Source organism: Diabrotica virgifera, chromosome 6, assembly GCF_917563875.1.
Source record: "Diabrotica virgifera virgifera chromosome 6, PGI_DIABVI_V3a".
NCBI lineage: Eukaryota > Metazoa > Arthropoda > Insecta > Coleoptera > Chrysomelidae > Diabrotica > Diabrotica virgifera.
The window spans coordinates 33,458,526-33,746,883 of NC_065448.1; the positions used below are offsets into that span (position 1 = coordinate 33,458,526).

The window sequence follows — 288,358 nt, forward strand, 5'->3', positions numbered from 1 at the left end:
GTGTTATCTCTTCTCTTTTTGAAAAAAACAACCGCTTGAGTCTTTTCTGGATTTATTGATATTTTTCATTCTTCTATCGTATTCAGTGCCGTCTGTAGATTTCTTACAGCTATATCCAGGTTCCAGTATTTTGCCACGATTACAATGTTGTCAGCATAAATGCTGATGAGTGTTCCGGCTATTCTTGGAATGTTTGCTGTGTACATGCTATATAGGTATAGGAGGGGTGATAAGACTGCCTCCTGTGGTACTCCAGCTTCCAGGATTCCGTGTTCAGATTGAACTGGTCGTATCTGGACCCTGAACTTCCGGTCGCTCAGATACGAGTAGACGAGTTTCGTCATGTCTCCGCTGTATCAATAATCTCTCATTTTGTATGTCATTTCTTCATGACACACTCTGTCGAAGGCTTTGCTTACATCCAGGAAGGCTGCTCCTGTATTTTTCTTGTTGTTGAATCCAGCTTACAAGTTTGAGTACCTACTTGTAATTCGCTGGTATGTTCGCTGGAATTCTGTGAATCCGATTTGAGCTTCTGAAATTAATCCTAGCCTGTCTGTCTCTGATTGGAGTCTGGTTTGTATGATTCATTGTACACCGATTCACCGATTTCTTTGAGCAATATGTCTTAAAAGTTAACATATCCTATTAACTTAAACATACCGGTTCACATATAAAGAAACGAGTTTTTTAAACACAACTCAATAATTTCTTCAATACTAAGAAATGCATTAATGGTTACATTTAATTTTCTTATCCTAAAGTTTTTATTTCTTAAATTGAAAACTACAAATATTTTGCAGTATAAGAAATATAATGTTAAGTTAATCCATATTGATATTTGTGAACAAGAAATTTTCTTGCAATCAAATAAATATTTTAAACCACAAGAAATAATTCTTCAGAAATACCCTCTGTAGTAACTGTGGTTATAAAATAAAAACTTTGTCATTAATGCCGAAATGTTTCTTGCAAAGAGATTTTCTTTCACAAAAGAATTGCGCAGATTAACTATTTATGATTTAGTCGTCAGTGTTTGTCAAGATGGCGTGATATGTTCATGTTCATATAGATGGATGTTGGATTTATTGGTGTACTTTAAAAATTAACGGATATTTTGAAGGTACGTACATAAATAGGTATTAAATAAAAGTAAATTGAGTAATTTAAGATGTAATAATAATATTGGTACGTATCCAAATGGTTAAAAAAGAAACATAATAGTATCTTTATATGCTTTTTAGGTATAATGATGGACGACTCTGAAATAAACGAGCTTATTATTCTAACTGGGAAATATGCCACAATTTAAAGCTGGGACAGAATGATATAATATATAGCTTCAGAACAATATTAAGAAAGGAGTTATTAACCAACTGCGGGGCCTTCCAGAAAAGGTAGAACTTCATACATGTAAGTACCTTTTTAAAAATGTGTATATTTATATATCAACTATAATAGTTTTCTTGAATGTATCGTCTTCTATAAAAATATACAATACAACGCTATATCAAACATGGCGGGTGCAACGCTGAGGATTTTTCCTGTTAATTTATTTGAGATAAAGAAATCAGTTAGTCTAAAAGAAATATATGTTTATGGTTAAGAAATGTTATTGCCGAAAACCGTGAATTAGTTAATATGTATTAAATGACTTCGATGTAAACTAATAATACTTTCCCGTAATAAAATTTCTTAATGATTAGGTATGCTGTCTCTTTTAGATTATAAAAATTAAGAAAATTACATATTATTATGTCTGCTACAATGTTTTACATTGGTTATATTTTCCCCCTGGTTTTAGCTAAAAAATGTTCATTGTGTGACTTAATATTATACAGATAAATAATTAATATTTCATTAACAAAAAGAAAAAAATAAACAAAGATGTGTAGGTTAAATAATGCCATGTTTGAACTAAATATGATTGATTATTATTAGTATTAATAGTTCTTATGTGGGGCCGTGTATTTGTTTTTTTTTGTATTTCCTAAATTTGTCAAAATAAATATCTATATCTTTATAAAAAAATTTTATTAAAGTAAGTTTACTCTTTCTACATAACGATTCTGTTTTAGTAAATTGCTGATATACAAAGTGCTATTAACAAAAGAAGGAAAATTTGAGGAAGTTGGATTTGCCTCTCCATCCTTTTATTGTTGTGTAGAGGCCAGTGGTTTAAGAGTGGAGAAAATATTTGTATGTAATAATAACGTTTTATATCTGGTTTTATTAATAAATAATGATTTTACCTTAACACAATGATTTATTTCGCCGTATGTAATATCACTTTATTTTCAAGAAATATTAACTTAACTCTAAATATACGTTTATCTCTGCGAAATATACTTCTTAACATTAAATAAATTAATTATTAATATTAAAATAATAACATTCCTTATTAAGAAATATTATTGCTCAGAAAGAATAGTTTTCTAATTTGTAGAAAATATTTTTTATGACTAATAAAATTAATTAACATCAAGTGTAATTTCTTTCTGATAAATGGGTTTGAAGTTTGCCAGAAAGTGATAGTTCAATTATGTTTAAGATATATTTCTTTGGCTATAGTAGAATTTATTTGAAATATTTTAGAAAATTATATCTTACATACAAAGATATATTTCTTAGGCAATATGCCAAGTCGATCTTTCTTAAATATTAATAAAGTTTCTTTATGTCAAGAATTCTTTTCTCTCGGTGTACTATCTTACTGACTGCTGGAAATTGGCTAATCTTCTTTTTAAGATTCCTACTCCAGTACTGAAGGTTGGCTATAACAATTTGATGCCTGTCCAGTACGTTCTTCAGCCAGAAGCATTTTTTCTTCTTCCTGGACCTCTTCTTCCTTCCACTTTTCCTTCCATTATGAGTCGTAAAAAGTTGTATCTTTCTCCCCTTTAAATATGTCCTAGATAACTCGTTTTTCTATTTCCTACAATATTTAGGAGTTCTCTCTCAGGCCCCATTCTTCTTAGCACCTCGTTGTTGGTCACGTGATCTGTCCAAGAGATATTCAGCATCCTTTGAAAAAACCATATCTTAAAGGCTTCTTCTATACGTCTCATACATGTAATTCTGAGAGTCCATGTTTCCACTCCGTACAACAATATGGAATAAATGAATGTTTTTACAAATTGGTATCGGATATTCAACGATAAAGTAGAGTTTATTAGGAAGAAAATCGGCCTGTAATTTTGCGGAAATATGTGTTTCTTTCCTGGTTTGGGTATCATGATTAAATGGGCTTTTTGCCATCGGTTTGCGAAGAGCCTGTAGTGACTACTTCGATTCTCAGCCTAACAATTCAGTTATAATAAGCAGACATTAAATCTGATTCATCCGTTTATAGTTTATAATGCGCTATAAAAAGTATTTTTTCTTTTTTGTCGGTACCACGCACATTTTTTTTTTGTTTATGTTAATTAATAGCCCAGTCGGGATAGCATTTCACCTTGCCTTACGAGCTGCCCCAAATTTTATTTTTTTAATCTTTAGGGAGGGTTCAATAGTAGTAAAAATTTATTATTTCGACTAAATTAGACCGTTGATTTTAAACGAGAACCGTTTTTGCTCAGTATCTCCGCCATTTTCAACTTTTCGACAAAAAGTGTAAAAACTGAAATTGTCGAAAATGCGATTTTCTATAATTTTGTTTATTATAATTTTTTTCGTGCGGTCGATATTTTCCAAGTTATCGGGGAAAAATACTGACAGTTAGATTATAATTATTGATTTATTGAATTATATCGTTTATTATTAGTTTTACGACAAATTTAAACCTATACAAAAATGAAGAGAATTAAATTTTGTACAGTTTTGATTTCTTTAAATTTTTTGATAAAATCAATATTTAAGGTAGTATCTACGTATGCGGTAAAAGTGCGAGCGTAAGACCTGACTGATTTGATAGCAATTGTTTTTGTTCAATATCTCCGACATTTTCAACTTTTTGAAAAAAAGTGTAAGGACTGAAATTGTTGCAATTACGATTTACTACCAGTTTTCGAGAGAGCAAGTGGCGAATCTTCGAGGGGGGATGGGGAAATTCCCCCCAACAAGGTCCAAAATTAAAAAAAATATATATTGAAATATTAAAATATGTTAGCTAACATCAAACTTAATTATCAACAGACAAATTCAACCAATAAAACCTGCAAGTTAATAAAATTAGGTGAACTTAATGGATATAAGTTATTATAGATTATGTCTTTTATGTACTTAGTTTGGTTAGTGTTTCATTGAAAGTTTCAAAAATTGTATAAAATATAATCCTCTTTATTTTTGTTTATGTACAATTATGTCGTAAAGTTAATAATAAATGAGAAAATTCAATAATTATGCTTCTCCTCCGCTTCCACTATTTTCCCCTTAACTCGGAGAATATTGATCGCATAAAAAATTGTGGAAAATAAATTGTAGGAAATTTCGTTTCCAACAATTTTAGTTCCTACCGTTTTTATCGAAAAGTTGAAAATTGCGGAGAAATTAAGCAACAACGGATCTCCTTTTTTCCAACCGCGGAATTCAGTCGAGATTTTAAATTTACACTACTATTGATCTCCCCTAAAGGAGAGAATTATAAAATTTGGGGCAGCTAGGAAACAAGATTTAATTCAGTAATTATGCTCCCCCACCACTTTTTACTATTGCTACAAAATCAATCAGGCCTTACGCTTGCGCCATTACCGCATACGTACTACCTTAAATATTAACTTTAGCAAAAAAATGAAAGAGATCAATTGTGTAGAATAATTGAATTCTCTCTATTTTTGTATAGGAACATGTTTGTCGTAAAACTAATAATAAACGGGATAATTCAATAATTATGCTCTAATTGTCACTATTTCCGCCATAACTAGGAAAATATCGACGGAACGAAAAAATTGTAAGAATAGAAATTATATAAAACCGCATTTTCAACAATTTTGGTTGTTATACTATTTGTCGAAAAGTTTAGAATGGCGGAGATATTGAGCAAAAACGGTTCTCGTTTAAAATCAAGATGGCGGCTAACGCAACGGCGGAATTCAGTCGACATTTTAAATTTACACTACTATTGAACCCCCCTAAAGAATATAAAAATAAAATTTGGGGCAGCTCCAAATGCAAGGTTAGGCCTGTTATTCGTCTAACGCGATTGGACTATAATAGAAATAAATCGTATTTGCATTTATTAAGAAATAAAATAGAATCAAGCAAAGTCATTAGGCAAATAATATCATAAGGATCAGAGTCCTTGTGTCTTTGTGTATTATACGCATATATAAAAAAGAAATGCTGAGATATAGCTGATGGACATTAAGCTTCTCTCGGCAATTACGCAAGTGAAACAATCATTTGCAGGAGGGACAGGCACGGCCACGGCGTTTTAGAAAGCAAACGGCAAATACTCACATAGAGGCAGGTACACTTCCTGCTGGGCCCCATCTACATATGACATTCCTCACCGCGGGTCTGGTTGTGAGAAAACGAAACAATCAAATGGTTTAGAGTTTAGATGATGGTAGATTATAACATCAGATGCAAAGACATGGGTGGAACAACTGATTTTAAAGCATTGTTAAAGTGTGTCGCAATAAATTAACAAAGTATCGCAATTTATAATTTAAACAAACTTATTGTAGACAAAGAAGAATGGTATTGCAGACTTAAGAAATTTACATAAAAAATGCTGTTTAGAAATGAAATTTTACTGAAAAAAACTTTAGAGCCATAACCTTAATGAGGGGGGCCGGACAAATAATCCCCTCACAAATAATCCCTGACAAAAAATAGGTACCCACAAATTATCTCTGGACAAAAAATCCCCGAACAAAAAATCCCCGGACAAATAATCCCCGGACAAATAATCCCCGGACAAATAATCCCCGGACAAATAATCCCCGGACAAAAAATCCCCACAAAAAATCCCGGACCAATAATCTCCACAAATTTTTTTGGACAAAATATCCCCACAAAAAATCCCGGACAAAAAATTCCCAAGAAATATTTGCTACCGAATAATTCTCTAAAAGTTTTCCCGAAATTTTGCCAAATCTCGAATTTCAATTCCATGCTGAAAACGTAAAATTTTACATGACAAAAGAGTGTGAGTTTTTTCAAAAATCGTGGAAGGTATGGCGAATGGGCTAAGGTCCCGTTCTCATGACAGGCGCTTAACACGCGTTTTGATAACGCGCGATTACAACTATATACTACTAAAGACCGTTCACATGCCAACATGCGTTTTAATGACCTAAAACCGTTCACATGCTAACGTCCGTTTTAAGTCAGTAAAACGCGCGTTGACATGTGAACGGTCTCAAATAAAGTGCATGGTGCATGTGTTGTAATCGCGCGTTATCAAAACGCGCGTTAAGCGCCTGTCAAGAGAACGCGGCCTTAGCTCATTCCCCATATCTTCCACGATTTTTGAAAAAACTCACTCCCTTTCGTCATGTAAAATTTGAAGTTTTCAGCCTGGAATTGGAATTCGAAATTTGGTAAAATTTCGGAAAAACTTTTAGTAGCAAATATTTCTTGGGGATTTTTTTTCCGGGATTTTTTGTGGGGATATTTTGTCCAAAAAAATTTCTGGGGATTATTTGTCCGGGATTTTTTGTGAGGATTTTTTCCGGGGATTATTTGTCCGGGGATTATTTGTCCTAGCTTCTTAATGAAAAATGGTTAGGTATAACAAGAAGTTTTACACCAAAATGAGCTCCAGCTCATTAGGGGTAATTAAGCTCCAGTAATATTTTGGTCAGAGATAACGATGGATTGGTAGATTATGTTTAGACGATTGAGTGGCCTTCTTATTCACCCGATTTGAAAGATTATTTTTACTTTTAGGGGGATACTTGAAAAGTAGAATTTATAAAACCTAAACCAGCAAGTGTTGCAGAACTAAGGCAAATAATTGTCGACGAATCCATATCAATTCCTCGAGAAACATGGATAAATGTAATAGACTTATTCCACCTACCATAGTTTAGGATACTGTCAAATTATCAACGGAGGACATTTTGAACACTTGGTTATTTAGAGATTATTTGGTGCAGCAGTAAATTTTTCGGGTCTCGGTGAATTCGTAACTATTTTAATCCCCTATCCTAATTACAGGCCAACTCGTAACTCTGGCGCGCAGGTAATTCTTCGATAACTCACTAACTACCGGTGAATTAGTAACTTTCATTTTTAAGTAATGTTGATAATTTAATACCGGTATTCCAGGTATGTACCTATAAAAATTACTCTCTTTGAAGGTGGTGTAAAAGTTATTCATCATTTATGTATTGTCTCTTGGAAGAGTTACTAGAGAAAATTCAAATAAATTTTGTGAAAATTACTGAAATTCTTGTAACAGATAACAGATTTCGTAATGAGTGCCCGTGGGTGTAAGTTATTGATGGTAAATAATTTTAAATTTCAATTAAAGAAAGTGCTAAAAAGTGGAAAACGTTTATGGTACTATTCTGCATCTGGTTGCAAGGCAACCTGTTACACCGACGGAATCATACGGCCTGCTATCATACAGCTCCTATTCTCATTTAAAAAAACCATCGATTACGTCATCACGCCCAGATGGATGACGTCACTAGTATGATATGTATACCAAAAAATTAGAATTTAAAAATAAAAATCGACCTATGTCGGGATTTATCTCCAGAGACGCCCATTCTCGAGAAAATGAATTTATTCCAACTCAAACGTCCTCACTGTATTTGTTTATAAGCCAAAAAATTGTTTATAACTTTAAAACAGTGCTGAAGCCGCTTAGATAATCCGATTATAATCCGAATAAAGTGTGTTAGATAGGTAGAGAGCCTCTTTATATGTGAAAGAATTAGCAAACTTCTAAATAATCTACTTTCTGTTCAGAAAGTTTTTAAAAAATTTAAACTTAAAAAAAAATTAAATTGCAAAATTATTATGCAAAATTTATCAGGTTGATTTTAATAAAATTTGGTGGACGATTTAAGTATGTTATAATAATTTTATTTGCGAATTACAAAGGTTCTAAGTGCAACTTAAGTTGTTGAAAAACCCTGAATAAAAAGAGGCTTATTTTGCCCCCTTATTTTATATTTACTGCTATTTTGCAGAAAGCGTAATAATTTATGACATTTTTAACTAGTCGTATATCATAAAAAATTCAATTATCTTTATTTTAATTCTTTACGACTTTGCTCCAAAATGAATCGTTTTAAAGTTATAAGCAAAGAATATAGAAAAAAATTAATGTTTTTCGAAATTTTTAAATATTTTAATTTTTTTATTAATGCTCCGGGCATATTTGAGAAGGAGCATAAGTCAATTATTATTATTGAAGTTGTCACCTAACTTTATCTGCAAAAATCCGAATGCCACCTCGCACATCCACAAATAGACGTTTTTTTACAGATCCGCCCTGGTCTATACATATAATATTGTTTCAATCAAAAGAGATTTCAATTTTTGTTATTTTTTTATAGTTACATATAATACACAACCTGTTTTTAAGCAAACCAAGAACCACTCGCTTACATAATAATATTATGCTATATGCAACGTGTTGGCTTAATACGTTACTGTTCAAATTTATTTCTTTAACCTAACAACTAGTACCTGAGCTATTAGAATACCTCACCTGAGGTATTAGAATTAAACAATGGTTTCGAATTCACCTGTATAAAGTTGCGAGTTGGTCAGGTACCTTACGAGAGAGCTGGGTAAATGGGAACCTAGCTACTCCATCAAACACTTGCGTCCCATGCGGAATAACACCTTGGCAGCGACGGTCGTCCTTTCCGCGGAAGCGGCAAGGAGAATCATAGATATGGGAAACATGAAGGTCGGCCTCGTGAGTTGTGAGGTGGAAAGGAGGTACAGCATCAAGAGGTGCCAGAGATGCTGGTCATATACTCATGACGTGAGCAAGTGTAATGGCCCTGACCGTACTGGATTCTGCCCGAAGTGTGGAAAGAACGGTCACACCTTCGAATCTTGTGAGGAGGCGGATTATTGCGTGATTTGCGAAGACTCACACCGTATTGGCAGCGGTAAATGTAAGGAGTTCCGGTCGGCTCTCCAGAGAGCTCGATTGGCAGACCAAACGAAGACCCTTGAGACTCCCCTTACACAGGCGTACCAGCCCCCTACTCCTACAAAAAACATCACCCCCCCTACCCCCACTCCGACCGAAATGGACATAGGCTCAGAGAAAACTGATGAGTCAAAGATTGGTGCTTCAACGCCTTCACATGAGGATATCGCGAGGGCCGACGACGAGGTCTTCCATGAAGCGTCTCACTCCACCCTCGTGGAGCAGTTTGGCTCCATGTCCGACAGCGTGGCGGCCGAACACGTACAACGGACCGAACGGCCTTGTCGTTCATCCTCTTTAACCCCAAATGAGGAACCTGATGTAAACCCTACACCCACGGTGGGTGACCCACCTACCCATGGGACAGAGCCTAGAGAGTCTCCGACTAAGCACTCTAAGCAGATATAGACACTTAATTGATCTGAAATGGCTTCGAGAGGTGCGAATACTCTCAAAATATTACAAGTAAATATCGGAAGGGCCAAGGTGGGACATGATCTGATTCACGCTAAAGCTCTGGAAATAAAAGCAGACCTCATTATAGTCCCTGAACCTAATAAAAACATCTCTAAAAAGTTTGGTTGGGTCGCCGACAAGCGGGCTGACGTCGCCATCTTCTTGGTTAATAGGAACCTGTCCATAAGCAAAATCACCAAGAAAGAAAGCTTCATCAAGTTAAAACTCAATGAGGTAGCTATTATAGCCTGTTATATCTCACCAAACATCAACATCACACAATACCAAGAGAAGGTCGAAAACATCATAGAGGCGGCAATAACAGAGAAGCATTATATAATTGCTGGCGACATAAACGCCAAGTCCATATGGTGGGGGTCCCCAAGAAATGACGTCAAAGGGAATATATGGAACGAATGGATTGCCTCTACCGATATGGTAGTGATGAATAATGGGAAACACACGTTCGAAAGAGGTGAATCGCGGAGCCACATAGATGTTACCCTGGCATCCAAAAACTACGCTAAGAAGATTACGAATTGGGACGTGCTAGATGATAACATCTTTACCTTCCATAAGTACATCTTCTTCGAGATTGGCACAAAGGTAACAAAAAAGAACGGCAGGAAGATACTTGACTTCAACAAAGCAAGATTTGCGGAGTTGATTAGTAATCTACGGGAAGAAGCCACTGACTTTCCCACCTTCAGGAATTCCATTACTAGGGCATACAAATTAAGTAGTAGGAGCAAAACCGCCTCATACACCGTACCCTACTGGTGGAATGACGAAATTCAGTCGAAACGGACAGAATGCCTTAGATTCAGACGAATCGCCCAGAGACACAGGACACAGCAGACAAAAGACGAATATAAATCCGTCAAGAAAGAACTAAACAAACTTATAAAGAGCGCAAAGCGCACATGTTGGCAAGACTTGTGCGAGGCACTGGAGAATGACGTATGGGGCGATGCCTATAGAATAGCCACCAAAACGCTGAAGTTCGAGGTCCCATACAATCTGTGCGATGAGAAAAGAATAGAAATAGCTAACACTCTCTTTCCCAACAAGCCCGGCATTGAACATACGTACAATCCACATATCTGTCCGGAGAAAATAAGTAATGCGGAACTCATCAAAACAGCAGAGTCCATTAAAGTAGGTAAATCCCCAGGACCCGATCGTGTGCCACCAGAGGTGATAAAACTAATAGTTAAAACACAGCCAGACGCTATCAGAGCCATATTGAACCAGCTGCTGACAAAACAAGAGTTTCCTAACCAGCTCAAGCTCGCGAGACTAACTCTAATACTCAAACCCGGCAAAAACCCGGAAGAAGCCACCGCCTATAGACCGATATGCCTACTCGACTGCCTAGGAAAGTTGTATGAGAATATTGTTAAAAACCGTCTTGAAAGAGAGCTGAGAGAAAAAGACATCATCTCAACCAGACAGTACGGTTTCAGGAAAGGAAAATCTGCTATAGATGCGGTCAAGCATATTACAGACATTGTGAAGAACACCAGAAAAAGATGGGCCGTTTTAGTAATGTTTGACGTAAAGAACGCCTTTAACTCGGCCAACTGGGCCCATATTATTACTAAATTAGAAACCGCTAATGTCTCGGGATACCTGATCAATATTATAAAAAGATATTTAAGCGAGAGACATGTATCAGTGGCCAAAAATGTTGAGATGAAACTAACAGCCGGCGTACCGCAAGGCTCTGTACTAGGTCCAACGTTGTGGAATGTCTTGTACAATGGGGTTTTAAATATCGATTACGGTAGAAACAACATGGCAGTAGCCTATGCGGACGACCTTGCTATATTGGTCACCAACGACATGTACTGGGACCTTGTGGAAATCGTAAACGAATGCTGCGAGAAAGTGAACAGGTGGATGGAAAATAATGATCTTGAACTTGCAGGTCACAAGACAGAAGTGGTCATCCTTAAAGCTCCAAGAAATGGGCCGGACTTGACCTTCCAAATAGGTAGTAGCCAACTAGAGCCGACGAACTGTGCGAGGTATTTGGGTATTGACCTGGACAGAGGCCTAAGATACACGAAACACTTATTAAGAGTGGTTAAGAAGGCAGACGAACGGACGGCAGCTATCCAGAGAATAATACCTAACATTGGAGGGCCCAGCAGCAACAAGAGAAGTTTGTACCTCCAAGTGGTGCAGTCGACCCTTCTATATGGAACCCCCGTCTGGATCAGCGTACTAAAATACCAGAAGTACAAAGATATCATAACAAGGGCCCAAAGGAATCCTCTTTTAAAAGTGGTGAGCGCGTACCGAACCACTTCTACGTTGGCCTTACAGGTGATAGCGGGCACTCTTCCTATTCACCTGTTAGCCAAAGAGAGACAAATGCTGTATGAAGCACACGATGGCCACTTACAACAGGTGAGAAGGACCATACGAGTAAACATGCTAATGGAATGGCAAAGGGAATGGGAGGTACAGACCACGAAGGCTCGCTGGACCAAAACACTGATCCCCGATGTTGTAGCTTGGTACAACTGTAAATTTAAACGGGTAAATTACTACTTTACTCAGTTCCTGACGGGTCATGGATCTTTTAGGTCTTACACATATGGCATCAAAAAAACCAACGATGATATATGCACCACGTGTCACGAGAGGGACGATGCGGAACATTGCATTTTCCGGTGCAATGTTTTCGTCGTAGAACAACAAAGGCTGCAGAATAGGTTTGGTGCTATCTCGCCCAACAACATCATGCAGATTGCAATGACCAGCAAAGAGAATTTCGAGTGTATAATCGACCATATAACAAGCATCATGAAAAGAAAGTCTATAATGGAAAGATTAGAACAAGCTGGGTGAGGGAGTCTACCTCCTTCATAGCGGTCAACTGTAAAAAAAAATAAAAAAATAAAAAAAAATAAAAACTTTATTTCTTTCTTTCTTCTTTATTGTATAAAAATGTATCGAGTTATCTTCTCTTTTTTTTTCTCAATGTTTCCAAGTTCCTTCGCTTGGGAACTAGATCTTTTCCCTACACGCTCACCGCTATTAGGTAAGTGTTGTAGATATAATAAATAGCTCTAAGGGCACCTTTAATCCGGTCTGCGCGGGGTATCCCCATGTTTCGTTCGCTAATGAACTCGTCCAGGGATACCTCGGGTCGAAGAGGGGGTGGTTTTAGTTGGTAGGTGACCTGGCAGGGATGTCCGAAGGGGGCCCTCTGTCACTTAGTTTTGACACCGTGCCGTCGGCGTATGTCTCTGGTTTGGTTGAATCCAACAGTACTAGGGACACCTTCCCTAGTCGATTTACGAATCTTTCCACCTCATTCCAAAAAAAAAAAAAAAAAAAAAAAAAAAAGGTACCTAGTAGAAAAGTTACGAATTGGCCGGTGTACATTTTGATTTAAAAAAGTGTGTCATTAAGAGTTACGAGTTGGCGCGTGTCCAATTTTTCATCAGTATGTTCAAATTTAGTTATGAACATAGTTTGAATCAAAATTTTTATTGAGACGATTAATAAATAGTTTTGGCTCTTCTTTACTAATTTACATAAAATACATAAAATAAAAAATATTGTATTGGTATTAAAGTGAAGATTTCAATAAAGGTACAAGATACAGGGGTTGTATGTAAAAAAAAAGTGACTAATGATGCTAAAAAAATGATAAATCTGGCAACATTGCAAGTATTAAATTTAAAATCTTATTGCAGAATGAACGTATTCCGGTTTTTGTATAATTCGGACTAGGTATCAATTTAATATCTAAATAATTAGCCGTTTCCAGACTTTTTGTCCACTCTGTACTATACAGACATCTGTATAATCAAAATTGGATTATTATTTTCAAATAAACCAAATTTACAGTAGTTTATATTTATATTATATTTATTAAGCTCAACAGGCCGTGAAGGCCTAGGGCTGAAAGATTTAATTTTTCCTTACAATTACTATTACATATTTATATATAATGCTATATCCTATACTACTGTAATATATACAATATTACATTTGTTTGTATAAAACACTTAATACTACACTTAACATTATAGTCTTTCCATACATTTCTTCACCACTTCCTTCCATTGTTTTCTGTCCAAAGCTTTTTCTTTCCAGTTTACAATATTACTTTGTTTTAAGTCTTCATATACGCTGTCCTTCCATCTCCTTCTTGGTCTTCCTATTCTTCTTTTTTGTATTGGCTTACGTAATAGAACCATTTTTGGCATTCTCGCCTTTCCCATTCTTTCTATGTGTCCTAAGTATCGTATTCTCTGTGCTTTGATTGCCGTCGTTATTTTTGGTTCATTATATAGTTCTTCAAGTTCCTTATTATTTCTTCTTCTCCATTGACCGTCTATTTTCACGCCTCCATATATTGCTCGTTGTATTTTCCTCTCCCATCTTTCTAAAAGGTCTATTTCTGATTTTTTAAGCACCCATGTTTCACATGCATATGTAGCTGTAGGTCTGATAACTGTTTTGTAGATTCTTATTTTTGTTTTTCTTGACACATCTTTGGATTTCATTAATGGACGCAATGCTCCATACTTTTTGTTTGCTTTTGCTATTCTTGCTTTTATTTCCCCTTCCCCATGTCCCTTTTCATCTACTTTTACACCCAGGTATGTAAATTCTGAAACTCTTTTAAATGCGCATACATTTTCTCCTTCTATCTCCAATGTGAAATTGTCTTCATTTTCTTTATCTGTTTCTCCCATTATCATGTATTTTGTCTTTTCCTTATTTATGAGAAGACCAAAAGGTTTGGCTTGTTTTATTATATTGCTCATTAATTTTGTTAGCTCTTTCTTCAAGCGCGGCTCCTCCTTAGGGTCAATTGGTCAATGACCCCCCTAAAATAATCTCATAAAAATACCAATTTTATTAAAAATATCTTTTATCTAAAACTTCACTCTGAAATATAAAATTCTCTCTCAGCAGTCTCCATTGGCAAAACAAATATAATAGATATAATAACGTCGCGCCTCGCGCTATACACAAGCCCGTGGCTGGGCCGTATTTTAAATTGTCTATATACAGTTCTTATGGCTTATGGACAAATGCATGTAAAATAGAAAAGAGACGGCAGATAGCAATTTCGTGGGCGAGAGTGGGAGTGACCTTTCCGTCGTATACCTCTAGTAGAGTCGACGGCCTCACGTTTAGTTAGAAAACAAGATGAGTGTTGTTGACGAAATAATTGCCTTAAAATCTGCTGGAACACTAAATTATGAACGGCGGCTTGAGAAAAAAGAAAGTGGTCGACCAAAACCAAACATGAATTTAAAACAAACAACAAAGGATAGGGGTAAGGACATTCAAAGATATTTTAAAGAATCAATGTACAATTTGTGTGATTGGATTTGTGGCTGCAGTGTGAGAAATGCATTTTTTTGCTATCCGTGTTTACTGTTTTCGAATGACGCTGTATGGGCGAAAAATGGAGTAACTGACATTAAGCATTTAAAAGTGAAAATTACAAAACATGCCTCTTCAACTACTCATATAAATTCATCAATGAGTTACGCAAGTTTAGGACGTGTTAACATAAGACAGCAACTTGATAGTGTATATCGTAAATCTGTGCATGACTTTAATGAATTGGTATCTAAAAATAGGTATATTTTAAACAAACTAATCGACTGTGTAAAATTTTGTGGAGTTTTCGAAATTGCATTGCGCGGTCATGACGAAAGTGACAGCTCCAATAATCGTGGAATTTTTCTGGGCCTTATCGATTTTGTTTCTGAACTGGATTTAATGTTTAAAGAACACATTGAAAAAAGTACAGTATTTAAAGGAACATCGAAAACAATTCAGAACGATATTTTAGAATCAATGTTAGCCATTGTGCATACTCATATCATGAAGGAGATTGGCCAGACAAATTTTGTGGCCATTCAAGTAGATGAGACCACAGACAGCTCCAATAAAACGCAGATGATTATCATATTGCGATATGTATTAACTGGTATTGTACATGAAAGATTTTGGAAATTTGTTAACCCCCTAGGTACTACAGCACAACATTTAACTAATGTAATATTGGAAGAACTTCAATTATTAAAAATTAATGAAGCACCTGAAAAATTGATTGCCCAAAGTTACGATGGTGCATCAGTCATGAGCGGTAAACTGGGAGGAGTACAAACAAAAATTAAAGAAATATACCCAAATGCACACTTCATTCACTGCTATGCCCATCAATTTAATCTTATCCTCCAAAAAGCGGCGAGTCAACACAAACCGATAAAAATATTTTTTGCAAATTTACACGGATTTTCGTCCTTTTTCGGCCGATCTCCAAAACGTACGATGGTTCTGGATAGAGTGGTTAAAGTAAGGCTACCTAAAGCTGCGCCTACTCGATGGGCTTTCAATACAAAATGTGTTGAAATTGTATACACTTATAAAGATGATTTAAAATCTTGCTTAGAGGAAATTATTGATGAGGAGCAAGATGGTAACAATATAAATCAAGCAACTGGTTTAAAAAGACATTTGGAAGATGAGCATTTTTTATTTTGGTTAAATTTTTTCCATAAAATAATGCCCCATGTTGATATATTGTTTAAACAATTGCAAATGCGAGACATTGATGTTATATCTGTCAAAAATTGTATCCTGTCTTTTAACAACAATATCCAAATAATTAGAAATACTATTTTGGAATCAGAAGTACCAAGCACATCAACAGCAAAAAAAAGAAAAACTACTGCAGAGGATCCAAAGCGACGAACTGCACTTGAAATTTGTGATATTATTATATCTGAAATAAATCACAGGTTTAGTTTCAATGATCATCTCATGATTTCACAGTTATTCTACATAGAGAAATTTGAAGCATACACTACCAACTTTCCGCAAAATATTTTAAAAATGGTGACGGCTAATTATCCCACAGTGAATATTTCCAAACTAAAATCGGAACTTGAAGTCTTATATTGTCGTGAGGATTTTCGCAATAGTGCTGGTGCAGTAGCCATACTTCAGCTTTTTATTAACATGAATTTGTCTGAAACATTTTCTGAAGCAGTGAAGTTATTAAATATTTTGTGCACACTCCCTATGACAACCGTGGAAAGTGAGAGATGTTTTTCTACTTTAAAAAGAGTAAAAACATTCCTGCGTAATACGATGGGACAACCTAGACTTAGTGCCTTGTCTATGCTGAGCATCGAGAAAACGCTTGTCAAGAGCATTCCAAATTTCAATGAGAAGGTCATAGACTATTTTGCAGAACTAAAGGATAGAAGAATTGACTTAAAATATAAAAATATTTAAAGTAAGTTTCGTTTTAATAAATTTACAATTTATTATACTATAAATATTCCTATCTACACACACCGGCAAAATTAGCCGAACACGTTAAAAATGGGACATGTTTGATGTCTCGTATTTTATAAACCAGTGAACCGATTTGAGTGATTCTTTTGGTATGTTATAGCCTTATTATTTAAGAATATCGACGTAATAATATTGTTGCTAGACAGGTAAATGTCATTTTATACCGGGTGTAACAAGCATACTGTGTTTTTTTCTTAAAGTTCGGAACACCCTGTGGAATATTCCAGCATATATAAAATATTAAAATTAAAACTGGATTGTAGAATTATGCTTTCTTAACATTTTCTTTTTTGATTCATTTGCTTATGTTGGAAAATAAAAAAGTTATATGCTTTAACAACTATCCATGTTTTTTTATCAATAAATCCTCATAGTAGGGGAGAAAAGTATGCTAAATTTGCAATTACTCGAGCGTTCTTGTCACCTGGAGTGGATTGTGAAGAGTGGGTGCTACAACCAAAAAAAGTTAAGTTAAGTTTTCCATAAAGTGTGGGACTGTTCATTTTTCAATTTAATTTTCCATTTCCACCAATCGTTTTTTCCGATTATAGCGCTATTTATCCATAATAGGAAAAAATGTTGCGAATAAAAGTTGCTTATTTTTACGTCAAGGATCCAAATCTGAAATAAAAATTGGGGGCTCCTATTTAATATTTTAATGTAACCCTCCACCCCACCTCCGTGGGGAGTCGTGTTTGGTGCCATTCGGTAGATTTTTGAAAAATATTGAATATGTGTATTTTGCAGTTTTACGATCTGATGTTTATTTCGAAAAATATCGCAGGGTTCGTATTTATAATTTTTAATTTACCCCCACCCCTCTCCGTGGGGTGTCACGAGCCCCCACGGAGGTGGGGTGGGGATTTAATTTAAAATCTTAAATTAGAGCCCCCTATTTTTATTGCAGATTTGGATTCTTTACGTAAAAATAAGCAACTTTTATTCGACACATTTTTTCGAATTATGGATAGATAGCGCTATAATCGGAAAAAAACGATTATTTCAAATGGAAAATTAAATTAAAAAATGAAAAGTCTCCCACTTTATGGAAAACTTAACTCAACCTTTTTCTGATTTTAGTACATACTCTTCACAATCCAATAGGTCCCCATAACGCTCGAGTAACTGCAAATTTAGTATACTTTCCTCCCCTACTTTGAGGATTTATTGATGAAAAACATGGACAGTTGTTAACGCACATAACTTTTTTATTTTCTCACATAAGTAAATAAATCGAAAAGGAAATTATTAAGCAAGCCTAAGTCTACAATCGAGTATTAATTTTAATAGTTTACATATGCTAGAATATTCCACAGGGTGTTCGAAACTTTAAGAAAAAAACACAGTATGATTGATACACCCGGTATAAAATGGTATTTACCTGTCTAGCAATAATATTATTACAACGATATTCTCGAATAATAAGGCTTTAAGATACTAAAAGAGTCACTCAAATCGGACTACTGGTTTATGAAATACGAGACATCAAACATATCCCATTTTTAACGTGTTCGGCTAATTTTGCCGGTGTGTGTATATATCAGTCAATAACCTGTTCATACCATTTTTCCTATATTTTTTAAAAGATTTACTCTAAAAAAAGACAAATTTAATTTTCGGAAAACTAGGGTAAATAGTATTGAGTTTTATCTAAGTCTGTATTTTTTATCTAAAATATAAATGCTAAAAGATCTTTTAAATACTTTAAAAAATCAACAGTTTGAAGTTTTCAAACCAAAATGACCCCCCTGAAGATTGACCCACGAGCCGCCGCTGTCTTTCTTACTTGTCGATAATAATGTTAGATCATCTGCGAATGCAATACATTGGTGGCCATTTTTAAAAATCGTTTCCTGTGTGCTTATTTTACTTTTCCTGATTATTCCTTCCAGTATTACATTAAAAAGAGTCGTTGATAGTGGGTCTCCTTGTCTTAATCCTTCCTTTGTTTCAAAATTATTTGATTTATGTCCCTTCCATGCTATTTCGTTTGTGGAGTTATCCATAGTCATCTTTACCATCCTGACGATTTTACTTGGTATGCCCATTTCTTTCATTAGTGCGTACATCTGTTGCCGCTTTACCGTATCATAGGCCTGTTTAAAGTCGACGAACAGGACGTATACTGCTATTTTATGTTCGTAGCACGTAGTTTGGATTTCTTTTAACGCAAATATTTGGTCTGTCGTCGACCTATTACTTCTGAATCCTGCCTGATATTCGCCCAATATCTTTTCCGTGTATTGATTCAGCTTTTTTCTTAAGATGTTTGTCAATATTTTGTACACGACTTCTAGCAACGCGATACCTCTATAATTTTCACATCTCATTTTATCACCTTTTTTATGTATGGGGCATATCCTTGCCCTGGTCCATTCTCCTGGCATTCTTTCTGTTTCCCATATACTTTTTATCAGGCTATGTATCTCCTTGTGTAGTCTTTTTCCTCCTGCCTTTATCATTTCCGCCGATATTTCCGTTATTCCTGGGCTTTTATTGTTTTTTAGCCCTCTTATTTCATTTTCTATTTCTTCCCTCGTAGGTGTTTCTATTACTATATGGTCATCTTCAATTTCCTGGATTGTTCCCCTTTCTTCTTCGTTTTTGTTTAAAAGTTGTGTAAAATAAGTTTGCCAATTTCTCATTATTTCCCCGGGTTCATTTATTAATATTCCTTCCTCATTTTTCATATATGGGTTATGTTTCTGATATCCCCTTTCCATTTTTCTTGTTTCCTGGTAAAAGGATCTTATTTCCTTTTTTTGGAATTTTTCCTCTATCACTTTGAGTTTTTCTTCGTTGTATTTTCTTTTTTTATTTCTGCATGTTCTCTTCATAATTCTCTTCAATTCTCTATATTCTTGTGTGCTAATGTCACTATTATTTCTTAAGTTTTTTATTCTTATTTTTCTAATTTCTTCTGCTATTTTTTGACATTCCTCATCATACCATTCTTTTGCTTTTTGTTTTCTATTACCTTTAATTAATATTTCTTTACTGGTGTTTAAAACTGCTTCTTTTATGCTTTCCCACTTTTCTTCCGGGTCTAGTGTTTCTGGTTCTTCGTTTAGTCTGCTGGTTATTTGTTGTTCGTACTTCTTCTGTGTCATATTATCTTTTAGTATTGCTGTGTTGAATTGTTTTTTGATTTCTTTGTCCCTTTGATTGTCTTTCTTTATATTAGCATTTATTCTATAGGCTGCTCTTACCAAAAAGTGATCTGAGTCACATTCCGCTCCTCTCAAACTTTTTATATTTATTATATTATGGGCGTGCTTCTTCTCTATTAATATGTGGTCTATTTGATTTATTGTCCTTTTGTCAGGGGAAATCCACGTTCCTTTATGTATATCTTTTCTGCGTTGGTATGTGCTTTTTATTACCATTTGTCTTTCTGTGGCAAAACCTATAATTCGTTGACCATTATCATTTGATACATCGTGTTTACTGTATTTTCCTGTTATATTTTCATATATATCCTCTTTTCCCACTTTAGCATTGCAGTCTCCCATTACTATTTTGATATCAAATGCTGGTAATCTGTCATATTCTCTCTCTAGTTGCTCATAGTATGCATCTTTGTCTTCTTCGGTGGCGTCTTCTATTGGTGCATGTACATTTATTATGCTTATGTTTCGTTGATTCCCTTTTAACCTGATTGTGCACATTCTATCTGATATCGGCTTGAAATTCATCACTCTGGTTTTCCATCTTTTCTGTATGATAAAGCCTGTTCCTAGCAATCTGTTATTCCCCCCACTTTTAAAAAATATTATATCATCTATTTCTACTATTTCTGTGTCTAATTGTTTTGTTTCTTGTAAAGCTAATATATCTATTTCATATCTTTTTGTTTCTCTAATTAATTCTTTAAGTTTTCCCGTTTCATAAGTGCCTCTTACGTTCCATGTTCCCAAATTAGTTTTCATTTTCTTGTTTTTAATCCCAATCGTCTCCTTGTCCATTGCCGTTGTTGCTACCGTTTCATTTACGTCGTTTAGTTTTTTTGGTTTCTGTTTTGGGTTTCTATTTTTAAGAGTTGTTGCTGATGTTTATTCCATGTCCATACCTCCTCATTTATTTTTATTTTTTGAAATCCTACCTTGACGTTTTTTCCTTCCAATTTAGCCTCTTTTGCCTTCGTTCTGATTTTACCCTGTATCATCCGTTCATTTTTGTCCATGTCGTCATTAATATATATTTCTTTTCCCTTTATGTCTCTCAATTTGCCTTTATTTTTCATAATTTCTTCTTTGTCCGTTGCATTTTCGAGCTCAATCAAGCAGGATTTACTTCCAATTTTTCTTGCGCTTTTTATTTTTGTCTCAACTTTTAGTGCATTGCATAAAAAATCTTGGACGTTATCTTTTGTTATGTTTTGATCGTAGGTATCCATATCTACTCCCTGCAGTATTATATTATTTCGTCTTTTGTCCTTTTCCATTCTGTCTATTTTATTTTCCAATTCTTCCACTTTTTGTTGGGTTTCTCTGTTTTCCTGTTTCAGCTTTTCATTTTCTTGTCTGAGTTCCTTCATTTCCGCTCTGTACTCTTTTTGTTCTTCTCTTAGTTCCCTTATTTCCATTGTGATAATATTTAGGCTCTCCAATATTTTTTCTAGTTGCCTATCATTCCCAGGCGACCGATGTACTTTTTTACTTCTGCTATCGTCTGCCTCATCTTCCGATTCATCTCCTCTTTTTCTTGTCTTTTCGTCCACATTATACTCGTTCTCAGCCATTTTGTACGTAGCGTTAACTGGGCACACCCGTTTCAACCACGCGGAGGTATGCCCAATTATCCACGCACCAAAATTGCTTTTGTTTTTCGGCAGGTGTTTCTATTTTTTTTAAATCCGGCAACACCGCTTGAAATTTGACCAGCGTTCGCCAGTGTTTATAAGCTTATCTGTTAGCTGTTAACCTCACTTTTATTTGTCCGTTTAGTATTTTATACTATTTTTTACCGTTTTTACTTATATTATTCTTGCATTAGGTAGGGCACAGTTTATACCTTACCTTTTTCACTCACTCAGCATTCAATGTTCGCTGCACCACGCGAAAATCGGGTAAAATGCAGGCGAAAATTAAAACACTTTGTTTTCTATCTAATGCCACGTTGCCATCACAGTAGTTTATACATACTACATATTTATATTAGTATGTATACTATATTTTCCTCTATATATTATATTATTTTCCTCGTTTTCTTCTATATATTTTCCTCTAATAAATATCTCTTCCTATACCTCTTTAAAATTAAATTTAATTAATAATTACACTTCTGATTAAAACAATTATATACATTTATAATATGTAATTATTACCTATCCATTTAAATTAAAAAATCTGACGAAAAAAAACAAAAAAGTTCGCTGCGAACAGGATTCGAACCTGTGCGGGCAGAGCCCATTTGATTTCGAGTCAAACTCCTTAACCACTCGGACATCGCAGCTTGTATAAATTGCTTGCGAAAAGTCTATGTCAATTTAGTGGGCTATAGATATTATTGATTTGTTTAGTTTTATACATAAATTAATAGAGTTTTATAGTATGTATTCTACATATTGAATATTATAAATATTATTATCTGCATGATATAAAGGGAATTTTATTATATAAATCAGTCAGTAATAACATAGAATATGTCTATAATTATTATTATAGAAGTTGTATAATAATTAAGGGGATAGGCACAAAATCTTGGTCCAATGCATTATTTTTTATAAATGCATTATTGCAATAAATGCATTATTTTTTTTTTTCGAATTCTGAGAAAACTACTTAATATGTAGTACCTATTTTTGAAAACTTTAAACGGAGAATGAAAGATTACATTATTACCGAGAGTCGAGAGTCACTGAAAACTTCTAGAATGTTTATTTTAATAAGTTACAAAGGTGAAAAAAAAGAGAAAATTTAGTGTGATTTTTAATTTCAAATATTTCCTTCAAAAGCAACTTTTTGAAGTTATACTACTTTAGGCGCGATAGGGAGTGAATTTTTATTATTCTGCGCGCATGCGCACATTATGTTGTAACATTATGTATAACACTTATGTTGTTCGTTGCTAAACCTTTTAAGTTATCAGTTAAGTCTAAAAAAGGTGTGGAAAAAGTATATTAGGTAGTATGCTATTGATTATGTACTATAGAAAGGAACTACAACGTTAACGGGGTTTTATTACTTCATATGGTCAATGAATCTCTATATATGAAAAAGCCGCGGAGTGCTACCATTTAAAGGGGTGCGTTTTTGAGAAATGGCTGAATTAGTCCCTGGGCAAAGGTTACATTAGGGTGAGTTCTATGCACTTTTGGTACAAACACGTCTACATAAAAATTGTTCCTGGTTAAATTTCCTATCTAAATACAACTTTTTAAAGTCAAAGATACTTTTTTTTACAAAAATATATTCAAAAGAAAAAGCACAAAGAAACTCAAAAGAAAGAAATTTTGTTTTTTGTCCCATAACTTTTGTCCACGGGGATATAGGTATAGACATTGCTTTACAGAAAAAAAGCTTACATATTTTGTCTTTAAAATGATGTTTGGTAGAGGTCATTAGGATTTACAGTTTTCGAAATATGATTTTTCAAAGTTCGCCACTCACAGCAATTTTGGGCAATTTTCCTTGTTATTTCGCAAATATTGTTCTGTAACTTTTTTCTACGTAACTTTAGGCATATGCAATGGTACATGTAAGAGGAATAGAAATCAATTACCTTTAAAATGTTCTACTGTATAATGTTGTACAACTTCTTTTAAAGAGGTTATCTTTTTCAAGACTTTATACTTTTAACGAGTTTTTATATTTTTTACGATTATTTTTAAAATTTCCCATTATAACTTTTTTTTCTACATTTGGGTATATATTATATAATAAAAAAGAAAGCTTATTCTCTTTACTTTAAAATGGTGTATTATAAAAAATTCTAGGATTATTTTTGAATAAGATATGCTTTTTCAAAATGTAATAAGTAGGTACTTGCAACGATTTTTGATTTTAGGATTATTTTTTAAATTCCTCATTATAACTTTTTTATGTGATTGTGTGTTATGATTGAATCTTATTTTTTATAGGTAATACTTTGGATCCACTTGACTCGGCCGGGCAAACTTCAAAATATGGATTAATTCCAATATTTACTGTCAAAGCTCCTGCACCACAAGTTTTGCTTGAAAAAATAGCATGTAAATGTACCAAAGGATGTACAAAAAACTGAGGTTGTAGGAAAATAGGAATTAGTTGTTCAATATTCTGCAAAGGGTGCATGTGCATGGGTACTAACAGGCCCGGCCCCAGGGGTGGGCGAACTGGGCGGCCGCCCAGGGCGGCAAATTTAGGGGCGGCAAATTTTAGAGGACAGCCAATTTTTGAATTTGAAGAAATAATAAATTATGTTTTTAATATGATAAAAAATCAATATTATGAACAAGAGGGGCAAAAATGCAGCTGTAAAAATGAGAATTAAATAAGTGAAACAATAATAATTGCAAGGTTCATTCGACGGGAAATCGACAACACCGCCTTCTTCTTCATCGCCTAATAATACTGGGATCAGAACTTAATTAAGTTCACTGAAATTCACTTAAAATTACATTTACTGAAAATGGATATAATAGTTGGAAATGTGTGGCTGAAGCTTTGTCCAGCCACGCTAAGTCTCCAGCTCATCTACAGTCACAGCGACAGTGGTAGAACTAGCAATTAGACTAGAATCGGGCAAAACCATAGACGAAGAAACACAAAAAGTTCTAAATTCAGAAACTCGTCATTGGAGAAATGTAATAGAACGACTTATATCAATAATACAGTTCTTAGCACAATAGTGTCTTCCATTGAGGAGCGATTCTGATAAACAATGGTAATTAAATAAACATCACAACAATGGTAATTTCTTTAAGCTTGTTGAGCTATTTGGAAAATTTGATTCTGTTTTATAAGAGCACATTAGGAGAACAACTAATGTTACTAACAAGCAGCATCACTACTTGAGAAAACGTATTCAAAACGAAATTATTCAGCTCCTCCATGACCAAATCAAAAATAAAATTTTAAGCTTTTTGAAATCAGCAAAGTATTATAGCATAATTTTAGATTGTACACCTGATATTTCTGTGGAACAGATGATTATTGTTGTACATTTTGTCGATTTAGGTTCCTGTTCACAAAGTGTTAAAATTGCAGAACATTTTCTTCGATTTGTACCTGCACTGGAAATCACTGGCTTGGGACTTACAAACGTTATTTTGCAAGAACTGAATGAACTGAGAAAACCTTTGTAAGATATGAGAGGACAAGAGTATGATAATGGGGCAAACATGAAAGTGAAGAACTTTTTGTTCCATGTTCTAGTTCTAGCCATTCAGCCAACTTAGCCGTGAACGATGCTACCAAAGCCGCACAGTTTGCAGTTTCTTTCTTTTCCTTAGTGATAAAAATCTACAACTTTTTCTCAGCATCTATTCATCGTTGGACTATACTGAAAAATCATATATCTAGCATAACATTGATACCTTTGACCGCAATTAGATGGGAACTAGATGATCATTGATGCAATTTTACTCCGATCAGATACCAAATTGAAGAAATCTGCGATGGTCTTGTAGAAATCACTGTCAATAAAAACAATGATAAAATGGTTGCTCATGAGCAAGCTGTTTGACAAATCAAATCTGTGATTTTACTTTTCTTTACTCTGTGGTAATATGGCATAACATTTTACTTAACATCAACATAGTCAGCAAATCACTGCAGAGTATTGACATAGGAATGTATCAAGCTGTCAGTTTATTAGAAAAAACGGAAAACCATTTTACGTTTCTCAGAAGATATTTAAAATTCCAGGGCTATTTGACACACACAAAAGAGATGCATGATTTATCAGATAAATGTTTTAAGCTATGTGATGTTTTAGATCTAAATTATGCTGACCTAAAAGATGAACTCAAAGTACTTTCCACGATTGTGAAGCCCAAGAGTACACCTCTAGAGACCCTGAAAATGATTAGAGAGTATGATTTTGATTTCGCACCCAACGTTAGTGTTGCTTTGAGGATTTTATTAACCCTACCAGTGACAGTGTCCTCTGGAGAGAAAAACTTTTCAAAGCTAAAACTAATAAAAAATTACTTAAGATCAACTATGTCCCAGGAACGTTTGAGAGCTCTAGCGACAATCTCTATTGAACACGATAGCCGAGTCCCTGGATCTTGGAGAATTAATAAAAGAGTTTTCCCGTGCCAAAATAAGAAGTGTGCTACTTACTTCAAAAAGTAAGTGTGTAATTATGGATATGGATAGTGAGTTTTTGGATATTAAAACATGTTAATATACAGTAATATAGTAAAATCTCACGAAAATACTGCAAATACATATATGTGTTTTTGAGCGTGTATCGTTCAAATACAGTAGAAAATGGCATATTGCCATTGACACATCATATATGACACATCAATAAAAATACAATCTTAAGTAGGGGGGCGGGGGGCGGTGTTCGCCGATCTTGCCCAGGGCGGCAAAATCCCTAGGGCCGGGCCTGGGTACTAATTGTGGGAACTCTAAGATAACTGAGGTGTCAGAGGAAGTTATTGAAGCTAATGCTAACGAAGAGATGGACTTTGATTTTGAAAATTTTTTAAATGTCAACGTTTAAATAATTTTAACTAAAGTGATGTTTTCTAAGACAAATGTTTATGTAATTTCTGTAAAAGAAATAATTTTAAATATTACAGGTAAAAAAATATCAAAGAATCACTACATATTAAAATACATATTTAAATTAGATGATACACCATTTTAAAGAACAGAAAGTAAGCCCTCTTTATTGAGCAATATATAGTATATTCATGTACAACAAAAAAAAGTTATAATGAGAAATTTCAAAAATAATCGTAAAAAAAGTAAAAAATAATATTTTTTTTTATATTAGTTATTATATAATATATAATATATATATATATATAATATATAATATATAATAATATTATATATTATATATTATATATTATATATTATATATTATATATTATATTATATTATATTATTATATACAATATATTATATAATAATATTATTTTATTTTATATTATATTATAAAAAATCGTTAAAAGTATAAAACCTTGAAAAACCATAATCTCTTTAAAAAAAGTCGTACAACGTTATACAGTAGACCATTATAAAGTTAATTGATTTCTATTCCTATTACGTGTAAATTGCCCAAAATTGCTGTGAGTGGCGAATTTTGAAAAATCCTATTTCGAAAACTGTAAATCCTAATGACCTCTACCAAACATCATTTTAAAGACAAAATATGTAAGCTTTTTTTTTGTAAAGCAATGTCTTTACCTATATCCTCGTGGACAAAAGTTATGGGACAAAAAACAAAATTTCTTTCTTTTGGGTTTCTTTGTGCTTTTTCTTTTGAATATATTTTTGTAAAAAAAAGTATCATTGACTTTAAAAAGTGATATTTAGATAGGAAATTTAACCAGGAACAATTTTTATGTAGATATGTTTGTACCAAAAGTGCATAGAACTCACCTTAATGTAACATGTGCCCAGGGACTAATTCACCCATTTCTCAAAAACGCACCCCTTTAAATGGTAGCACTTCGCGGTTTTTTCATATATAGATGTCCATTGACCATATGAAATAATAAAATTCCGTTAACGTTGTAGTTCCTTTTAGCTATCTTATTTTGAATATAATCAATAGCCTATAGTGTTTTTAGTAAATATATTTATTATAATTTTTGTATCTTTGGATTTGCCTTCCTCCGGAGTAAGATAATACCTACGTATTATTAAAACATTTTTATATTTAATACTTCTCTTCGTCTATTTGTTAGGTACCGTGATTTGTCATAATGTCCGAGAAACCGTGTAAACAATGCCTTCTTAGCGTCATTGGTACATCATTAGACTAGAGATCGACAGGTCCCGGGTTCAATGCGGAGAATTTTTTTTAAATTTTTGGAAAGTGTTTTAAAATTAGTTTAACAAAATAAAAATAAATTGTTTAAAGTATTTTATTTCGTTGAAATCATATAATAGAAGTATAACTTCTTACGTGCGTACAAAGTACACACACAATCTTTTTTGTTTATTCTAAGAGACTTTCGGCCCTCAGTAATAATGTAATATTTCATTCTGCGATGATGATTTTGCGCGTACCCCCTTAACTTTTTCAAGGATAAAAAATGTTTCTAAACTTATCAAAAATATTAAAATCGCCTTTTTATATTCAATTAAATTTCAATTCTGTAAAAATGTAGTATTCATTTATTAGGGTAAAAACAGAACAAGTGGGTCGTAGTGGAGATGGAGGTGGAGGTCGCGGTCGATGTCGATATCCATGTAAAACAAACACATTGTAGGGAATGGAAGAGAACAGAGCAGGTAAGTCGCGGTGGAGGTTTAGCCCGATGCAATTCAGGAGGTTTACATGGATGCTTTCAGGGCCCCCGTAAGGGTTACTGGCGCATGTGTGCAAAAAAGGATTTTGGCGCCCCTTAAGCCATTTTTAATCATGTTTTTTATTTATTTTTTGAAGGTAGGTAGGTTCCTAAAATAAACCAAACACTGAACTTTAGAAGTCATGTTTATAATATATTCACTTAAGATAAAATATTCAAAAAACTCCGAATTTTAAAGAACCGCTTAATTTGACATGGTATTTGCATAGCCACCTTTACTTAACAAGCCATGAAGTTGAAACTTGGCAACATCTATTGGTAGACCGATTAATTCTGACAGTTCTCATTTGTTTTTAAATAATTTTCACTGTATTTACAGAGAAACTGAAACATTTTACAATATTTCGTGCTCAAAATTATAAAGAACATTAAAAGGTATGTTTTTAAGATGATTTTAGTTCAATATAATATATTTTTATATAAACTTGCGTGCATATAGAAATCCGTCCACTTAAAAATTTTGTCATTTTTAATGTCTTATATTTCCTAAACCTGTTGGCAGATTTAAGTGATTTTTTTAATATGTTATAGCCTAATTCTTTAACAATACCGCTGTAATAATATTGTTGCTAACCAGTTAAATTTTTATGGTGTACCTGGCATTTATAAAATACTGAAATTAAAACCCAACTATAGACTCCGGTTTTCTTAACATTCTGTTTTTTTTATTAATTCGCTTATGTTTAACAACTAGATTTGTTCTTTATCAATTCAGGGTGTTTCTAAATAAGTGCGACAAACTTTAAGGGGAAAGGAACAAAATGAAAAATTTTGACGCTTGTATTTTAAATGTAATATTTTTTTTCGAATTCTGAGAAAACTAATAAGTATTATTGAAAAATTTAAACGCAGAATAAAAGATTACTTTATTACCGAGGACCGAAAGTCCCTTAGAATGAATAAAAAGTTTTTTAAATGAAATATTTGAGATTAAAAATCACACTAAATTTTCTTAGTTTTTCACCCCTGTAACTTATTAAAATAAACATAGAAGTTGTCAGGGACTTTGGACCCTCGGTCCTAACATAATCTTTCACTCTACGTTTAAATTTTTGAAAAATACTTATTAGTTTTCTTAGGATTCGAAAAAAATGAATCCCGTTTATATTCTTGTTATTGGTTTTTTTTTTGTAAAATAAACGTTACTTACAAGGAATTACTTTTAATATTATTTTGTACAAACTTCTAATTAATAATATTTTCTTGTTCGACTCAAAAAATACTATAAATTTTACCAGAATTTGTACTTTAAAATCGTAGTTTCGAAAGCGGTAGTCCGAAAGTCAGACTACCGACGTCATCAATTGCGACGTTGCCTTTTTCTCTTCATGGCTTGTAAAGTAAAGGTGGCTATGGTATTTGGCATGCTCATAGCTAACATGTCAAAGAAAAAAGTGATATTGAGCCGATGTGTGCTTTTGCCCTGTATGTTATTTTCACCCTTTCTCAGGGGTGAAATAACATACGTTCAAAGAAATCCGAAATTGGATAAAATGACTTCTTCTTCAAGTGCCATCTCCGCGACGGTGGTCGCTAATCATCATAGCTATTCGGACTTTGGAGACGGCTGCTCTGAAAAGTTCGTTTGATGTATTAGTACATCCGTACCATTCTCTCAGGATGCGCAGCAGCCACAATATTCCTTTCCCTTGCTAAAATTTTTTTCTTTTCTTATAAAATGACTAATTTTAAACAATTTTTGTTCTATAAAGTTTTTTCACTATTCAATACTTTTCACGTTATTTGCGAGTAAATACCTATGTTGCGAGTAATGAAAACACGTTTTTAGACGGATTTCCGCAAATAACTCAAAATAGAAAAAAATATAGCTTATAAAAAAGTGAAAAAAAATGGTGTAAGTACCTATACTCGTAAGTATATGAAGTCCGCAGACACAGTAGAAGCAGATTTGTAGCTAATGAAAGATAGGAGGTTCTTATTCGAGAAATTACAAATCGAATGCTAAGTGTATGCAAATTTTTAACAGCCATATCTTAACCAACTTTTTCCAGATTAAAAAACATTTACTTTAAAACCAAATTTTTTCAAAAATGAGTCTTTAAACCGATGAAACTTACAGATCATAAACAATACATAGTATATTATAAAGTGAATGGTAAACCGGTAACAATTAATTATTTCATTTGGAATGCTAATTAGCGGTTGATGTTTAAGATTTCTTTTATCAAAAAAAAGTTGCTTGTTGCTTGTCATTGTTGCTAGAAACTTTTTAGAAATCAAAAATAAAGCTTTTTTAAACACATTAAAGAAGGTGTAATGAGTTTTTCCCGAAAAGTGCTTTATTTTTTGGTTATTTCACGTTGAAATATTCGATTTGGAATTTGATGAATAAGAACCTACTTTTCATTAGCTACAACTTTGCTTCTACTGGGTTTGTAGACTTCATATAATATAAATTATTTTTTTTGTTTTCTTGTAGGCTATATTTTTGCTAAGAGTAATTGTCTAAAAATAATTAGTTTTTGAGTAACTTGCAAAAAATCGTCTAAAAACGGGGTTTTTTGTTAAAAAATGAACATATTCATTTGCAAAGTATTGACTCGAAAAGTATAACTCGAAAAGTATAACTCGAAAAGTATTGACTTAATAAAAATCTCTACAGCAAAAGTTTCTTAGAATTAGTCAGTTTATTCAATTGCGGACTTATTTTGAACATATGTTTTTTCACCCCTGAGAAAACCCAATAATCTCGGGCAAATTCCAATACCCCTTTTACCTGCAGTGCAAAAGCACACATCGGCGCAATATCACTTATTTTCTTGTTAGCTATGTGTATGACAAATTTGATGTCAATATTAGCGGTTCTTTAAAATTCACAACAAAAACTGTGAGTAAATGGACTATTATTTGTAGACTAAAATATCAAAATGAATCAAACAAAATAAAATCATAACAAAATAAATTAAAATAACTAACTTCTGACATGTTCTCGCATATGGCAATCGGCAGTGACTGGATGATACATACCTACTAAAAAAATTTCGTGTGTGTCTATACTTATAATCCTATTTAATTTCTCAATTTTTATTTTAAAATTACGTTTTGTTTTTTTTTTCTTTTTTTGCAATTTTTGACCCCGGGTTTTGGCGCCCCTAAAGGATGGCGCCCGTGTGTATTGCACACTTTGCACATATGGTAGCGGGGGCCCTGGATGCTTTTGAAAATAAAATGAGTTTGTTTTACATGGATAACTACTGCGCGGCCTACAAGGATGCTTCCCTGTGATTGGTCCGTTCGAAGCTAAGTTGTCATTACCTGCGCTATCTGAGTTGATTCTTTTTATATAATCCCTTTTTTGTATTCAGTTTATTTTTGAATTTCTAAAGTACATAAGAAAATTCAGTAAATTTTTGCAATATGAAGGAGAATCTGATTATTTACAGCTGACATTTCATCACTATCATCACTTGACTGACACAACAACGCAAAAGCACAGTCAGTCAAATTTTTGTCAGTCCAATTTCATTAAACTACTTCACTTGATAGTGGTTCTAGCTCGACTGACAGCGCAGGTGACCTCCTTGCAGTGTTGCCGATGTCACGATATGAAATTATGTTAAGCGGTTGCTAAAATTTATCAGATTTTGCCAAAAATTATGTTAAAATTTTTTATCGCCAACCCCTGCCGCAAGCCACAGACCTTGGACACATTTTCAGTAGAATTGCTCCTAATTTTTCGGTAGAAATTGTCAAAGGACATCGCACACATCTTATGGAAAATATAATGTCACTCAAAGTCAATAAAATTTATATGAATATATTCGTTTTAATTTAACGGTCAATTCTTATCATTGCGCCAACTCTTAATTTTCAATAATAAGAGCAGAAATTGATATAAATCAATCTGAAATCAAATGGGTAGGTACATAAGTTAGAGAGAGAAAAAATATTTTAAAATACCCAAATTATAGGTACTTCATAAATCTTCTCGGGCTATTAAGCATCTTATTATAATAGTTTCACTAATCCGCTTAGGCCCAGCGGGGTTTAAGCTGTTTTGAATAGCACCCAGAGCAATAGTGATTATAGCTGACACGTTTATAGACTCCAAAAATGTGATTTCGATAAACTATAATTGCAATTTGCGCCGTAATTAATCATAATTAAGAGTTGGTGCAATGATAAGAATTGACCGTTAATTTAAAACGAATCTATTCGTATAAATTTTATTGAATTTGAGTGACATTATATTTTCCATAAGATGTGTGCGATGTCCTTTCGGTTAATTTTATTTTTTACTTCTTTTGCTATCACATTGCAAAAAAATGATACTTTATTATACTTCTATTATAGGTACAAGCATGATACTATAAATAAAGAGATAGTATTTTCCCGTAGCGCAAATACGTCCGAGCTCGTGCATTGATGATGTAACTGGAGACCGGAAGTTGAATTTTAATTATTGTTAAAGTTAAATGGGATTTGTATGCATTATGTGATGAAATTATTCAATTAGCAAAATAAAATTAAACTTCAATGTATTCGAAAAAAATTTAGTGTCGAGATTCCAGTCAAAATAACTGTCAAAGATAAAATATAAAATACAACCGCGAACAATTCAAAGTAATCGGACATTACGAATGATTACGAACCATTACGAACTTGCCGGTCTCCAGTTACGTCACAACTTCCGGATGTGCAATATATTATCTTGTTATTTATAGTATCATGGGTACAAGTATTCACCCTGCAACCCTGCCTCCTTGCTATGTGCTGTCGATATCGACCGCGACTTAACTAGTAGCATCCACCGCGACGTACACCTCCACCTCGACCCACTTGTTCTGTTTTTACCCTTAAGTATTTGTTATTATTTTTACGAGTACGTTGAGAATTACTTTATAGGTAAGGGTAAACAATAAAAAAAATTACTGTTTCAATATTTTTGTACTCAGAATTTTCGTACAGAGAAATCTATAGGTATGTACCTATACGTCTTTCGACATAGATACCTTCTTCTCGACACCTTCTGGCATTTGGTCGTAAGACCCTTATGCCAACCTACCTTATTTCGTTCTTTCTTCCATTAATCTCTAATAAATCCTTAGATATTTTTAGTTTTAGAATCTACTAGTTCAATCCTCAATTGACCAGTGAACTCCTGCCTCATATCACTTAGCTTAGCTTAGCACATTGCAATTATATAGGATGTGTGTGGCAGTCTTTTCTTGCAATTTGGCTTTTCCTGCATCTACTACCGAGTTTGTACCTACTTATATCCTTTATTGATCAATAAACGAGAAATTAAAACGGTCACCGAACAGTGTCGTTCAAGAAAACACCTAGATATAAGTAGGTACAAACTCGGTAGTAGATGGAGGAAAAGCAAAATTGCAAGAAAAGACTGCCATACACATCCTATGTCATTGCAATGTGCTAAGCTAAGCTAAGTGATATGAGGCAGGAGTTCACTGGTCAATTGAGGATTGAACTATGGTTTGTTTTTAACCAAGAGGAGTGATTCAAATTTACCGCGCTATATTGCTTGTTTGTAATTGGTCCAACCGCAGGCAAGTTTACTCCTCTGTTATAAAATTTTGACATTAATGACATTTATCAAATTTTGACACTAGTGACATTTCATAGGTTAATTAAGTTATATCGGCGATTTTTGTGTTTTCTGTGTTATTCCTTTAATTTTTAGATTGTTACAATTGTTAGTCTGCTTTTATATAAACAGCAGTTGTTTTTGGAACTCTTTAGCGACGTATTAATTTAATATAATATTTACGGATTACCGTTGAGGGCCGACTAGACCAACCAAAAAAGAAGATGTATTTGGTTATTATTCTAGTGACTTTCTTGGGTGTGAATCAGTCTTTTTAGTTTACTCCTCTTAGTTAAAAAATAAACCATAGTAGATTCTAAAACTAACAATATCTAAGGATTTATTAAAGTTTAATGGAAGAAAGAACGAAAGAAGGTAGGTTGGCATAAGGGTCTTACGACCAAATGCCAGAAGGTATCGAGAAGAAGGTATCTATGTCGAAAGACGTATTGGGACCGTGCAAGTTCGGCAAAGCGACCTCTATTTCTACGCTCTGTAATTTTATTCGCACTTTTAATTATATTGGCCAATTATATTAGTCCTGGTTGCTGGATAATTGTCAAGGCCATAGTCCAAAAAAATAATAAGAAGAAAAATTAAGATGCAGGTTATGTTTAGCAAACGTAAACAATTGTATGTAGTAAATAAAATTAGTTATTAAAATGCAGTACTGCAAGCAAAATACAATTAATTAAATTTACCTTTATATAATAATTGCATATCATAGGAATATTGTGGAGCAATATATAATTTTTCTGCGTCAATGACAGAAGGTATGAAATATACGTCAATTTGACAATTTCAATTGACAATATGAATTATTTAAGATAGTTGCAATATTTCTCCGCGACTCGCGCACGGTCGTTTCTCGTTTCCCTTCCAAGTACTTGCACACCGCGAATAGGTACATACAGTGGAACCTCGATAACTCGGATTAATCGGGACCGCGACCGATCCGGGTTATCGAAAATCCGAGATAGCCGGAGAATATGGTAAAAATTAATAAAATACGGTATACTTACAGATAAACTCCGTTAGAATTGAAATAACATAAAATATATTTATAAATATATGCACAGTATTCACAGTAATACCTACTCATTAAAATTACTAAAAAACACCAAACCCAAACGTAAGCAAATGGAAGCGAACAATACAAGACACACAATACTAAAGACCATTGTTTATAAAATAATTTTTTAAATAGTCTTTCCTAAACAATGCTGACAGTTTGAAATAAAAAGGAATAGATACAGACAGGTGGCTGTTGTTTCTTCGGCGTGTGCTATGAATCATTTTTAATATCGTATAGTTCAAATTACGCACATACACATTATCTCTCAAATATTATATTACATACATTTTTATTGTTGAAAGGTTTGTCTGATAATTAACTATTTTGATTGGAAATAAGCCACAATTAAATTGAAAAATACAAAATATTGAAAATCAAAATGTTTATCTGATGAAAATCGGTCCGGGTTAGCCGGACTTCCGGGTTATCGGGGGCCGACTTATCGGGGTTCCACTGTACCTATAGATTTCTCTGTACGAAAATTCTGAGTACAAAAATATTGAAACAGTAAATTTTTTTATTGTTTACCCTTACCTATAAAGTAATTCTCAACGTACTCGTAAAGATAATAACAAATACCTAAGGGTAAGAACAGAACAAGTGGGTCGAGGTGGAGGTGTAGGTCGCGGTGGATGCCACTAGTTAAGTCGCGGTCGATGTCGACAGCACATAGCAAGGAGGTCACCTGCGCTGTCAGTCGAGCTAGAACCACTATCAAGTGAAGTAGTTTAATACCTCGAGGTAACCTCGAGGTTCATCAAATTGTCTTTTTTATCATTATCTATTGTTGATTATTTTCTTAGCCTGGATTTGTCCTTGAGTGGCTCCCCATTTTTGATGATTCCTTCTCAGCCACTTCTGAACCTCGTTTTTTATAGCATCTTCGGTGATGCCACAGAATGGTTCTGGGTCTATAAAGATTGTCCACAAATCTGCTCGTTCATTCCCATGTACCCCTTCATGACTTGCATCAATATTAAAGACACTTGGGTATTTTTTGCCAGGTTGTTGAGAAGATATTTGAAATTCCTCATCAATAGTCCATTATCTATCTGCTACCTATAAATCTTTACGCTATCTGTACCTGTATCTGTAAATCTGAAAGCTATCTGTACCTATAAATGTTGATTTTCTTTGCTTTGGGGTCTCCATACATGATTTCATCAATGCATGCCACCAAAGCAAAAAATTCAGCCTGGAACACAGTTTTATTTTGACCTATCCTAGGCTGTACGATTTATCATAATTACATGAGTTACAATAAAGTTACCTCTGTTGAGATTCTAACTCTGTCACTTTTAGGTACACTTTCGATGATATTTCCACGGGATTCTCTCCAGGATCTTTGCTTAGCGGATGGCACTGAGTTTGAAAACAGCGGATGTAACGGGGGGGGGGGTATCCTCCAACAAAGTTCAAAATTTAAAAAAATTGTTGAAACAGAAAAATAAATTCTTCTTCTTCTTTAGGTGCCTTGTCCGTATTCAGACGTTGGCGGTCATCATGTTTACAAGTTTCCTGAAACCTTTCTCTATCTGCTGCTGCGCGAAATAGATAATTCTTCTACCGTGGAACCACGCCATTGTCTAATATTACGCAACCATGAAAGTTTCTTTCGACCAATCCATCTCTTTTCCTTCCATTATAAGACGAAATAAATGGTAAACTCCTTCTCAGAGGCCTCTTTCAGTGCGTCACAGTTTTTTTATTTCTTTCTAACGCATTAAGTTGGAAGTGACAGAAAAAAGGTTCGTCCGTGATTAAAGACATTTATAACATTTATTCTAGTTGTTGATAGATGGCACTATAATCGAACAAAAAATGATTTATGTATTATGTATACGACTATAATCGGTACAATGTATAAAACTATACAAATCAAAGAGCAAACGTTTTATAAATGAAATAAATACAATTGATTTGCTTTTCTCCAAAATTATGATTAGGTACGATTCTGACAACTGTCAAAATTAACTAAAATGTCATGCTATGATTCTCTACATTTTTAAAATCGTATATTACGTCATTAATGACACATTGAAAGACTGAGAAGAACTTTAAATTACAGCCGTATAGATATGTAATAAGCAAATAATAATAAAATAATGGGTAAATACCTAAATCTTTTTTTCGATTATAGCGCCATCTATCAACTACTGGAATAAATGTTATAAATGTGTATGTCGGACGTGCCTTTTTTTCTGTCATTTGCATCGCACTGAAGAAAGCCTCTGAGAAGCACCATATCTAGGTCACCTAATTATATGACCAAAGTATTCTGTTTTTCTCCTCTTTATGATGTTTATGAGCAGACGTTCTGAATTCATCATTTGGAGAACATCTTCATTGCAAGTGTGTGAAATCTTTAGGATTCGTCGATAGCAACACAATTCGAATGCTTCTAATTTATTTAGCATTGTGGTTTTTACCGTTCATGTCTCACAACCATAAGATAAGATAGACCACACACAAGGTTCATAAATAGACAGGTTGCATGGTAACTTTCCACCAATCAGCATCAAGAATCTAATGGCGGGAGTGACGTCACCCAGAATGCTGCATTTAAATTCATTCACTTCACTCATTGAAATGAACTCGGAAAGTAGGAATGTATTGAAAATGTGTATATTTAAAAAAATATGTTTTGATTTTTAATGACTATTTATTTCATATATTCTTTAAAAAATGTGGTAGATACCTGTAAAGTTACAAAAATCATAGAATATAATTGCAATTAAATATATGCAGTAGAATAGCATTACTACTTAATTAAAGCAGAAGGAGATTCTTTCTTGTGTATATATGGGACTAAATCATTAAAATAACCTAGGTATATTAATAATGGGTTGAATACAATTTACTTTTTTAAATGATTTTGAGTAGGTATATAATAATTTTGAATTTCGGATAATGCATGTAGTACATTATTATAAATTCCTCCTAACATGTAAACCATGGTGAAAAAGAAATTCAACTAAAGATTTATGTATCAAAATTAGTGGTTTTCCCTTAAGTTTAACATAAGAGCATCTGATTACGTTAGGTACTGGATCATAATATCTAAAACCATCTAAAACTATTAAAACATTATGATTCCATTCAATAGGTACCTGTGAAGTTTTACATTAACAGTAAATTATAAAAAAATACAATTTCAGTGCAATAAAGGGAATTTTCCCCATTCTATATATTCATTTAGTTTATAATTGTTTATTCAAACGATCTTCAGATGGCTGCAATATTGGTTATAATTTTATATGAAACAATTACATATAATAGATCTATTATCTATAGAATTAATTAGATATATTGTTCAATAAGTCTAAGCAGATTGTAACCTACACAGATGATGTAAACTTACTGTGAAGAACCGCAAGAGACATTACAGAACTGTAGTGTCTCTATACAAGAATGAAGAATGTCCTTTATTATACAATACAGCAGAAAGAAAATCTAGTAAGTAAGTAGGTACTTATACAACCACATTAAAATGTATCTTAACACTTGTAAAAGAGTTTTGGGTTTAAGTTATTATACTAAAAACACTTAATAATATCTATAGATACATTAAATCTAAGATATAAACACAAATTAAAACACTAACGATATTTAATAACAAAATATAGCCGCCAAACCAGGTATCCTATTATGTTTACAAACAATTCGTAAAATTGATCGTCTGGGTGACGTCACGATGACAATATTTCATTTGTCAATGTCAAAGTTACCATACAACCTATGGTATAGGGACCTTGGACCACACATAGCATTTCAGGACCTTCTTGCGAATATTCATCGACAGGATTCGGTTACATAAAACTGGTTTCCAGGTCATGAAAGCCCTACGTGATATTTCGATCCTGGTTATTATCTTAAAAATAGATTAGCTGACATGAAACTTAAATCATAGACACTCAAATTAATTCTACCCAACAAACTCCCTAGTTAGGAAAATTACGGGAACATGATATACATACTTATAAGTTATTATTTATGTTTTTTTATGTTTTGTTATGTGTTTGGTTGATGTTTCATTGGAAGTCACCCCCAACGCAAGTTCCCCCCAAGACCAATGTCTCGATTTGTCACTAGACTGAGACGAATATTGCAGGTTGCAACCAGTCTACTGCCAGATCAACCCCAACTTTTTTTTGTCTTTAGGATAAATTTGTAAATTCAAAAATTTTTCGCGCGTAGTCGTCGTCGTCGTCGTTCTATTGCTTGATTTTATTAATAGTAGGGTTAAGGATCCTATTATGAGACCCGTTTATAATATGAGACTCCTGTCTCTCAGTGGCGCACCTAGAATTTTCCTCTGGGGGGTTTGGTTTCCTCTGGAGGGGGGTTTAACTTGGGTACAGAAAATTTTTTGTATAGTTTGTTAAAGACAAGTTACATTTTCCTACTGTCTTTTATATGCCATGGAAGGGGTTTTAACCCCCAAAACCCCCTGGGTGCGCCACTGCTGTCTCTAGAGTTTTGTAAGTGCTGCAGCCTGGTGAGTGGGGTAAAAGCTTAACACTGGTAGTGTCTCGAGTAGGCTGTGAGCAAATCGAGTATCTGTGATTTAGTCAGTGAAGTTTTCAAGTTTTTTGCGAGTCAAAAGTTTTTTAATTGGTGTAGTTCAAACTGAAATTTTATTTTTAAGGTGAGAGAAAATAAATCACCCTAGTAATTAGTTGATAGCTACTTAAATTGGTTATAGAAACAAGTAATTATAGTGGCGTAAAAACTAATCCTAACTTCAAAATACGGACTAAAATGTTCACACCTGGTTTCTCCTAATGTGAGACCCTCAAGTGTGCCTACTATGAGATATCTCATATTAGGGTACTGTAATGTTTTGAGTATAGCATCATGTCTTTTTACTTTTTTATTGAGAAATAAGCCACAATTTAAGTTAAAAATAAAATTTATTGACGTTTATACTTCCAATTTTTATTTTTAACTTAAATTGTGACTTATTTCCCAATAAAATAGTAAATTGCATAATATGCCACAAAGAAACAGCTTTAGAACAATAGAATCATGTCTACAGCATGTAATACAGTTTATATCCAGAACAATGTGTTAAAATAATTTGTATCACCTATTTAACCAGTATAACGTGGTGTCTCATATTAGGATAACACATAGTTTCATATTAAGACACCTTTTTTTAAGTTGGGAATTTTGACATTTTAAAAAAATTAATATATTGGTAAAGAAATGTTAGTTTAAAATTAATTTTGAACCTGTTGCAATATAATAGCATACTTATCTGACATGTATCTAATTTAAGATTTCTTGAATCCATAAACTTTACGATTACCAAGAGTTTTAAAAAAAGGTCTCATATTTGGATCCATTACCCTACGTTCTTTAAAGGTAAAATATTGCAAAACCTCTAAATTTTAAAGAACCGCCTGGATTGACATGAAACTTGACATACACATAGCTAACAAGTCAAAGAAAAAAAGTGATATTTTGCCGATGTGTGCTTTTGCCCAAGGGGTGAGTTTCATCCCCTTATGGGGGTGAAAAATATATGTTCGAAATAAGTCCGGAAATGGATAAAATGACTAATTCTAAGCAACTTTTGTTCTATAAAGTTTTTTCACCAAGTTAATACTTTTCGAGTTATTTGCGAGTGAATATGTTAATTTTTCTACAAAATAACCACGTTTTCAGACGGTTTTTCGCAAATAACTCAAAAAGTAAGTATTTGGTCAAAAAAAAACTTATCAAAAGTATAGCATGTAAAAAAGTGAAAAATATGGTGTATATATTAGGTCAATATGACTAGTAGAAGCAGAGTTATAGCTAATGAAAAATAGGTTCATATTCGTCAAATTCCAAATCGAAAATTTTAACGTGCCATAACTAAAAAACGAAGCACTTTTTGGGAAAAACTCATTTTAACTTTCTTAAAGTGGTTAAAAAAAGGCTTATTTTTGTTTTTTAAAAAAATTTTTTGGCATCAAACGTAAACAAGTTACGCTCAAAATAAAGTTGGTATCTTTTTTTTGGTAAGAAATCGGGAAAATCACCCCCTAATTAGCATTTCAAATGAACTTAATTGTTACCACTTCACAAGTTTTTTACTCGCGTATGTATTGGTCATATGATCTGTAAGTTTCATCGGTTCAAAGTCCTTACTTTTGAAAGAGCTGTAGTTAAAAGGGCTTGAACGAGTCACTTATCACGAGTGTATGCAAATTTAGAAACAGAATCTTAACCAATTTTTGTCTTACAGAAAAACAAAAAAATACAAAATATTCAGAAAAGTAAAGCCGACTTTTTTTATTGTTTAAGATTTTTAGTATCTATAACAAGTTTTAAGTTATTTTAAAAAAAAAGCATTTTTTTCAAAATTAAAATTTTTAAAAATTTTAATTTAAAACCAAATTTTTTCAAAACTAAGCACTTTGAATCGATGAAACTTACAGATCATATAAACACAACAAAGTAAAGTAACTTCTGAAACGGTAACGATTAATTTCATTTAAGTTGCTAATTGGGGGGTGATCTTCCTGATTTTTTTTTGCAAAAAGAAAAGGGACCAACTTTATTTTGAGCGTAACTTGCTTACATTCGATGCTAGAAATTTTTTTATAAAAACAGAAATAAAGCTTTCTTTAAACACTTTAAAGAAGTTGTAATGTGTTTTACCCAAAAATGCTTCATTATTTGGATATTTCACATTGAATTATTCTATTTGGAATTTTTCGAATATGAACCTATTTTTCATTAGCTATAACTCTGCTTTTGCTGTAGAGACCTAATATATACATCGCTTTTTTTTTCTTTTTTATAGTATAGTTTTGCTAAGAATATTTTTTTCGGCAAAATGCTTACGTTTTGAGTTATTTGCGAAAAAACCGTCTAAAAACGTGGTTATTTTATTGAAAAATAACATATTCACTTGCAAATATCTCGAAAAGTATTGATTTGGTGAGAAAACTCTATAGAACAAAAGTTGCTTAAAATTAGTCAGTTTATCTATTTCGGGACTTATTTTGGACATATATTTTGTCACAACCAAGGCAAAAGCACACATCGGCACCATATCACTTTTTTTCCTTGACTTGTTAGCTATATGTATGCCAAATTTCATGTCAATCTAAGCGGTTCTTTAAAATTTACAGCAAAAACCGTGAAAGAATGTACTATAATTAGTTATATTATTGAACAGAATTCCGTATTTTGTTAAACTGAAAATCATCTTGTATCTTCACAAGTAGTCTTAATTTTTTATCTTACAAACCAGTAAAATGTATCTCAGTTAATTTAAATTAAAAACATACACGATCAAATTGGCGAAATTATAAACGCGCAATTAAAAATTAAATTCGACGATAACGCTGGCCCATAAAAATCTCACAATGACAGTCCGATCGTCGAACATCAACGAAATTAAAACATAAGCGAAGTTTTGTCGGGCAGTCACCTTACTCACCTGATTTATTGCCAATTAGCCATTTAATTATTAAAATAACACATTTTCTTCGCGGTTTAATTACGCGGGATGATAAAGAGAAGAGTAGAAATGATAAATTTTATTTATTTGTGCATATCAATTAGTTATCGTATTTAAATGACAAAAATAGCCTTCAGGCTAAGTGTATAATAGAAACTTGTTTTTTATATTATCTTACTAACTTAGTCGGCATAGTGCAATATTACAAAATGTTAAAGTAATGATAACTTTAAATGCACAGTGATAATTATTTAAAAATCATATTTAATATTATAAATAAATTATTAAATCAACTAGTGTTGCCCAAAATCGGTCTTGGTCTTGCAGTCTTGGTCTTGTTCTTGCGTTTTCGCAAGACCAAGACCAAGACCGTCTAATTTTAGCAAGACCAAGACCAAGACTTACCGTGCAAGACTTGAGCAAGAACAAGACTAAGCCTGCGAGACTCTTGCGTCTTGCAGTTAGAACTGAGGGTCGTTTTAGGGAGTATATAAGTTCGGCTATATTCTTAGATACTCTATGAGAAACAAAAAAAATTGTAAAAAAATTTTGAAAATTGGATTTATGCGCATTACGAACAATACCATAAACATACATAGCGAATCAAAATACCCTTTAAAAAACACGACACATTTGACATGTACTCAGAGGTCAATATTATAATGTAAAAATAAAATATTTTGTACATTTTTTCCCAGCAGCCGAATTCTTCACTCTGAAATTAATTATCCGAATTTTGAGAATAGTTGTCTTCTAATCGTACATAACATTCCTGCGTTGCGACGCCTATAGTAATATCGAATATCGTATACAAACTTTTTAAACTTATGTGTCACCTTAACTAATAGAAAATAGACTTAATAAATATATAAGTAATTAATTTTTTTCATTATTAGTTTTGTATTTATTAATGCAAACACCAGAAATCTTATCGGTATAGATAATATTATAGTAAGACTATTATGTATTGTTTATGCTGACTGTGCTATGAGGTCACTCGGCTAAACAAAATTTGCCCAAACAGCGCGGCTATTATTTAAAAGTACAGTCAAAATTGTTTACAGCGACACCGTCTATAACGTACAATCGGATATAGCAAACAAAATAGTAGGTCCCGTAAAATGTCATATAAAAAAAGCATTTATGTTGCCTTATAACGAACAAATCGGTTAGAGCAAACATATCTCTTGTAACACTAACAGTCGAAATATTGGTTACAGCGTACATATCTGTACCTCAGAGAGATACAACATCCATTTTTTTTTCAATTATGACCTTTTTACACACTATATAATAAACAATTATAACAAATGCATGATTTAAATGACAATAGATACAATGTCCTAATATAATATTGTTTCCACATCTCAATAAATAACTTTAGCAATAACACTTTTTGTTGAAAAAAGTTTAAAATTGCTTTGCTGTAAAGTTATGAAAATGGGCATTGTATTGTATCACTTCGAGGTACCGATATTACCACGAAATAAAAAGGAAGGTTTTATTAATTTTTTGGTTATGATGGTACATCCGAGCATGGACTTACTTGTAAGTCCTTAAGACACTAAACTTCGTAGGCGGGTTCATTATCACAAGATTTTGTTTACATTATTACACCATTTGGTCCAAGAGACCCAATGGTGTAATTTACATTATTTGGTCTTTTTAAAAATAGTGTATGTATGCCCACATTTTTATAATACAACGATTTTGAGAACCCGTTATATTTTGAGTATTGTTTATTGACTTCCTGTGCTCATTCCAGTACATATTATTTATATGTATATACGGATATATTTAGATTTACGTAAGTACAATAAACACATATGTTAAATGTTATGTGTAATATGTTATAACATATTATAAGTATAAATTAAGTTACACATTTTGCATCATACACTTACAACGAACTGACTGTTGCTACCAGTGTAATATCGTTTATAACAACCTGTCAGTTATAGCAGATAGCCGCTTACAGAGAACACTGGCTACAACGTACAAAAACCACCAGTCCCTTAAGGTTCGTTATAAACGGTTTTGACTGTATCATAAGATAATGATACGAGAAAAAAGTACCTACAGATAATGGGTCATTTTTAATGTCTCAAATTTCCTAAACCTGTTGTTCGATTTAAGTGATTTTTTTTTATTATATTGTCTTATTCTTTATAAATATTGCTGTAATAATATTGTTGCTAGACAGGTCAATTATTGTTATTGTATACCGGGTGTATCAATCAAACTGTGTTTTTTCTCACTCTGTGGAATATTCTAGCAGTATGCTAACTTCATGCTAACTTATTATTCAAGCATGCAATAGCATACTGAAATTAAATCCCAACTATTGCCTCATATTTTCTTAGCATTATGTTTTCTTATTCATTCACTTATATTGGATAATAAAAAAGTTAGGTACTTTTTTAACCAGCCATGTTTTTCATCACTAATACAGGATGTTTTTAAATAAGTATGGCAAACTTTAATGGGTATAACATTTTAAATCTGCGAGGCAACATAATTTTTTGCATAATATCATTGTAGTTACACCCGAAAAATAACTTAAAACCATAAAAATTTACAAAAATGTATCGCAAATTTCTTCAAATGAAATTTGCGATGCAATGACATAAATATGAGAACTGGCACAATTATTATGATTTCAAGTTTATTTTTCGGGTGTAATTACAATGATATGCCAAAAATTATGTTGTATCGCACATTTAAAATGCGTTTATCTCGAAAACAGTTGAGTTTAGCGAGATGAATGTACTATACCATTTTTAAGTAAAAATATTAAGAGAAAAAAATTAAAGTTTAAGAAGAAGAGAATAAATTAAATAAAAGTTTAACTTTGACACCGTGTATTTCGGTTATTATCAACTTCCTTACTAAGGTAAGTTAGCTTAAATCGACCTAATTTAACCTCAGGGATCTAAGGTTAAGCTATGGCCCATTCTTTACCAAACACCCTGTATACCTATAAGGTGTGTGATATGCATGCAATGTTAAAAATTGACAAAGTTGAATCATCTTCTATTTGTATGCCTAATTATGCATGATGCATGCAATGTTATTACGTTCGTGAAAATGGAAGTAAAAATAATAAATACTCTCCAATATTTTCGATAAATTAGCAGGTATTAATTTCTATATAACTCGTCCACTATTTCAGATAGTCTTCTATAAAACGAGATATTTTACAATCTACAGCATTTTCTGCAAAAACTCGCCAGACTGCAAACCATTGTACACAGAACTAAAAAAAAACATAATATCTCTTGCTATGTAACAATAACAATGATAAATATACAAGTGCAACGATTACAACTAATTCCGAAATCAGTACGAAAATCAGAGTATCTCTAGGATATGTCATGACTTGCTACATCTCTCCCACATTTGTGTGAAGTCGTCCATCATTCTCATGTATACTTCACTTGTGGTGTGTGACCTACGAAGCCTGTATTGCTTGATTGTGACATGATATATTGTGTTCAGTAATCAAACTTATACAGTGGCGCACTTCCAGAAGAAATTATTTGTTAATTGTTTACTATAAAACACTGCAATAAATGAGTGAAACAATTAATCATTTCGGTATCAAAATTAAAAAGATACCAAAAAAAGAAGCAAAATTGGCTCTAATTTTAACAATTCAAAAATCTTAGAAGTTTTAATTCACGCATTTAAATTCTCATATAAGGTTTTAACATGTCAACGGATTCCAACGGCAGTTTGTTAGTCTAAAATTAGCATTATTATTGTTTGTTTATTATAAATATTCTAATTCAAATTTAATTCAATGGCCGGCAAAAAATTTTGTTTTGTCGGGAAGAGATCATCCATGCGTGAGAATTGAATTCATTACCGCTTGATCTTTCGAACAGGCCGGTAGTCTGGCAAATTCGGGTTGTTCTCCCTACCCAGTATAGTAAATTTCTAGTTTAGCTCAATAATAATTTAAGTAAAAAGGACCACGCAGAAACCTTATGGGAAATGGCTCTCTGTCAAATGCTTTGAAACTTTGGATTCTGGTAGTCCTTGATGTGAAGAACAAAAGACTCATTGAGCGTGTAGCTCCAAAAAATCATGGTTTTAAGATATAAGCCTCTGAAGTTATAGGTACCTACAGTGAGGACGTTTGAGTTGGAATAAATTCATTTTCTCGAGAATGGGCGACTCTGGAGATAAATTACGAATCAGGTCGATTTTTATTTTTAAATTATAATTTTTTGGCATATATATCATACTAGTGACGTTATCCATCTGGGTGTGATGACGCAATCGATGATTTTTTAAATAAGAGGAGGGGTCGTGTGATAGCTCATTATTTATACAGGGTGCCCAAAAATTTTTTGAATTAAATTAATTGAGACAAAAAGAAGAATGTATACAATTTATTTAATTCGAACTACATTTTACTGTTTTTCGAAAACAGGAAAAAATGTTAATTTGATAAATAAATATTGTTTTTTGTTAAATTCAATATTAAAGCTATCACCCACCTGCGTCTTAGCCGTTTGAACATTTAAGTTAAGCGAAAATCAATGTTTATTTTTTAAATTAACATCTTTTTCTGTTTTCTGACAGCAGTAAAATGTATTTCAAATTAAATAAATTATATACATTCTTCTTTTTGTCTCAATTAATTGAATTCAAAAAAATTTTTGGGCACCATGTATGAATAATGGTGTCATTGTTTATATTAGTGAATATAAAATTTAATAAACTTTTAAATGAGCTATCACACGACCCCTATTCTTATTTGAAAAAATCATCGATTGCTTCATCACGCCCATATAAATGACGCCACTAGTATGATATATATGCTAAAAAATTATAATTTAAAAATAAAAATCGACCTAATTCGTAATTTATCTCCAGAGTCGCCCATTCTCAAGAAAATGAATTTATTCCAACTCAAACGTCCTCACTGTACCTATATAACTTGAGAGACTTATATCTTAAAACCATGATGTTTTGGAGCTAAGCGCCCATTGAGTCTTTTGTTGTACACATCAAGGACTACCAGAACCCATAGTTTCAGAGCATTTGACAAAGAGCAATTTCCCATAAGGTTTCTGCGGTGTCCTTTCTGTTCTCGAGTGAAAGTATAAATTACTTGTGTTCTTTATTGTCGAGAGATCTACTATAGTTGTCTTTTCCACCTGCCTATTTGTCGGAGTGAGAATGAAGCAGCCCATAGTTCAAATATTAGTTTGTTGGGATACGCTCCATCTTCTAGTAAAAGAACAAAGTCGTAACAACTATATCTCTAATATCACATGCCACTAAGATGATCCTATACATCCTGCAACGTCGCGTCGTCTAGAAAACTTCATAAGTTGGCAAATATCATCTGAGCAAGCAGGATTGGTGAAGGGCAGGGATACTAGATAACAAATAATCCTTAATGTAAGAATCATCATAGAAAAAGCCAGATAATATAAGATCCCCATATTTATAATGTTTTGTTGATTAAACAAAGGCTTTTTATAATGTTAGATGGGACAAACTATGGAACATACTCTGAAGACAATGAGTATGAGTGAACTTAATCACTTGACAAGCCTTATTAGCAAACTGTATCAAGATAATCTGGCATATAATCGAATAAACTCTTGCTGCCAATCTGACGAATATACTGATATCTGCAGGTGGTGTCAAGATATCTTACTGGCGTTTCGCAGACGACTCTACACTTCTAGCTACTACTCCAGAAGAAATTATTCACTTATTAAAAAACTCGAGGTAGAAAATGCCAAGTTTGGACTAATGGCTAACTACATTAAAACCAAAATCATGGCTATTTATCGCCAACACTTTGCGGGATGCGAGGTAGTCCCCTATTATGATATATCTTAGAGCTCTAGTTAACCCCACATAGGCAGTAGTGAACCCGTAAATTCGAAGTCGCATATTTACAACTAGCAAGAGCAGCAAAGACTGAACTAAACGGGTTACGGCGTAATCCTCATATTACTATGACAAACAAGAAGAGAATTGAAATTGAAAATGGTTATTCATTTTTGAAGAAGAGAATTGTTTCAACTCTGGTACTGTTAATAATTTACTAGGCATGCGATACATGGACAGGCAAAGAATTACGCTAGACCCTTTTGAAATGTGGACATGGAGACGACTGCTTCGAATTCCATGGACGGCTCGCCACACTACTCTCACAGTTCTATTAGATGAAATTAAACCCAATCAACGTCTCTCTAGAACTGTTTACTCTAGAATCTAGAATTTTAAAATTCTTTGGTTATATACATCATACCCAAGTAGCACCGAACGGGTTTATTAAGTATTTTAATGATGCTTTAAAACTGTAGAATAAAACTAAAATTAAAAGCACTTGGTTTAAGTAAACCTTAAGGTTGCAATAAAACCGCTTTCAGCATAAAAGGGCCCACTCTGAAAGAGGTCAATAAAACCAAAAATAAAAACCTTCTTAAAACTTTACTTTCTTAAGCAACTGGTTTTAAAGCTGCTGTGAAGGTGCTTTTAAAACCATCTTAAAAGACATTTTAAGTGCAGGCAGTTTTATAGCAAACTTAAAAAGGTTTCTTAAATGGACACTTTTAAAGACAGTTTACCATATTAAATGATTCTTTAAACCCATATACGTACTCCGTATAGGCCAACAAATTTTTACATGTGTTATGATAGGTAGATACGTATTTGTAACCATAAAATAATAAAAAGTACTTGGTTATTTCTGACTGTCAAGGTAGAAAAACACTTGCGCACCCAACTTTATTGATAATGTTAACAAAAATAGGTCTAAATAACTCACGCGCCCCAAAATTTCTGACTTCTGACGATTAAAAAATAAAAATAATAAAAAAATTTAAATCCAAAAATATTAATTTGAAAGAAACATAATTTTATCTACAATTTTAATGTTTTAATGTTAAAATAAATCGAATTTATGTCTTTTAAGTCGCTTATTTATAATTTTTATATAAGCCTTATATTGTAATCTATCATGGCTTTCAGCATCTTCAGAAAGCAATATGGCTGAAATCCAAATAAAACTATTTAGTCTATCGACAGAGAATTATTAAGATCAAATGTTTTTATTTTATACCTTTCCAAGAGCATATCCTACATAAAAGCAAGGTTGCCTTGAAATTAAAACCGTTTAGTTTTAATGATGCTGTTAATAATGCCACTAGGTTTTAATGTGAATCTAACCTAAAATCGAGGCGTCGTAGTGCTGTGTGTGTTGTATTTTTCTTATAAAATGACCAGTTTGTTTATATTTTAAGTACTTGCGACTTATTTCTTCCATACTAACTGTTCTTCCACTTTTTACAACACACTACACCACTGCTTCACTCTAAACATAGGCGTAACCAGGGGGGGTTTTGGGGGTTATAACCTCCCATTGGGATGTACTTTGAGCTCTATACGCTTAACACTATACCCGCTAGAGACCTTCCAGTAGTTGTAACCCCCCCCCCCCCTTAGGGCCATCCTGGTTACGTCGTTGGCTCTAAAACAAATGGCCGATCCTTTTGGACATGAAAGAAGAAGGAATGAGTTTAGTTTTATTGTTTCTAACAAGAAGCATAGTTCAGTCTATACGATAACCAAATTGATTCAGTTAAGAGCGTTTGGTTTTAATATAGCCTACTAATTGCTTTTAAGAAAGCAACTTTAAAGAAAACTAAAAAATAGTTTTAAGGCATATGTTTTACTGACATAATAGTCTTGAGATCAAGTAGTTTTAATAAAAGGTTTTATTATTCATATTAGGAGAATCTTTAAAACTGCAATAAAACTAAAAGGTCACAAACTAAAATCTAATAAAACCAAACAGTCCGGAGGTTCTCCATAAAACTGATTAGTTTTAAAGTGAACTGAGAATAAACCATTTTAAAACTACAATAAAACAAATTATTTATTAAGATTAATTAGTCTTATTTCATACTCTTATTAGGTACTTTAAAACTAATGACAAATGCTTAACAGTTTTAAAGTTCTGGCAGTGCATCTACAAGGTAACTTTAAAACTATTATCTTCTTGTTTACCACAATAAAACCTTTATAAACCTTAAATAAAACTAAAATGTTTTTATTGTGCTACTTGGGTAGCCATCAGAAAATGGCAAAAGGGTAATTAAGATATAAAAAATCGTCAAGGTTTTTGATATGCAAAATCGTTACTTTTTAAATAACACTAAGAAATTTTTTTGAGCCGCCGCTGGTCCAACGATGAACCAGTACGATAAGTGTCAAACTAACTAGAGAAAATTATATCTGGACCCGTATCTTGAATGTGGCTTACGGGTTATGTCATAACTTGTTACGATTTTGATTCTAAATCAGATTTATTTATGACAAAATGATGGACACTACTGTTGATTAACTAAAGTATGTGGCATATTTATTGGTATGCAAGAAGACAACAAGATTTGAAGTAAGATAAACCGACGTATGTAGTCGAATGTAGACTAAAACTTGTTTGGAAGTATTATTATTTAATTTATTAATCTACATATAGTATATAGTCCCAATACAAAAGTGGTTGTCACATATTTGCCAGTCATCAAGATTAGACAATTAAATTTACAATGCAATAGTTACTGAATTATATCGGAATAAAAGTTATGTTGTCGTTTAGTTCCAAATTGTTATTAGTCCAGTCAATGATCATATGAGGAGATTTAAAGCAAAACCGAATAAATCCACTAAAAACGATTTTTGGAAAAATAGGATTTTTCTGGGACGCAAAAAGTACCTAATTATGTTTTTGTTTACCTTGTTCGCAAATACTATTAGAGAAGTCATAATAAAGCTTTTCCTACAATATAAATTTAAAAAAGTGATATTTAGTACAAAAGAAAATTTAAACAAAAGTGAATTTATTTGGTTTTGCTTGAAATTACTGGATTTATTTCATTTTGCTCACAACTTTATTAGCAAGAATTAAGAAAAGTAAGTATTTTATTACTAATACATAAATCAAAAGCATATAGCGTTTAGTAGTAGACTAACAGCACATCCAATAGTGCATTTAAAAATGAAGTCTTCTTCTTGATAGTCACACTCATTTCTTAGCCGTTCTTCTTCCTGAGGTACTTCCTTAGTATGTTCAACTTTATTATTTTCACATAAAAGATTCGTGTACCACAAAAAAGTTTCGTCACTTTTCCACTCCTTTTCAAATTGTTTTTCCATAAGTTGTTGAACACTTTTTGGTGGAATGGCAATTCGCAGGTTGACTTCGGATAGCAAAAATTTTTTTAAAGACTTTCCCTTTTTGTTAATTGCGCGCCTAAGTTCAGATTGGGCTTCAAATCGATAATGCTGAAAGCATGAAATTAAAATTTTTAATTTCTTTAGTTTTTTATCTGTGTCATTTCCAAACAGATTCTTTTTAAGTCTAATATTCCAGCAATCTTGTTAGGTAATTTTGCAGAGGCGAATCAATCAACGACAAAAGAATATCTGACCACTTATATTACATTGTCGCATCTATAATAACAATAACTCACTAATAGTACCATCTATTGGTCGAATGAAATATTTGCATAAGAAGATAAAGTAAAAAATGCATATTTTTGGATTTATTTAGTTTTGAACAAAAAGTGGATTTATTCGGTTTTGCATGAAAACATTAATATCACCATTGACATTTTATTTATTCGTTTTTGCACATATATATTTTTATATATGGTGTAATTTATCAAAATGAACCGATATTGGCCACTAACGAAATTTTCGTAAATAGTGGATTAATTCGGTTTTGCTTTAAACCGCCTCGTATGACCATATTCCCGCATAATTTTCGCGGAAGGAACTTCTCAAACTAATTGACATCAAATAAATAGTAATAATCACAATGATACTCTGGAGCAATTTATACAACTCTGGAGAAATGCCAACAGAATAACTGAAGACAGAGTTTGTTGCATCTCTGAAAAAAATCTAAGCCAAGAACTGCAATAAAAAAATTTTCTAAAGATAATCCAAAACAGAATTTACAATCTGTCTGAGAGTCAATTTGGCCCCAACCAGTTCGGGTACATAAATGCTGTTGATATGAGAAAGGCTTTATTCTAACTCTTATTTCAAAGATGCAGACACGTTAATTGCAACATACTTATATCTATGTCTGAAAAATCCGAGAAAGCGTTTGATCGAGTACATCACGCCAAGATGAAGCTAAAGAAGCATAGAAATTGATTTCAATATAAACCGTCACAATGAAACCAGTAGAAAAAATGTGACAATTCACAGAAGAGCTTAGAAAAGAGCCTTGGAACGCTGTCTAAATTGATTTGATGGGATCATGCCCAAAATCTTCAGAGAGGAGCATGTGCTTGTCAGTCATCTAAGACCAGTTTACGAAGTGTGCTGCCACCCAAGCGATAAAGAGCATCCCATTGATGAGATCACGCTATTGTAGGCTTCTTCTTTCTTCTTCTTTAGTCCATTTCTATCCATCTTTAGACATAGGCCTTCCCCAAATCTTTCCAAATGTGTCTGGCCTTGGCTGCGCCTTTCCAGTGAGTTCCTGCAGCTTTTACAGTATCATCCTTCCATCGCATCTGAGGTCTTTCTCTTTTTCTTCTTCCTGTCCACGGTCTCCAGTTTTGTATTGGTGTTGGCGTTGGTATAGGCTACACGCCACAAAAATGCTACATTTTTTCCAAAGAGAAGGGGGTGTAACGATAGAGTCGCCAGCTCGCTCCGCTAGTTTTCCAACGATCAGTACGCACGCACCTCGACATTACCTTCCATTACCATCAATGTGCGCTGAAATTGGATCACGGGTAACGATATAAAATGACGTTCGCCACAATAGAGAGGTAGGTTCTGCCAGAGTATTGATTTGAATAAGAACTCCACTGGGCCCCTGGCTATTGACTAAAGGCGAACCACTTCGCCTAGAGTATTGATCTAGTAAGAGCTCCTGATCCGTGACTTGGAGTATAGATCCAAAGACAAACGGTTTCCCGTTCTTTACCAGATCGACTACTGATCGGGTCATCTACTTCTAAAGCAGAATAAGTAGTGATCATTATTTTTCTTGGTGTGTGGGTACATTGTACTTTTGTTCCAATTTTCATAGCATTCACTGTATTTGTGTTTCGCAGGTATCAACTACCACTGCGAAGGCTTCTCGATCTTCTGCAACATAGAATTGTCCTGCATTTGATGTCTGGGTCTATTCGCAAATGTATTTTAACCAAAAAACTTGTTTTCTGTTTACACTTCTATTGCCCTCTATTTTGCCTTTAAAGATCAGTTGTGACATTTGACATCGATTCCTCCTCGCTATTTGAGCCAAATAAAACTTTTTTCGTCATTTAACAGTCTTTAGCAATACTCTATCTTTGTTGACTCTCCTTGATACTTCTTTATTAGTATTTCTTGCTGTCCAAGGCATCTTCAACATTCCTCTATGAATCCACATTTCCAATGCTTGAATTCTGATAATTTTAGTGTCCAAACACCATAGAAAATACTGATCAAATATAGCACCAAATAAATATTTGTCTTAGTTCTAAACTTAGGTGATTATTGCAAAGAAATGTTTTCATTTTTATTAAAGTAGTTTTGATCATTGCTATTCTAAGTTTTGTTTCTATGTCTGTTCCCAATGACAGTCCACAAATACGTATATAATTTTGTGAACTTTTTCAACTTGGACTCCATTTAAATGAAGATATGCTCTGGATGTTTATTGTTACGACTAAAAATTAAAAATGAGGTTTTATTTGGGTTTATTTTAATGCCCATTTCCTCTTCTACTGCGTGAATACGATCAAGTAGAATTTGGAGACCTTCAATATTTTCTAACAGAATTATTGTATCGTCCTCGTATCTAATTATTACAGTAAGTAGTTCCCCGTTGATTTTTATTCCATAATATGGCTGTCTCTCAAGTGCCTTTTTAAATAACAAGTCTGAGTAAACATTGAACAATGTTGGGATCTAAATGCAACCTTGTCGGACTCTTCGTTGTATGCAGATTTCGTCGCTGTGGTTATCTCCAATTTTTACGAAACCAGTTTGTTTCCAATACAAATTTTTGATGACAGACATATTACATAGAAGCTAATTTTATTTTGTCATGGATTTATTTCCAATATATTTTTATTTGAATTAAACTTGAGTTTTACTGATTCTGGTGTCTAACAGAGCTACCCATTACAGTATTAAAATTATGTATTATAAATAATAATTTTCGACAGTAATCTTTAAAACTTATAATTAGCCCGAGACGAAGGCGACCCTCATCCTAGATATCAGTACTTTATCCAGCTCTGTTTAACTTTCCGAATTGATACCATCAGCAGTTTAAAGGTAAGCAGGCGGTTAGAGTAGAGCAGAGAAAGTAAGTTTTTGGGCCCCCGAGAACAATACACCCGACGGGAAAGGGCTCTAAGGGCTGGTGAACTGCGATATGCAGACACGACTGACTGCCAAGAGGGCTGAAAGCCTGCTGGTTGGCATGCCATTCTTCTTCAACGCTGACAGCCGTGCAAATGTTTATGCAGATGTGGATACTTCGGTCGCTTCACAAACGACCACGGGAATTGTTTACGAGGGATGGCTCATAGATTAGTATAATGTCATATCAAATTATTTCTTAATGAAGTGGTTATTTCATATACAGCAATTGACACACTAATATAATGTAGTATAACCCACATATTTTGTAGTTACAAAAAGTTCGTGTACCATCTCCCTTGCCATTCTTAGATCCTCATCTGTTATGACTATACATATCATCAGAGACGTAAGTTGTTTAGATATTTTCCATCTAATGTTATTCCCTTTGTCAATGAAGTATGTTCTAGCATCGTATTAAAAAGTTTGAGTAACATTGGTCTATTAACAAATTATATGTATATACGAATCTTTCTCTTGGATTCCATCTATCACAATGTCACCCAATGTAAAGTTAAAATTCGCCCAACCAGTTCAGGTTCATAAATGCTGTTAGCAGTTAGTACGAGAGAGGCTTTGTTTTCAATATAAGTTGAAACGAAATAGGCGATGGACTACCCCAGCTAATTGAAATATATATCGCTACACCCTTAGCTTAGCTCAGTCTCTCTAGGTGTGTGTTCGTCTTGTCCTAATCTTAGAAATGAACTATGAAAATTCGAAATGAAGCAAACAAAACAGTATTTTTAACTAATCATGTTTATTGTTCAATAAAGATATAATAAAAATTTGACTTATTATGTGCATTAACAAATATATTCAAATTCTTGCCAAAAACTAACAATTTGTAGATTATACTTATGGCTTTTGGTGTTGGTTCGATGGTAACTTCTTGATGTCGAATAGTACTGCTGTTGACTTCTTGTAGACCTGGGCAGATGTTCGGCCCTAGGCCCCTGCAGCTAGAGATGGTGGTCTTTGCAGTCTGGATGTCATTCTGTTGTCTTCGCCTTATGTTCCATCACCGGTGTGGATGGCTTGAAGCTCCCGAAGGGAGAAAAGTGATTTTTATTCCCAAAAACTATAAGATAAAGACACATATCAATAATCAAGAAGAAAAACCAAAAACGAGCCTTTGCCAAATAATCGTAAAGAGTAGTAATTGGCAAAGGAATAAAATAAAATTATTAGTGACGGAATAGTTAAATAATTTGATTACTAAACGTGCATATTATATGTAAATTAAAAAGATGTATTTAAAGCTAAAATATCAGAACACATGCTTTGACATTGAAGGTTAGGTTAGATATAAAAAATATTAGAAAAACTGTTTGAAAAACTCGGAAAGTTGTTGATGGAAAATAAATCTAATATTCGAATTACATGCTTATCTAAGGAATAATTCTTCCCTTCCATTTTCAGTTTTGTGGAAGTAGGGAGTAGGGATGAAGTGTCACTGCCATTGAAAACGACATTTGAAATGACGACCAAGTACGTAAGAAGTAGCAGGCACGTTTCGTATTGAAAGACATTTACTTACAGAGTAAGAATATACGCGGTACGTTCAGTATGATGATTTAGATATTAGATGAAAAGAGATATATTAAATAGAAGATAATAAAAGAGGGCGCCAACGAGTTTTTAACGAAGAAAACTGGTAAAACAAATGGAAGAAAATTATTAATTAAAAATAAAATAACAAAGATGTGACGTTTGTAACGTTACAAAGTCTTATTCCAGAGATACAGAGACGTCAATTACGACGTATACGCATGTCTGGTTGATAACGAGAAAGCGTTTGATCGAGTTTAGCACGCCAAGATAATGCAACTACTAAAAGAAGCAGGAATTAAAAACCAAAATCTGAAAATAATTAGAGACCTTTACTGAAATCAGACTGCAAACCTCAGAGTTGAAGGTGAACACACCAAATATGTGAAAATCATCCGTAGAAAGAGGCAAGGTTGCATTTTGTCCCCTCTAGTTTTCACTCCCTACTCCGAAAAAATTTTTATTGAAGCTTTGCACGAAACTGAAAAAGGTATTCCACTAAACAGGTACCGGCTAAATAACATCAGGTATACAGATGACACCATAGTATTTACGGACAACCTAGAGGACCCACAAGTCCACATGAACAAAATCACGCATTGCAGTCAACAACATGTAGGCCAGGATCCCGCTTACAAAAAAAATTGATTAATAGCAAGCTGAAAATTTGTCATTACAACGGATTATAGTCGGACAAATTTTGATCTATGGGAGCACTGGAACAGGCGAAGTTTTAATTGTGGAACGTGATTTTAATTGTGGAACGTGTCATTCTGACAAGTTTATAATTGTGAAAACTAGCAGGTTATTTTTTAAGTTTATTCAATAGCAAACTTTATGTAATAACATGAAAAAATGTTTGTCCCAAAAATATGTTGGGCATTTTAATAAGTCCAACACGTAGAACATGTAAAATGACAGGAATTATGTTGGTGGTAAATAGCAGTCTGATTTTTGCATGAGAGTTTAATGAAAGGGTAACAAATCAATTGGAAGTTCTGTCCGACAAAATACATGGGACATTTTTGTAGTCTGACATTCGAAACCTATAACCTGTTCCACAATTTAAACTTCCCCTGTTCCAGTGTTCCCGTACATCACAGTTTGTCCGACTAGAAACCGTTAAGTTATTAACAAATTTTCAGCTTGCTATAAATAAACTTTTTTTTGGTACGTGGGATCCAGGCCTAATGGACTCAACGTAAACGTAAAGAATACAAAGCGATAATACTAACAATAACTGAAACTAAGAAAAAAGGACAAGGAATGGTAAAAACAGAAAATGATCATGTCTTAATATAGTGGAAAACAAGAGAGCAGCGGCAGGAGTGGGATGCATAGTGCACACCAGAATAACAGACAAAATAAGTAGTTGGAAAGCCTGGTCAGAGAGAATACTATCGGTGGAAATGAAAGATAAAGGCAAGAATATAAATACAATAATAATTGTATATGGTCCAAACGAAGACGACTCGGCTTATAATAAATTTTGGGAAGGATTAGCATTGGTCACGGAACAAGCAAAAGGTGATATATTTTTAGCAGGAGAATTTAATAGCAGAGTAGGAGCAAATAATCACGAATATAAAGAGGTATTAGGAAGATATGGAGAAACAGCACGAAACAGTAATGGTATAAGAATGCTAGATTTCTGTATGATGCACAATTTAGTAATAACTAATACATTTTTTGAACACAAAAACATACACAAGTACACAAGAGAAGTTAAAAATAGAGGAGAAAAATCGATAATTGATTACATGTTAGTAGAAAAAAATAACAAGAAAACGGTAATAGACACAAAAGTTAGAATGGATCCAGAAATAGGGAGTGACCACTATTTAGTAATAATAGTAAAAAAGAAGTAAGTATTTTAGTAAAAAAGAAGAAAGAATATGAAACTATTAGGTCATATAAGTTGAGAAATACAGAGAATTCGGAGAAGTACCAGATGGTCATAAATCAAAAACTAGAAAATACTAAAGAAAATAGAGAGGGTCAAAACGCTGAACAATTATGGAACTACTTCAAAAAGATAATACTAAATACAGCGACAGAAGTATGCGGAACAAGTAAAAAGAGCAATAAAAGAAAGCAAACTGCATGGTGGAATGAAGAAATAAAAATATTTAATGCAGTTTGGAGAGAAGAACAGAGACCGATGGACTGGCAGAAGGCACAGATAGTGCCGATTTATAAAAAGGGTGATAGAACAGATTGCAACAATTACAGAGGAATAACACTGTTAAGCATAGCCATGAAAATATACGAAAAAATACGGAACAAAAAAATAATCGGAAAAATTGACAGCACACTTTACTAGAGGAATCACAAAGCGGTTTCAGAAAAGGCAGAAGCACCCAGGATCATATATTTACAATCAAGCAAATAATAGAAAAATATCAGCAAAAGGAGAAAAAAATGTATATGGCTTACATAGATCTTGAAAAGGCTTTTGACACGGTACCAAGGCCAAAATTATGGGAAATATTAGAGAAGAGAGGCATAAGTAACAAAATGATAAGGGTAATTAAGAACATTTACAACAACAATGTGAATTATATCATCAGCCAAAACAGAACATCAAAACCATTTACTACGAACGAGGGGCTGAGACAAGAAGGAGGATTAAGTCCAACACTATTTAAAATTTACATGGATGAGATAATTAACGAGTGTAAAGTAAAAGTGAAAAAAATGCATGTGGGTTATAGAAATTTAAGAACAGTAGACATTTCAGAAGGAGCATTCGCCGAAGACTTCGTCATATTGGACGAAAATGAGAAACAACTACAAAGAAATATAGAAATATGGAATGAAACTTAATAAAAATAAAACAAAAGTTATCGTCATGAGGGTAAAAGAAGAAGAAGAAAAGATAAACATAAAAGTAGAAGAAGTAAATATAAAACAAGCACGAACATTCCAATACTTAGGAGTAGAATTAGAAGACAACGGAAGACAGGAAACAGAAATTAATAACAGAATTCAAAAAACAAGGAACCTATACCATGCAATGAGCAATAAATTCATAAATAAAAAAGAAATAACACGAAAACAAAAATTAATGTGTTGAAGTCAATATATAGACCTGTATTAACCTTTGGTTGCGAGTCATGGGAACTAACAGAACGACAAAAGAGTAAAATACAGGCAGTAGAAATAAAATACCTTAGACGAGTTCGAGGAGTTACCAAAAGAGATAGATTACTGAACACTCAAATAAGAGAAGATTTGGAAATCGAGTCAACGTTAGAATTTATAGAGAGAAGGCACCTCAGTTGGTGGGGTCATCTTCAGAGAATGGATCAGATAAAACCGGTGAAAGAAATTTGGCAGGCAAAAACGGAAAGAAGAAAAAAGAAAGATAGACCACGACAAACATGGGATAGAACTAGCGTTACCAGGTGTCCCGATTTGCGCGGGACGTCCCGATTTCTGATCGGGACACTAAATGTCCAGATTTTCACCCATACGAAAACTAATTTCAGGGGGACTTGCATTGAATTTTATAACTATGTTATAAAAACCAGGCCCTCCTAAAAGTGGCAAAATTGAATGAGAAATATAATTTTAATAAAAAATAAACAATTTACTTAATCTACCATTTTTTTGTAATTTCGTCTGATTATTATTATTATGTAGGATTAAATACAGATTATAGAAACACCTTGTAGTCCAGTAAATGAATGGGAAATACAACGATACCGTGTAGTTTTCAGGATCAACTCCGAATTGCATGAAAATTTGGACGGCTTGCGCCGTTGGCTGCTTTTACTCGGGGGAGGGGGGTGACAGTCACCCCTACGTGGGGGTGAAAAACTGCGCGTTTAAAATAGCTAAGTCCGGAGATGAATAAATTGACTAATTCTAAGCAATTTTAGTTTTATAGAATTTTAACTTAGTTAATACTTTTTGAGTTATTTACTATTGAAAAATGTTTATTTTTCGACAAAACGATCACGTTTTCAGGCGATTTTCACAAATAACTTAAAAAGTAAGTATTTGACAGAAAAAAATATTCTTAGCAAAAATATAACGTAATATAAAAAAATGAAAAAAATTGTGAACTCGTAAATTCTATAGAAAGTTTTCGTTTAAGTCTTCCAGTAAAGTTGTAGCTCATGAAAAATACGTTCTTATTCGTCAAGTTCCAAATCAAATATTTCAACGTGAAATAACCAAGAAATGAAGCACTTTTCGGGAAAAACCAATTAAAACTTTTTTAATAAAGCTTTATTTTTATCTTCTAAAAATGTTTCTAGCGTCAAAACTAAGCGAGTTATACTCAAAATCAAGCTTCAAGCTGACTCCTTTTTTTTTTTGGTAAAAAAATCGTGAAAATCTTCCCCTACTTAGCACTCCAGATGAAAATAATCGTTGCCGCTTTACAAACAATTTACTTTACTTATGTATTTTTTACACGATTGAAAGGGCCTGAACGAGTCACTAATCACGAGTGTATGCAAAATATGAACAGCCATATTTTAACCAATTTTTGTCGTACAGAAAAACAAAATAAATCTATCATATTTATAAAAGCAAAACTACCTACTTACTCGTTACTCCTTGAGATATTTAGTATCCCTAATACTTGTTAAGTTATTTTGAAAAATGGGCATTTTCCAATATTTTAGGATAACTGTTTTTACTATAAAACCAATTTGTTTTAAACTAAGCACTCCCAAACGCTAAACCTTACAGATCGTATAAATAATACACAATAAAGTAAACGGTAAAGCGGTAATGATTAATTTTATTTAACGGTGCTAAATAGGGGGAGATTTTCACGATTTTTTTTTTTACCAAAAAAAGGATTCAAATTTATTTTGAGCGTAACTTGCTTAGTTTTAATGCTAGAGACTTACAAAATTAAATATTTTTTTAAACACTTTAAAAAAAGTTAATAGGTTTTGCCGGAAAATTGCTTAATTTTTTTGTTATTTCAAGTTGAAAAATTCGATTTGGAATTTGATGAATAAGAACGTATTTTTGATGAGCTACAACTTTACCTAGTTTTATAGACTTTCTGAACATACAATTTTTTTTAAAGCTACATTTTTGCTAAGAATTTTTTTTCGATAAAATTACTCGAAAAGTATCGACTTAGTTTAAAAATTATATAGAACAAAAGAGTTAGTTAGTTGATCCACTTTGGGACCTATTTAAACGTGCGTTTTTTTACACCCGAGAAGGGTTAACTGTAACTGTCACCCCCAGGGAATAACAACCAACAGTACAAGTTCAACTTTGAAGTATAAGTAGAACCTAAAACTAGATTTTTATGTAATTCGGAGTTGACTTTAAAAATTACACTCCAAAACGGTCATTCACTGGGCTATTGTTGTTTATTTGTCCCGATCTACAACCCTAAATCCCGATTTGTTTTTGCTTATGTACCGATTAATAACAAATCGGACCTGGCAACACTAGATAGAACACTAGGCAAAATAATCGAGAAAAGGGGAACAACGTGGATAGAAGCAAGGACGCTGGCTAGAAATAAGAAGGAAATATAAATGTATAGCAGTTATTAGTTAAATTTAAGATTAAGTTGTTTTTTGTATTGTATTATAATGTAACATAATGTAATGTATTGTCGCCGTACACCACTATGTGGTAAAAAGGTTTTTTTGAAAATATGATCATTAGCAAGAAGAAGATAACAGAACATCAACCAAACCCCTGTAGAAGGAGTGACGGACTACAACTACCTCGGCACCATAATAAGTGAAGAATAGACCAACAAACAAGAGATAAGAGCGCGCATCGGAAAAGCTAGATCCACCTTCAACCGTATGGGGGCCTTTTTCAAGAGCCCCAACCTTTCTCTTCGTATAAAAGAAAGAATTCTGCGATGCTACGTCTCTTTTGTCCTTTTTATGGTGTTGAATCATGGACCTTGAACGAAGATATGTGCCAAAAATTGAACATTTGAGATGTGGCTATATCGGAGAATTCTTAAAATCCCCTGGAATGACCAGGTCACACTTGGTGAGGTCCTTAGAAGAATGGTGAAGAACCGAGAGGTACTAATCACCATCAATCTCGAAAGTTGGAATACTTTGGACACATTATGCGAAATGAATCCAAATATACCCTCCTACAGGCCGTCCTACAAGGAAAAATATTTGGAAAGCGAGGTCCAAGAAGAAAAAGAACATCCTGGTTAAAAAACCTCAGAGTCTGGTTTAACACAATACCTGTGCAGCTTTTCCTCGTTGCTGCAGATAAAATAAAGATTGCCATGATGATCGCCAACATTCGTCACGAATAGGCACATCAAGAAGAAGACTATGTCACCCTCGCAAGGTGTGTTAAATTGTGAACATTATTAAAATAATAAACAGCTGAAAGATTTCACCAGTACTGTTTTTGTAGATAACTAAAGAGTGTATATTAATGTAAAAACCTTAGAGAATGTCACAAAATCATCAATATTACTATTACTAGGGGAGGAAAGTATGCTAAATGTGCAGTCACTCGAGCGCTTTGTAGACCTATTGGGTTGTGAAAAGTAGGTTCTAAAACCAAAAAAAGTTAAGTAAAGTTTTCCATTTTGGTGGGGACTTTCCATTTTTAATTTATTTTCCATTTCCAACAATGGTTTTTTCTGATTATAGCGCCATTTATCCATAATTTGAAAAAATGTTTCAAATAAAAGTTACTTATTTTTACGTAAGGAATCCGAATCTGCAATAAAAAATGGGGGCTCCTATTTAAAATTTTAAAGTAACCCCCACCCCACCTCACGGGGGGTCGTGTTTGTGTCATTCGATAGATTTTTCAAACATATTGAAAAAGTGTATTTTTCAGTTTTTCGATCTGATGTTCATTTCGCGAAATATCGCCGAATTCGTATTTAAAATTTAAAATTTACCCCCCAACCCCTCTCCGTGTTTGGTATCATTCGATGGATTTTAAAAAAATATAAAGCATGTATTTTTTAGTTTTTAGATCTATTGTTCATTTCGCGAAATATTCGCTTTTTTCTTGTGAAACTTTGTGACTCAACCATTTCCTTACGCCCCGCACAAATCGTCAGATTTTTGAAATATACACTGTTTTGCATGTACTTACCTTATCTTAATCTGACAATTTCGAGTTTTTCTAAGGATAAATTTTTTTTCAGCCCCCCTTAACGAACGCCCCTGTGTTTAGAGCCAGGTAGAGGTACATACATCTACAGGTTACTAGGTTTCTCCCCATATGATAATCTGACGCGCTCGAGTTACTGCAAAAATCCCCGCTTGGGCTCCCTTGCCATATACCTTCTAATGTTGAACTACTTTTTAAAAATCCATAAGGAAAATATTTCCTGTAGCTGGCTGTATACCATTAATTACAAAAATTGAAGAAAATAATCTTCTGTGTAAAAGGTATATTTATTTTAAAACCCCAATAAAGGGCTACATTAAAAATCAGTGTTCTTTGCCTAAAATAAGTATAACCATAATTAGTGAAGACAAAAGTAAAAAATTTAAAGGTTGACCAAGATAAAAGTGAACCCCGCTGACAATTGATTTTAAATAACTTTTCTTTCACTCTTTATATTATTCTTGTTAGCTTAATATGGAATACTTGTAATCCAGGCACACGATATTTGTTGTTATTATTGAATTTTACTACAAATAATTTTTAAAACTAGTGGCTAGTGTATCCAACTACATATCATTTCACAAAACTTCACTTCAAGTTGACATACGCAGCTGAGACAAGGGCCGAGACAACAAAGACCAAACAAATAATGAGAACAACAGAGATGAAAACCCTAAGATCCATAAGAGGTACCACACTCAGAGATAGAATACGAAACGAAGACACACTGAGAGAGCTAGGCGTTCAAGAGGTAGTGAGATAGACAAGAGCGCGACGACGCATGTGGAGAGACCACGTAGATCGGATGGACCCTGAACGTATGGCGCATTGGGCGAAAACACAGAAGCCCAACACCAAGCGACCCATAGGAAGACCCAAAAACGATGGTACGAGAGATGGAGCTCCGGATCGCAGCAAAGACTGTAACAGAAGAAACAGGACATAGTCCTATTACAAGAAGCAGAAGAAGAAGAAGAAGAAGACGAAGAAGAAGAAAACTTCAAGTTACACTTTCTGTCTCGTACTGTCATTAGTCAGAAACGCTTTCACACCTGTCACCTGTAATCAGTTGGCTTTCACCTTTCTCTTTGTGAAGACAGAGAAATCTACTCAACTCCCACATGCTTCGTGGAATAGTCATTATACTGCTTTGAGGTATCTTTCTAAATTTCATCCAATGCCAGGATTTAGTGTACAGTATGTCAATGTAAGACTTTTAAGGCAAGCGTCCACAGACCCGCATCGTACGCATCGGACGCATCGTACGCAACGGATTTTAGTTTGCCTTGTACAGAAACTTATGTAACCGCGTCCACTGATCCGCATCGTACGGATCGCATTATCGATTGTCAAACTAAAATCCGTTGCGTACGATGCGTACGATGCGGGTCTGTGGACGCTTAGCTTTAGTCGACATTTTAAGGGTTTTAACCCATGTATTTTTGGTGGCTTAGCATGTAGAGCTTGTGAGTACAGTGGAACCTCGATAACTCGGATTAATCGGGACCGCGACCGATCCGGGTTATCGAAAATCCGAGATAGCCGGTGAATATGGTAAAAATTAATAAAATACGGTATACTTACAGATTAACTCCGTTACAATTGAAATAACATGAAATATATTTATAAATATGCACAGTACCTACTCATTAAAATTACTAAAAAAACACCAAACACAAACGTAAGCAAATGGAAGCGAACAATACAAGACACACAATGCAGTCACAATGATGTAATTGTTAAAAGAATTTTTTAAATATTCTTTCCTAAACAATGCTGACAGTTTGAAATAAAAAGGAATAGATACTACAGACAGGTGGCTGTTGTTTCTGCGGCGTGTGCTATGAGTCATTTTTAATATCCTATAGTTCAAATTACACACATACACATCATCTCTCAAATATTATATTACATACATTTTTATTGTTGAATTTTGTTGTTTCTGATAATTAACTATTTTGATGGGAAATAAGCCACAATTAAATTGAAAAATACAAACTATTGAAAATCAAAATGTTTATCTGATGAAAATCGGTCCGGGTTAGCCGGACTTCCGGGTTATCGGGGGCCGACTTATCGGGGTTCCACTGTATAACCTAATTTTTTATCTTGGTCCACTTTTAAATTTTTTTACTTTTGTCTTCACTAATTATGGTTATACTTATTTTAGGCTTAGAACACTGATTATGCTCTCTTTAGAGCGAAAACGTTCTGTTTTTAATGTAACCCTTTATTGGGGTTTTAAAATAAATATACCTTTTACACAGAAGATTTTTTTCTTCAATTTTTACTTTTTAAAAATTCGTAACTTTTATTTTTGCTTTCTCACCCCTCACTCGCAGTCTTCAAAAGTTGATGAAGTATGCATATTGAAATAAAAGTAAAAAATCCCCCTACCCTCGTACAGTAAAAGTATATGGCTTGCTATCAATCAACACCTTGCATTTTCGTCCCATTTAACATTCACCGTCTTGAGAAATGTTGGGTTTCTTGATCTTGGATTTAGTAGAATTTCTTTTTAGTGAATTACGTTTTATAGGGTGGCTTGTGCCAGTTGCTACTACTTTGCTACTACTAAATTGATATTTCACTCAGGTGTTCTCAATGATTTTTTTCTCTGTATATACCGTCTTGTTCTTCAGTCGTCATATATCTTATTGATATGGGTGTCTCTCATTGCTGTCATATATGTATGTAGTCCGAAAAAACCGGGACATGGCCCGAAATACAAAGTCTTGTCCCGGCATTAAATTTCGAAATTTTGAATACGTTACTTTTCTAAGAATTCACATAAATATATTTATTGAATTGGTGGGACCAAACAGAGTCGACAATTTCTAGAGTGTAATGCTAATACCACATCCAAAACGCATGCATTTTATATCGTGGTATTATAGTTCTACGAAAACTAAAACGGTGGGCTTTTTTCATTTCTGTATTTTAAGTTAATTTTAATTTTTATCAAACGACGGAAAACTAGACGTAGAAATTGCAAATAGGCCAAAGAAAGCTACTAGAAAATATTATGCAATTGATAATACGATACTGGGAAATCAGCCAGGAAACAAAAATACATGTACATTTATAATACAATCACAATACCCACTCTTCTATATGCAAGCGACATGAAAGTGCCATAAATGCTGCAGAAATGAGGCAGCTGAGAAAAATAGCTGGAAAGACGAAGCTGGACAAGGAAAGGAACGAAAACATCAAAAACGTGCAAAGACAGGAATCAATAGAGAAAAAAATTGAAAAAGAAAACTGAATTGATTTGGACATATAACTAGAATGAACGAGAACAGACTAGTAAAGAAGGTGACAGATGAGAAAAGACAGGGAAAAAGTAGAAAGGGCAGACCTAGAAAGGGGTGGATGGAACAAATCCAGGAAATCGGGACCAAGAGAAGGAAAACAGGGCAACATATTCAGGAAATGGCAGAAGACCGGAAGGCGTGGAAGAAATGGGTAAAAGATAGTTAAGTGATAACAAAGTCCAACGCTCTTATTGGGCATAAGGACAACGAGAAAAAGTAGTATTTTAATTATCGTCTCCCGAAAAAAACAATGGCTCGATTTTCATTGAAAAGTTCAGGATTTCAGATATTTTTTTCAGCCTTGTCCCTGATTCGACTTAATTGAAGTTGGTCACACTATGTATGTTATTAAATAGCCGACATATATGCTCGGTTTCATTAATTTCAATGTCTCAGCATAACTAGCATTTTGTTTTGACTCATTTCCGTTTTTTAATTTCCTATGCCATTTTCCACTTCTGATACCAGCATAGATGGTCCTGGAAAATTACTGACGTTGGTTAGATTTGGTATAGCTGGTTGATCATCGAAATACTCCCGGTTTTAATATATATTTCCCTGGCCGTGCTAATTTTATGGTAGGGGAGCAAAGTATGCTAAATATGCAGTCACTCGAGCGTTATGGGGACCTATTGGGTTGTGAAGAGTAGGTCCTAAAACCAAAAAAAGTTAAGTAAATTGTTCCATGTAGGGACTTTCCCCTTTTTTAATTTAATTTTCCATTTCCAATAATCGTTTTTCCCGATTATAGCGCCATCTGTCCAAAATTCGAAAAAATGTCGCCAATAAAAGTTGCTTATTTTTAAGTAAGGACTCCAAATCTGCAATAAAAAATGGGGGCTCCCATTTAAGATTTTGAAGCAACCACCCCCACCCCACTTCCGGGGGGAGGGGTCGTGTTTGGTGCCATTCGATAGATTTTTCAAAAATATTGAATAAGTGTATTTTTTAGTTTTTCGATCTGATGTCCATTTCGCGAAATATCGCATTCGTATTTAAAATTTTAAATTTACCCCCACCCCTCTTCGTGGGATGTCGTATTTGGCATGGTCCGATAGATTTTTGAAAAATATTGCGCATGTATTTTTTAGTTTTTTGATCTGTCATTTATTTCGCGAAATATTCGCTTTTTTCTTGTGAGACTTTGGGATTCATCCATTTCCTTATATTACGCTTCGCTCAAATCGTCAGATTTTTGAAAAATACACTGTTTTATATGTACTTAGCTTACCTTATCTTAGTCTGACGATTTCGAGTTTTTCTAAGGATAGATTTTTTTCGGCCCTCCCTTAACGAATTCCCCTGCATTAAGAACCAATATATATGGTAGAGGTACATTTTCAGGGTTTCTCCCCATGTAATAATCTGACGCTCGAGTAATTGCAAGAATCCTCGCTTGGGTTCCCCTACCATTAATATTGTTTGTTAATATTTTGTTGTTTTGTGTATTCGGGGTAAATTTTTTATTCCTCGTACATGATTTAATCTGCGGTTTGCTTAAACCTGTAGATTTTGGCAACAGTATTTTGAAGTGAAAAAAAAATACTAAATAGGGAAATTCAAACGGAAGAAATAAAAAAAGAAGAAAGTTGGCATGGCTGAACTATATAGACAGAAATCAGCAAATTCAACTGTATCTTAGATCTAAAGTTTTAGATGCATGCATTATTCCGATATTAACATTTAGGGCACAAACATGGACAATCATAAAAAAGAATATGAACATACTCAGAGTCACTCAACACGCGATGGAAAGAGCAATGCTTGGCAAACAAACACATAAATAAGACAGAAAACCAAAGTCACCGATGTGGTACAAAAATCATTAAAATTGAAATGGGAATACGCTGGACATGTAGCTAGGAGCGATCTAAACAAATGGCACAGAACAATTCTAACCTGGATATCACACCAACACAAAAGACCCAGAGACAGACCTCCTATGAGATGGAGAGATGATCTGAAACGAACTACCGGAAAAAATTGGCTACAAGTAGCGTACAACAAAAGACAATGGAAAGGAAGACTTGAAGAGGCATATGTTCTAGACGATGAAGATGTTTGAAGTGAAGATTCTATACTGGCGTTGAATTATTTTTTCTCTAGTAAGATCCAGAGCAGATCGTCACGAAATTAGCAAGACAAAATAGCTAGAAGAATAGCGTCCATTTGCTCGACGACGGGAGTCTTGTACAACAAAATTTTGGTTATATAATATGTATATTTGATGGACGGGCGATTTAAAATTTTATATTTTGGACTTTGTAATATATACTATTTCTGAGATGGACAAAATGCGTATTTTTAAATTGGACCACCAGCATATTTTACAATGTTTTGTTACAGTTTTGAATAATTGTCAATATTGATCATTACATATCTACATACATACATACATACATAATTACTGTACACCCCCGATTTCTTTCGCTTCTATTCGCGAAAGATTTCTAAATACTATTTCTTTGAAGGATCAGTGCCTTTTGCTTATGTTATCTTTTTATAATTTCTCTCCATTTTTCCTTTCTCTATTTGTTCCATACCATTCTCCTACTCCTGCGTTTTATAAGTCTTCTTCAACTTCTTGCAGCCACTTTGATCTTGGTATTCCTCTTTTCTTTCTTCCTTCTGAATTCCATCCTGTCATGGCATATGTCACTGCTTCACCTCCTGCCCACCAGATGTGACCTAACCATCTAAGTCTACATTGCTATATTTTGGTCAAAATATCTTCTTCCAGTACTTACTTTCCCAATCCCTGCATTTATTCGGCTTCTAACTATATTTATTTTGCTCTATTCTGATTGGTCCCAGTATGGTTCTTATGATATTTCTCTCCACTATTCTTAAGTTTTCTTCATCTTTGTTAGTCAACGACATCAGCGTCATTGTTTCTGAGGCGTATAATAATATTGGTCTAATTATTTTGTTATATATTCTCATCTTGGTTTCCATAGTCAGTATTTTGCTTTTAAGTAGTAATGTTAAGTATTGTTTTATTTGCAAAAATGTGCTGCCAACATTTTTTCTTTTCAAACTCTTAATTCTATATTTTGGTTTTTCTTTTTATTAGTTTTTCCCCAGTCTTAATATTTTTGGCATTTCTTGATTTAAGTCCCATTGTCTCCCCTTTCTCTTTTATTTCTTGTATCATTTCTTTCAATAGGCTTCTATTCTTTCCAATAATAACAAAACATTGATCATTAGATAGTATGCAGAAATTGGAAAAACATTTAATTTAATATAATATTTAAAATTAAAAAAAAAACAAAAAACATAGTAGGTACATGCTAAGCTACTAAGGTATGTACTAAGCTTCGCGCTACTCTACAGCAGGGGTCACCAATTGGCGGACCGCGGTCCGCATCTGGACCGTTGGCTAGTTTTTGGCGGACCGCGATTATAGTGTTTTGCAATTTTGAAAATGTTTGGCCATGAAATTGTGTACTATGTTTAGCTCAACTTATGTGTGCGAAGCAGCTTTTTCAATAATGAGCTTCGTTAAAAATCGGTACCAATCACAGCTAACAGATGAATATCTCAAGTCCCTCATGAGAATCTGTTGCACTAAACTCATTCCAAACTTCAAACAGGTTGTACATTTTTTTACACAGGAAATAGTTTTTTAAACAAATTCAAAATTACCTTTTTGCTCCGAAAGATCTATTTTTAAGATTTTTGGGTAATTTTAAACTAAAAAGGTCTCTTGTTATTTTTCTCAAATGTTGATAGTTTTCGAGTTATAAGTGATTCAAATTCTGAAAAATGCGAAAATACGCATACGCATTTTCGAGGGTTGAAAACTCATGTGTAAGTTATTAGTGTTCAGGTTGATAAGTGCGTAAATTGAAGCTTATACATTCAACTTCAAGATTCTAACGAATATCCGGGCCTTATTTCAATTTAGACCGTTGTTTTTTAATTGTTAATCGGCGCGCGTCACACTTTACGTATATACGTGCGTCTCTGTCGCACGTATACATATTATATACGTACTTATGCGAAAATTCATTAAAATTTTATAATATATTATTAACACAGTTTTTTTAAATATTTTATTTATTAATTCAGTTAATTATTGCCAATGTGCTAATTAAATACGCCAATCATATAGTGCGATACGCACCATAGAGAGCGACGCGCCGCGGCTACTTAAACAATTTAAAACAACGGTCTAAATTGAAGTAAGCCCCGATTAGTCCCCAGAGTCTTAAAATTGAATGTTTAAATTTCAATTTAGATACTTGACGACGTCAAAAATAATATTTTACACATGAGTTTTCAAGCTTCGAAAATCCTTATTTTTGTATATTTTTCAGATTTTAAATCGCTTAAAACTCGAAATCTATCAACTTTTGGGAAAAATGACAAACTATCTTTTTTGTTTAAGATGACCCCATTAATGCTAAAAACATATTTTCGGCGGCAAAAAAGGTGATGTTTTGAATTTGTTAAAAAAATTGTTTTCAAAACAAATAAAAAAAAAACAATTTTTTTCAAAAGTTCGAGCGGCACACTTCTGATTTGTTTAAAGGGGATATTTTTAACAAGAATCCGCAAATATACCGAATTAGAACAATCAGACAGAGGTAGCATTCACTCCGGATCCCGGAAGTTGCATAGGTTTTCGAAACGGACCCCCAGGGAACATAATTGGTGACCCCTGCTCTACAGTATGGCTTACTGTACCACTTTTTTTGTCAAATATCTTTTTTGAGATTATTTTTAAAGGTCGTACTTTTCCCATGCAACTTTTATTTATCGCTATTCTATTTTCATATTGAACTTCCTATTCATTAGCTACATTGTTATCATTCAAAAAGCACAATTACTATCGACCAAACTCTAACAATTTATGAAATTTTTAATTGTTTCTATTTCAGTAGCTCTTTAAAATGTACATTAATGATGTCATCATTAACATTATCTTTTATCAATGAAACTTCGAGCTTATTTTTTTGTTGTAAGGTAGTTAATTTGAAAAGTTTAATATTGCAGTCGGAAATATAGTTTACAATATTTTAATTGCTCTCTATAAGAAGCGATCGTTAACAAAAACAAGGGGGGAATTCATAGAAATAAAGATCTAACGTAATTTGTTGATATTATTTCCCATCGGAAAATTGGAAGTACCCTATCAAGCACATCTCCAGATGGCGAATAGGGGAATGCCTCTTTGATATGGGCGGTACTATAGAAATTAAATGCACGGGTAAATCGAAACGACTACTTCACGGCAGCAAGTAGTCGTTAGTAAAGTACGAGTATTAGAAACGACAAGTCGTTGTGAATCAGACAAATAGTCCAAGTAATGAAGCTTAAAATAGGACAAAACCCCGCAATTTTTACATAATGGATCGATTTGCTTGAAAAGAGAATAAGTAGTGGATAGTTCAAGGATCAAAATCTATATGATGCCGAAAGGCGCTTTTACCACGGGGGTGGTTGCCACCCCACATTGGGGTGGACATTTTTTATCATATTTTGACCACGAAAGTTGGTAAAAACATTCATTCTAAGCAAAAAACGTTCTATACATTTTTTGATAAAATTAATAGTTTTCGATTTATTCGCTATCGAAAGTATTAGTTTTATATCGAAAAAATTAATGTTTTTAATAAGTTTTGTGCTAATAACTCCAAAAGTTTTTGTTTTATCAAAACAACTTTCCTTAACAAAATGTACCTTTTAAAAAAATAAACAAAGCCGTTTTTATTTATTTTTTTAAGACCAATATTAATCGAGCTATACTTTATTATATGTTAGCTCTTCTTCGTCAAATACTAAATATTGTAGTTTCAAAGTCAAAAGACGGAAAAACTATGCATTTTTCGAGGATAACTTATTCAAACTAATTTCAAGTAATTAAAAATATCTATCTCCAGAAATAAAAAAGAGGCTCTAGCTCAAAAATTAAGTTACTTATAATAAAAAGAATGTCAGTTCCTATTTTTTTCAGCGAAAAAGTAATCGGAAGCAACCTCCTAATCACCACCCATAATTAAAATTAGTCATTCACTTTCTTTGGTCTTCTTTATTTATGTATTATTAATAGGTTCTAGAAGTTTGACCGACTTAGAATGAATAGTTATTAAAAAAATGGAGTTAAACGAGAATAACGAATTTTTGTAGTTTGGAAAAAATGGCCTTTTCTTCAGAATAGAAAGATTAGCATCAGAGATACAAAAAATATTTAAATATGAAATTGTAGCATATTTAATTTCCAAGAACCTGGTTTGCAAAAATTTTTTCTACGGCAAAAATTGAGTGAGTATTGACAATTAAAACTTTTACCAACCCTTTTAAAGTCACCTCTTTTAGCGACTGAGGAATTTAACAAGATGTAATATAGATCTTGGCTTATAGATCTTGTAAAAACCTACAAAATTCTTTGTTGCCAAACTTTCTAAGATAAAAAATAAAAAAGTTACGGTTAAAAAATCAATATATTAAAGAAAATAGGAGAAATCCAATTGGAAGCATAATAATGTAAGTTAGCGGTGTTTTTAGTCATTGACCTTATTCATTTTTCTTTATTTATGTATTATTATTGGATCCTAGAAGTTTGACTGGCTTAGAATGATCAGTTTTAAAAAAACTGAAGATAAAAGCGAATAACGAATTTTTGTAGTTAGGTAAAAAATGCCATTTTCTTCAGAATAGAAAGATTAGCATCAGAGATACGAAAAAATGTTTAAATATGAAATTGTACGGTATTTAATTACAAAGAACTTGGTTTAAAAACATTTTTTCTACAGCAAAAATTGAGTGAACTGTAAATGAGTATGCATATCGAAAAACATTGATTTTTCGATATAAAACTAACACTTTCGATAGCGATTAAATCGAAAACTATTAATTTTAATAAAAAAATGTATGGAACATTTTTTGCTTCAAATTAATGTTTTTATCAACTTTTGCGGTCAAAATATAATAAAAAGTTTCCACTCCCGAGATGGGGTGGCAACCACCCCCATGGTAAAAGCGCCTTTCGGCATCATATAGATTTTGATCCTTGGACTATCCACTACTTATTATAAAATTTTTAAGCAAATTCTGTAAAAATTGCGAGGTGAAAAGCTTCGGTTCCTGGACTAAAAAAATGATGCAGTGTTTGCACAGCCGTAGTGAAAACAAGTGGAAACTATATACTCCACTAAGATTAACTCCCTGTTAAGTTTATTATAACGAATACATCACAAATAAAGGCTCTTAGTCTCCAGCAGACCTTCAAGGGTCAAGAATCTTCGCAAGGTATAAAACAATTATTTTTCTGGTTCTTCTTTCCTCTTTATAAGCAATTAGGTTTGTTCATTGGCGGATTGATAACTGCGTATGAAAGGGTGTCACTCAATCTTTTGCGTGGTCATCCGATACTTCTACCGATTGGTGATTTATCTCTTGGCTATTTTGACCACACGAGTTTCCCCTATTCTGCTTGTGTGGTTATTCAATTCTTCTTTCTGTTTATCATCCATTCCTTTCTACTTACGTTACAATTTCTTCTAATATCTTCACTCCACTTTTGATCTATCAGCTTATCTCCTGAAATTCTTCTCTTTAATCTTATATTTGCTGCATCCAGTAGTCTTTGCGTTGTAACTGTGTCGGTTCGTGTTTCTAATGCGTATGCCATTATTGGACTTCTACTGGCTTTATAAATTCTTGATTTCATCTCAGAATAATTAATATATCGGTTTCACCATATCGTCGGTCCGGAATAAAATTGACGTAACTGCAAATTTGTTTAATTCCTGTTTGTTTCGTAATTAACTTCTAAAATACTGTATACAGATGACACAAAAGAGACAGAACTGTAACTATGTGCTGAGCCGCTAGAGGGTAGTTGCGCCGTTATTCAAATACGCAACATTTTAGACCTTGTTTCAGATGAAGAATGACGCAACTGTAAATAGGGTTTAAAATGGGGGGACTAAATTAAGATAATGAAATTGGAACAAATAGGGATGGAAATAAGAGCCATCGCTATAAGAATAAACGGCATAATAAATGTACAACAATAGTTTTTTGTACAGAAAAATTTTCAGATCAAGAATGACGTAACTGTAGATAGGGTTGAAAATAGGGGGATTAAATCGAGATAATGAAATTCGAACCAATGGGGATGAAACTAAAAACCATCATTGTAAAAATAAACGCCATACCGATGTTCCGGACGGTTACTGTTTGTTTAATCACTATTTTAAATATTTTAAAATTTTTAGATCAAGAATGACGCATCTGGAAAAAGAGTTGAAATGGGGGTATTAAATTAAGATAATGAAATTCGAACCATTAGCGTTAAAAATAAAAGCGATCATTGTAACAATAAACACCATACCTATGCTCCTGGACAATTACTCCTCATTTAATCCCTATTTTAAATATTTAAAAATCGTCGTTTTGCTCTCCTGAGAAATATGGCTTTTTGCAGTTACGTCATTTTTATTCTGGACCGGCGATATAGTGTTATTAAGACATGCTGACAGTCTATTTGCTTTTTGTACTTGATCTCTCACTTTTTTGTTCTAATCTCCATAGCTGGACAGTGCCAGTGACATTCCAAGGAAGTTTATTTATATTACTTGTTCAATACTGACGCCATCGATTTCTATTTTACGTTGACTATTTCACTCATCTTAAAATTTTCACATAATCTGACCAATCACAAACCAAAGACAGCTTGTGTTATCGCGAAAACACCAACTGTCTTTCAATTCTGATTGGTCTATTAGCTTCGTGTTTTCAACGACGTAACCATGGATACCGATCGCAAAGCAAAGTTTGACGTTTGCCAAAAAAATTATTGTAGCTGTATACGTCAAAATGAGTCGTTTCGGTGGTACTTCAAACGAAGTTATAAACCAAAACATTGAAGAAAATATACCGAGTAACACAAGAAAATCTAAATCTTATATATGGAGACAATTTATGATGTTCTGTGTGGATCGCAACTACATAGACTGGGCCTTCAACATGCGAAAAATTGATGGTAGTGATTACAAGGAGAGTGTTATTAAAACCATTTGGAACACTACTGCAAAATTGGTACAAGAAAAATATTTCTGTGAGTATTAGAGACATATTGATCCCTTCAAAGATATAACCTTCAAGGAAGGGAGAGCGGCTCGTCATAGTAAGAGAAAATTGTTGCAAACTGTACCCGATAAAAGGAAAATGAGTTCTGTCGCTATGACTTCGGACGAATATAAAAATATGTGCTTACAATGGAACGAAGACACGCCAGAGGGACTCCAAAATAAGTTTTTTCATATAGCTGCCGTAGAATTAGCTTGGAGAGGTAACGAAGCAAGTTTTTCCATGTTACATTTTTTCAAGGAAGAGACTAACAACAAAGGCTGTTTAACAAACAGAATTGCATATAACCCGATATTCTCCAAAACCCGCCAAGGTGGTGATAAAAACTGTGCAGATAATAAATGGCTTACTCAAAATTTGAAGAATCCTGAAATGTGTCCTGTGAGATTATACCGGAAACTTATATCGAAAAGGGAAACTATTACCAATGATAGACATTTTCTGACTGTGAATGGCAAGTGGAATAAATATAATAATAGTAATTGGTACAAGAATTGTCCTATTGGTATTAATACAATATCCAAATGGACAAAAATGTCTGCAGAAAAGATAGGATTAGACACTAAAAAAGTGAAAATAACGAATCACTCTAATCGTGCCACTGCAGTTAGTCAGTTACTACAATCTGGCGTTAGTGAACAACAAGCTATGAAAATTACTGGACATGGAAGTTCGAACTCGATGAAACCGTATTTACATCTTAGTGCCGAACATCATCAGAACATAGTGAATACTTTTAGGAATACTCCAAGTACATCAAGTAATAATAGCAACAATACATTGTATCCACCTAATAACGGTCATACTATTCAAAATTGTTACAATTGCACCGTTTATAATAATTATAGTCGAGAATAATGTATTTTTTTCGTGTACAAATTATTTATTGTTATAGGTAACAAATAATTATAACAAATTATTTATAGTAATAATAAATATTTCATGATTATGACTAATTGTGAATTATTCAAAAAATGGGTAGATTTGGGTTACCTAGATCAAATGTATTATTATTAAATTCCTTCCTCTCATTCTACTGAATTTTTGACCTATCACTTTGTTCGTGAAATAGTCTAATAAAATACCACTCGTGATTTAATTTATCGTATAAGTCTGTCTTTTATTTCTAAACTCAACTGAGTTGCTTAAAGAAAACACCACTCGTCCTACGGACTCGTGGTGTTTTCAAGCAACTCAGTTTCGTTTAGAAGTAAATCGACAGACTTATCGCGAAAATTGAATCACTAGTGGTATTACTATTGAAAATTTAACCTGTCAAATTTGAAGACTATGGTGTAAAGCTTGTTAAATTAAGAAAAATAACAAAAATCACTCCATCTGTGATAAATAATCAACTAGTCTATTATTATTTATTGTTTAAACTATTATGTTTTTCTATCTGCGATTGTTACCTATAAGAATGTTATTTTTCTTTTAAACCTTATTCAATATATTGTGCAGGAATAAAACAGTTCCAATTACTTTTGTTTTTAATTTAAATTGCAAATATACAATCTTTATTTCTCTAACTCCGAATTTTTTGACGCGAATCTCAGATAGCTCTATCCTAGCCCTCATTTAAATACTCTAATTTTTCGATATAGAGTTAGCAAAAGCCCCATTAGAAAATTAGAAACTGTTTCAATAGGCACTTTATATTCAAATGAAGAGACTCGAAAGGGGACGTTTAAACGACAATTTCGGGGAATTAAACACAAGCTGACCAGCAAGGATTAAGAGATTAAAAAGTTAAAATTTATAGGATACAACCCTCGCAACCCTTTGAATTCGAACTGAAGGGAATAATAACTTGATGCGAAGATGTTTGTTGAATTTAAATCTGGATCAAACACATATGTAGAATGAATATATGGCTCAGTGCTGGTATACAGTCATAAAATAAACAAATACTTAAAAAAAACTAAGTTTTCAATCTAATAGCACATAAAACAACATCCAAAAATGTCATTCTACATCCTATCAGACTGAAAACAATGGGAACCTTCTTTGGTAACACCTCCGAGGCTTCTATAATTTGCAAGCCATAACGGATGCTGAGACTAAGGAAGATGAGGGAATTTTACAATTTATAATTCACGTCCCATCTGCTCAGCGCGGTAAAGTTCCAACGAGAATGGTTCCCTTCGTACTCCAATGGGAGTAAACATAAATCAAAAATGAATAACCGTTTTCAATTTCGTTGCAACACGAAACTACAGCCGCATCATTATTCCAGTTCAATCAGAGAGTGCAGCAAGCACCTCTACCGGTTTCGAAACTTATTAGTCTCTCATCAGGAGGCACTTATGCTGCTCTCTCTGACCCAACTAGGACAACCCCGGCGTGCAGTCACGGATTGCAACGAACGAAATGGCAGGGATGCCCTAGCGGCAACTGCTATCAAAAAACTAAGTTTTCAATCTAATAGCACATAAAACAACATCCAAAAATGTTATTCTACATCTTATCAGACTGAAAACAATAGGAACCTTCTCTGGTAACACCTCCGAGGCTTCTACAATTTGCAAGCCATAACGGATGCTGAGACTAAGGAAGATGAGGGAATTTTACAATTTATAATTCACGTCCCATCTGCTCAGTGCGGTAAAGTTTTAACGAGAATGGTTCTCTTCGTATTCCAATGGGAGTAAACATAAATCAAAAATGAATAACCATTTTCAATTTCGTTGCAACACGAAACTACAGCCGCATCATTATTTCAGTTCAATCAGAGAGTGCAGCAAGCACCTCTACCGGTTTCGAAACTCGTTACCTGTGATAAGTACCTAACAATAATTTTTTGGTTATCAAGGCAGAGAATTAACTAAAAGTATAGTAAAGTAGTGAGAAAGACTAAAACTAGACTCTGTGTATAAGAATGTGTGGTAGGAGGATACATGAGCGACGCTGCCTGTTTAACATCTGGATATAAAGTTATGACGTTTTAAATAAGAATGGCGTACTTTTTATGCTTTAGCGACAGTGGAGGATCCAGCATCATTAAGAGGGGGGTGCCAATTGGCTAAATTTCTATAAAAATAAATGAATATTTTAATAATCTTTGAATATAATATCACTTGGTGTGAGAGGGGGGGAGGTGATCACCCCCATCACCCCTCCCTGGATCCGCCACTGCTTAGCGACCACCTAAGGGTAAATATTGTGCTATTAAGGTAGCATTAATGCAATACAATGCGTGTAGGTGGCGAAAATATGCAAAAATTGATTTTGGGCGACCACTGTGGCTTTGGGGCGCAAAGATTGTAAAATGTGCATAAGTCATAATTTGAAGGTTACACTGTGTTGTTTTATTTAACATAAGTACTATATCAATAAAACGAACAGATGACGAAAATAAAAACAAAAACTGGAGCCCGCCAAAGCATGGATGAGGTTTACGGCGCCACTGTGCCGTAACGGTTGCTTATACGAAAAAAATGAATAAGACCTAATTTTTAGAGTAAATAGTGGTCTTTAACCCTGTATAAGTTTTGTTTAAAAATAATGCATAGGTAATGAGAAAATCGTAAAAACATGATCGCCAAGGGACAGGGGTAGTTTCTGCAGTATATTTTCAAGGATAGGGGTGGTTTCCGCAGGGATGTTGCAATAACCATATATTTTTTAAAAGCGCTATTGATGAAGCATATGCCCATATGGATCAAAAAGCAAAAACAAAAAAAAAATTTCAACCCCCATTTTATTTATTTTTTTTTTGGCTACAGGGCTTGCACTAGGAAATCGCTTTTGGTATCCATGCATGAGTAATAATAACGTGCACAAAATGATATATGAAGCATATTAATAAAGGGCATTGTGTGTGAAGGATTCCAAGAAAATCACTTTATTTACTAATTCTTCTTTTTTTGGGGTGGTTCCGAGGAAAAATGGCGGTGCATTATACAAACTTGTAAATAGCACCAGTAGATGGGTAATCGCTGAAAGTCTTTTTACTCTAGCATAAACGGTTCAGATAGTATAAAAAGGGGTTTTTTAAAATGTAACACACTGTAATTAAAAATAGAGCAATTACCCTTAAGTGAAACCTATACCAAAAAATCAGTCACTTATTTGTGAATAATTACCGCAGGATTTCTTCTTAATTCCCGAACAGTTAGGGAAAAATATATTTTTTAAAAAACATCTTTTTTAAAAACTTGTCATCTTTGGGGCGCCACCCCCGCTAAACGGTGGATGATAGACATATGCTGTCGGGAAATAAATCGTAGAAAATATAGTCCTCTTTATATTTCTATAAAAAAAAATTTTGTAAAAGGTACAGAAAGGGCTACGTTCCGCAAAAACCACAAATTACCCCCCTTTAAAGAGGTGAAAAGGGGGGTTCCGGGGCGAAGTTTTTTCAGAAAAAGTTAGTCTTATAATAAGCACCCCTTGATATAACAGAAAAAAAAATAAAACCGGACTTGTGTCCATTTTTGCAAGGTTCAACCTCTGTTTCCTACACTACACGGCGTCAGGAATTTTTTTAAATAAACATTAATTTATTGGTGCTACGCGCAGGACAGCGGATAGTTTGCTCTGATTGGGCATTCCAATGACCTTTGATAATGATTGATACATTTTAATTTTTATTACATTTCGATATAAATAAATAAATTTGTTTATTGCACCATAAAAACACATACTCTGTCCTTTGAAATAACACTTTTTTTAGCAAAAACTTTCTTTGTTCATAATATATTTTAACTTAGAGAATAAAAGTTATTATTTTTAGACATATGCAATTGTTTAAACAATATTTCACAAATCATAATAAAATTAGTTTGATTTTTGTAGAATTAAAATATTAAAATACAACAAAATATAGAGTAAGAAAATAATATATTAGATAAAGATTGCAAAACATTTTGGTGGAAATCAACTTGTGTGAATCGAACACCGCTGTCCTGCGCGTAGCACCAAAAATTAATGTTTATTTTAAAAATTTCCTGACGCCGTGGTAGATAATCGATTTTAATTTTGAAAATTGCAAATGAAAGGTACAATACACTTCTATACGCAAAAAAGAAATTCAAATTGCTATCTGCTTTATTTTCAGTCCTGCAATATTTTGAAAGAATGAATTTTGTTGCGAAAGCTGGATTGCAAAATTTATTTTGCAAAATCTATTAAACCGATCTTAATGAAATTTACAGTATTGTTTTACTATATCATAAAGTTTTTCTGGGTAAAATATGAAGGATCTAAGTGTAGCACAAATGGTTGAAAAACGTAAAACGTGAATATGTACTTGTTTTTGTATGGTTTTTTCGCAATTATTGCTATTTTGCCACAAAGGTGACTATTTTTTAAATTATTAACCAATTTCATATTGTAGTAAATTTAATTACGCAACTTTTATGTTAGTACAACTTTTCTCAGAAATGAATACTTTTAAAGTTATAATCAAAAAACGAAGAAAAAATCGAATTTTTCGTTCATATTTTGACATTTTGATTATTTAAACAATGTTCCGAACCATCTTGAGTGGGAGGATGATAAACTCAAATATTATTATTTGAGTTATTTTCAAGCAATTTCCGCAAAAAAATTTGAGTCACACCTCTCAGCGTCCATCTCAAAACAGATGCGCCTTGGACTATATGGAAAAGTTTAGAACATTGACTGTATCGACATTTTCTGAATTCGAGCCCTCGAGTCAGCTCGATCGTGTATTTATATTATTATTATTCGGTCTAATATAATGGCGCAACTGAAGCCATCTTGTTCGTCTTTAGTACCCATCTTTAGCAATATTACAATCGCAGGAAACAGGTTTGTGACCACGGAACATCACTCTGGATGCCTTTTACAGCTCATTATCATAAAATGGCTTGTTCATGTTTTGCTGCGAATGCGTATTAAAATCGAGAAAAATACTGTTACAAGCAATACGAGAAAAACATGCAGCTTTTTACAAAAAGAATTAAGCTGGGTTGGGTTATGTCGCGCATGATAAAAAAAGCCTGCAATAAAGATTAAGATATACAAGGTGTTTCAGAACCGTTCATTTTTTTTATTTTCAATTTCACTTTAAGAATATAATGATATTACAATTGATATTAACACCTGATATGGAAAACCTGTCACTTCACTTAAATAGTTTTCAACTGTGGCTTTAATGACCCATAGAAAAGTCCCTTGAAGAAAAAAAAAAGAAGTTTTACAATTCTAGAATATTCTAGACGTCATCGAAAAATCCCGAAATATCTAGTGATGTCTGGAACGTCAGAAAATGTATATAAACACAATTTTTGAAGTTTATAGTTGTCACTCTGTTAACAAGTATATAGTTGTCAGTTGGTGTACAAATAAATAATTGGTTTTAAAGAAGTGTAGCATTGGTTACAAGTACAACGCAGCGGTGGGACTGTTTTGCATTGGTTGTATTTGTTTTTAAAAATGAAGGAAGAGGAAGAAAAACGTAATTAGAAGCGTTGACAATAAGAGAAAGAGGAAAAGGAGAAGAGTAGACAAGAGGAGGAAGAGAAGGAGAGGCGTAGAAAAGTAGAGATAGAAATACTAAATTAGTTTATATCAAATTCACAAAAATCAAAATACTAAATAGTAGAATATTACAAAAAGCCGAATTACTAGTAGGTATAATAGACAACAGTAGCTAGTAGAAAAATCTCCAATTTAAGATTTGCTGATGACACTACACTTATAGCAGCAAATGAGCAAGAAATGTTTGATCTGCGAAAAGTTGAGTACGAAAGCAATAAAGTTGGTCTGAAAATCAATAAAGCTAAGACAAAAATAATGGTGGTCGACAGATTTGACACTATTCAACTGACTAACATATTACAGGAATACCAGTTAGTAAACACCTTTGTCTATCTCGGGTCTAGTATAACTAACGATGGTAACTGTGAAGCAGAAGTTCGGAGACGTATTGGTATGGCAAAAAATGCGATGAGTCGCCTAACTAAACTTTGGAAAGACAGATCTCTCTCTCAAAATATCAAGGTGAGACTGGTGAATGCCCTTGTATTCTCAATATTTCTATACGGAGCAGAGACTTGGACTCTTCGCGCATGCGAGCGCAAAAAAATTGATGCCTTTGAGATGTGGTGCTGGAGAAGAATGCTGCGCATACCTTGCACAGCTCATGGGACAAACGTTTCCATTCTAAACCAACTCAATATTAAAAAAAGGCTGTCCACAATATGTCTGCAACGAATTCTGCAATTCTTTGGTCACGTGGTTCGCAGAGGTGACGACAGTTTGGAGAGAATAATTGTTTCTGGAAACGTTCCGGGGAGAAGATCAAGAGGACGATCACCAACTAGATGGTCTGACCAAATAAAGCATTCAGCTGGAAACTCATTCTGCGAAGCTCTTAGAGCAGCTGAAGATAGAGACCAATGGAGAAACATTGTTAGGAATATTGGAAGAAATCACGATCCTCAGTAATGGGGAAACGACAGGAGAGAGAGATAATAGACAAATAAAAAGAACAACAAAATGATTTAAAACAACAATAAAAAGATTTAAAATCAAATTAGAAAGACAAATAGTTGACTTAGAAAGAAAAATTAAAACCCAACCTGTGGGACCCGAACCTGGGATTGGGGTGCCCTTCAGTAATGGTCGGGGTTATCTCAAGGAGCTTAGGTTCCAGGACTTCTGGGCTAGTTGTGGAGGTTTGAAACAGGCTATGCTCCACATAGTGGGGCCATACAAAAAACTCACATCTCAACTGCTTCTTCTAGACTCTAGATGACCGTAGAAGCTGCTCCCTGGTGGTCAGTACGCTCACCGGCCACTGTAGACTCTGGCGGCGCCTTCATCTGCTTGGATTGGCGGATGACCCACGGTGCCGCCTATGTGATGAGGAGGAGGAAACCTCCTCACATGTCCTCAGAGGTAGCAGATCTTGGGATCGACTTTTATGTTACCGAACCAGGTGAGGAAGTTACCTTTGAAGAGACATGTGGCTTTATGTGAGGCCATGAGGTTGCTGAACGATTAGACTTTTGGGACGGCATTGACAGGAGGAGCTCAGATTTGCAGCCTCCGCTGATTCTGATAGACACGGGAGCTCCAGACACACATGTAGCCTGGCCCACAGAACCGCCGAAAACCAGATTCTTATAGACCTGGTCTGTAGGGTAAAGGTGATACAATGGACCCGTCGTAAGAGGTCTAAGCGTCTGAAGGGCTTGCAAATGAGCCCTGCCCCCATACCGGATTTCCCGAGGTTTCTCCCCCTTTCAAATATGGTTGCAGAAATGCTAAATATTCAGCAAAATAATAACTTTTCTTTGAGTTTTGGCTAGCCCCAGTTATTGGTGGTTTCAGTGAATGCATAATAATATAAAATATGTTGTGATGTTCTTCCATTGCATTGCCCTCGACAGTTTTTTTATGAAACAAAATCAACGTTTTAACTATAGTAAATTTTAAACAAATTTATTGGATTTCCATCAATTATTCTATAATAATGTCTTTGAAATGTATTTCAACACAATAGTCTATCCCTTCAGCGGAAATTTGTACATACATTTACTTTTATTTTATTTTCCATTACCGACATATGTAAAAAATCTTCCCCTATTTGAACGATCGACGTTCTGTAAATAATGAAAAACCTCATCAGAGACTATTTTCCGTCGATTTTCTACTAGTTTTCATTTTAAATATTTAACGAAGATGCGTGTTACGTCAAACTGACATAAAACCACAGCACGTGTTGATATTTCGGTTGAATTCTTCATGAGTGCGATTGATTTTAAAACGCGGGGTCGGATGTACGATTCAAATTCCAGATCTGAATCGGTTGGAAGTTTACAACTGACAAAGGCAACGCGAAAATAAAAACATCGAAATTATTATTATTATAAACATATTTTAGAAAATTATAGAATTTTTCATTAAATTTTTCTATTAAACACCTAAGCTATGTTTATACTACTGAAATCTGGCCACAGTTGACCAATTATCAATTCTTCTTTGACTTAAATTACTAAATCATACAGAAATTCTAAGTAACAAGTATGTACTATAGTATAGCTACACCGAGAGAAAAAAAATCTTGACACAAAGAAACTTTATTAATATTTAAGAAAGATCGACTTGGCATATTGCCTAAGAAATATATCTTTGTATGTAAGATATAATTTTCTGAAATATTTCACATAAATTCTACTATAGCCAAAGAAATATATCTTAAACATGATTGAACTATCACTTTCTGGCCAACTTCAAACCCATTTATCAGAAAGAAATTACACTTGATGTTAATTAATTTTATTAGTCATAAAAATATATTTTCTACACATTACAAAACTATTCTTTCTGAGCAATAATATTTCTTAGTAAGGAATATTATTATTTTACTATTAATAATTTATGTATTTAATGTTAAGAAATACATTTCGCAGAGATAAACGTATATTTAGAGTTAAGTTAATATTTCTTGAAAATAAAGTGATATTACATACGGCGAAATAAATCATTGCGTTAAGGTAAAATCATTATTTATTAATAAAACAAGATATAAAACGTTATTATTACATAAAAATATTTTCTCCACTCTTAAACCACTGGCTTCTACACAACAATAAAAGGACGGAGAGGCAAATCCAACTTCCTCAAAATTTCCATCTTTTGTTAATAGAACTTTGTATGTCAGCAATTCACTAAAACAAAATCGTTATGTAGAAAGAGTAAACTTACTTTAATAAAATTATTTTTATAAAGATATAGACATTTATTTTGACAAATTTAGAAAATACAAAAAAAAATACACGGCCCCACATAATAACTATTAATACTAATAATAATCAATTATATTTAGTTCAAACATGGCATTATTTAACCTACACATCTTTGTTTATTTTTTTCTTTTTGTTAATGAAATATTAATTATTTATCTGTATAATAATAAGTCACACAATAAACATTGTTTAGCTAAAACAAGAGGGAAAATACAACTAATGTAAAACATTGAAGCAGACATAATAATATGTAATTTTCTTAATTTTTATAATCTAAAAGAGACAGCATACCTAATCATTAAGAAATTTTATTACGGGAAAGTATTATTAGTTTACATCTAAGTCATTTAATATATATTAACTAATTCACGGTTTTCGGCAATAACATTTCTTAACCATAAACATATATTTCTTTTAGACTAACTGATTTCTTTATCTCAAATAAATTAACAGAACACATCCTCAGCATTGCACCCGCCATGTTTGATATATCGTTGTATTGTATATTTTTATAGAAGACGATACATTCAAGAAACCTATTATAGTTGATACATAAGTATACAAATTTTTAAAAAGGTACTTACATGTATGAAGTTCTACCATTTCTGGAAGGCCTTGCAATTGGTTAATAACTCCTTTCTTAATATTGTTCTGAAGCTATATATTATATCATTTTGTCCCAGCTTTAAATTGTGGCATATTTCCCAGTTAGAATAATAAGCTCCTTTATTTCAGAGTCGTCCATCATTATACCTATTAAAAAGCATATAAAATATACTATTATGTTTCTCTTTTAACCATTCGGATACGCAACAATTTTATTATTACATCTTAAATTACTCAATTTACTTTTATTTAATACCTATATATGTACGTACCTTCAAAATATCCGTTAATTTTTAAAGAACACTGATAAATCCAAAATCCATCTATATGAACATAAACATATCACGCCATCTTGACAAACACTGACGACTAAATCATAAATAGTTAATCTGCGCAATTCTTTTGTGGAAGAAAATCTCTTTGCAAGTAACATTTCGGCATTAATGACAAAGTTTTTATTTTATAACCACAGTTACTACAGAGGGTATTTCTGAAGAATTATTTCTTGTGGTTTAAAATATTTATTTGATTGCAAGAAAATTTCTTGTTCACAAATATAAATATGGATTAACTTAACATTATATTTTTTATACTGCAAAATATTTGTAGTTTTCAATTTAAGAAATAAAAACTTTAGGATAAGAAAATTAAATGTAACCATTAATGCATTTCTTAGTATTGAAGAAATTATCTGTAAGAAATTATTGAGTTGTGTTTAAAAAACTCGTTTCTTTATATGTGAACCGGTATGTTTAAGTTAATAGGATATGTTAACTTTTAAGAAATATTGCTCAAACAAATCGGTGTTTTAGGAGAAAAGAAATTGTTCTCTCGATGTACCACACACCCCAGCACTGCTCTGATTTTACACTACTTAACACTTTACACTAACTCAAATGGTTTTCTTCGTTTAAGTCTTCTTATTTCTAACCCAGTATTATCGATTAACTGGATGGCCTCGATGTTTACAGGACTATGGAGCTGTTGTTCGTGACTACCTGACATCTTGACAACTTTATCTACATCTTCCATCTCAAGATCGTTTTGGAGGTCGACATTTCTGATATACCAAGGAGCATTAACGATGTCCCTTAACACTATATTCTGAAATCTCTGGATGATCTGGATATTACTTGTATTGGCACAGGCCCAGAGTTGGCAACCATATACGTTCATACTGGTCTCAGTATTTGTTTGTATCTGTAGTATTTTGTATTTTGTTCTGTATGGACAATGGAGTTTCTTTCCATCAGCCGATACATTTTTTTGTAAAACGGATACCAAGTTCTTCCCTTTTCTTTTGAATATGAACTTTCCAGCGAAAGTCTTGCATCAAGTGTGATACCTAAGTATTTTGAAGAAGATACATATGGTATTTGTGCATCGTTTATTCTAATTGAAATGCTTTTGGATGTTTTTATTTGTAAAATTAACGTGAATTGATCTAGATCCATTTAATTTGATTTTCCATTTTTTAGTCCAATTATGGATTTTATTTATTGAAAACTGTAATTTTTCTACTGCTTCTTCGCTGGTTCACCTATCATTTACTACTAGGATAGCAGTGTCATCTGCAAATGTGACTATATTATCATTCTCTAGTTCAAGTATGTCGTATGTAGTATGTGTGTAACAGGTAAAGGACCGGACCTAATACTGATTATATTGCCGCCGTATCTTCTAGGTATCAATTTATAAATGACTTTCTTCACAATGCATATCGCCGTAACTATCAGAATACAATTAACGTTTTATTTTTAAAAATTGTTTTAAAATCCAGCGAACAACTGTATAATTTGCTACCCAAATTGTAATTTTGAAGCCAGTCATTCTCAAAATAAATTATTTACAGGGCATAACGCGTTTGCTACAGAACGTTTTGCTCATTTCTCGAAATTATTGTGTTTTGCACTATTGAACTAGGTGTGCGATATACCCGTGTTGAGCTGCCCCCCCCCCCCCCCCACCCCACTTGCAAAAATTAAAAAACTCTCATATTCCGCAAATTAAAAATTTTGCGCTCGTTCCACTGAGCAGGAATTTAATACTTTAGTGAGGGGGGGCTGAGTCAGCGATTCATACAGAAATCAAAAACAAGTAAAATATTTGCTAATAAAGTAAAATTATTTAAAATATGATTTAAAAAAACTCAAAATTTTTCAGATTTTCGTAAATCATTTGCTTTTGATAATAACTCCAACAATACTCGATACACGTTAAAAATAATAGATAACGAAATTTGAGTTTCTTTTTATTAGCATAGATTTTACTTGTCTTTTGATTTCTGTATGAATCAAAATAACGAAGACAGAAACGTTTAAGTCTAAATTTTACTACGAGAACAATGTAACAGGAGCCCTTTACTATATTATCCTAATAAAATAAAGTATTTGAAAGATTAAATGCAATACAGTTTTAGAGCTCTTGAAATTACCTTTCAAATAGTTGGATGTGTCTGATATCACAAAAATTAACAGAGTTATTAAAAAAAATCATTTTTTTGGAAAAATTTTTGGAGTGTAAATTTTGATGCTATCCACTCTTTCTGGAGCTCATTTTGATAGGTATTTCTAAGTACTTTCACAAGTATTTAGTAAGTGTTACATAAGATGCATCTCTTTCCAGTTATTTAACCCGGCACCTGCCACGTGAGGTGCTACCAGCACCCCGTAACACATTTTTATCAAATATTTGGTATTTCAAGTTTGGTAACCGAGCTGTGCGTCATAGTAGCTTTCTATAATATTATATAGCATATATGTGTTAGTGTTTGAAGTGGTTATTTAGTGTCATTCTGAACTTATAGCTCTAAAGTCGAATTGGGGTGTCATCATCTGGCACTTTAAGTTTCAAATTTTTTTTTGTATTTTTGATAAACAGGTCAAATTTACATTTTTTATTGAAATAACTGATTTAAATTATTAATATAGACTCTATACTCACTAAATCTTAATTTTTTTAGATATTTTACTTGACTTCATTTATTATGGCTTGGTACTCGCTAATTTGCTTATAACACCTTTTTCATTTTATTTTCCCACTTTTATAACATATTAGTGGCTAATAAGTTAATAAAACATGTTTATTTATATTCTTGTGTTACTCAACACATTATTTTGTCTTTTAAACAAGTAGATCACAGAAAATTTTTAAGGGGTGATGTGAGCACCCCACGTGGCAGTTGGCGCCTTGAAAAGCCACGTGGCAGGTGCCGGGTTAAGCTTGAATCCTTAGATTTGAATAGTCGCAGAAAAAATATACATTTAATTACCTATAACTTACTTTAAATTAACATTATTTTTAAATAAGCAATTTATTATATTTTTTATTAGCTTCAATTTTAGCGATGAAAACTTTTTTGTAAAAACTTACAGTTTTTGAGTTATTTATGAGAAATCGCTTTAAAGCATGCATTTTCTTTCACAAAAATTAAAATATTTGATCTTAATAACTCAGAAGTATTGATTTATTTTAATAACATTATATAACAAATTTTGCTTAGAATTTGTCCCTCTCTCTATTTGTGGGGATATTTTTAATAAAGTAATTTTAACCCCGAGAAGGGGTGACATATACCCCAGGCTAAAACCGCAAGTTGTTATTGTTAATTTTGTTTATTGAGATATCCTCTATCCGCTCACCAATTTTCGTAAAATGAATGGAGATTTACCGAAATCGAAGGTCATAGTTGATTTTTACCTTCAGTGACTGCACTATAGAAAGAAAATTGCAATTCAATAATTGAGATGCGTATATTTTGCGAGCTCATAAATTATTAAACGATATGTAGTCGTCAAATAATTAATTTAAATTATTTTAAGTACAACTCTCTTAAGCCTGGAATATGGGATGGTTTTCTTGCGAAGGGGTTGTAGCTCAATAGTCGAAATGTGCGTGATTTAAGAGTTTATTCTTAGAATAAAAGCTGTACGAATTAAACTATTATTAACTTTTTTGTAAAATCCTACAGTTATTCAGTGATTTACGAAAAACCGCTTCAAAACATGCATTTTTTTCACGAATAATAATTAAAATCTGTGATCTTTAATAACTTAAAAAGCATTGACTTATTTTAATAACTTTATATAACAAATGTTGCTTATAATTTGTCCTTTTATTGATTTGTACAATTATTTTTTATAAAATAATTTTCATCCCCGAGAAGGGGCGGTATCCACCCTCAGGGTAAAGGCGCAAGGTGGCACCATGTCACCTTTATTTCTTGAGGTATCCTCTAACCACTGACCAATTTTCGTGAAAATCGATGAAGGTTCATCGAAATTGAAGGTAATCGTTGACTTTTACCTTCAGTGACTGCACTATACAAAATAAATTGCAATTTACTGATCTAAATGCGCGTAATTTGGGAGTTCATAAATTATTAAATGATATGTAGTCGCCAAATAATTAATTTAATGCATTTTAAGTACAACTCTCTCTTATGCCGGGAAGACGGGGTAGTTTTCTTGCGAAGGGGTTGTAGCTCAATAATCGAAATGCACGTGATTTAGTAGTTCATTCTTAGAATATATAAGCTATAGGAATTATATCCGCAATACGATATATTTTAAGTTTTCTCAGCATTTTTCTCTTAAGTTAAATCAATTAAAGGGTTGTTTGGGAGTGAAGGGGATGAGCTCAAAAATCGAAACTATATCATTTTAAGAGCTCATAAATAGCTCGTAATTCTGCAGCAAAAATCGATTCAATATTCCTATTTTTAACTAGTGGGGGGCTGACTCAGCCCCCCCCCCCCCCACTAAAATATTAAATTCCTGCTCAGTGGAACAAGCTCAAAATTTTTAATTTGCGGAATATGAGAGCTCATAAATAGCTCATAAATCAGGGCTATTTGTTTTTTAATTTTTGCAAGTGGGGGGGGCAGCTCAACACGGGTGTGCTATATGTCCTTAGAAAGATTCTATCCACTTTAAACTTTTAAACTAAACAAATTCACCATAAAACTCCACGCTAGCCCTGATAAAACAATAAGAGAACAAAGCACCCCACCCTCTTATCTATGAAACAAAATATAAAATAAAATGACCTGAACAACTAACGTCAAACAGGTACCTAAGAATAACACTGTGCACATGGCGCGCGCTGGGGTATACGACTAGTAACGTCAGAAGCGTTTCCTTGAAATTTAAAATAATGCTATATTTCTAATGAAGTTTTTTCATAGACAGGCTTTTTTAATTTTCTTAATATTTTAGACAATTATTCCTAGGATGTTTCTTCATCGTTTAAAATGACTATTAAATTTTTTGTGAACATCCCTATAGGCGCTCTTCACCCTTAGTACTGGTTTTCTTTGGACTCTTATCATCATTTTCATGTTATTACTTTCTCATAGAACTAGTTCTAAATACATCTTACTTCTTTATGAACTGGGTTACTTGGAACCAGTTACTTGGCCTCTTTTTTTGTATTTTAACCCCTTCTAGGTTGAATTTCATAAAGTCCCTGTGACTTTTTTCTTTTAGCGTAACTACCATTGTCTTCTCCTTAAGAATAATAATTGTTATTACGATAAATCTAAATCATTTAAAGCTGTCTATTATTTATTGCCTAATTTCTATTTTTACACCTAGATACTTAAATCTCTCTAATTTTTGGAATACATACCTATAGGCGTTATCTTTATATATTATCTGTTAAAATTTTTCTTTGAGATTGGCATATAGGTACGTCGTCTTTTCTTCATTTATTCTTAGTTCTCTAATTTTTGTTTTTAGGAGAATCATCAGTACGAATTCTAATCTTTTTTGTCTCTTGCGGCTACTATATTACCATGTCGTCAGTATACTCTATGATTTGTGTAACCCTTTGTATGAGCATCTTTTTCATTGCAGTTGTTGTTTTAAACGGTCCACCCATTGATAGGCTAAAAAGTGTAGTGGATAGGCTGTCACCTTGTCGAACTCCTATTTCTATATTGACAGTGACAGTTTCTGTTTTTCCTAGTCTATTATAGCTCCTGCTACCTACATAATTGCCCACTGTCATTTTCGTAAATCTAATCCGTTTTGCTGGTCTATTCATGTTTTGGACAGTCTATTCATGGACAGATAGGGTGAGAAACGAGAAAGTCTTCTTCTTCGTGCGAAAAGATTTCTCCTGTTTGTCTGCCTCTTATTCTGTTTCAGTTGTTGTTGTCTGTACATTGTCTTTCTACCTTTTTGGCGGCCTTCCAACGGGCCTTCTGCTATACGGCTTGTTGTTTTTACAGATGTTCGCTAATCTATCTGGTCTCATTCGGTTTACATCTTACATGTTCTTTTCAATTTTTTCCGGTATTTTTATCCACCTGTTAATATTTAGAATTTTGCATTGTTCGCGTATACTTCTGTTGCTTTTTCTGTCTCTTAATGATATGCCCGCTATTGATCTTAATACATACTTTCATTTCGATATTGCTGATTTGTTGTTTCGTCTTTCTTGTATCAGTCCTTGTCTCCGCTGCATATGTTGCATGATTGGTATACTGCATGATTGATCTTACTGTTGTCTTGTATACTTTTATTTTGCTTTCCGTGGTCAGATATTTGTTTCTCCATATGGTTTACTTGCCAACGCACTATAGGTGCACGTCACCATAAGAAGATTCATGTTTTACAATATTTCCAAGTAAATTTTTATCTTTGAAAACCTTTAAAATCCCCGTTACCTTTGTTGCCAGAAAATTCTCTACGAACTTTAAAAACCACGAGGTAAAATATTTGCAATGCCAGGCATCGCCAACTCTGATCGATGCCTAAACATCGCAGTAGGCCCCTCGATAAAATCCAATTCAATTGTTTTCATTATAAACATACGGTCTATGCAAAAACACGGTTTGAATTGTAAATGGCGGGTGTTACGAGTAGAAAAGAGGAAAGAAAACAAATATGGCGATTGAAAGTGGTTAAAGGATGTTAAATTGTTGGTAGACTTATTGACTTATATATCAGGGGATGTCTTTGAATGGGTTAGGGGAGCTTTAAACGAATATTATTATTGTGTGTGTTCACACTTTTAATATAACAACTATTGCAGAAGACCATTTGTTTGTACATTTTCATAATAAGAGTTTGAAGATATTGTTGATTCTATTAACGCTTATTATAAAAACAAATTTTATGAATAAAATCATAAAAACTACAATTTAATGACTTTTTTAAATTCTATCAATGCACGGCAGATATTTCAGTATAAATAGGTTTTCTTCATAATGAAGACTATACCACAAAATATCTCTACGTTATTTTCTGCTAGATATTTGGTAAAGAGGTTATGAAACGGTTTTCTTGTGACATGTTTACTTTAAATGTCATTTTATGTGGAATTAAATTACAATCATAATAATGTATTCGTACCATATAGCTCAAGACAGGCCAATGTGGAAAACGCAAGGGGAGGCCTACGTCCAGGACTGGACAAGAAGAGGCTGCTAAAGAAGGTATTTTGATCATAGGCTTACATGGAATGCTCCTATACTAAAAGCCACACAGAAAGCTACTTTGTCTTTGAGCATATGTAGAAGATTTTACGATAAGAATTGGTGACTCAACCAAGGGTTTTTAGACCAATGATAGCCTATGGGTCTGTTACGTGGTGGGCCCAGCATAGTACTGACTATCGAAGGCTAATCGAGGAGCTAAAAGCAAATATTGTAATGAGGCAACCCAACGATATAGCTACGAGATAGCTTTGACATTAAATTTAAAATTAATGTACTAGGCAGGTAAAACTGGAAATAAGGTATATCCATACAAGTCGAAGTTACCTGGTACAGTAATAGGTCAAATAGATGGGAGGACGTAGGAGTCAGTATAGTAGGGACAAAGCAAGGGATACATTTCTCGGTAGGTGTATCTGATAATGTCATAATTTTCCAGGCGGAAATATCATCAATCCATCACTGAACCTACCGTTCAATTGCCATATTCACAGATAGCCAGTCAGTGCTTAAGGCACTTAATTCTATAGAGGCCGGTTTTAAGCTAGTATGGGGATATGTGGGTGCCCTAAATAAACTAGGAGAGCAGCTTGGGTTCTGGATATGAGGGTCACAAGGACAATGAAAAACCTAATGAAATATGAAATGGCTAAACAAGGCTCATTAATTCAATTAGTTGAACAGGAACCCTTCTGCGACGTTGCGAAAGCAGTAACAAGAACAGCTACAATAAAGAGGGTAGCTTGCAAATCTCTGGAATTGTGGAGAAATTCACCAAGACAAATACTGACGAAACAGTTCATTACATAAAAATTTTATGCCAAATTTTACGGCAGGCCTAATAAGCAAAGACAGGAAAACAGTCAAAGTCATAGTAACTGCTAGAGCATTGTAATCTGAATAGGCAGTTGAAGCTGATGGGATTGACAGATAATAACCTATGCAGATTCTGTGACCTATAAGAAAATCTAGCAGATTACATTTTATGTCAGGTTGATAGCCTGGCAAATGTTTTGCGTGCGGTTTTTTGCATTAAGGTAAAGAAAAGCCACCGGTAAAGAGCTACATGGAAGGGTGTCTCGAAACTATTACCTAGACCTTTTAAAAAGGGTCAGGCTAGGAAATTCAATCTAGGAATTGAGAACCACAATAGATCTGAAAAGGTCGCAGGGATAGACCAAAAGCCACCTCATTGAATCTATCTAAGCTGGAAATGTGTACAAATTGGTACTGGGTGGTGACACCAATTTGACAGTGGAGTTACTTAGACTCGAACTTGTAAGTATTAGCTATATTTTGAATAAATTCTGTTGTACCTTCTCATTGACATCAAATTATGATTGTTTTTTTGTTTCACAGTTTTCTTCATTTAGCAAGATGGGGGGGGGGGGCTGCTTCTTTGATTTTCGTTTTTTTGTACCCATTACTGTCATAATTTTTGATGCATCTTTACATATTTGGGATCTGTGCAAATCTCTGTTTTAGTTTATACTTGATGCGCATTAATTCTAATAATGAGTGGTTTGGAGGTTTCTCTCAGATGAAAAAGTGTAGCATTTACAAAGTTTTCTATAAACTTCGATTCCTCCTGTGTGTTATTAGGTTTGGTTTTGGAGAAAGAACAGCTTGTGATGTTCTTTCAGATTTTTTTATAATTTGAAGAATATGAGAATGTGTTTTCGTATGCTCCTCTCTACCTGTGAGGAAATCTGTGTTAAGACCATTGATTTTAGTCTTTCATTTATTATTGTGGGGAGTACTTTGCTCGAAAGAGATAAATACTACTGTACGGTAATTGTTGCAATCTGTCGGTGAGACTTTTTTATACTGGGGAATAAAAGTGAGATTACCGGAGTCATTTGACCACTTTCCGATGTTCCAGATTTCATTAGAGATCCTAAGTAGTAGGTAATTCTACCTACCTCTCTCGTTTTTTTGAGTATCTTAGCCGACAGTTTATCTTTACTTTCTCCTTTTCTGAATTTTCGTTTTTTATCGCCGCTTCTTTTTCATAACCTCTTTCCTCTTTATTAGAGTCTGGGTCATTTTTAGGGAACCATATTCCGCAATATTATCTCCACACTACTGTGATACCTTTTGGGTTTTTTATGATATTTCATATTTCATATGTTTGATGATATGTGTCTGTGGTAGTTAAAAGCTGCTTCCCCTTTGAAAGGTATCAAACAATCAGGGTATTTTACAATTAGTCCAGAGAAATAAGATTTTTCTCGTGACACATCCCCCTCCAGGCCGAAACCGAATTTTTTGGGTAGTATGGACTTCTATATTAATAACCTTTATATTTCCTGCAACCGATTTTGATGATATACATAGTTATAAACAAATGAAGATCAAAAAACCGTAAATTTTCTCTTTTTCCGTCTATAACCAAAAAATTAAGTATTTTAAACAAATTTGAGAGTAAGAAACTCATAAATCGTCTAAAAAATTTCAATATGGCGTTCGCTGAATAATGTCTATCCTTATTGGTTGATTAGAAAATTGCAAAATAAATCATAAATTTTGAGTTTTTATAAATATTCATAACTTATGTAAAAATTAACTTAGAACCTTCTTATTACACGAATTGCTGAGACTTCTGGTGCTTAAATTATATTTTAAATTTCAAAGCAATTGGTAGTAGTTTAAAAGTTATTTAATTTGTTTATCCCAAATTAATTTTTTTGCAACACTATAAGTCAGAAAATTATGAGGTTACAGTAAGACTTCTGACAGTTTATGGAAGAAGAACATTTACACTATTGACTTAATTAAAAAAAATGACAAAAATAATTTTAAACAGCGTAAAATTATTTTGCAAAAACACGTCGATTTTTTGCTTACTTATAACAATTAGGGACGAAGTTAGCCCCCCCTTTTTTTAATTCACATGTTTTTGCAAAATAATTTTGCAGTATTTAGAATTATTTTTTGTCATTTTTTTTGATTAAATTAATAGTATAAATCTTCTTCTTTCATAAACTATCCAAAGTATTACTGTAACTTCATCATTTTCTGACTTATAGCGTTGCAAATTAAATTAATTTGGGATAAACAAACTAAATACCTTTTAAACTATTTGACCAATTGCTTTGAAATTTATGTTATAATTTAAGCAACAGAAGCCTCAGCATTCCGTGTAATAAGAAGGTTCTAAGTTAATTTTTACATAAGTTATGAATATTTATAAAAACTCAAAATTTATGATTTATTTTGCAATTTTATAAGCAACCAATAAGGATAGACATATTCAGCGAACGCCATACTGTAGTTTTTTATACGATTTATGAGTTTTTCATTCTCAAATTTGTTTAAAATTATTAACTTTTTGGTTATAGACGAAAAAAGCGAAAATTTACCGTTTTTTGATCTTCATTTGTTTATAATTATGTATATCATCAAAATCGGCTACAGGAAACATATAGGTTATTAATATAGATGTCCATACTACTCAAAAAAATTGCTTTCGGCCTGGAGGGGGTTGTGTCACCAACAGGATATTTTTTTTTCCTTATTTCTCTGAACTAAATTTAAATTGTGTTTTTATATTTTCGAAATGAGATTATTTACAAAACAATAATTTTGGTGCTTTGTTTTGATAAAAATTAATATATTTAACTATTTTTATACCATTTAGTCCTATTCAATGTTTAATCATACTGTTCATATCCTACCAACAACAAACTATCCATCTATCTACGTAATTGATTCCAAAAATCAAATACCTTTTGGGAAACGTCTTGTGTGGCATCTAAAGAAAACAAATGAATACGTTTAACGAGTTTTTTATCACTGAAATCAAACACTACTTTAGATGTTCCGAGTACCTCTTTGTATAGGGATCAATTAAAAATATATTTATGGATGGATTGTGTTTCACTAAAGAAGCATTTATTCCATGACATGCTTGTAGCTGTAAACATTAAATTCTTGTGCGATGTTAACTTTAAATTCAAGATAAAAAATCGATTTCGTCTATTTTTAATCACGTTCTATTAGTGTATAGTGTATTCTTCTTCTTTAAGTCCGTCTCCTATCGGAGGTTGGAAATCATCACAGCTATTCTTATTTTACTGGCGGCTGCCCTAAATAGGTCGATGGAACTGCAGCCGAACCATTCCCTCAGATTTCTTAACCAAGATATTCTGCGCCTACCGATACTTCTCTTACCCCTGATTTTACCCTGAATGATCAGTCTCAGCAGCGAGTATTTGTCACCTCTCATAACATGGCCAAAGTATTCAAGCTTTCTTCTTTTCACAGTAAGTACAACTTCACATCCTTTTCCGATCCGACGTAAAATTTCGGCATTCGTCACGTGGTCCACCCAAGATACACGTAGCATTCTACGGTAACACCACATCTCAAAAGCTTCAATGTTTTTAATGCTGCCCATCTTGATGGTCCATGACTCAACTCCGTATAATAAAGTGGAGAAGATATAACACCGCAGCATACGCACTCTCAGATCAAGATTTATGCCACGACTAGAGAGAAATATTTTCATCTTGTTAAATGCTGATCTAGCTATTTCTATTCTTGCTCTTATTTCTTTTGTTTGATCGCCTGTATGATCCAGGCAAGCTCCAAGGTATTTATAGGAGGATACCCTTTCTATAACCGTGTTATTTACAACCAAATCATTCCTGGCGTGTGGATCTTTTGTTATTACCATCCATTTAGTTTTTCTGAGGTTTAATGTAAGTCCGTAGCTGTTGCAGTAGTGGTTAGTGCGTTCCATCAGTCGTTGCAGATCTGTAAGATTGTCTGCTAATATCATTGTGTCGTCAGCGTATCTCAAATTGTTGATTGTATTTCCGTTGATCACTACACCACAACTAACGTCCGACAGAGCTTCTTTAAATATGACTTCGCTATAAAAATTAAACAAAAGAGGAGACAGAATACACCCCTGTCTTACTCCTCTACATAGTTTGATCTCCTCGGTCATTTCATCATCTACCTTGACTTGTGCTGTTTGATTCCAATACAAATTAGTTATTATTCTAATATCTTTTCCATCAATGTTCTTTTCGATTAGAAGTTGTATCAGTCGGTCGTGTCGGACTCTATCGAAGGCCTTCTCAAAGTCTATAAAGCAGGCGTATACATCCTGATTGATATCCAAACACCGTTGAAATAGTACGCCCACACCAAAGAGCGCTTCCCTCGTACCAAGGCCGTTCCTGAAGCCCATTTGTGTTTCACTTATATCTTCTTCAAGTTTGCGGAAAATTCTATTATGAATGATTTTTAGAAAAACTTTAAGCATATGACTCATCAAGGCAATCGTTCTGTAATCCGAGCACTCTTTTACATTTGATTTTTTAGGTATTAAAATGAATGTGGACCTTAACCAGTCTTGTGGTATTATTCCAGTATCATATATGTTGTTAAATAACTCTAGTATCATGTTCATCACTTCTCCATCAATAAGTTTTAATACTTCAACCGGTATTTCATCAGGCCCTGGTGTGTTACCATCCTTGGTGTTTTTTAAAGCATATTCCAGTTCTTGTTTAAGTATCATTAAACCCTTCATTTCTTCTCGTTTCACTGTTATTAATTCTCTTTCGTCGTCAAAAAGTTCTTTTACATATTCTTTCCATCTTGTGAGTTTTTGTTTGAAATCTATTATAATCTTGCCTTCTGAATCATTCACCATTCCACTATGAGTCTTCTTCTTTGTACCAGTCATTTCTCTGATCTTCTTATGCATGCCGAAACTATCGTACTTTCTCTCACATTCCTCAATATCCTTGCATTGTTCTGACAGCCACTTTTCTTTTTCCTCTTTGATCATTCTCTTTATGGTTCGATTTATTGCATCATATTGTTGTTTGTTTTTGTTCTTATAGGCACGTCTCTCATCCATTAAATTAAGAATTTCTTCTGTCATCCATGCCTTGTATAGTGGTATAGGTATAGGTATAGGTATAGTGTATACCTATGTAGTTATTATGTAATATATATATATGTTACCGTAAAAACCCGATTTCAGTTAAAACCCGAATTTACTAGGAAAAACTAGTTTTAACTGTGGGCTTTAGACAATTCTAGCTTTAACTAGTGAAAACTAGTACTATCAAATATTTTCAGTTAATTCTAGTTGAGACTAAGCATATTTCAGTCAAAAATTTTTTTTTCTCTGATTCTGGCCTTGGTTGAGAACTAGAACCTTTAGCCAGATAATTGTATAACTTATCACTAACTCAGGTGTAATGTGTGTGTTGAGTAAGTGTCTTGTTACTTTGCAAAGTCGACGTCATTGTCAACGTCTGCGGTCCCTCCGGTGAGTACCGATCCCACAAGGACAGAAACTATTTTCATTTATTAATTTATAATAAATGAAAAAATTCCTGACCCTGGTGGGATTCGAACTCACTACCATTCGGAACTTTCGATCCAAAGGTTAGGCGCTCTTACCACTGAGCCACAGAGTGGGTTAGTCAAAACTAGTTTTTAATAAACTTTTCAATAATTTCCAGATTCTCGGTAAACTAAAACTCGGTAAATAATTTACTACCTCGGTTGTTTGCAAATAATTTCTCTACAACTTAAAATACTGGACAAGATCGTAAACGTAAAAAACACAAGTCCATTTGACCACGTTGTTGTGTTATTGTCTTGAATCCAGGCTGCTAACATTTTCTTGATGTCTTGGTTAGCTCGCTCGACTGAACCTTGACTCTGGCTGTGCCCTGGTTTTCCATGAACTAATTTTGCCTCAGGCCAGTATGACATTACCTCATTAATAACTGCATTACCGAACTCTCTGCCAAATGCATGGTGCTCCAAAAGTCAAGAATATATCCGTTAATTGATAAGCAACTTCTTCCGCCCTCTTACGTTGTAATGGTTTCAACAAAACAAATTTTGCTAAAAGGTCTTGATAAACCATAATAAACTTGTAGTCGTAATCCTCTTGTGATTGTATATCGATCAAATCTACTTAACAGCGACTATTCATTTCTGAATGCAATATAGGTTTCGACACAAGACCCCTCTTCGCTTTTTCTTCTTGCGTTGGCAGGTTTCACACATTGATATAAAATTATTGAACAATACATATCCATTGTTATATTTGCGTCTTTTCTAGCGGTTTTAGTCTTCAACCTATCCCAACCTCCATAAACAATAGCAACGTGGACTGCTTCAATTATGTCAAAAATGTCTTCAGTAGGTACATAAAATTGAAATTTGTTCGGGATTTCTAGTTTTTTACTGAATTTAGCAGTCAAATCTAGTTTTGACTAGTTAAAACTAGAATTGTCTAAAGCGCATAGTTAAAACTAGTTTTTACTAGTAAATTCGGGTTTTAACTGAAATCGGGTTTTAACGGTAACATATACACAGAGATAAAATTTCTATTTTTTTTGTATTTTTTAAATACTTTATAAAATTTTCATGTGGGATGTTAAGTCGCCGTCTACACTCTCGCCGAAGTCGATCGAAGTTCAACAAGTACGAGAGTGTAGACAGCCACTTCTTGCAACTTTGCCTCGCTTCGTTCTACTTCCGTTCTCTGTCGGTTTCGCGCGTCCGACTCAAAGGGATCTTTGTCGGTATCGCACCGCTTGAATGTGTTCCTCGCGAAGTAGAACGAGTATGTAGTGAGGTACTTCGGACTTCGGTCAACTTTGGCGAAGTAACTTCGCCGAGAGTGTGGTGCGCGCTTTAAAAAACTAATGAAATATTCAAAGTCACCTTCCTCTTCTAATTTTTGTGTAGCCTGTCTGTTTTTCAATGTGCCTCCAGTAAGTAGCAGTTTCATCAGTGGCGTAGCGTAGTAGGGGCGGCAGGGGCAGTCCGCCCCGGGCGGCACTTTTTAGGGGGCGGCAAAATTTAACAATGAATAATAAAAATATTTTGTAAATATTTGAACCATTTTATATTTTTATCGCAACTACAAATTCGGACCGATTGAAAGGAGCACGGAATTTTTCATTACATACTTATTTTGTGACGAATTAGTTTATGACTAAAAATTAGCACAACTTTTTTCGGCACTTTAGAACGTTGCTATTCTTTTTTTTACTAGGACATATGCAGGTGATTTTCTAGTTTCGATGCAGTCATTTTCCTTTCTTTGTTTTTTGGGCCTGTGGCAACCGGTGCTACATGAAGTGAATGATGCACAAAAATACAAACAAGGAGACTTGACATAGGATTGTGCGCTCAGAAAGTAAATGCTTTGCAGATGATATTGACAGAGAAAAGAGAGGAATGGGCAAATGGCGCTGTAGGGTATGCAAAAATATGTGTGAAGAACTTGGAATTTCTATACCTAAAACCTCGCATACCAAGAAAGCATATTTTCGATGACGGAAAAATGAGTTGAGACGAAAGCTGTTTTCTTCGTTAGATAGAGTTATTGTAGAAATTCGTGAGCATTTTCAACAGCAACAGAATTTAACGGATAAGTTTGTTTATCTCACACCGGCTATATTATTAGATCCAGACAACACTGAATGTAATCTAGACTACGCATCTGACGAAATTGACGAGCAGGGTTTCAAGCTGGAAAAACTTCGACTGTGGACTTTCGTTGCTGCTACAGGCAACGAAATTGATTAATGCAGACTCACTTGAATTATTTAAATTTATTGTTAAATCCAAGCTGGAAGATACTCGGCCCAATATTTTAATAATGTTCCGAATATTTTTCACAGTTGCTATAAGCAAGGCCAGCTATGAGAGGAGTGTTTCAAAATTGAAAATGATTAAAAATTATTTAAGATCGACAATTATTAGTACTCTAAGACTAACTAATTTGGCTATTTTGTCTATTGAGCAAGAGGTGTGTGATGCGATAGACATTGATGGTTCAATAAAAGAGTTTGCTCTTAAAAAAGGTAGACGTATAAATTTTTAATTGAAGACGGAAGTTTTGTTTTTAGTTCTAATAGAATTCTAATTTTAATAGAAATAAAAATATAACATTATAGTATCGTTCTAGTTCTAATTAAAAATTGATTTTATTTAATTTTGTCGATCGTCAAGGTGTACCTAATCTTAAGTGATAGGTACCTAAGTTATATCAATGTATCTAATTGGTTAAAGTAAAAGAATTTTTGTATTAATAAACGTGATTGTAAAACTTAGATAAACTTGTTTATTTAAAGTCCAACCTGTATAATGCAAAATAATGATGACTGTTCTCGCCGAAAAGTTCTCTATAATTAATGTATGTAATGTTATACAATAAATTAAAATACAAATAAGAGGGCGGCAAAATTGTCTTCCGCCCCGGGCGGCCGACACTCACGCTACGCCACTGAGTTTCATCGTTTTCTAAGGGTTTTCATCTCTGCTGTTTCTGGCATACTTTTTACTCACTGTGTCGGGTCATGTTTCTGTCGCTTATATCATTATTGGTCTGGTGGTCTTGCAAATTCTGTATTTCATTTCTTTCCCGATATTATTTCTCGTGGCACACCCCCCCCCCCCAGGCCGAAACCAAATTTTTTGAGTAGTATGGACATCTATAATAATAACCTATATGTTTCCTGCAGCCAATTTTAATGATATACATAGTTATAAACAAATGAAGATCAAAAAACGGTAAATTTTCGCTTTTTTCGTCTATTACTAAAAAGTAAAGCCTTCTAAACAAATTTGAGAATAAGAAACTCATAAGTCATATAAAAGACTTCAATATGGCGCTCACTAAATATGTCTATCCTTATTTGTTGCTTAGAAAATTGCAAAATAAATCATAAATTTTGAGATTTTATAAACGTTCATAATTTATGTAAAAATTAAGTTAGAACCTTCTTATTACACGGAATGCTGAGACTTCTTGTGTTTAAATTATATTTTAAATTTCAAAGCAATCGGTCAAATAGTTTAAAAGTTATCTAATTTGTTTATCCCAAATAATGTTTTTGCAACACTAAATTAAGTCAGAAAATTATGAGGTTACAGTAACACTTCGGACAGTTTATGAAAGAAGAATATTTATACTATTAACTTAATTAAAAAAAAAAATGACAAAAAATAATTTTAAACAGCGTAAAATTATTTTGCAAAATCATGTCGATTTTTTGCTTACTTATAAGCAATTTGAATAACTTTTTAACCGTTACGCGTAGAAAAATTATTTTTTCACATTTAGAAAGACTGAATTTTTATACACATTCAGAAAGAAAAACAATTGTCCTAGGAAAATTAGGGACGAAGTTAGCCCCCCTTTTTTTAATTCACATGTTGTTGCAAAATAATTTTGCAATATTTAGAATTATTCTTTGTCATTTTTTTAAATTAAAATAATAGTGTAAATCTTCTTCTTTCATAAACTATCCAAAGTATTACTGTAACTTCATCATTTTCTGACTTATAGTGTTGCAAAAAAATTAATTTGGGATAAACAAATTAAATAACTTTTAAACTATTTGACCAATTGTTTTAAAATTTAGGGTATGATTTAAGCACCAGAAGTCTCAGCATTCCGTCTAATAAGAAGGTTATAAGTTAATTTTTACAAAAGTTATGAATATTTATAAAAACTCAAAATTTATGATTTATTTTGCAATTTTCTAAGCAACCAATAAGGATAGACATATTCAGCGAACGCCATATTGAAGTTTTATATAAGATTTATGAGTTTCTTACTCTCAAATTTGTTTAAAATGCATAACTCTTTGGTAATAGACGAAAAAAGCGAAAATTTACGGTTTTTTGATCTTCATTTGTTTATAACTAAATATGTCTCATCAAAATGGGCTGCAGGAATGATATAGGTTATTATTATAGATGTCCATACTACTCAAAAAAATTGGTTTCGGCCTGGGGGGAGGGGGGGTTGTGTCACCAACAGGATATTTTTTTCCTTATTTCTCTGAACTAATAACACTTTGTCGGTTTTGGGAAAATTAATATTATATGGTAAATTTTCTAGGTGTTATATTAAATTAGGGCAGCATACGTTATAAATAATCTTCACTTTGAGAGATTAGTATTCCGTCCTCTGCAGAGCAGATCATTTTAAGTTGTTTTTCTCTCAGTTGGTATCGTTTTTTTGTTCTTATTTTTTTTTATAATTTTATCCATGATCAGGTTAAACAATAAAAGGATCAGAGAATCCCTCTATCCTGTCTTATCACAATGCCAGCTTTAATTAGGTCGTTTAGTTCTTCTTCTTTACTGTATTGTACTGGTATATATTTTTGATTGTTTTGATTATTCCTAGAGGTGCATCTCTTATGTATAATACATGGAAAACTTCCATTAATTTAACTCTGTCAAATGCCTCCTTAAAGTCCACGAAACATTAAATATGCCGGTCTGTTATATTCTAGTGTGTTCATTTGCACTTGCCTCATAATAAAAGAATCAGAAAAAAGAAGAATAGTAAACTACTTTGTCCAGTGCTGTTTCTGTTGATTTTTCTTCTTGATATGCATGTTGGTAGCCCTTGAGAGGTTGATCCCTTAATGGCTCCTCCTTAATAACTTTCAAGAATTTTTTCCATTGCCGTTAACAAAAGTGATGTAAGACTGAAAGGCCTGTAGAATTTTGGTAGGGTGTTGTCTTATGTCCTATTTTGTGTATATACACCACCACGTTTACAGGTGTCCAAGTCTTTGGTATATAACCTAGTGCTATGCTAGCTCTGAAAATCTTTGTTAGGATGGTCAAAAAAATGTTCAATCCTTTTTGTAGTAGGGCAGGAAATATTCCATCCTCCCCATGAGATTTAAATGGGACAAATTGATTTTTGGCCCACTTTACATTCTCCAGTTTAATGTTTATGGCAGAGAATTCCAAGTCTTCTTTCCTAGGACGTTTAGGTCGTCCCAGGATTCGTAAGTCTGCTTAGTGAGAGTCTCTTAGTCTCTCAGGTGAGAGATAGTATGCTATTATGAGAGATAGGAGGAATTCGAATGAGTAAACTGAATAAATCTTCGACAGAATCAGTTATGTATGTATCTTTCAATGGTAAAAAGAAAGGTATTGACCAATCTGAGTTAGTTTTCCTTGTTATTATTCCTTGTTTATTGTTCTTTGAATTCCATGAGAGTAATTAATCATCCATAAAAAGAAAGTTTATTCTAAGGCATGCTTTAAATACGTTTTTTAAATATTTAGTTATTTGAAAATCTTAACATTATACAATTCCAATGATACAACCTGGTTTCGGATAAATTACGATAATTTCGGTAAAGTGCCGTAAAATTCACAATTTTAACCTTAATTTTTCAAAATTTTCCGAGGTAGAACCTCCGAACCCCCTTCTCTTGCGGGTTATTCCATATCCCTCAAACCCCCAGTATGCACCGAAAATGCATAGAACCCCTCATGGGGGGCCCTTCGTGTGGTTTGCAGGGGTCGTAAAATTTGTAGATCCAGGCCTTCCGATGTGGCAACCAAGATTAGAACAGCTGATTACTAATTTAAAAATATCAATTCAAACAATAATTTTAAAATTATCCTGATCGACAATTACTGACCTTATATCTACCATATTAATATATTTCTAAATATATTCTGTAATTGAATATGTATTCCAAACCCATTACCCATTCCCCCGCTTTTATTAAGTAATAAAGCTACATAAGATAAACTTTTTGCCAATAAAGTAAAGCTGACAGCAGTATCGTTAATACTTATTTGACAGGTGTCAACGACAGGCTGCACTTCATTAAGATGAGATTTACAAGCACCAATAAATGATATCGCACTGATATTGGGGGCTTCCACGTTAGAATAAAGGTCCATAAAGGGTCGTTTTAGGTCGGCTGTAAACTTTTACGGACCTTTTAATCTCTTGTTATTGTTTTCGTTGCTGATCTTTGCGGAGGCAAATCAAATAGCTTTAGTCTAGTTTAAGTATTTCGATGGCCTAGCGTGCAAATGTAAGTGCTAATTTGTTGGTTTTCCAATAATTGAAAATTAAGCTTTTAAACGTTATTAAAATCATAGTTTTTATCATGTACCTATTATTAATTGCTCACATATTTTGTGACATCTGAAGACATTTTGTTAGTTCTAAAGAGCCTTAAAATGTTAGCGGGTCCCGAAATAATAATAATAATAATAATAATAATAATTGTTGCTGTTACTTAACACCTTTGTAGTACCAAAAAAATTTTTTAAGGACGTTAATACCACATTGAAAAAAATAATTATTTTTATTGACACAAATACAAAATAGCTATTTGTATAACAAGGGAGGAAAGTGCTACTTTTCGTCCCGAGAATGAAGTTTACTGCCCGACGCGTAGCCGAGGGCAGTAATCATTTAAGGGAGGAAAAGGTACTTTACTCCCATGTTATACATATGGTTTTTCCACCTTCCTCAAATAACAAGTCATTTTTTCATTTTTACTTGACGTATGTATGTAACTAACCAACAAAATTTATTAAAACTAAAACTAACAAGTAGGTACAATATAAATGTCAACTGTCAAATACCTATAGGTAAGTCAAATTATTAATGTAAACATTGTTAAATCAAAATAAGAAGTTACTGCTTTTACCATTCTGCAAAATACAGGGTGTTTTATAAATAAACGTTAAAATGTATAGATACTTACGTAATAGAAAATAGATATTGTACAGGGCGTCAATAAGTTGTATTTCATGAATGAAATACCATGACGTCACTTTTACTTTTCCTCCCTAGGGAGTGAAAGTACAACTTTGCTCCCTACAATCAGGTCCGGAAAAGTATACTTTCGGTAGAGGTAGGTGGAAAAATAATTATTATTGAAGTTATACTTCTTTACGCGCGATATGAGGGTGAATTTTTATATGTTAAAACCTACGATCCCGGCGCATGCGCATTATAACTTTGTTCTGATTGGATGTTCAAATGACATGTCAAAAATTATTCAATATGTCGGCTGTGGCAAAGCTGTGGTTTGATTATTTATGGTTGTTGCGTTTTGAAATTTGTGTGAAAAGAAACAACAAACAAAAGTTAGTTAATAGTTATACTGCCTTTTTAAATAGTTTTCATATATATTTTTGGACTTTTGGACTATTTTGGACAAGGACTCATTCTAATTTGGTAAGTAGTTTTTATTATAATCATATTGTAATTATACATTTGGATTAGGTTGGAATAAATTTATTTTCTCAAGAATGGGGATTTTAGAGAGAAATCCGAAATTAGGTTCGATTTTTATTTTTAAATTATGATTTTTTGGCGTCGATTTATTTATCTAGTAGGTATGTAATGCTTTGATTTACATGCTTAATTTGATTACAAACAAAAGTTCTACCAATCTTCATCTAATATATTGTTTTCTTACTGTTTTGTTATATTTTAACATTTTCTTCCACAAAAATCAAACTACATAATTTGATTTAAATTCAGAATAACTGTCAAACAGTAAAATGTTCAGTTGACCTATTTTTCCACATGACAAATAATGAGTAATTGGATGAGTGAGTCTAGGCTTCGATTACGAATCAAAGCGTCCCCAAATTCGTGGGTTCGAATCCCGATGCAAGTTCTTATTTTTTTATTTTTTTATGCATTTTATGATTGTAAGTATATTTATTATATAATTTTTTTTTCAGAAAATGCGTATTTAAAATTTTTGCCAACAATGTGTTTGTGTGCGTTTTATTCTTTTATTTTTTTAAATTTTTGGTATTGTCTTAATAAAAATTTTTGGAAAGTAGTAAGTATTAAAATTAGTTTAATATTTAAATAAAATATAAATAAACTGTTTAAAGTACATTATATCAATTTCGTTAAAATCACAAAATATGTACACACACATTCTTTTTTTACATTCTGTCACTGTCACTGCCATATCTTAAAATTTGTCACATAACTTATTCTGTTCAACGTCAAAAAATGGCTGTTTGTTTGTTTATTTTATTATTTGTCTGTCATAATAAATATAATATAATGTCAGACCAATCATACACTGCTCAAAATGATCAAATCTTACTAAGAGTCCTATCAGTTTTTTTAGGAACCAGCTGTACTTAGGTAAGTTAGGTTCAATCAAACTCTTTGGTCACAGAATATGTGATTTAATTTATGACCTGCCTATTTGCTACACCCTGCATATTATAAAGAAATAGGAAATGTATAGATACACAAAACATTTTTCAGCTCTTAAATTCATCTTCTTTACAGTGAGAGAGAAAATTATGGATTAAATTCATTTTTTCGACACAATAACAAGTCTTAGATCTGAGAATCTAAAACTTCTATAGTTTGAACCAATATTCTGTTGACAACTTATTAGTCTTGTAACAGTTTTACTTTTACTTGTTTTTAATTCCTCTTTTGCTCCCTAATTTGTCCTCTGATTAGATATGCTATAATCTTTTAACATATAATTTTTTATTTCGCTTCTTTCTTATACTAATAATTTAAGTATTTACCATGTTATCCTTAGTTCAACTGAGTAATGGATACTTTCTTCTTTGTATCAGTAACATGAACATGTTTACCAAATGTTGAGTTTTAATATTTGACTTATATGAACCATTTTCAACAGACCACTTAAGTGTGCCCTGAAAATTCAGGACCAACTGTAATATTTTTTATAAAAACTCCAAAAGAATAACCAAGCTGTATTTATATTTTAAAAGAACTACTGTCTGGCAGGCGCATATATAATGTAAAAGCAAGCTTTTAAGAAAATTTGTGTTTACATTTCACAAGTGGCTAGTGACGATAACGTCCCGGGATATTTAAGGAAACATTATGTATGTTCAATGTTTGTTATATTCATGTCTAGTACAGGGTGGTATATACTGCACATGTGAGATATATGCCATATAAAAAAATTGGTGTACAGGGCGTTGCCATATTTGATTTACTTTTCTCCATAAAGCTCCCTTTAATTGAAAAATTTAAATTTTGATAAGAGAACATGTTGTTCTGTGGTAATGTGGTATGTACATATAATACATTTACACAATTTTATTTAAAAAAAAAAGTTAATTTTGATGTTTTTTGATGTATCTTTTGTCGCAATGGCTTCAAGATGGTGGCTCGCTCAAATCCTTGTTCTTCTTTAAGGGCCATTTACCAATCGGAGGTTGGATATCATCATCGCCATCTTTACTCTATCTATCGCTGCTCCGAAAAGTTCTATTGAAATGCATTTAAACCAGTTCCTAAAATTTTTCAACCTTAACACTCTCCTTCTTTCTATACTCCTTCCGCCTAATATATTGTCCCTGTATTGTCAGTTTTAGCATTTCATATGGCTGTCCCCTCGTTACTTGTCCGTTTCTTAGAAATCGAAGTTTTTTATTTTTATTGTAATAAAAATAAGTTATCAATCGAAGTAGCACAGAAAACTACAATAAATATCGTTCCCATACCACCAGATTGACAACAGGTGGAATACTTTCTTTGGTTACAACCTCCCGAGATTTTCAAAAATTATAAATCATACAGGATGCCGAGGAAATTAAGATAAGACAATTTTAAATAATTCACAACCCATCTGCTCAGCGTGGTAAAAGTTCCAACAAGTAAGATTCCTTAGTACTCAACAAAAGAGTAAATGAATTAAAATGTATAAACATTTTCAATTTCTTTGCCACACGAAAATGCAGCAGCTGTATAATACTCTGGTTAAATCGGAGAGTCTTTTCCTCCCCATCAGTAGTCCCAATATGGGACTCTGATCCCATATAGCACACAACGTCCGATGTACGTCCATATAACGTACATTTAAAGTCCAAACGTCCATGGACCAAAACTGGACGTACTATGTACGTACATTACGGGACGTCCATTGGACGTTTGATTTCAACGTACATTGGACATCCATTTGTGGTCCATGGATATTTTACACAAAACGCGACTATTATATTAAGTCCCAATACAAACTAAATGATAATCTTCTTGACAACGTTGTCGCTCTTCGCGCTATCGGTCGTGAAAGGTGTAGTATTAGGCAGGTACTTTTAGGGGATTATCGCTGTTAATATTGTTGTGGAATACTGAAGGATGGTTTATTTATGATAATTCACAGAATGGCAAACGCGCTTGTAATATACAACAACGGTACTGACTCTAAAAATAGTTTGGAACAGAAACAGAACAGAGATTAAACCTCTTTTAATGTGCATGCTTCCTAGGGCGTCATTATCTGAATCTCGTCTTTATGAAAATACATCCTGTGATATATTTGTGTTTTCTGTTTATCGTGCAAGTGCAGTCGTGCATTAATGAAGTTCCTAGTTCCTATCATAAAGTATATATTATTATAATGAAGTTATAGTAAGGAGAAATAAAAAAGGTATTTTGTGTAATATTTTTAAGTATCTATAAGTTTAGTATTATAAGGAACTATTTCCTATAAAGCTTTTTGCTATGTATTCACAAAATTATGGATACTAGATTGCTTTCTGAAAAGTGCCCTACAAATGTCCATAAGACGTACATTGAATGTACATAAGGTGTACACTGAAAGCTCCAATACAACGTACAATGTACGTTTGTAGCGGACGTTCTATGGACGTCCAATTTTGTGAACTCTGGACATTCGTTGGACGTCCATCGGATGTCCATTGTACCTTAGCGGGACGTCCATTGGACGTTCCAATGTACACAGATGTACGTCCATTGGATGTCCATAAAACGTACTTGTGCTATCTGGGATGAGGAGGAAAAAACCTTTGAAACCGGTACAGACTCTTCCTGCACTGTGCACTCTCCGATTTAACCAGAGTATTATGCAGCTGCTTCAATTTCGTGTTGCAAAGAAATTGAAAATGTTTATACATTTTAATTCATTTACTATTTTGTTGAGTACTAAGAAATCTTTCTTGTTGGAACTTTTACCACGCTGAGCAGATGGGTTGTGAATTATTTAAAATTCTCTCATCTTAATTTCCTCGCCATCCTGTATGATTTATAATTTTTGAAAATCTCGGGAGGTTGTAACCAAAGAAAATATTCCATGTGTTGTCAATATGGTGGTATGGGAACGATATTTATTGTAGTTTTCTGTGCTACTTCGATTGATAACTTACTTTTTTTTCGGTAGATGGCTCTAGTTCATCCGTGACATTTCGTTCTTTGCAATTCGGAAAGCCTAATGTATGATGCCTGGGGAAATCGGAAAGAAGATGATATGGAACTACTGAAGAGGAGGAAAAAACCTCCGAAACCGGTATAGACTCTTCCTGTACTCTCCGATTTGACCAGAGTATTATGCAGCTGCTGCATTTTCGTGTTGCAAAGAAATTGAAAATGTTTATTTTTATTGTGTTTACTATTTCGTATTATTTGCCCATTTCTCGAAATACTTTCGTGTTCGTTTCTTCTGTGTCCATGCTATTTTAAGCATCCTTCTGTAACATTACATTTGTGTATGTAACACAACACCACTTAAATGACTGTAGGTTATTTATGTGTTCTTGCTTCAATGTCCAGATTTCCAGTCCGTATTGCAGTATTGAGAACACGTAGCATCTCAAAGCTCTTACTCTCAGTACTAATCTAATAAAAAAGGTCTTTCTTGCAGGGAATTGTTTTCATTTTTACAAAGGCTTTTTGAATAAGCTTGTCTGTATCTTCAATAAAGCATTTCCTTTAATCACAATTAAGCCAAAACATCACAAACCCTGGACTACCAAAGGTGTCCGCATATAAGCCAAAAATATGCGTTCACTACTGTACATCAAGAAATTTACTACCAACGTCTCTGTTACTGAATATATCACCTAGTATAGGGCAATCTATTTAAAACTTAAAATTAAATAAAATCAGCTAAAATTTGTACTACTATCAAAATCGTCTGAGAAGCTCTAAAAGTGTTGCAAAAGAAGCTTGGTCCATAATAAACGATCGTCGAAATAAAACTCACACAGCTCAAACATTTTCTCTTCCAGACCCAGAAAATCTAAATGAATACTTTATTAATGTGAGTATAACATCAACTATTGTGTCACAACAAGATCCCATTTCCTATCTCCCTAATTCAGGAAAGGTCTCGGATTCATTATTTATAAGACCGGTTGATAAATCTGAACTGATCCAAACAATCAATAGTATCAAAAGCAAATCTTCCTGTAGTACCGATGGACTATCCATAAAAATTTTCTCAAATCTCCCAGACAGTGTGTTGGGAGTCTTCATCTCTCTAATTAATGATTCTTTTGAGAAAGGTAAGTTTCCAGAGTGCCTAAAGACCAGTGTTGCCAATCGCATTTCTCTAGATTATCCGATGATCGCTCGAAAAATATCCGATTTGTCACGAAAAGGTACGCTAGGTCAAAATTATTCTATTATTAAAATCAATGTTGCCAATGTTATTCTTTTAGTCCCCTTAACAACCATCAAATAACAAAATTCGTTGTTCGTACGCCAATCAGTTGATTGTAATCAATTATCATTATGATAATTAACATAATTGATTGATTAATTAATTATTAATTATCAATTAACGTAATAATTATGAACATAATTGATGAATTAATCAATTAATCTCATAATTGTAATCAATTATGTTTTCAGGCACTACATAAAATGAAAATAAGACTAAATCGTGCCTGAATTAGCTTTCATTTAAAGACTAAAAACTAAAAACTCATAAATAACATCGGAGGGCAGACGGTTTTTGAAATTTGAATTGGATTAGTATGCCTTAAGTGGATGCACTTGTGCATTTAATTCTAAACAAAAGAATCGGCACATGTCCCTTTTGTCAAAAGATGAAAAGTATCAGATGTCACTAACATTCATCATTCATCCAGTATAGGCTATTTATAAAAATTTGGGTAGAACCAAACAAAATTAATGTGTTGTTGGTGTTGGGAATATATGGATGACAAAGTTTTAGTCGATGGTAGATACACTGAAAAATATCCGCAAATATCCGATATATTTAAAGATACGAAGAAGATACGACAACTCTCAAAAAGGTACGCAAATCGGATAATTATCCCTAATTGGCAACACTGCTAAAGACGGCCATCATTATTCCTCTTCATAAGGATGGTGAAAAATCAAATTCCTGCAATTATAGTCCTATTGCATTACTACCGGTACTCTTCAAAATTATTGAGAGACTCATAAAAGTCCTTTCTCGTTAATAACAATATTTTATCACAAAATCAGTTCGTTTTTTAAATAATAAATGTACCACAGATGCCATGTTTTCTGTACTACAGGTTTATCAAGCATTAAACAATAATCTGCACATTGCCACTGTTTTTTGTGATTATGCCAAAGCTTTTGATTGTCAAAAATGAATAACCATTTTCAATTGAAAACTTAGTCTTTTGCTAGCAGTTGCCGCTAGGGCATCTATGCCATTTCGTTCGTTGCAATTCGGGACTGCACGCTGGGGTTTGTTTTGGTTGGATCAGGGAGAGCAGCATATGTGCCTCCTGATGAGAGACTAATAAGTTTCGAAACCGGTAGAGGTGCTTGCAGCACTCTCTGATTGGACTGGAATATGGTTCGGCTGTATTTTCGTTTTGCAACGAAATTGAAAATGGTTATTCATTTTTGATTTACATTTACTCTGTGTGGAGTATGAAGGGAACCAGTCTCGTTGGAACTTTACCGCGCTGAGCAGATGTGACGTGAATTGTAAATTGTGGAATTCCCTCATCTTCCTTAGTCTCAGCATCCGTATGGCTTGCAAATTGTAGAAGCCTCGGAGGTGTAACCAGAGAAGGTTCCCATTGTTTTCATTCTGGTGGGATATGTTATGTGCCATTAGAGTGAAAACTTAGTCTTTTGATTGTGTAAATCACGACATTTTGATAAAAAAAAACTAGATATCTATGGAATTCGAGGTATTTCTTCGAACTGGTTTCAATCTTACTTGGATAATAGGAAGCAACTGGTTAGAGCAAATGATACAGACTCTAGTCTCAAAAATGTTGTATGTGGGGTACCACAAGGTTCAGTATTGGGTCCTCTACTTTTCCTTATCTTTATTAATGACATCACTAGCTTAAAAATCAAGAGGAAAAGTTTTTCTTTTTGCTGATGATACCAGTAGGTATCACTTGGAGCAACTCAAATATCGCAACTCTTCATGCTACTATAACTTTTGATCTACTCAAAATAAAATCCTGATCCGATTCAAATTTACTCTCTTTTAATGTAGATAAAACAGTAGCATTATCCTATAAAGGAGCTCTTCAACCCTTACCTCTTCATAACAGCCAGATCAGTATCGTTGATTCTGTAAAGTTTCTTGGTATTTTTTTAAATAACAACCTTAAATGGTCCCTTCATATTGATGTGTTAAGCAAGAAACTATCCTCAGCTTGCTTTGCAATAAGATCTGTTTCGAAGGAAATGAATTTAGCCTCTTCCAAAATAACATATTTTTCTTTGTTCGAGTCGCATCTTCGATATGGTCTCCCTTTTTGGGGTTATGGTACGGCTGCCCAATCCAATGATATTTTTAAATTACAAAAAAGAGCAATAAGATATCTGTTCGGCCTCAGAAAGAGTTAAACTAGCGTTTAGTCTTTAATTAGTGATAATTGGGCAAATAGCTGTCAAGATACATTTGATTTTATGAAAATTGTTACAACTAGCCCCTTGCTCCCCTACCTAACTTGTAATAATAAATATCTTGGAAATTCTTTGGCGAAGGTATCTTTTAAATTTTGAATCGTCAAAGAGGTCAAACATTTGCAAATCTTCAAAATTCGGAAAATGAGTATCTATTTGCATATAATAGTAGGTATCCAAAATTTCAAGATATACCTACTCGTTTTTCGAGATATGTATCATATCGTTGTCTTTTTTGGGATGGATCGGAAATATCAAGCGAATCCAAAACGTCACTTCGTATATATTGGAAACTACTAGCATTACGAAAATCTCTGAGATTTTGCACCAGCTTTCTTATTCTATTTTTGGAATAAATAATGTCAGTTGACTGATTTTGAACAACAATGAATATCTTAAGCAAACTCTGTCTTAAAAATATTTAAAAGAATATTAAAAGAGTAATTATTTAATAAAGTTCTTAAACCGATTGCTTCACGGGTCGAGGTATCGCCACTTTCAAAATAGTCGCCTTCGATAATAAAATCAAAAACTTCCAAAAGCTGTTCACGAAAATCTGCTACATATACTAAAACTACCTACCAGAGATAATCTGATTAGATAAAACTAACCGAGATTTAAAATTTCCTCGCGTCTGACAAACTGTTTGCTTTTTTTTTCGAAACAAATTTGTTCTAAAGCCGTAGTCCGTTTAGGTGAGCTAAACTTTCAAGAAAAGACGATATTCTTTATTTTTTACACGTATCATGCAAAACTAAATTCATTATATGCGCATAATAGTGAGTAAATAAAGCTTGTGATGCAATAGTTTTAACTTTTGCCTGGAGACCATTCAATTCACCACACATCACAGCAACGCCGCTATAAGATTGCCCCAGTTTGCCCTACCAACTTATTTTTTATATCAAAAAATTTTAATCTGTTCTTTAAAACGCCAAAAATATATTCTGCCTTATTGCTTTTACTCACGTCTCTAAAACCTAAAAACCTCTCACAAATATTACCACGTAACGCGTATCGAAAAACAATAATAATTGATAATTATGAATGACATGATAATCAGAAGTTTCATCTACTTCCAGCGAAAAGCAAATGGTTTTCTAAATCTCAGATTCAATAACGTTATTCAAAATGTAACTATTTGATTATATGTATTAGTTCATTCTGTATTACGAATACACTTCGAATCAGAAAGTAAATATTTCTAAAACAATTTTATTAATTCTCTATAATTACTTTGATTTTTAACAAATGCTTCGATCCATCGTGTCCACTAAATGATAATTCTTGACAACTTAAAAAAATTACAATATCAATTAAACGACGTAAAACGGCGTGATTATTTGTGACAATTTCTGCCGATGCGACCTGGCGATGCCAAATGAAACACCGACCGGCAGATTTAAATATGCCGTACCTGCCGCTTAATGCCTACGGAGAGAATGTATGTTCGCTTGCTCATCGACTTGTTATTTCGTTGAGTTTTACGTGTAAATCGTCAAGCTACGGATGAGTTGGGGTCGGCTAGCCGAAAAGTCAGATGAATGGCTCGGATCATTCATTTTTTGAGAAGTCTGTTATGCGCAGGGATCACTTAATGCTCGAATTGATCAAATCATTTTAAAAACCATGAATAAAATTTAGTCTGTATTATCTGACAGATTGTTTTTACTTCACAGATACAAATATTAAAAAAATTTATATCTATAAATGTGTGGGTCGGCACTGCCGACCCTGAAGACCCTGACCGGCCGCCACTGCTGTACTTAGATTTCCTTCGATGAAAAAGTAGAAGTAGAAGTAAAAAGTGAAATATTTCTTGAGTGGTCTGAATTTTATACAGGGTGTCCCAAAAGTAGTGGAACGGTCGAATATTTCGCGAACTAAACATCGGATCGAAAAACTGAAAAATACGTGTTCAATCATTTTCAAAAATCTATCCAATAACACCAAACACCAACTCCCACTACACCCCCTGGAGGTGGGGTGGAGGGTAACTTTAAAATCTCAAATGGAAACCCCTAGTTTTTCTTGCAGATTTGTATTCTTTACGTAAAAGTAAGCAACTTTTATTCAAGGCATTTTTTCGAACTGTGGATAGATGGGGCTATAATTGTGAAAAACTATTTATCCTGATACCATAGATCAGCGTTTCCCAACCGGTGGGTCGCGACCCACTAGTGGGTCGCGGGCGGATTTCAGGTGGGTCGCGGCGTGGCCATTACAGTAGCTGAATATCGTACATATATAATATCATCATGGGTGAGGGATGGGTCGCGAATATGAAAAAAACATCAGAAGGTGGGTCGCCAGACAAAAAGGTTGGGAACCACTGCCATAGATAAATTATAGAAACGGTCTAATATCTCGAGAAATACACTTCCAAATGAGAAACCAAAAAAAAGGTTTTTAATACTTTTTGAGAACCTATCGAATAACACTAAACATGACCTCCAACCCACCCCCTGGATTTGGGGTGGGGGGTAACTTTAAAATCTTAAATAGCAACCCCTACTTTTTATTACAGATTCGGATTCGTCATGAAAAATTAAGCAACATTTATTCGAAACATTTTTTAGAATTGTTGATAGATGGCGCTTTAATTGGAAAAATACGATTTATTAGCGCCATCTATCAGCAGTTTTAAAAAATGTTTCGAATAAATGTTGCTTAATTTTTCATGACGAATTCGAATCTGCAATAAAAAGTGGGGGTTGCTATTTAAGATTTTAAATTTACCCCCCACCCCGTCTCCAGGGGGTGGGTTGGAGGGTCATTTTTGGTGCTTGTCGATAGGTTTTCGAAAAATATTAAAAACATGTTTTTTGGTTTCTCATTTGGAAGTGTATTTCTCGAGACATTAGACCGTTTCTATAATTTACCTATGGTATCAGGATAAATCGTTTTTCCCAATTATAGCGCCATCTATCCACAGTTCGAAAAAATGTCTTGAATAAAAGTTGCTTACTTTTACGTAACGAATCCAAATCTGCAAGAAAAACTAGGGGTTTCCATTTGAGGTTTTAAAGTTACCCCCTACCCCACCTCCAGGGGGTGTAGTGGGGGTTGGTGTTTGGTGTCATTGGATAGATTTTTGAAAATGATTGAACACGTATTTTTCAGTTTTTCGATCCGATGTTTAGTTCGCGAAATATTCGACCGTTCCACTACTTTTGGGACACCCTATATAATAGTAGTTGTTTCTTTTCAAAATAACGTAAGTTTATCGTAAAGTAAATCATCGGTAATTTTTCTACTTGAACACGACGTCACTTCAGCCAATGATGAGACCTGAGTTTCTCTAATTTCTCGTTCTTGAATTTTGGATTTGACTTATTCGCAAATAATACTTCTCTTGTTTTACACCATATTACATAAAATTAACGAGCCGCCAAGCGGGAGCAACGGCGTACATAGCTGCCATTCAGTATAATTAAGTGAAACAAAAATGGAGCTACGAGTATTGCTAATTATATTGACGATATAATACTTAATTATATTGAATTTATATTTTCGTATGCATATATCCAAAATTCATGCCAATTCCTCGTAGAATACCTTAAAAGTGTATAAAATTTAAATATTTTTCGAAACTGCTCATCGGCGCATTATTATGCAACTATAATTTACTTTAATAGGTTTTTAATACAGTGTGCATGTTTATGCATCGTATAAAACAGTAATTTTGAATGGCTGTGTACCTCCATAATTAATTAACTGGCAATTACTCTACAAATGTTGTTTATTTTAGCTCCCGTTTTATGTCTAGGGATATATATGTTACAGTTCAAGTTGATTATCCAGTTGGAGTTGACTCCAACTAGTTGGAGTCAACTCTAACGGCTGGTTTCAGTAAAAGTTGATTATAAATATAAAATGAAGATTTATATTCAACATTTACTAGTAAAAGTAGACTCCAACTAGGAAAAGTATACTCTTCCCAATGCCATTTAGTAAAAGTTGATTCTGATTCACACAAACAGCCGATTCTATAAATTAAATGTTACTGAATATGTTCAAATTAGTCTAGGCTGTATCGTCGCCCCCGTTAGGTAAATTACTCCGATTCGAATTTTTTGCACAAACTTACGCAAAAAGAGGTCCTTATAACAAATCTACTGGGTGCCAGGCAGTACCTTGATCGATAATTGTTTTTTAAACAATTTTTTTAGACAAATTCACAAAAATAATTTTTCACTTCGAACAATTTTTTTTTAGATCATTTGGGTTATTCTGAGCAAAAAAAGGTATTTTGAGATTTTTCTCTAAAATTGATTGTTGTCGAGTTATACGCGATATCAAATTTGAAAAATGCGAAAATAGCCATTTTCAAGGCTTAATAACTCTGTTAAAATCCATTATTATGAAAGTCAGAAAGTGACCAAATCAAAGTTTATAGCCCCCTCTACAAGATCCAGCGGAAATTTTTGTCACTATTTTATTATTAAGCTTTATCTTTAAATATTAACAATGGGCGCTAAGTGCGTATTAGGCGGCCGTCAATGGTGAGTGCTAAAGAGATGCACCATTCCAGCCATCCAATGGTGAATCTCACTCGCACTCACATTGACGGCCGCCTCAATACACGGTTAGCGCTCATTGTTGATAATTAAAAATAATATCTTATTAATGAAATAATGACCAACATTTCTTCAGGATCTTATAGAGGTAGCTTTAATCTTTGATTTTTTTTAGTTTCTGACTTTCATAATATATAATATCGTATGGAATTTTTGCCTTTCGGACAGTTCCGGCGCCAATACATCTTTAACCCTGTTTCAAGTAACTAGTGTCGATGTACACTAGCCCAGGGGGACCGACTGCTTAACGTGCTCTCCGAGGCACGGTGAGATGGCTCGTGTCATTATTGAAAATGAAAATGGTTTGTCTTTAGCAGTGCCCGAACCCACGTGCACTGGCGTATGAGGCCAGCGATTATGCCGTTACGCCACGGCCGCCGTAAACCTTGAAAATGGTTATTTTGGCGTTTTTCAAATTTTAAGTCGCTAATAACTCGACAACAGTCAATTTTAGAGAAAAAAGGCCCAACGGATCTAAAAAAAATTTGTACGAAGTGAAAAAACTATGTATTTTTGCGAATTTGTTTAAAATCATTCATTATTGTACTCATTTGCCCTCATTTTCGGCAGTAAAGTAACACTTTGTTGTATTGAAAGAAGAATGTTACTTTACCTGCCACGATAATTAATCAAATTAACCGAGATTGAATGTAAGTGGTCAATGGCAGCAATCGATTATTTATTTGAGTGAAATTAAAATTTATTTACTTTAATTATTAAAAATATTGTACAAAATTTATCTTATTATTAATAAAATTTTTGTCAAAAAGTAAAATTCTGTTGTGTTTCGCAATTATATTCATACAAAATAAATCAAAACTTTACAGATTTACTAATTAGGTATACTATATAATATTGATAACTATCAATTAAACATCAAAACCGGCCATCATGCAAAAGTCGTCTGTCATTACTGTCATACGCATTTTTTATTTCGTCTAAAATTAAAAAAAATTCCTCAAAGTTATAAGTAAGTGTTAATGTTTTTTATGATTAACGATACAATTTTGTACGCACCACCTCAATACTCTTTATCGAACGCGTCTGTTCCTCTGCTCGTAATATCAGACTCGTTCGATAAAGAGTCACTTTACTGACTGACTTTACTGAAATTGGTTAAACAATTTTTCGACCGCGGTACCGCGTGACACCCTGTGTACTTGTTATAAGGATTGTTATACGGATGTATTTCTTTGAGTAAGTTTGTGCAAACAATCTAATCAGAATAATTTACCTAACGGGGGCGACGTTACAGACTATACTAATAAGTAGTTGAAACGGTCAAAACAAAGAAACGCACACTCATCAAAAATGCACTTGAGATTCTCGTATAATCAACATTTACTGAATCGATCCAGGAAGAGTCAACTCCAACTAGTAAAAGTTGATTTAAATTTTTAAAATCAACTTTTACTGCTCGTTTCAGTTGGAGTTGACTCCAACTAGTTGGAGTCAACTCTAACTGAGAATCAACTTGAACTGTAACATATACAGCGTTAAATAAACTAGAGGTGGTCGATCAGATGCAAATATATTACGAAAGAAAATTTTTCTTGGTGATTTGGATTTTCTAAATGAATTATCAGGTGTGTTTCATTGGAAAACGGAAATAGTTGAATGCTGATATATTGAAATCTATACCAAACTGTATATTGAAATTTTTAACCGTTTGCACATTTGAAAAGAGTAAAGAGCACACAAAACTAAGTTTAACAAATTTAATGATTTTAATTTAAGTGGAATTTAAGTATATTGAAATTTTAAGAACTCTTATATTACGAACATATTATGAACTTTTAATAATAAATGATTAAAGTTAATGAATAAATACTCATTTGAGAGTGCGGTCCTGAACTTAGTTGATTAAAGTTTTTCATCGCTTTACCATAGTAAATCTTTAAATTAATTATAAGAAACATAACCAGTAGTTTAGTTATTAGTTGTGATTTGATTGCCGTAAGTACTTTTATCAATATATTTACGGTTTCATCAAAATCTTATAGAATTTCAATCCAGTCATACAGTTTTGTAAATTAAAAGGTGTTTAACAAAAACTTGTTTTTTGGCTTATCTTCGATAAGTTAAATACTTTGTAATTGGCAGAATCGTACTTACCCAATTACAATATAATTAAACGAAATAAGAAAATTAAAATAAAAAGTATTTAACAATTTTATCCGATGGCTGGTACTTCTGACTACAGGGGTCCTCCAATGTTACCCAATCAACAAACACCATCTTACTCTACAATTACCCAACAGAAAGCAGCTACATTCCCTTCGAAACTACAAGCCATTATTATCCCAGCAGTAGACACACTAAAATTAGAAGACTACGTTACAGCAATAGGATCACTAGTACAACCCAAAAATGTACTTTTTTCATCACGAATTTCTAACGGCAGAATCTGCATCTACCTTTCCAGTAAAGAAGTTGTTGACACTTTTTTAATAGACCACGGAGGTATAAAAATAGGAGATAATGTTATCAGAGCAAGAAGACTAGTCACTCCTGCTAATAGGTTATTGCTGTCTAGTGTCTTTCCGTCTATTCCCCATCACATCCTCGAAAAATATCTTGCCGAGAAGGGCTTTCATCTTCTTTCACCGATGTCTTTCTTAAGAGCGGGAATTCAAGATCCTCAATATAGTCACGTATTAAGCTTTCGTAGGCAGGTGTACTATATACCTGTCGACAATCTTGTTATTCTTGAATCAATTCTCATTGACTTCGATAATACATCTTACCGAATCTTTCTTTCTGATGGACTCACTTGCTATCTTTGTCATCAATCTGGTCATATCGCCTCAACATGTACCTATACGGCCATCCAGTCAAACCCGTCCATACCTACATCCCAAACTGACCAATACTCTATTTCTTCCTGTAATGCAACAGCTGAAGACAAAAATCACTCTGTCCAGAATCAAACAGAAAACACTGGTGAAGTAATGGATTCCCAAGAACTCCCTACAGAAATCACTATACCTAAACGTTCTCATTCTGAAATATCGTCTCCAGTTAATACACCACCGGTAGAAAACACAGAAATAGATTTTACAAAACCTAAAGCAAGATCAACAAAAAAGCCAAGAGTCACTAAATCTGATACAAAAACTGGAGAAACAGTTTCTAATGAATCACTTATCCACCTGCAAAGGAATTTATTGATGAAGCTTCAACCCTGTTTGAATTAAATTATACAGAGGTAGTAGCTTTCTGGATGATGCACACGGTTCCCCCAATCCATTAAGTATCGCACAAGAATACACGAAAAACATAACAGGACTATTAACAATGCTAACAGAAATCTACCCCAAACTCGAAGACAGACGCATTAAATCTAGAATTACACGAATAAGGAAGAAAATACGTCGTCAACTAAATCTAGATCAAACTGAAAATGATAACTCCGAAGATACAGATGTTTCTCAAGAAAACCTCAATTAAAAAAAAAATCAAAAAATGTGCTACGCCTGTGACACCAATATAACTGTAGGTCACATTGTTATAGACTGTCCATTATACCATTTGCAAAGACAAGCTACTGGACTACCATGTGATATAAAGTGTGCGTTAAACAGTGCGGATTGTGACAAAATCATTAGGTTTTTAAAGGAAACTAAATTATATAAACAAATATGAGTGCTACGTTTCAGAACAATCATAAATTAAAATCAACTTTGTAAAAAGTCTGTAAAAAAAACTTTGTTAAATAGTTTATATTTTGTATCAAATTAATATGTATCATTGTACCACCGCTAATAACCTTTTATGGTTGATGCGGGTTATTTCCAATAAAAAAAATACTCATTTTAAACATAATCTATACTTATTTACCACATTGGAATGGCCCATTCACAAGAAAAATCCAGGTCCGAATTAACAAAAAAATATAAAAACAGTTTTCAATCTATGTAATAGTACATAAAACAACATCTAAAATATTATTTTACATCCCATCAGATTGAAAACAATGGAAACCTTCTCTGGTGACATCTCCGAGGCTTCTAAAAAATGCAAGCCATACGGATGCCGAGACTACAGAAAGATAGAGGGATTTGTAAAATTTGCAAATCACATCCCATCTGTTCAGCGTGGTAAAAGCTCCAACGAGAAGGTTTCTTACTTACTAAAAAACGGATTGGTCATCTTACTTATTGGTCTTCATACAGAATTGTCATCTTCGTCTTCGCTATAATGACTTGATCATCTGCATTTGCTATTGCTTGAAGTTGATCTGTAATAATGTTTTTGTTTGCAAAGTTTGTCCTCCAAAGTTTGCATCCAAGATGATATAGCTCTTCCATAATTTTCGTCCGATTAATTGTATAAATAGCGCTTTTGAAATCTATGAATATATACGTGCATTTCTCTGTATAGTCATTTCTTTAACGGTAAAATATTGCAAAACCTCTAAATTTTAAAGAACCGCTTGGATTGACATGAAATTTGGCATACACATAGCTAACAAGTCAAAGAAAAAAAGTGATATTGTGCCGATATGTGCTTTTGCCCTGGGTGGTTTTCACCCCCTCTTGGGGGTGAAAAAATATTCGTCCAAAGAAAGTCAGGAAATGGGTAAACTGGCTAATTTTAAGTAACTTTTGTTCTATAGAGTTTTTTCACTAAGTCAATACTTTTCGAGTTATTTGGCAGTGAATATGTTCATTTTTTCAACAAAATAACCACGCTTTTAGACGGTTTTTCTCAAATAACTTAAATAGTAAGTATTTTGTCGAAAAAACATTCTGAGCAAAAATATAGCCTATAAAAAATTTAAAAAGATGGTGTATATATCACGTCTCTACACCTAGTAGAAGCAGAGTTATAGCTAATGAAAAATAGGTTCATATTCGTCAAATTCCAAATGGAATACTTTAACGTGAAATAACCAAAAATGAAGCACATTTCCGGGGAAAACTCATTTCAACTTATTTAAAGTGTTTAAAAAAAGCTTCATTTTTGTTTTCTAAAAAAAATTCTAGCATCAAAATTAAACAAGTTACGCTCAAAATAAAGTTAGTCCCTTTTGGTTTTGGTAAAAAAAATCGAGTAAATCACCCCCTAATTAGTATCTTAAATGAACTTAATCGTTACGACTTCACAAGTTTCTTGACTCGTGTATATATTGTTTATATTTATATGATCTGTAAGTTTCATTGGTTCAAAGTCCTTATTATTGAACGGGATGTAGTTAAAAGGGGTTGAACGAGTGACTGATCACGAATGTATGCAAATTTAGAAACACCAAATCTTGATCAATTTTTGTCTAACAGAAAAACAAAAAAATACATGATATTCAGAAAAGAAAATCTGACTTTTTTGTTTTTCGAGATTTTTGGTATCTCTAACAATTTTTAAGTTATTTTGAAAAAAAGCATATTTTTCAAAATTAAAATTTTTAAAAATTTTATTTTGAAACCAAATTTTTTCAAAAATAAGCACTTTGAATTGATAAAACTTACAGATCATATAAACACAACATAAGTAAAATAATTTGTGGAGCGGCAACGATTAATTTCATTAAGTTGCTAATTGGGGGTGGTCTTCCCGATTTTTTTTTTTGCAAAAACAAAAGGGAACAACTTTATTTTGAGCGTAACTTGCTTAAATTTAATGCTAGAAACTTTTTGTAAAAACAGAAATAAAGCTTTTTTTAAACACTTTAAAAAAGTTATAATGGGTTTTCCCCAAAAAGTGCTTAATTTTTTGGATATTTCACGTCGAAATATTCTATTTGAAATTTGGTGAGTATGAATCTATTTCTCATTGGCTATAACTCTGGTTCTACGAGATCCAGAGACCTAACGCGTACACCATTTTTTTTATTTTTTTTTTATAGGCTATATTTTTGCTACGAACGTTTTTTTCGACAAAATACTTACTTTTTGAGTTATTTGCGAAAAACCGTCTAAAAATGTGGTTATTTTGTTGAAAAATTAACATATTCACTCGCAAATAACTCGAAAAGCGTTGACTTGGCGAAAAAGCTCTATAGAACAAAAGTTACTTAAAATTAGTCAGTTTATCCATTTCCGGACTTATTTTGGACATATATTTTTTCATCCCCAAGAGGGGGTGAAAGTCACCCCCCGGGGGCAAAAGCACACATCGGCACAATATCACTTTTTTTCTTTGACATGTAAGCTATGCGTATGCCAAACTTCATGTCAATCCAAGCGGTTCTTTAAAATTTAGAGCAAAAACCGTGAAAGAATGGACTAGTAGTATTTGCTCAATTTTTAAATTATTTACTCCACTGTATTGTAGCGGAAGAGAAATCTTGGCCGATCCCCGTATAACAGTAAACACCTCGAGAATGACGTAATCGGATGTGCTAGGCCTCGCCGGAGAATTCTGGAAGGTACGTCACGTAGGCGGAACAAGCCGATAGCTCGAGATGGGAGTCGATTGTTCCAGAATAACAACTGGGTATAAATACGGGCATATTTTGTGAATAAGTTTAGTGTATAAGATAAATTCGTCTGTAACTTATATAAATAAAGTCGTATATAAATTACGAACCGCTAGTTTTATTGTAATTAGAAGTAATTACACTAATCACGCTACAGTTGGTGTCGGTGTTCGGTTAACTTAGTGCGATATAAATAAGTGAATTACAGAGAGACTTTAAAATACTTTTGGACTTTATTCGTCGGGAATAGTTAAAGTGCGTTGATTGTTCGGTATTCGGAAAGACTGTTAAAAGACATTTTGGAAAGTACGTGTGTGCCGACCAAAGATGTTGCTACAAGAACTTACAGTAAAACAGCTCCGTGAACAGCTCGAGGAACGGGATCTGGACAGCAGTGGGCTCAAGATAGTCCTACAAGCACGACTCGAGGATGTCCTCACGAAGAACGGAGAAGACCCAAAGACGTTCCACTTCCAGTCAGCAGAACAAGTAATCTTATCGAAATTAAAAACTGTTTCTGAAACGATCGATGAAACTTCTAGAAGAAGCGACGAGAAACTTGAAGAAGTTAGTAGACAGAACAACGAGAAATTTGAAAGTGTTTCTCAAAAGATCGATGAAACTTCTAGAAGAAGCGACGAGAAACTTGAAGAAGTTAGTAGAAGAAGCGACGAGAAACTTGAAGAAGTTAGTAGAAAAAGCGACGAGAAATTCGAAAATGTTGCTAAAAGATTCGATGAGACTTCTCAAATAATTAAAGAGGTCTGTAGGCAAAACAACGAAAAACTAGAAGAAGTTTGTAAACAGAACAATGAGAAATTTGAAGAAGTTTCTAGAACATTCGATAAGATGCAGAAAAGTGTAGAGACCGTAGAAGAAAAGATCAAACAGCTAGAGAGCAGGATAACCGATACAAAAGTACAACCATCAGTTAATGCAGCAACGTTAGATCCTTTAGTGAAAGATGAACTACCGAGAGACGAAACGTCGCATAATATCGTCGCTAGCAAGGAACTTGATGCAGATGTGTGCAGTGCGCAGGTTAAAACGTAAAGTGACCAGTGATTTAGTGTGAGCTAAAAAAAAAGTGTAGTACTTATTTATGTTTTCCCAGAACCAATAATAGTTTAGTAGACTAACATTAAGAGCGGCATATTAATGGGTATGTTCGCCACATGCCAATAGTTTAGCCGACATAAATATTATTTAATGCTTATTACTTTGTAAAAAACGGCAGATTGTAATAAATTGGGATGTCAATAAAAAAAAAAAAAAAAAAAAAAAAAAAAAATTACCACCATTCGATGGGAAGTCCTCTTGGTCCATATACCTTAGACAATTCGAAGCTATTGCGACCGCCAACCATTGGACCGAACAAGAAAAGGCTGTTTCCTTGACTGCTGCTTTGCGAGGTGATGCTGCAGATATATTAAGATCAATTCCTAAGGGTCAAGAAAATTGTTACCAGACCTTGTTCACTCGTCTAGAAAAACGCTATGGAGATGCCCATCTACAACAAGTATACAAAGCACAACTGCGAAGTAGAAGTCAACGAGCAAGTGAGAATCTGCAAGAATTTGAAGCAGATGTGGCTCGTGTGGTGCGGTTGGCTTATCCAGAGGTGCCAGACAGCGTTTTAGAAGAAATTGCAGTAGATACCTTCGTCAATGGGCTGAAAGATAATGAACTACAGAAAGCTTTACGACTAGCAAGACCGAAAGTTTTAGATGAAGCACTTGCTATTGCCTTGGAACACGAAGCAGCTAGCCAAGCTTCACGAAACAATCGAGTAATAACCGTGGAAAAAGGCGATAAGAGAAAAGATGAACGTTTGGTGGAAATGGTACGGAGGGTGATTCGTGACACGATGCCGAAGAGACGCATGAAGAGGGCTGGAAGAGTTGGTTCAAATACAGATGCTTCCCCGATACGGCCATGCAGTGAAAGTTGTAATCACCGGCTTAAAGTAGATGAACAGCTTTGCCCTGTGAGACGAACTACCGTCGTTAATGAGCAATGGCAGCCACAACAGTTACAAGAAGCCCAAGAAGACGATCCATGTATAAAAAGAGTATTGGATTGGATGCGTCGAGGTGAGAGACCTAGTTGGCAAAACATTAGTGCATGTAGTCCGGAAGTCAAGGCCTACTGGAGCCAATGGAATTGCCTGATACTAAAAGATGATCTTCTGTACAGAACCTTTGAGAACGATGATGGTACAGAATCTAAGCTGCAGTTGATTGTACCTAAAAGTAAAGTGTCAGAAGTATTGCGTCAGTTGCATGACGGTACATCAGGTGGACACTTTGGTATTACGAAGACTCTGCAAAAGGTTCGAGAACGGTTCTATTGGGTGAACTGTAAAGATGATGTAAGAAGATGGTGCCAGAAATGTGAACTGTGTGCATCCGGTAATGGTCCAGTTGGTAAAAAGAGAGCACCCATGAGACAGTACAATGTTGGAAGTCCTATGGAAAGAGTAGCTATCGACATTGCAGGTCCATTTCCAGAAACCGATGCTGGAAATAAATACATCCTGGTAGCCATGGATTACTTTACAAAATGGACTGAGGCCTATGCATTACCAAATCAAGAAGCTGCTGCCGTTGCAGAGGTACTTGTTAAAGAATTCTTTAGCCGATTTGGTGTTCCCTTGGAGATCCACTCCGACCAAGGGCGAAACTTTGAGTCAGCTCTTTTCCAAAACGTTTGTAAATTGATTGGTGCCAATAAGACCAGAACAACACCTCTGCATCCTCAATCAGATGGGATGGTCGAGAGGATGAACCGAACGATGGGTAAACACTTGTCCAAAGTTGTATCTGAACATCAGCGAGATTGGGACCAACACATTCATTTATTCCTGATGGCCTACCGCTCGGCCGTAAATGAAACTACAGGTCAAACACCAACCTGCCTGATGTTGGGTCGTGAAGTTCGGTTGCCCTGCGACCTAGAGTTTGGCTGCGGACCTTCCGAGGAACATGTTGCAGGCGAAGACTACGTTGACCGCCTGAAATTACGAATGAACAACATTCATGAACTTGCCCGACAACACATCCAGATAGCCAGTGACAGAATGAAAGATCAATATGATTCTCGATGCAAGAATGAAAGCTTCGAAGTAGGTGATCTTGTCTGGCTTTATAATCCGCAACGTCGTCGAGGCTTATGTCCTAAACTGCAAAGACAATGGGAAGGTCCATATGAAGTTAAGAAGAAAATAAATGACGTAATATATAGAATTAAGAAGTTGCCAAACGGTAAACCAAAAGTTATTCACATAAATCGTCTTGCACCATATGCTGGCTCAAATGAAACAGAAGAAGCACGAGTCCTCCAACAGGAGATGAAAGATGTCGCACAGCCAAGTTTTAATCAATTTATGTCAAATTACGCAGCGAGAAAGAGTGCTAGATTCGGCGTGACCACAGAAGTTCAGCAAGATCTGTTTGGTGTTCCAGAAAACGTCTCTCTGGCCCACTGTGTTGCCCAAGACCTCGAGATGACTAAAGGAATATCGTCCGTATTCAATAAAAAGTTCGGCCGCCTGGACGAGTTAAGAAATCAGCAGCCTAAAATTGGAAGAGTACTGCGATTGGAAGATGGTCCTCGATCTTTGCTGTATATGGTGACCAGAAAGTCTTATACGGACACGCCAAGCTACGAGAACATATGGCGTGCTCTAACTAATTTGAAGAAAATCGTGTGTAATTATGACATCAAAAATTTGGCTTTACCAAAAATAGGCCATGCAGTAGAAAATCTGGATTGGAAGATTGTGAGAAGCATGCTTGAAGTGGTCTTCAGAGGAACTGGTGTACAAATCACTGTGTGTTGCATGAACCCGAAGATGTCGTACCCTTCAAAGACAGTAGACTGTTATTTCTTCTTGAAGGGTGTATGCAGAGCTGGAGAGTCGTGTAGATTCCGCCATCCTGGGCCTTCATTTAGAGTTGCTGATCGAGACGCTCAGATCGTAAGAGGGGAGCAGTGTAGCGGAAGAGAAATCTTGGCCGATCCCTGTATAACAGTAAACACCTCGAGAATGACGTAATCGGATGTGCTAGGCCTCGCCGGAGAATTCTGGAAGGTACGTCACGTAGGCGGAACAAGCCGATAGCTCGAGATGGGAGTCGATTGTTCCAGAATAACAACTGGGTATAAATACGGGCATATTTTGTGAATAAGTTTAGTGTATAAGATAAATTCGTCTGTAACTTATATAAATAAAGTCGTATATAAATTACGAACCGCTAGTTTTATTGTAATTAGAAGTAATTACACTAATCACGCTACAGTATGTATGGAATTAATTGTCGATCTACCCGGTCTCAACCCGTTTTGGTATTTAAGTCTCATGTTAAGTATGTTTGCTAGAATTTTATATCTGGTGTTTAATAAGGTTCTTGCTCTGTAATTCTCGCACTCCTGCCGATCTTCTTTGTTATAGATAGGTACCTACTATAATACCTCTGTTCCAATCATCTGTTTCATCTTCTCCTGCTGCTTTTTCGTTTCGGAGGTTTTTAGCTCCTTTTTGTACTTCTTCTTCTGTGGGAATTTCCAAAACCAACTAAACAAAGCAACTAATGGAAACTAGAAGAAAAATCAAAGGAAACGAAAGCATTGACGAAGAAGAACTGCGAAAAATAAACAAAGAAGTATCAAAAGCTATAAGGAAAGATTTAAGTAAATTTAAGAATGAAAAAGTCCAGCGAACTATGGAAGAGAATAAAAGTCTTATAGTCCTGAGAAGACGGCTAAACAATGGAAAATGCGAAATACATAAACTAAAGAACAAAGAAGGAGTCCCCACATCAAATAGAGAAGAACTACTACACATAGTTGAAGACTTCTATCAAGAACTATATACAAGCCAAAGAGAAGACCAAAAGAATTTGGAAGCCGCTGCATCACGCAAAGTTATCAACCAGGGTTCAGAGCTCATGCCAGAGATCACACTAAGCGAAATCCAGGACGCAATGAAAAAGATGAAAAACAACAAAGCGCCAGGAGAAGATGGAGTCGTAATAGAAGCTATAAAGATGGGTGGACGTGCCCTTCTCAACCAAATAAAAATTTTGTTTAACCTTTGTCTAACAGATTGTTGCATACCGGAAACATGGAACAATGCAGTAACAATTTTACTACACAAGAAAGGAGACAAGGCGCACCTAGAAAACTATAGACCACTCAGCTTATTGAACCACATCTTTAAAATGTTTACCCGAATAATTACGACAAGACTAGAAAAAAAGTTAGATTTCTACAAATCCCGAGAACAAGCTGGATTCCGCTCAAAATTCGGAACAAACTATCATCACCTACAAACAGTAAAAACCTTAATAGAAAAGTCGATAGAATATAACAGACCACTGGTCTTTCACAAAGCCTTCGACACTGTGGAATTAGACAGCATTATAACTGCTCTGAACAATAGTAGAATAGATTACTGGTTTACAAAGTTAGTGCAAAAATTATACCAAAACGCCATAATGCGTGTAAAACTACATGATACTACCAGAGAAATTCATATCAAGCGAGGTGTGAGACAGGGTGACACTCTCTCACCCAAATTATTTATAGCGGCCCTCGAATACGCCTTTAAAATGCTAAAGTGGGAAAATAGAGGAATAAAAATAGATGGAGAAATGCTCAATCATCTGCGTTTTGCCGACGATATAGTACTTATTACCGAATATCTGGGTGAAGCACAACAAATGCTACTAGAATTAGAAAACGTATAGGTCTAAAAATGAACATCAGTAAGACCAACTTTATGACAAATTTAGTTCCCAGCGAACACCTAACCATCCAAAATCAAGTGGTAGAATTGACAAAAAAGTACATATATCTCGGTCATGAAATCAGAATAGGCAAGGACAATCAGACTTGCGAATTTCAACGACGAATAACGCTTGCTTGGGCGGCTATGGTTCATTAAGAGACATCTTTAAGAGCAACATCTCGACAGCTATGAAACGGAAGACATTTGACCAATGCGTTCTTCCTGTTATGACATACGGAGCAGAAACTCTCACGCTCACAAAAACAACAGCACTAAAAATTCGATTGGCACAAAGGCGCATGGAAAGATCGATTCTCGGCGTGACAAAAAAAGACAAAATAAGGAACAAAGACTTAAGGAAAAGAACAGGTATCACTGATGAATTCAAGAGAAGACAAACGCAGCAGAGGACAACCACCAACACGCTGGATGGACGACATTAACCGAATATCCAAGAAATGGCAACAAGAAGCACAGAACCGTGAAGATTGGCGAAGAATGGGAGAGACCTATGTCCAGCAGATGACAGAAGAGGTTGCATGATGATGATGATGATGTTATCTTGTACTGTTGATCTTCCTTTTTAATCGTAATGTGTGCTCTCCGTAGTGAATAGCATTTTTCGTAATATTCTTCCCATATTCTGCTGATCTGTTTATCTTCAAATAAGTTTCTCCTTTTTTGTTTTTTACTCCTCTTGTTTTATGTAACGCAGCTATAGCCTGATGACTTTATTTTTTAATCCATCTAGATGAGAATGAATTTTCATCAGAATTTAAATTTTAATAATAATTACAGGCTATTATTTTTGACCGAATAATCAAAATTGCACATTGCACATATACCGTTCGTCGTGCTGGGGGTTAGGGGGTGCAATCAAACGAGTTACTGCAGTCGGGCACCCCAACGTTGGCCAGGACCGTTTTTCATTTTAACAGAATTTTAATTGCGCACTAGAACGCCGCCTAATGGCGACATATAAAACGGCACTATTTCATCCCGATGAGCATCGTCTACTATCATAAACACTAATATTAGAATGTCAACTGGTCGTTCAGTGTGCTCTTGTAATGACTATTTAATTAGGGTAATGCCGACGGAATATTTGCTAATTATTTCTAATATTTTTTATTGTTATATTAAAACTGACTCCTAAACAAGAACTTACATAATAAGGTACCTATATACGTAATGAAGATGTTTGTATCCGTAACAAGTATAATAGTTGATATGAGTGAGTAATAAAAAGCCTAATTATACCTATTTGTGGTAAGCTTAAACACATTTAATAACGTGGAGAATGTTTTTAGTATCCAGGTGTTAATTAAAAGCTTAATTCATAGAAGATGATGAAGGTGTTGACAATTGAATTTCATCTTTGAATCGAGAAGATTTTTCCAGTATTATAATAATACGTCGGCTCTCCAGTGTCTGCTGATTTTCAGTCTCTATCTAGCTAGATCGATAATTTCAGGTCGCTTTCCTTTAGATCTTTATCAATTCATTACCTCTTCTTCTTGTAGTGCCTATCCGTTTCGGATGTTGGCGACCATCATGGCAATCTGCACTTTGCACACTGCTGCTCTGAAAAGATTTGTAGTGGTTGTGTTGAACCACGTTCGTAGATTTTTCAGCCAGGAAATCCTTCGCCTTCCTGGTCCTCGCTTTCCCTCTACTTTTCCCTGCAAGACCAGTTGCAGCAGTCCATATCTCTCACTGTTCCTCATGATGTGACCGAGGTATTCGATTTTGGCTGTTTTTATTTTGATTAACAGCTCTTTTTCTTTTTTCATTCTCAGCAAAACACCCTCATTAGTAATGTGGTCGGTATAAGATATCTTCAGGATTCGACGATAAAGCCACATCTCAAAAGCCTCAATTTTCTTGCAGGTGGCGTCTGTGAGAGTCCACGACTCAACTCCGTACAACAGTATAGGAAATATATAACATCGTAGTAATCTGACTTTTATGGGTATCGACAAATCATGACATTTGAACAACTTTGCCATTTTTTGAAATGCAGATCTTGCTTTCTCTATCCTACATTTGATTTCTATAGAATGGTCCCAATTTTCATTGACGTTCGTACCAAGGTAGGTGTATGTTTTTACTCTTTCTATTTGTTGACCATTCACACTGATTCGTCCAAATTGCTGTTCATTCTTAGAAATCATCATACATTTGGTTTTCTTAGTGTTTAGTGAAAGTCCGTATCTCTGACTGACTTCTGCGATTCTGCTCATTAACTCCTGTAGGGCTTCAGAACTGTCAGCGAATACCACAGTGTCGTCTGCGTATCTTATGTTATTGATACATTCTCCGTTAATTCTAATTCCGGCTTCAACATCATCCAATGCTTCTTGGAAGATTTCCTCAGAGTAGATGTTAAACAGCAGTGGGGATAGTATACATCCCTGACGGACCCCACGTTTGATTTTGATATCGTCGGATTCTCCTGCCTCTGTCCGGATAGATGATGTTTGATTCCAGTATAGATTGCTGATAATCCTTAAATCACAGGTGTTTATTCCAATATTGGTTAATATCTCCATCAGCTTGTCGTGCTTTACTGTATCGAACGCTTTATGGTAATCAATGAAACATGCATAAATATCGCAATTCACGTCTCTACATCGTTGAAATAGCACTTGTATACTAAATAGAGCCTCTCTTGTACCCACTGCATTTCGAAAACCAAACTGTGTTCGGCTGATTTTTTCTTCGCACAGTCTATATATCCTTTGATGTATAATTTTTAGAAATAGCTTTAAAATATGGCTCATTAAGCTGATGGTTCGGAAATCACTGCAGGATACGGACTTTGTTTTCTTTGGTAAAGCAACAAACGTCGACTTCAACCATGCTTTTGGTATTACTCCGCTTAAATATATGTCGTTAAATATTTTGGTTAGGCGTTGAGTACCGTCGGTGTCAAATAGTTTTATGAGTTCAGCATATGCATTGTCAGGTCCAGAAGCTTTGCCATCTTTTAGTTGTGATATTGCTCTTTCCACTTCACCTGATGTGATTGGTAAGTGGTCATCACATATGTAGGATGGAGGTTGTTCGGATCTAGTATCATCAAAAAGTTCCTGTATGTATTTTGTCCATATGCAGATTCCTAGCTGTGTTGGATTTCTGAAGACCAGCTGCTTGTTTCACCTTTTTATGCATGTTAAACGTATCATGTTTTTGCTCTAACGACTCTATCTCTTCACACTGTGATTTTAACCAATTTTCTTTGGCCTTTCTTATTTCAGTTCTTATTTGTCTCTGAATCGTGTTGTACATTATTTTGTTGTTTTTTGATTTTCTTCTTTCTTCCATAAGTTGTAGTATATTGTCGTTCATCCAACTTTTTCTCATCTCTTTCTTTTCTATTAGATGTTCTTCTCTGATGTTGTTAAAGGTTTCACATATATTTTGGAGTGATTCTTCGGCATTATATGTTTGCTCCATATTAATTAGCTTCTCTGAAAGAATCTGTGCGACTGTCTCTTTTGTTTTCTTATCTTTTAGTATTCTCATATCGCACTTTTTGTTGCTGTTCTTTTTTGCAACCTTCTTGAATCTAAACCTAAATTTACCAACAACAGGAACATGATCTGATGATACGTCAGCACCGGGGTAACCCTTAACCGATAGGCATCCATTACGGAATCTCTTGTTCACCATTATGTAGTCAATTTGATTCCGTATTACGTTTCCTGGTTGATCTTGCGGGGAGACCCAGGTGTACAAGCGTCTTGGTGGTAGTTTGAAGAATGTGTTTAGTATTGTAAATTCTTCTTCTTCTACAAACAGTTTTAATCTGTCTCCCCTTTCATTTCTCTGTCCTAGACCAAAATCACCTATGAATTCACCGCTTCTCCCTTTACCAATTTTCGCATTGAAGTCACCCATAATGATAGTTATATCTTCTTTTTTAAGTCGTTTAAGTGACTTTATCAACAACTCATAGAATTGCTCTAGATCTTCTTCTGGTTTATCGCTCGTGGGGGCATACACTTGTAATATATTTAATTTGACGGGGCTAGTATTCAGTTGGATTATTATTAATCTTTCAGAAATAGGTATAACATTTGTAACATATTGACGTAATTGGGGAGACACGATTATTCCAACCCCATATATATGTTGACCATCGTCATTTCCTGAGTGGTATACCATATGGTTGTCAACAATACAAGCACCACTATTTGGCCATCTCATTTCGCTTATGCCCATTATACCGATTCCGAGTCTGGTCATTTCTTGAATGGTATTATGAATTTTTCCAGCCTGATACATTGTCTTCACATTCCAGGTACATATTTTAATAATCAACTCTGCTGTTCTTAGAGACACTTTTCCAATTCTGTCACAGGGGTTTCGCTGGGTTACGACCTGAGAGGCCCTGTGGTCTAAAGGTGGATCACCTCCCCTGCCGAATCTTGGCTTCCGTATTCCATGATTAATAACTATTTCCACTTTAGTTGGATTTGCCATGATAGCTTTTCTAGAGATGTCATCAGGGACCTTTAATGCAGTGGTTTCTCGTTGCCTTCTGCATTCTGATGCCGTTGACCACTTTCTTGGTTCTTCCGCCTTTGAGACCAGTTTCCCAGTCTCAGGACAACAGAGTGCCCTTCCATTTACCAGCTCGTCCGCCCGAAGCCGTTGGCCAGTAAATGGTGGATTGCTTATCCCGGCAAACACTCGGACGTCAGAGCCTCGTTAGTTGTCTAGCAGGATGTACCAGATGACCGTGATCTAGATCACCATACGAGCAGGTGAGGTTGGCATTTGAACAGGAGAGGCTATATCTTACGCATCACTATCCCTTAACATCCCTCATTACCTCTAGTTCCTTCTAAAGTTTCTTGGTTTTAGTTTAAGAGCTATGTTGGCACGAACTGGGTGAACTGGGTTGCCGAGGTCCTGCTTGTAATAAGATCCACAGGACTTATAGATCAATAAGAATGCATTTGAAATTTTAGCATTTGAAATAAGAATGAACGAAGACACCGATGTTTGCAGTTCTCCACTGTTAATAATCCCGTTGCAAAAAAAAAACAAGAACAACAATGACGTACGCCTCAAAAACAAGACTTGCCGCAGCCAAAACGTAGATAAAAGTGCTGGAAGCAGCAGAAATGAAAATACATACCTTATTGATACTTTTAAAACAAAGATATTAAGATTGATATTGGGACCCATTTGCAACAACGGTCTATTCAACTACGAGATATATACAGTTACATTATATCCTACCTTTATAGCAAATTATCCAAAAATTGCGCTGGGCAGGTAACCCTACAACTAAAGTCCGGATTATAAGCATGACAAAAAGGTCAAAAAATGTCGCAAAATAAGCAAAGTTTTTATGAAATAAGCAAGGTTCAAGAAAAAACGTATAAGTAAACATGGATATAATGATATAAAATGTGAATAAAGGACATTAACATTAAATTACATTTATTTTTAATTATCGTATTATTAATAATAAATAAAAAATTACAAAAGTGTTAAGCTATAATATAATAAAAAAATCGAAAAATACTTAACATATTAATATATTTTTTATTCATGGCAATTAGCATAAAAACAATTAACAATACTATGTTTTTCAAAATTTGTTTGTAAAAATATATGTCTTCTATTATATCTGTATACATATATTTATTCGCAGAAACAGCTCTTTCAACATCTGCAGATGTGAATGGTGCGTATTTAAATTTGGACAAATGTACCGATACTACTTTACAACAATATAATAAATTTGGGCTGTCTGCAGACAAATATTAGTTTATTACATGGACAGGTATAACGATGGGTTTTCTCGTTTACCTCCTAAGCCTAAGGAATTAAAATTTTTATGGTTTATTGAATTATTAGAGTTTTATAGCTCTGTATGCTTCATAGAATTTTGCTTAAGACAGGAACTAACATGAAAATAAACAAAGATAAGCAACACATCTTTAAAAAACGCATTTTTACTAAAAATCCTAATTATAAGCAAAAAAGCAAAAAAAAGCAAAAAAAAAGCAAAATGCATATAATCCGAACTTTACTTATAAGTATGGATAATAACAGAACACCCAATAGAACGCTTAGTGGAGCTATGTCAGGACATTGGGCAGTAGGAAGACCAAGGAAGGGGTGGATAGATGGATAGACGAAGTGAAAACCGATGCTAAAAGATAATGAGGGCGGATAACTGTAGGAGCAGACAAGAAAAGGCGGCTATCCTCAGTTGGCTCCAAGCCAAGCAGCCTTGGAGGCGGATGCTGGGTAAGGCCGTGGACCGACTTGGACTGTAGCGCCAGCGAGATAGAGAAGAATTACAGGAAATACGTAGAAGGACCGTATAAGGAAGGACGAGATCACAAGAAAATGTAATGTAAAGGGTATAAACAAGTGGACACTACGTAGAAAAAAAGAATGTATTCCAACCCGCCAATGAACAAGTAACATTAGTTATGTAAAAGAAGAAGAAAAAAATTTCATATAGAATCAAAATCACCTTTCAATCTTTACTTTAAAGATTATTTAAGTTTAAAAACAGACCATCGCAACAAAAGGCCTCAAACAAAGACGCGGTCTATGTCTATCACCTACACTTTTTCACATAGGTATACATCAATTAGGCTTTGAAAAGATTGTATAGAAAATGTGGAACAATTCATTATGCTAGTGGAGCAAAGTATGCTAAATGTGCAGTCACTCGAGCGTTATGGGGACCTATTGGGTTGTGAAGAGTGGGTCCTAAAACCAAAAAAAAGGTAAGTAAAATTTTCCATTTTAGTGGGCGCTTGCCATTTTTTAATTTAATTTTCCATTTCCAACAATCGTTTTTTTCGATTATAACGACATCTATCCATAATTAGAAAAAATGTTTCGAATAAAAGTTACTTATTTTTACGTAAGAAATCCAAATCTGCAATAAAAAATGGGGGCTCCTATTTAAAATTTTAAAGTAACCCCCCACCCCACCTCCGTGGGGGGTCGTGTTTGGTGCCATTTGATAGATTTTTCAAAAATATTGAATAAGTGTATTTTACAGTTTTTCGATCTGATGTTCATTTCGCGAAATATCGCAGGATTCGTATTTAAAATATTAAATTTACCTCCCACCCCTCTCCGTGGGAAGTCATGTTTGGTATCATTCGATAGATTTTTAAAAAATATTGAGCACATATTTTTTAGTTTTTCGATCTGTCATTCATTTCGCGAGATATTCGCTTTTTTCTTGTGAAATTTTGGGACTCCCCCATTTCCTTACGCCCGGCTCAAATCGTCAGATTTTTTAAATATACACTCTTTTGTATGCACTTAACTTACCTTATCTTAATCTGACAATTTCGAGTTTTTTTAAAGATAGATTTTTTTTCGGGCCCCCCTTAACGAACTCCCCTGTATTAAGAGCCAATATGGTAGAGGTACATCTGCAGGGTACCAGGTTTCTCCCCATATGATAATCTGACGCGCTTGAGTAACTGGCGATTACCAAATCATTTTTGCACAAGACAAGAAGGACATGGAATAAATGATTTAAAAAAAGAGTATCCTAGGTTGCAGATTTGAACTTAAGGTTAGAAGAGGCTATTAAGAGTTGTAAGACTTAAGTGTTTAGGGTCAATGATAAGCCGAGATGGTACTTGTATGCAAGATATTCTTCTTCTTCTTCTTCTTCTTCTTCTTCTTCTTCTTCTTCTTCTTCTTCTTCTTCTTCTTCTACTTCTTATTCTTCTTCTTCTTATTCTTCTTCTTCTTCTTCTTGATGTGCCTATCCGTGACGAATATTGGCAATCATCATCGCAATCTTCACTTTATCTACAGCAACGCGGAAAAGCTGCACAGATGTTGTGTTGAACCAGGTTCTAAGGTTCTTTAACCAGGGTGGCTTGTAGCATCTCTGGGTTCATTTCGCCTAATGTGTCCAAAGTATTCCAACTTTCGAGATTTAATGGTGATTTGTACCACTCAGTTCTTCACCATTCTTCTAAGGACCTCCTCATTTGTGGCCCAATCAGTCCACGGGATTTATGAAAGATATAGAAACGAAAACAGCACGGGAAATAAGCCACGAACGCACTCCAAGGAGTGATATGGAACAACACTTTAACCAAAGAAAACAAAAAAGGATCTTTCAGTGCATAGTGCTGAATATTATCCTATATGGAGCGGAAATATGACCAATGACAATGACAACAACAATACGAAATAAAATACGAACAGTTGAATTATTGGACTTTATAAGAAGATGTCTACAAATCACCAGAGAGGATAGAACATTCTTCTTCTTAAGGTGCCTATCCATTCCGGATGTTGGCGATCAGCATGGCTATCCTAACTTTGCTTGCTGCTATTCTGAATAGTCCGGTTGTATTAAACCACTTTCTCAGGTTTTGAAGCCAAGATAGTCTTCTTCTCCCTGGTCCTCTCTTTCCAAATACCTTGCCTTGAAGAATGAGTTGCAACAAGCCATATCTCTGTTCATTCCTCATAACATGGCCAAGATATTTTAGTTTGCGCTCTTTGATTGTGTTAATAATCTCGCATTCCTTGCCTATTCTACGTAGAACCTCAACATTAGTCACACGATCCACCCACGAAATTCTCAAAATGCGCCTGTAACACCACATCTCGAATGCCTAGAGTTTTCTCAAAGAAGACTCGGAAAGTTTCCAGGCCTCTACTCCGTATAATAACGTAGAAAATACATAGCATCTGATGATAGAGATTTTGGTAGCAAGAGGTAAATCGTGGCTTCTGAAAAGAGACTTCATCATTATGAACGCTGATCTCGCTTTTCCTATGCGTTGTTTTATTTCACTTGAGTGGTCCCACTGGCTGTTTATGTTGGTACCAAGGTATGTGTAGCTGTCGACCCTGTCAATTAGTTGTTGGTTAACCAAAAGCTGTGTATTTAATATTTCGCGCTTACTGACTACCATGTATTTTGTTTTTTTCGTATTGAGATCAAGTCCGTATTCTCTACTTATATCTGATATGCGCGACATTATTCTTTGCAAACCATCTAGACTGTCTGCAAAAACTACAGCGTCGTCGGCATATCTAATGTTGTTCAGACGCACTCTGTTGACTAATACGCCTTCCTGTAGTTCTCCCAGCGCTTGCTCGAAGATACATTCAGAGTATATATTAAACAGCACCGGGGACAGGATGCATCCTTGCCTCAGTCCTCTATCTATGGAGACTGCCTCTGTCAATTGGTCATCCACTTTAATATTGGCAGTTTGGTTGTAATACAAATAATATATGATTCTCAAATCTCTATCATCTACTCCCGCTTCTTTCAAGATGTTTATGAGTTTATCATGTTTTACTCTATCAAACGCCTTTTTGTAGTCGATAAAACAAATATACACGTCACAGTCAACATCCCTGCATCTTCGCATAAGCACTTGGGCAGCGAATAGAGCCTCTCGGGTGCCTAAGGCATCGCGGAATCCAAACTGCGTCCATGACATCTGTTCTTCGCATTTTTTTATATATTCTGCCGTGTATCACTTTCAGAAACGTTTTGAGTAAGTGGCTCATTAGGCTAATTGTTCTGTAGTCTTCACATGTTTTGGCATTTACTTTTTTGGGTAAAGTTACGAAGGTCGACTTTAACCAGCTTTGGGGTATTTTTCCAGTTACGTATATTTTGTTGAATACAGTTGTTATCCATTTTATTCCTTGTTCATCCATAAGTTTTAGGAATTCTACATAAAACTGGTCAGGCCCTACAGCTTTGGGATAGAACATGAACAGAGGAAATATGGAACAGAATGGAAGTATAATTGCAAAAAGTCAATTACAAAAAAGTTAGAAGACACAGAATTCTGCAGTGGTACGAGCATGTTAAAAATAATGACAGAGCACAGGTGGCTAAAAAGAATATGGACTGGGACTAGTCAGGAAGAAGACGAAGAGGAAGACATGCTAAGAGATGGAAAACTTACATAGGTAATGCTATGCTAGACAGAGACCTTAGAGAAGCTGACTGGGAGAATAGAGTGCTGTGGATGATGAAAACGGTGAACTCATAATGTGAAAAAGCCGAAGAAGAAGAAAAAGAAAAATGAGACCATGTAGGTAAAATGTTTGCAAAAGATTTTTAAAGCAAAAACATAGTCTCTAATGGCATTATAGGATGAAAAGATAATAAGAAAGAAAATAAGAAAAATAATAAAACTATATTGATTCATAATAATAATGGTTAATTATAGGAAAGTATATTGAGAAAACCAGTGTGAAAGTACATATTAATTTCACAATAGATCTGAGAATTCTGATTCTGATCTGATTCAAAGAACTGAATATTAAAAAAAATTAAATGTGTATTGACAACTTTCATTTCAGTTTAATGTTATATATTATATACTATTTTTTTATATATTTTATACATTTTTTCCACTTTTGTTGCAAAAGATATCGAAGGGATATAATGGGTTAATTTCCATTTGACAGTTAAAGGCTTTGTTGGGGAACAACATGGTCAGTCAATGTGGGGGATTAGTAAAATCTGTTCCTATAAGTCAATTTCTTAATCTGCCTTTGCGGATCTAAACTCACTAGGTGTCTAATAATCATTCATGTCACGAACGAAGGGTTCCAAAGGCTTATCATCAGTGGCGTACAGTTGGTAGTTATAGATAAGTAGAATTTAAATTAGCAATATATTATCACGAATATATAAAATATATATGCTTCTGAGACTCTCATATTTCGTCGTGTTTGGTCGATGGGTATTTTTTCCAGTTTTGATTCTTTAAATGAAGATGAATCTGTAGTGTCCACAACAGTCTTTAGAGCCATTTTGTGAATGGGCATAATCCATGCTTTTTTCTAACTCCTTGAAATTTTCTCCTTGTTTATATATTTCGTAAATACTTCTTTCAGGTAGGACATCAACTTGGGTGTTCCATTCTTTCTTCCTTTATAGTTCTGCCGCTTTATATTCAGGTCTCGATGCTTTACTGTTGTTCACGGATTTTAGTGCCTTTTCTATTATTTCTGCTTTCACATTATATTTAATATTATATTCTCCTTAAACGTAAACACATATAGGGGATAATAATGAATATTTTTTTCTTTTTTCTAGGACTTCCTTTGGTTAATGTACCCTCTGAATTTTGGTTTTGTTTACTGTATATGCCCGCGTAGATTTTATTACTTTCCATGCTTGTCTTTATTTGGATTCTCAAATACAGCAGTCAATCTTTGCATTTTGCTTTCCAAGTTTTATATCTATTATTTAATCGTTTGTTTAAAATATACCTGTTTTCCGTTATATGTTAATTTATCTGTTTGATTTCTCGTGCTCAATCCCTGTTCATATGATTTTTGTTTCAGTATCGCTGATTTTTGAGTTCTGAGTTCCACGTTATCATCTTATTTTTGAATGTTGTATATGGTGTTTAGATTATCTTACCGGGCTTCTTATCTTTAGGCTGCCGAGTAAAGGCGTTCTGTTATATGATGGTAAAAATGATTGATAAATTTTTGATAAAATAATGTAATTTGAAAAATTATTGATAAAATCAGACGTAAGACAATAATTATTTATCCCATTATATAATTATAATTATAATAAATATAATTATATAATAATTATAATTATTTAAAAATTAATGTTGTTCTGAAGCTATTTTCTTGTGGCATTTTTATAATCAAGTATATTCAAATATGAATATACTTGATTTAAAAATTAGAAACAACAAAATACATATCAATTATTGATCTGTATTTTGTGGGTTCTAATTTTTCTTGTAGTGTTGCTCCGTTGTTCTGATTATTTTTTATATGATTTTAATTTGAAATCGTGTAGTATGATTTTTCATCACGTGTTTAATCCTGTCCAATCAGATTATTATTATAGCGAGAATATTCTACCTACATTATTATACTGGGGTTAATTCTTAGGTATTTTGATTTTCTTTAAATTAACTTTTAGTTCTGCATCTAATGTCAAATTGTCACGAGAGAAATAAAAGTGGACAATTTTAAGCGGTCGAGTGTACTTCGGTAAGATTATTTTATGAAGAAAACGGTATTCATAAATAATTTGAAATAATATTTTATTAAAAAAAAAACAAGTAAAATCCTTTATAAAAGTTATATTTTTATTAAAATTAACTAGAAAGAGCTACATCACAAGCAGAACTAGTTTTCAATCTGATAACAGATCACTATCAGTTCTGAGTTAAAATAAGTATAACCTGATAAGTTAAAGCAAAATTTTGGAAAAGTTGACTACGGTTTAAAAAAAAGTTATAGGTTATACTCACAAGATGCTGACATGCTAACCACCAAAATACAAAAATATTAGGGTAAAAACCCTTTAAACTTGATCCGTCATGGAAACATTGACTATAATTGTGAAATTAAACATGGATACGCAAAATATCACATGTATTCTGCTCAAGGTACAATTTGACTCCAAATTGAGTTGTTCACATGTTGAATGGTTGGTGGCAACTGACAGCTGATAATATGTAACGGAAATCCAGAATGATGACATGACAGAAATGACAGTGCAAGAAGAAGTTGAAATATTTACTTATTAGATAGGTAGCCACGGCTGTAAATCTTGTTAAAATTTAAAACAGTAACGAACATCACTCCACTGTGATTAAAACTTTTCTCCTCGTGGATTTTTAATATTTTATTGATATCTTCGTCTGAATATTTGCTAAACTATGCTGTTCACTTTGACAAGTTGAAAATGTGTCACGTCATTGGGATAAATGTCACTAAATGTTTATTTACAAAGAATTGAATTTTGTAGGTATTCAAAAATATTTTGTCGATTATGCACACGATAATTGTCTGGCTAATTGGTCTTTACCAAAGACATCAAATTAAATAAAAAAAAATCACACGATAGTAAGAATAAAGCAGAAAATAATGCTCCATTTATTTCACAAACTTGTTTCCATTCGGCAATAGTCACTCGAGCCCTTTAGGCTCTCGTGCCTATTGCCAAGCAACAAGTTTTCGAAAAATTGTCGCATTATTGTCAATTTGTCATAAATCACAAAAAAGCTATAAACATGTTTAATGACAATTTAATTTAGGTTCAACTCCAACATTTCTAACATTAAAAAACTATAAGTGAAGGTATTACTAAGCATAATATAATGGTTTGCTTATTGAATTCCTAACTTTGAAGACCCACTACATATTTATATTGGCTTAGACTTCTATATAAGTCCGGCCAATCACATTTTTACTTTCGGCGTTTAAAATATTGCGAAAATCTTGGAACATATTTAATTTATATTTACGCAAATCTCAAAATCTTTTCACATGTATCTAATTTCTGTTTCCACGCCTTTGGGGGATTTAAACGGTACACAGCATTTAGTCTTTAGGTAATCCTTTCTGTTACTGTCAGATTTAGAATGGCATCGAGAACAAATATCCATTTTAAAACCATATTAGTAAAATTTAGATCTCAAAATCCTGCCACAATCATGACATATATCTATAAATTTTGCACTATAAAATCTTTTGTTTTCAAGGCTTTTATTTATTTGTTAATTTGTTTAAACTAGTCGATTATTTCATTCATAGGAGATTCTGACCAATAGAAAGCTACAGAAATAAAAATTTAACTGATTATTTTTTGATGATTTTAACTTCCAATCGTATAGTAAGATATTTGATCACGTGTTTAATTCTGTCCAATCAGATTAAAATTATACTGAGAATTATCTACTGTAGAAAATTACCGATAGAATTTTTTTAAGTCTGTTTAATGGCAACCAGTTTCCTAGTTTTGACAACTGTCACATTTAAGAAAATATCCATAATATGCGTATTAAAAAATAATCTTACGAATATCACACGACAGTAAGAATAAATAAGAAAATAATGCTTCATTTTTACTCAAATTTGTTGTCATTGGGCAATACTCTCGTGTCTATTGCCAGACAACAAATTTTCGAAAAACTGTAGCATTATTTTCAATTTATTCTCACTCTCTTGTGATATTCTACACGCTTATTTTTTAATGATTTTAACTTCCAATCGTATAGTAAGATATTTGATCACGTGTTTAATTCTGTCCAATCAGATTAAAATTATACTGAGAATTATCTACTGTACAAAATTACCGATAGAATTTTTTTAAGTAGATTGTTTCTGTTTAATAATGGCAACCAGTTTCCTAGTTTTGACAACCGTCACATTTAAGAAAATATCCTAATATGCGTATTAAAAAATAATCTTACGAATATCACACGACAGTAAGAATAAATAAGAAAATAATGCTTCATTTTTACTCAAATTTGTTGTCATTGGGCAATACTCTCGTGTCTATTGCCAGACAACAAATTTTCGAAAAACTGTCGCATTATTTTCAATTTATTCTCACTCTCTTGTGATATTCTACACGATTATTTTTTAATGAATTTAACTTCCAATCGTATAGTAAGATATTTGATCACGTGTTTAATTCTGTCCAATCAGATTAAAATTATACTGAGAATTATCTACTGTAGAAAATTACCGATAGAATTTTTTTAAGTAGATTGTTTCTGTTTAATGGCAACCAGTTTCCTAGTTTTGACAACCGTCACATTTAAGAAAATATCCATAATATACGTATTAAAAAATAATCTTACGAATATCACACGACAGTAAGAATAAATAAGAAAATAGTGCTTCATTTTTACTCAAATTTGTTGTCATTGGGCAATAGCCACTTGAGCCCTGCGGGCTCTCGTATCTATTGCCAGACAACAAATTTTCGAAAAACTGTCGCATTATTTTCAATTTATTCTCACTCTCTTGTGATATTCTACACGATTATTTTTTAATGATTTTAACTTCCAATCGTATAGTAAGATATTTGATCACGTGTTTAATTCTGTCCAATCAGATTAAAATTATACTGAGAATTATCTACTGTAGAAAATTACCGATAGAATTTTTTTAAGTAGATTGTTTCTGTTTAATGGCAACCAGTTTCCTAGTTTTGACAACCGTCACATTTAAAAAAATATCCATAATATATGTATTAAAAAATAATCTTACGAATATCACACGACAGTAAGAAAAAATAAGAAAATAGGGCTTCATTTTTACTCAAATTTGTTGTCATTGGGCAATAGCCACTCGAGCCCTGCGGGCTCTCGTATCTATTGCCAGACAACAAACTTTCGAAAAACTGTCGCATTATTTTCAATTTATTCTCACTTTTTGTGATATTATACCCGATAATTTTTGATAATATCCCGTCGTCAAGTATATTACGTCAGATGCCCTTCGTTGCTACGAAATAATACATTCAGTGACATTAATGACAATTAATGTTTTAAAAATTATAAAAGTGATGACTTTCAACCGTCAAATATTTATAACAACTGTGTGTTTAATTGTACTAATATGTACTTACATAAATAAATTACAATAAAATTTTGGTTTTGAACAGTTTTATTCATGAAATAATCGCAACAAATTGCACTCGATCTCTAAAATTATTATCGAATTTTTGCCCTCGTGACACTTGGACATAATTTCACTCCCCTTCGGGTCGTGAAATTAAAACTGTCAAAGTGTCACTCGGGAAAAATTCGATAATTTTATAGCTCTTGTGCAATTACTACTGATAATGTACCTATCCTACAGGTTTATCTTTATTATGGATTCGAAATTGATAATGTGGTACCTACTAAAAAAAGATTTTTTATAATGTTTTTTTCTATGATAATAGAGGAACTAATTGTTTTCAAAGAAGTACTACTAATGTTCACGGTAATACCTCAGGGAAAGAAACTTAAGTAGCCAAATTGATTTTATCCATACTTATAAACAAAAAGTTTCTAAATTATAACACATGTATTCTCGGATCTTATTCTATTACAGTGGACTCGAACACGGATATTACGAGGTTTCGCTTATAACGAGGTACATTAGATGTCCCATGAAATACTTATTGAACTATAACTATATTAGAATATTAATATCGATAGTATAGTATAGAGCTATCCGCATCCATCGAGATGTATCAACAACATTAATCCGCCAATCCCCGACAACCACCCTTTTACCCCCTTGACACGTAGTATCGCTGTTAAGAGCCCTAGGGTTCTATAATATGGAAAGAGCACCACCAGAGCTCAATCCTTCTTCTTCGTCTAGCCATTCACATCCACATCTGAACATAAGCCTCTTCAAGTCTTCCTTTCCATTGTTTTTTGTTGTACGCTACTTGTAGCCAATTTTTCCCGGCAGTTCGTTTCAGATCATCTGTCCATCTCATAGGAGGTCTGCCTGTGGGTTTTGTGTTGGTATGGTCTCCAGGTTAGAATTTTTTTGTACCATTTATTTAGATGGCTCCTAGTTACATGTCCAGTGTATTCCCATTTCAATTTTAATGATTTTTGTACCACATCGCTCAATATAGCGTATAGCTCAAGCTCAATCCTATTGATAAGTATCTGGGCTGAGTTATAATTTTTCCCTTGTGTGCAAAAGACCGCGTGGGTCATATTCTGCATGAAATTTCGGGCATGGGAAAGCTGTCAGCGTGATGGGTGTTGCGTGTTGCGTTTGCTCACTCCTGAGTAGAACGCAACCATAATCCATGAGCGCAACCATGAGACCACTTCGAAACAGTGTTTCTACGTCGTTTCGTAACCGTAGACGAAACATAGATCATCATTCATCATTCTTCTTGCCTTGTCTGTCTCTATGCGGGGTAGGCTTCCCTAATTGGATTTCTCCACACAATTCTATCTTGGGTCATATCAATGTTAATCCCCTTTACCAACATGTCCTGCCTTATCGTCTCCCCCCAGGTCTTCTTTGGTCTTCATCTCCTACTCCTTCCAGGAATTTGCACTTCAGCTATTCTTCGTATTGGGTGATTAGCGTCTCGACGTTGAACATGACCAAACCATCTTAACTTATACTCTCTCATTTTGGCACCAATTGGTGCCACACCTAGACTTCCCCTAATATACTCATTTCTAATTTTATCCTTCTTTGACACTGCACTCATCCATCTAAGCATTCTCATTTCCGTCACATGCATTCGTTGTTCCTCTTTCTTTTTCACTGCCCAATATTCAGTTCCGTACATCATAGCCGGTCTTATGGCTGTTTTATAAAATTTTCCCTTTAGCTTCATTGGAATTGTTCTGTCATACAACACACCACTCGCTTCTTTCCACTTCATCCATCCAGCCCTAATTCTACTGCATGCAATTCCATCTATTTCCCCATCACTCTGTAATACCGATCCTAGGTACTTAAAACTATTGCTTTTCACAATCATTTCACCATCCAAAGTTACCATTTTATTTGTAGTAACTCCATCTTTAAATGAACATTCCAAATACTCTGTTTTTGTCCTACTAAGTTTTAAACCTTTTTCCTCCAGAGCTTGTCTTCACTGTTCCAGTGTTTGTTTTAAGTCTCTTTCACTATTTCCTATTAACACTACATCATCAGCATACATTAGGCACCATGGGATGCTACCCTGTAGTTTTTCTGTTATCTGGTCCAAAACTAATGAGAATAAATAATGACTAAGCACCGAGCCTTGGTGCAATCCTACTTTGACCTGAAATTTACCAGTCTCTCCCACACCTGTCCTCTAGTCGTTACTCCCTCATACATATCTCTCACAATCTTTACATATTCGCCAGTTACTCCTTTCTTATTGAGTGCCCACCACATAATCTCTCGAGGAACTCTATCATATGCTTTCTCAAGATCAATGAATACCATATGAGCGTTGATCCCTTTATTCCTGTATTTTTCCATCAGTGGCCTTACAATGAAAATTGCATCTGATGTTGATCTGCCCTGCATAAAGCCAAATTGATTATCGGATATTTCGGTTTCTTCACGTATCCGTGTATCAATTACTCTCTCCCATATTTTCATGGTGTGGCTAAGTAGTTTTATAGCCCTGTAGTTTGTACATTGTTGTATGTCTCCCTTGTTTTTGTAGACAGTTACTAATATACTGCTTCTCCATTCGTCTGGCATTTGTCCAACTTCCATAATTCTATTAAATAGACCTGCTAGCCAACTTATTCCTGTCTGTTCCAATGCTCTCCATACTTCCCCAGGAATATCATCTGGTCCGACTGCTTTTCCTTTCTTTACTTTTTGAAGCGCTTGAGATACTTCCGCGTTTGTTATTCTGGTAATCATTGCTGTTACTGTCTCCGTTAACTCCACAGGCTCTCTGTCAAATTCTTCATTTAATAAACAGTCAAAATACTTTCTCCATCTCTTTTTGACATCCTTGTCGTGAATTAGTATTTTATTATTTTCATCTCGGATACATCTAGACGTATCCGTATGTTTTGTAGACGAAGCATAGATCCACTGGTGTATACCAGAGGCCAAGGAACATTCAAAACAGTGGACATCGCCCGGAGAACGTGTTCCGAAGAAGCAGGCGAAGACAGTCTTATCGGCCGTTAAGGTAATGACCACAATTTTCTGGGATTCACAAGGTGTGGTCTACATCGACTACCTGGAGAAAGGCAAAACGATCACAAACGATACAGGGCTCTACTATGCCGAATTATTGGGTCAAGTCGACGCCAAATTGTAGAAAGAACGACACCAATTTGAGAATAAAAAAGTGCTCTTCCACCATGACAACGTACCGGCTCGCACCTCCGCCGTCGCCATGGCTAATTGGTCGAATTGGGCTACGAAGTGTTGCCCCATCCACCGTATTTGCCAGATTTGGCTGCATGCGACTTCTTTTTGTTTAAAAACTTGAAAAGGGCACTCGCTGGGCAGAAATTTAAGTCGAATGAGGAGGTCATCGTCGCCATGGAAGCTTTCTTTGCAGACCTCGAGAAAACGTATTTTTCACACGGGCTAAAGAAGTTGGAGCATCGCTGGGTCAAGTGTACCGAGCTAAGAGGAGACAATATTGAAAAATAAATCTCCACTTTTCCAAAATTTTCGTTATTCTTTAGGAGGCTAACTACTTATCGGACCGCCCTAGTATATAAGGAGAATAAATACCATTGTCATTCAAAACTATTAGTCCAAGAGGCAGCGCTGAAAAATCCTAAAATTTACTCTCCTTAAATTTACTAAAGCTAGATTTTTCACAGTTAATTACTGTAATTGTGTAGAGAAACATACTGCGGTCCGTCAAGCGAAACGTAGAACAGGGGTTACTGAGAGGGTATCAAAGTTGCTTTCCTACGAAGGTAATTAAATCAATTTACTAAGGCTGAAAATCAGTACACACATTCTAAATTAAATATAAATAAAAGTTATTATAGTCGGTCAGCTGTATGACGGGACAGAGCCGATCGGTCGGCCCCAGTGAATGTACAGGGTTATTCACTATATTTTGACCCCCTTGTAAACTGCTTTATTTACAGAATTAGAAAAAAATGTGAATTACAAAAGTTATTCGATTTTTAAATTATGATTTTTTGACATATATATCGTACTAGTGGCGTCATCAATTTGGGCGTGATGACGTAATCGGCTATTTTTTTAAATAGGAATAGGGGTCGAGTGCTAGCTCATTTGAAAGGTTATTCAATTCCCTGTTCAGTAATATAAACATTAACATGATTAATTATACAGGCTGTAAAAAAAATTAATTAAATTAATTGTTTAATTAATAATTCAAAAAGTTTTTCGGACACCCTGCATAAATAATAATCTTAATGTTTACAGTACTATACATGTATAGAGAATTGACAAACCTTTCAAATAAGCTAACACACGACCCCTATTCTCATTTAAAAAAATAGACGATTAAGTCATCACGCCCAGTTGGATGACGTCACTAGTACGATATGTTATATGTCAAAAAATCATAATTAAAAAATCGAATAACTTTTGTATTTTACATTTTTTTCTAATTCTGTCAATAAAGCAGTTTAAAAGGGGGTCAAAATATAGTGAATAACCCTGTAGATTCATAAAGGCCGACCGACCGGCTTTGTCCCGTCATACAGCTGACCGATTATAATAACTTTTATTTATATTCAATTTAGAATGTGTGTCCTGGCTTTCAGCCTTAGTAAATGGATTTAATTGCCTTCGTAGGAAAGCAATTTTGATACACTCTCAGTAACCCCTGTTCTACGTTTCGCTTGACCGACCGCAGTATGTTTCTCTACACAATCACAGTAATCAACTGTGAAAAATTTAGCTTTAGTAAATTCAAAGAGATTTTTCAGCGCTGCCTCTCCGTCTATATAGTAAAATGAAAAATACATATCTACATAGTCACATATAGGCTATTGATTATATTCAAAATAAGATAGCTAAAAGGAACTACAGTGGAACCTCGATTATCCGTCAGGGCACCGGACCAAGGGTATGACGGATAATCGAAAGGACGGTTAACAGAACATTAAAAAAATAAAAATTAATAGTATTATAAAATCAATGGAAAAATTCCAATAGTTGGCTGTATACCATAGTTTAAAAAACTCGAACAGAAGTAAAAACTTCAAGTTGTATACTGGTATAAAATGGTTTATTAAAAAACTTCATAAAAAGTCATAAGAGTTGGTCTGTGCCCATTGAGCTGGCAAGTACCTAGTTTTTCGAGCAGGGAAGCATGTTGGCCTTTAAGCATGTACCAATTTAATCCTTGAACATCGAATGGTATTCACCATATTTTATTTGAATCTATCATGTAAACCATATATTATAATAATTGATGGATTCGACCGTTACTTGATGGAAGTTCATTTTATCTCACAATAAAACACTGAAAACTTTTGTTTTCTATACTTCCACAAAATTTATTATTTACAACTACGTGACTACAACTATGTGACTATGTGCCTTGAGAAAGGCACTCGGCCGAAATAGCTGTAGTCACATAGTTGTAAATAATAAATTTTGTGGAAGTATAGAAAACAAAAGTTTTCAGTGTTTTATTGTGAGATATGTTATAATGTTACCGCTCTAATTGGTGTGCTAGGTTCAACTACTCAGCAGAATGCACTGAAGATGTTCTGAATTAGAACGAGAACGTTTTGCACGACTTTTTATGAAGTTTTTTAATAAACCATGTTTGAATACAATAATACAACTTGAAGTTTTTACTTCTGTATGAGTTTAATAGTATTACGGTGACACTCTGAATTATGGTGATACACAGATATTGACTAATAATTATTGTGCTGTGCGTTTTTATTTTCGGCTTGCCATTCTAAAAATAGAACTCTAAAAGCACAGTATCATTTTTTTATCATTACCTACTTAAATTGAAATTTAATCCAGAGCCCTGAATAAGAACAAAAATTATTTACATAAAAAATGCGGTGGTGGCATAACTCCATGTGTACATTTGCAACGAATTTCGTTTGGCTTATCGCAATGCTGAAACAAAATGAATTACTGACTAAATTTTTACTTCTGTATACAATATAACTTATGTATGGACCCTGACGGTTAACAGAGGTGACGGTTAATAGAGAGACGGATAATCGAGGTTCTACTGTACAACGTTAACGGGGTTTTATTATTTGATATGGTCAATGGACATCTATATATGAAAAAACCGCGGAGTGCTACCATTTAAAGGGGTGCGTTTTTGAGAAATGGGTGAATTAGTCCCTGGGCACGGGTTACATTAGGGTGAGTTCTATGCACTATTGGTACAAATACGTCCACATAAAAATTGTTCCTGGTTAAATTGCCTATCTAAATGTAACTTTTTAAAGTCAAAGATACTTTTTTTACAAAAATATATTCAAAAGAAAAAGCACAAAGGAACCCAAAAGAAATAAATTTTGTTTTTTGTCCCATAACTTTTGTCCACGAGGATATAGGTATAGATATTGCTTCACAGAAAAAAAACTTACATATTTTCTCTTTAAAATGATGTGTGCTAGAGGTTATTAGGATTTACAGTTTTCGAAATATGATTTTTCAAAATTCGCCACTCACAGCAATTTTAGGCAATTTTCCTTGTTATTTCGCAAATATTGTTCTGTAACTTTTTTCTACGTAACTTTAGGTATATGCAATGGTACACGTAATAGGAATAAAAATCAACTACCTTTAAAATGGTCTACTGTATAACGTTGTACGACTTTTTTTAAAGAGATTATGGTTTTTCAAGGTTTTATAATTTTAACGATTTTTTTATAATATAATATAAAAATAAAATAAAATTATTATATAATATATTATATATTATATAATACCTAATGTAAAAAAAATATTATTTTTTACATTTTTGACGATTATTTTTGAAATTTCTCATTATAACTTTTTTTTTTCTTGTACATGAATATACTATCTATATACATATTGCGCAACAAAGAAGGCTTACTTTCTGTTCTTTAAAATGGTGTATCATCTATATTTAAATACATAATGGAAACCGAGTGATTCTTTGATATTTTTTCCTGTATTATTTAAAATTATTTCTTTTACAAAAATTACATAAACATTAGTCTTAAAAACATCACTCGAGTTAAAATTATTTAAACGTTGACATTTAAAAATTTTTCAAAATCAAAGTCCATCTCTTCGTTAGCATTAGCTTCAATATCTTCCTCTGACATCTTAGTTATCTTAGAGTTCCCACAATTAATACCCATGCACATGCACCCTTTGCAGAATATTGAATAACTAATTCCTATCTTCCTACAACTGCAGTTTTTGTACATCCTTTGGTACATTTACATGCTATTTTTCAAGCAAAGTTTGAGGTTCAGGAGCTTTAACAGTAAATATTGGAATTAATCCATATTTTGAAGTTTGCCCGGCAGAGTGAAGTGGATCCAAAGTGTTACCTATAAAAAATAAGATTCAATCATAATACACAATCACATAAAAAAGTTATAAAAAGGAATTTAAAAAATAATCCTAAAATCAAAAATCGTTGCAAGTACCTACTTATTACAATTTGAAAAAGCATATCTTATTCAAAAATAACCCTAGAATTTTTTATAATACACTATTTTAAAGTAAACAGAATAAGCTTTCTTTTTTATTATATAATATATACCATATAGAAAAAAAAGTTATAATGGGAAATTTAAAAAATAATCGTAAAAATATAAAAACTCGTTAAAAGTCTTGAAAAAGATAACCTCTTTAAAAGAAGTCGTACAACATTATACATTAGACCATTTTAAAGGTAATTGATTTCTATTCTTCTTACATGTACCATTTTATATACCTAAAGTTACGTAGAAAAAAGTTACAGAACAATATTTGCGAAATAACAAGGAAAATTGCCCAAAATTGCTGTGAGTGGCGAACTTTGAAAAATCATATTTCAAAAACTGTAAATCCTACTGACCTCTACTAAACATCATTTTAAAGAGAAAATATGTAAGTTTTTTTTCTATGAAGAAATGTCTATACCTATATCCCCGTGGACAAAAGTTATGGGACAAAAAACAAAATTTCTTTCTTTTGGGTTTCTTTGTGCTTTTTCTTTTGAATATATTTTTGTAAAAAAAGTATCTTTGACTTTAAAAAGTTATATTTAGATAGGAAATTTAACCAGGAACAATTTTTATGTAGACGTGTTTGTAGCAAAAGTGGATAGAACTCACCCTAATGTAACCTGTGCCCAGGGGCTAATTCACCCATTTCTCAAAAACGCACCCCTTTAAATGGTAGCACTCCGCGGTTTTTTCATATATAGAGATTCATTGACCATATGAAATAATAAGACCCCGTTAACGTTGTAGTTCCTTTCTATAGTACATAATCAATAGCCTAATAGTCCATTGAAATGTTACATTTAGGGTTGCGTTTTTTAGAAGACACATTTTTATTTTTTTAGTGTGTCGGGGGGTCAGTAGAAGCTTAAGTTCAAGTATGTGGGGTTCCCATCCTTGTCCCCCGGCCGCCATCTTGAAAAAAGGGGTGTAAAGGGTTTTCGCGCTGTGTCTCGTAAACTAGCAACCTTGCAGAAAATTTAATTAAACATAATCTGTAGCAAATTAAATTTTCTACAATTTTATTTCTATTACTTTTTATCGTGAAGTGACCAACAAAAAGGTCAAGTTTAATAATAGCATAGCAATGTTAAGATCATAATAAATTGTATGAATAAAAAAATATATACTTAGATAGAAAAATAACTAACGTTTTGTTTTGTTTTTATTGTAAACCCTATGAGCATTCGAGAATCTGGTAAAGTTTGGAGCGCTGTAAAACCTAGATAAATAAATAAAATTAAACAACTTTAAAGTGGAAATTGTATATTGTGTATGAGCGATTGAGACACAGACGTGTATGAGCGAACAGACACACAATAGATCAGATCTTCGTTTTGAGACAAATCTTGAAAAAGACTAGTGAATTTAATATAGAAACACATCATCTCTTCATTGACTTTGAGAGTGCCTACGATAGTATCCATCGAGAATTTTTGATCAACGCTCTGAAAGAGTTTAATATTCCAACTCTCTTTGATATAGTAAAAGAAACACTTAATATTAAAGTACAAAGCAGGGTTCGAATTCAAAACGCACTAACAGATACAATCCATGTTAGAACGGGCCTACGACAGGGAGATGCCCTATCCTGTATTCACCAAAAGTCAACACCAGAGGAACAATAATAACAAAAAGTGTACAAATATTGGCATTTGCAGATGATGTTGATATCACAGCTAGAAGCAAAAGAGAAATGATAGAAACATTTAATGCTATAGAAAGAGCGGCACAAAACAGTGGCCTAAATATTAATGAAATAAAAACCAAATACTTGAAGGCCAGCAAATCGACAGGCCAAAGAAACCTACAGAATCTGACAATAGGAGACTATAACATCGAAAACGTAAAAAATTTTACATAATCTAGGTTCACTAGTTACCGTAGATAGCAATGTCAGCGAAGAAGTTAAGAGAAGAATACATATTGCAAATAAAACATATAATGGACTCATTCAACATCTAAGATCTAACAACATCACCGGAAAAACCAAATGCAAAATATACAAAACCCTGATAAAACCGGTCCTTATATATGGATCAGAGACATGGACACTAACGAAAAGCGATGAGAACTTATTAGGTACGTTTGAACGAAAATCCTTAGACACATATATATAAGGGGGTGAAAGAAAATGACGTATGGCGCAGAAGATATAATTTTGAACTATACGCATCATACAACAAACCCGACGTCATAACATCCATGAAGATCGGACGTCTGCGCTGGATGGGTCATGTTGAACGAATGTTGGAGACCGAAACACCAAAACACATAATTAAGCAAACACCAGTAGGGAGAAGGTCAAAGGGAAGACTAGGGATGGAAAAAACCTACCGGTTTAAACCTAAAACCGGTTTTTCACTTCGCAATAACCGGTTTTACTGGTTGTTTTTTGTCCCGGTTGTAACCGGTTTTTTCTTTTTAAAGTAAAAACCGGTTATTAGGTTTTTACGGTGATTAGGATTAGGTTAGGTATTATTTCGGACCCCAATCATAATTATTATTCTCAAGTAATTATTCCAAACAAAACCATAATTCAAATTTTATTTTATTTTATAAAATACAGAAGCAAACTGAAAGTGCAATCTCACATCAGCCAGAAACAGTTATTAAGTTTTATTATAATATTTCCTTGAAAAGGTATTTGTAATCATAATATTTACATAAGAAGTGATCTGGTTGAATTAGACGCAAACATCATCTATTTTTCACACTTAACTCTTCACATTGAAAGTGGGTGAATGACTTTTTCTGATTACCAAAAATAATGCTCTGACTATGAATATCGAATTACTGATTACGAATACGAATCTCCAAGAATTTCGCTACATTTTCAAAACGATACACTCATACAGGAAGTATTAAATGAGTTAAAATGTACCTATTCTACAAATATACAAACGTGTTAAAAGTAATACATGTTCTTTCGATAGTACTAATTTTGATCATATTGATATCGAGTCCAATGGAGTATCGCAAACTAAAGTGTATTGTAAATATAACTTTCTAACCTATTGGATTAAAAAAACCGAAAACCGGTTTTTCCAAAAACCGGTTTTTTTTTTGTCCGGTTATAACCGCCAGGTTAAACCGTAAGCAAATAAAACCGGTATAACCGAAAACCGGTGTTTTGTCAAAAACCGCCATCCCTAGGGGAGACCCAAACTTAGATACATGGAACAAGTGGAACAAGATCTGAAAACACTTGAGATTACCCACTGGAAGAACAAAGCAAGGAACAGAACAGAATGGCGGAAAATCCTAGAACAAGCCAGGACACAAAAAGGGTTGTCGAGCTACTGATGATGATGATGATGGTGATGATGATAGTGGAAATTGTTGGTTGAAAAACCCTCTACAAAATTGTTGTGATGTCATTTTATTATAAAATCAACTGAAAAAAGTTAAAACCTCGAAAAGGAAATTTGTTACAAAACTTTCACTTATATTTGTTTATAAATTTGTTGTTGTTTACTTGACGATAAAAAGTAATAGGAATAAAAAAAAATAATTTGCTACATTTTATGTTGAATTAAATTTTCTGTAAGGTTGCTAGTTTACGAAATGCAGCGCGGAAACCCTTTACACCCCTTTTTCCAAGATGGCGGTCGGGGGACAAGGGTGGCAACCCTACAAACTTGAACTTAATCTTCTACCCCTTAACCCCTACACATTAAAAAAAATAAAATTGCGTCCTCTAAAAAATGGCCTAAAAAAGGCCTCTCTAAGGTCTAGAAAATTAGTCCAGAGAAATAAGATTTTTCCCGTGACACATCCCCCTCCATGCCGAAACCACATTTTGTGAGTAGCATGGACATCTACAGTCGGAAAAATGAAAGAATACCCATGAACGAACATATAAAACACGCTGTATTTTCCTGTCACCGTGCCACAAAGAAAATTGCTCAGCGCAAGTAAATTTTACATGTGATAATAATTATTACATGTACTTGCGCTAGCCAATTTTTTGTGTGACACGGTGACAGAAAAATACAGCGTGTTTTATAATATGTTCGTTCATGGGTATTCTTTCATTTTTCCTACTGTATATTAATAACCTATACGCTCTGAGCTTCGCTGGTGTCGCTCCTAGCGGTAACTAATTCAACTTTCACCGGTAATTTTTAAATTTATTATTTAATTGTTATCTCTTAATATTTACAATGCTAAAAAGTAATTAAATTGTAATAGATTTTTTTAAGATTTTGCTAATCATTTTGACGTTCTATTGATGAAATATTAATTTCTTACTTCAGATACTTTCACAATTATCATGTAGATGGCGCCAAGATTAATTTATAATTACATATTACAGAACATTAAAAAACGCAAATTCAATATTTAAAACGTAAGTATATTTAAGATAAAAATATAAACCACAGCTTTGATCAACTAATATTTTTTATAATGAATGTTTTTAATTTTAATTTAAAATTAATCACTTTGACATTTATGTCAAATTTCCGGTAAACGTTTACAGACTTGTCACTACTGGCGCTCACGAATTTATAAATATCCCCTCTACGTACGAGCTCACAGCGTATATGTTTGCTGCAGCCGATTTTGATGATATACATAGTTATAAACAAATGAAGATCAAAAAACGGTAAATATCTGCTTTTTTCGTCTATTACTAAAAAGTGAAGCATTCTAAACAAATTTGAGAATAAGAAACTCATAAGTCATATAAAAGACTTCAATATTGCGTTCGCTAAATATGTCTATCCTTATATGTCTATGCTTAGAAAATTGCAAAATAAATCATAAATTTTGAGATTTTATAAATGTTCATAATTTATGTAAAAATTTAGTTAGAACCTTCTTATTACACGGAATGCTGAGACTTCTTGTGCTTAATTTATATTTTAAATTTCAAAGCAATTGGTCAAATAGTTTAAAAGTTATTTAATTTGTTCTTCCCAAATTCCTTTTTTTTTGCCACACTATAAGTCAGAAAATTATGAGGTTACAATACTTCGGACAGTTTATGAAAGAAGAACATTTATACTATTAACTTAATTAAAAAAAATGACACGTAGAAAAATTATTTTTCATATTTAGAAAGACTGAATTCTTATACACATTTAGAAAGAAAAACAATTGTCCTATGACAATTAGAGACGAAGTTAGCCCCCCCCTTTTTTTAATTCAAATGTTCTTCAATATTTAGAATTATTTTTTGTCATTTTTTTAATTAAATCAATAGTGTAAATCATCTTTTTTCATAAACTATCCAAAGTATTACTATAACTTCATCATTTTTTGACTTATAGTGTTGCAAAAAAAAATAATTTGGGATAAACAAATTAAATAACTTTTCAACTATTTGACCAATTGCTTTGAAATTTAGGGTATAATTTAAGCACCAGAAGTCTCAGCATTCCGTATAATAAAAAGGTTCTAAGTTAATTTTTTCATAAGTTATGAATATTTATAAAAACTCAAAATTTATTATTTATTTTGCAATTTGCTAAGCAACCAATAAGGATAGACATATTCCGTGAAGGCCGTATTGAAGTTTTTTATATGATTTATGAGTTTCTTACTCTAAAATTTGTTTAAAATGCTTAACTTTTTGGCAATAGACGAAAACAGCGAAAATTTACTGTTTTTTTATCTTCATTTGTTTATAACTATGTATATCATCAACATCGGCTGCAGGAAACATATAGGTTATTATTATAGATGTCAATACTACCCAAAAAATTTGGTTTCGGCCTGGAGGGGGTTGTGTCACCAACAGGATATTTTTTTCCTTATTTCTTTGAACTAAATGTAACATTTCAATGGACTAAAAATATTTTTTTTTATTATAATCTGTATTCAATAAAAAAAATATAGTCACGACTGAGTAATTCATACTTATTAGAATATTAATATCGATAGTATAGTATAGAGCTTTCCGCGTCGAGATGTATCAACAACATTAATCCGCCAATCCCCGACAACCACCCTTTCACCCCCTTGACACGCAGTATCGCTGTTAGCAGCCCGGTTTCCAAATATTATGCACGCCGGCACTATCCCCATTGATTCGATATTAATTTGGCAAATATTTTATGAAAACATGAACAATTTATTCGAGCTCAGGCTTTAGCGCTCTCATAAATATTAATGTCATCGGTATTTCCCCTTTTCTGTTTGTCCAATGTGCCAGCCGACACCGCTACGGACGACATGACAAATCGTTTGAGTACGGTCCTGATGGAAGAAAAATTCCGAGTTTCTCTCAATTCCGATCAGGTAGACTGGGATCAAGTTAAGAGCCCCTCGGGAAATAGAATGTTCGATGACACTAAGAGATACTTTAATACATTATGAAATGAGAAAAAGCTAATTAAGTACTAATTTTTTATTAATGCAAATCCACTAATGTTTAGGCGATGTTAGCGATCACATTTTCCATTAACTCTCTGTTTTTGCAATATGTATCAGAGATTGTAGGGTAATGGATCCAAATATGAGACCCTTTTTTTTAAACTCTTGGTAATCGTAAAGTTTATGGATTAAAGAAGTCTTAAATTAGATACATGTCAGATAATTATGCTATTCTATTGCAACAGGTTCAAAATTAATTTTAAACTAACATTTTTTACCAATAAATTAATTTTTTTAAAATGTCAAAATTCCCAACATAAAAAAGTTGTCTTAATATGAGACCATGTGGTATCCTAATATGAGACACCACGCTATATAGGTTAAAAAGGTGATAAAAATTATTTTATCTACTCTATGTCATATTAAGTATAAGTTTTTAGTTTGTGAAAACTGTCATTATAGATAGCAGTGCGTGAAAGATTTAAAGTGTGCTTGAAGTAACAATGTATTTTAAATGGGATTTACTTTTTCGCACTGTTTTTAACCTTCGCGTTGTCATGGTGACAATCCTTACCTTTCGCGTTGTCATGGTGATGACAATATGAGCAATGAATTACAACAAAAGTTTTGACAGTTTTGTGGTTTGAAAGTAGTTAGAATTTTTAAATGTCAAAGTTCTAAAAATTGTAGAATAGAAATGAATTCCAGTGACGCAGAGTTACAGCTTTTTTATTTGTTTATCGTAGATACAATATTGTATGAAACTGTGCGTGAAGAACTTTTTGCGAACTTACGCGATTTATAGCACTCGCCCCGTTGTCGCTCGTGCTCTAAAAATCGCGTGCGTTCGCAAAAAGCATACTTCATGAACTGTTTCATAAATAACTATTAACGCATTGTACTGGATATAAACTAGGGCTTCCAATCCCGCAGCCTGAGTTCAATCTCGATATTTGCGGGACTACGAATTTTCAATCCCGCGGGATCTCGGTATTTGTGGGATCCCGTATGTTGAAAATAGTCATATTTATATAAGGCAAATAAAACAATAAATTAATCAACTAACTCCACATTTATTTAAGTATTAATATTAGTATGAGATCAAAACTGTTCTTTCTTGACAAAAAACAGTAACACATACTGGAAAAACAAAAAATCTATCTTCAAAAAATACACCAACAAAATTTTAAAAATCAACCAAAAAGCCCATTTTTAACTGAAAATTAATATAGTTTACTAATTTAGTTGCTATATTACTTACATATCTATAAGTTACTATTATTTAGCTAAAGCATTCAATTGAAAATGTTTGCAAAGGAAACACAGCATATTGGATGGTATGAATAAAAACGGAGTATAAACTCCAAGTACGTTCTCATGAGTATGAGCATAAAGTATAAATTTATACTACATTTCATATGAATAAAAATATGTTGATGTGATGAGTTTCTACTCACCGTACATAAGAGTAGATATTACCCCGTGGAGTATGTACTCCAAAATATGGAGTATAAACTACATTTTTATTCATACGAGCAAATATCTAAATCCAAACTGTCATCTGTCAAACTCCTGTGTGTTTTATTACACACAATATAGCCAGCAGCAGAAAATGCCCTTTCGGCTTCCATACGTGAACGGTATTCCTTTTTAGGCTTTATATGTAAATGTAAGACATTTTTCCACCTACCTCTACCGAAAGTATACTTTTCCGGACCTGATTGTAGGGAGCAAAGTTGTACTTTTCCTCCCTAGTGAGGAAAAGTAAAAGTGACGTCATGGTATTTCATTCATGAAATATAACTTATTGACGCCCTGTACAATATCTATTTTCTATTACGTAAGTATCTATACATTTTAACGTTTATTTATAAAACACCCTGTATTTTGCAGAATGGTAAAAAACTGTAAATTGTTATTTTGATTTAACAATGTTTACATTAATAATTTGACTTATATTTGACAGTTGACAGTTATATTGTACCTACTTGTTAGTTTTAGTTTTAATAAATTTTGTTGGTTAGTTACATAAATAAATTAAGTAAAAATGAAAAATGACTTGTTATTAATTTGAGGAAGGTGGAAAAACCATATGTATAACATGGGAGTAAAGTGCCTTTTCCTCCCTTGAATGATTACTGCCCTCCGCTATGCGTCGGGCAGTAAACTTCATTCTCGGGAGGAAAAGTAGCACTTTCCTCCCTTGTTATACAAATAGCTATTCCCGTTGACTCCCCAGATTCATGGAGTCATTTCTATTTTAATAATGGACTCAAGTGTATTAGCTCGAGATGACGACGGGCAAAGTAAATACATTACCTGCTGACGATATAGTTAACTCTTAACTCCTGTTGCAATGTAAGATCAAAGATCAAGATCAGAACTCGATGATGGAACCTCTACATTGTTTCTCACATGTTTCTTACTTGATCAGCCTCTTCGTCATCATTGCTCTCAGATGAATTTAAAGGGCTGAAGTTCATTCCCGTTACAAAATCATTAATTTCTTTTCGAAGTAAACTTTTCGGTGGGAGATGAACAGCTTCATCGTGACACGACGCTTGGTAACTACGAGGCTTTTGGAGATAAATCAGTAGTGCAGTCACATTTCTACGTCGTTGTAAAATACGGCGCAAATACAGTTTTTTGATAATTTTGAGCATAGCTACAGCAGTAATGTACGCTTTTTTTAGTCCCGCAAATCCCTCGGATCCCGCACCTGTAATCCCGCATCACGCGGGATTGGAAAATGACGCGGGATCCCGCATTACCGAGATCTCGGTATTGCGGGATTGGAAGCCCTAATATAAACTGTATTACACGCTGTATACATGATTGTATTGTTCTGAAGCTGTTTCTTTGTGGCATAGTATGCAATTTTCTTTTTTTTTTTTAATAAGCCAAAACTTAAGTTAAAAATAAAAATTGGAAGTCTAAACGTCAATTTTCATTTTTAACTTAAATTGTGGCTTATTTCCCAAGAACAAAATAAAAAGACATGATGCTATACTCCAAACATTACAGTACCCTAATATGAGACATCTTATATTAGGCACACTTGAGGGCCTCATATTAGGAGCAACCACGTGTGAACTTTTTAGTCCGTATTTTGAGTTTAGGATTGGTTTTTACGCCACTATAATTAATTGCGTGTTTCTGTAACCAATTTAAGTAGGTAGCTATCAACTAATTACAAAAGTGATTTTTTTCCCTCACCTTAAAATTAAAAATTCAATTTGAGCTACACCGATTAAAAAACTTTTGACTCGCAAAAAACTTAAAAACTTCACTGACTGTTAATTTAATACCAAATCAGACACTCGGTAAATTCACAGCCTACTGGAAACATTACCAGAGCTTAGTTTTTACCCTACTCGCCAGGCTGCAGCACTTACAACACTCTAGAGACAGGGGTCTCATATTAGGAACGGGTCTCATAATAGGATCCTTAACCCTATGTTATGGTTCGGAGTCAGGACATTTTCTTATGCTACCTTAAGCATCTCTACGCCATATACATAGCAGCACCGACCATACGTAGCACTTAGTAAACCTTAGTCTCAGTTGATGATCGAACTCTGAACAGGTCAGTACCTTCCTGAATTTTACAAAAGCTTGTCGAGCTTTCTCAATGCGACATTTTACGTCCCTGTCCGATGCCCAGTCTTTAAAAAGCGACGCTTCCAAGTATTAATATTTGTTCATTCTTTCAATGGACTTGGTATTCAGTGTTATGGTGGAGTTTTCAAGTGCATCCAAGTTTCTGGAGATGATCATGAATTTGGCGTTTTTGGTATTAATCTCTAATCCCACTCGCTTACCGTATTCTCCGATTATAGTGACATTGTTGAAGATCTGCTATGTTGTCACAAATTAAGACAGCATCATCAGCATATCGTATGTTGTTGATCAATACTCCATTCACTTTGATTTCTATCTCTGCATCTTCCAAAGACTCTTGAAATATGTCTTCTGAATAAATGTTAAATAAAAGAGGGGAAAGCACACATCCCTGTCGAAACCCCCTTCTTATATGTAGCCTTGGATATAGAATTGTCTATATTTAATTGTGCCGTTTGATACCAGTACAAGTTTTCAATGCATCTTATGTTTTTTTGGTCTATATCAAGTTTCTTAATGATCTGCATTATAACTTGTGGTATTAGACATGATCAAGCGCTTTTTCGTAATCTAAAAAGCATAGGATCACGTCCTTCCTCTGATCGGAACAATTTTGGACCAACACGGTTGATGTAGTATTTTTAAGAATATCTTCAAATTTTGACTCATCAGGGCCATCAGGCTAATGAGTCTGTGATCTTCACATCTTTTGCACTGATTTTCTTGTAAGGTAGAGCGTAACCACTGTTAGGGCAGTTTCATAAATAAAATTAAATATTTTATGTAGTTCTGAAATTCCCCTTTCGTCCAGTAATTTGAAATATTTCTGAAGACATTTCATCTGGTCCAGGTGCTTTATTGTTTTTGGAATTCAATATTACCTTTTCTATCTCCTCTTTAGTGATTAAAGAGCCAGTCAGCTGGTCGTCTGTATAAACTTAAACTGTATAAAGACAAGATATATTTACATATTTATATAAAATACTATAGACAATTTATATATTCATATTACAATACTAAAAATCGGTGGGTACAATATTTAGATATCAGTAGGTAAAAAGTCCTTGCTGTTCACCTGTTACCCGCGCATACACATACGGGGGCATTATTTTATAGCTTATTTCATGAACTACCCTTGTAAGCAGCTCATGTTTATCAATAGTCTAAACGTTGGTTTATTACATGCAGGCTTAAGTGATTAATCCCTCATTCGGGAAGGTAAGTTATACAGCCAATTAGTGACATATAAATAACTCTTATAGCCTCGAAACTTGACATCAATCGCTTTATCATTCGGAAGAAAAAAAAGTAACATAAAAAGTCTCTCTTGCATCTTGCACAAATAATGAGGCATTACTTTTCCTTATTTGAATCGCAAGGATGATTTGCATTGATATCTATTCCTTCTTCGGTTTTAGCCTCATGGCATCGAAGAGACTCAAGCTAAGTCTCAATAGCTGGTGTGCCTCTTTTGTGCTTTGACGATTTATGGCATGACACTTTCGAATATACGAACAAAAAGTGGATTCTTGGGCTTTTCTTTAAGGACCGTACGGCATAAATCACTTAAACTCGGCTCTTAGATGAGCATGGATATCTAATACAACATGGGCGTAGGTACATGGGGATGTTCTCTCCTAGAAGTAAACAAAACAAATAATAGACCGGTCTGGTTAGACTCAAAAATACAGTGATGTGGGAGGGAGAGGATGCGGCATACGGTGAAGTAGATGGGCTCGGTTTCACTCGCAAAAACGCTCCATCCAATATGGCGGAACAACTCTTTGGTAATATATTCTGCTCTATATAAAATATATAATTATAAAATTATATTATATTATATAAATAATTAATAATTTTAGTAACCAATTAATAACATATTCCATATATAACGTATAAAAACCTGCCCGTCGTCATATTGGATGTAGCACAAAAATGTCAAATCAAGTGGCCCCTTTAGTAAATACAAAATCATCCCTTATGTCGTATCCCTTCTCTCCCATATCACTGCAAAAATAGGAGTGAGGTTACAATAAATACCATCAAGCTGAAAATTGGCAGGATTGTTCAATATACCATCATAAATGAAATCTAAAAAGTCCTCATAAATCCGACCTGAGCTAAAAAATTTACCCGGGGTCAAAGGTCATAAAATATAGTTTTTAGCAATTTTCGGCGAAACGGTAAGTTTTATCATAAAATTAGTTTTAACAAAAAAATGTAGATTAGATAATCATCTATAAAAAATATCTTTATACTTTTTTTCGTGTGAGTCACCGTTTTTGAGATATAACGATTCAAAAAGTTGAAAGAGTTCTAATCGTCATAATAAATAAGTATTATGTATTAGAACACCACGTACATACATCACTGAAGCTGTAATACAAGTAAACATAATATTCTATCGGTCAACTTAACTTATATTACACATAATAATATAAGATATTATAAATATGATAATGTTTCTACTATACAGCTTGCGGTCTACCGAGGGATGCAATGTATAAGCTGTATTATATTACAGTGCCAACAAAAAAATCTTTACAAAGTGAATGTAATGCGAAAATAATAAGAATTATTATTTTAATTTTACGGCTTATTCCCAACAAAAGTAGTAAATTTATATGACAAAGTATTAACTTATAATAATTCTTCTTACTTATGCGTCTTATTCAATTTGTAAAGATGGGTTTTGTCGGAATAAACACGTTCTATCGGTACGTCGGCTAATCTAATCACCCTACGTATTCTTTTCTCAGAAGGGTTTGAACATAATAATGAAAGCCAACTTTCTAGGCAAAATGTTTATTGCTAAGTACTAATAAACATTTCAATATACAATAGACTTTATGCTTTAGTTTGTTTACTATTATGCAAATAACACCGTTATCTTCCTGGGTGGCGAAATCCTTCAGGTAGATGACACCCTCGAGGTATTAATAAGTCTTGAGTCTAGTACTACTCTGGAGTGAAAAAACGTCTTAAACCTAATATATTACTTGAATGTGCTGAAGTTTTTAAAAAAACTAATTCAACTCCACAAGAAGTTATTTCCAACAGAATTAGCTTTCTTCTCTCTATGTATGGAGCGCCAAAAAAAATCTACGTGCTTAGATAAGTTTCGATATGCATGTTTCTTTAAAAATACTCGAAATAAAAAACAAATGCAGTTATCTTGTTTTTCTCCAACCTCAGCGGCTGCTCATCAACATCTTTTTCGGGTATATTACCAAGTTCAAGTGTGGCTTGGTTATCAGCTAGATCCAAAAGACTGGGGATGGAAATTAGTCGGCAGTTCATTAGAACCAATTCAAACTTTACTCCCACCTGCGCCGGAAAACTCCTGAACACAATTTTTTGCAACTGTAAAAAGGGATGTAGCGCTAAATGTGGTTGCAAAAAAATTGGACTGTTTTGTTCGGTAGAAGAACAAAAGAAGAAGAAGAACAAAAAGAGGAAGAAGAAGAACTAGAAGGTAAAGAACAAGGAGAAGAGGAAGCAGAAGTATTAGAAAATTATGAACCAGTTGGATAAATTTCAGTGTTTTTTAATTTATACCGCTTTTTATAACTTTTATCATTTTTAACCCTTGCCAATATCAATTATTCAATAGCTTCAAAGTAAACAGAATCATAACAAATCTGTGGAATAGGTCTACTAGGGAAACCACGTTAAAAAACGCGCTAAGTACACTACCTCAAAGGTGGTGTGGAAACGTGTGCGCATATTATGACGATTACAACTTTTTGAATCGTTGTATCTCAAAAACGGTGGCTCTTAGGAAAAAAAGTAATAAGACATTTTTTTATAGATAATTATCTAGTCTATATTTTTTGTTATAACTAATTTTATGATAAAACTTACTGTTTCGCTGATAATCGCTAAAAACTATATTTTATGACTTTTGCCCCGCCTAAATTTTTAGCTCGGGTCGGATTTATGAAGACTTTTTAGATTTCATTTATGATAGTAATTTGAACAATCCTGCAAATTTTCAGCTTGATGGTAATTTTTGTAACCTCGGATGTGTAAGTTGACCAGAGTATAATAAAAATTAAAATCTCTTCTAAAATCTGCTGGTGTGGGCTGTGCCATTTATATAGACGATCATAATCATCATAATCAATCAGCCAATCACGTCCACTGCTGAACATAGGCATCCCTCAGTTATTTCCAGTGTTCTCTACACTGTGCCGCTTATAGCCAGTTTCCCGCTACTCTTTTTACGTCATCGGGCTATCTAGTCGTTCAACGCTCGATAATCGAGCACGGCACATGAAGAAGAAGATTATTTTGTGTTCAGTTACATAAATTTCTGTAAAACTGATTATAGAGTATTATTTCATGCAACATACCCCCTTCATCCATTCAGTTAATAAATAGTTATACAAACAAAAATTAATGGATGAAAGCGGTATTTACTAGACAAGGCGAAAACGTCGGGTTCTTTGAAGAAAATATTCCCATGAGATTTTTTTGCACAATCACATTCGTTAGACATTCCAGAATAAGATTTAAGAAGTCGCCCACGCGAAAAGTGGTCCAAATTTTTTTAACAATTTTTTCTAATCAAATTGCAAAAATCAATATTTTGGCCGGAACAATTTTTTTTAGATTTTTTGGACAATTTTGAATAAAAAAGGTCTCTTATAATTTTTCTCTAAAGTTAATCGTTTTCGAGGTAAAAGCATTTTAAAATTGAAAAATAGAAAAATGGCGATTTTCAAGGCTTAATAACTCGGTTAAAAGTTATTACTATCAAAGTCAGAAAGTAACTATATCAAATAAAGCCCCTCTTACAAGATCCTGAAGAATTTTTTGTCATTATTTGATTACTAAGCTGTTATTTTTAAGTAAAAATAATGAGCGCCTTGCACGTATTAGGCGGCCGTCCATGATAAGTGCAAAAGAGATGCCAGTCAGGCAGTCCAATTGCGCATCTCACTCGCACTCACATTTACAGCCGCGTCAATACGATACCACTCATTATTGATAATTAAAAATAACAGCTTAGTAATAAATTAATGACTCAATTATCTTCAGGATCATGAACGGGGGCTTTAAATATGATTTAGTCACTTTCAGACTTTCGTTATAATCATTTTTAACTGAGTTATTAAGTCTTAAAAATGGCAATTTTCGCGTTTTTCAAATTTTAAATTGCTTATAACTCGACCACGATCAACTTTAGAGGAAAATTATAAGAGACCCTTTCTGTCCGTAATGGTCCGAAAAATCTAAAAAAAAAATTCTCCGGGCCAAAAATATTGATTTTTGCAATTTGATTAAAAAAAATTGGAACACTTTTCGCGTGGGCGACTTCTCGAACCTTATTCTGGGGTGTCACACGAATGTGATAAAATCCCATGGGAATATTTTTTCCAACGAACCCGCCGTTTTCGCCTTGTCTATACAGTATTTACATTTTTATTCATTTTTAGAAAAAATACTAAAAATAAAAACAAATTATCAACATTATATGTAAAGGAATGCTTATATCAATATAAATAAAGCCAAATAACACAAACAATATTTTCATGATAAAAGTAGAGGAATAAAAACTTTAACTGCCCATATCTCAAAAGGTAGGCTTTATTATTAGAAATAGTAGATAATAAAAGGTACAAATAATACTAAACAAACTATTTATTTTATAACCGAACCGTATTATAATAATATACAAACAAAGAAATTAAGATGTGTCTTCTACAACGTATACTTCCAGACTCCTGTAAAAATATCAAATACAAAACTACTAAAATCGCTTTCACATCCATATGTCTTGTAACACGATACTTTCATGTAATCAATCCTATGTAAGATTTTTCGACCTAAAAGGTTCGGGGAATTAGCCCGCCCACTTTGACTGCTATGTCCATTTTAACACTAATAAGAATACCATAATTTATAGTTGAATATATTCTAACATCCCCTCGCAACTAAAATTATTTTTGAATTAGTCAAACAGACCCCCTTTACTACTTAAGTACTCTAACTTAACCCTATTCAGCGGCTTAGTCAACATATCAGCTATCATATCCTCGGTAGGACAATACTTAAAGTTAACAACCCCTTTTTCATGCAATTCTTTTACGAAATGGTACTTTGTATCGATATGTTTTGTCCGATTACTGAATTTGTGATTTCCTAAAAGTTTTAGACAGCTTTGATTGTCTTCGTATATAACTATTTCCGGCTCTAAACCCACAAATTCCTTTATAACCTGTTTTAACCAAATTGCTTCCTGACAGCCTTCAGCCAATGCTATGTACTCTGCTTCAGTTGATGATAGAGACACGCAACTCTGTTTTCTACATCCCCAATTTATAGGCGAACCCCGTAATAAAAATATATACCCGCTATTGGATTTTCTGTTCCCCTTGTCTTCTGCCCAGTCAGCGTCTGCATAGCCGTATAATGCATTATCTGTTCCTTCTTGTCCTAAAATAAGCTTTTTATATTTAGTTTTCTTTAAATATCTTAACACCCTCTTTGCTTCGTTCCAATCTACTTCTTTTGGATTTTTATTTTGTTGACTTAGTATGGTGACGCTTGCCAATATATCCGGTCTAGTATTTACCGCAATATATAATAAACCACCAATCAGTTGTTGGTATATTTCACTGTTTTTCATCGGCTTCTCTCTGCTAAGCTTATAGTATCCAACATCCAGCGGTATATTGGACTCTTTTGCATCTTTCATCTTAAACTTGTTCAGCAATTTGTCAATATAACTGGCTTGATTTAAACTATATATCCCTTGATCGCACCTTTCAATCTTCATACCTAGATAATTTTGTAATAATCCCAAACTCGTTATTTCAAAATTACATTTTAGATTCTCTTCAAATGTATCAATTACCTGTGTATCCTTTGCTGCTATTAAAATGTCATCCACGTATATAAGTACGTAAACCCTTTCATTATTTATTACCTTGATATATAAACATGTATCAATATTGCTTTTACAAAAATTCTCTTTAGATAAAACTTCATCAAGCTTTTTGTTCCAAGTTCTGGCAGATTGTTTCAAACCATATAAACTTTTATTTAATTTGCAAACACAACTTGTATCCTTTTCTTCAAATCCCTCAGGCTGTTTCATAAAAATTTCTTCTGACAGTTCTCCATTTAGAAAGGCTGTTTTTGCATCTATATGCCTTACTATGAGATTTTTTCTCCATGCCTCTGTCAATAAAATTCGAAGAGTAGCTTGCCGCGCAACCGGAGCGAACACTTCATCGTAGTCTACGCCGAATTTTTGGCTAAAACCCCTTGCTACCAGCCGTGCTTTGTACTTCTTCGAGCTTTGATCTTCGCCTGTTTTTAACTTGAATACCCATTTACATGAGACTATATTCTTTCCCTTTGGTGCTTGTATTAAATCCCAAGTTTTATTTTTCCTTAATGACGTGATTTCCTCTTCCATAGCTTGCTTCCATTTTTCACTATCACTTCTTTTAAGCGCTTCTTTAAAGTTTCTAGGTTCTACTTCTTCGAGTTCTGTCAACTTTGCTATGTAGCGCTCAGGTGGAATACCTTTATTTATTCTGCTAGATCTACGATCACCTGAATTCTCTATATCGAGATCTGTATCTAATTGATAGTTAGAATCACCGTCATCGTCATGGGATTCTTCCCAACTTAAGCTCTCATACCTGTTAGATGTGTCCGTAGAATTTTCTATTTCCTCCGTGTTTTCAAAATTTGCAACCTCTCTGTCTTCTACGTCGTTTGGCTCTATTTTTTCCCGTTCCATCATGGACCCAATGGATATTTCCTCACTTTTTGCCTCCTTCTTCTCGACACATATATTTCTCTTGGAAAACACCACACTACGGCTAATTGTAATACGTTCTGTATCTACATTTAACAATCTATACGCTTTTGATTCATCAGAATAACCTACAAATATCAGTGACTCACCTTTTGGATCAAATTTATCCTTCATTTTTTCTTTGGGAATGTGGCTATAAACCGTAGACCCAAATATTTGCAAATTCGACACATTCGGTGTTACTTTATGCCACAATTCATAGGGCGTTTTTTCTTTCGACTTAGTAGGTAATCGATTTTGCAAATAATTGGCTGTCACTATCGCTTCCCCCCAAAATTTCTTTGCTAAACCCGCATCGATTAACATGCACCTAGCCATTTCAACTAGAGATCGATTCTTTCTCTCTGCAACCCCGTTTTGTTCTGGAGAGTACCCCGCTGTATATTGAATTTTTATACCTTTACACTTTAAAAATTCCCTTAAATTATTACTTACGTACTCGCCACCCCTATCCGACCTAATTACTTTTGGAACCCTACCTAACTGATTACTCGCAAATTCTATAAACTCTTTTATACATTTTACCGCTTCATTTTTATGATTTAATAAATATATAGTTGTATATCTAGAAAAATCATCAATTAAAGTCAAAATATAACGTTTACCCCCTGGAGTAACAGTCTTCATGGGCCCGCAAATATCCGAATGTAATAAGTCAAGAATATTAAATGTATTGCTATGAGAAAATTTTGGAAAACTCTTACGTAAAATTTTACCTTTCATACAGCATTCACAAGTTTCCCTAATCCTACAGTCTGTCAGATCAATCCCGACTGCCATTTTCTTTTCCATTAAGTGTTTGACTGCATCCATGTCCCTGTGTCCAAACCGTCTATGCCATGCATGTTGACAGTTGCTGGAGTGCTCCACAGCACTCAATCCATGGTCCACAGTTGAAAGTTTGTATAAGTCCGGTGAAGGCACCGCACTCGCGACGACTTTTCCGTGTAAGGCGATTTTACACTCGTTTTGATCGAATTGCACATTATGTCCAGCACTTGTTAGCTTTTTCACCGAAAGCAGATTTGAGTCTAATCCCGGCACATACAACACTTCGTCGATTTTTAAATTTTCCACTCCCGATCCAGTCACGCACTCAATAAGTCCTGTTCCTATACCCTGAACCTCGGAGTATTGCCCTTTCTCCGCCAAACTTACAACGCCTTTTCTGCTACCGTCAAATTGGGTATAGAATCCTTTGTAATTAACCATGTGGCTCGAAGCTCCTGAGTCCACATACCACGAAGCAGAATCCCTTTTTCCGTCCCTTGAGCTATAATTGACCATAAAACATGCATCATCAGTACCTTCAGTGACTTTATTGGCCTTTTCCTTCTTAAACGCTTTGTACTTAAAGCAATCTCGTTTAAAATGGCCCTTCCGGTTACAAAAATAACACTGCCTTGCTTCTGCCCTTGCAGTACCATTATTTTTGTTACCCTCGTATACTGACTTCATCACCGACTCCTCCTGATTTCTTCCGAAAGCTCCCTGACGTCTCCTGTACTCATCTATTAATTTACTCGTAACAAATTCTAGAGTAAATTCACTCGATGGCCTACTTTCCAGCGCTGTAATCAAAAAACTGTATGAGTCTGGAAGACTTCCCAGCAAAATTCCTGCTGAGAACCTGTCCTTAATTTCTTCCCCTAAGGCGGCCAGTTTATTCAACGATTCTAGGAATAAACTAATGTGTGCTTCCATATCACCATTCTCCTCTAGCGATAGCCTACAGATTTGCTTTAACAAAAACACCATACTAGACAAACTTGATTTCTGATGATACTCCCTTAGCGCTATCCACGCATCGCGCGCGAATTCCCTGTTCCGGATATGCACTAATTGATTAACGTCAACAAGTAAGGCTATAGTTGACAAAGCCTTATCATTTTGTTTTTTCCAAGAACTGCTTCGATCTGCTTCTAATGGTAACTCACTCGAAACTATTTCCCATAGATCAGCATTGATGAGTAACATTTTCACTAAATAACTCCAAGATTGATAGTTCTTGCCGTTCAACTTTTCGACGTTATATTTCGCACTCTCCGCCATTATGTATTCGGTTAACACGAAAATTTCGCGACTGTACACTTTTAATTATTATCTTAATACAGGTGAGCTAACAACGTAACTGAGCCCAGAACCTATTAGAAATAGTAGATAATAAAAGGTACAAATAATACTAAACAAACTATTTATTTTATAACCGAACCGTATTATAATAATATACAAACAAAGAAATTAAGATGTGTCTTCTACAACGTATACTTCCAGACTCCTGTAAAAATATCAAATACAAAACTACTAAAATCGCTTTCACATCCATATGTCTTGTAACACGATACTTTCATGTAATCAATCCTATGTAAGAGTTTTCGACCTAAAAGGTTCGGGGAATTAGCCCGCCCACTTTGACTGCTATGTCCATTTTAACACTAATAAGAATACCATAATTTATAGTTGAATATATTCTAACATTTATAACATACCCACCTTCGTCCAATTAGGTCTTCAATTATACAAATCAATTTATTACTACGCCACTGAATGCAACTTTCTGTGTCCCTCTCTATCTTCGAGAAAGGTTATTTGTGTCACTCATACGGCCCATTGTTATTTTGGTTTGTTTTGTAACTCTCATCCCGAGAACAGATTTATAGTTCACCATTCACTTTTCGGGTGGCGAATACTTTTGGGAAAACAAAACATTAATTGAAGCTGAAAGTGTAACGTACCCACGGACACTTTTTTCGTGGTCAGCGACGATTTATGGATCGAAAATATGCAGCTCGAGCACGCCGGTTTGTTAGATAGGCGAACGGTAGAAATTTTTATTAAATGCCTTTCGGTCTGTCTTAAAAATATTTAAGTTACCGTGATTAAGGGTAGTGTAAGTACTCTAGCAAGTCTAGCATCGTGGCATCAGACAAAATCTATTTGCAACAAAACATGGAAATTATTCTTCTTCATGTGCCTCATCCTTTAATTAAGGACACTGGCGATCATCATGGCATTTTACTATGTCTGCAGCGGTTTTTAAGAGTTTTATTTTATATTACATTTTTCAACCAGGACGTGCGTCGTCTCCCTGACTTTCTTTTTCCTTCCACTTTTCCTCGTGCAACCAATCGCAATAACGCATACTTCTTCTAGTATGTGATCAAAGTAGCTCATTTTTCTTTCCTTCATAGTGTGGAGTCGTAATTGTCCAGGCTTTAACTCCATATAAAAGAACAGATGATCAGGGCCGCGCCGTCCACGTGTGTAATGTGTACGGCGCACACAGGCGTCAACAACTAAAGGGCGCCACTAGAGTTATTTTAGAGAATTTTTAATTTAGTGGAGTCAATGAAGGTGGATATGAGTTATTACCTCAGATTTCGTTTTCGTTTTCGAACCTCCATCGATTTTCATAAAAATTCGTGAGTGGTTAAAGAATACCTCAAGGAACAAAGGTGACAAAGTGCCAACTTGCGCTTTTTGCATTTTAGGGGTGAAATACACCCCTTTTTTAAAAATTATTTTTTAGATTTCTGAAAGTGCAGTCACTGTAAGTTTCCACTTCCTATTTCGTTGAACCTTCATCGATTTTCATGAAAATCGGTAAGTAGTTAGAGGATACCTCAAGTAATAAAAGTTATATAGCATCAACTTGCGCTTTTGAATTTTAGGGGTGCAATACACCCCTACTTTTTGAATTGTAAAAAATGCAGATTTCCGCATTATGGCGCAAGTAATCTCGTTTAATTAAGAAAAATAAATATTTTTTTTATATTCATGTGCATGAATTAAATTCAGTTCTCACTGGCAGGGTGGGAAATAATAAAGTGCCATACAATAGCATTTCATTACAATGCTCATTACAGACATTACAGGCTGCTCCGTTTGAGAAAACTCATACTCTCAAACTTTGAGAAAACACTCATTCAGTTTCGACCAACCCTGTATTAGCTAAAATTAAACGTTTTGCTAGATTAATAATTTTTAACAATAATAGACTATATTAAAAATCACTTGAACATAAATTGATTTTCTGATGTCAAATCACTACAATTATACAGGGGGTGAATATTGCTATGAAATTTGAAAAAATAATCGTAATTATCTTTTAAACTACTTCGTATAACATCACAACACCTGATATTTTAAGAAATAAAACATAGAGGAGAATTCAAAAATGTAAAAATATACAGGGTGTTCCATTAAACAAAACATAATTTTGTTTCACCCTGTCAATATGGGTGGCCCTGTATATTTGGAAATGTATTTAAATTCTGATATTATCTATGCCCCAATCTCACCTAAATAAACTTTTTTCGTATCTCCTACAACAAACGACTAATTGGACTTCCCACAACCTGTATACATACAAAATCTCCGCTATAAAATATTTTCAAAGAAAATGTTATTGGTTTTTTTTTAAATAACTCCGTTAATTTTTGAAATATGAGATTTATCCAAAAACCATTACAAAGCTAAGTAAAAGGTCTATAACAGTGTATTAAACATAATTTTCTAAATCCTTTATTTTTTTTAAATACAAGGTGAAAGGGCCCCGCTTACATGGTTCTCGCAGTAAAATTTAGGTTTTAAATGTTTCTATCTCAGTTATTTTATGTCGTAAAAAAATATTAAAAAAAGAAAAAGCTTAAATAAAGTTAAAACTAAAATTTTGTTTTTTATCATTTTTTAAGTATATCGAGTATTTTTGGAGTTATTATCAAAAGAAAATGAAATGCACGAAAATTTGAAAAGTTCTAGGTAATTTTTTTTAATCGTATTTTTTTTTTCAAAAATATGCATTCTAAACCTGTCAAAATTGTTGAAGTTATTACTCATGTTAAAATAAATAAAGTTTTTAATGGGTTACTATAAATTTTAATTTTTGTGGAAATGACGTATGTTTCATTTTTCATTTTTCCCTAAAAAATCTGAAAGGGTCTTCTTATTTCCATCATAACTTGCTTAATTTTGATGCTATCGACTTCTTATATAGCTTTCTGATAGTTACCTTTAAGTACTTTATTAAAATGTTTAGTATCTATATTTAACAAAGTGCATCATTTTCCTGTTATTTAAGCTTGAATACTAAGATTTGAGTACTCGCGGACAAAAAATATACATTCAATTGCATATAACTCACTTTGTATATGTAATAAAGGATTTTTCGAATAAGAAGCTCATTTATTTTTATATTATCTTTGATTTTGGTAATAACAACTTTTTTGAAGGAACTTATGGTTTTTGAGTTATTTATGAAAAACTGCTTTAAAACATGGATTTTTTCAGGAAAAATCAAAACTTTTGATCTTTAATAACTCAAAAACTATTGATTTATTGGAATAACTTTATATAAAAAATTTTAATTATAATTTGTCCCTCTATCGATTAGTGGTATTATTTTTAATAAAAAAAATTTCCACCCCCGAGAAGGGGTGGCATCCCCCCAGGGTAAAAGCGCAAGTTGGCACCATGTCACCTTTATTTCTTGAGGTATCCTCTACATACTTACCAATTTTCATGAAAATCGATGGAGGTTCAACGAAATCGGAGGTGAAAACCTTCATTGACTCCACTAATTAGTTTTTAAAAAATTGCGTATTTTTTGGGCGCCATTAAATGTTTTGCACACAGGCGCTACCAGGTGCTAGCGCAGCACTGCAGAGGACTCTATATCATGGGCGCCCATACCCATGGCCAGGGGGGGCCGTGGCCCCCTTGCTTTTCGGGTGCTATTAACTATATATAGTTATCCAAAGTACACAAAATATAATGTGAAACATCTTCACGTCTGTCCCCCATGAAAATTTTTATATGGGCGCCAGTGCTCTATATACAGGATGAGTCATGAGGAACTGTACATACTGCTACCTCGTATAGAGGCTCCTATGGGGAATAACAAATGACCATTAAAAAGTGTCTGCTTGCTCCCCTTGTTTAATAATATACAGGATGAGTTTCGCATTTTGACAGAAATTTATATTCGTCATAATTTTTGAACGGTCAGATCGATGTGTCTTTTATTTTTGTCAATCGTTACACTATTACCACCTAATCAACTGATTTATTCAAACTAGAAAAGAATCAGGTCCGGCTTTAAAAAATTAGTTCGTTTGGGTCTTAGAAAAAATTTCACCCTGTATACGCTTTTTGAAAACTCTAATATGAATTTTACAAATTAGACAAATAGGCAATTAAAATGGCATATTTATTTTTTCCCCACACGATTACTTAATTTTTTATTGAAAAATCAAATTTGTCAAAATCGGAATTTTAACCTAAAAATGAAAAAAAAAAAAGATGAAATCACGGTTTCTCGCTACAACGTTCCATTTTAATTTTTTTTTCTGACATTTTTCCAGCACATATCTCTTACCATTGTGAATACTACATATAACAATTGTTGTAGACTTTCAGTCTTCTTCTCGTAAAAGTTATGAATTTTTAAAAATAAAAGGTGCAGATTCATGAATTGCAAAGTTAAATCGCAAAAATTAAGTGAAAAACTTTTAAATGTATCTATTTGATCACATCTATGTTAAACTATACAGTCCAAAGAGAAGTGTTACGGAAAGTTTTAGATCTAGACGTGTTATAGAAAAAACATGGTGAAACTTTTAATTTTAAGAAAAACGTTGTTTAATTTTTTTCATTTTTATGGTAAAATTGCGATTTTGATGAATTTGATTTTTTAATAAAAAATTAAGTAATCGTTTGTGGGGAAAAAATAAATATGCCATTTTAATTGCCTATTTGTCTAATTTGTAAAATTCATATCAGAGTTTTCAAAAAGCGTATACAGGGTGAAATTTTTTCTAAGACCCAAACGAACTAATTTTTTAAAGCCGGACCTGATTTTTTTCTACTTTGAATAAATCAGTTGATTAGGTGGTAATAGTGTAACGATTGACCAAAATAAGAGACACATCGATCTGACCGTTCAAAAATTATGACGAATATTAATTTCTGTCAAAATGCGAAACTCGCCCTGTATATTATTAAACAATGGGAGCAGACACTTTTTAATGGTCATTTGTTATTCCCCATAGGTGCTCCTATACGAGGTAGGAGTATGTACAGTTCCTCATGACTCACCCTGTATCATCTCAATACTCTAGTTCTAATTTCTGTTTCCATTTTTCCATTGCATAATACTGATTTCATTTTATTGAATGCGCTCCTAGCCATTGCAATGCGTCATTTTATTCCAAGGCTGAGGTCTTATTGTCCATTTAGATCCCAAATAATAATTGTATCTGGGTACTTTCTCTAAGCTATTTCTTTAACGTAGATTATTTCGTCTTCAATCTTGTTCTTACTGACAATCATGATTTTTGTTTTTTTTTTTTTTGTATGAGATAGACGAAGCAATAAAGCACTAAAATCGGCCTTACCTCCGAAAAAAAAAGGACAAAACGGGTCTTAATAATTCTTTTTGCATTCGATTCGTGAATGCGCCAGGAAACTTTGTAAACCGGAGCCATAATATTATAATAATATAAAAACTGCATACAAAAAATGCATTCTTAAAGTGCATCTTAAACAGACAATAAAAAAAATTCAGAACTCGTTAATTATCGGCGGAAATGAGTTCAATTTTCTTCCTTGGGGGTTTTTGGGGTCGCTGAAAACGAATATAACGTCAAAAGTGATTTTCGAAGTACCTGTTGCCAAGGGTGCCTACTGTTTACCTCGTCACTAAAATTCATTAAAAAATTAGTCAAAAATCATTACTCGGGTGTTTTTGGGGCCTCTAACGACGAATATGACATCGGAAGTGATTTTCGGAGTACTTGGTGCCCAGGGTACCTACTGTTTAGCTCTCTTGTGGAGTTTTTGGCAAAAAATGTATTAAAAAATTAGTCAAAAATAATTGCTCGGGGATTTTTGTGGTCGCTAACGACGAATATGGAACCTACTTCTTATGGAGGTACCAGGGTACCTACTTCTTATGGAGTTTTCGGCAAATTCGTTAAAAATTTAGCCAAAAATCATTACTCGGGGGTTTTTGGGTCGCTGACGACGAATATGACATCGGAAGTGATCTACGAAGTACCTGGTACCCAGGGTACCTACTGTTTACCTCGTTTTCTGGTTTTCGGCAGAGACCCCACAATCCCCTAAGTAATGAATTTTAACTAATTTTTTAATGAATTTGCCAAAAACTCCAGAAAACGAGGTAAACAGTAGGTACCCTGGGCATCAAGTACTCTGGAGAGCACTTCCGATGTCATATTCGTCGTCAGCGACCCAAAAAACCCCGAGTAATGATTTTTGGCTAATTTTTTAACGAATTTTAGACTGCGGTAAATAGCAGTCTGATTTTTGCAGGACAGTTTAATGAAAGGGTATCAAATTAATTGGAAGTTCTGTCCGTCAAAATACATGGGACGTCTTCGTAGTCTGACGTTCCAAATTTTTAACCTGTTTCACAATTAAAACTTCCCCTGTTCCAGTGTTCCCATACATCTAAGTTGGTCCGACTAGACACCCTTAAGCTATTAAAAAATTTTCAGCTTGCTATTAATCAACTTTTTTTTCATACGCAGGATCCAGACCTATAATGGAGGTACGTTTATTTTGACGTTTACATTTCCACTTCTCAAAATCGAAACGGCGTTATCGAAATGCCTCCCACTTTTTCAGGTAAATATTTTCATACATGAAATGCCTCCCAGGTACAATCGAAATTCCTCCGTTTCGTTAATCATTTACGCTGATATTTTGTCTATTTAATCTCTGTATAATGACACAACGTTGCCAAATCATAATTTAAATAGGTAGTATATATCTATTTTGATTTTTCTAATTCTTAATGCAGTGTACATAAAATTTCAGGTAAATATTTCACAGTACGACATATTTCTTTTTAGAAAAGAAAGTTGTTACCCGACAATCTAATATCCAGCTTTTCTGGGAAATTCCATTTCCGATTCTAATCTCTTCCATATTTTTTATAAGTCCATTGTATAATTCCATAAATAGGTACTTTTACCTTATTCTTTTTGTTTGTTTATATTCTCTGGGTAATTTCAATTCCGATTCTAATCTCTTCTTAACGATTCCATGAATAGGTACTTTTACCTTAATCTTTTTGTTTGTTTATATTCTCTTTTGTAAATTGTGCTAAATTTTGTATAAAGTCTTGAAAGTTTATTAGTTCCTGCATCAGTCAGTTTGTCTATTTCAAGCTTGTCAGTTCGTCGATTTCAAGATCAAATTGTGTTTGTCATAACATCCGAAATCATGGAATCAACGATAAGAGTCAGTCAAAAGGGCAAACCTTTACTATCAATTGTCGGCCGGTATGCGCTCGACCGTTTTGCGCCCTTACCTGAAATCGGCCGGTTTGCGCTCTAACACTTTCTTAATGGAGATGTATAGCTAATTATTTTCTTACATCGACCGTTTTGCGCTCTCTTGTAATCGACGTTTAATTTTATTCTACCATAACGATCAGGTAACGGTTAGGCTAGTAAAATTAGTTTTAAAAAATCATAAAACTATAAAAAAAATGGATATAGTCTAGGCTCTAGATGATGTGCACAGCAATTGGAAGGTGGAAACACAAAAAAATCTTATATATGTCTTTGTACTCACTTTATAATGTTAAAAACATCACGGCTTTTAGATTTCAATGCCTATTTTTTTTATAATTCTCATTATAGAAACTTGCGTTTAATTACTTGCTTGTAGCCTGTAGATATAGTAAAAATTGCGATAAGCTTTTATTTTAACATTTAAATTTAATTTAGTATCTCACTGAAGTGTGTGGTTCTTGATAATATTACGAAAATTAATGGCTAAAGACGGAAATACCCGAAAGTTAAGTTAGGACCGAAGGGTTGGGTCTTCCTCCTTCCCAACAGATTTTGAGTTAGGTAGGTTCACCAGACTATTATTGTAGAATGAAATTAAAATTATATTGCAAGAGAGCGCAAATCGGCCGATTAAGGAAACTATAGTAGTTAGACATTTCTATTATGAAAATTGCAAAGCTCAAACCGGTCGATTTCAGGTAAGGGCGCAAAACGGTCGAGCGCAAACCGGCCGTATTCAGTATAACGGTGGACATGTACTAAAAAAACCTGCAAAGCATTTGTGAAAACACAGGGATGTGAAAAAGGGATGAAGTTTGGGCTGAACACTCTTCATCCTTACAAAGAACCACAAACCCATACGAAAGTTTTCATTCCAAGTATGATTCTTCTTTCTACTGCCCTCATCCTAACATTAATACTTTTATTGATATAATTTTACAATTTCAAATAAATACCTACATTAAAATGAATTCTGTTTCGACCCAAAAAAAATTGTTGCGGAAAGTACAGCAAAAATAAATTTTCTAAATGAAAAAATTTTAGAATTAAGAGAATGTAAAATAAATAGATTAGAATTTGTCAAAGTAGTATCATATAAATTTAGGAAAAATATTTTGTAATTTTATATGTCTATACACATTTTGTAATATTTTCCAAATAAGTTTTTTGTGATGTTATTTTTAATAAATCTATAAAATACTTATTATGTTTTTGTATTTTTTGTTAAATTATTTCTAACCAAAAATAATGGTTATTATAAAATACGTTATAATGGTTATAAAACTAATTGCATATGTATAAGTTAGTTGAAATTTATAAATACCGCCTAGTGTTAATAATGTTTAATACATAAAGGTTGAAACTAAAATAAATTAAATAACAAAATACCAATTTTGCCAAAAACTTACAAAGGGACGAAGATGTGGCAACGTCTCACCTTCACATAAAGATTAGAAGCATGTAATTTATTTAAAGCTTGGGAGGCAATTCGTATGTGACCATTTTAGCGACAGGTAAGAAACCCTTTTTCGGGGGGCATTTCATATGCGGCCAATCGAAATACCCAGGTATTTTGAAAACACTTTCCAAAATAAATTAAAGATTATAAATAAGAAGAGTATAAAGGAACAGAATAAAAATTTGCATATTATGAAAATTAATATTAACAACTACTTAATGAGTAGCCTTATATGAAAAGATTTGCTTTATTAAAACTGTTGGCGAATGCGATGTTACATAAAGACCCTTAATGATACTTTTATTTTATCTCAAACACAAAGCCTCACCGACATTTTGTTTTGTAGTGGGTTTGTTTTTGTTTTTCCGTTGACTTTTTCTCTTTTTGCCGGTGATAATTTGTCTGAGAAGTATTTGGTAGTCGCATACATGTATACGTCTCTGTTTCGATGCCAAAATTTTGTTGTGTGCCTGTCCAGCCAACTAAAAGGAAAACTTTATTTCCATTGTCACGGGATTTAACTTTTCATTTTGAAAATGGAATGCTATAAATTTCACGATATTTTATTTGAGGATTGTATTCGTATTGTTCATGAATTATTTTTAAAAAGCTGTATAGACAAAATAAATTTTGCGTTTTATTTTATAATTATTTTATAATACTATATCGCTCATGGGCTGCAACAGTGACACAACTCAAAAACACGTGTTTTGAACTGGAAATAGTTGTAAATGATAAATAGTCTAGTAAAATAAAATTACACTACATGTAAATCAAAATGTAAATTCGTACAGGTTGAAACAAATTTTATATCAAAGTTTAGGTGGGTACAAAAGATATTTCCAAGAAAGTATCCAAATCATACAAGGGGATCATTGTTTAAATAATTAAAAAGGGGTCATTTTTGCAAAAAACTTACTTTTTTAACTGCTGAGGTCATTCAATAACTAATGAAGGTGTATAGGATTATTTTCTGCAAAGCTGAAGGGTAAATTTTTTACATAAGACTTACAAAATTAAATTTGACCCCCTTTTATTTAAATAAATATACATAAATCTTTAAAAACAAATTTGCAAAAAATTATTTTTAGCGTTTTAAATAAGCACTATAAAATACCTTATTTTACAGGAGAAGTTGCGCTATGTTATCAGTATTAATAAAAAAAATTGGTCCAAAAATATTTAATATTTTTTGAGATATTGAATTTGTTTATTAAATGTTACTCTATTTTCAATTGCAAAAACGCGGTTGTTGCCAAAGAAGTATTCACCTGCATTAAATCTTATTATTTTTATTTTTTTGTATATTTTCGATAAATGTATCGATAAATTCAAATTTCAATTAAACTTCCCCCTAAAATGGCATTTGAAAATTATTCAAATTTGTTTATAATTTGCTTTTTTAATAACGTCGCGGGGATTAAGCATTTTGAAATACCGTTGCGATAATTGGATTCCTGGGAATTTTTCACTAATTAACAAATTTTTTTATCTTTTTTTTCCTCTTCTTTTTTTTTTCTTGGAGTTATATTACTACTACTTTTAGGGTTAAGTTTCATTAAGAGTGTCGAATCTCTAAGTTGTAGATTCTAGAACTAAAAATATTAAGATTGGTCTAAAATCACTTAAATAAAATGTGGCTACTTACTGAGTTACAGGGTGTTTTATTTAAAAATTAAAAAAATATTTTTACCAAGTACTTTCAAACTATTTGACGTATCCTTATCATACTTGGCAAAAAGTGTGGGTACTATACAGTCTACTAAATTGTGATAAACAAGTGTTTCTAGCTACTACCAGAGGCGTACGACTTCTTCTTCTTTAAGTACCGTGCCCAAATTTTTAGGCGTAGGTAGCTTCCATAACAATTTGCCGATATCGTTCTCGATCTTGTGCGGCATGTAACAATTGATCTGCTGATAAGCCAGTCCATTGACGAAGGTTTCGGAGCCATGAATATTTCTTTCGACCAATTCCTCTTTTTCCGTCGATCTTTCCATTGAGTATTAACTGCAGCATCCTGTATCTGCTACCTCTCATTATATGCCCCAGATATTCAAGTTTTCTCTTTTTTATCATCTTCATTAAGTCACCTTCGCCTTGACCTACTCTGTTTAAGACTTCTCTGTTTGAAATGCGTTGAACCCAAGATATTCTGAGCATTCTACGATACGGCCACATCTCAACGGCTTCTAATTTGTTCATCATGTTAACCTTCATGATCCAGGTTTCACATCCATATAGTAATACAGGATACACATAACATTTTAGGAACTTGATTCTTAGTTGTAAGTTCAGCTGAGAGTCGCTCAGAATATATCTAAGTTTCATAAATGCTCCTCTTGCAATTTCTATACGAGTTTTAATTTCTTCATCCGGATTGAGTGTCTCGTTTATCCAACATCCTAGGTATTTAAAATGGTTAACTTTTGTTATTGATTCATCATTGACAATTAGTTGCATAGGGCCGACGTCTTGTTTACTAACCACAAGTAACTTTGTCTTTGTTGCATTTATGTTAAGTCCGTTATTGGAGCATCCTTTAGTGACTCGATCTATAAGGAATTGAAGATCTTCGATATTTTCAGCCATGATCGCGGTGTCGTCTGCATATCTGATGTTGTTAATAGTTTCTCCCCCGATTCGAACTCCACATTGTCCTTCCAAGGCTTCATTAAAAATTATTTCTGAGTATACGTTAAACAAAGTTGGGGATAACACACAACCCTGTCTGACACCTCTTTGAATGCAAATTTTGTCTGTTTCTTTGCCGTCTACCAGAATAGCAGCTTCTTGATTCCAATATAGATGTTGTAAAAGTCTCAGATCTTTATCGTCTATTCCAATCATTTCTAGATATTCAAACAAACTATCATGTTGAACTCTATCAAACGCCTTCTCAAAATCTATAAAGCAGACGTAAATTGGTTTCTGTACTTCCCATGATCTTTGAAGTAATGTTAACATTGAGAACAAAGCTTCCCTTGTTCCCAATCCTTCTCTGAAACCGAATTGTTTGTTTCCCATTGCCTCTTCACATTTCTGCTTGATTCTATTAAGAATTATCTTAAGAAGTAGCTTGAGAGAGTGGCTCATGAGACTAATTAGTCTAAAGTCTTTACATGATGATGTATTAGGCTTTTTTGGGAGTGGAATAAATGTAGACTCTAACCATATCTGTGGCATCATGCCAGTCTCGTATATATGGTTATAAATGTTTGTTAGTTGTGAGACATTGTCGTCATCCAGAAGTTTGAGCCAGTCTGATGGTATTTGGTCAGGGCCTGGAGATTTCCCATTTTTGCTCTGTTTGATGGCTTTCTCTACTTTCGCTTTTAAAATACTAGGACCAGTATTCGTATACTTTGTGGTGTTAAGTGGTGGCCTCGTATCCAGGAAGAGCTCTTTTATATAGTTAGTCCATTCTTCCTTTTTTTCATCCAAGTCGAGAATTATTTTACCTTTGGAGTTTCTCATAAAGTGAGGAGTTCTTTTTCTCTGAGTGTAGGTAATTTCTTTAGGCTTTTTATGTATATTAAACTCGTCATGTTTTCTTTGTAGTTCTTCCATTTCACGACATCTTTGTTCCATCCAGTCCTCTTTTGCTCGCTTAACCTCGTATCTTATTTGTCGATATATCTCTCTATACCGAATCTCGTCTTTGTTTTTCCAATTTCTTCTTTGTTGAATAAGGTCTAGTATTTTATCGGTCATCCAATCCTTTTTCTTTATTGGGTCTTTTTCTGGTTTCAAAACTTCGTTTGCTATGGTGACCATGGCGGAATTCATGATATCTAGATTTTGACCGATATTTTCTTGTTCAGATCTTTCTAACTGTTTTTTAATCTCACGATTTATCTTATTTCCGAACTCATCTGCTATTACGGCATTTCTTAGGAGTCGAGTATTAGGTTTCTTCTGCGTTGTGGGGGGCTTTTATTCTTTTTAGTTTTAGTTTGAATCCAGCACAGAGCAGATTATGGTTAGTTGCTGCGTCTGCACTTGGGTATGTTTTTGCAGATGTAATACTGTTTCTAAACCTTCTATTAATGATAATGTAGTCAATTTGATTTCTGACTATCTTTCCCTCTTGATCAGCTGGAGATTTCCAGGTATATAGTCGTCTTTTAGGTTGCTGAAACAAAGTATTTGCTATAATGCATTTCTCTTCTTGGCAGAACTGTATTAGTCTTTGCCCTCTTTCGTTCCTTTCTCCAAGTCCATACTTTCCGGTTATATCTTGTGTGATTTCGGCACCAACTTTTGAGTTGAAGTCTCCCATAATAATTGTAGCTTCATGTTTTTTTGTGCTCCGGAGAATTTGTTTAATTTGGCTGTAGAATTGCTCAATTTCTTGGCGTACGACAGGGGATAGTTAATGGTTGACCCTTCCCAAATTCTACGCCACTGAGGGAATTACTGTTTTAGCAAAATTTTTCGATTCTCTAATACTTTTTATGTAAATAATATACTCCTTACTGGTAACGATTAAGTCATTAGTTTTCGAGATATTGGACGTTAAAAATCAAACGGCATAGTTATTTTGATTCATTCATTCATTCATTTTAAACTTCCAATATATCTCAAACTGATGACTTTATCGATACCAATAGAGTTATTTACATACAAAGTATTGGAGAATCGAAAAATTTCGCTAAAATAGTAATTCACTCAGTTGCGTAGAATTTGGGAAGGGTCAATCATTCACTATCCCCTGTCGTATGCCTCTGGCACTATCTAGAAACGTTTATTAATCACAATTTAGTAGGGTGTATAATAGCTACACTTTCTGCCAAGTATGATAAGGATACGTCAAATAGTTTTAAAGTAATTGGTAAAAATAATTTTTAAATTTTTAAATAAAACACCCTGTAACTCAGTAAGTAGCCACATTTTATTTAAGAGATTTTAGTTAAATCTTAATATTTTTAGGTCTAGAATCTACAACTCAGAGATTCGACATTCTTAATAAAATTTAACCCTAAAAGGGCCCGTAGTAATATAACTCCAAGAAAAAAAAGAAGAAGAAAAAACGACAAAAAAATTTTGTTAATTAGTAAAAAATTTCCAGGAACCCAATTATCGAAACGGCACTTCACAATATTTAATCCCCGCGACGTTATTAAAAAAACAAATTATAAACAAATTTGAATAATTTTCAAATGCCATTTTAGGGGGGAGTTTAATTGAAATTTGAATTTATCAATACATTTATCGAAAATATACATAAAAATAAAAATAATGAGATCTTAAGCAGGTGAATATTTCTTTGGCAACAACCGCGTTTTTGCAATTGAAAATATAGTAACATTTAATAAACAAATTCAATATCTCAAAACATATTAAATATTTTTTGACTAGTTTGTTTCTGCTTAATACTGGTAATATAGCGCAACTTAGTCTATAAAAAAAAGATATTTTATAGTGCTTATTTAAAACGCTAAAAATATTTTTTTGCAAATTTGTTTTTAAAGTTTTATATACAATTATTTAAATAAATAGGGGTCAAATTTAATATAGTAAGTCTTATGTGAAATATTTTCTCTTCAACTTTGCAGAAAAAAATCCCATAGACCTTCATCGATAAGTGGATTACCTCAGTAGTTAAAAAAGTATTTTTTTTGCAAAAATGACCCCTTTTTAATTATTTAAATAATGATCCCCTAGTATGATTTGCGTACTTTCTTGAAAATATCTGTTGTACCCACCTAAACTTTGATATAAAATTTGTTTTAACCTGTACAAATTTACATTTTGACTTTTTTTATTTTATTAGGCTAAAAATATACATGAATGAATGAAGTAAAAGACGTAGGTACTCTCAATCAATTTTAGACGTACTCTCAAAAAATAAATGATTGAGAGTACGTCTGTCTTTTACTTCATTTAAAATGAACTCTCACATGCAACCCATTCAACACATAAATATATATAGTATTTTTACTACAAAAGCGATATTACGTAGGTCAAAATTTTTGACGTGAGAGAACTGTCAAAACATTAGAATGTGACTTTTCATTATTGCCATGTTTATAAGTCACATTCTAATGTTTTGACAGTTCTCTTACGTCAAAAATTTTGACCTACGTAATATCGCTTTTGTAGTAAAAATACTATATTCTTTTCAGAATCAATACAGCACAACTCATAATTCAATATTAGGACATAAGAGGGCAGAAGTGTCGCTATTGCAATATGTGATTACGTGATTAGTCCCAAATATTGGATGCGTTACGGACACCCGACACTACTCAGTTCAGTCAGTTCTCAGTTTGCGTCCAACGCAACTTAGGTCATGGAACGTTCTTGTCATCATCAGTGGCACATTTTGAGTTGGGTCAGTGTTGCAAAAATATTTGGCTTTCTTTAGTGGCACTTTTCTAGAGTTTCCTATTTTATAATCGTATTTTTAATAAAGTTTAATTCAGTGGCGTGCTGGCCATATCAATGAATCGGTGCAATCACCGAGAAGCCGCGGCCTCTTGAGGCCGGTCAAATAGGTTTACACAAAAATTTTTAGATGTAACAAAAAATTTTTTTTAAATTTCTAATCTAATCTAATTGCTAATAATATTAATAAAACATTTAAAAAAATCAAATTTTTTTTTATCGTGAAATACAGTTTAAGTAAATGAGTAAGACTATAGTCTATATACATAAATAGATTGCTACAGATAATATTATTTATTTTCATACATACAAGTATATTTATGGTTTTCCAATTTCCTTCATACATGTAGGTAGTGTACCTATGTACTCTGCACAATTAAAAAATGGAAAAACGTCTTGCTCATTTTTGACCGAATTATCAGTCCGTTCTTTAACGGTAAAATATTGCAAAATCTCTAAATTTTAAAGAACCGCTTGGATTGACATGAAATTTGGCATACACATAGCTAACCAGTCAAAGAAAAAAAGTGATATTGTGCCGATATGTGCTTTTGCCCTGGGGGTGGTTTTCACCCCTCTTGGGGGTGAAAAAATATTCGTCCAAAGAAAGTCAGAAAATAGATAAACTGGCTAATTTTAAGTAACTTTTGTTCTATAGAGTTTTTTCACTAAGTCAATACTTTTCGAGTTATTTGGCAGTGAATATGTTCATTTTTTCAACAAAATAACCATGCTTTTAGACGGTTTTTCGAAAATAACTCAAATAGTAAGAATTTTGTCGAAAAAACATTCTTAGCAAAAATATAGCCTGTAAAATTTAAAAAAAAAGGTGTATATCTCACGTCTCTACACCTAGCAGAAGCAGAGTTATAGCTAATGAAAAATAGGTTCATATTCGTCAAATTCCAAATGGAATACGTTAATGTGAAATAAATAAAAATGAAGCACATTTCGGGGAAAACTCATTACAACTTATTTAAAGTGTTTAAAAAAAGCTTCATTTCTGTTTTATAAAAAAATATCTAGCATCAAAATTAAATAAGTTACGCTTAAAATAAAGTTAGTCCCTTTTGGTTTTGGTAAAAAAATCGAGAAAATCACCCCCTAATTAGTATCTTAATTGAACTTAATCGTTACGACTTTACTAACTCGTGTATATATTGTTTATATAATCTGTAAGTTTCATCGGTTCAAAGTCCTTATTATTGAAAGGCTGTAGTTAAAAGGGGTTGAACGAGTCATTTATCACAAATGTATGCAAATTTAGAAACACCACATCTTAATCAATTTTTGTCTAACAGAAAAACAAAAAAATACATGATATTTAGAAAAGCAAATCTGACTTTTTTTTGTTTTTCGAGATTTTTGGTATCTCTAACAATTTTTAAGTTATTTTGAAAAAAAGCATATTTTTCAAAATTTAAATTTTTAAAAATCTTATTTTGAAACCAAATTTTTTCAAAAATAAGCACTTTGAATCGATAAAACTTACAGATCATATAAAGACGATATAAGTAAAATAATTTGTGGAGCGGTAACGATTAATTTCATTTAAGTTGCTAATTAGGGGGTGGTCTTCCCGATTTTTTTTTGCAAAAACAAAAGGGGCCAACTTTATTTTAAGCGTAACTTGCTTAAATTTAATGCTAGAAACTTTTTGTAACAACAGAAATAAAGCTTTTTTTAAACACTTTAAAAAAGTTATATATGGGTTTTCCCCAAAAAGTGCTTGGTTAGTGCCAAAAAGTTTTTGGATATTTCACGTCGAAATATTCTATTTGAAATTTGGTGAATATGAATCTATTTTTCATTGGCTATAACTCTGGTTCTACGAGATCCTAAGACCTAACGCGTACACCATTTTGTTTACTTTTTTATAAGCTATATTTTAGCTAAGAACGTTTTTTTCGACAAAATACTTACTTTTTGAATTATTTGCGAAAAACCATCTAAAAATGTGGTTATTTTGTTGAAAAATGAACATATTCACTCGCAAATAACTCGAAAAGTGTTGACTTGGCGAAAAAGCTCTATAGAACAAAAGTTACTTAAAATTAGTCAGTTTACCCATTTCCGGACTTATTTTGGACATATATTTTTTCACCCCCAAAAGGGGGTGAAAGTCACCCCCAGGGCAAAAGCACATATCGGCACAATATCACTTTTTTTCTTTGACATGTAAGCGATACGTATGCCAAATTTCATGTCAATCCAAGCGGTTCTTTAAAATTTAGAGCAAAAACCGTGAAAGAATGGACTATATTGAAAGTATCTAAAAACGATTTGATCAAGACAAATCAAATTGTTTTATGATGATAAGGCACTCTACATCCTAGAAATTTTGATACAATAAAAAAATGGTATACCTTTGATGGCATTTAAATCATTTACTGAACAATTAAGAAAGTTTTATCCTATCATATCTGCGACTGCAATTAGAAAAGAACTCATGGATTTTGCTGATAAATGGATTGTATTAAAATAGCATTTTGCAAAATACTGAGATTATACAAGATGGAGCTAATGACGAATATGTTCAGCCTTCAGAAAATATGAAGGATGATATTATTAATCCAAGTGGTAATGAACATGAAGTAACAAATCACAATGTTGAGATCGTGAAAACCACACCTCCGTGTGATATACTAAAAAGTGAAAAGATTGTATAGCTTGCTGTTACGCTGTTTTGCATAAGTACAACTTATATCAGTGCGTGCTTATCCAAATTTAAATAGTATAATATAAAGCATTTATTAACTCTTTCAGTGACACAAGTATCTTGCGAAAAAAGCTTTTCAACATTGAAATACATAAAAAATCGGTTAAGAAGTACTTTCAGTTAAGAATACAAGATCACTTTTATGCTAATAGCTATAAAAAAGAAGCTTTGTAAAAGCATATTTAGATTATTGCGCTGTATTAACATTTTAAATATTGTTAAATTAAAGTATTTGCACTGTACTTGTATTTGTACTCTCTTGTATAATTGATTTACTAAAATGCAACTTAATACATAATTGAAAAATTCTCGGGTATAATATCACAAGAGAGTGAGAATAAATTGAAAATAATGCGACAGTTTTTCGAAAATTTGTTGTCTGGCAATAGACACGAAATCCCGCAGGGCTCGAGTGGCTATTGCCCAATGACAACAAATTTGAGTAAAAATGAAGCATTATTTTCTTATTTATTCTTACTGTCGTATGATATTCGTAAGATTATTTTTTAATAAGTATATTATGGATATTTTCTTAAATGTGACAGTTGTCAAAACTAGGAAACTGGTTGCCATTAAACAGAAACAATCTACTTAAAAAAATTCTATCGGTAATTTTCTACAGTATATAATTCTCAGTATAATTTTAATCTGATTGGACAGAATTAAACACGTGATCAAATATCTTACTATACGATTGGAAGTTAAAATCATTAAAAAATAATCAATTTTATTTTACTTGCACCTTAATTACATCAAATTCATAAATTATATTGATTTATTAGGAAATTATGGTTTCTGCCTGACTGCATACAATATTGTCATATTTATATTATGTCAATTATTATTTTTTTTTGTAAGATTTTATTATTCTTAAATGAAAAAATATAGCAAATTAAGAAAAAAATCATTGAATCGAAAGTTTTATGTTTGATTCAAAAATAATTTATATTTTTGTTTTTTTTTTGTTTCTATAATACCGAATAAAACATCCTAATAATAGAAGTTAAAATGAGGATGGGAGGCCTCTTTTCTATAAAATCCCCGGGCCGCTTGAAAAGTTCCAGTACTCCACTGGTTTAATTTGAAGTTTGTAATTTTTGTTGTTGTAACATACTATAGTTTTTATAACCTCTAGTTAGTCTATTTAATGAAAAAAAGTTTAGCTGGAATAGTGGCACACCTCAAAACATTTTTTTCAAAACTGGCATTTAAAAGATGAATAAAAAAAAATCAAAACTATACACACATTATTAGATAACCTTTAATGAAGGTACCACCTTGAAGATAATCTTCGTTTAAGCAAACTAAAGCATTTTTTATGCTTTTTCCTTAACAATGAAAATTTTAAACCCATTTATCTCAAAACATGATTGCAGCCGTGCCGCTTTTGCAGCCCATGAGCGATATATAGCATTACATTAGCTCAAACAGGCCCTAGAGGCCCAAGACTTCAATGGTTTTCTTCCATTTCTTCCTAGCTTATGCTAGGTTTTTCAAGTCTTCTTTTACCGATTTCATCCATTTTCTTCGTGATATCCTTTCATCCTCATCTGCATATCTTCTCCTCATTTACTTCCGGCCTGTACTCTCTGACTTTTCTCTTGAGTCGTTGTTTCTCTAACATTACATTGTCCAATCAAAATTATATTTCGTTATGTGCCTGTGCAGCCAACTAACAGGAAAAACTATATTTCCATTGTCACGGGATTTAACTTTTCATTTCGAAAATGGAATGCTATAAATTTCGCGATATTTTATTTGAGGACTTTATTCATATTGTTCATGAATTATTTTTAAAAAGCTATAGACAAAATAAACTCGCGTGTCATTTTGTATTTTATAACGCTAATGCTTTAATTACAAATATAAATTATTAAAAAGTAATGGAAAATATATGCAAATTTAAAAATATATTTTAATGGAAACATTATTCCAGATCTGTGTTTTATTATAATCTCTTTGCCAAATATATACAGATTGTATTTTTAATATTTTTGGAGACGAAAAAACCTTATGATGTTCAGCTATGCTTTTGTTAGATAATGCCTGGTCACTGGTTGTACCAACAAATCTAAGCTGGGCTAAGCTCCAGCTTAGCCCAGCTCAACTTATAGATAGGGCGCCTTAAGTCTTACTTACGTTGCACCATAATGATTCGTAATCTGGGCTTCGTGTTAAGCTTAAGATATGTTAATGCAACCAGGCACAAGTGCTAATATATAATCTTACATTAAGGTACCTATACCGCTTGGGAACAATTTAAAAAATTTGTAGAGATTTTCAACGAGTCTTAATATTTTCCTTTCCCATTTTTCCAGAGTCTGTTGCTTCTTATTTTATGTCCATGCCTCGTAAGGCATAATATGGTATATAGGGTGAGGCAGATAAAGCTATTAGAAATATATCGAGAACTAAAGGCAACAGAATCATGAAAATTGGAATGAAGAGGTTTTGAAGAGTGATCTATTTAATGAAAATATATTCACCTATTTGCTACTTCCGGTTATACCGGAAGTTGCTTATAACTTCGTTTTTTTTTTAAATGGGACACCCTGTATATTTTTACACTTTTGGATTCTCCTCGACGTCATCTTTCTTAAAATATGACGTTTTGTAATATTATACAATTTTTTTCTTAATTTCGTAGCAACATTCATAACCTGTAGAATTGTAGTAGTTTGACATCAAAAACTATTTATGTTCAATCAAATGATTTTTAGTATAGTCTACTATTGTTGGTAATTGTCAGTATAGCCAAACTTTTTCATTTCTGAGTATTTTGTGAGTATTTTGTGAGTATTTTGTGAGTATTTTCTGAGTTTTCTTAAATAGACCTCCTCTATTTTAATATTGTAATGAAATGATATTTTATGGTACTCTTTTATTTCTTAAGCATTCCCTGTACCTAAATGCTTTAATTTGTGCTTAATTGTTAATCGAACCAACAATCTTAACTACGTAGGTATTTTGATAGATCAACCATTATTGCTAATTTTAAGGATCAGTCTAGATTAATATGTGTATTTATTTCCGAAAAATTATTTGTGATTGAATATTTTCATGGTAAACCTAATAAAATTTCACGTATTTTTTGTTGCAATTAATATTTGGCTTAAATCACCAATAACTCACAGGTTAGGTATAGGGAATGCTTAAGAAATAAAGAAGTACCATAAAATATCATTTCTTTACAATACTAAAATACAGAGTGTTCCATTTAAGAAAACTCAGAAAAGACTCATTCCAAATCTCGAGCAACCCTGTATACTAAAATTAAAAAATTAGCTATATACTAACAATTATTAACAATAGTAGACTATATTAGAAACCATTTGAACATAAATAGAGTTTTCGATGTCAAATTAATATAATTCTACAGGGTGTGAATGTTGCTACGAAATTAAGAAAAAAAACGTAATTATCTTTTAAAGTACCATGTATAATATTACAAAACCTCATATTTTAAGAAAGAAGACAATGGGGGAGAATCCAAAAATGTAAAAATATACAGGGTGTCCCATTTAAAAAAACGAAGTTATAGGCAACTTCCAATATAACCGGAAGTAGCAAATAGATGTACATATTTTCATTGAATAGATCACTCTTCAAAACCCCTTTATTCCAATTTTCATGATTCTGTTGCCTTTAGTTCTCGAGATATTTCTAATAGGACTTTTATCTGCCTCACCCTGTATACTACGAGTAGATCTGTCCTTTTTCTAAAGCCGGCTCCTACTCATGTAGGCTTCTTTCCGTATAGCTATCTAGTCTAGTCTATTTATAAATATGATTGCCTAGATTTGATGTACAGTATCTAGTAAAAGGGTATAAATACCTATGTCGTTGTCACACTTCAGTTTGTATCCTTTTTTATGCAGCAGACATATCATATGCGGGCCTCATACCAATCACTTTGCATTATTGTTTTTTCCCATACTTGCACTGTTAGTTGATATATCCTTCTCTGCAGATTGGTCTCTCCACCAAACTTGATAATTTCTCTGCATATGCTTATTTTTCCCAAAACTTCTGTTATTTTTCACTTCTTGTATTGCTGCTACCTCCTCCTCCTCTGTAGGCTGCCTTTCAACTTTCTTTTGACTACAGCGTATTGCTCCATCTCGCCATTTAATAATAAACGTTTTTTCAACTACGTCTTTATTTCTACTGGATCGCTAATTTTTCCGTTTTTGCCTTTCATATAACTACAGTGGCTTTTTAGGAACATTTTCCCATCTTCTTAACTTAACGTTTTAACGACCTCACCTCTTTATTTTTGAACGTCTCTTCTGTCTCTTTTAATTTTAACTCATTATGGTTTCTCTTCTTCTTTCTAGACAAAGCTTTAAGTTGCCTTCGAATTATTCTATATTCTCGTTTTTTACAGCGTCTATTACGTGTGCATAATTTTGTCTGATCTTCTTCTCTTCCTTTGTTAACGGCTGACACTTTTCGTCAAACCAAAATTTGTTTGTACTAAATTATAACTATGGAAATGTTGGAAAAACATTTAATTATTTGAATATAACTCCCAACGAGTTACTGGAAAGTCACCGTATGAAGATGTCTGGGTTATTTTGTTCAGCAGACATTACTCATGTTTTCTACATTATTATGTTTATTGGTAATTTTTCGTCGAACTTAAAATGCAATTCATCAATATAAAAATAAAAATCGAAAGCAGCAAATGTTTTTCCAAACCTCCTTAACGATAAAATCCATCACATATCTTTCAGCTAGTGAATTAGTGGGCGAAATGTTAAATCAAACGCTATTTATTTGTAAATAAATCAAGTGTCAGCTGTGCATTTCATTTGTTTACGCTACCGCTTATGCTCTGTTTATTTAGATGGTCTGGCGTAGAACAACTAGAGTAGGGTATACCATTTAGGTCTCATATAGAAAAATAAGATATGGTTGAATGATCGAATATGAATTAGAAATAAGGCAGATATCGAGCACTGTGATTTATTAAATCTTGCCCAATTTGCTCTCAGAGGATCATCAGAAGTATCTGAAATCTGTTAGATAAGCTTATTTGAGATCAATTCTATACAGTTGGTATAAATTTAAAGTATCCATAGTGTCCATATATTTTTATTATTTAGATATTTTGACACAGTTTGTATATTTTGATGATGCTTTAATAATTAAATTTTCTATAACACTTCATTTGGCACATTAAATTTTAATTTTCATTTTCATCTCCGTATCAATTCAATTTCATATGTAAATTTCTTCTTTTATATACTACCTAGTAGGTATCTATTCTTCTTCTTAGGGTGCATGTCCGTTCCGAACGTTGGCGATCATTCTGGCTATGATGATTTTGTTGGTTGCTATACGGAATAGTTGTGTTGAGGTCTTTCTATACCATGCTCTCAGGCTAGCAAGCAAGGATATTCTTCTTCGTCCTGGGGCCCTTTTCCTTCAATTTTACCTAGAGCTTCACGATATTCGATAAAAATATCGATATCGTATTGATATCGTATCGAAAATCAATACGATACAGATACAATACATACCTTAGCAATATTCTCTTGTATTGTCGATACGCTTGTCTCGATATTATTGAAAATATCGATATCGAGAAAAAAATAAAACGCTACACAGTTGTTTGATTATATTTTGTGGAATATGTATTTAGATCAAAATTATTTACATAAAAGTAAAAGTGATCTGCAACCCAAGCATCAGCTGTTATAATATTTTACAATGGAGAGCCTGAACTTGAAACTCTTGAGAGTGAGTATATGACTGTAATGATAACACTCTCAATTACACTGTTTATATTTTATATTATGTGGCATTTGTGGCAATATTATGGAAGTGAGTGATGATGACCCAAAATAAGTTTAAACAAATACTGAATTGCGATTTATTCCGAATCTCCGGGGATTTTCCTATCTTTTCAAAAGTAGTTGTAACCATTAAACCTTACCCATATTTAAAATCACACTTACACTACCCTGGGGGTATACTAGTACCCCATTAAAAAATAAATCAAAAAGTAATGTTTTCATTGATTTATTAAAAACAACTTTTTAACACAAATAGAACTAGCGAATTGTAATAACTCTGTGAACATTATTGTTTCTCAGAACATCCTGGACAAACTTTAATTTGATGTTCTGCACCGATTAATTCTTCTCACACATTGCACCTCGTTCAGCTCTTATGGTCTCGGGATCGCACTCACAAACTGTGTCTGGCTGAATTTGCATGAGTTTCTTCTTGAATTTCATTAGGTCCCCTTTCCTTCAAAATACCCTTGATTATTTCATTCATAGGAGATTCTGACCAATAGAAAGCTACATAAATCTAAATTAAACTGATTATTTCATTCATAGGAGATTTTGACCAATAGAAAGCTACAGAAATCTAAATTAAATCGATAATTGGCAACTGTCACATTTAAGAAAATATCCATAATATACGTATTAAAAAATAATCTTACGAATATGACACGACAGTAAGAATAGATAAGAAAATAATGCTTCATTTTTACTTAAATTTGTTGTCATTGGGCCCTGAGTGAGTGATGAAAAATTCAATAATTTTAGAGCTCTTCTGCAATTACTACTGATAACTTCCGGAAAATGTACTATCAAAGTTGGCCAAGCCAAGTACTACTGTACCCCGGCTATGTAGCATAATAATATAGCATAATATAGCATTTTACCATTTTTACTAAGGTAGATCTACTAAGGTCGGCGCTGCGTCTTTAAAAATCCAAGAATGATAATAAAATTAATTTTGCTTGGGGTACTTCAGTACCCCGGGTACGGTTTAAAGGTTAAGCAATACAGAATTATAGTAAGTATTAGTCGACTTTCAAAGAAGCATTCAGCCATATTCAATTTTTATAAGACTCTATAAGTTATAAGAAATATTCGTAATATTTTTAGAATGTCCATTTGCCAAGCATGCAAAAGTAAGCATGCTTGGCAAAAGATTGGTAAATTATTATTATATTTAATAATCCTTTTTATGTCGATACTTTATCGAGTATTGTATCGATTTCGTATCGAAATCAATATCAATACGATATTTTTATAAGAAAGTATTGCCGATATCGATACTCGATACGATACTTCATTGGCATAACCAATACAATACTTAAAAAGTATCGATATTGTATCGTATCGTGAAACTCTAATTTTACCGTGTAAAATGCATTGGAGTAGATCGTATCTGCCTTGATTTCTAATTATATATCCCAAGTACTGCAGCTTGCGGCTCTTCACGATGTTGACCAAATCTGCGGTTGTGTTCATCCTCCGTAGTACTTCTTCATTGGTGACTTTGTCAGTCCATGGTATCTTCAGTATCTTTCTGTACAACCATAGCTGAGCCTGAAGTTTCGATAGATTTTCCGCCTTTAATGTCCACGTTTCTACTCCGTATAGAAGCGCTGTGTACACGTAACATTTAAGGAGCCTTATTTTTGTTTAAGGGTGAGGTCATGGCTCTTGAACACAGAGCTCATAGCCAAGAATACACTTTTTAAGAAAAGCAGAAGATATAGACGAATTTGCAATGGTTATAGCAAACCTTCATTAGTGGAGTCGGCACTAGAAGATAAAAAACCTATAAACAGAGCCATGTCTTAAAATTTTTGACATCCAATTTGGACATATGAGGCTCTTATTCTTTGGGTTACTCAGCAATGAGGTTTAACTTAATAATAATGTTAAAAATAACAAATATTGAGAAAACTTTTAAAAAATTCATGATTGAAAGGGTTAATAATTGTTATTTGTATTCGATTAATATCTATTTCAAGATTTTAGTAAAAATTGTGTATACATAATGACATCTTTGTACTTAAGAAAAAAAAACTAAATTTATGTTTATAATTTGAATGTGTATGTTTTCAAAATTAGGTATAATGAGTGTAATGCTTTTTAATTAATTATATACCCATAATTTTCTATTTAAATAATATTATTTGGACATATTATTAAGACATTAAAAATACTACATATTTGCAAAATATTTAATAAGATGAAAATTGTGCATATATAAATTTCCCCATTTGTCACTGTTTCCTACAGGCATTATTCATGAGAATATTGCATATATTATACATAGGGTTCCTGTCTTTATTCCCTTCCTGGTTATTTTCTTGATGTCATAGGCGTAGTTGAAGAGGCTTTTGCTTGTACTTGCAATAATATTGTTATGAACTCTATATAAGAACGACACTAAATCTTCATTGGAGCTTAAAATGAACATTCGGCAACAAGGTTTTGATATCAATAAGAAGGAATGTAGCAAAATTAACTAAGTAGATATATTATATTCACGTGTCATATCAGAATTAACCGACGTTGGTGATGAATCGCCATTATGAAGGCTTCTCGATCTTCTGCAACATAATTCTCTTGCATTTGACATCTGAGTTCATTCACAAATGTTTTTCAAGTCAAGAAACTTGTTTTCTTCCTACACTTCTACGTCTCTCTATACTTTAACGATCAGTTGTAGTAGCTATTATATATCGATTTCCCCTCATCCAAAATAAGGCTTTTCCGGTTTTTAACAGTGTTTCGTCTACTTCGTCATGGGCCATCACCTCTAAGAAGGTCGACAACTATCATGGCAATTCGCACTTTCGATACCGCTGCTCTAAATAGATCAGCAGAAATGCAGTTAAACCAAGCTCTCAAATTGTTTAACCAGGACACAGTATAAAGAGGGACAGTAAAACCTCAATACCGGCAGTACGCAGTTGGTAATTCACCAGTGATGGATGCGGGTTTTCCCTGTTAAAACCCGTACGTTTGTACGCGATTAGCAATGCAAGAGTGGTGGTCTAGCAACTGGGAGCCTTGCACGGTCGCCATGCGCGTTTTTTTTTTTTTTTTTCCGTAATCATCACTACGATGATGATTATTACAATTACAATCTGGTCATACTTGACCAATGAGCAATTTTAATCTAACCTAAATTATTACTGTTCCTTAAAATTAAGAGCTTGCCCCATAGCGTCTCTTATCTAACCTAACAAGATAGTGCACTATTCTAGCATACACACTAACGCGCACAAGCACTATGCTCTGCTTTTCACTATCACCTATCACTTAAACTAGTTCATAAGGTTTTGTCCTCTTCAGTCTTCTAACTTGCCCAGTAGTATCGAGGAGCTGGATTGCCTCAATATTCTCGTGCATGTGAAGTCGTTGCTCGTGAATTCCTGCCATCTTCTTCCTAGGTCCTTATGGAGATCACTGTTTGTAACATACCAAGGAGCATCTACAATATTTCTTAGTATTTTGTTCTGGAATCTTTGTATTACTGTTATATTACTTGGTCTAGTACACCCCCATAGTGGGCATCCATAAGTCCATACAGGTTTCAATATTTGTTTGTAAATTAGTAACTTATTATGCATCGACAGTGTGGAGTTTCTTCCAATTAGCCAATACATTTTTTTATATCTTATATTTAGTTCTTCCCTTTTTTTCTTAACGTGCACCTTCCAGCGTAGTTTTGCATCTAATGTTATACCCAAATACTTAGCAGTATCTGCATATGGTACTTGGATATTGTTGATTATAACTGGTATATATTGTATTTTTTTGTTGGTGAAATTAACATGGACAGATTTAGCTTCATTTAGCCTGATTCTCCATTTTTGTGTCCACTTATAGATTTGGTTAACTGCTATTTGGACCTTGTTGGTCGCCTCTTCACTTGTCGTCCCTACTGCTTGAATAGCTGTATCATCAGCAAAGGTGGCAACTGTGTTGTTTTCCAGTACAGGTATATCACACGTGTATAGTAGGTATAGGACCGGACCCAACACACTGCCTTGTGGAACACCTGCTCTAATTTCTTTTAAGTCTGAAAAACAGTCTTCTTGCTTAATTCTAAAATGTCGTTCTTTTATGTATGACTGTAAAAGTTTTGAGTACTGTATAGGTAAAAAACATTTTAGTTTTTATGTTAAACCTTCATGCCAGACTTTATCAAAAGCCTGTGCAGCATCAAGGAATACAGTTGAACAGACTTTCTTTTCTTCTAGGGATCGCCATGCGCGTTGAAAGATTTTACTTCCAATTTTGCGGAGAGTAGTTCTACTGTCCCTCTTTATACGGGTGATATTTCTTCTTCTTACGGTGCCTTATCCTTAAGGATCGCCATTAAATTTGCCCATTTAATCTTATTCCCTCTTCTTCATGTACCATGTCCTTTCAGAACGTTGGTTACCATCATAGCTATCTTAATTTTATTCACTGCCACCCTAAATAGCATGCTTGTGTCAACACCATACCAATCTCGCAAGTTCTTCAACCATGAGGGTCTTCTTCGTCCTGGACTGCGTTTGCCTGCTATTTTTCCTTGCATGATATTTTGTAGCAACCTATATTTGGGACCTCTCATTACATGTCCGAAATACTCCAGCTTTCTCTGCTTGATGCTTTTTATGATCTCAGTAGTCTTGCTGAGACGTTCTAGTATTGTGGAGTTTCGAATCTTCTCCACCCAGGAAACTTTTAAAACTCTTCTATAGCACCACATTTCGAAAGCTTCAAGGCGATTTTGATCGATTTTATTCACAGTCCAGGACTAGACACCATAAAGTAAGACCGAGAGCACGTAGCAGCGAAGTAGGCGGATCCTCAATGCCAATTTTAGGTCTCTGTTACATAACACCTTGGACATCCTTCTAAAAGCCGCTCTAGCCTGCTCTATCCTAGATCTAATTTCGCCGTGACTTTCTGCGTTACATTTTAATTGCTGTCCAAGGTAAACGATTTTATTAACTTGCTCAAGTTTGGTATTATTTACATATATAGACGGTTTTATATGCTGTTGTTTCCTCCCTACAACTCTCAACGACACTATCAAGTAGTGTTTGCAGATCTTCTTGACTAGAAGCTAGGAGTACTGTATCGTCCGCATATCACAAATTATTGATGACTTCACCGTTCACAAGTATTCCTTCTTGTTTTTCAGAAAGTGCTTTTCTGAAAATTCTTTCGGAGTAAACGTTGAAAAACAGGGGTGACAAGAGGCATCCCTGCCGTACTCCTCTTTTAATATTAAGAGCCTGTGATTTCACACCATCTACTAAGACTGATGTTGTTTGATTCCAATATAAATTTGCAATTATTCGAACATATCGGCCGTCCAAGCCAATGTATTTTAGAGCTTCGATCAATATAGAGTGTTTAACACGATCAAATGCCTTTTGGAAGTCAATAAAATAACAGTATATGTCTACAGATATATCTCGACATCTTTGAGCAAGTACGTTTATTCCAAACAGTGCCTCTCTCGTTCCAAACCCGTTACGGAAACCAAACTGTGTGTCATCCAGGTATTCTTCGCATTTATTGTAGATACGACCATGTATTACCTTCAGAAAAATTTTCAAGTGGTTTAACAAACTGATTGTTCTATAATCAGCACAGGTTTTTGCTGTTGTCTTCTTAGGTAGAGCTATAAACAGTGAATTAGACCAACCTTTCGGTAGTTGTCCGCTGGTATAAATGGTATTGAAAAACGAAGTTATAGCCTCTAAAACATTGCAGTCATTTATAAGCTTGTATATTTCAGTTGGAATTTCATCATGACCAGTCGCTCTGCCATCTTTTGATGATTGTATGGCTTTTATAACCTCAGAGCGTGTTATTAGGGGTCCGTCGCAGTTAGTAATAGGTAGGGTTACCATACGTCCGGATTTCGTCCGGACAGTCCGGATTTGAAAGACATGTCCAGATTGGCGTCCGGATATGAGAAATTTCCGGATTTTCTTCTTTACCAAAAAAAAAAAAATGAAAACACTTGGCCCAACGGTGGGAAATTTCATTCTGGGCAGCACCTATCGTTCTGTAATATTATTTTCTAGGTCTAGAGTATGTTAAAACATAGGTGTATACGTATTTTCAACTGGCAGAGCCAGTACTATATTGTAGCGAAACAGCTGTACTTTTAATTGTGCCATATGCATTTCGCATATATGTACAATGTAGAGGTAGCAACACAATCAAATTCACATTTTACATTTTCTACAACCCCTTGGACTACCCCTGTCCGGATTTGGCCTTAATAAATTATGGTAACCCTAGTAATAGGTGAACTACTCCTATCGTCATCGAATAGGTTCGTGACGTAATTTTCCCATTCTTTAAGTTTGTCCTCTACTTCAAATATTACTTTACCATGTTCATCCTGTAGCAATGCAGTTTGTTTCTTATTGAAGATACCAGCCGCTTCTTTCACTTTTTTATGCATGCTAATCTTATTTGCAGTTGCCCTGAGTGGTTCTATGGAGGTTATATTGGTCCATTGTCGTAGGTTTTTAAGCTAGGGTTTTAAGAGTTACGTCGTCTTCCTAGTCCCCTTTTGCTTTTGATTGGAACAGTTCATACTTTTGATTTCTTACGATGTGACCAAAATATTGTATTTTCCGTCCTTTCTTTATAAGCATTAGCTGTCTTTATGACTTAAAGACTTAAAATATGAATTAAAGAAGAAAAATCTTGTGAATGAAAAAATGTCTTATGAATGAAAAAAAGAAGAAGAAGAAGCTTGATGAATGAAAGAAGAAAAAACAAAAAGAAGAAAAAACAAAACAATCAATAAGTCCCGCTATAAACAGCTTCAAACCCAAATAAGAAGAAAAATTAGGGAGGCTAAAGAAACCTACTTCTCTGAAAAATGTAAAGAAATAGAAGAACTGAAAAACAGATATGACAACTTCAACCTACATAAAAAAGTCAAAGAACTAGCCGGATAGGAAATAGAAGAACCTCAAATATATTGCTCGACAAAAATGGAAATATAATAATGGAGACAGAACGAAGACTACGACGATGGAAAGAGTACATCGAGGAACTATTTCATGACCAGAGAGAAGCTAGTACATCCGTAGATAGCCAAACCGGAGACGTGGGCAGAGAGATAACCAAATCAGAGGTTAGTCAGGCAATAGACTCTATGAAAACCAATAAATCTGCTGCTCCAGATGAATTACCTAGCTAGCTGATAAAGTTGGTCAACGAGAAAAACCTGGACATAATAGTAGAACTGTTCAACGCTATCTATACTACGGGAAACATCCCTAATGTTGACATCAGCATTTGTGTGTTTGCCAAATAAAGTGAATGCCAAAGAATGCAGTGACTACCGAACCATAAGCTTAATGTCACATACCTTGAAAATTCTGCTGAAAATTATCCACGCCAGAATACACTCTAAACTGGAGCTGGATATTAGTGACACTCAATATGGGTTCCGCAATGGTATGGGTACCAGAGAGGCATTATTCTCCTTCAACGTGCTGACACAGAGATGTTTGGATGTTAACCGTCCTCTTTACGTCTGTTTTATAGACTACAATAAAGCGTTTGATAAAGTAAAACATGATGGACTCATGGAAATTCGGAAAACTAAAAACATAGATGAAAGACTAATCACACACCTCTATTAAAATCAGCGAGCAATATGTAGTAAGAATTGAAAAAGAAACATCTGAAGAAATGGAAATAAAGAGAGGAGTCAGGCAAGGCTGCATACTATCACCTCTATTATTTAACGCTTATTCTGAAGAGGTAATGCGAGAAACTCTGGAAGATAAAACAGTCGGCATAAGAGTAAATGGAGTCTTAGTTACCAACATCAGATATGCAGATGATACAGTAATAATAGCCGATAGTTTACAAGACCTGCAAAGACTCATGAGTAAAATAGTAAGGTGTATTAGGGAGTACGGACTCTCTCTCTCAATATCAAAAAGACGAAGTTTATGAAAATGAGTAAAAACAACCATAATACTAACGAAATCTTGATAGTAGAGGGCCAGCAAATCGAAAGAGTAAAAAAGTACACTTACCTAGGAACACTTATAACAGAAAATAATGACTACACTGCACAAATCAAAGTTAGAATCGAAAAAGCACGTTCTAATTTTATGAAAATGAAAAAGGTCCTATCTAGCAAAGATTTAACATTAGCTCTTAAAGTACGCCTAACAAAATGTTATACAGTGTACTATAATATGGAGGGGAATCATGGACGTTAAATGTAGAGACAATGAGACGACTTAACGCCTTTGAAATGTGGACCTATAGAAGAATTATGAGGGTTTCCTGGGTAGATAGAGTTACGAACAACGAAGTACTGAGAAGGATAGGTAAAGAGAAGGAAGTTGAACTTACAATTAAAGAAAGAAAACTACAGTATCTCGGACATGTGATGCGGGGCGAGAAGTATAGCATCCTGCGGCTCATAATGCAAGGAAAAATAGATGGCAGAAGAAGCTTCGGAAGAAGACGAACTTCATGGCTGAAGAACCTGAGAGAATGGTTTGGATGCAGCTAAAAACAACTATTTAGAGCTACTGCCTCAAAAATTAAAATAGCTATGATGATTGCGAACCTCCGTAGCTTAGATGGCACCTGAAGAAGAAGAAGATAAGCTGTCTTCCTTATTCATCCTCCGCAAGACTTTATTCATTTATTACTGTCATTCCTTATTCATTTGTCGTATGGCTCATGTAGAATATTCTCTGCATTTTACGGTGACCCCAGAGTTTGTAGGCTTGGATTCTTTTTGTGCTTCTTCTCTCACTGTCTAGGCTTCAACACCATAGAGCAAGGTGGAGAAAACATAGCACATAAGTATTCTAGTTCTCCATGAGATATCCAGCTGGCGGTTGCATAGAACTTTTTGCATTTTGTAAAACACTGTACGTGCCTATTTAAGACGAATTCTTATCTCTAGTGAGTGGTTCCAAGTTTCGTCAAGATTACTTCCAAGGTACGTTAGTTTTTTTACTCCTTCCAGATCTGTTCCGTCGACATTGACCTTCACCTTTCTGTTTTGGTGCTTGCTAATGACCATCGTTTTCGTCTTCTTTGTATTCAATTTCATTCCAAATTCTCTACAGGCTGTGATGCTGGGTAAGACTAAAAGGGACAGGATCAGGAACGAATTTAAATACACTTACGAACAACGAAAATACACTTTTGATACGTCTATGTACTCGTCCTTCGTCCCTTCGAATGCTGATCGCTATTTTTCATAGCAAAGAAATGAATTTCGAACAAGGGGAATACAATTGTCAGGCGTAACGAATCCAAAAACTTGTGATAGGGGAAATACTATGTATGTTGCAACAGAGTGTATTATTTTGTTGGGTACGCTCTTGTCCCTGTCACAAAAGTATGGTAATTTTGACGGCTGCTCATTTCATCGTCGTGACAAAATATTAGTTATTCGCACTTTTATTCGGTGTTTATTTAATAGATAAATATATTACGGCGAGTCGTGTTAAATCGGTGAGTGCAATCATTTTATTATACAGTGAGCACGTAAAGGTTGGAATAAATTCATTTTCTCGAGAATGGACGATTTTGGAAAAAAATCCCGAAACAGGTCAATTTTTATTTTTAAATTACCACTTTTTGGCGTACTGGTGAGTTCACTCATCTGGGCGTGATGACGTCATCGATGATTTTTTTAAATAGGAATAGGGGTCGTGTGATGGCTCATTTGAAAGGTAATGTAATTCTCTATTCAGTAGTATAACCATTAATATTATATATTTATACAGGTTGTCCAAAAAAAATTTTGGATTAAATTTACTGACATAAAAAGAAGAATGCCAGTAATTTATTTAATTCAAAATACATTTCACTGCTCTCAGAAAACAGAAAAAAATGTTTATTTGAAAAATAATTATTGCTTTTCGCTTAAATTAAATGTTCAAACTGTCAAGAGGAATGTGGGTGGCTGCTTTAATACTGAATTTAAGCAAAAAACAATATTTATTTGTCAAATAAACATTATTTCCTGTTTTCTGATAGGAGTAAAATGTATTTTGAGTTACAGTTGAGTCCGCGAGTCTTTACCCGTGCGTCATCATTTAAAGCATACGAAATAAGTCGGAAATCTATTTCACGCAACAACAACTGACAGAAAGTGGCTACTGTTCCGATTACGGGTTTCATTATAAAATTTGACGTTATCAAATATATAGAATGTCAAATGTAAGTTTTGCTTCAAAATTTTTGTGCAGAATTACAGCTACATTTGAAGTAGCTTAATAAATTCTTTTATTATTATTGATTAATAAATAAATAAACAATTTATAAAAAAATCCAACAACATATTTTATTTTTGTTATTTTATTCACTTTGACGGAAATATAAACACAGTCATTTCTTTACTGTGTGAATGACGTTAGCTTTGTATGTTTTAAATATTAATTGCCAAAATAGAATTATTTACCTTAAAATTTCAAAGCCCAATATAAAATCAGTTATGAAAACAACTGTTTGTGTAATTTAAAGAAACTTCAAAACGCAAAAATTCGACAAAAACCGCAAAAAGTTCAGCTGACTGACAGCCACAAAATTAAACAAAGCAGAAACGTCAAACAAATTGTGCTTAAAATATGAAAACATACCGAATCGTCTTTTTTTGTACCTATCTCTTTTCAATAGGGCTTTTCATCGACTGTCATTTGTTTCGAGCTTCTGTCATGTGTCACATAATATTAATTTAGTTACGTCATACGTCTTTGGTTTGTATCATTGGGAATATCAATAACGTATGACGTAGATATATTAATATTAGATGACACATGACAGAAGCTCGAAACAAATGACTGTGAACGAAAAGCCCTATGCACTGAGTCTAGATGGTTCATAAAAATAACATGTGTTGTTACTTAATAACAAACGTCAGCTGGTTTGTCATGAGTTTCATGTGTGGAAGAGAATGATGCTAGATAAAAAGTATGTGTTTTATCTCGCCAGGTATTAATGACGCACGGGTAAAGACTCGCGGACTCAACTGTAAATAAATTACACACATTCTTCTTTTTGTCAATAAATTTAATTAAAAAAAATTTTTTGGACACCTTTTATAAATAATTATGTTAATGTTTATAATACTGAATAGATAATTTAATTACCTTTCAAATGAGCTATCACGCGACCCCTATTCTCATTTAAAAAATCGTAGATGACGTCATCACGCCCAGATCGGTGTCTTCACTAGTGTGATATATATGCCAAAAAATCGAAATTTAAAAATAAAAATGACCTGTTTCGGGATTTTTTTCCAAAGTCGTCCATTCTCGAGAAAATGAATTTATTCCAACCTTTACGTGCTCACTGTATACAGGGTGCGCCAAACGTCTGGTCTTCTTTGATTACGGCTAAACTATGACATATACAAAAAAATGTTTATAACAAAACTAATGTGTATCAAAGAGGTCTATAATTTAAAATTATTTTCAATTATACAGGGTGAGTCAGAATGACGGTATGAACCAAAGTTATATTTTTTTAAATGGAACACCCTGTATATTAAATCATTTTTGAATATATTATTTAAAAATATGAAAAATTTGTATAAGGTCTTATAGGCCTAAAGTTAATAATTTTCAAAATATTTACATTTTTATTGAGAAAAATGGTAATATTTATAGGGTTGTGGATTATGTTTCCAAGGAAATAAAAATTTAGGTGATAGGTCAAAGTTTTTAAAATATAGTGTTATTTTTAAATAATTTAATATTTTTTACTTTTAGCCATAAAATATACAGTGTGATCACTATTTGCAAATACAAAATTTTCTCATTTTTTTTAAATGGGACACCCTGTATATTAGTTTTGCGTTTGGTAGTAAATATTACAAACTTTCTTTTGGTATAAGGTTGTATGTACCTAACATGTTTCGTTTTGTAGATATTTTAAAAAAAATTAGAGATTTTACGTTTTTGCGGATTTTTTATTTAAAAATTTTTTTGCAAAAAAAATAATTATAATCTGGTTTTAGAAACATACACTAAAATATAAAATATGAAAATAAAAACGTAATTAAAGATTAAAATAAATCGTATGCTAGTACAATTCAATTGAATTTAATAACTTTAAATTATTTTACAAAAAATATTTTACCATATTAATGAATACATAAATTAGTTAATAAATTAAATAAACAACCAAATTTTAAATCAATCGTAGTAATTCTTCTACCGCAGCAACTTTCCTATACCAAATTAATTGTTAGTTATATTGTATTTACGAGTAAGATCAGTTAATAACTTTTTAATTTACCTACACCTTGAGAACGTATAAAGTATGCTTTGAAACAAATGAACGTTATGGAAGTATATTAAGAAGTAAATAGTATCTATGTACCTACTCGTGTCACAAAATCTGGTAATAATTTCTAATGGTTTCGCCCAAAACAAATGTCATATCCAAAAATGTTTCTGTTAAAAAATTAAAATTTAAAATAAAAAAAAATTGTTACAAAAATTTCAACTACAAAAGTATTCCCAGTTTTTGTGACACCAGTAAATACTATTTATATTAATAAATAATTTGGATGATACATTTAACATTCATTTGTTTCAAAGCATACTTTATAATAATTTTTATATTATCAAGATGTATGTAAGTAAATTTAAAAGGTAAATTAAAAGTTTAACTAAATACAATTTAACTAACAATTAATTTGGTACAGGAAAGTTGCTGTAGTAAAAAATTACTAGGGTTGATTTTAAATTTGGTTGTTTATTTAATTTAGTAACTAATTTATGCATTCATTAATATGGTAAAATATTTTTTGTAAAATAATTTAAAGTTATTAAATTCAATTGATTTGTACTAGCATACGATTTATTTTAATCTTTAATTACGTTTTTATCTTCATATTTTATATTTTAGTGTATGTTTCTTAAACCAGATTATAATTATTTTTATTGCAAAAAAATTTTTAAATAAAAAATCCGCAAACACGTAAAATCTATAGTTTTTTTAAATATCTACAAAACGAAACATGCTAGGTATTACAACCTTATACCAAAAGAAAGGCTGTAATATTTACTACAAAACGCAAAAGTAATATACAGGGTGTCCCATTTAAAAAAAATGAGAAAATTTTGTATTTGCATATAGTGATGACACTGTATATTTTATGGCTAAAAGTAAAAAATATTAAATTATTTAAAAATAACACTATATTATAAAAACTTTGACCTATCACCCAAATTTTTATCTCCTTGGAAACATAATCCACAACCCTATAAATATTACCATTTTTCTCAATAAAAATGTAAATATTTCGAAAATTAATAACTTTAGACCTATAAGACCTTATACAAATTTTTCATATTTTTAAATAATATATTCAAAAATGATTTAATATACAGGATGTTCCATTTAAAAAAGTATAACTTTGGTTCATACCGTCGTTCTGACTCACCCTGTATAATTGAAAATAATTTTAAATTATAGATGTCTTTGATACACATTAGTTTTGTTATAAACATTTCTTTGTATATCTCATAGTTTAGCCGTAATCAAAGAAGACCAGAGATTTGGCGCACCCTGTATACAAAACGGTTCACTAATAGAGAGAAAATTGTCGATATGGAAATTTTGCGTATCATTTTGTTGTTTGTCTTAAATTTGTCTCACACTTAGGGGGTAGGCGCAAAATCTTGGTCTAGTGCTATTTAAATGCATTCATTTTTTTCGAATACTGAGAAAACTAATAAATATTTTTGAAAAATTTAAACGCAGTATGAAAGATTACATTATTACTGAGGGCCGAAAGTCGCTTAAAAGAAACGAAGTTTCTTTTGAATAAAATATTGGAAATTAAAAATCACACTAAATTTTCTCTATTTTTTTCACCCCTGTAACTTATTAAAATAACCATTATAGAAGTTTTCAGGGACTTTTCGGCCTCGGAAATAATGTAATTTTTATTAATTTTAAAAAGACTCCGAAATACGAAGTTGCCAAAAGGAAAACTAAAAGTTGTTCCTATAAATCGTCTTGCACCATATGCTGGCTCAAATGAATCGGAAAAACCACGAGTCCTCGCTAAGGATTCCAAATTCGGACCCCATATTCGGCTAGATTCGGCGTGACCACAGAAGTTCAGTAAGATCTTTTTAGTGTTCCGGAAAACGTCTCTCTAGCCTTTGTCCAAGACCTCGAGATGACTAAAGAAATCTCGTTCGTACCTACTTAATAGGAAGTTTATTATATATTAATATTGGACGAGTTAAGAAAACAGAAGCCTAAAGTGGGAAGAGTACTGCAATTAGAAGATGGTCCTCGATCTTTGCTGGATATGGTGACCAGGAAGTTTTATACAGACAAGGCAAGCTACGAAAACATATTTAACTAATTTGAAGAACATAGTGTGTAATTATGATACCAAAATATTTAGCTTTACCAAAGTTAGGTCATGCACTAGAAAATCTGGATTGGAAGATTGTGAGAAGCATGCTTGAAGTGATGTTCCGAGAAACCGGCGTACGAATTACTGTGTGTTGCATTAACCCGAATAAGTCGTGCCCGTCGTAGACCGTACAGTGTTAATTCTTCTTGAGGGGCATATGAAGATCTGGAGAGTCCTGTAGATTCCGCCATCCTGGGCCTTCATCTAGAGTTGCCGATCGGGACGCTCAGATCTAAGAGGGAAGCAGTGTAACGAAAGAATTAATTTCGACCGACCTTAAGTAACGGTTCCAACTCGAAATTGCCTAGAAGCTTCTCGATGGAACAGGCTTCTGTACGAGAGGCGATGAGAAGCGACATTCAGAATTGTACGCAGTAGGGATGGACTGTTCTAGAAATTTTGTGTTTACATAAAAGCGCTCTGGAATTAGTTGATTTAGTTATTAAGATAATTTCGAACTGTAAACTTCTAACTAAAATAAATGGATGTATATAAATTCGAACCGTTAGTTTTATTTAAAAACGCTACAATAATTATTATCTACACATATTTGTAAATCATTTAATCAAGCTTTCTCCTTCCTATCGAAGAAAAGCTTAACATCGTATTCATATAAAACAATTTGAAATACACACAACGCAAAAGTCGAAGGATATTTTAATAATTTGACAATACCAATGACAGAAATTTCATGACCATATAAATTTGCCTATACTATAATTGTTGATACAGACACTCACTTCTTATCAAAAAAATTGTAAAACTGATAGCAATACGTGTTTTAGAATGTTTTTTATAAGGGACAAAAAAATCGACATTTTTATGTTTTGTTTATTTTTAATTTTAGTTACTTTATACCATTCTTGTTTAATAGGTGAGTTAAAGATATTGTCTTTTTACCATGCAACGACAACATTTAACGTTGGACAAGATGAATAGATCCGTGGGCCTCCATCAAGCTGGTATGCGACAAACTCAAGTTGCTGACCAGCTGGGTGTCTCCCAAAGCGTCGTAGGTCGTTTGTGGCGTCGGTTTAGAGACACTGGGAGTCCAGCCAGGCAACATCCAGGACGTGGTCGCTCTATAACCGTCGCTCAAGACCGATATTTAATTTTAAAGCCAGAAGGCAGCTAACAATCACAGCACCCGAGCTGGTTAATGAATTACAGCTTGCACATAATGTAACAATTAGTCGCAGTACTGTGAGGAATCGTCTCCATGAAGCCAATCTTCGTAGTCGGCGACCACTGAGATGTCCACCTCTATCTAGAGGCAATCGCGCTGCAGGATTAACCTGGTGTCAAGAGTTTCAGAATTGGACTGACAATGATTGGGCCACAGTTTTGTTTAGTGACGAGTCTAGATATGGATTTCATCCAGATTCTCGTCGGACAAGAGTTTGGAGACGACCCGGAAATGGAAAACGATTACGACATCTTCAAGAAGTGTATGCATACAGAGGTGGTACATTATTGGTATGGGGCGGAATCATGATTGACGGAAGAACTGACCTCATTTTCCCACGTGGCTTTCTCAGAAGTCAGCAATATTTGGACACTATTCTTGAAACTGTTGTGCACCCGTCTGCTGCTGCTGTTGGAGAAAATTTTTACTTTATGCATGATAACGCTCGACCACATGTTGCGCATATTGTAACAAACTGGTTGGATAACGAGGGTATTGATGTTTTGCCATGGCCAGCACAATCACCGGACTTGAATCCCATTGAGCATGTATGGGACATGCTCCAACGAAGAATTACTCCACATATGGGCAATATCTACAATGAGTTTCAATTAAAAGAGCTTCTGAGAGAACAATGGACACAACTACCTCAAGCAGACATTAACAATGTGATTCGGAGCATGAACAGTAGATGTAAAGCTGTGATAAACCAACGTGGTGGCCATACTTTATTTTAAGTTTATATTTCGTATTTTTGACATTTTATGGTGGTATGTGAAACATGGGTGATTTGCAATATATTTTTTTTGCTCCAATTTTATGTTTTTTTTTTGTAATTTATGGTTCTTGACATATTAAACAACAATTTAAACTACAAATTTTGTATTACTTTTTTTAAGTTGATTACATAAAAATTGATTTATAAAAATATCCCTAGACTTTGCGTTGTGTGTAAATTAGCGTTGAAGTTTTACCCTGAATACAACCGCACCCTGTTTTCATCATTTCAAAGGATTTAAGGAATGTACAATAATAATAATTGTTTCTAATGCAAATATTTATACGAATACCTACCCGAGACAGACATTTGAAATTTCATCGTATATCAGCTAACAGCAGCGAGAACGTAGCAGCGTTTCAGGCATTATATAGGCAGCCATCAGGCATCAGGCATTTTCCGGCCGTCTACACTGACGTTGGTTTTCTTTGTTCGTCAATACCCAGTCCATTGTGCAACTCGAAAAGAGTGACAGATACTCGTCACTGCGTTCCCATTCAACTGTTTTTCTCTTTTTGTTATTCGGAAAAATGCCTCGCTACATTCAATGAACAATACGACTATATGTGGAAAATTTTATCAAATAACATTTTATGGTATTTGATTTTTATTAAACTGAAAGACCTAATCAATATGGTTCTAATAATGCTCAAGAGATACAGAAATAAATGATGTGAGTGATTCCCAGAAAATCATATAACATTATAACGATTCTTAAGTGCTTACTTTATAAAAGAGAAAACAGCCGAAGATGTTTTTATAATCATTGGCAATAGTTAAAGTTTGCAGGGTAAATTTATTCCAATACGCAAAAACGCTGGACGGAAGGGCCGTTCGAGAACTTTATCGTACCGATCTATTATCATTATCGTACTAGATACTGGCATTCTATAAAAATAACAAAGTTACTCTTTATTTTGATATTTTAGAAACACCTTGTATACTTGAAAATATTCTATGGTTCTACGCATCATTAATTCCCGCATTTGAGAAAATGTTCGGGGACACACTATAGATTATTGCATAAATCAATAGAATACTAGTCATATTTTCATTTCAAATTAGTCCATTTTTCTGAGAAATTAATAGTTTACAATATTTGCATTTTACTGCATGGATTGTAATGAAAATTTGGAAGTAGCCCAAAGCCCAATCTCCTAATTCAAAGTCTATCCTATATACTATGACGCTTTTATCATGGGCGCGGTTCTCACCACTTCTCGGGGATAGAACATTTTTATTTTCGAATTGCATGGAGCAAAAGGAAGAATTTTAAGAAAATTTAAAAATGCACTCTATAATTTGATCTTATTTTTTTCACCCGTCCAACTTTTTGAAAGTAGAAATAACACTATATTAAGAGGTATTGCAAAAGAAAAACAATGCATTTAAATTCTGGTGAATGAGGGGTTAAATGTATGTACTTCTCATTTTTCCTTAAAATACATTAGTCATATATTTTTTGCACCATATCTCGCTTAGTTTGCATGTAACCGACATTTAACGGTGCTCGTTTTAAAGGCCTTTTCAAACACTACAAAAGCATGAGCACTTTGAGCATGCACCAAAAAACAAACTCTTTTTACCTACCATATCTCTTTTTGTATTATAAATAGAAAATTTACGAAGGAACGAATCTCTTTGTTATTTATAATTAAAAAAAATTTTTATATAGTGTTTTTAGTTTGATGCATAGTTTTTAAGGTATTCACAAAAAACCGTTCGAAAACGTGTCATTTTTAAATGAAAATTGCCAATTTTCAACTACGCATAACTCAAAAAGTATTGAGTTCTCAAAAAAAAGTATAGATCAGTTTTTGCTTAAAAATAGGTTCTCTAGCCACTTCCATGCTTATTTTGACCAATAAATTTTCCACCCCCTTGAAGGGGTGGGAATTGCCCCAAGATAAAAGCGCCATAGTATATAGGGTAGATTTTGTTTCTTGAGCTATTCCCTACTTACTGTGAAAATATCAAGTACATCGATGTAGTAGGATGGAATTCGGAGCCAAATACCCTCATTGACTGCCCTATAATAATGCTCTGCTATGATCGCGTGAGAGGGGACACACACAAGATTCTTGCAAAATTTCAATTTTCTGTAACTTTTGGAGTTTTTGAGTTACAGCAACGAGTTTTATGTCATTGGAAAAATAATTTTACATTCTTTCAAAACATGTAAAAATATATAGGGCGTATGTAAAAAATTAAGATTTTTTTTTCATTTCCGGTTAAACCGGAAGCCATATTGTGGGTAAAATTTATTGTGCTAATAGATAACAAAGTACTATATATGTCTGCCAAATTTCAAATTTTAGTTTCTATTACAGAGGTAGTTACGGGCACTCGAATATTTTTTAATAAAAAATTCATAACTCCCCTCCTATGAGGAGTTAAGAAATCTGACCAATGTTATTCAATTTACTGATAGGATATCAAAAATATATCAAAAAATAAACAAATTCCTTGCAGTCATTTTTAAGAAAATTTAGTTCAAATTTATGTCAAATTTTGACCCCTTAAATATAGGCAACCCATAACTTTTTCTGAAAAACGATAATATTCTTGTTATAGCCCCATCTTTAGGCTATATAAATGTTTTTTCAAATTAAATTTATCTTAAACAAGTTTTTTGATTGGTAGGGAAATGTATCGGGTGGGCGGTCGGACATGCTGGCCGCCATTTTGGATTTGGAAATGTCAAATTCCGTATTTCTATTTACCTATCGATGAGCTAACTTTAAGTTAAATTTCATTCGTTTCGGTCAAAATTTGCAAAAATGGGCCCCAAATAACCCCCCTATTTCGGCCCCCCCTTGAGAGGTTTTTTTCAAAAGCTTAGTTTCTCGACAAAATTCTCTTAAACTTACTCATACCGAATTTCATCGAAATCTGTCCAGTAGTTTTTGCTGGGTGGTGGCGACATACGTACGTACATACGTACGTACATACTTCCGACATGTTTTTTTTATTTGCTTTTTAGACTCAGGGGGACTCAAAACGTCGAAAAAAAGTGAAATCTGAAAAAAAAATTTTTGCACGATCCTATAACTTTATCTATTATACTCATACTGCGTATGTAGTACGATAAAGTAAAAAAAGGCATTTGCTAAACTATAATTATAGATCAATTAAAATAATAATCGTTATTAATTACATAAACTGCTCGTCAACAGTTAGGGATATGGAATCTTATGCTCATTTTCATAGTTGATTTTTTCGTGAACAGATTAACGGATTCCGCTAATTTTTTTATTATTCTAGATTTTTCTTTAGTATTTACACATTTGTACAGAGGTTTACTCAAACTTCTTTTTTGGACATATACCGGCTGGAAGAAAAGAAATGTTTTTCTTATGTTAAGTTTGCGCCACCCTGTAGGGAGGATGAGGTACAAATGTTAGTATACATCGGAATCGTATTGTAGTCTTATGTTTTGTGAACATTTTCTTTTTTAAAAATGTATAAATATTCTCAATTAAAACCAAAGAAAGTATTCCACCTGTCGTCAATCTGGTGGTATGGAGACGATATTTATTGTCGTTTTATGTGCTACTTCGATTGATAACTTACTTTGTTTTATTTTCTTTTTTGATTGTTCTTGATATCTTTAGAAACAAAAAAGATATGTGGTTTTACTCTATAACAGGTGATTTAACTGAAACAAAACTAAATTAACAATAAAAAATAACAGTTAACAAAACTTTAAAAACAGAAAGGCACATAAGGTAAACAATTCTTATCGACAGCTACTCAATGTCGACCAGGTAAGCATTATGTACAGCTTAATGGCGTAATATAAGAGAGACTAGATTGTTTAATGGATTAAATAAATATGGATCTAATCTGTCTATAATCATCTATTATATCAACAATTCGACAAAAATGTTTCGAATAAAAGTTCCTTATTTTCACATAAGAAATCTAAATTTGTAATAAAAGTAATGGGGGTTCCCATTTAATATTTTAAAGTTGCCCCCGCCCCACACACTAAGGGTTCGGGCTGTGTTGATTGGTGTTATTAGATAGATTTTTGAAAAATATTAAACAATTTTCTTATGTTTTACGAGTCGATGTCAATTTCGCGAAATATTCGACTGACCAACTTTATTTCTGTCTATAGTAGGTATTTTGATTTCAAGCCAGAATTTTCCCATTTGTTTCCTTTCGTCCAGTACTGTCATTTTTACTAAAGTACCAGTGGCGTGCTGGAACTTTTCAAGCGGCCCGGTGATTTTGTAGAAAAACGGCCTCCCATCCTCATTTTACCTTCTATTGTCAGGATGTTTTATTCGTTATTTAAAAAAAAACAAAAACAAAAACAAAAATATAAATTATTTTTGATACGAACATAAAACTTCGAATTCAATGATTTTTTTAATTTGCCATATTTTTTCATTTAAGAATAATAATCTTACAAATAATAAATGACATGTATGACAATATTGTATGCAGTAACGCAGAAACCATAACTTCCTGAATAAATATAATATGAATTTGATGTAATTAAGATAAAAGTAAAATAAAATTTTGAGAATTTTTTAATTATGTATTAAGCTCAATTTTAGTAAATTAATTATACAAGAGAGTACAAATGCAAGTAGAGTGCAAATACTTTAATTTAAAAATATTTTTCTACAAACGTGTTAAAAATGCAATTTTTAGCACTCCATACGAGCGTTAAAAATGCTACTTTAAGGCACTAGTGCTTTAAAAAAAATTTAAGGCACTGCAGTTAAAAAAGAGAAATGTCAGATTTTGAAACGTCAATATATTTATATTTCATTTATTAACATTAATATTAATAGTAAAACTTGCGCAATTTGAAAAAGGTGGTTTAAAAGGTTTTTTAAAATTTAATTTAAACTGTATTATTGCATTTTTAACACGTTTGTAGAAAAAACTATTAAAATTTGTTAGAATATACAACAATAAAAGTAAGATGTTATTCTATAGTTGTTATGATTTACGTATTGACAGTATAAGCGGTTTTGATGTAATGTCAAGGACAATAAAAAATGGAATGTCAGTCAAGTTCAAGTAAAAGTTTTTGTAGATATTGCCCTGTAATGCATAAATTATAATTGTTGATATACAGGGTGTCCCGAAAAAAATGGTCATAAATTATACCACAGATTCTGGGGTCAAAAATAGGTTGATTGAACGTCACTTACCTATATACAAAAGTGCACACAAAAAAAGTTACAGCCCTTTGAAGTTACAAAATGAAAATCGATTTTTTTTCATATATCGAAAACCCTTCGAGATTTTTCATTGAAAATGGACATGTGGCATTATTATGGCAACAACATCTTATAAAAAAATTAAAGTGAAATTTGTGCACCCCATAAAAATTTTAAGGGGGTTTTGTTCCTTTAAACCCCCCCCCCCCCCCCCAACTTTTGTGTACGTTCCAATTAAATTATTATTGTGACACCATTAGTTAAACAAAATGTTTTTAAAACTTTTTTGCCTCTTAGTACTTTTTTGATAAGCCAGTGTTTATCGACCTATTTTGAATATTTGTCGAATCCACCACATATTTGTATATGGTTAAGTACGATTATAGAGACCTGTTAATAATCTGAAAATGTATTTTATAATTTACATTTTTAGGTATATTTTGAAAAAGAAGCCATATCTCGATAAAAGGTGATTTGTCAAAAAAAGACTAAGAGGCAAAAAAGTTTTAAAAACACTGTGTTTAACTAATGGTACCACAATAATAGTGTAATTGGAACGTACACAAACATTTGGGGGGTTTAAAGGAACAAAACCCCCATAAAATTTTTATGTAAAGAAGAAGCCGCATCTCGATAAAAACTGGCTTATTGAAAAAATACTAAGAGTCAAAAAAGTTTTAAAAACGTTGTGTTTAACTAATGAAACCATAGTAATGAATAAATTGGAACATATACAAAATTCTGGGGGGGTTTAAGGGAACAAAACCCCTATAAAATTTTTATGGGGTGGACAAACTTCACTATAATTTTGTTTTAAGATGTTACTGCCATAAGAATGATACATGTCAATTTTCAATAAAAAATCTCTAATAGTTTTCGATATATTGAAAAAAATCGATTTTCATTTTGTAACTTCAAAGGGCTGTAACTTTTTTTATGAGCACATTTGTACTAAGGTAAGTTAGGTTCAATCAAACTATTTTTGACCGCAGAATGTGTGGTATAATTTATGACCAATCTTTTCGGGACACCCTGTATAAGACGTTCGTAGAAAAAATATTTTTCCATTTTTAAGGCACTCATGTGAATTGCAGAATTCGCTTCACTCATTCTGCCAATTTTCACATGCGCAGTGGCGGATCTAGCAGGATCCAGCATCGTCAAGAAAGGGGGCCGATTGGCTAAATTTCTATGAAAAATAAATGAATAATTGAATGTTTTTATAATCTTTATATATAACTTGGTTTAAGAGGGGGGCCGATTACCCCCATCGGCCTCCCCTAGATCCGCCACTGCACATGCGTGCTTAAAACGTGTACTTTTAACACTTATATCAAAAATAACTATTAAAATGTTAATACAACGCAATAATCTAAATATTCTTTTGCGATTATTTTATAAAATAATTACTTAACTCTTGATCAATAATTTCCGCATTAAAGTAGATTGTTCGATTGTTGAGCAAATACGTCGATTATTCCATCATTTTTAAGCTCAGACAAAGCTTCTTTTTCTATAGCCATTAGCATAAAAGTGATCTTGTGTTAAAGTAAGTACTTCTTAACCGATTTTTTATGCATTTCAATGTTGAAAAGCTTTTTTTGCAAGATACTGGTGTCACTGAAAGAGTTAATAAGTGCTTTATATTATACTATTTAAATTTTGATAAGCACACAGCACACTGATATAAGTTGTACTTTTACAAAACAGCGTAACAGCAAGCTATACAATCTTTACACTTTTTAGTACCACACGGAGGTGAAGTTTTCACGATATCAACATTGTCATTTGTTACTTCATGTTCATTATCACTTAGATTAATAATATCATATTATCATCCTTCATATTTTCTGTAGATTCCATCATTAACTCGATCTTCTATAATCTCAGTATGTATTTTGCAAAATCCTATTTTTAATACAATACATTTATCAGAAGGATCCACGAGTTCTTCTCTAATCGCAGTCGCAGATATGGTAGGATAAAAATTTCTTAATTTTTCAGCATACCATTTTTTATTGTATCAAAATTTCTAGGATGTAGAGTGCTTAGATCATCATAAAACGGTTTGATTTGTCTTGATCAAATCGTTTTTAGATACTTCCAATAATTCGGTCAAAAGTGAGCAAGACGTTTTTCCATTTTTTACTCTGCAGAGTACATACATGTTTGAAGGAAATTGGAAATTCATAAATATACTTATATGTATGAAAATAAATAATATTATCTGTAGCAATATATTTATGCATATAGACTATAGAGTCTTATTCGTTTACTTAAGCTGTATTTCACAATTAAAAAAAATTAATTTTTTTTTAATGTTTTATTAATATTATTAACAAAATTAACATCCGATTAGAAATTTAAAAAAATATTTTTTTATTACATCTAAAAAATTTTGTAAAAATATTTGACCGGCCTCAAGAGGCCGCGGCCTCTCGGTGATTGCACCGATTCATTTATATGGCCAGCACGCCACTGTAAAGTACTGTTCTAAATAATTATGAAAACGAAAATTTTTCACGGATTTATTTTATTTATTTATTTCAAGTATTTATTTTCTAGTGAGTATAAATAAAGTACTAGTAGACAAACAAATAATTACATCAATGAAAAATAATAAGAGCCAGGCTAGAACCAGAAGAAGTTTTTGCAGAACTAATACAAAGGGGGACCTCCAGACTCACAAAAATACTAACAGAACTCTTCAATAACTAAATGGAGAAGATATTCCAGTAAAATCAAAAGAAGGCTGGATGTGGATAATGCCTATCGACAGAAAGGAGCAACAAAGAGGACTGCAAGATCTAATGATTATATCACCCGTAGTAGCACATTTAGTGGATTGTATAGGAAAATTTTAGAAGAATACGAATCTCTAGAAATCGAACAACAAGCAGGTTTCCATGCAGGACACTCTTGTATAGACCACATCTTTACACAAACACATCTCAATGAAAAACAAGTGGTCAGATATGGACAAAATCATCTGCTTTTCGTAAATTTGATAAAGGTACATAACACTGTATCCTGACCACTGTATAAGTTTTGGCAAGTTCTAGAAAACACACCGATCAGTCAATATAACACTTCTTATTACTGCTATACAACGATTTTACCATAATCTGCTGTCAAAGATAAAGTTAGCAAAAAGTTTTTCGAGAGTTTTATGATAAATATTTAATACGGGGTTGAAGTATGTCCCCGAGACTCTGCATTGAGATACCAATAGACGACGAGACACGAGACAACCTTATACACTTCACGTTTCGCTGACCACCAGGTGGCAAAAAGGCTGATAAGCAACTGTGAATTCTCGGGTGTCAACGTAAATAAAAAAAAAAACCAAATACATGCGTATAAAAGGAATAAATGATAGGCTTACAGGACGAAGTGACAGGCTTACCTTGGAAAATGGAAAAAATATTATATCACTGTGATTTGAATACATCATCTTGGGACAAATATTGTGACTGAGTAGACCAGGACTAATCTGTAAAAAAACGTGTATTTTTGGATGTGAGAGGTGGCATTCGGATTTTTGCACATAAAGTTAGGTGACAACTTTAGTAATAATAATAATTGACTTATGCTCCTTCTCTAATAAATATGCCCGGAACATTAATACAAAAATTAAAATATTTAAAAATTTCGAAAAAAATCGATTTTTTCTGCTTTCTTTGCTTATAACTTTAAAACGGTTCGTTTTGGAACAAATTCGTAGAAAAATAAAATAAATACCTATAATTGAATTTTATATGATATACGACTGGTCAAAAATGTCTTAAGGTATTACCTTTTCTGCAATATAGTAATAAATACAAAATAAGGGGGCAAAATACGCCTGTTGTTACTCAATGTTTCTTAGCCACTTTGGTGGCACTTAGAACCTTAGTAATTCGCTTAGAAAATTTTTATAACTTACTTAAATGGTCTACCAAATTTCATTAAAATCGATCTAATATATTTTGCATAATAAATTTGCAATGTAAATGTTTTTAAAAAAGCTCAAATTTTTTAAAATCTTTCTGAACAAAAAGTAGACCATTAAGAAGTTGGCTAATTTTTTTACATATAAAAAGTGCTCTACCTATCTAATACACTTTACAGAATTAAAATCGGATTATTTAAGGGGCCTCTGCAATGTTTTAAAATTATAAACAATTTTTTGGCTTATAAAATAATAGCTTTGTTTAATAATAAAAAAATTAATTTTTAGCAATGCAAATAATTAAAACTGGTATAATTTGACTTAAACTTAAATGCTGTCAGCAGAATTGCTATTTTATTTTTTAATCAAAAGTTATTCTCGTTCAAAAATTGCAATTTTTCGATTTTTTGAATGTTCCACCGCGATTATCTCGAAAACTATGCATCCTACGAAAGAACTTGTAAGAACATTTTTTGCTTAGAATTACCAAGAAATACAAAAAAAGAATGTGTGTGTACTTTGTACGCACGTAAGAAGTTATACTTCTAAATATGATTTCAATGAAATAAATATACTTTCGGACAGTTTAATTGAACTTTATTTAAAGATTAAATTAATTTATACTTACTACTTTCCAAAAATTTTTATTAAAACAATACCAAAAATTAAAAAAGATTAGAAAACACCAGGATTTGAACCGGGGACCTCTTGATCTCCAGCCCAACGCTTTACCACTGAGCTGTACCCTTTTGTTTATACGGGCTACAAGATTTCTCACACATAGTGACAAACATACGAAGTGAATTATAAAATACTTTAAATATTACTTATCTAATTCCCGAGGTAGACAACAATATATACCAAATACCCAAAAATTATAATAATAGTTATTTATGATATAAATGTCAAAAGCACAAAATAAAAATGTATACCATTTGGTATATTTTATTTTATCTTATAGTCGTATTACTCCGTAGAGTAACTAGGTGCATTTTTCCGTTGGAACTTTACCAGCTGCAGACGGGGGATGTGAATTGCATAGTGTAGAATTCCTTCCCTCTCGTCTTCACTGCAGCATCCATTTGACTTGCAAATTGTAGAAGTCTTGGAGGTGTCACCAGGAAAGTGTACCAATAAGTTTTCAATTTAAAAATCTTTTAGTAATATTTTTAATATTTTCAATATTAATAATTTACTATTAGGATTGAAAACTACTTCGTCGTTAAAAGCACAATTTTAAGGCACGTATGTGAAAGATTCGCTCCGCTCATTCTGCAATTCACATGAGTGCTTTAAAAATGTACTTTTTAACACCTATATCATACAATATTTTTTCTACAAACGTCTTATATATCAACAATTATAATTTATTCATTCTCAATTACAGGACAATACCTACAAAAACTTTTACTTGAACTTGACTGACATTCCATTTTTATATTTTTCTTGACATTACATCAAAACTGCCTACTTATACTGTCAATACGTTAATCATAACAACTATAGAATAACATCTACTTTTATTTTTGTATATTCTAACAAATTTTAATAGTTTTTTTCTACAAACGTGTTAAAAATACAATAATACTTAAATTAAATTTAAAAAAATCTTTTAAACCACCTTTTTCAAATTGCGCAAGTTGTATTATTAATATTAATGTTAATAAATGAAATATAAATATTTTGACGTTTCACAATTTGACAATTCACTTTTAACTGCAATACTTTTGCATTTTTAACACGTTTATAGAAAAATATATTTACAAACACTAATATATCCTTTCCACACCTTTTCTGGACTGATACATACATAAATTAAAATATTTAGTAACGAACTCCATACTGTCTGTGTGCGCATGCGCGCAGATTAATAAAATTTCACCCTCAATCGCGCGAACGCGCCTAAAGAAGTATAACTTCAAAAATGTTTTATTTTGCGAAAAATCGATGTTATGTAATTTCTCAAATTCTTTGTTTATAACAACCTTATCGACATCCGGATCAACTGTTGCCCAAAAAATTCGTGTTCTACGGGTCAAAATACATAAAAAAACTTGGGTAAGTCCATCTAAATAAAGGAGCCCGTAGCAACCCCTCCTGGACACAGCACTAATTTGTTTATAAGTCAAAAAATTGTTTATAACTTTAAAACGTTGCTAAGGCTGCTTAAATAATCCGATTTCAATTCTGTAAAGTGCATTAGATAAGTGGAGTACTTATTAATATGTAAAAAAATTCAAATCTTTGTATATTCTAGTTTTTGTTGTGCAAGATTTTAAAAATTTTAATTTTTTAAAAATAGTTTAGACTGCAAAATTATTATGCAAAATAGAGTAAGTAAATTTTAATGAAATTTGGTGGACGGTTTTAGCACATTACAAAAAGTTTCTAAGCGAATTAGGAAGGTTCCAAGTGTAACCTAAGTGATGAAAAAACATTGAATAAAGACAGGCTTGTTTTGCCCCCTTATTTTATATTTATTGCTATTTTGCAGCAAGGGTGTTAAATTAAGACATTTTTAACTAATCGTATCTGATAGAAAATTTAATTATCTTTGTTTTATTCCTATACGACTTTGTTCCAAAATGAATATCGTTGTAAAGTTATAAGCAAAGAAATTTGAAGAAAAAAACGAAATTTTTTGAAATTTTTAAATATTTTATTTTTTTTATTAATGTTTCGGGCATATTTGAGAAGGAGCATAAGTCAATTATTAGTAACGAAGTTATCACCTAACTTCATCCGCAAAAATCCGAATGCCACCTCTCACATCCACCTAAAAACAGATCCTTCCTGGTCTAGAGGTAGTTTGTCGACAGACGTCAATGAAAACTGGGAACTGGAAGGCCCAGGATGAAGAAAACCATAAAAAATAAATTACATTTATTCTTTCTGTAAACCGCAAATATATTTGAATAAATCATGGTTTTAGTTTTACAAAATCCGGTCCTGAAACCAGGGCTGACTATTGCCCAGAAGCAACCAATAAACACAAGAATACAAATGTCATACGTTCACTTGTTTGGTTACAACATCATTAGTTCTGTCAAATTCTTATATAAATATGTTTAACGTTCGTATCTTTATTTCATTACTTTGGGCGTGAACGGAAGAAACTAAAACTACAATTTATGTATGTAAAGTGTAACACTTAATTAGTGGAGTCACTGAAGGTGGATATGAGCTATTACCTCCGATTTCGTTGAACCTCCATAGATTTGCATGAAAATTGGTGAGTGGTTAGAGGATATCTCAAGGAACAAAGGTGACATTGTGCCAACTTGCGCTTTTACCCTGGGGGTGGATGCCACCCCTTCTCGGGGGTGAAAATTATTTTATTAAAAATAACCCCATAATTTGATAGAGGGACAAATTTCAAGCAAAATTTGTTATATAAAGTTATTAAAATAAATCAAAACTTTTTGAGTTATTAAAGATCAAAGATTTTAATTTTTCTTGAGAAAAATGAATGTTTTTAACCAATTTTTCATCAATAACTCAAAAAGTGTAAGTTTTTACAAAAAAGTTATTATTATCAAAATTGAAGGTAATAAAAAATGAAATATACCCCTTACTAGAAAAACCTTTTAATTTTAACTAAAAGTGAGTTATAGGCAATTGAATGTATATTTTTTTCGGCGAGTTAAGACTCGTATTCAAGCAGAAATAACGGGAACTTGATGCATTTTATAACATAAACTTATTAAACATTTGTCAAAGTAATTAAAAATATCTATCAAATGAGCCCCCGAACATGTTGATAGCGTTAAAATTTATGCTACGAATTTTTTTCAAAATTTATCTTTTAAAATTTTTTCCAAGAAATGTTATTGTTTATTTTTAATAACTCCGTTAGTGTTTACCATATCAGGTTCATCTAAAAACTGTTTGGAAGATAATTCCAAGTGATATTTAAGCCTGTTGAACCTAATCTTTTAAACCCATTACTTTTTTAAAAATAAAAGATTAAATGACCCCGGTTGCATGGTTCCCACAGCAAAATTTAAGATGTAAACGTTTCTATCTCGGTTATTTTTTACCCTATAGAAATAGTAAAACAGATAAAATATTTGGCACAAAAAAAACTAAAATTTGGTTATATATAATTTTTTACGTATATTGAGTATTTTTGGAGTTATTATCAAAAGAATATGAGAATGACAATAATTTTAAAAAGTATGATTTTTTTAAATTATATCTTTTTTTCAAAAATATGCATTCTAAACTGGTCTAAATTATCGAAAATATTACTTATGCTAATATAAAGAAGTTTTTGTAAGGATTACTATAAATTTTAATTTTTGTGGAAATGGCGTATGTTTTATTTTTCACCTTTTCCTAAAAAATCCGAAACGGTTCTTTTATTTTCATTATAACTTGCTTAATTTTTAAGCTATTACCTTATCCTGAAGTTCATTTGATAGGTATTCCGAAGTTCTTTGACAAATGTTTAGCAGGAATATTTTATACATTGCATCGTTTCCCGTTATTTAAGCTTGAATACTTAGATTTGAGTACTCGTCGAAAAAAATACACATTCAATTGCCAATAACTAACTTTGAACTAACATTAGTTTAGTTCTTTATATGAGGAATGTATTCAATGTTTTATTACCTTCAATTTCAGCAATTATACACTTTTTTGTAAAAGCTTATAGTTTTTGATTTATACGTGAAAAACCGATTTAAAACATGCCTTTTTTACGAAAAAATAAAATTTTTGGTCTTTAATAACTCCAAAAGTATTGATTTATACTAATAACTTTATATAACAAATTTTGCTTATAATTTGTCCCTCTATCGACTTATGGTATTATTTTTAATAAAATAATTTTCACCCCCGAGAAGGGGTGGCATCCACCCCCAGGGTAAAAGCGCAAGTTAGCATCATGTCACCTTTGTTCCTTGAGGTATCCTCTAAATACTCACCCATTTTCATGAAAATCTATGGAAGTTCAACGAAATCGGAGGTGAAAACCTTCAGTGACTGCATGTATTTAATTTGAAACGCGGCAGGAAGACTGGTTATTAAATAAAAAGGACTTCGGTTATGATTAATATAGCCATCCATTATAAATTTATGGACAAAAATATTGCATATTTTGAAAATATCATGTGAAATAAAATTGTTTATGCTGCAATTTTTATTTAGTCCTCCTAATGACATAGTCAGACACATCCTAATCAGCCACAATAAGAACGAATCTTGGAGGTGAACCAACGGAAGCGATTCAGATTCTACGAAGCGTTAGACAAGGTTGTATACTTTCACCTATATTATTTAACCTATATTCAGAGGAAATATTTAGTAAAGCCTTGGAAAATTGCGAACATGGAATACTTCTGGGTGGAGAACGCCTAAACAGCACTGGCGAAGCGTCCCTGTAACCACTGTTACCATTGGTAACAGTTAAAAATCTTGCAAATAAATATTTTATGACGATGAATAATTCTATTTACCAATATTTTTACCAATAGAAATATATTATTATATTATGTGGTAATAGTACCTAACTCAGTAAATATCTCACTAAATAGCCAACTACTCGTAGACACGAAAATATATACGCACGCTGGCGCTCGGGACCGGGTAGTGACTGAAAATTTTGAAGAAGCGACGACATAAGCGCGCTGTGTATCAGTAGGGCTGTTACCAAATTTAAAATTGGTGACAGTACCTATAAAAAGTGTGCGTGCCGTTAACCATAGATGTGTGTCGCTTTTTAATCGATCAACTACTTGAAAAGTAATTCTCCTTGTATAATTGTGAAGAAAAAAATGAGATTATTAAAAATGAAAGACCTATTTTAAACAATTTAAAAAAGGAATCAACAAAAGTAGTTCGATATTTTAAATTTAGTTGGTACAGTGAAAATCCTTTATATTATCGTTGCAAGAAAAATATACTGTATTGTTGGGCATGTCTTCTGGTTTCTACAGAACAATGGGTGGACCAGGTTCACGATTTAAATGGTGTTAGATTTTTAAAAAGGAGACATGAAATTTCTCCGTTACCTACATGTAAGGTGTATACCCAATTTGATTCAGTTTGGCAAAACAAAAATCAAAAGTTCTCTTAACCAAGCTTTTAAAGCAAATGTTGCTAAACATAATGAGTTTGTTCAAAAATAGATAGGTATATGGTATATCCTTAGCACACTTATAAGAGATACTGTATGTTTTTGGGCCAAACAAGAACTAGCGTTTCGTGATCATTTTGAGTGCGACGACTCTGACAATCGAGGCAATTACGGGGAATTGTTAACATTAATTGCCAAAAAAGATCAAAAATTTTGTCAACATCTAGAAACATTTGTTTTTTCGAGAGTTTCAAGTCATATACAAAATGATATTATTGAAGCTACACTCACCGGCACAAAATTCCGCCACCCAAAATTTTTGATTAAGTTTGACAATTTATAACTTTATTATTTCTGCTCCGATTTTCAAGATTCTTGCACCAGTTTGTAGGTACATGTGTTCATATTGTTTGGTATTATTCCGGTAACAAAAATTTTTGCTTGCATGTCATTGTACAGGGGTGAAAGGAAGCGTTGTATTTTCTCCTAATTTTAAAAAATTCTGTGGAAAAATGGAATAGCTGATTTTGTTTCATAGTCCTGTCATATTTTCCTGGAGGCATCACCAACATTTTGTTTTTTGAATTATCCGAATATCTTTTTTCTTGTAAGAGCTGTACCTACCATTTTTTGTAAATAAAAACACTGATTGACTCATACAATTGAGGTTGGATTGATGAGATTATAATGGCCCACATGCAGCCCAGATCTCAATCATATTGAGCATTTATGGGATGAATAAAAAAAAGCTATCTGCCGTCATCCTAGGCCTCCAGAAAAGTTGGTACATTTATGGCCCTTGTAGAGGAATATCGGGCTATTTCCCAAGCAAGGAAAACACATCTTTATTAGATGCTAAACAGATTGCGAGCAGTCGTTGCTGCAAAAGGTGGACATAACCGCTATTGAATTGTTTTGTTTTCTTGTTAAATTTGTTTTGTTTTTTTAATTTTAGTGCGTTTGATATTTTTAATTAAATAAACCTTCAAAGCAGTGTTTTTAATTACAGCTCTTACAAGAAAAGAGATATTCAGATAATTCAAAAAACAAGACCTTAGTAATACATCCAGGATAATACCAAAAGGGTATGAAACAAAATCAGCCCTCCAATTTTTCCACAGAATTTTTTAAAGTTAGGAGAAAAAACAACGCTTACATTCACTCCCGTATAATGCCATCTAAGCAAAAAATTTTTGTTACCGGAATAATAGCAATTGACATCAATACATGTACCTACAAACTCGTGCAAGAATCTTGAAAATCGAAGTACAAATAATAAAGTTATAGATTGTCAAACTTAATCAAAACTTTTGGGTGGCGGAATTTTGTGCCGGTGAGTGTATATATACATTTATAAATATCTTCATTTTTTTAAATAAGATTTTTTGCATCTGGTTTTGGTAACACTTCAGAAAAAGTCACGCGTCGCCACTGCTAAACAGCATCCGCTATGCAGACGACACCGTTATTTTTGCAGACAGTTTGAGCAGTTTACAGCAACTAATAAACAAAGTAAATGAAGTAAGTGAAAGATTTGGACTTCCAGTAAATATATCAAAAACTAAATTTATGATCATCAGCAAAAATAAAATTAGAGACACCCAACTGCTTATCAATAATACACCAGTGGACCGAGTAAGACAGTATAACTATCTTGAAACAATAGTAAACGAACAATGGGGCCACTTACAAGAAATAAAATGTAGAAGAGAGAAGGCTAGGAGTGCATTCAATAACATGACCAAACTCTTTAAAAGCCACAACCTTAATCTGGAGATATAAATAAGGCTCCTACGATGTTATATCTTCTCAATATTATATTACGGAGTTGAATCCTGGACACTCACTGAAGCAATGGAGAAAAAACTTGAAGCCTTCGAAATGTGGCTATATATCATGGACGGACAAGATAACCAACGAGACCGTATTACGAAGAGTGGGCAAAGAAAGAGAGGTGATGTATACCATTAAAAGGAGAAAGTTAGAATATCTCGGATACATAATGAGAAACGGCACTAAATACAGATTACTGAAGGTAATCTTTCAAGGTAAAGTATTTGGAAAGCGAGGAATTGGGAGAAGAAGAATATCATGGTTAAAGAACCTGAGGAAATGGTTCACCACAACAACAACTAATCTATTTAAGGCATCAGTTAATAAAATGATTATAGTCAGAATGATCGCCAATATTCGAAACGAATAGGCACTACAAGAAGAAGAAGAATGACGTAGTAATAGGATTTCTTTTCCGATTGCGGTGTGTAACTGATACAAATAAATGCTTAATAGGATTTAAATCTGATATGGGCTATATGGTGCTCAATATAATCTCTTAACTTGAATCTCATCAAGATAAGTATTCACTATTCTAGCGATATGAGAACAAGCGTTATTGTGCATTAACACAAATCTCTCAGATCCAATATAGCTGGCAAATGGAAAACATGATCTTCTTAAATGTTTTCAATGTACGTGTCAGCTGTTATTCGCCCAATCACCTCCACAAGTTCGGTATGTCCTTTCCAAGTAATACCTCTCCAAAGCTCTATGCCGCCACCAACAAAACTAACGATCTGTTGTATGAGGATACCACTGGCATACCTTTCGCCAACTCTTTTGTAGATGAAGTTTCATCAATCTCGATTAGATATAGACGGAGAGCTAGAGCCGAAAAATCATCGTCATGAGTAATATGGAGTTTTTCCTGTGAAATGTGTCCATTGTATATTGACAATTATTATGACCCCTTTTAGGCTGACACCTCAGTGGATACAGGAGGTAGCAATAAGGGATGAAAGGGGAAGGTTAGTGTAGTCATTAAAGGTTTTCACTTCCTATTTTGCTAAACCTCCATCGATTTGCATGAAAATTGGTGACTAGTTAGAGCATACCTCAAGAAATAAAACTGATTTGGTGCCAACTTGCACTTTTACCCTGGTGGTGAATACCACCCCTTCCCGCGGGTGAAAACAATTTTAATAAAAATAACTCCGCAAGTCGATAGAGGAACAAATTTTAAGTAAAATTTGTTATATCATGTTATTAAAATAAATCAATACTTTTTGAGTTATTAAAGATCAAAGATTTGTCTATTTAAGAGCATATGCGTGAAGTTACGGATAATAAAAATAACTTATTAATTAATTGTGTGTTAGTAAAATATTATTTTTTTATTATTTCGATATTTAATTGAATTTCTTCTATCAATATAAACTGAATATGTCCAGAAACTGGGGGTGTCCAATAATGGGTACATTTGACATATTCGAATACACATTTGCTAAATTTATAATATCGAAATAATGTAAAAATAATATTTTAGTAACATACAATTAATTAATATGTTCATTTTATCATCCGCAACTTCACGCATGTGCTCTGAAACAGACAAATCTTTGATCTTTAATAACTCAAAAAGTATTGATTTATTTTAATAACATGATATAACAAATGTTACTTATAATCTGTCCCTCTATCGATTTGTGGGGTTATTTTTAATAAAATAGTTTTCACCCCCGAGAAGGGGTGGTATCCACCCCCAGAGTAAAAGTGCAAGTTGGCACCAAATTATTTTTATTTCTTGGGGTATGCTCTAACTAGTCACCAATTTTCATGCAAATCGATGGAGGTTTAACAAAATAGGAGGTGAAAACCTTTAAAGACTACACTAACTTTTCCCCTTATTGCTACTTCCTGTATCCACTGAGGTGTCAGCCTGAAAGGGGTCATAATTATCAATATACAATAGACACATTTCACATGCCAAACTCCATATTACTTATGACGATGATTTTTCGGCTCTAGCTCTTGGACTAATATGGCGCAGAGCTGGGCAATACCCGGGTACAAGTACCCGAATTTTTTACTCTAAGTACATTTTGGATACTCAGTTCAGTTTAAATAAAGTACTCGGTACTTGTACCCGTAGTATATGGGCTAAAATACCCGGTACCCGCGTTTATTATACGAGTACATTTTCCTAGTACTTTTTGCAAGTCTAACCTTATCGTTGCATGTGGGAGAGCAAATTAATAGCAACACGGAAAAACGCGGTTTTCAGTACCAGTATATTCGTCAAGTCAAGTCTTTTTCTCAAAGGCTTGATATAATAAACTTTAAAGAAACCGAGTTGCTGTACTTAGAGAGGAGTACTGTAAGTCTATGGTCTTGAAACCTCTCGCTACAACCCTCCATGTTCTGCAAAGAGAAGAATGTGTCTTTTATGGGTAATTACTTCCAGGTCTGCTATCTTTGAGGACTAATGGGAGAAGTTATTGCTTTAAACACTGAGTTCTGGCGATGATTTTTTTCTAAAAATATATATGCAGATCTTGGGAAAAGGTTCTCTGGAATACTTAATTTCTCATCGGAATACGCCATTATATCCACAATTGTCCATCCTGAGTTTAAATTACGTTGGTATAATGTCTTAAAAAATGCAGAATTTTCTATAGATGCTTTGAATGAAGAAATGCTCTAACTAATGAAAATTTTGAAAAAATAATTATCTTAAAAGCCAATAAAATTAATCAGTGAGTGGTCTTACACTGATTATTAATGTAAGATTAATTTTTTAAATTTTAATTTTTTTATTTTATGTTTTCATAACTCTAGACGAAAAATTCGGGTAATTGTACTTTGAGTATTGTACTCTGAGTACTTTTCTTGGGCAATATACTCGGTACTCTGTACTCGTTCCTCAAATATAAAAGGTACCCGGTACTCTGTACCCCAGTACAATTTATCAGTACCCGGTCTAGCTCTGATATGGCGAAGGATATGCTAGTTGTAACCTCATACAGAACGTCAGTTTTGGTGGTGCTATGTAACGGTAGTGCTATGGAACGGTATTACTTGGAAAGGACATACCGAACTTGTGGAGGTGATTAAGTGCATAACAGCATAACAGCTGACACGTCCATTGAAAACATTTTAGAAGATCATGTTTTCCAATTGCCAGCCATATTGGATATGACAGATTTGTATTAATGCACAATAACGCTTGTTCTCGTATCGCTAGCATAGTGAATACTTACCTTGATGAGATTCAATTTAACAGATTATGTTGACCACCATATAGCCCATATCAGATTTAAATCCGATAGAGCATTTATATGACACTTTAAAATATCACATTCGGAAAAGCAATCTTAATCCTATGACAGTGGGGGCTAAGGAGCTTCTTCTTCAGGTTCCTTCCACTATCGGAGGTTGGAAATCATCATCGCTATTTTAATTTTATTGGCCGCACTTCTGAATAATTCTAATGAGCTGCAATCGAACCACTCTCTTAAATTTCTTAACCAGGATATTTTGCGTCGTCCTGGGTTTCTCTTCCCTTATATCTTCCCTTGCATAATTAACCTAAGTAATACGTACTTCTCGCCCCTCATTATATGACCCAGATATTAAATCTTCCTAATTTTAACAGTTTTTATGACTTCACATTCTTTCTTCATTCTTTGTAACACCTCTATATTAGTTACTTTTTCAGTCCACGATATTCTGTGGATTCTCCTGTAGCACCACATCTCAAAGGAGTTTAGTTTTTTGATTTCAGACTGTTTTATTGTCCACGCTTCCATGCCGTATAGTAAAGTAGAAAAAACGTAACAACGTAGCATTCTTGTGCGGATCTCTAGATTAAAGTTACGGTTGCAAAGTAAGTTCTTCAATTTTATGAAAGTGTTTCTTGCCATTTCTATTCTAGATCTGTTTTCTTTTGTTTGATCTCCATCTTTGGTTAGCCACGTTCCTAAATATTTATATGTTGTTACTCTTTCGATCGTTGTATTATTGATGATCAGGTTATCTACAGTTTGTGGTTTTTTTGAGAATATCATATCATTGATTTCGTTTTCTTGAGATTTATTTGCAGTCCGTACCTTTCACATGCATTGTATACATGTTGTATTATGTACTGTAAATCTTCCATGTCACTTGCAAATATGACCGTATCGTCCGCATATCTAATATTATTAATGCTATTTCCGTTGACCAAAATACCTTCCACAATATCCAATAAAGCTTCTTGAAATATCACTTCACTGTAGACGTTGAATAAGAGTGGCGAAAGTATGCACCCTTGTCGAACTCCTCTAAGTATTCTTACTTCCTCTGTCAGTTCTCCTTCGACTCTTACTCTTGCTATCTGATTTTGATACAGATTCGATATAATTTGTAGATCGTTTTTGGTCTTAAGAATACTTAAAAGCTTTTCATGTTGAACTATGTCAAAAGCTTTTTTTAAATTTATGAAGCAAGCATATATGTCCTGATTCATATCCAGACATCGTTGTGTCAAAACATTGACTCCGAATAATGCTTCTCTAGTTCCTAGACCCTTTCTAAAACCCATATGTGAATTACTTATTTCTTATTCTAATTTCACGTGGATTCTGTTATGTATGATTTTAAGGAAGGTTTTCAATGTGTGGCTCATTAATGCAATTGTCCGATAGTCATTGCAATCTTTAGCATTTGTAATTTTTGGAATCGTTACAAAAGTTGAGAGCACGGCCGCGCCGTCCATAAGGGCGGAGAGGGGCGGTGCCCCCCGGCGCCGAAGTAAAAAGGCGCCGGAATGTGCCGAAAAAAAAAAATTTGACAATATCGAAATTACCAGAAATATTAATAATATTTTATTATCTTGTGAAATTGAAAATTTACAAATCGTAGGTAGATATAAAAATAGCACACTGAACCAAAAAAGTACGTAAATATAATGAAAAAAACATTGATTCAAAAACGGGGAGCATTAATTTTCGTCCAAAGATCAGTATCATTATTCCAATGTAAGTAGATACATTAACTAATGCCCAAAACATTAATTTTTATGAATTAGTACGTTCATTCAATGTACTTTCTTGTTAAGAATAAATGTATCGGTACATTGAATAAATGTATCGGTACATTGAATCAATGGATCGGTACATTGAATCAATGGATCGGTACATTAATTCTTAACTAGAAAGTACATTGAACCAACGTACTAATTCATAAAAATTAATGTTTTCGAGCATTAGTTAATGTATATACTTACATTGGACCAACGATACTGATCATTGGACGAAAATTAATGCTCCCCGTTTTTGAATCAATGTCTCTTTCATTATATTTACGTACTTTTTTGGTTCAGTGAATGGCAACTTCATGTATATTTGTATATAACATACAAATAGTTAATAAGTAAACAAAATGACGACTTAATATGTACATAAATATTTCAAATATAGGTTGAAGCAATGGTTTTTTACCGATTTTCAAACTATTGTTAAGTATTATCTATAAGTTTAAAGAAAAAAAAACATATATTTTTAATTAACACAAACAACTTTTGATAATGTAATTTGGAAAAAACTGAATAACTAAATATAACAGAAATTGATTCTTATAAAATATATAAAAATATATAAAAATATATATATTTATATTATATAAAAAAATGTATACCTGATATCGTGAAAATAAATACATCTACAATAACATCTCCATAAATACAACATCTCTCTGGGATTAATTATCACAACCCATACAAAAAGCAAATGGTTGAATTGCATTTTTCTTTGATTTCAAAAATCTAATATAATCTTTGATTTCTTGCTGGGTCTTCCCGATGTAAGAATGATTACTGAAAATCTCTGATGGTATATTTTATTAGTTCGTACAAAATATCGATGTAGAACCCAAAGAATAACTGCATGTTAGCCATCTACAATTTATTATAATAATTATTATAAAAACATTTTAATTTATCCTGAAAAAAATTGCTAGATATTGAGATGTTTATTTTTACTTTGATAGATACTACCGGCTGCAAGAGTTAATAATATTTTTCAATTATTTACGGTTTAATCACCTAAAGATTTAATTTACTAATCTTTTATAAGATTACACCATTTAGAAATATTTTCAAATGGTTCCTATTTTCTTTTACCTATGTGTCGAATTAGCTTTTGAAAAAATTTTCAGAGAACAAAAATTAATTAATACTGGATATGCAGGATTGAACAATAAAATAGGTACTTACATTCCGCAATGTCTTCAAGGGTAATCATTTCAAATAAAAATTTATTTGTTTTATCCTTGATATGACATTCACACTGAAGAAAGGAGATAATTCTTTCGAAATTGCTGTCCCATCCATCAATAAGTCCATTTCCATTTCCAAATGCCACTCCAAAGTCCATATCAATCTGCAAAAGTGGAAATAGAAGTACAACTTTTTTTTATAGAAATCCAACAAAATAATTTATAAATACAGTTAAAAATATATGTAAATACATACCTTAGAAAAATCAACCAAATCACTAGTGCCAAACACCGCTCCTCAGAGTCTGCAGTGTGACTGTCTGCTAGGAGGCTGCAACTGTTATCACGTGATTTTTTACACCAATAAAAACACTTTTACGAGTTTTAAGAAATGTATCAGTTTATATACAAGATCATTACTACAATGAATTGATCATTGATTCAGGTATATTACATTAATACAATTATTGCGTTACATCAAAATAATGTATCGAGTTATTAATCGAAGTCGAAAACATTGATTTAATGTTACGAAAACATTGATTCAATAAACGAGTTCGTAATTTAAAGAACACTGTACATTAGTGCAACGTTTTATATTCATTAATTTAACCGCACAATCCTGATGTATACTTTCATATATACAATGAACAAATTATTAGTATTATGAAAAAAGTCATTGGATAGATAAAAAGATTCACTGGATTAATGATTCTATTCATTATTTTTTAATGAATAGAATTACATTGTAATAATGAATATGGTCATTACTTAATGACTACGTGTTTATAGTATTAACGAAATTTTCATTGAATCAATGTAAAAAAAGTCAATGATTGGCGTTCATTGGTACTATGTACAATATTTTTTTCAGTGCAGTTATTACCTATTACTTTGATCCCCTAGTGTACGAACCGTTTTTTCTGTCAAAGGCCAACGGAGCAAAATGAAAAATTTTTGATGTCAAAATTTTCAATGTGTTTTAAATGTATCTATTCATTTTTTTTCGAATCCTGAGAAAACTAATAAATATTTTTGAAAAATTTAAACGCAGTATGAAAGATTACATTATTACCAAGGGGTGAAAATAAAAGGAAAAATTTAGTGTGATTTTGAATTGCAAACATTTCATTCAAAAGAAACTTTTTATTTATTCTGAGGGACTTTCGGCCCTCGGTAATCAAGTAATCTTTCATTCTGCATTTAATTTTTTCAAAAATACGTATTAGTTTTCTCAGGATTCGAAAAAAATTAATACATTTAAAACACATTGAAAATTTTGACGTGCGTCAAAATTTCGCATTTTGCTCCGTTCCCCTTAAACTGAACTATTACTCCATTCACTCACGGTAAAAGATTGCAAAACCTCTAAATTTTAAATAACAGCTTGGATTAACATGAAATTTGGAATACACATAGCTAACAAGTCAAAGAAGAAAATGATATTGTGTCAACGTGTGCTTTTGCCCTAGGGGAGAACTCCTTCACGGGGGGAAAATATACTTACGTTAAAAATAAGTCTGGAAGTGGATAAACTGACGAATTGTAAGTAACTATAAAGTTAAGTTGTTCTATAAAGTTTTTATATTACTTAAGTCAATATCTACTTTTCGAGTTATTTGCGAGTGAATATGTTCATTTTTCAAAAAAAAACACGTTTTTCGTCTTCCACCGTTTTCCACCAACAAATTACTCAAAAAGTAAGTAGGTACATAAGTATTTTACCGAAAATATTATATTCTTAGTAAAAATTTTGAAAAAAAGGCATTTTCTTCAAAATTTCAAATTATTATTTTTTATTTAAAACCATTTTTTTTAAATAAGCTCTTTTAAATGGTGAAACTTCCAGATCATATATCTAAATATACATAAGTGAAGTAAATTGTAAAGCTGTAACGATTAATTTTATTTGGGATGATAATTAAGCGGAGATTTTTACGATGTTTTTTACAACAAAAAGGGACCAACTTTATTTTCAGCGTTACCGGCTTACTTTTGGTACTAGAAACTTTTTTAAAAAACAATAATAAAGCTTTTTCTAAAAAATTAAAAAAGTTGTAATGATTTTTCCCGAAAAGTGCTTCATTTTTTGGTTATTTCACGTTGAAGTGTTCGATTTCTAATTTGACGAATAAGAACCCACTTTTCTCGAGCTACAACTCTTCCTCTACTAGATCTACTGACTTCATGCGTGCACAAGTTTTTTAAATTTTTTTATAAGCTCTATTTTTGCTAAGAACATTTTTTTCAATAAAATACATACTTTTTGTGTTATTTGCGAAAAACGGTCTAAAACCGTGGTTTTTATGTTGAAAAATGAACATACTCATGCGCAAAATACTCACTCGCAAATAAATGGAAAAATATCGACTTGGTAGAAAAAACTGTACCTATATTATTATGGAAAAAAGTTGCTTAGAATTAGTCAGTTTATCCACTTCCGGACTTAATTTTAACGTATTTTTTCATCCCCGACGACGCAATTTCAATTTTTTTTCTTTGTTATAAATTAGCTATGCGTACCTATGCCAAATTTCATGTCGATCCAAGCGGTTCTTGAAAATACGGAGCAAAAACCGTGAGCAAATGGACTATAATAATATGTAATTATATATTTATTTGTTCTCTGATAATGTAATCGTTGTTTCTTGTAAATATTTATACCTTTACCTAATAACTTATCAGTATATTACTTTCCTGGTGCTGAAAATCTGAGAGCAGAAATTAAGGGTTAAGGTATGATTCCGACATCGACGGCAGGCGTTAGACTGCAACTGCAGACGGCAGTTGCAATTGTCGCCGTGACAGACGTCACTACTTTGCACTATTAATTTGTATGAGACTGATTTCTTCAATTGCTGTCAGGCAGAACGTCAGTTGCTAATAATTATACAAATTAATAGTGTAAAGTAAATATGTATGTCATGGTAACAACTGTAACTGCAGTTTGCAGTTGCCGTCTGCCGCCTGCCGTCGATGTCGGAATCGTACCTTTACCCAGAGGGCCATGCTAAGAATCACAAGGAGACAGGATACCAAATAATATCAGGCAAAGAAAAAAAAAATAAAAGACATAGTAGAACATGTAGAAAAAAAGAAAAGGAGATATGCAGGTCACGTGACAAGAACACCGAACAACAGCTAGACTAGAAGATTATTGGAATAGCGACCGCGGGCGGACAATCGGATAAACGAAGCAGATATCGACCCCCAACGCGCTGGAGTGACGATGCGCGATGTAAAGAGAACTGCCGGGAACTGGATAGCTGGTAGCTCAAGATAGGGAGACATGGAGAAACTTAGAGGAGACCTATGTTCAGCAGTGGACGATAACGGTAGATAGATAACGATAGATTATGATGATGATATTTTCCTAACACATAAAAAATAATTTGTAGGTATACCGTATGATTCACTACGCTACAAAAAACTACTTAAAAAGGAAGGAGGAAAGGGGGCGCCTAAAATTTCTTGCCCCGGGGCGCTTGAAAGCCTTGGCGCGGCCCTGGTTGAGAGAAGCCATTCTTTGGGCGGAATGGGACGTTTCGATGCCGCCGGTTCATCGCCGGCCGTTTCGATGCCGCCGGTTCATCGCCAGTCCATTTCATCGCCGTCATATCTCGCATTTCCTAGAATTCCTAATTAATACTAAAAATAACTAATAATTGTAACTGTCGAAAATTCGGAAATATATCAGATAGCGACTAATTGAATGGCGATGAATCGGCCGACATCGGCATCGAACTGGCGGCATCGAAACGGCGGCGATGAAACGTCCTAGACCCTTCTTTGGGTATGTGTCCCGTCTTGTATATGGAGTTAAAAAGGTCTACCAAGACATCAATATTATCTTCATCAATTATCTTCAATAGTTAAATTGGTATTTCATCGGGTCCTGGAGCTTTTCCACCTTTTGTGTGTTTTATGGCATAAATAACTTCCTCTTTCATTATTTCTGGTCCCGTGGTTTCTCCGTCAACTTCTAATTGTTCTAATTTTTGGTCATAAAATAGGTGTTAAATGTATTCTTTCCATCTACGTAATTTGTCTTGCGTTTCAGTTATAGTGGTACCATCTGCATTTGTTAATATCCCGATTGGTTTGTTACGATTTCCTGAAATCATTTCTTTAACCTTCTTATGGGTGTTGAAAGTGTCATACCTTGACTCACATTCCTCAATTTCTTGACATTTAATGGACATCCATGTTTCCTTAGCTTGTTTTATTTTCTGTTTTATTTGTTTATTAATTTCTTGATATTTAATTTTATCTTTGTTTTTATGTATTCTTCTTTCGTCCATCTTTTCGAGAATTTCTTGTGTCATCCATTCTTGTTTGGCAGCTTTTGTAAATGTTAATGTTTTCCGTCCCACAGTCTCTATTGTGTTCTTTATATTTTTCCATTTTGTTTCAATATCTGTAGGGCTAAGGATAGCAGAGCATAAAATTTCATTTCACATGATAATTTCAAAATATTCCATATTTTTGTCCATGAGTGTATATTTATGAAATGCTTCTATTTAGTATTCACTGTTTTATTAGTATTTAAGTTATTGAAGATTTCTCTAAACCAGGAAACATAATTAAAGATAAAGACGTACAGCTGGGACCATCTCCATAAGTCATTGTTTTTATGTATACCAATCAAATCATAAAGAAGTTAGAACAATCGAACATAGTGGGTAACACGAAATCGTTCATAATGTCTTTATTTTACAAAACCATTTATAAGTAGAAGCAGTTATAAAAATATATGGCATTGTTTTCTGTTGGAAATAAATTATGGATTGTTAAAAACTATAAACAATACATTAGAATGATGTTGCCTACCTGCTTAATTGTAATTGGGTGAAATACGACCAATTACAAACAAGAGAAATATTATTCAATTCAAAGAATGAAAATCTAATTGTCAATTCTATAATGATATCGGACCAAGATGGCGCCGACTGATGTGTCAGTGATTTCTGGCAAAGACAGCAGGACGACGAGCGATTTATAGACAAGCAACAAAAAAAAATAGCAGAAACATGCAGAAACACATATACCATCCAAAGCAAGGAAGTCAAGGAAAGTTGGACAAAAATTAAAGCAAAATTTTAGACTCAGCTAACGAAGCTCTGCGCGAAAGAAAGATAAATAAAGGAAGTTTATCTCAAAGGAGAGGAAAGAAAAGGAAAAGAAAGGAAAGGAAGGGAAAAGAAAAAAGTTAGTACTAAAAAAGCGATCACTGGGAACGCTCCTCAAAAGAACTGTATCATGATTTTTATTACTTAAGAAGTAAAAATCTTCCTGTGTAGATGGTATATAATTTTATTAAAAATCTTTTAAAAAAAGATCCAAGTTGGAATCAAAGTACATCAAAAAGTACATTACAAACGTTTTCGGTCTTATCACACCATCATCAGGTTAAACCTAGAAATAAGTAAATAACTGTATAATATGTACCTACTGTTGGAATTTACATACTCAAGTTTAAATTATTATTTCTGTTAGTGTTAAGAATAAACACATGCAGTCGTCATGGGCGGGCTAATTCTCCGAACCATTAATTCGATACACTCTTGCCTAAAATTGCATAAAAATATCATGTTACAAGACATGTGAATGTGAGAACTGTATTTTAGTTTGGTTTGGTATTTAGTCTGTTAGAATATTTTGTAAAGGAAACATCTTAATTTCTTTGTATACCTATTATTGTAATAATACGGTTCAGTTAAAATAAAAATAGTTTTTATCTTTTATTTGTACCTTTTATTATCTATTTCTAATACCTGCTACTGAAAAAGGTTGAAATTTTGGCTGTTGAAAAGGTTAGAAAATTTATTAAAACATTCGGTTACTTACTCCAGATCCAAAGCAGTTGAAACCAGTTAAGAGAATTTGGTCACATGACCTTTCAATTACAACATTTGAGTCATCTAGTCTAAATTAAAGGCGATGTTTAAGGATTAAAAAATTTCTATATTAGAATTGTGTCTTCATATTTTCTTTAAACTTCATAGTTAATGTGCTTGCAGACAGCAGGAAAGAGACTGATTGGAAATTGACGTTATAGGTACTAATTATTGACAAGACCTTCTTGATAGGGGATTTTATGTGTGTAAATATAAAATTCTGTATTCTAATATGAAAAATCAAAAAAAGATCGACATATTATGACAGCGGCTGTGCGAGAGTGCTAGGTTGCCAATGTTTTGGTTTCTCTACATGTAGCAATGCTTAATATGCAAATTTTTGGGGATTATGATACAGTTTTAAAAGGGAATGACCGACAGCTAGGAAAAACCTTATGTTGTAGCCTTACTTTTTCTAAATTTTTAGTATTATTTTAGGTATCAAAATTAGTTTAATATTTAAATAAAAATACAATTAAACTGTTTAAAATATATTTATTTCGTTGAAATTATAATAGCAGAAGTATAACTTGTTGCGTGCGTACAAAATACACACACTCTTTTTTTAACAAGATTATAGGACACAAAATGATACTAGAAAAATGGAGCACAAGCGAGCTAAGCTAAGTTATCGCGTTTGAATACAGGGAAAGATAAGGATATAAATAAGTGAAATATTAAAAACCAAATTTAGTTGATAGAAGAATTGGGCGTCAACTATTCTGAGAAGAAAAATAGTAAAACAAAAGAGACAGTTAGCAAATGAATAAAATCAACGAAATTGGAATAAAATAATTATTTAAATAAAATTAACAAACATGTGAAGTCTATAACGTTACAATTTATTTTAGATCTGTAAAGGATTCTCTACAATGCATTTCTATGTTTTTCAATAATGTTTTTGAGCTGTTATGTTAATTTTACACAAAATAAAATATTTTTAACAATTAAACATCCGATTATTAGACGCCACAATATCACAGCAGAAATTAATCACCCTAATAATAATATCGCGAGCCTAATTATGTTCAATTAGCATGATTTACATGAAATTCAACGATTTACATCGAATCTCTGTTTGTCACGGTGACTGATTTTATTCATTTTATTTTGTTGCACGCCATACGAGTTAATAAACAACGGGAGTCATTTTATTTACGCTAACCGTTAAATATGGCGGATCTGAATGATAATTTTGTGTAATTTGTAAAGTAATACGGCGAAAAGCTGATTCGTAGGGCTGGGAGTTAGTTGACATGATTTCCATGGTTAGTAACACACGAAAATTGCCGAATAGACAAGTGAAGAGAAAGTTATGCGTTATAAACATACTAAAGTAATAATTTAGATAATTTTAAATTATGTATTTGAGGGGAATTCATACTACCAGTTAAATGGTAGTTTCCTCTGCTACTGCTGCTCGTGGTAGCGTTTATATTCAAGTTACTTTTAGAATTACATGCAAAAATTACATGGTCATTATTGCGTCTAACACTACCCTGCGGTATTCGAAGCATTTTAAAGATAGTGTAAACAGTTCCTACCTCTTTTGTTAGTGAAAAAAAGTGGTTAAATTATAGCATAATGTTAGTAGTTAAATTCTGTTTATTTGGCATTAAGCCACAATGGATTCTAATGAAAAAAAAGTAGTACAATAAGCGTTACTGTATAGACTAGCGCTAAGTTTTATACTGTCTTCTGTATTTTTAATAGTTATTTATGATATAAGTGTTAAAAGTACAATTTTAAGGCACCCATGTGAAAGTTTGCAGAATGAGCGAAGCGAATTCTGCAATTCACATGAGTGCCTTAAAAATGTACATTTTAACACGTATATCATAAAATATTTTTTTCTACAAACGTCTTATATATCAACAATTATAATTTATTCATTCTCAATTACAGGACAATACCTACAAAAACTTTTACTTTTTGTAGGTATTGTCCTGTAATTGACTGACATTCCGTTTTTATATTTTTCTTGACATTACATCAAAACTGCCTATACTGTCAATACGTAAATCATAACAACTATAGAATAACATCTACTTTTATTGTTGTATATTCTAACAAATTTTAACAGTTTTTTTTCTACAACCGTGTTAAAAATGCAAATTTTAGCACTCCATGCACGCATGGGGTAGAAATTAAATACTGTGATGAATACAAGTACCTGGGCATGAAGATAACTCAAATTGGAACACTCGATGATGCTATAATAGACAGAAACATACAGGGTAGAAAAGCTATTTCCTCGATGAACGGCATTCTGTGGGACCAAACAATATCTAAAGCGAACAAACAGCTCATATGCAATACCATACTTAAAAGCGTAATCACATATGGCAGTGAAGTTTGGTCACTGAAACAAAGAACATAGAAAATGTTACTAGTAACAAAAGTGGACTTTTGGAGAAGAGCAGCAGTCAAATCAAGAAGAGATCGGATACCAAATAAGAGAATACGAAAAATGATAGGATTCACAAATACAATAATAATTGATGACATAACAACAAAACAACTAATATCGTACGGCCATGTACAGAGAATGCTAGATGACAGGATCCCTAAACAGATTTTGGCGGGTACTGTAACAAAAAAGAAAACTTCTGTTGGAGTGAAAGTAAAAAGGATGCTAAACTCCAACAGAAGTAAGGAAAAGAAAGACACTTTAAAGAAAAGAAAGATTGTGGCTAATAGAACAAAAATGTGTGGCTTCTACGTTGGAGAAGCCGAAGTAAGAAAAATTACTACTTTGCAGTAGTATTATGTAGGGGGAAAATGATAAGATGAATGGAGTGATGAATAGATAATAGGTATATGAATAGACATAAGCAAACTGAATGGAGTTGGCTAGCAAAAGATGCAAGAGAACGACTCCTTGGCACTCAAGGATGGATACGGCCAATTTTGCATGCCTGTCAAAGAACAGTAGATCAAGTAGATAGTGATGATAACTAAAAAGAAAAATATTAAGATATGAATAATGTACTGAAAGGAATAAAGGAGAATAATTGCTAAAGAAGAACAAATTAAATAATACTAACAAATCATGGGCGCCAAGAAAATGATAGTCGATCATTTTCCCAGGTATCTTACACTGCTGTCAAATATTAAATATATTAAAAAATATATAAGTAAATGTAAATATAAAGGAATAATAAGAATAAATGATATACAAAATAAGTAAATATTTATTAAAAATAACTACTAGATCTTTAACAATCTCTGAGTTAAACCAAATGCATAGTATGTGACTCTAAAATGACAAAAGTTATGGTTTATACTATTATGCATATCTAATATAACAACAGTCATGTTATATATTACAAAATTATATACCTCTTACTTACCTATATATAAGGTACAACTCACATGAGACCCTTTCTTCTTCTTAAGGTGCCGAGACCGTTTGTTGATCGTTTGCTCTCATGTTGCCCAGCAATCATTGTCTTATTTACAGCCGCATGAAATAGTTCAGTGCTAGTTTTCCGAAACCATTGGCGTAGGTTTTTAAGCCAAGAAGTTGTACGGCGGCCCACACTTCTTTTTCCCATTGTTTTACCTTGCATGACAAGGTGAAGTACGTCATATTTTTCTGGGTGACGCATTATATGACCAAAGTATTCCAACTTGCGCCTTTTAACCGTGTTCACTACCTCGCAACTTTTATTCAAACGTTGCAAAGACCCTTTACCAAATGGTTATAGTGCGCTTGGTACGTACAACTAAATTAAACCAACAAATATGAAAAAAATCTAAATCAGCAGGAACAAGCCTGCCAAAAGAAAATACAAGAAAATGAGTTAAGCAAAGTTAAATATACAAATGAATGAAATAGATTGAAGTTACGATAAATACCTAAACAAACGCCTTGAATTGACCGAACAAATGAAGTAAAGCGAATAGACAACAAAACATCTGGGAACAAGCAATTAATATTACAAAATACACGCAAATATCAAACCAATAATAAAGTATAAAAAAAAACCTAATTTTCTGGGCTTATTACTTTGTGCACAGAATGTAACGTACCGTAGGACCGTAAATAAGTTTGGGAGCCTAATACATTAATATACAAATATGTTATATAAAAAAACCAGTAAGCTAAATCTGAAAGAAAAGATAATTAATAACATAGTACATCGGCCAAATGTCTGTGATATAAAACAGCATATGCAGAAAGTTACTATCACAAACTCATTGTACCCAACAAACCATTCCTCAAACGAATAACCAAGAGGTTCCCAGAAAATGAGCAATGAGCACCAAGGGTGGTGCCAGACCATGCCTCCTGTAGGCCCAGGTGCAGGTGCAACGACGAAAATGGAGCAGTTTAACAGATAGTCTGAAATATAAAAAAAAAAGCCAATAGTTACTAAAACACCTCACTAAATGTTCCCAAACGAGGTTGCGGTTGCATCCTAGAAAATGATGCACCAGGATGGTGCGACCCCATGACTCCTGTAGGCCCAGGTGCCAAGACGAAAATTGAGCTGGAACGCTCCCATAGCTTGCTCCCAAATCGACATATTCCCTGGCGACTTATGGTTGGAGATTGGCCTCACGGTGTTTCGAGGTGTTTTAAGTTCTCACATGGGTGGCTACAAAAAACATAACTCCCGTTTATTTCAATTTCCCAAGTATAAAATAAATCAAAGAAAAAGAAGAAAAACTAGGAAAGTGTTTTTTTTTGAATAGATAGTAATAAAAAAACACACAAAAAGAGACCTCTGAATTACTGAAGTACTTGACCTTGACAAAGTTTATGTGAGTTCTCATTACAGACATGTGGATTTGGAATAAATATGATTTCTTTAAAGTAATTATTATAGGGTACTTATAAATGATATTAGAAGTTACTTTAGTATAACCAAAAAAAATTAAAACTATTAGAATTTTCTCTGGATGAATATTATCTATAGATATGGGACTAATTAAAAGATATTACTTATAGATAATAGAATAATTAAAAGAACAATTCACTGATTAAATTTACACATCGCACACATCAGAAAGAATATATATTTTGTCACCTGGAACAAGAGTGACAACAGGTGGTTATAAAAACTATTTATAAAAAACAGATATTGCTATTTACCGTGTGATACGATGATGTTGTGCAGAAATCCCATTGGATTAATTACTTATTCCTTCCACAAATAAGTTTTTGGTGATCCAAACTCCAAAATTCACATATTGGAGGTCTAACCTCTAAATTTGACCTACTATTTGCACACGCCACCCATCCATGCTCGTTGAATCTCCAACCACAAGTGCCACGTGCCACGGAACTTCTCCCTCACCTTCCAAGAGGAGCATCTCAAACGACCACAGAACATGAATTAAATGTCACGGAACGATTCTACAATTGTTCCGCAGACGTCGACGTGTGACGTCACATAAGTGGTCCTTTACGAGAAAGTTACAGAAATTAATTGGGAGGTCAAGAGAAAATAATTATAAAAAATAATTAAAGAGCTAAAATTATATTATAACGGGTGGACCGTTACAGCAGGAACACTCCAGAAGCTCCCAGGTTGACTGCCTGTAGCCGGAATAGGTTCCTCTCAGGTGGGTGAGGGTCTATGATTTCACATGTTGGTTTATAATACTTCCCCAAAAGGCTAAAACAAATATTTACCCAGTCTTAGTATCTATGTAAAAGTGTCCGAAAAAAGTCAAAGGAGAAAAAGAGAACTAGAGAAGTGTTTTTAGGATAGATCATAATGTAAAAAAGACCATTACTTACACACAAAAAAATCTCTCATTACTGAACTACTTGACTTTGACAAGAATTTATGTGATAATTTCTAATTACAGACACGTGAATTTGGAATTTAAATACAGAATATGATATTTAGAACAAAATATTATAGGATAATTATATTACCAGTGTGATATGAGCATAGCATTAGATTTTTTATTCGCAATTTATCAAATATTGGGTGTGGACAGACTTCAAACTTTATTAACCAAAAATTACGACTATTAGAACTTTCTCCGAACAAATCTCTCTAGTTGTTGTAAAATATAAGGATATATTTTATGTTTTTTTTATGAGAAAAAAATTTGTAATTTTTAGGTATACTTACTTTCTAATTTTTGTATCTTTTTTAATTTGTTATTGTTGTAACAACTTTTATGAAAACCAATTCTTTTGAATATTTACTTTAATTTAATTTTTATTTTGTAAGAATTTGTTTTATGTTATATTATTTAGTTTAAGACCTACAATTATTTTTGTACTTTGAGCCATAGAAGCTCTGCTTTGGCTCGATATTATTGTATAATAATAATAATAATAATAATAATAACCTGTGGGAGTTTTTTGTCAGTTCTTCTATCAGGCGCGGCCCCCTGCGAATGGGGGATGCTTTCTGGGTATTCGTAGCGCCAGTACCCAGAGAGTAGCAGGGATACTTGCCGTGGAACAAAAACTGACACCTGGCAGTAGGTATAAAATGCACACCCATGAGAATGGAGAATAATAATTTATGTTTAGGATCGCTACCTGGGGATCGCCAGGGCACGTCTGGAGCCGGCGCTGGACGTGACAGCATGCGGGACGTCGGTGGCAGGGTGTTGAGGAGGCGGGCCCCTGTCATACAATCAGCTACAGCCCAAGAACAACAACAACCACAAGCGAGCCAAACAACAGCAAGAGCTCCACCCGCTGAAGGTGCTGCGCTGGAACATCAGCCGGCGCTCACTCAAGCGGGACGACCGAGGCAGCGCATGAAATGGACTGTGTCCATTAACGAAAGCATTTTGCGCTCCTATTATAAGGTGACAAACCTCGGTCAAGAAACGATCGGCTACAGACAACAGCTGTATGCCGAATTTTGCAGGGAGTACCCAGATATTCAAGTATCGGAGCAAAGAGTATCAGATCAATACCGGGTAATCATAAGAAACAACCTTATCCCAGAGGCTAGACGCAATACGATCAAAAGCGAAGTCGAACGGGAGATTAACAACCAAGGGCTAGTTTTAGATCAAGTCCCTAATGAAATCCTTGATGAGCAGATTCCTGAGATTCCCATACCAGAAACTCAACCTGACAATACACAGCAGGAAAACAACGAGTTGCGCGATAGTCTAGCAAACGAAATGGCTCGTGCCGTACAAGAGTTTAATGGAACAAATCCACTTAGCAGACCACCGCTACCACGAATAAACTCTTGTAAGAAACTAGGTGCGCTGTTACAAATTGTGAACACTGAAGTCCTACCCAATTATGTCGTAGAAGCCCACACATTGGAATATCTGCATATGCTAATCTACTGTGCAGCAACAGCAATTGCTAATGTAATGGGCGTTAAGATCAGAACACGACGGGGTACTAATAACGGAAGGACTGGTAACAAAATTGCACCCTGGGAAAAAAGACTTCTCGGAAAAATTGAATTACTGCGTAGGGATATTGGTCAAGTTACAGAATATGTAAGAGGTGTAACAAGTAGAAAGGTCATTAAGAGAGCTGAAGAAATAATGCGGAGCACTGCAAGACACTCGAGATACGATCCGGAAAATAACACAGCCCAACAGTGTCTGGATACATTAAAACAAAAACTCTCCGTCTATTCAGGACGATTAAGAAGGTATAAAGTTAGTAACAACCGAAAATGTGACAATGCACTTTTTGAGAACTCTGAGAAGGCGTTCTACCGAAAACTCAATTCCACCGTAGAAAGTGTCGACAAGTCTTACCCAAGCCAAGAAGAAATTCATGAGTTTTGGGGAAATCAACTTTCCACACCAGCTGTTTTTAACAACAATGCTGGCTGGATAGAAGATACGACGCACAACTGTCACCACTACGTCACTGCTAACTACGAACCATTCACGACTGAAGAAGTCTCAAATGTCATCAAAGAGCTTCATAACTGGAAATCTCCTGGACCAGACGGAGTTCAGAACTTCTGGCTTAAAAAGTTTTGGAGTATTCATGAGTGCTTATCAACATTAATTAATCATGTTATTTCTAATCCGCAGGAATTACCATCATTTCTAACTCAGGGAACTACTTATTTAATACCCAAGGATCAAAATAACACCCAAGATCCATCCAAGTACCGCCCAATTACTTGTCTTCCAACTTTGTATAAATTGGTCACATCCTGTGTAACCCGGCGTGTCTACCAACATTGTGCTCTAAACAATATCATAGAGCCTCAACAGAAAGGATGCGCTAAGGGTTCCATGGGTTGCAAAGAACAGCTTATCATCGACTCAGTCATTTCTAACCAGGCATTCACTAAAAAAAGGAACCTTTTTACTGCTTTTATTGACTATAAAAAGGCCTTTGATTCAGTACCGCATGAATGGCTAATAGATATATTGAAAATATACAAAGTCGATGATAACATAGTGACCTTTTTAAGGCATATAATGAGAGATTGGAAGACTAAAATTCACCTCCAAATACCTGGTGAAAACAATATCGAAACCGAAAATATCGCAATCAACCGGGGCCTATTTCAAGGAGACTCGTTGAGTCCATTGTGGTTCTGTTTAGCTTTGAACCCCCTTTCCCAGCTATTAAACTCCACTGACTCAGGTTTTAGCATTAAAAGCAATAATACTGTGGTAGCGAAGCTCAATCATCTGTTGTATATGGATGATTTGAAATTAATGGCTTCCACTCGAGAACACCTAGAAGAGATGCTAAAAACTGTAGAAACATTCTCTAATGATATTAGTATGCAGTTCGGTCTAGACAAGTGCCGTGTTTTGAATATAGTCAGAGGAAAGGTACAGCCCGGTGGATTCGATATGCAAAATGGCCAGAACATCGAGGCTATGGGCGACAACGATATGTACAAATATCTTGGAGTAAAGCAGGCGCGGAAAATTGACCATAAGCAAATGAAAACTGAGATAACTACTGAGTTTATAAGAAGGGTAAAACAGCTGCTTCGTTCACAGCTTAACAGTAAAAATTTGTTTAAGGCACTAAACACCTACGCTTGTTCCGCGCTTAGCTATTCATTTGGTATTGTTAAGTGGACAAAAACGGATATAGAAAATCTTCAGCGAAAAGTACGAACACACCTCACAAAGGCACAAAAACACCACCCTAAAAGTGCAGTAGAACGAACGACATTACCCCGGTATTTAGGAGGAAGAGGACTTATGGATATAGGTGAGCAATTAGATAAACAAATTGCTAATTTAAGAACTTATTTTCAGATGCAGGCTGAGACATCTACTCTAGACCGCGCAATTTGCGCAGTAGATGACATAACACCGATCAAACTGAGGGAACCAGAAACGCGCTTAAACCACCTTACTAAGGACGAAAAACTGCGCGCCTGGATGGGTAAACCTCTGCACGGGCGACATCCCAATGAAGTCAGCCAAGACTATGTCGACAATACAGCGTCGAACTATTGGTTGACATCAGGAAAGATGTTCCCTGAAACGGAGGGTTCATTACTGGCCATTCAGGATCAGGTTATACCAACCAGAAATTACCTGAAATATATAGTCAAAGACCCTCAGGTTCAAAACGACAGATGCCGATATGGATGTCAAGCCCAAGAAACCATCCAACATATTACAGGGGGCTGCCAGGCATTTGCTGCAACTGAATACAAGGAACGGCATGATGCAGTGGGAAAAATCCTTCATCAAGAGATAGCTAACAAGTTGGGACTTCTCCAAACGGACCATCTCCCATATTATCAATACGTTCCTGAGAGTATGCTTGAGGATGGCAACTACAAGCTATACTGGGACCGCAGTGTGCTCACAGACCAAACAGTGGCACATAATAGACCAGATCTCGTACTAGTTAATAAATTAACAAGACAAACAACACTAATTGATGTGGCGATACCTAACAACAATAATCTACGTAGTAAATTTACTGAAAAGATCGCCAAGTATAGAGATCTGGAAATTCAAATACGGAGACAATGGAGAATGCAAAGTACCCAGACGATACCTATTGTTATGTCTACTACTGGAGTCATTCCGAAGAGCCTCCTCGAAAGCATAAAAAAGCTGGGTCTCAATGAACATCTTTATAAGACCATGCAGAAAGCTGTACTACTTGCGACGGCCAGAAGTGTACGAAAATTTTTGGGAGATACACCTGCATTCCACGTCACCTAGGGCTCGATAACACGGAAAGAGTCCCACCAGAGCTCAATCCTTTTGATACCGTAGGTATCTGGGATGAGTCAATTTTCCCCTTAGAGGGAGTGTGAGCCGTATGGCTAAATCTGGATAATAATAATAATAATATTAATCATTTATTGTACATGGATGATTTGAAATTAATGGCTTCCACACGAAACCAACTTGACGAGATGCTAAAAACTGTAGAAACTTTTTCTAATGATATTAGTATGCACTTCGGACTAGACAAGTGCCGTATTTTAAATATAGTCAGAGGAAAAGTACAGCCCGGAGGATTCGATATGCAAAATGGCCAGAACATCGAGGCCATGGGTGAAAACGATATGTATAAATATCTTGGAGTAAAGCAAGCGCGGAAAATTGACCATAAACAAATGAAAACAGAGATAACTACTGAGTTTATACGAAGGGTAAAACAGCTGCTTCGCTCACACCTTAACAGTAGAAATTTGTTTAAGGCACTAAACACCTACGCATGTTCCGCGCTTAGCTGCTCATTTGGTATTGTTAAGTGGACAAAAACAGATATAGAAGCTCTACAGCGAAAAGTACGAACACACCTCACAAAAGCACAAAAACACCATTCTAAAAGTGCAGTAGAAAGAACATTACCACGGAATCTAGGAGGAAGAGGACTTATGGATATAGGTGAGCAATTAGATAAACAAATTGCTAATTTAAGAACTTATTTTCAGATGCAGGCTGAGACATCTACTCTACATCGCGCTATCTGCGCAGTAGATGACACAACACCGATCAAACTGAGGGAACCAGAAATGCGTATAAATCACCTTACTAAGGACGAAAAAGTGCGCGCCTGGATGGGTAAACCTCTGCACGGGCGACATCCCAATGAGGTCAGCCAAGATTATGTCGACAATATAGCGTCGAACTACTGGTTGACATCAGGAAAAATGTTCCCTGAGACGGAGGGGTCATTACTGGCCATTCAGGATCAGGTTATACCAACCAGAAATTACCTGAAATATATCATCAAAGACCCTCAGGTTCAAAACGACAGATGCCGATATGGATGTCAAGCCCAAGAAACCATCCAACATCTTACAGGGGGCTGCCAGGCATTTGCTGCAACTGAATACAAGGAACGGCATGATGCAGTGGGAAAAATCCTTCATCAAGAGATAGCTATCAAGCTGGGACTTCTCCAAACAGACCATCTCCCGTATTATCAATACGTCCCTGAGAGTATGCTTGAGGATGGCAACTACAAGCTATACTGGGACCGCACTGTGCTCACAGACCAAACAGTGGCACATAATAGACCAGATCTCGTACTAGTTAATAAATTAACAAGACAAACAACACTAATTGATGTGGCGATACCTAACAACAATAATCTACGTAGTAAATTTACTGAAAAGATCGCCACATACAGAGATCTAGAAATTCAAATACGAAGGCAATGGAGAATGCAAAGTACCCAGACGATACCGATTATTATTTCTACTAATGGAGTCATTCCGAAGACCCTCCTCGAAAGCATAAAAAAGCTGGGTCTGAATGAACATCTTTATAAGACCATGCAGAAAGCTGTACTACTCGCGACGGCGACGGCCAGATGCGTACGAAAATTTCTGGGAGATACACCTGCATTCCAAGTCACCTAGGGCTCGATAACACGGAAAGAGTCCCACCAGAGCTCAATCCTTTTGATACCGCAGGTATCTGGGATGAGTCAATTTTCCCCTTAGAGGGAGTGTGAGCCGTATGGCTAAATCTGGATAATAATAAATATTGTACACGGTGGAATGATGAAGAGAAACCAAATTCAATAATTAACAAATTTACTGGGAAAAACGAACTGGAAAGAATATTTTAAATGAAAAAATAATGTAAGATCCAACCTAACCTTTATATATCAAAAATATATTTATCGGATCTTTCAGTTTTTCATTACTGTTGTCCCTCTAGAAACACTGGATGGATTCTGGGAAAACCACGGGATACCATTTTCACTTCAGTGGAACTTTATTTTCCAAATAAACTTATTACTTAAGATTCCGCCATTTTGGGGTACTACATTATTCGACTTTACCTATTCCGAGCTACAAGTACAGTGACTAGCGAACCCCGCTCCTCCGACAAAGTAAACGTCAAAATCTCTCAGAACACAAAACACGAAAGAATATTTCTCGCTAGGTGGCGTATATAGTACGTTACATCAGTGATACCAAAACACAATTGGGTGTGGCATCGTTGCAAGAAATTTTAAATATAAAAGATAATAATTACAAATGGTTAATTACGCGAAAATTTGAGAAATTAATTAAGAGATCAAGAGAAAATAATTATAAAAAATAATTAAAGAGTTCAAAAATACTCTCATAACGTATCGAACCGTTACAGTACACCACGAGGGAGAAGGAAAAGAGAACGGCCGAGAAGAAGCTGGAGGGAGCGAATTGAAAAAAAAACTAGAGGAAAGAGAAATTTCTTTAGGTCTATGGTTAAACAGAGAAGAATGGCGGTGGTTAGAAGTCGGAAGGCGTCAGAGAATTCTGTAAACCGATATCAGTAGTAGTAATAGGGGAGAGAGTGCAACTCCGTAACACTCCGTTGCTCATATCCATTTGTTGTGTACACAAAGAGTCGATGATATTCACCAATTAGCGTTCCGTCTCTGTAAAACTCATCCCCGTATATGTACTACAAATAAATAATGTATTATGTATTACATAAATATCAAGTGCTGTGCCTATTTTAAGTTTAAGCGCATAGAGAATAAAGTATTAAAATTATGTTTGAAGCGATTGTTTTCGAGATAAAAAAAGTCACATGCACAATTTTCATGAATACTTTTTTTTCGTTAAACATGTTATAATTTATGTTGGGTGTAAATTACGGTGAGATGCACTTTTCTTACATTAGCTACTTGTACCTAGAACAATGCTAAGAATGGCGAGTATAATGAAGTAATGCAACGAGGCGGGTGGGAGGGCGCGTGGGGGAACAAAAAGGGGGGCCTCTGCTCGGCAACCGTATACCCAGGGGGGATGAAAAAGGGGTGTGATCGATCCGCTATTAGCCAGCTCTTTCTACGTGCATTGATAACAGCAGCTAACAGCGTTTTAAAGCATTATTTTGTTTGGTTTTGTTTGCTCTAGCAACGACGATATTCTCTCTCTCTTTCCACTCTCGCCGTGGAGAATAAGATTTTCCATTAGATAGAAAATGAACAAAAGGTTTTTGTTTTATGTCAGCGGGTTCTGTGTAAAGCTTAGGATAAAATATACCTCTGTTGTTTGGGGAACACAGATACGTGGATTTTTGGGAGAAAATAATAAAAATGGAGAGATACAGGACTTGAAGCCGAATTACGGAATACACACATATTGCATTTATTGCTTTTAATACATTTACGGCTGTCACACACAAATGGGGACACATATAACTAATCTAAAACATAATATTTATTAAAAAAAAAACTAGAACTTATATAAAAAAAATTATAGAAAAGTTGATATAACTGTGGTACCTCAAAAAGACAAGCCTATACTAAATTTACAATTAAGATGCAGTAGAAATCAAAAAAGACACGTTAAATGCTACTAGGAGCACTCTTGAATCATAATTTACAATGTATAAACTTTTGAAATCATTATTTGCGATTTACAATGTATACATATACTGTTATGCTCTACTTTATCTCTTTTATTAGATTGATTAGCAAATTCTTAATTTAATTAATTACTCAATTATTTTAATTTCTGCCTATGTAAAAACAAAACCAAATTCAAATTAAATTTTCTAATAAACTTCTCAGGGTGAAACAAGAAAAAAAAAGAAGAACTTCTGTTGGAGTGAAAGTAAATCGAGTGATAAACTCCAACAGAAGTAAGGAAAAAGAAAGTAACTGTAAGCTAGATATATATAAATAATGATCAGATAGTGTAGTGGAAGAAAGGGGAAGTAAAATGAAATAAATATATAAGTAAATGTAAATATAAAGGGAATAAGAATAAATGATGTACAAAATAAATAAACATTTATTAAAATGAACTATGTACTTACCAGATTTTTAACAATCTCTGAGTTAGACAAAGCATATACTGTGACTCTAAAATGACAAAGTTATACAAAAGTTATATATAACATAACAACAATAATGTTACCGGTTACAAAATTATATAAGTACCTCTTACTTACATATAGGGTACAACTCACATGAGTCCTCTTTACCAAATGGTTATAGTACGCCTGCTACGTACAACTAAATTAAAACCCGAAAAATATGACTAATATAAATAAATGGCAAAAGCCTGACGAAGAGAAAATACAATAATGAATAAGCAAAGTAATGAATAAAAGTTATAGAAATGAAGTTAAGATAAATACCGAAACGACGAATTAACCGAGCAAAGGCAATGAAATAAAGTAACGACGAAATACTTGGGAAACAAGCAAATAATACAACCTAAATTTACATAATGACATAAAATCAACTAAATTACCAATGAAATATAACAAACCTAAACCTCTTTGGCAAATATGCCGAGCTCAACATATGATACCGGAGGTTTATACATGAGTTTGGGAACGTACTTAACTTTTATGTATATAAAAACAAATAAATGCAAACTAAATCTGAAAAAAAAATACTTATTAACATAATACATCAACCAATATAAACCACAATAGTTACTCTAATCACACTAATTGTTCCCAAACAACTGACTTCTGAAAAGGTTGCTACAGCATACCCGAAAATGAGCACCATGGTGGTGCAAAACTGTACCTCCTGTACAGGTCCAGGTGTACAGGAAATCAGGAGCTGGAACCTCCCATACGATTGCTCCCAAGTGACTAAACCCAATGGTGACTTGACTGTGGACGTGGCTGGAATCGACGCCTTCCAGGTGGTTGAAGGATCTACATGGAAGGTTTTAATATTTCTCCCAAATGGCGGAATCTCCTTTATTGGTTATTGTTTTCCTCACGAACACGCAGGATGGATTTAGCAAACCCATGGTACCCCATTTACACTTACAATTAAAATGTATTTCCCAATAAAATACTTAAAAAATGAAACCTTCCGCCATTATGAAACCAAAAGTTCGTCGACCTACTTCCAGCGCACTTTCACGGTCAAGTAAAGCACGAGAGCACGACAGCCTTGTCAAATTTTCAGAACCTCGAAAGGATATCTCTCACTAGGTGGCGTATATAGTACGTTCCATCAGTGATACCAATATACTTAGGTGTGGCATCGTTGCACGAAATTTTAAATATAAATGATAATAATTAGAAATGGTTAATTACGCGAAAATTAGAGAAATTAATTATGAGATTAAAAGAAAATAATTATAAAAATAATTAAAGCGCTAAAAATGATATTATAACGGGTGGACCGTTACAAGGGCTAATTTTGTATTCGATGCAATGCCTTTGATTTGTGGCTTCTAGTATCTCTAGTTGCTTACTCCTTCCAGGATAAAACAGGGAAATTAAACACATTCAATAGCATATAAATGTAATCTATTATTTATTTATCCAATATGCTGTATAAGTAGGAGTTGAAAAAAATTACCAAAATCTAAATTTATTGCAACAATTTCTTACTTAATAAATCAAGCTTTAATTCTGATGTCTCCTTGTTTTAACAAAAAAAATTATTTAAATAAATTATTGTTTATCCATACTAAATTTAATAAAATTTACTTTTCTCCTTTTGAATTGATTATTTAAAGTTGGAATGACTAACTGAGTTATAGAACTGTTCAATACAAAAAAAATGAGCATATATGGTGTGGATATAAACAAGCTCTCTCCGTTTCGACAAATGATTTGACTAGCCTTTTTGTTTCTTCACTCCTTCTTTTCCCAGATTGCTTTGTCCTTGATTCTCCCACACGTACTCTTTTGATGTTGCGAAAAGGTCCCTCTCGTCCAAACTGCTTCAAAACCCAACAAAACCAGGACTCGCTCGAATTCTCCACTCAGTTTTCTCCTTACTCGATATCTTGTGCAAATAGATACCAATCAGCTACTCGTTCTAGACAGAACAAAGGAATCTTCCACGGACACAGGAAAATTTTACTTCTTAACCGGTAAACAATTTCGTTTCAACTTGATTCTGCTCTCAAAGACCAATTTCACCACTTTACACTGACTTCTCACTTTTCAAAAAGTGGACTGCTCTCTCCCGATATTCATCACACATTATTTATCTTTTCTCTCTGCAATTCCGACTCCACATTCTCATCCCTTCCATCGATCTTTCTCTACCAATCAAAAACAAACTCTCTAAGGCACACTTTACTTTCCTACGAAAACCAACTTAATTTGTATCCAACTTTCCATTTTGTTAAAATTCTAAGAGACATCAAAATACTAACGTTTTTTCAAAAAACTAAACAAAAAGCCTTACATTCTAAACTCCATAAAATTTGTTTATCGTTTTAAACCTTCTACGAATTATTTACAAAAATCCTATTAATGTTCACAAACCGAAATAACATGCACTTTCCAATATTTTCGAACCATGGTCTGTAAATCCTTTCAAAAAACCCATTAACGAAAACCACATTAACGATTTACCTTCCCCGAAAAAGCACTGTTTATTACTAAATTATACTCTATACAATTTTTGGTCATATACAGGGTAAAAAAAATCTACGATCTCGTGGTCCATGATATAAATTTATTTTCTGAATTTTTCCAAAAAACCATTCTACAACAATACATTGTAAATTATAATTCGGGAGTGCTCCTATTATCATTTAACGGGTCTTGGTTTGTTTATTTCTACTGCATCTTGATTGTAAATGTAGTATAAGATACAAAGTGAAAAAAGCTTATCCAATGAACCATTGAATTATTAAGATGTAAAACAATCAGCGTAAAACTACGTTCAATTTACAATTTAAATAACTTTGAACGGCAAAAGAGTACAACATGGTTAACAAACATTTGTTGTTCTTCAACAAATGGGTTTTAAAACTGTAAGGTTGCCAAAAAGGAAGCGAAAGGAGAAATAGATAAAAGCTAATGCAGAAGCGTCAGTGGCGGTTCTAGCCAGGGGCAGGGTGGCAGCCGCCCTCCCCCCCCCCCCCCAGTTTTTACAGGACTATTGTACTAGAATCTTCGTTAAAAAGGCACTTTATCTTGTTTATTCACCGGTTGTGTTCAATTTTCATTTCACGATACATTTGACAACACTGGCAACAACGCTTAGTACTTTCAATTTGTAATCAAGCAACAACATTTAAAATGTGTGTAAGCAACAACGCTTAGTAGTGCAAGAAGAGTTTGATGAAACTTCATAAATACGTAATAACAAGAAAATAAAAAGTCATTAACATTACTTACAGTCGGAAAATGAAAGAATACCCATTAACGAACATATAAAACACGCTATATTTTCATGTCCCCGTCTCACAAAGAAAATTGTCCAGTGCAAGTACATGTAATAATAATTATTACTTGTACTTGCGCTGGCCAATTTTTTGTGTGACACGGTGACAGGAAAATACAGCGTGTTTTTATATGTTAGTTCGTGGGTATTCTTTCATTTTTCCTACTGTATGTCAATTTCCTTAAAGGTATTATCAGGTTTTCGGTTGCTTTGAAATGATTTCAAAGGAAAGAAAATAGATTTTTATTTTGATTTACTTACACAAAAAATGTTGTAAATATCCTGAGCTTTCAAAACTGGCCCAGCTTTTATTTACATTACCTGTAACGAGTGCTGTAGCTGAAAGAAGATTTTCCACAATGAAAAGAGTCAAAACTTATCTGCGCTCTACCATGACAACTAATCGACTGACGAACCTTTCAATAATATCGATAGAAAGAGAAGAAAGTGAAAGGTTGATGAACAATCCAGACCAAATTATACACATTTTTAGTAATGTTGGCCAGAGAAGATTAAATTTGTAAATAAATGTAAATATTGTCAACAAGCAGTAAATCTGTATAAAATAAAATGTGTTGTTACAATTTCTCATTTATTTATTTATTGTTTGATATACATATAGGGATACAGGTCTGGATCCCGCATAAGAAAAAAAAGTTGATTAATAGTAAGCTGAAAATTTGTTAATGGCTTAACGGTGTCTAGTAGGACAAACTTTGATATATGGGAACACTGGAACAGGGAAATTTTAATGGTGGAACAGGTTAAAAATTTGAAACGTCAGACTACGAAAACGTCAGATGTATTTTGTCGGACCGAACTTCCAATTGATTTGTTGCCCTTTCATTAAACTCTCATGCAAAATCAGACTGGTGTTTATCACCAACTGGGCATTTTAATGAGTGGAACACGAAGAACATGTCAAAAGACAGGAATCATGTTGGTTAGTAGGTAATAGCAATTTGATTTTTGCATGAGAGTTTAATGAAAGGGTAACAAGTCAATTGGAAGTTCTGTCCGACAAAATAAACCCGACGTTTTCGAAGTCTGACGTTCCAAATTTTTAGCCTGTTCCACAATTAAAACTTCCCCTGTTCCAGTGTTTCCATAAATCAAAGTTTGTCCGATTAGACACCCTTAAGCTATTAACAAATTTTCAGCTTGCTGTTAATCAACTTTTTTTGGTACGCGGGATCCAGACCTAATAGTTTTATTTAAAAATATGTTGAATTGATGTTTTTGGAGAAGAATTGATAGTTTTCATTGATCAATTAATCAATTTTATTTCATTAAGTGTGCTGAAACGGCAGGGGCGTAACAGAGGCCCCCGCAGCATGAAGCTTGCGGGGGCCCCAATATGTCAGGGGCCCCACCTTGTCGTCTAATAAATATATGTAAAAATGTGTTATTGTTATATTATTGAAAATGTATAATGAATCAATTACAGTATTGAAAATGAAGTTGCCCATCAGATAGATACAATGTATCGTATGTATGTATTGTATGTATTAATAAAATTGTAGATATATTCGCTGATAGTAGTGCACGAAGAAAATTGTTCATCTCATAGAGTAATACTATGTAATAATGTAGTCGTTTATTACTGTTCTTTCTATTTTATTCTATACCAATAAAGATGAAAAATAAATTATTCTAAACAGTGCATGAATACACTAATATCCCAGTAAATGACTGTTTTGGAGTGTAATTATCAGCGTCACGACGTATTTGCCAGGCAATTTGGATTTAGATTATACTTATCCTCCACTTCAAACTTGGAGTTGTGCCGTTGGTTGCTTTTACTTGGGGGGTGAAAGTCACCCCTTCTCCGGGGTGAAAAATATACGTTTAAAATAAGTCCGGCAATGGATAAATTGACTAATTATGAGCAGCTTTTGTTCCATAGAGCTTCTTTATCTAAGTCAATTCTTTTTAAGTGACTTGCGAGTGTAAATGTTTATTTTTCAACAAACAAACACGTATTCAGGCGGTTTTTCGCAAATAACTCAAAACAAATAAGTATTTCATCGAATTAAATATTATCGAAAAAATATTTTTAGCAAAAATATAGCTTATAAAAAACAAATAAAAATGGTGTACCTATTCATGAAGTCTATTGACACAGTAGTAGCTCATGAAAATATTCGTTCAATTTGTTCAACAAAAGAATCACTTCTCGGGAAAAACTCATTTTTTTTTCATAGGAAACTTCATAGGAAACTTTTTTTAATGTTTAATAATGAGCTCTATTTCTATTTTTTATAGCATTTTTATCGCATTTTATGGCAAGCTTCTAGCATCAAAACTAAGCGAGTTACTCTCAAAATTCGAGGGTGGCTCAGAGAGCCCCCCTCTAGAATTTACAATAATATAAATTTAAAATTTGCAGTTTCAATTTTTTTGTTTAAAACACATATCTCGTTTTCTAGGAGAAGAATGGTTTTTATCTTTGTTGAACGGTAGTGAAGGTTGTGCTGAACGAGGTATAGTGTAAGGCAACCTAAGCTATGCATATATCATAAAATTCATGCCCCCCCCCCCCCCAAAACGGTCTTGGATCCGCCCTGTATTAGTGATACGAAAAATCTCAAAAAGTAAAGAAATGTAGGTTTTGCTCTTTTATAAATATTTTAGTTTTATTTTGTTTTTCTGGAAAACAAAAATTGTCTAAGACATGGCTGTTCATAATTTGCATACACTCGTAATTAGTGATTTGTTAGAGCACTTTCAAATAAAACCCATTCAAAAATAAGCACTTTGAACCGGTGAAACTTACAGGTCATTTAAAAAAAGTTAAGTAATTTTTAAAGCGGTAATGATTAGTTTCATTTAAGGTGCTAAATAGGGGGAGATTTTCACAATTTTTGTTTACCAAAAAAGACTTTAACTGTATTTTGAGCGTACCTAACTCGCTTAGTTTTGATAATAGAAATTTTTATAAAAAGTAAAAATACCTAAAACTTATTTTAAACACTAAGAAATTTTAATGACTTTTCCCCGAAAAGTGCTCCATTTTTTGGTTATTTCATGTTGAAATATTCGATTTGGAATTTGACAAATAAGAACAATTCTTCATGAGCTACAAATTTGCATTTACTTGGTCGATAAACTTCATTTTTGTGTAAGCTACATTTTTGCTACTTACTTTTACGAATAGGTACTTACTTTTTGTGTTATATGCGAAAACCCGCCTTAAAACGTGTTTTTTTGTTGAACAATGTTGAAAAATTTCCCCTAAATAACTCAAAATAGTATTGACTGGACCACTTCGGTGGTGACATTGAAAATTACACGATATCGCCGTATTTCACGTTCATTTACTGGGCTATAACACATATAAGTTTTTGTGACACATGTCGCATTTAGTAATTTTTCAAGGGGGCCCCATTTCCAGTTCTGCGGGGGGGCCTCAACAGATTTTGTTACGCCACTGTGAAACGGATAGAATTTCGAAAATTCAATTAATATCCATCTTTTTGTAGAATTGATTTTTGGAATGTTTACATCCCCTCTCAATGATTGGGGTTTTTGAGAACCAAACGAAACCACCGGTCACTCAAAATCTATTGTGACTTGCCCCCCCCCCCCCCCCCCAGCTTTTTTGGTCTAGAACCGCCACTGAGAATACCTATACTTACACAAATCTATACGAGTAACTTAGTGTACTTAGTAACTTATATCAGGGAATTTTAGCAGATATATTATACAGTGAGCATGTAAAGGTTGGAATAAATTCATTGTTTCATGAATGGGTGATTTTGGAAAAAAAATCCTGAAACAGGTCAATTTTTATTTTTAAATTACGACTTTCTGGCGTATATATCATACTAGTGACGTCACCCATCTGCGCGTGATGACGTCATAAATGATTTTTTTAAATAGGAATAGGAGTCGTATGATAGCTCATTTGAAAGGTAATTCAATTATCTATTCAGTAATATAAACATTGACATAATTATTTATAAAGGGTGTCCAAAAAAAATTTTTTTGAATTAAATTTATTGACAAAAAAAGAAGAATTTATGTAATTTATTTAATTCAAAATACATTTTACTGCTCTCAGAAAACAGAAAAAAGTGTTTGAAAAATATTCATTGCTTTTCGCTTAAATTAAATGTTCAAACTGTCAAGAGGCAGGTGGGTGGCTGCTTTAATATTGAATTTAAGCAAAGAACAATATTTATTTGTCAAATAAACATTTTTTTCCTGTTTTCTGATAGCAGTAAAATGTATTTTGAATTAAATAAATGACACACATTCTTCTTTTTAGGTAAATAAATTTAATTAAAAAAAAATATTTTTTGGACACCCTGTATCAATAATGATGGAAATGTTTTTATTACTGAATAGAGAAGTGAATTACCTTTCAAATGATCTATCACACGACCCCTATTCTCATTTAAAAAATCATCGATGACGTCATCACATCCAGATGGGTGACGTCACTAATATGATATATATGCCAAAAAGTCGTAATTTAAAAATAAAAATTGACGAGATTTATTTCCAAAATTGCCCATTCATGAAAAAATGAATTTATTCCAACCTTTACGTGCTCACTGCATACATAGTATAGCTAAAATAGCTATACAGCAAAAAAGCAAAAGTTCCTGTGGCAGATACTGAACAGGAAGGAATTCTCGGTTAGTATGAGAATTTTATGAGACATGCATAAGGGAGTAAGAACTAGTGGTAGGACAGGTTAGGATAGCATTAGGATATAGGATTCAGCACTTAGTAAACAGGATAACAGTCCTTGGTGCTTATACATATGTAGTAGTAATTGAATTTTTGAATAGCTGTGAAATTCAGCTTCGGTTGTTAACAACTACTGTAATTGTATTGTAAGTGTAAAAATTATGGTAATCTTTCTGTAGCTCGAGATTACCCAATAAAGAGTGGCCATTTTTGCACCAATTTGTTAAAAAAACATGACCATCGCACGGGATTACCTAGTACAGTGTGACGAATTCAAAAGTTCGAATAAATGTTTTCATCTTTGACTTACTCAAATGCCTGTACAACTTATTATCTTAATTTAAATTAATTAACATGTGAATGTTTCTTTTCTTTAACTATCGTTCTTAGCATTGTTAGTAAAATAACAAATATTAATTTAATGCTTTCAATTAAGTAGTATTATATAAAAAAAAGTTATGTTCCACACAGGAATTCGAATAATTCAAAAATTAATTAGGTATGTCTTAAGCTTGCAGAAGATCACCAAGAATATTCTTTAAGTATTTCAGCCATAACATATGGTATACCATTTTCTAAGAAATAGAGCCAGGCCTTCGAAAAATATCGGAATTTGGTGTATCATATTTGTACCGATCCGATCCCTGGGTTGAACTTGTCATTTCAGGCTGGATGTTTGTCTAAAAGTTAATAATAGAGTGGCTGCGTATAGAAATATGTTGATTTTTGATTTGGGGCGGACAGATAAAAATGTTTCTCGTCCGTAGCGACGGAAATAACATCAAGACCGAAGTGACGACTTTCTGGAATGCTTAAACTAGAAAAGAAAACAAAAAAAGGCTGTTATTGGGTTGGCCCGAAATATTTTTCTAATTAATGTAATTTTTATATCTTCAATTACTATAGTAGTATATATAGTAGGTACTGATACCTAATAATCGATTCCTGTTTTGGTCTTTGTTTTAGTTAGGTATATTTACTAGAAACATGAATAATCAGAAATATGTCTGTGATTTTTTTTAATAAAAATTTTTTTCAGTACCTAGCACAAGCTTTAGTAACGTCAAACAAAACAGAGTCCTTATCTAACATCTCACCTGACAAGACAGTCTAGTAGACGCCGATGCAGAAATACACGGCTCCTTAAGAAGAACAAGATAAATATAAAAAATCTTCCATAACACCCTATCAAAGATATGTTTTTTGTAATTGAAACACACTGTATTTAAAAATCCGCTTAATTTTCTCGTTACAAGAATAAAACGTTGTTTTGTGTTATACAGGGTAGTTAAAAAATATAAATAAAGTCAATGAAAATCGTAACAGATTCAACGCCCTGTATAAATGAACAGGGATGCAAAATCAACAACCTGTTATAGCCATATTTTTTAGATGATTGTCAAAATTTATAAAAATAATTGATTTCGTAATACTTCACATCTAATGTAATGCTCTTATAATTACCGATTCCCTCAGTTCTATGAATACCATTAACCAACTTTACACAATACATCCAGCATCTAGTTGCTCTACTAATTTAGAAAGAACTGCCTACCATACAAAGCTGCAACCATACTGTACAATTTCTGTAGGATTTTTCAAACATTGGCCTTCAAGGAAATGAAGAAGCGGATTGCATATAGCCCAACAAGCAAGAAACAGTGAAAAAGCGAGAAAGTAATAAATGTAGTGCTAAATGATTTAAAATCATTTGTTAAAGTGAAGGTCAAAAATGTGTGGCAAAACCAGTGGATCAGTTCAACTTCAATACTTCGCGAAGTGAAAACCTCTATAAAACCGTGGAAATATCAACTTCAGAACAGAACTTACCAAGTGGTTATTATTCGACTTCGTCTAGAGTCTAGGACATATCGTGAGCGTACTGGGAAAATCCACTAACTCACAAAAGTAAAGTTTTGAGTAAAACGCATTTAAACATTATTATACCTTATGGCTTACCTCTTAAAAATCGGGTACATTGGCTGTTTAAGTTTTGGTACCTGGATATGATTTTAAAGGATGTTAATCACAGGTGGTGTGCACCATATTATGTACATAAAAGTATTTGGAAAAAACATTATTTTATTCATGAAAACTTAGAAAAAGATGGAATGAGTTGATTTTCTTTGTCATTGAATTTAACGATTTAAGCACGGTAGATGACGAATTTGGAGATATAAGGTTTTTCGTGTTAATATATTGATGTTTGTGGATTTGATGGTATTAAAATCTCAAAATTGAAAAAAATTGAGTTACCCGAGTCGATCTGAGTTACCAAGGGGAATATTATTGGTCACACTAATCCCACTTAATGAGGCAACTGTAATGTTCACCTCAGTGTTAAACATGTCTCTTGTATAGTGTTTAACATAACGGTTGCTACGAGATAAACAAAAAACATCATCGGGGCAACAAGTGAAATCTAAAGGTCAGTACACATATGCGAGCCGAACTGTATGAGAACATCTACATTCGTATAATTTGTACATCGGGGACGAACCGCTTGCGAGCTGTTCGTTCGTCGCTCGTCATGAACCACGGCCTGTCGGTTTTTGGGACGAACACAAAGGATATTCGCAGTTCAACTTAGACGGCGCTGCGTACGTAACAGGGCAGCTGATGACTGATATAACAACATCAAACAGCATATAAATAAAGCAATTAATATGGTATTGACACATAAAGAGGATGGGGGACAATAGAGGACAGGAAAAAAGCTATTAATTATGAACCTGTTCAAAAAAGAAGGCTAGGACGATTACTAACATGGATCAGCAGAATAGAGGCAATAATATATAATAGAGCTTCTCAAGAGGAAGATTGGACAAAAAAAATAGGAGGCTACCGAAACTAGAGATGCGGCAGAAGCTGTTGGACCCTCGCTAAATTCGTTTGTATTTAAAAGAGTTGTTGATTGCGTCAGTACATCAACACTGATGACGTAATGTCCAACACATTATACAGTGCGCTGGAATAAGTTTTATCCCCTCCCTATTAACTTTATCTTTAGCACATAAGCAAAACACTCGGACGGGTCGATTTTCAAAACAATCATAGTATATTATAGCATTAATATTTTGAACTTTACGCGATCCCTCTTCAGGTGACAGTCACAACTTTGACTTTTTTAAATTAGAAAGTACATCATGTGACACCTCATTTAAAAGCTTTAGAAATGCTGACTTCAAAAATGTATAATACTTTGGTTCGAAAATTTACAGAATTTAAATTATACGGGAAAGAATTTTAATACGTACCATGCAACAATAATTGATTGTTCTTGATTTTTTGCTCGTTTGAGTTCTTGTATAATAATGTTTACCAATGATAATTTTTTTACCAATGATAGTTTAGTTGCTATGCAATGAAAGAAGATCATTAGGTAAGTTTTTTGACCAGATCAGAAGTCTAAGTTTTCAAATCAAGTATTATACATTTTTGAAATCAGTATTTCAAACCTTTTAAATGAGGTGTCACATGATGCACTTTCCCATTTAAAAAAATCAAAGTTATAACTGTCACCTGAAGACGGAGCGCGTAAAGTTCGAAACATTGATGCTATAATATACTATGATTATTTGAAAAATCGACCGTCCGAGCGTTTTGCTTATGTGCTAAAAATAAATAAATTAATACGGGGGGTGGGGGTAAACACTTATTCCAGCGCACTGTATACCACCTAAGTAGCAATTGATATTGATAGCCATTCAAAATTAAAATTGTCAATTTTTTTCGTGTGTTTCTAAAATAATGAGTTTAGTCCATACTTTTGCGTCATACTGTATTTGGATCGTGACGCACTTGACAAAAGTTCACTACGAGACATAATATGACTCCAGTGGCATACTGAGCATGGTTCCGCAGGGCCCGGGCCCCACAGGGGCCCGCTCTAACACGTTTTTTGCTTCTTTTGTTTCTAATTTTATGGGAACATTTTGAATTAGACAAATACACATTAGGAAATGTAACTGCTTAATAAATTTTAATTTTTGTGTAGGTACTTATAAATAAAAACATAAAATACCTATTCATCAAAAAATTTGAAAACAAAATTTTTTAAGAAACACAGGGAACGCTTTTAAAGGAAGGTTCCTTACTCGTTTTACCTGCTTTAAACCGAAGCCCTTGTTTCAACACTTCTTGTGAATAACCACCGGTGTCTGCCTAAATACGTGCTAACACAAGCACTTGTATTTTTTATAGCACGATCTATGAATAAGTTGTAAACTGCAAAGTTGCAGAAATTAGAAAACTCAATGCAAGTTTTATACGGTGGGTCATAAAAATAATCCCAAAATTCTCGATGGTCCTTTTGTTCGTATTTATAGCACCCTCATCCTCAATAGTGGTAAGGATAATAAGTATAAATATAGACACTAATTTCTTTTAAAGATAATCTCGTCGTTTTATAAAGGTCAAGCCCACCCATCCAAGGTTTTTTTTTGTTATTTTTTTATCTAAGCCTTTTATCTCCCTAGAGGTTTATGTGTAATTATTTAACTTATTAATAAATGTATCATATGCAATTTGAGAATCTATTTTGTTGATATTAACAGTCGATATACAATTGCAAAACCTATATTGTTTTACTACTTGAGATCTTTGGAATCAATCTTACTTTTTAAGATATTTAAAAAAATTTACTTTTCAAAATTAAAAAAAATTACTTCAAAACTCAATTTTCTTCAAAACGAGCACTTTGAACCGATAAAACTTACAGATCATATTATAAACAATACATATATCATGTAACTTGTGAAGCGGTAACGATTAATTTCATTTGGGATGCTAATTAGGTAGTGATTTTTACGATTTTTTTACCAAAAAAAAGGCACCAACTTTATTTTGAGCGTACCTTGCTCACTTTTGATGCTAGAAACTGAAAAAAAAACAAATATGAAGATTTTTTAAACACTTTAAAAAAAGGTGCTATGAGTTTTTCCCCAAAAGTGCCTCATTTTTTGGTTTTTTCACGTTGAAATATTCGATTTGGAATTTGACGAATAAGAGCCTACTTTTCATTACCTACGACTCTGATCCTACTGGGTCTACATACTTCGTATATACACCATTTTTTTTCACTTTTTTATAGGCTATATTCTTACTAAGAATATTTTCGATAAATACTTTTCGAGTTATTTTCGAAAAACCGTCGAAAAACGTTGAAAAATGAATATATTCACTCGCAAATAACTCAAAATGTATTGACTTAGTAAAAACAATCTCTGAAACTAAAGTTGCTTAGAATTAGTTAGTTTATCGAATTCCGAACTTATCTTGAACATGTGTTTTTTCACCCCCGAGAAGGGGTGAAACTCATCCCCCGGGCAAAAGCACACATCGGCACAATATTCCTTTTTTCTTTGACATGTTAGCTATGTGTATGCGAAATTTCATGTCAATCCAAACGGTTCTTTACAATTTGGAGCAAAAACCGTGAGTAAGTGAACTATAAATTAGCTTGAGTTTTTATAAAGATCTGATATATTTTATGATATGGGTGTCCACTTATATTTTCCCCCATTTTAACTGCCTATAACTTCTAAACAGCTCAAGATAGAAATATGCGGTTTTCGCTGAAATGTTTTGTTTTAGTAAAAGTTTTGTCTAAATGGACTAAATTTTTTATATCGCTTTCAAATACGAAAAGAAACATGGCGGATTTTTGAAAAAATCGTTGTTGACTGTTTTTTAACGAAACACCCAGTATATTTTTTTGTAAATTAAAAGAAAGGTCATTCACCTATCCAGCGATATAAAGTTTTTCAAAATCGGTTGTCAAATCACTGAGTAATTAATTTTTAAAATGAGAGGTGCAACGTGGATATCACATATTATATATGTGATTTCCACATTGCATCTCTCATTTTAAAAATGAATTGCTCAGTCATTTGACCACCGATTTTAAAAAAATTTATATCGTTGGATAGGGAAATGACCGTTTTTTCAAGTTTTTAGGTAACTGACCATTTTTTAAGTCACTTTTAAATAAAAAATGGCGGATTTTTGGAAAAAGATACTTTGTTGACTTTTTTTATTGAAACACCCAGTATATTTTTTTGTAGCTTGAAAAAACGGTCATTTACCTGTCCAGCGATATTAAATTTTTTAAAATCTGTTGTCAAATGACTGAGCAAATGATTTTTAAAATGAAAGATGTAATGTGGAAATCACATAACATAATATCATTTTGCTTATATTAGTTATGTTATTTAGGTATGTGATATCCGCGTTGCACCGCTCATTTTAAAAATTAATTACTCAGTGATTTGACAACCGATTTTAAAAAACTTTATATCGCTGGATAGGTGAATAACCTTTCTTTCAATTTACAGAAAAATATACTGGGTGTTCCATTAAAAAAAAGTCAACAACGTTTTTTTCCAAAATCCGCCATTTTTCTTTTCGTATTTGAAAGCGATATAAAAAATCCAATCCATTCAGACAAAACTTTTATTAAAATAAAACATTTCATCGAAAATCGCATATTTGTATCTTAAGCCGTTTAGCAGTTATAGGCAGTTAAAATGGGGGGAAATATAAGTGGACACCCGGTATGATGATTTATATTTAATGTTTATTAAAAACTTTTGATATACAATGTGTGTTTTTATGGGGCTGGCGGGCCCGCATCCCAACTGGAACCAGGGCCCGCTGATCTATCGGTACGCCACTGTATGACTCATAACACAGTCAACGTAAGTTTATAAACATCTCTGAACGCAGCTAACGTGTTTCAAATCTAATTGACTGAGGCAAGTTTAAATTATTTTTTGTATTTCTAGGAGTTTTCCAATAATACTATGTTGTAAAGTACAACTATTTATCAGTTTTATGTAAGTTTTATGATGTTTTAGGTACAGCTTAATATATAAAGCCAAACTCTTGACAATCTCTACTAACAAATCTTTTTCTTCTTTATGTAAAACCTACATCATTTCAAAATTGTCTACCTGTATTCCGAGTCCCATCGTTTGTGTAGTAAGTAGAAAGTCTAAATAGGCAATCATAAAACTAATTAGTTAACAAACGGATTAAAGAGTTAAAAGTTTCTCTTAATAATAAAATTTATTTAGTATTTTATGGCAGCTACCATAAGAATGAACGTTTTTATGAGTTAAGCTGCCACTGGAATGTTTAAAGCCAAACCTGCAATTATTGTGTGGTTTCAGCTGCAATTAGCGTGTTTTTATTTATCTGTGGCTGACGCTTATTATCAAGATTATAGCACTTTACGTGTTTATTTCTATGAAAACATTTGTATTTAAAATCGTACCTATAGCGCTATGGTAAGAAGTTAGAAATTTGGTGTGATAATTTTTTTATTAATGCCCACGGTCTGATGATGACATTATGGCCACATTTGCCGGTGATAAAGGAATCCTTATATCAAACGAAAACCCAAATAGAGCTTCTTACAAATTCCAAGACTATTTGAATTCGCTTCAAACTTGGTTCTGTCTCTGTCTGTCTGTAGAATAGGGAGTGTAAGTCAAGTCCCACAGCACTTAGGCCACAATTGACCCATTGTGCATCATCCCAGGGAGCTGTCATCTTTAGCTGATTGTCCATCCTGACATTTCCAGGAAGGCGGACAAATTACCTGGTGACATCTCCCCTATATCGGCAGGTGTAGGCCAAGGCTCGCCGAACGCATACTCTCGTATTGACAATAACTCCGGACATTCACATGATAGGACATGCTCGACAGTTTCGTCATCTCGTTCACACCTCCTGCATAGAGTTGTGTCTACTAGCCCAGTGTGTGGAGTGTGGAGGTGTTTTCTTAGTTGACAATGGCCAGTTAAAAAACCAACTGTCAAGCGTAGGTTTTTCCAGGTCATTCTCAAGTACTTTTCTGATGCTGACTTCCCAAGGTTCTTTAGTGGTACCTTGGCAAGTCTACATCCTGGCCCTTCTTCCCATCTTTTCACGGTTTGCGTGTGGAAGTGACAATTGACAATTTCCGCGATTGTTGCAGTTGACCAGCCAAAAAGATCACCAGGTCCTAAGAGGTTTATGCCTGCCGCCTTCCTAGCTAGCTGGTCAGCAATGCGGTTGCCTTTATTCCCGTTGTGTCCTTTAACCCACCTCCGGGTGATGTTGTTACCATCCGAAGCTTGGGCTAGTGATTCATGACACTCCATTACTAGCCCTGATATGACACGTGGCCTGTTCAGGGCTAGTAGCGCTTGTCTGCTGTCTATGCAGATTATTATAGTTTTGCCGACTATACCTTTCCGGATTATCTCCTTTGCGGCTATGGAGATACCAGCCAGTTCAGTCTGAACTACGCTGACATTTTTGCCCATACCCCATTTTATACTAAGGTTCAGTGATCTGGAGTATATTCCGCATCCTGAGCCTTCTTCCGTTTTGGAGCCATCGGTGTACACGCAATATGCATTTGCCACGTTTCACTCCATACGTTGTCTTGTTTCGATTTTGTAGGGTTTGTCGAAGACAAACGTAGGTTTAATTGAGTCGCATCAATGGCCCAAATGCAGCTGGGGCAGTGCCTCCAGCTCACCCCGCCAGAAACGACATCTCAATTGTCCCATTCCTAAATCAAGGTTTGCACCCGCTGAGCGTAATCTCATCATCGTCATCAGCGCCACCTCTTTGACATATATGTCTAAAGGGGTAATGCCAATGAGCAACTCCACTGCAGCAGTTGGTGTTGTTTTCATGGCACCTGTTATATTTGGCAAGCCATCCGTTGAATATGGTTAAGTTTGTTGATCGCTGTTGCCTGTAGCACTTTTGGTACCCAAGCAATGGCTCCGTAAGTTAGCATTGACCTAATCAAACTTGGTTATAAAAATGGAAGATTAAGGTAAATAATGAAAAGTCTTTACAAATTAAATTTACAACAAGAAGGATCGGCTGCCACAAGTTTATATTAATAACATTCCTATCCACTAAAACATCAGATATCAAGTACCTGGATCTCTATTTGGACAGAATGCTGACATGGAAGAACCATATCAAAACCAAGAAAAACAACTAAACTTAAAAGTCAGACATGGCTGCTAGGTAAAAGATCTCAGTTATCAGTACAAAGCAAAGTGTGAGTATACAAAATTATACTAAAGCCAATATGGAGCTATGGTATAGAGTATAGAGTTATGGGGCTGCAGTAAATCGAGCAACACTAAAATACTGCAAACTTCGAGAATGAACTAACATCGGAAGTAGAAATCAACTCGGGTATCAGACAAGGGAATAGCTTGAGCCCATTGCTTTTTAATTTAGTAATGGACAAAATTATAGAAGTCATCAAAAGTACTGGAAAAGGATATAAGATGGCAGAAAAACAAGTAAAAATCCTCCGTTATGCTGACGACGCAATCTTAATCTCCGATAACGAGGATAACCTACAACGAATGGCACAAACTTTCAATACAGTGGCGAAGAACTACAACATGAAAATATCAACAACTAAGACAAAATCCCTGGTAGTGTCAAGGGAACCCATAAGATGCAAATTAGTAATTAACCACGAATAACTAATTGAACAAGCCTCGAGATTCCAATATCTGGGAGTAGAAATATGTAGTTATGGAGATGTTAAAGGGAGCGTCCGAAAGCAAGCAAATAAAGCCAATTACGTGTCAGGATATCTGAGGGATGGCATCTGGAGAAACAAAGATATGAGGCTGGAACGGAAATTGCGCATATACAAATCATGTGTAAGACCGATCATGATGTACGCTATAGAAACAAGATGTGACACAACAGAAACCAAGAGGATACTGAGAACATCAGAAATGAGAACTTTGAGGTCAATAACTGGGAAAACACTGAGAGACAGAATACCGAACGACAGAATAAGAGATCTCTATAACATACAAGATACCTATAGTACGGTGGGGAAGACAGAGACGACGAGAGTGGAATCAGCATGTGACGAGAATGGACAGCGAGAGAATAGCCCGTGTAGCCAAAGAATTGAAGCCAACAGGCAAGAGACCAATAGGAAGGCCCTTTAAAAGGTGGCGAGATAGGTGGCAGTCAACATCACAGCTACGAATACAAGCTCAAAATCCATATGTTAGACGATTTCTTCTTTAATTGTTTTACCATTTACGTCTCTGAGGATTATTTCATTCGGAATATGTCAAGAATGCTGTGCACAGAAATAATATAATCATGATGACGATTTTTGAATGAAAGATACACGAGATTTGTCTCTTATTTCAGTTATTTGCGCCAAAAAAGTGCATTTCGGAGAAGCCAAACTAAGAGAATTTGCCTTGCACTTTCCAACACAGTTTTTCTGAAAAATCTCCCACGAAGTCCGTCACCACCAATCAGTTTTCAAGCGTCATATGAAAAATGATTGCGAAAACCGAATAAATCTTTCAAAAGCGGTGTCTCCTTTGACACAGAAAATAGGCCAGACCGAACGTAGTTTCCATTAATAAATATGCAAATGATATCGATTGTCTACTATTACATCATTAAAAAATCTTAATGTAATATATTATTCCCTTATTCCAATCGAAAAAAGGAAGGTTCAGAACGAAATGATTGGATAACGTAAACGCGAACGAAAACCATGAACATAAGGCAATGGAGAAAAAGGGCACAAGAAGGTCCAAACGGAAGGACATAGCCAGACAGGCAAAGACCCATCCAGGGTTATAATGCCAAAATAAGAAGAAGTACAAATGATTACTTTAAACTGTCTTTAAGAGCCACAACGTATCTCTTGGTATAATAGTAAGAATGTTACGATGCTACCCCAGCTAGCAAGTTAACGTTACTTTAACGTTAAATTTAGGTTTTTTTGTATTGTTACGTAACATCTATCAAAAAATGACGTTACTCATACGAAATTTGAATACGTAGGTATATTATACGTATGAATTTATTCGTTTCTGAAACGTGGCTCTTTGGTAGGTATTTAATACGTATGAATTTATTCGTCCCTAAAACGTGGCTTTTTGGTAGGTATTTTTGATGAATAATTTTGACATTTTTTTTATACAAAAATTTATTTATACTAATATTTCAACTTAAACTTAATTAAATTAGTCTATATGTATCTAACTATTAAAAAAAGTATATTTTTTAATTTACTGCATACAATTTAAAGATCCCTGCCCTGCGATATTTTCCTGTTTTCTTTTACAAATAAAAATAATTTATTATTGCAACCTTTTAACCTGAAAATTAAAAAGCAAACAGAAACTTGTGCAATAACGAAGAGAGGCATTTATAATAATTCTTAATTGCGTTCATTTTCAAATTTGCCGTGCGTGTATCTGTCCACGGTGCTTGTTGTACGACTTGGTAAGACCTCACTTCGGCGTTTCGGCTTCGGCCATCTTGCCTTGCCGTGGCCGTGAGTTTTGCCAAACGTGTACAGCCACATATGATTGTGTTTGTGTTTGTGCTTTGGATACTTTTATAATATCTTTAATGGTATATTGTAATAGTGCATAAAAATGGTGTCCTATTCTAAACGCAGTTGCAGTTCAGGGAATGTTCTTGTGCTTTTGGGGACATTCCAGGAATGTTTTCAATGTCCTGTGTGTACCTTCTAGGAAAAAACATGTAATCTTTTGGTGTTATTAGAGAGTATACAAAGAGTTTTTTTACAACAGGTCAAATATATAAAAAATGTTTATTTCAAATATTTAATAAATGTGTCAGCATTATGTATGTGGTTTTATTTACACAATCATTTTAAGTCCTTTTCATAGTATATTTTATTATTTATACCGAAAACTCAACCAGAAAGTGACGTTTTTGTGACGTTACAAAGGTTAGGTACAAATAACGTAAAATTGTTACGTAACATCGCTGTGACTTTTATACGTATATTTTAGGTAAAATTTGATGTAACTTCTCCCAAAAATTTGACGTTTGTTTGACGTCATATATACGAACATTGTTAGCTGGGACGTCTTCTTTGTCCTTTTTTGTGGTGTTGAATCGTGGAACTTGAAGATGAAGAAGATTTGAAGCATTTGAGATGTGGCTATTTTTTAAGAGACATTAAGATCCCGTGGACTTACTGACTCATGAGTAGGTCCCCAGAAGAATGAAGAAAAGCCGACAGGTACTGACCACAAGCTATTCTACAAGGAAAAATATTTGGAAAGCCAGGTCCAGGAAGAAAAAGAACATCCTGATTAAAAAAAAACTCAAAACCTGGTTCAACCCGATTTTTGTATAAAAGTATATCTATAGTAGGGGAGGCAAGGATGCTAAATTTGCAATTACTAAAGCCTTATGGGGACCTATTGGGTTATGAAGATTAGGTTCATAACACCAAAAAAAGTTAAGTTTTCCATTTTAGTGGGGACTTTCCATTTTTTAATTTAATTTTCCATTTCCAACAATCGTTTTTCCGATATTAGCGCCATCTATCCATAATTCGAAAAAATGTCTCAAATAAAAGTTACTTATTTTTACGTAAGGAATCCAAATTTGTAAGATCCTATTTAAGACTTTAAAATATCGTCGTGTTGGATGTCATTCAATAGATTATACAAACATACTGAATACGTGTATTTTTCAGTTTTTCGATCTGATGTTCATTTCGCGAAATATCGCGGGGTTCCTATTTAAAATTTTAATTTTACCGCCCAATCCTCCTCGTAGGTGGTCGGGTATCATTCGATAGATTTTTTAAAGATATTAAAAACATATTTTTTAGTTTTTCAATCTGACGTTCATTTCGAGAAATATTCGCTTTTTGTGAAATTTTGTGACTCGTCCATTTGCTTGAAATATACACTGTTCTGCATGTATGTACTTAATTTACCTCATCTTCATTGACGACTTCGAGTTTTTCTAAGGATAGATTTTTTTTCGGACCCTCCTTAATGAACTCCCCTGTAATATAAGTCCTTATAATATGGTACATTTACAGGGTACAAGGTTTCTTCCCATGTGATAATCTGACGCGCTCGAAGCTTGGGCTCCTCTACCACTATATTTAAAATTGTTAAATATAACAAGCTGAAAATGCGAGCATTATCATAACGAAAACTTTGTTTATTTAAGTATTTTAATTCATAATATGGAAAATTGCTATTATGAAAAGTTGTTTAGAATTAATAATTATGTTTTAATGTGCAATTATATCATTCTAATTTAAATGTTATGAACTACAAAGACACTTTACTCTTGGTCGAAATTCATATTTTTTATATACCTCGTATAAATTAATAAAATTTTATATATGATGGTTGCATCATAAATCTTAGAATATGAAGAGCTTTTTATGAAGAATAACTTTTCTTCGTCAAATTAAAAATAAAAGAGTTATAAATGAAAATGTTGTTGGTATCCATAATTTGAGAAAATTCTTCAAATATTTTTTTCCATTAGAAGGATGTAATTGCACATATCAGACCATCATTTTTTATTCCAAACAATATTATTTCATATACTGTCGGTTCGCTAAACTCAGACACAACTGGCTAGTAATTTTAGTCAATATTTTTGCCAATTTGACAAAAAAAAATAATTACTAAATAGTTAATAAGTAGGACTACTAAATAATTAGTAATCTTGCCAATTTTGGCAAAATTGGCAAAAAACAAAAAAATTACCTACTAAAATCACTAGCCAGTTGTGTCAAGTTTAGCGAACCGACTATAATAACAATTTTCATTTCATAACGAATGGAACAGTCCATATATCATTAAAGGGGAGGCCGTATACTCGTATAAACCTTTTTAAAGCTGTTAATAAATTATTGCTTTTAAAATATACTCAAATTGTATTTTTGAACATCTTATTTATTTTATATAATAATTAAATTCACTATCAAATGTCATTGATATTTTATTAATACCTAATTTAAAATTTAGTTTGACATTCACGAAGTGTCAAACGCAAATAATGTAAATAACCTCTGCTTTGCTTAACAAATCGAGATTAAAAAACTAGCCTACTTACTAGCAACGATTTCAGCTGAGGTGTAGTGGGTCGGCAGAAAATAAATGGATTGTGACGTTACATTTGAGAGTTTGAGGTCGATTATCTCGAAGACGGTTAGAGATATCGAAATGCCGTTTTCAGATTTGGATTCAGAAGAAAAAACTACATAACAATCCATCGATAAATCTGATCTGAGTATTGCAGGAGCGGCAACGCAATAACACAAAACTTTTGCGAATTTATAAACGAAAAGTTTTCGTTGAAAATCTCCTTTTCGTTTATGTGTGTGCTAAGTAATCGAAAAAAAAAAAGAAAAATGTTGTCTAACCTTTAAACTTCAAAAACACTATCCATTTTCTTGTTTCACTCATGCCAGCATTAACTTTCGATATTCCTTTATCGGCCTATCGTGGATGTTTCAGAACGCGAGTCGCCTTTGACACGAACAAGTGATCGCGCCGTGTAGCTCAGTTGAAGGCATCGCAACGGCGACGTCCTTCGTCGTCTTGCCAACATCGCTGTCATAAGTGACGGCCGGAATGACGGCCGACGACTACTATGATGACTGCAACGAGAAAGATGAGTCGGAAGTCGAATGTTCTTTTTGAAGCTTTATGGAAAGAGATATGTTGGTGTGTTGATTGAAAAGAGTTAATCTTTGGGGATGATCTATTTTCAATAAAACCACGTGGACGTGGAGTATAATACAAAACAGGGATGGTAATAAAAAGCACTCCTTCTTTATAAGTAACATTGTGCAATAATTTTATGTTAAAACCTTTTGTTGAAATATCAACATATCTACTACTTTTTTCCCCGCCTATACAATTATGTATACAAAAGCATACAATATTTCGATGACCATAATTTCGACTAGTTAAATAATTATCAAACAGTCTATTTAAAAAAGCAAAATGTTTAATTAGGAGCAGTGGTTCCTGAGATACAACCTGTCAAAGTAATCTTTAAACAATTACCTTTCTTTCTCGATAAAATTTTTTATATCTTTAAGGTATTGATAACATTATTGTATTATAAATAATAAAAACTATTATGTACAATATGTTAAAATGCCAGAAGAAATATATTTAAAAACATATTATAACATAATGTGTAATTGTTAAATAATCCCAATAAAAATAACTCTAAGTAAAAACAACAATTTTCTTATTATTAAAATCTGCTGTTAGACGGGCCTGTACCGTCGCCCCCGTTAGCGAAATTATTCCGATTCGATTTTTTTGCACAAACTTACTCAAAAAGAGGTCCTTATAACGAATCCACAGGGTGCCAGGCGGTGCCATGGTCGAAAAATTGTTTAAACAATTTTTTTTAACAAATTCACACAAAAAATTTTTCATTTTGAACAATTTTTTTTATATAATTTGGGTCATTCTAAGCAAAAAAGGTCTCGTCATTTTTCTCTAAAATTGATTGTTGTCGAGTTATACGCGATTTAAAATTAGAAAAATGAAAATTGGCCATTTTTAAGGCTTAATAACTCGATTAAAAATTATATTATGAAAGTCAGAAAGTAATCAGATCAAAGTTTAAAATCCTTCCTTCAAGATCCTGAACAAATTTTTGTTATTATTTTATTAACAATTGGCGCTATAGTCCAAGCTATATTGTCGCCCCCGTTAGGTAAATTATTCCGATTCGTTTTTTTTTGCACAAACTTACTAAAAAGGTGGTCCTTATAACAAATCCACATGGTGGATTTGTTAAAAATTGTTTAAAAACATTTTTTAAACAAATTCAAAAAATCAATTTTTTCACTTCGCACAATATTAATTTTAGATTATATGGGTCATTCTGAACAAAAAAGATCTTTTGTGATTTTTCACAAAATTTGAAAAATGCGAAAATGGCCATTTTCAAGGCTTAATAACTCGATTAAAATTGTTATTATGAAAGTCAGAAAGTGGCCAAATCAAAGTTTAAAACCCCTCCTTCAAGATCCTGAAGAAATCTGTGTCATTATTTTATTACAAAGCTGTTATTTTTAATTATTAACAATTAGCGCTATATAATAATTTTTTTCTACAACCGTGTTAAAAATGCAATTTATAGCACTCCATACGAGCGTTAAAATGCTACTTTAAGGCACTAGTGCTTAAAAAAAAATTTAAGTATATGCAATTTTGATGTAATGTCAAAAAAATATAAAATTGGAATGTCAGTCAAGTTCAAGTAAAAGCTTTTGTAGATATTGTCCTGTAATTCCGTTTGTAGAAAAAATATTGTATGATATGCGTGTTAAAAAGTACATTTTTAAGGCACTCATGTGTAAACTTTCACATGCGTGCCTTAAACGTGTACTTTTAACACTTATATCATAAATACCTATTAATCGAGTTATTAAGCCTTGAAAGTGTCATTTTCGCAGTTTTTAAATTTTAAATCGGGTATATATTTAGAGAAAAATTACAAGAGACCTTTTTTTTTCTTAGAATAATGAAAATTATTTTTGTGAATAACGAAAAAAGCGACGAAAAAGGACTATGAATTTTGGAACATGGAACGTTTAAAGCCTCTCAAATAAAATGGATGAAGTTATATTAGAGCTAAAATACATGAAAATGGACATCGCAGTGGTGACAGAAACTAAGAGGAAAGGCCAAGGATCACAGAAATTGGGCTACTATGATCATTTTTATAGTGGAGTTCCAAAACACATAAGAGCTCAACAAGGAATATCGATCTTCATACGCAGAACATTAAGAAAGCACATAACATCGTGGGAAGGAATAAATGAAAGAATGATAAAGGTCAACATGAACATATATGGCTATAGAATAACTATTTTGGGAGTATATGGTGTAAACGAGGACGCACTGGTAGCTAACAAAGATGAGTTCTATGAACAGCTCAACGATGAAATCGTCAAAATAGGAAATGCCAGAGAAATTATATTATTAGGAGACCTAAATGGCAGAACAGGCAATAAAAAACAGGATGACGTAGTAGGCAGATACGGCGAGGAAGTACTCAACAATAATGGAACAAGAATAATTAACATCTGTAAACAGAACAATTTAAGAATTATGAACGGCTTCTTCCAGCATAGATGCATTCATAAATATACTCGGACCCAACCTACTATGAACCAGAAAAGTATAATTGATTATCTTTTGATAAAACAACGGAATCGAATGAAAATTAACGATGTAAGGGTTTATAGAGGAGCAACATGCGGCAGTGACCATCATCTTCTAAAAGCGGAAGTACTGTTCTCCGGAATGAAATCTCAAAAAAATCTAAATCCACGAGAACAAGGAGGAAACAAATTGGCACCAAAAAAGAAATACAACCTAGAAAGCTTACAACAAACAAGCATAAGAACGTTATACGAAAAGCGACTGGACGAGAAACTGAAAGGACAATATACATTTATAAATACGGAACATATTCATACACATATAACACAATGTATACACGAAGCTGCATATGAGGCATTGGGGGAGTACAAAGACAACATAAGAAATAAACCATACTGGCGGGACTTAGAAATAGCCACCGAAATAGACGATAAGAGAGAAAAGTACCGGAAATATATGAGTACACAGAAAGATTCCGATAAGGTTTTATACAAAGAAGCACAAGCAAGAGTGCGGAAAAAAATCACACAGAAGAAAAACGAAACGTGGACAAACAAATGCAATCAACTTAACGCCTATATAGGGGGGACAAGAAACACAGAGAGCTGGAAATTCCTTAAAACGTTGAGAACAGATACCAAAAGGGATATAATAACACCGATTACTCTGGAAAAGTGGGATGGCTATTTCAAGCAGTTACTAGTAGAAAATAGAGAAGATTTTATTAAAAACGAAGATCACGAAAGTTTCAATGTAATTGTCAGTGGCTCACCGATTCGGTTAAGACTGGAAGAAGTACGAAATGCATGCAAATCCCTAAAAAATAGAAAAGCGTCAGGGCCTGGCGACATAGCACCAGAACTGCTCAAATACGGTAGCAACACCCTGTATGAATACCTAAGAGATCTATTTAATAGATGTATGAATGGCGAAGTCATACCAAAAGAATGGCAATTGTCTGTAATTTCTACAATACACAAGAAAGGCAGTAAAAATTTATGCGATAATTACCGGGGAATATCTGTCACAAGCACCATCAGCAGAGTTTACGGAAAAATTATCAAAAATAAAATAGAAGAAGAATACAAGGACTTAGAGGCTGAAGAGCAAGCCGGTTTCCGCGCTGGCAGATCCACCACTGACCACCTATATTGTGTAACACAGTTAATAGACAAACAAATAGCCTACAATCAAGAACTGCATTTAGTGTACATAGACTTAAAAAAAGCATACGATACTGTACCACAAAGTAAACTTTGGGAAGCCCTCGAAAAAACTAACATCAGTCTGAACCTCATTAAAGCTGTAAAAAATCTATACCAACATAATATAGCAAAAGTTAAGCTAGGCAAGGAAATCTCGTCAGGATTTGAAGTGAATAAGGGTCTTAAACAGGGCTGCTGTCTATCGCCGACACTATTTAAAATATATTTAGAGCAAGTTTTGAAATCCTGGAAAAGGAAATGTAAGAATATGGGTATACCGCTAAATGATGATAACATGCTATACACTCTATGTTTTGCGGATGATCAGATTCTTATGGCCCAGGATTATCACGATATTGAATATATGACCCGAAAAATCATAGAAGAGTACCGGAACACCGGAACTGGGGTTTAGAAGTGAATACCAAGAAAACGGAATATATGTGCGTTGGAGGTATACAGCAGGATCTAGCGTTGGAAAATGAAATAACTATTAATCACTGTCAGGAATATAAATACTTGGGTCTTACAAATACACAAGATGGAACGTTGGACAAGAATATCCAAGAAAGGTGCACACAAGGAAGGAAAGCTATCGCATTATTGAACAAAATCCTATGGGACCAAAGTATCTCCAAAGAAAATAAACGTAACATCTATAACAGCATTGTTAAGAGCATTATAACATACAGCAGCGAAGTTTGGCCACTTAAAGAAAAATCCGAAAATATGCTCAGAACAACTGAAATGGACTTCTGGAGAAGATCTGCTGGTATATCAAGAATACAAAAAATCAGAAATACAAGAATATTGGAGATAATGGATGTAAAGCATACAATAATGGACGATATAAAAACAAAGCAACTAAGATGGTTTGGCCACGTACAACGTATGGAAGAAGACAGATTACCCAAGCAAGTGCTACGATGGGCACCAAAAGGACGGCGGAAGAGAGGAAGACCTAGGAAAAGCTGGATAGAAGGAATCCATAGGGAAATCGGAGAAAGAGGCTTGAACGAAGACATGTGCTACGATCGAGAGCAATGGCGATTGGGAATCGGAAGACGTCGTAGAACGTTATAAACCGATTATATATATATATATATATATATATATATATATATATATATATATTTTTGTGAATTTGTTTTAAAAAATTGTTTAAACAATTTTTCGACCACGGCATTATGTTGATTTATTATGCTGACTTCTTTTGAATAAGTTTGTGCAAAAAAATCGAATCGGAATAATCTCGCTAACGTATAGTCAGACCACGAAAACGTCACATGTATTTTGTCCGACAGAACTTCCAATTGATTTGTTACCCTTTCATTAAACTCTCATGCAAAAATCAGACTGCTATTTATCACCTGTCATAATTCCTGTCATTTGACATATTATACGTGTTCCACTCATTATAATTCCCATTTGGTGATAAATAGCAGCCTGATTCTTGCATGAGAGTTTAATGAAAGGGTAACAAATAAATTGGAAGTTCTGTCGGATAAAATACATGTGACGTTTTCGTGGTCTGGCCGTTCCAAATTTTTAACCTGTTCCATAATTAAAACTTCCCCTGTTCCAGTGTTCCTATATATCATAGTTTGTCCGACTAGACACCCTTAAGCTATTAACAAATTTTCAGCTTGCTATTAATCAACATTTTTTTCATACGCGGGATCCAGACCTAATATACAGTCTGTTCTAACGAAAATTTGACCCCCTCAGAAACTCAGAAACCAAGAGCTTCTCCAAAATGTTAAAAAAACACGTCAATTTTTAATGGAAGGGGGACGAGTTTTCGTTAAAATTCATGCCCTCAAACGTAACCCCCTACTGCCCCGCATCGACCACCACTTTTTTTTTATTTTTTTTTAAATAGCAAGTGTGGTCGAGTGGCACATCATTTGAAAGGTAATTATTTTCTCTAAACCAGTGGTTCCCAACCTTTTTCCCATGATCTTCCCCTTAGACAGGTTTCACCAGTTGTGAATACTGTAATCGCCCCCCTCCCCAATTAAATTGAAACAAAAAATTAATCAGTACAATTGATTTATTTTTACGTTTCGTAAAATGATACATGGTAAGTCATCATTCAATCTTCGCTTGTCCACTGCTGGACATAAATCTCTCTCATAATTTTCCCTCTATTTCGATCTTGTGCCTCTTGCATCTTGTCCACGTGTTGGTGAACATGGTTAGTAATAATTGATAATTTCTCTCTTGGGCCTGGTAATACTCACATAATTTCTTTATGTCTGGCTCAATGTTGGTTAATAGCTATGTACCTCAAATCCCCTCCAAGGTGGAGGCAATATGTTTGAAGATCCTCAGAATAACCACATGATGATTTCTGGGGAATTTGGTCAGACCTCCTCTCTGTATATTTTCTTCAAAAATAGAGAGTTTGTCAATGAATGCTCCGACTACTCCCTTCGCTTTGGCCATATTTATGTTCTTCCTTTGTAATTCCAGATTCGTACCATTTAATTTTTCAGAAATATCTGATAGTTAAGCGATGTCATTTCGCTTCTCTTGTAGTGCTGTACTCAGTGTGGGGTCAGTAGTTATAAGAAATTCGATAACAGTATCCATGAGACTGCAGAACCGCCGTAAGCAATTCCCCTTCGAAAGCCAGCGGACGTCCTTATGTAGTACTGGAGTAGCAATGTATTAAATATCTTATCATTTTCTTTACAGAGTGGCAGAGTGTACGAAATTTCCATCATTCTTTGGTTTTGCTTTAATTTTATTTGCCTCATCTATGACAAGACCAATATTTACATATGAAGCACAGACATGGACCTTCACAAAGGAAAATATGGAAACGATGGCCAAGACTCAAAGGGAAATGGAAAGAAAGATGCTGGGTATCAAGCTAAGTGATAAAAAGAACAATACATGGATCATAAATAAAACCAAAGTGAAAGATCTAAACAAACATGCAGCTACTCTCTAGTGGAAAACATGACAAAACAACAGACAACAAGACGGAAGATGGAATGAAGCGATAATCCACTGGAGACCTTGACTCCGTAAAAGAGGAAAGGGCAGACTACAAATGAGATGGTCGAATGACCCAAAAAGATACGCTGGGACCAGATGAAGAGGATTAGCACTGAACGAAGAAAAGTGGAAAAATAAGGGGGAGGCCTACGTTCAACTTTGGACAAATGAAGGGCAAAAGATAGATAAATGCCAGAACGACCACAATTTCGGCCGTACACTTTTTGTTAGAGTCAGATCGGCAGGGTCGGCACCTACTCTCATCATTCTTGTCCCACTTCTGTCTCTTTCTCTTTTGTGCGGATGTTCGCCCAATACGAAAGCTCGATAAAAGAAAAATGCAGAATTAATTACAATGTATTACTTACCTATAGAATTAAATTGTATCATGATTCATACCCCTCTGTTACTAGACGAGATGTTTGTGTTATTATTATCTGCATTGGTGTACATTTAATTACTTTTTATTATCCTATGGATATCCGATCGAAAGTATTGGTTTTTCTTCTCTATTACCCATTTCTCGTTTCCCAGATGCTAATCGCCCACCTTATCGCCCCCTTTTCTCTATTTCCCCCCATATCGCCCCCTTCGCTCTATCGCCCCCCTGAAAATCTCAAGGGCGATCGCCCCCCGGTTGGGAATCACTGCTCTAAACGATGCTTTATTTTTTTTATTTATGTAATAAGTTTGAAGATAATTTTGGACTTAACAAATTTATTATTAATTAGTTAAATCCAAAATTATCTTTAAGGCTATTCCGCCAATTAAAAAAAAATAGAGGGTCCTGTAGAGAAAACCTTTCAAATGATGTGCCACTCGACTACACTTGCTATTAAAAAACTGGGGGGCTGATGCGGGGCAGGGAAAAGGGGACGAATTTTGCATGAAAATTCGTCCCCCCCCTCAATACAAATGGACATGTTTTTTTTTAATTCTGAAAAAACTCTTGGTTTCTGAGTTACTGTGGTGGGGGTCAAATTTTCGTTGAAACACTCTGTATAAACAATACATTAGGAAGATATTTAATTGTAATTTGATGAATTATGGTCATTTAATTC

The 288,358-nt window shown here is 33.5% G+C and overlaps 1 non-coding gene across 1 annotated transcript; it reads right to left on the reverse strand.

The window, feature by feature from the left end:
* Nucleotides 1-22,245: 22,245 nt before the first annotated feature.
* Trnas-cga (transfer RNA serine (anticodon CGA)) lies at nt 22,246-22,327 on the reverse strand. The gene has a single exon. It is a non-coding gene; the product is annotated as a tRNA-Ser (tRNA).
* Between the last annotated feature and the right edge of the window lie 266,031 nt (nt 22,328-288,358).